The 286999-nt window shown below is 39.5% G+C and overlaps 3 protein-coding genes across 3 annotated transcripts; 2 read left to right on the forward strand and 1 right to left on the reverse strand.

Moving 5' to 3' along the window:
* Positions 1-10041: 10041 nt before the first annotated feature.
* On the reverse strand, positions 10042-205054 carry MSH3 (mutS homolog 3). Its single transcript, XM_040239436.1, has 24 exons — positions 204753-205054; positions 203001-203121; positions 193299-193519; positions 191790-191996; positions 189614-189730; positions 189095-189212; positions 187136-187281; positions 183757-183923; positions 153200-153312; positions 150294-150408; positions 144898-144982; positions 142152-142261; positions 112674-112806; positions 100051-100238; positions 98989-99157; positions 87140-87204; positions 84119-84235; positions 76924-77031; positions 68481-68592; positions 49008-49165; positions 27009-27195; positions 22915-23044; positions 13826-13997; positions 10042-10768 (listed from the first exon to the last, which is right to left on the reverse strand). Exons 1-24 carry the CDS (start codon positions 204954-204956, stop codon positions 10672-10674), a joined length of 3360 nt encoding a protein of 1119 aa, XP_040095370.1. The 5' UTR covers positions 204957-205054; the 3' UTR covers positions 10042-10671.
* Positions 205055-205123: 69 nt separating this feature from the next.
* Positions 205124-219644, forward strand: DHFR (dihydrofolate reductase). The gene is made up of 7 exons (XM_040239449.1): positions 205124-205299; positions 205669-205718; positions 208283-208388; positions 212015-212141; positions 214411-214526; positions 218230-218340; positions 218409-219644. Exons 1-6 carry the CDS (start codon positions 205214-205216, stop codon positions 218306-218308), a joined length of 564 nt encoding a protein of 187 aa, XP_040095383.1. The 5' UTR covers positions 205124-205213; the 3' UTR covers positions 218309-218340; positions 218409-219644.
* A 51374-nt stretch (positions 219645-271018) lies between these two features.
* ANKRD34B (ankyrin repeat domain 34B) lies at positions 271019-275255 on the forward strand. The gene is given in 2 exon segments (XM_040239439.1): positions 271019-271442; positions 271445-275255. Coding segments are annotated over 2 exon segments (1512 nt in total). The 3' UTR covers positions 272533-275255.
* Positions 275256-286999: the final 11744 nt, after the last annotated feature.

Genomic DNA, 286999 nt, shown 5'->3' on the forward strand with positions numbered 1-286999 from the left:
TGTTCACAAAAATTACCTCAGAATGGATCACAGACCTACATGTAAAATAAGAAACTATAAATCTCTTTAAGGATAACAAAGGAGAATACCTAGATGACCTTGAGTATGGCAGTGACTTTTTAGATATAACACCAAAGGCATGATCCATGAATGAAATAAGTTGATAAGCTGGATTTTATCAAAATTAAAAAAAAAAAACTTCTTCGCAAAAGCCAATGTCAAGAAAATGAGAAAATAAGTCACAGATTGGGAAAAAAATATCTGCAAAAGACAAATCTGATGAAGGATTGTTATTAAAACTGTTCAAAGAATTCCTAAGACTCAACAATAAGAAAATGAACCTTCCAATTCAAAAAAAGGCAGAAAGCCTATACAAACACCTCATCAAAGATATACATATGGTAAATAAGCAAAAGAAATGTACGCTATTAGTAATTACAAATTAAAACCACATTAAACTCTACACATTCATTGTGTGTGTTTGTGTGAGTCACTCAGTCATGGCTGACTCTTTACGACCCCATGGACTGTAGCCCACCAGGCTTCTCTGCCACCAGATTTTCCAGACAAGGATACTGGAGTGGGTTGCCATTTTAGAATGGCCCCAATCCAACAAACTGAAAACACCAAGTGCTGACAAGCATGTGGAGCAACAGGTACTATCATTCAGTGCTGGTGAGAGGCAAAACGGCACAGTCACTGTGGAAGGGAGTCTGGCAACTTTTTACAAAACTAAATATATGCTCACTCTCCTTGGTATTTATCCCAAACTGTGTCTGCACAAAAACCTGCACACAGATATGTATAGTAGCTTTATTCATAATTACCAAAACTTGGAAGCAATTACAATGTCCTTCATAAGGTGAATGGATAAACTGCGATAAACACAGACAATGAAATATTATTCAGTGATGAAAATGTGCGCTATGAAGCCATGAAAAGACATGGAGCAAACAAATACATATTACTAAGTGAAAGGAGCCAATCGAAAAGGCTACATACTGTGTGATACTAACCAAATGACAAAGGTAATGAAAAAGGCAAAACTGTAAGTGGTTCCACGTGTTCCACATGTTAAGAGAAGAAAAAGGGATAAACGAAGAGTATGGAGGACTTTTAGGGCAGTGGAACTATCTTATATGACAGAATAATGGTGGATGCATGCCATTAAACATTTGTCCAAATCCATAGAATGTATAACACCGAGAATGAAACCTAGTATATATACCATGGGCTTTGAACGATAATCAATGTGTCATCGATTGTAACAAATGTTCTACTCTAGCGGAGGAGGCTGTACCTTATGGGCAGAGGGTATGTAAGAATTCTCTGTACTTTCTCTCCTCAACTTTGCTCTGAACCTAAAACTGCTCTAAAAATGCAGTCTTAAAAAAAAAAAAGCTTCCCGGGGTTCCATTGCAAACCTACTGAATCAGACTGAATCTTGGCAAAGGATTACGATCTAAGGAATGTGATTTTTAGCAAATTTCTTTGGAGACAAGACCACTAATCATGTAGGGAGAGGTAAGAAAGGGGAAGGGGAGAGAAAACGGGAAGGAAGAGACGAGGACAAAAATTAGTGTCGACTAATATTGCTGTATACCAACCTCAGAGATTTAGATTCAGCAGAATTGAATGAGGCTTAGTAACCTGTATTGAAAGTCTCCTCAGATGTTCCTGAAGCTACAATGAGGTGCCACCTCACACTGGTCAGAATAGCCATCATTTAAGTCTACAAATAATGGTTGGAGAGGGTGTGGAGAAAAGGGAATGCTCTGCCACTGTTGGTGGGAATATAAACTGGTGCAGCCACCACTGGAAACCAGTAGAGAGGTTCGCTCAAAAAACTAAAAATAGACTTACCATATGATCCAGCAATCCCACCTCTGGGCATATAACCAGACAAAAATGCAATTTGAAAAGGTGTATGCACTCCTGTGTTCACAGCAGTACTATTCACAATAGCCAAGACATGGAAAAAACCGAAATATCCATCAGCAGATGCATGGATAAAAAACATACATATAAAATTGTGTGTATATATATGTGTACATATGTATATACTTCTCTGGTGGCTCAGATGGTAAGGAATCCACCTGCAGTGTGGGAGACCTAGGTTCGATCCCTGGGTTGGGAAGATCCCCTGGAGGAGGGCATGGCAACCCTCTCCAGTATTCTTGCCTGGAGAATCCCCATGGACAGAGGAGCCTGGCAGACTACAGTCCATGAGGTCACAAAGAGCTGGACATGATTGAGTGACTAAGCACAGACATACAACACATAGGTCTATATACACAATGGACTCTTAGTCATAAGGAAAAATGGTAAAGAGTCCACCTACCAAGGCAGGAGACATTAAGAGACGTGGGTTCAATCCCTGGGTCAGGAAGATCATTTGGAGGGGAAATGGCAAGCCACTCCAGCATTCTTGCCTGGAGAATCCCGTGGACAGAAGAGCCTGGCGGGCTACAGTCCACAAGGTCACACAGAGTTGGACATGACAAGCAACTTAGCACACAAAGAAGAATGAAATAATGCCATGTGCAATGTGAATGGACCTAGAGATTATTATACTAAGAGAAGTCAGAAAGAGACAAATACCATGTTATCACTTAGGTGTGGAATCTAAAATACGACACAAATGAACAGAAACAGACTCATAGACATAGAGAACAGCTTTGACGTTGACAAAGTGGAGGGAGGGATAGGGGAAGAAAGGATTGGAGTTTGGAATTAGCAGATGCAAACTATTATATACAGGATGGATAAACAACAAGGTCCTACACAGGGAACTACATTCAATACTAACAGAAAAGAATATGAAAAAGAGCATATATATATATATATGTAACTGAATCACTTTGCTGTATAGCAGAAATTAACACTGTAAGTCAACTATACTTTAATAAAATTTTTAAAAATTAAAATAGAACAAAACCTCCTTAGGTGATTCTGATAGAGGGAGGGACATCCCTACATCCATAAAAGAGCTTCATGGAAGTCAAGTTTTCTGGGAAAAAAGGGAGCATGAGGCTGAAAAGGAAGCTAAAATCACACATAATATTTCTGATGGAGAAAATAAAAGGTTCTGAATGTTAAAGAAGAAAAAGGATATAGTCAAAGGCAATGAAAGGATGATTTGAGCAAAGGATAAAACAACTCGAGAAAAGGGTTCTTCATTCTGAGATTAATAATTATTTCTACCAGAAGACAAGCCTGGGACATGTCTCACAATCACACAGCTGCACATTCTTCACCATGACTTCATGAAAACAAGGCAGATGACAAAGTTACCTTTGGGGATTTAGTCTCATAAATAGATCAGGTAGTACAGCTCTAACATGCCAGTTATCAGAGTAGTAATTTCTAAATGCCACAATCCCATGGGGGAGGGCATGGCATCCCACTCCAGTATTCTTGCCTGGAGAATCCCATGGACAGAGGAGCCTGGCAGGCTACAGTCCACAGGGCTGCAAAACGTCAGGACTGACTGAAGCAATTTAGCACCTGTGCATGCAAAGCGTTTATTATGAACATGTAAAATTAACTAGCAAAACTTTCAGATAAAAATCAGTTCATACAATGGGTTTAAAAAATCAATTTTTAAAGATGACATTCAAAATCTATCAAATTAAAAAAAAAAAAAAAAACAAAAAAACACAAAATCTATCAAATTGGTAAGTGTGTCCATGAATTGGCACCTAAAGCTAGGGTAACCATGAAATTTACTATTCAGAACAGGACACTTCTTTGGGGAGAGGGCTATGCCCTGCAGCTTGTGGGATCTTAGTTCCCCAACTAGGGATTCAATCTGGACCCTCGGCACTGAAAGGGTGGAGCCTGACCACCAGACCACCAGGGAACTCCCAGATGATTCAGTCTGAACTCATGGCATAATTTTTCTTACAAAATTCCTACTTCTTTCCACTGAACAGACTAAGAAACAATGACCAACCCAAAAGCACTGACACCTCTAATGCCCAAACTGTGGCCGTCAGATGTCATTTATCACTCAACAGACTCGGGACTCCTTTGAGAAATAGTCTATTCCAGGTCTGCACAGAAAATGTACAAGATGAGACTGGCAATCTTGTCATCTCAGAAAATGAGGAGTCTCCCAAAGATGAACAGGTTTGGGTACAATAGGACACTTTTGAGTGAAAGAGGCTTTTAATAAGTGTACCAGGAAAACAAGTATAGACCAGGATGCCCCAGATTCATCCCAAGCAAACCAGAATGAATATCCCCCTAATGGCAATACCTCTATGGACATTAACACAGTAACAATAATCATCTATCCTAACTTCAATGTTCCAAAGAGGACCTGATGGTAATTACAAACTTAGAAACCACAGATCTAATCCAATTTCTTTTTTCTCCCTACCCATGTTCTTGGTGTGAAACATCAAATGGCACTTTTATAATTACGTGGCACAGCAGTAATTAATATTGATCTTGGAACTTGGGAAAGGTCAACATTAACTTGTAGACTGTATTAGATTCAATCTCGTTTTTCCTCTGGAATTCATGCAGTGAGCACTGTTTCACCAGCTTTACGACTACCACCAAGACAACAAGCTCCACTTGGACAAACTGTCAGAAAAAATTTTTATTTTTTTGTTTTAAGATTTAGGACACTTCTGTACAGATCTGGAATCCTTAGTGAAATAGTATCTTGATTATAAACAGTCATTTCACTGGGTTTCTAATATGAAAAGGTTTGGTTGTTCTTTTCTATTTCAATAAATATTTGTTGGGGTTCTATAGTATGCCATGCTTTGTCTAAATGATAGATTAAGCATAGGAGAGAGAGATCAAATGATTTGTCAGTCCAGTGAAAAATACCGTTTAGTCACTCATAATCTATGAGACTCAGTTCAGTTCAGTCACTCAGTCGTGTCCAACTCTTTGCAACCCCATGAACTGCAGCACGCCAGGCCTCCCTGTCCATCACCAACTCCTGGAATTCACCCAAACTCATGTCCATTGAGTGGGTGATGCCATCCAGCCATCTCATCCTCTGTCGTCCCCTTCTCCTCCTGCCCTCAATCCCTCCCAGCATCAGAGTCTTTTCCAATGAGTCAACTCTTCGCATCAGGTGGCCTAAGTATTGGAGTTTCAGCTTTAGCATCAGTCCTTCCAAAGAACACCCAGGACTGATCTCCTTTAGGATGGACTGGTTGGATCTCCTTCCAGTCCAAAGGATTCCCAAGAGTCTTCTCCAACACCACAGTTCAAAAGCATCAATTCCTTAGCACTCAGCTTTCTTCACAGTCCAACTCTCACATCCATACATGACTACTGGAAAAACCATAGCCTTGACTAGACAGACCTTTGTTGGCAAAGTAATGTCCCTGCTTTTGAATATGCTGTCTAGGTTGGTCATAACTTTCCTTCCAAGGAGTGTCTTTTAATTTCATGGCTGCAGTCACCATCTGCAGTGATTGTGGAGCCCCCAAAAATAAAGTCTGACACTTTCCACTGTTTCCCCATCTATTTCCCATGACGTGATGGGACCAGATGCCATGATCTTAGTTTTCTGAATGTTGAGTTTTAAGCCAACTTTTTCACTTTCCTCTTTCACTTTCATCAAGAGGCTTTTTAGTTCTTCATTTTCTGCCATAAGGGTGGTGTCATCTGCATATCTGAAGTTATTGATATTTCTCCCGGCAATCTTGATTCTAGCTTGTGCTTCTTCCAGCCCAGTGTTTCTCATGATGTACTCTGCATAGAAGTTAAATAAGCAGGGTGACAATATACAGCCTTGATGTACTCCTTTTTCTATTTGGAACCAATCTGTTGTTCCATGTCCAGTTCTAACTGTTGCTTCCTCACCTGCATATGGGTTTCTCAAGAGGCAGGTCAGGTGGTCTGGTATTCCCATCTCTTGAAGAATTTTCCACAGTTTATTGTGATCCACACAGTCCAAGGCTTTGGCACAGTCAATAAAGCAGAAATAGATGTTTTTCTGGAACTCTCTTGCTTTTTCGATGATCCAGCGGATGTTGGCAATTTGATCTCTGGTTCCTCTGCCTTTTCTGAAACCAGCTTGAACATCTGGAAGTTCACAGTTCATGTATTGCTGAAGCCTGGCTTGGAGAATTTTGAGCATTACTTTACTAGCGTGTGAGATGAGTGCAATTGTGCAGTAGTTTGAGCATTCTTTGGTATTGCCTTTGGAATTGGAATGAAAACTGACCTTTTCCAGTCCTGTGGCCACTGCTGAGTTTTCCAAATTTGCTGGCATATTGAGTGCAGCACTTTCACAGCATCATCTTCCAGGATTTGAAATAGTTCAACTGGAATTCCATCACCTCCACTAGCTTTGTTCATAGAGATGGTTTCTAAGGCCCACTTGACTTCATATTCCAGGTTGTCTGGCTCTAGGTGAGTGATCACACCATCGTGATTATCTGGGCCGTGAAGATATTTTTTGTACAGTTCTTCTGTGTATTCTTGCCATGTCTTCTTAATATCTTCTGCTTCTGTTCGGTCCATACCATTTCTGTCCTTTATCAAGCCCATCTTTGCATGAAATGTTCCCTTGGTATCTCTAATTTTCTTGAAGAGATCTCTAGTCTTTCCCATTCTGTTGTTTCCTCTATTTCTTTGCATTGATCGCCCCGAGGAAGGCTTTCTTATCTCTCCTTGCTATTCTTTGGAACTCTGCATTCAGATGCTTATATCTTTCCTTTTCTCCTTTGCTTTTCGCTTCTCTTTTTTTCACAGCTATTTGTAAGGCCTCCCCAGACAGCCATTTTGCTTTTTTGCATTCTTTTCCATGGGGATGGTCTTGATCCTTGTCTCCTGTACAATGTCACGAATCTGAGACTAGTGGTTCACAAACTAGACTGCGCTTTAGACTGGGGAAAACTTAAAAAGAAATCCTGTACCTTGCCACATACAAATCTGCATATGAATGCTCACAGCAAAATTCTTCATGATAGCCGAAAAATGGAAACAGTCTAAATGCGTATCAGCTGATGAACTGATAACAAAATGTGATATATACATATAACCGAATAGATTTTAGTAATAAAGATGAATGAAGTATTGCTACATGCTACATGAACCTTGAAAACAGTGAGCCAAGTGAAAGAAGCCATATACCAAGGACCACATAGTGTACAATTGCATTCATATGAAATGTCCCAAATAGCAAACTGATAGAGACAGAAAGTAGATTAGTGACCATCTAGGAGTAGGGATTTGGGGGAGGAATGGAGAGTAACTGCTAATGAGAATGGATTGTTTGGGGTGATAAAAGTGTCTTAAAACTGACCATAATCAACAGAGAAATGCAAATAAAACACAATGAAGTATCAGCTCACACCTGTTAGGATGATAATAAGCAGTAACAAGTGTTGATGAAAGCGCAGAGAAAAGGGAACCCTGAGAATGAAAAAGTTGGCTTTTCAGAAAACTAAGATCATGGCATCTGGTCCCATCACTTCTTGGCAAACAGATGGAGAAACAGTGGCTGACTTTATTTTTCTGGGCTCCAAAATCACTGTGGATGGTGACTGCAGCCATGAAATTAAAAGATGCTTACTCCTTGGAAGGAAAGTTAAGACCAACCTAGACAGCATATTCAAAAGCAGAGACATTACTTTGTCAACAAAGGTCCGTCTAATCAAGGCTATGGTTTTTCCAGTAGTCATGTATGGACGTGAGAGTTGGACTATAAAGAAAGCTGAGCGCCAAAGAATTGATGCTTTTGAACTGTGGTGCTGGAGAAGACTCTTGAGAGTCCCTTGGACTGCAAGAAGATCCAACCAGTCCATCCTAAAGGAGATCAGTCCTGGGTGTTCACTGGAAGGGCTGATGTTGAAGCTGAAACTCCAATACTTAGGCCACCCAATGCAAAGAGTTGACTCATCTGAAAAGACCCTGATGCTGGCAAAGATTGAGGGCAGGAGGAGAAGGGGACGACAGAGGATGAGATGGTTGGATGGCATCACCGACTCAATGGACAAGGGTTTGGGTAGACTTTGGGAGTTGGTGATGGACAGGGAGGCCTGGCGTGCTGTGGTTCATGGGGTTGCAAAGAGTCAGACACGATTGAGCGACTGAACTGAACTGTACCCTGTTGGTGGAACTGTAAACTGTTTCAGCCATTATGGACAACAGTATTGAGGGTGCTTAAGAAATAAAAACTAGAACTACCGTATGATCCTGCAGTCCCACTTCCAGATATATAATTAAAGGAAATCAACTCAGGATCTCAAATACATTATATCTAATGTTAGAACTGCAGCCCTCCTTAAGTTTGATACCTGGAGTATGTACCCAATCAATCATCTTTACTGCCAACCTCCACGACACATGCACAACCATCATAACTAGGACTCTGACACAACTTTCCCTTCAACACCTCAGTGCCCTGGCTGGGAAGGAGTCTCACTTAGAAAGGGTGTTTGGCACGGCTGGTCTTCTTTCAAACTTGGAGGCAGGCCTGACCTCCCGCAAAGTGGCTAGCTGATATCCTGCTTTATGTTAGGGGATCTACCTTGCAACATTCTGCACTGTCACTTGCCAGACTCTGGGGACTGTCACTGCCTGGACACACTACTCCTGAAACCCTTACCTGCTTGAATGTTGACACTGACCTGGGCAAGCCAGAGATGGCCCGGAATGTCCACCTGGACATGAGCAGTGACTGCTGGTCCCTGCAGCTCCCCGGCCATGGGCATGATATTCCTGAATTCATCTCCTTTTCTGTTGACCTGCCTTTAAAGCACTACCTCTATTAACATAAAACATTGACAGGCTTACTGAGTATTGAAACACTGTTTAAAAAGTGCTATTTTTTTTTATCATCTCTCAATAATGTGATTTATTGTATGAAGATTTTTTTTCTTTTATTTTTTTTAAATTTATTTTTTATTTTACTTTACAATTCTGTATTGGTTTTGCCATACATAATTCACTCATATCATGTATGATACCTAATTCATATTCAAATTCCCCTGATTGTCCTCAAAATGACTTTGTGTTTTTATTTTCTCCTATTTTTTGAAGCAAACATTTCTATAATTATCCAGAATAAAATTAAAAAGGAATAAACTTTTTTTTATATTAAAAAAAAAAAAAGTTAACCAGGGGTCATAGACACCAGCAGAATTGAGCTCAGAACAATTTTTATTTAATCTAAGGAAAGTTCTGCTTACTGTTCAATTCAATGTTTGATAGAAAGTTGAATTGTACTTTTGTTTTAGAACATCTTAAAAGCACGTAGTATCCTCTAATTCTCTCACAACTTTTAAACATATATAAATGTGTCATTTTGGAAAAAATAAATACTTTAAAAAAAAGTGCTATTTTTAAAAGTTAAAGAGTAAATCCCAACTAACTCTATTTTGAGATATTTTTGAGAATTTCATTGTATGTTAATAAAACATATAATGCAAGGATGGAGGAATCAAACCACATCATATTCTAACTCCATAAAGGGCTAGAGTGTAAGTGACTCAAAAGTGTAATGGTGGCCTAGCGGCTAAGACTCCCTGCTCCCAGTGGAAGGGTCTGGGTTTGAACTGGTTAGGGAATTTGATCCCACATGCCGAATACTAAGACCTGGCACAAATAAATAAATATATATTTTTACCACTTGCTTGGTTGCTCCAATCAACTTGGAGAGACTCAACTGACTGTCTCCAGGGCTCACTGTTACGGCCACTGTTACAAAATAACCTAAAGAAGAAATTAGAAATATGACCATCAAATGTGTGGAAGGCATTTCACTGAGTAAGAATGAAAACTGAGTGGGAAGTACGAAGGAGAACCTTTGCGCAAGAAAGAAAAAGCATATGAGAAGCCAGGTTTCCAGTGCTATAGAAAGCTCAGGGACACAGATGATCATGTGTTACCCTAACCTTGCAGGGAGGGAGTGCTTTTATGAATCAACAAAGCTCTAAGGAATTTGCTGTATCAGATAGTAGAAAGGTCCAAAGTGAGAAAGCTCAGTTCTGTGCACATGGGAAAAACAGCAACCTTGGTTCCATAACTAAACCCCAAATTCAACAAGAAAAAGATCATAAATTATGCCAAGTACTCATCAATATTTATTACTGAAATGAATGACAAATAATTTCATCCAACAATCTCCAAATTGCTTAAAACTATGGCAATATTTAACTTCTCAAATTTCATGACCTTGTTCTTTCTGTGCTCTAGTTTCTAAACAGCCTGACAATTCTGTTTCTTTTCAAAAATTCTATGCTCACAGTGAATAAACTGGTGGTATCATAAAATTATTTCAGTTCGAATAAAAGGTGTATTCCTGCCAGACATTTCACCCAGCTGCAAATTATCTGAACTGAAACAAATAAAATCATGCATTACTTTTTATATCAGCCTCTAAAACTTCATGAACTATACTGCCTACTTCAGATTTTACTTAGAAGCTTTTTTATTTTCTTTGAATTGTACTGTCCATGAGATTTTCTAATGACATGATAGGAATCTTAATATTCAAAACTGTTTATACTTTTAAAAATCAGGATAGCAGGAACCTATATAAAAGGCCTCCCTGTTTCTGATAGGGATATGCCACAGTCAGGCTTCATGCTCACATCACACAAAGATGGGCTGTTACTGGAGAGTTGTTTTCACACAGTTGGTATTTTTAATTCTCTATTTTTTGGTTCCAAAACGTAGCCTTTATTTTCATCACAAAGAGACGTCTGTAATTTCTTCTTCTGTCCACTTTTGCAAGTCTTTTGCATCATTTACCGTCCATAGCTTCGCAAAACTCTTTAGCTTTTTCCTGGACAGAAAATAAAATACCATTTCTTTTATAAATGGAATTGTTAGGGGCCAGTCCATCCCATCAAAACTATAAAAAGTCTGTGATATTAGAATAGCAGGCAGGCTGTATGGTTAGGAGGCTATGGCGGGGAGCATCAGCCTTTTGGTGAAAGAAGTTGTCAGGGCGGCTGCTTTAATCAAGAGACCAAGGTTGCTGATCAGCTCCAGGGAGGGGATGGCACAGCTTCCTCCTCTTCTAACTCAGCTAGAGGCTGTGTGTGCTCACAGGATGAGAAGTGAAATTGACTTAATAAAATAATGCAGGCTATTGGAAAAGTAAAATGCCAACATAACACAGACCTACTTTTCTTTCTGCAAAAATGCAATCCAGTTAAATATTAACATCTCATGAAAAACCTGAATGAACTTTTTGACCAAGCCAATATTTAGGGTCTGAAGACGGAATGTGTGAGTTCCAATCACGGCTCTACCATCAACTAGCTGGGTGACCCTGGTCCCGGTCAGTTTCCTACCCTCACGTGGCCTCATTTTTCCCAACTACAACATAGGATGAGAGCAGTACCTATTTCACAAGGTTATCCTGAGGGTTAAGTGAATCAATGTATGTAAAGCAATAAGAATAGTACCTGGCTACAGTGTCTAGGCTGCTGCTAAGGACTGACTACCTAAACTTGCTGGTATCCATAGCAAGCACTCAATACATACTAGCTTTTAACAAATGCACAAGGATGCACCAGATTCAGTTTGGGTTCTGTGACCAATGAAATCCATGTGATAACCACTTTTAGTGAAAAGGAAAAACAACAAATAGAGTATGTCCTGATAAATCAAAAGATATCATGCCAATGCAGCCTCTTTCTACAATTCTCTGTCTTATTAAGCTAACTTTCTAGATTTTAAAATATTATATACTAATTGGAAGAGCTAAAATATTTTTTCCCTTCTTATTTTTAAATTAATTTATTTTAATTGGAGAATAATTACTTTACAATATTGTGACGGTTTCTGCTATATATCAACATGAATTGGCCACAGTCTCTCACCACCCTATCCCTCTGGGTTGTCCCAGAGCACTGGCTTTGGGTACTCTGCTTCATGCATCGAATTTGCACTTTGTCCTCTATTTTACATATGGTAATGTACATGTTTCAATGGTGTTTTCTCAAACGATCTCACCCTCGCCTTCTCCCACTGAGTCCAAAAGTCCTTTACATCTGTGTCTCCTTTGCTGCCCTGCATGTAGGATCCTTGGTGCCATCTTTCTAAATTCCATATATATGCATTAATATACAGTAGTTGTCTTTCGGAAGAGTTAAAATACTTATAAATAACCTGTGAATTTTACTGCTCTTGCTTTATAGCCTACAAGAACTTTCATATCTTACTGCCATCTTGCATCTTTTGTAGTAAAATTTAATTCTAGTTTCTTTATGAAAAAAGAAAAATAAGAAGACAACAAGAGAGGATTTATCTGACTTTGAGCAGAACTAAGGGCTAAGCTTACTTTTAAAATCTCATAGATGATCACTTTCCCCTCTAGAAAAATTTTATGTGAATCTACTTTGTAACAAGTAACTAGAAGTAGCCCGTCACTGACTGGATCATTTGTTTCTAATCTGGTGTTGTGGAAAGGATCCAGAAGAGAATGCCACCGGAGCAAAGGACAAAGTGCTGCAGTGTTCCAGCACTTTGGACCTGGCCCCCCACCGGTTACCATGGCAAGGTTAGGAGTGTGAGGCAGAAACACAGAGGAAGAATGAAGAGGAGCAGAAGCTGTTGCAGGACTGTCGGTATACAAGCTGGCGACTGTCTCTTTAACTAAAATATCAGGTGTTCATGGTTCAATTTTTAAATTGGTAATAATTCCCAGAACTAAAAAATATTCCTACAGCATAATGGCCGGCCAGGATGGTCTATCTGACATACAGCCTATTCGCTCCAGATCACATGGTCATGGACCAGAGCAATAATGCCCTGCCCCAGGTCAATTAGACTCTTCAGGCAGAGCAGGGTGGGGTAGGAGGTAGGCGAGGAGTTTATGCTGTTTTAAAATATAATCTTATATTTGGGAAACAAAAGGCTGCAATTTATTATTTATTAATAGGATATTTTCTTAGGAATATCTTCCTTCCAAAGTATGTTTCAGTTTGTATGACGAGCAGTTTATATACTGACTACATACTCGCTGGATGTCCAGGGTAAAAGTGCATTCACATAAAGCATTCTAGGTGGTGGAGAAGTTTGTTTAGAATAAAAAATCTGTCACAAACAAATCCACAAAGTGACATGCACAGATACCGACTCTAATCACCTAGCTCTGTGATACTGATTTTACCAAAAAGTTCATTCAGGCATTTCTGTAAGATGTTATGTAAAAAACCTAAAGTACTTGGTTGAAAGTGAAAGTGAAAGTGAAGTCACTCAGTCGTGTCTGACTCTTTGGGACCCATAGACTGTAGCCCACTAAGCTCCTCTGTCCATAGGATTCTCCAGGCAAGAATACTGGAGAGGGTTGCCATTTCCTTCTCCAGGGGATCTTCCTGGCCCAGGGATCGAACCCAGGTCTCCCACATTGCAGGCAGACGCTTTAACCTCTGCACTACCAGGGAAGCCCCAGTACTATTATTTTCATTCACATTCTGACAGAATTCTTCATTTTTGAATGCAACTGCTGCATATCTGAATGAGCATAAAAGAGTATAAAAGAAATACTCTAAATATTATTTATATATCGAGGTTTCCATTAGTAATATTCTTCATAAATGAATATTTTAAGCAACCAATGTGTTGGTATACATTAAGGAGTTAATTCTTTAGCAAAATGATTGGAAAACCAACTTAGCAACTTAACAGATAAAGATCTGACTAGAGAGGTCTAAATGAATTCACATGGGCTTTGGGGAAAACCATTTTCATTTTATCATTATTGAATGTTTCAGAATATTTGAAGAGGTGCTTGAAGGAAGATCTGATGTTCATTTACAGGACAATCCTCTTCCTGGGACAACTTGGAAGAGTTCATTATAAATCAAAAATGCAGCACAATCATTCTGACCTTTTCATATTTACTAATCCTTCCAGCTCTTTGGACTTGCTAGCTGCTTTCTTTAAAATTTCTCCAGGAACATCTGCTAGTTTAGCCACATTGAGTCCATAACTCCTTGCTGCAATTCCTCTGGTTATTTGATAAAGAAATATGACAGAATCAGGGACCTGGTCTTCTTCACCTAAAAAAATAAAGTTGAAAGAAAGAGACAGATAAAGAAAACCACACTTGAAAATTGAAAGAAATTAAAGACAAAATAGAAATCTGTGTAACTTTATTCAATTAAAATTTGTAATCTGAAAAAGAAATTCATTGTTCCTAATCTCGTTACCTTCTTTTCTCAATATTACATATCTAGAAAAAGGGTAAATACCGTTTTGAAAATGCTTTTGCATTTAGGATCTATCTTTTAGCTCAGTTAAAATGCTTTTTAACAATTATTCATTGTAAGTTTAGAAATATTTAGTTGTATGCTGCTTGCTGAAACTTTTCAAATGAATTTCTATACCCAAAAAAGAGTGATTCTGATACATGGTACAATATAATTTCTCCTTTAAAAAGTTTTTTTTTTAAGTGTTTTCCAGTGAAAGAGTGTATTCACCAGTCTTGTATGTAACATACTCTGTAAAGTAACATATATAAAGGATATTTCCAAGAGTGCAAGAAACAAAGCCACAAAACCAGATAAGGAAATAGTACATGTTGCATAGTTTAAATGACAAGACTAAGAAATTCTGGCTTATTAAATATCCTGGTTAAAAAAGAGTTATACATATTAAAGTTGATACTGATCACATGTGGGCATGCTAAGTTGCTTCAGTTATGTCCAACTCTGTGCAGCCCTATGGCCCTATAGCCCACCAGGCTCCTCTGTCCATGGGATTCTCCAGGCAAGAATACTGGAGTGGGCTGCCATGCTTTCCTCCAGGGATCGAACCCCAGGTCTCTTGCATTGGCAAGCAGGTTCTTTACCACTAGCACCACCTGGAAAGCCCATGGATGCTGTTTGGTACCATCCAAATCCCATTCAGACTGCCCCAGCTATTAGAGCAACCCTCAGTTGTGTGCTCTCTTTGGGAACTTCTGCAGCTGGAGAAAGCTGTTTCACCCAAGGTCACCTCCCATCTTGGGGAGCCTGCGTCCAGTGGACTGGCTGCTACAGGGGCTGATAGGCAGCTTCGAAGGTGGCCACCAAAGCTCCCCTGCCTCCTGGTGTCCATGTCCTTGTGTCATTCTCCCTCTCTGACCGTGAGCTGAACCAAGGGACTTGCTTCTCATGAATAGAATATGACAAAAGTTATGGCATGTCACTTTTGAGATTAGATTGCAGGAGACTGTGGCCTGTCTCGGGCGCTCTCACTTTCCTCCCTATTGCTCTAAAGGGAGCCAGCAGCCATATTGCGGGCTGCCCTATGGAGAGGTCCACATGGAAAGAAACCGATGCCTCTGGTCAACAAGTTAGTGGGGTCTGGAGGCCAGCCAACAGCTGTGTGAGTGACCTCAGAAGGGACATTCTGAGGCATGCCAGCAGCATGTGAGGGGGCTGGGAAATAGGTCGTCCCAGTCAGGCCCTGAAGTGATGCTACTTGGCCAATATTTGGATGAAGCCTGTGAGAGACTGTGAGGTGTTCAGCTTGGGTTCATGACCCACAGGAATTATGAGATAATAAACAGTTGCTGGGCTAAGCTGCTATGTTTTAGGGGGAAATTTGTTATGGAACAATAGATAATAAAAGGCATAAAAGTCTGGCTCTCTCACCTCAAGCTGAGGTGACTCTGAAGGACCAACCCCTGACTGGGCTCTCTGCAGGGTTGGCTGAAGTCTTACAAGTGTAATGCAGCTCAGGGCTGCCCAGTCCTGCTTGGGTGTTGATGGTGAAAGCATTCCTCAATAAAACTTTGACACTCAAATTTCAGATCTGTTTCCTAGGGCACCAGTCTACCACCTAATACATATGCTTGAAGCTAAAACTTTTAAAGAATTGGGATATCATGAAGTACAGTGTTCACTGGAAGGACTGATGTTGAAGCTGAAACTCCAATACTTTGGCCACCTGATGCAAAGAGCTGACTCACTGGAAAAAACCTTGATGCTGGGAAAGATTGAGGGCAGGAGGAGAAGGGGATGACAGAGAATGAGATGGTTGGATGGCATCACTGACTCAATGGGCATGAGTTTGAGTAAACTCCAGGAGTTGGTGACAGACAGGGAGGCTTGGCGTGCTGCGGTCCATGGGGTTGCAAAGAGTCGGACACAAGTGAGCAACTGAACTGAATTGAAGTACAGTAATACAAAGACAACACTACGAAGATATTCAGAACAAAATGTGCCACTCTGGCATGCAGACTCTCGAGTTGAAGACAGTGAAGGTCCAAAAGGCTCAGGAAGACCTTTCTATCTCCCTCTTCAATGGTCTAAAAGAATTTAGATGGGCAGAGGGGTGCTGGCTCAGAGACAGACTATTACCAGAGAGAACTTTTATCAGAATGACCTATGCATATGGCAAGACAAACAATCTAATTAACAAATATCTGTTTTTCCCATTTTCCCGTCATTTACCCTCCTCCTCTTTGAAGCTCCTTCTCCTATCCCATTCCTTAGCTCAGGATGGTAGAGAAGCCTCAACTGCCTCACTGGCTCTCATATTTTTCTGGGGCTCCTGTAGGTACATAATTAAATTTGCTTTTCTCCAGTTAATCTGCCTTATGTTAATTTGGTTATCAGATCAGCCAAAGAACCAGGAACAAATTCTTCCTCCCCAACAGCTGCATACAGTTTTAATCTTCGATAAATCTAAAGCAATTCAGGATTATGCAGCTTTTATTACAAACTTCAACATAATTGCACTCTACTGCAAAAAATGGCCAAGATGACCAGATTCACAGTGACTTCTGAGACCCTGGCATACTTATTATAAGTTTATCAGGAGTTTTTCTCATAACATTATTTCATTTGATAAATATGTAAGCTTTACTCTTTTATTAGCTAAAAGCTAAAAAGCCCAAAGACTGAACACAACAGAGAAAAAAGGACAATGGAAATTTCTTTAATCTCCTCTAAGAATTAAGCAACAGACAAATAATACCTTTTTAAGGGTGGGTGCTAGAGGTGGGAGGTGAAAAGAAAGCTGATACTCTCAGAATACATAGACTAAAACTCACATTGCAAAGCACTAAGAATATCCTTTACCTCCAAAGAAAACTAAAGGAACACAAAGAACAGGTGACGAAGTGGGTGGGAAAAGACTAGGGAGGAAGCATGTAGAAACCAGTGCCTGCTAACCTGGATAGTTTTTTTTTTACCCTTCAATTGCTCACAAGACCCAAAGCGAAGTGAACAGAAGTGGGGTATCAAAAAGGTGAACTCTCTTCATTTTTAAGACAAACTTTAAGACTTTATCACTTCAACTAGGCTAGTCCTAACTGATGTTTTCACCTCCAGCCTCACCTCTATAATCCAGACTTGACAATGACCTTTCTAAAAATGAGATTAATTCATCTGTCAGTCCATCTGTCCATTCATTATCCATCCATTCATCCATCCATTCATCTATCCATCCTTTACTGAAAGCCTGCTACTAAATTCTATAAACTCCCCTCATTTAAACACTGCTTTGCTGACAGCTTTTTTCTTTTTTTGCTTTATATACATATAATATGTATAATATGTAGTATATATAATATAGCTAGCTAAAGATGCTTCTTAAATGCAGCTATAAAATATAGCTAAATTATATCTGTTGCCCCAAAAGACTCATTAACACATCTCAGGACAAACGACTGCTGAATCTGTCATCATATGTAGTCTCTACTTTAGTAATGGTCATGGTAGTTCTTGGTGGCACTAGTGGTAAAGAACCTGCCTGCCAATGCAAGAGACATAAGAGATGTAGGTTTGACCCCTGTTGGGAAGATCCCCTGGAGAAGGAAATGGCAACCCACTCCAGTGTTCCTGCCTGGAGAATCCCATGGACAGAGGAGCCTGGTGGGCTACAATCCATGGGGTCACAAAGAGTCGGACACAACTGAAGCGACTTTAGCACACAGCATGGTAGTTCTTAGAGCAGCATCAAGGTAAATAATGTGACCACTCTTCCATAATCACCTGAAGGAGCTGTATTATAGGTTCTGCCTTAAGACTTTCACCACTCTTCCATGGGAAGGAGAGGGAAGAATGGGAGGAGGAACAGAGAAAGAGAGGACAGGGAGTGCGTATGTGCGTGTCTGTATGTAAGACGGAAATGTGGAGGCAGAAAGAGCCAGGTCAGAGAGCAGATGGGAAAAGCAACTCATGTCTTTACAGCCTCAAATAAAAGCTCATGGTGAGGACTCTCCTTATAAGCTATGACCATTTCGTGTGTGTGTGTGTGTGGTGTGTGTGTGTGTGTGTGTGTGTTAGTTGCTCAGTCGTGTCCGACTCTTTGCGACCCCATGGACTGTAGCCCACCAGGCTCCTCTGTCCGTGGAATTCTCCAGGCAAGAATACTGGAGTGGGTTGCCAATTCCTTCTCCAATGATCATTTCTTAAATGGATATTATTGAAAAGCTTATCTGACACTGCTTAGAGTCAGTGAAAGCAATCACTCAAGTTTCTCCCTGTTACAGGGAAACTTAGCACAACTGTCTTAAAGCAAAACTTCTCTAGGCAGTTAATAAATAGATGTGTGCTGATCAAATAGTTTCTGAAATCACTTTCAGGAGAGATTCCTAAAAGTTATTAGACACGGATGACATTAGGTGACTTGTCCAAGATCTTATGGACCGAAAGACACTAAAACGCAGGTTTGTCACTGCTGGTCCATTGATTTATCTACCACCCCAAGGGAAAGAGATAAACATAGAGTCTTGAAAGGTACCCAAAAGGCCTTTGGGGAATTTACTGATGACCAATAGCCTCTAATTTAGACAGAAGAGGGGTTAGGTCAGAGGCAAAGGATGAAGCCAGGGGTAATACTGAATGTGAGCAGGCAATGGAGCAATGCTTCAAGTTTCTGCGAGAAAATTATTCTCAACCTAAAATTCTAGCCCTAGCTAAATTATAAATCCAGTATGAAGGTATAATGGAGATATTTTCATTCATGCAGAGTCTTAAAATTTTTATCTCCTTTAATTAATATTATTAGCAGCTTCTCCAAAATCTATTACACTTCTAAGAAAACCCTGATTTATAAAGGGATTAATTCCCTGAGAAATGCTGGGCTGGATGAAGCACAAGCTGGAATCAATATTGTTGGGAGAAATATCAATAACCTCAGACATGCAGGTGACACCAAACTTATGGCAGAAAATGAAAAACTAAAGAGTCTCTTGATGAAAGTGAAAGAGGAGAGTGAAAAAGTTGGTTTAAAACTCAACATTCAGAAAACTAAGATCATGGCATCTGGTGCCATCACTTCATGGCAAATAGATGGGGAAACAGTGGAAACAGCGGCAGACCTTATTTTGGGGGGCTCCAAAATCACTGGAGATGGTGACTGCAGCCATAAAATTAAAAGATGCTTGCTCCTTGGAAGAAAAGTTATGACCAATCTAGACAGCATATTAAAAAGCAGAAACATTGACAGCAAAGGTCCCTTTAGTAAAAGCTGTGGTTTTTCTGGTGGTCATGTATGGATGTGAGAGTTGGACTATAAAGAAAACTGAGCACTGAAGAATTGATGCTTTTGAACCGTGGTATTGGAGACTCTTGAGAGTCCCTCGGACTGCAAAGAGATCCAACCAGTCCATCCTAAAGGAAATCAGTCCTGAATATTCATTGAAGGACTGATGATAAAGCTGAAACTCCAATACTTTGGCCACCTGATACGAAGAGCTGACTCAATGGAAAAAACCTTGATGCTGAGAAAGATTGAAGGTGGGAGGAGAAGGGGACAACAGAGGATGAGATGGTTGGATGGCATCACCTAATTGACAGACATGAGTTTGAGTAAACTCTGGGAATTGATGATGGACAGGGAGGCCTGGCGTGCTGCAGTCCAAGGGATCACAAAGGGTCAGACACAGCTGAGCGACTGAACTGAACTAACTCCCTGACCATTTAACCCAGGGGATAATGTCCTTATGTCTACTTCCAAATGTTGATTCCAATTAGTCTAGACTGTTCAAAGTTATCCTTGCCATTCTCACTTCTAGAAAGTGGTTGAAGAATGAGCATGTGCACTGATTCACTTTGCTGTACAACAAAAACTAACACAACATTGTAAAAGCAACTACCGTTGTTTAGTCACTAAGTCCTTGTGTCCAACTCTTTTGTGACCCCATGGACTGTAGCCCACCAGGCTCCTCTGTCCATGGGATTCTCCAGGCAAGAATACTGGCGTGGGTTGCCATTTCCTCCTGTAGGAGATCTTCCAGACCCAGGGATGGAACCTGCATCTCCTGCATTTCCTGCATTGCAGGCGGATTCTTTATCACTGAGCCACCATATTCCAATAAAAATTAATTAAAAGAAAAAAAAATGAGCATGTGAATCAGCTCTGAAAATAAGACAGGACACTGATGAGATCCTAGTAGGCATCTAAGAAAAGTGCTCCTGCTCCTAAGAAAGATTCACAGGAAATGCTGGTCCTTTTTCTTCCTTCGGACATTATCAGTGCTGGATGTGATGCCCAAAAGAACTGCAGCCATCTTGCTACTAGTGTGATGATGAAATTAGCAGAGCAGGAAGACAAAGCCCGGAGAACTACAAAGAAGAGAAGCTGAAGCCCACCCTTCCTGAGGTTCCCGTAATACAAGATTGTATTTATCCTCATTGTCTGAGCCAGAGTGAGTCCAAGCATTCTGTTACTTGCAAGCAAAGGAACAGAAGACAGGTTAAGAGACATCCCAGAATGACACCAAGGCAGGTCTCGAGACAACAGCTGAGGTCTAGGGAGAAACCAGTACAGATGAGCAGGAGGACATAAGCCTCCAAAAGGAATGACCCCAGTAAGGAAAACTGGAATCAATAGGTGCAATCACGTGAAAACTCTCTAGAGAGGCGTTTTACAGTTACGGGAGGATAGATTCAACAAGAGACTCAAAACAATGAAATGAAAGAATAAAAACAATTAATTATGACCTTGGAGAAAAAAGGTACAAAAGAAAGAAAACATACTTGTCTCCATATGGGCCTCATGAGTAAGCAATAACTAATGGCAGTAACAGTGAAAACAATGAATGTGAATAAAATAGGAAAAATGTGAAACTATTACACTACGAGGAAACGGGAAGGGAGGACTGAAGACCTTCATTTAACACAAGCAGTCAGTAATATTGTCAGGTTGGTGAACCAAGAGATAGGAAAATAAGCACCGTATTTAGACCCAGGGAAGAAATGGATGGATGAAAGAGCCGAAAACAGTTGCCTTGGGACTGGAGGGAGGAGGGGCCGTAGAGGAAAAAAATGGAAGAGGGGACCACTGCTGTTAGCACAAGTCTTTAGCATCATTTAGTTTTTCTAAAATTCTGTTCATGAATAAAAATTTAAATCAATAAAATAAAAAGTCAAAACACTTAAGATATAAGGGTCTGGGTTAGCAGTTCACATCAAATGCTTACCACTGACCCTCCCCTGTTGGTGAAATCTGTTTTGTTTATCCCATGCAGTTTTAGCTTATGAGCTCCTCCTGTCACTTTGGATGCAGATGAATAGATGTGAAACTGTCTCCATGAGAGAATTTATGGTGTGTTTTCCAAGATTGAATGGTGGTGAAAGGCAAGGATTGCCTAACTATATTTATCTCAGGTCCACTGCTGTTTTATTTGGGCCAGTTGCCTGATTTCTTTTTCAGGTCCATCCTTACTTATTACTTTTCCAAAATAAAATCTGGACTATGAAGTATTTTGGATAATGGATTTTCCATTGTAGCACACCAACTGTGTAAACCATCACTGGCCCACAGGCTGGTGGCTTAAAAAAATTACTACTGAACATGGGGAAAAATGCTAAAATCTACTACATTATTAACAGCGCTTGAATTTTTTTTATTGGCTAATGACGTTTTTTTCATGAAATGTTTCATTTCTGTGACATGAGTAGTAAGTGGAAGGCTAAGAAAAAAATACTGTAACTCTCACATAGCAGTTCTAACAGAGATGAAAAGAACCTGCAGGCAGAGGGCATGGATTCTAGGTTCAACTCAGCTCCTACACAGGTGCCTGACATGGGGACCCAATTTACTTGAGATTCACTTTCCTTGTCAAATTAAGATAAAACATATGTCCAGTACAGAATATTAGAGACATCACTTTGCCAACAAAGGTCCGTACAGTCATAGCTATGGTTTTTCCAGTAGTTATGCACGGATGTGAGAGTTGGACTATAAAGAAGACTGAGTGCCGAAGAATTGATGCTTTTGAACTGTGGTGCTGCAGAAGAGTCTTGAGAGTCCCCTGGACTGCAAGGAGATCAGACTAGTCAATCCTAAAGGAAACCAACCCTGAATATTCATTGGAAGGACTGATGCTGAAGCTGAAGCTCCAATACTTAGGCCACATGATGCAAAGAGCCCACTCACTGGAAAAGACCCTGATGCTGAGAAAGATTGAGGACAAGAAGAGAAGGGGGCAAAAGAGGGTGAGATGGTTGGATGGCATCACTGACTCAATGGACACAAGTTTGAACAAACTCCAGGAGATGGTGAAGGACAGGGAAGCCTTGTGTGCTGCAGTTCATGGGGTCATAAGGAGTCAGACACAACTGAGCGACTGAACAGCAAATATAGAATATTGCTCTTAGTAAGTAATTCATGTTAAATCATATTTTGGGAAATATATTGAGTATTTTTCAAAGATTACTAATATACTTGACTGTTAAGGCATCTTTCCTAACATGGACCTAGGAGTAAAATCTAAATGTTCCCCCCTCACCCCACCTTCTTCTTGAAGAAAAATGAGATAAAGAGGGCTAGAGAAGGACTTAGACATGGCGAGGAGAAATGCAAACTCTGTTTGACCCTAAGCTTAGAGAAAATGATGTTGGACAAATGTCAATTACAATCGACATTCACAGTTTTTATTATTAATAAGCAATAAGTTCATACTCCTATGAATTTTGGGTTATTCATCACAAAAACCAACAGAATGATAGATGTACTTATTGCAAGAACAATTCATACCTGTATCCTGTTTGCTTTCATCCTCGTTGACCAAAAATCCCATGTGATAATTCCCCACCTGCTGTGAGTAACTTTTTTCCAGCTCACAAACTGGTGGATAATGAGTAACAAACAGGGTTAAGGATTTCACCTAAAGCAGTGAGACATAATGAAAGTTATTTTATTTTTAAATTTAAAATTTTCTCCAACTTTATTTTGAAAAATTTCAAACCTTCATAAAAGCTGCAACAAAAGTACAATGGACATTCATATATTCTTTATCTAGACAGCCATTTGTTAGTATTTTGCTGTATTTCCCCTTTCTTCCTTCCTCCCTCCTCTATTACATGAACACACATAGTTTTTTTCCTGAACCATTTAAGAACTGCAGACATCATGAAACTTTATCCTTAAATACTTAAGATTCTATCTTCTGAGAACAAAAACATTCTCCTCCATAACCAAAATAAAGTTATTATGCTCAAGAAATTTAACATTGATATATCACTATTTGGGCTTCCCTGGTGGCTCAAAGGGTAAAGAATCTGCCTGTAATGTAGGAGACCCAGGTTCAATCCCTGTGTTAGAAAGATCCCCTGGAGAAGGGTATGGCAACCCACTCCAGTATTCTTGCCTGAAGAATTCCATGGACAGAGGAGCCTGGTGGGCTACAGTCCATGGGGTCGCAAACTATCAGACACAACTAAGGCGACTAACACTTTTACTATCACCATTTACTAATTATGTAGTCTGTGAATTTCTCTTACTGTCCCAATAATGTTCTTTAGAAATTTTTTTTAATATATTTATTTATTTGGCTGTGCTGGGTCTTAGCTACAGCATGTGGAATATAGTTCCCAAACCACGGATTGAACCCAGGCCCCCTGTATTGGAAGTCTCAGCCACTGGATCATCAGGGAAGTCCCTAGAAACCTCTTTATATTAAAAAAAAAAATCAAGATTCATGTAGTACACCTGGTCATGTCTATTTAGTCCCCATTAATCTAGAAGAATTCTCCAGACTTCTCTCTTTTTTACTTTTATGTCTTTAAAATTTTTGAAGTATCCAAGATAGTTGTTTTGCATAATCTCTCTCAGTTTGGATTCACCTGATTGTTTTCTCCTGATTAAATTCAGATCAAAATTTAATGCCAGGAATATTACATATACATGTAGGTGACATAATCTTTCCAATATATCACATCAAGAGGCATATGGTATCAATCTGATCTATTATTAGAGGGTGCTAAATCTGCTTATTTGGTTTAAGTGTGTGCCCATTCTTCACTGTACTGACACCTTTCTTCTTCTTAATTAATAAATAACTTGTGGGGTTACACTTTGAAACTGTGTGACTATCATTTTCTCCAACAATCTTACCATCTATTGATCATCACTGCCGGAATCGGTCATTATTGTCATAGTTGATAAATGTCAATTTAAAAAAAGCATAATATCATGTAAGAATCGAAATGCCAGTCTATGTCTGATGCAGGATATGACACGCTTGGGGCTGACGCGCGGGGATGACCCAGAGAGATGTTGTGGGGAGGGGGATGGGAGGGGGGTTCATAGTTTGGGAACGCATGTACACCTGTGGTGGATTCATGTCAATCTATGCCAAAACCAATACAGAATTGTAAAGTAAAAAATTAAAAATAAATAAATAAATTAATTAATTAAAAAAAAATAAAAAAATAAAAAAAGCATTCTCTGTTTATTAGCTGGCATTCTGTAATGTAGAGCTTTCCCTTCTTCCCATCCTACCACCAGCATTTTAAAATTTACTTTTGTGTTGTTACTATCAGTACGGACTTGTGAGTTACTTAATTAGCATTGTTTCAAAGCACACATTCTATGTGTTCTAGAAATCCTTGTCTTAGGGGAAGTTAACATCAAATCTTGGTCTAAAAATTAGCAGCAAAGGGTAATTGAATTAAAGAACTCCAGTTTTGATTCATCTGCCATCCACCTTATTAAAAGTCAGAACATATGTCTTCTGTCTAAAAACAAGTACAAATAAACTTATTAAGGCAGGGTTTCTTTGACAAGTTGCTCTTAAAATCTGCCCTGAAGCATCTTAGGACCAGCTGGCTCCCTGGAGCCCCTTCCCTTAGCTGACAGGCATTTCTAGCTGGAAGATCTAAGGGTTTGGGTTACACCACTGCCCTCATCAAGGCCACACTCAGCTTAATGCAGAAACACAGAGCCTCCCCGATTCCTCCTCTCTTCCCTATTCTAGCGATCAACAGACATCATGAAAAATAAAGATTTTCATCCATAAAAGGTTAGGAACTCTTGTTCCTGAAGAATCCTCTTCAATGACTTTCCTCCAAGATAAATTTTACCTAAAACTAACACTTTCTTCACCAACATTTATAATATCCAAAAACTGCTATAGAAGCAATGAAAACAGAAGTGACAAATTCAATTCTGTCATAATTTGTTCCTGAAGGTGCTTAAATAACTCTGGAATTTTGACAAACTGCTTCTGGCAGACAGACTCCAACGTGGCCCCAGCGATCTCCACTTCTCGTTGTTCAAGCTCTGGAGGACCCTCTTCCCACCCTGAAGAGCGCTGGCCCTGTGTACTCAACAACGTGATGGCAAAGTCAAATGCTCTGTTGCCTGTCTCTCGGCCTCTTGGAATGCCTCCCTCTGGGGGAAGCCAGACGGCCCTCTGTAAGGATGCTCGAGCAGCCCACGAGAGGCCCACGGGGTAAGGAACCGAGGGCCCTGGCCAATCGCCTCACCAACTCGCCAGCCATGTGATGGAGCCAGACTGGCTGACAACTCGACTGCAACCGCAGCAGAGGCCCTGAGCCAAAGCCACCCAGCCAAGCTGCTCCCAACTTCCTCACCTCCAGACACTCTGAGAGATCATGAATGACTACTGTTGTATTCAGCCACTAAGTTTAGGGGTAATGCGTTATGTGGTCATAGTAACTGATAGACTTCTACAGAGTAGATACAATTAAATTCAAAGTTGACAAATTCAGCTCTGTCATAACTGGCCCTTGAAGGCTCAAAAAAAAGGAGTATCTTAAATAATTTTTTATTAAATGAAAAATTCTTTAAATTCTATAGTGTGTTACAATTTTCAAAAGTTTCACACACATGATTTCATATAACCCCATAACATCCCTTTTTCCTCCCACCCTTATAATCGCTCTCCCCCTTCCCTCTCCCACTGGTAACCAACTACATCTGCAAGTCTGCTTCTCTTTTGTTATATTCACTAGTGTGCTGTATTTTTTGACTCTACATAAAAAGTGATATCCTACGGTATTTGTCCTTCTCTGACCTATTTCACTTAGCATAATGCCCATCTACAATGCTTAACATGGCAAAATTTCATTCTTTTTTATAGCTAAGTAGTATTCTTAACTGAATGTTTAAAAAAATCTGTTTTGTAGGCAGATATAGGACTTTATTGAATCCATGATATATAGTTTCTATAATGATTAAAGAAAAGTTCCTGAGCTATGCCTTTTTGCAAACACAGAATTTCTTTTTTTTAAGAAAATATTTATCTTAAAATATATCAGCATTAACTATGTAATGGGGAGAGTTTGATGAAAGTGACAGGGATGGAAAGTTTGCCACAAGTAAAATTGTACATTGAGATGCTTAGGAACAAATTCTGAAAAAAAAAAAAAAAATGACACACACACTGAAGGAGTGGAGTTACTAAAACAGAGACTCAAGAAGATCAGCTCAAAGGCCTTATATGGAGATCTTTTAGGATATCGCTGAAAAAAAGGATTTCGCAAGGCAAAAATGGCACTGTCTTTTATCTGGTTCTTTTCTCAAGGATTGGGTTGAAGGTAGACGGTCTTTGATCTTAATTTAGTTTGCCAAGGATAGTAAGATACAGTTTCTAGGTGGAAATATTGCCGAGGAGGCCTTTCTCCTACTGACCAGGTTTATTCCACTTCAGCTAAAGAAAGGAAGACACATCAAAGAACTCAAACATTATTTAGGGCCAGTCTACCTGGGTTCCACGTATAGCATCTGAATGATCAATTGCAGGAATAGGATCAACTATAACAAAGATAGTGTTGATTATTTAGAAACTGAGGTCAGGGTACAAAAAAGGTATGCAAGATACTTACATCTCTAATGAAATGTTCAAGTGTAGCATAAGCAATGGCAATTCCATCATGGGTGCTCGTCCCCCTTCCCAATTCATCCAAGATAACCAACGACTGTGGTGTTGCTTTTCTTATTATTTCTGCTGTGTCAGTCAGTTCTTCCATAAATGTACTCTGTCCTTTATATATGTTATCTGCAGCCCCCATCCTATAAACAAAATGACAATATCTTGATTTTCCTTCATTATTAGGATCCCAGACATTATTTTCTGAACAATCATTATAAAAGTGTTCCATGAGTCTATGTATTTTGAGCCAATAACAGCTGAAATTACATTAAACAAACCAAAAAAATGTTGTATGTAAACTGTGTCTAACATCAAATGGCACTTTATAGAAACATTCTGGAGAGAATCCAGTGTATTGGACAGAGCTCTTGAAAAGCAGGGGAACCTCTGACTAGGCCATTTTCTGACTAGTCATTTCAAACCGAAGTTTTGGTATTTACAGCGCAAAACAATACTTGTCTGAGTTGCTGTGTTTAAAACCCAGGAGTAATAGTATACTGTACAATCAAAGGCTTTTTCCAGTGTTTCCTTAAGATTCTACACTGATATTACAAATTAAAGGACCACATTGAATAAGATAAAACTATTTTTTATTCAAACTAAAAGTATGTAAGTTTAATAGCCTCAGATACCTAATACAGGTTTCTAAAGTGGACTTCATGGAATAGAATTGCATAAGAGATGTCAAGAAACAGGTTCAAAAGATTTGAGTTCGTTCCTATAAGACTTCTTAGAGCCTTTAACATTCTACTATACATTACGCATTTCTTACAGCATATCTAGTACATAGCATTTCAAACTCATTTAACCACGGACCCTTGAAACTTCCCCTGGAGTTTCAAGGTCTACAATAATGGTCTGACAATAATGGTCTACAGAACACATTTTGGAAAATGTACAAAAGAAACTGGGGTGCAGGAGTGAAATTAGGTATATGCACTCCAGGCAACTCAGTCAGCAGCAAAACCTAGAATCAACTCTGACCCACTAGCCAGCTTTGTAAATGCTGTAACTATTAATATTTTCTCAGCAAAATACCTTCATCAATTTAGCTTTTCTACAACAGTTCACATGTGACCCACAGCAGGATAATATATCTCTTATTTCTGGAGGAACTCATGGTGAAACTGAGGCTTCATCAATCTGTGACTGGAGCCCTGCAGTGGGCAGGAGACAGAGTACAATTCCCTCCTATGCAAGACTGGTGGAGCCTTAGGAGAACTGCTCTAGTGGCATTTAGAAACTATAATTAATTACATCTCTGATGGAAGGAATGATGCTAAAGCTGAAGCTCCAGTAGTTTGGCCACCTCATGCAAAGAGTTGACTCATTGGAAAAGACTCTGATGCTGGGAAGGATTGGGGGCAGGAGGAGAAGGGGACGACCGAGGATGAGATGGCTGGATGGCATCACGGATTCGATGGACGTGAGTCTGAGTGAACTCCGGGAGATGGTGATGGACAGGGAGGCCTGGCGTGCTGTGATTCATGGGGTCGCAAAGAGTTGGACACAACTGAGCGACTGAACTGAACTGAACTGATGGAGGTGATATAGGTTTACTCAAAATGCTGCTGATATTATCCATTTTCAAATCAGTAACCACAAAACATAATTTCTGAAATGTTGCTAACTTAGGAGCATTCTGGTTACTTTATCAAAGTTCAAATTCCGTTATTTACCTCAATTTCAAAGTTCACTTTACCAATACATTCCCTACCATAAAGCAAGAATATTAAACTTTCCTATCTCTGCAACCACAGTGAATTCTTCAGAATATTAATGTTTGATCCTCACTTAATGATACTTTCTTTTATTCCTGACTGTGAACTGATGAAACAAACATATCTTTGGCTGACAATGAAATAGCTCTGATAAGGGCAAATGTCTGGGAGGGGGTGGTCTTTGATTCAAGAATGAGAATAACAAGCAAGCATGGGATAATATTTTAATGCAATGGTTTACATATAAAGCGCTTCTTAGAAATACTACAATAACAGAACAGTTTCATTGGAACTGCAGGAACTGTAGAATGCTCTTGAGAAAGATATTATAAGGTGAGATTTCAAATCAGGAGGGAAGAGTGAATGATCAATCAATCAAAAAAAAAAAAAAGATGGTAGCTAATTAGTTGCTTCAGGAAAAAAAAAATATCAACACAGATATGTCCTTACTCAAATCATATTCCATAATAAATCTATACAAATCTAAGAGTTGAACGTAAAACCAGAAACCATAAACATACCAAGCAGCCTAGATGAAATATAATCTCTAGACAGATGGGTGGGTGGCTTTATATATTGATCTGTGTGTGTGTGATCAGTCATGTCCGACTCTTTGCAACCCCATGAACTGTAGACTTCCAGGCCTCTCTGTCCATGGAACTTTCCAGGCAAAAATACTGGAGCAGCTTGCCACTTCCTATTCCAAAGGATCTTCCTGACCCAGGGATCGAACGTGCGTCTCTTGCATCCTGCATTGGCAGGTGGATTCTTTACCACTAGTGCCACCTGGGAAGCCTACATGGCATCAAAACATGTGAAATAAAATCCCACGGTACCAGCATGTCTCACAGTATTACAGGGTTTCTGTCCTTTAGGAGGCTGGGCCAGGTTTGGGTGGATCTTGGATGTATTTTTATTAAACAATGGTCTCGACTCTACTATAACACCAGTGGTTTTCAAATATCTTTTTACCTGTTAAATCCTTTGTTCACATAAAATCTTATAAAGGAACTCACTCTGCAGATGAGATAAAAGGAACACTGATGTGGCCGAGAACCCAGCACTATGAGGCTCACTTTCCCACCTAGAGGGGGCTCTGTGGGAATATTAACACCCTGTAGAACAGTCTGAAGGCCACTGCATTACTAGCAGCCACCACATTTTCTTTCACAATTCCATTTTTCCACAGCATCTGATGATTAAGTAGCAACGCTGCTCAGCAGACAATGAAGAAATGCTGGCAATTAAACAGTCACTGGGGTCATTGGGGAAGTATGTGTTTGTCACTGTGGCAACTGTTTATTGATAAAAATATTTTCTGTTAACTTCTCCTAAGAAATTTAAGAGATTCCTCTTCTTAAGAAATTAATTTTTCCCATAAACTTCAGCAATATAATAACTTTGTAAGATTCTGATGGACAAAGAATTTTATCACTAAACACATTTTCCTTTTAGTCTTGGTTACTAGGAAACAATTGAATAACATCTTAAAATAATAGCAAACAGCAACTGTGACTTTATCTAATGTTTCTATGCTAATTTCTCCTTGATCTTTGAATACCATTATACTTTCTTATTATCCTTCTCTCTTGTATATATCCCAGTAAACTGCCTAAAATAAGTTTTTAAAACAAGGCAGGGTTTAGCATCCTTAACAAAAAGTCTCTAATTTTCTATCACTCCAACAAGCATTTACAAGACATCCTATGGGACAATGATTCTGAATTTTTTCAAATGTTAAAATATATTAGAGATTTAAGCAATTTCAGAACATATGTCATTGTTATCATTCTGCCTGTATTTGTATTCATATGCAGTGAAAATGAAAAATGCACTCTTTAGGTTTCATCTCAGAGTTTGCTCTGAGTAGACAGGTTACAGATATGTGATTAAGGAAAAAAAAATCACTCCGATATTTTTAGGAGTGGAGGCTCACTAATCTTTCTAATCCCCTACCCACTCCTCGTCTATAACCCTTATATAGGTCAACAAAGCTTAATAAAGCATTAATGGAGAAAAGAAATTACTACTTGTTTGAATCAGTTTCTAAAGTCAAGAACACTTTCATGAAAATTTGAACAAGGGTTTGTTTTTATGAAGTCTTGATATTTTGAAATAACATTCTAGATGTTTCTAAATTACAGCAAATGGGTAGGCCTCTGTCCATTCAAAACACAATCTCTGGGCCTTATGAAAGGAAAATGCTAGCATGAGAGAAATACTACAATTAACAGGGGGAAGAAAGATTCTTTACATTGAAAGAAAGTACCTGGAGCTTAAATATCAAAATTGCTAAATAGAGGCAAAGACTATTTGTATGCATCAGGATTTTTTGACATGCTTTAAGTGCTTCTAAAATAATATATAAGTATATATTATTTTACATATATATGTATATATATGGCTTCCCAGGTAGCTCAGTGGTAAAGAATTCGCCTGCCAATGCAGCAGACTCAGGTTCAATCCCTGGGTTAGGAAGATTCTCTGGAGAGGGAAACAACAACTCACTCCTTGCCCAAGAAATCTTGTGGACAGAGGCACCTGATGGGCTATAGTCCGTGGGGTCACAAAAGAGTTGGACATGACTTAGCAACTAAATAACAACAGCATGCACGCGCACACGCACACACACACACACACACACACACATATAACTAAAAGTTACCATTTTAACTTCTTTAGGTGTATAATTCAATGGTATTAAGCACATTCACAATGCTATACAGTCATCACTACTATCCATCAGCAGAACTTTTTCATGATCTCAAAATAACTCTTTAAAAACTAACTTCCCAATCTCCCCTTCCCTCAGCTCGTCTCTACAATTTACCTCTTCTAGTTTCTCAGATAAGTGAAATCACACTCTATGTGCACTCTGCTTTGTACAGAAGGGCTTTTATATTAGCTCATTTTGCCTTCTTTTTGAAACTGAAGATGTTCTACTCACTTCACTTTGCTAAAATCTTAACACAATTCTGTACAGTATTGGTATCTTCGCTTGGGTTTTTTTTTTTTTTTTTGCATATTATATAAACTTTACAAAAGGAAAATAATCTCCTGAATAAAAATACTCTAATTTTTAAGAAGGATGGTCTAAGGGAAAAAAGTTAAAGTCTAAGAAGAGAAAAGGCTGAAAATGATTACCAAATATTGAAAACTGTATATACACCATGGCATTTAAAAGGAATAAAGAAATGTGAAGTAGTAGATTTGTATCACATTTAAGTAAACATAAACATTAACCCAGCAATGGAATGAAATCACAAATAATTTACCACTATACATGTGCACTTTTTAAAAGCCTGGAAGGTCATATACCTAAAGAACAATGGTTTTCAGGTAGTGGAATTATAGGTGATCTAAATTTTTTTCCTTTTTGAGCTTTTCTATAGTTTTAAATTTGCAATGAACAACCTTTAAAGTGTCATCAGAAAAACACATGTTAATTTAAAGAAATCACAATAAGTTAAAATACTTTGTACTCTACTGATACATTTAAAACACTTTATATTCTACTGTATCATTACTTTAAGACAAGGCAAAATGATCGTAATTACCAAGAAAAATAACCAGCTTTCTTCTACCAATATCAAAAATACCTTATTAGCAGTGATGAGATTATTATAATAGAAAAGAAAAAGGTTTATTTCTCTAGTTTACCTGTTTCTACTAACAGCTGCAATCAGATCACACTATGGTATTTAAAGCCAATTTATAACAACTATGACAGTGAACTGCAAATATAACCAAGCAAAAAACCACTACAGCAATCTTTCTGGGTCGATGGAAACATGCTGAGAATCAAGGCAGCAATCCAGGAATGCCAGGCTTTTATGGGCTTACATGAAACCACAACCACTAGAACCACCTACAAAGCACATCCAGGCCACGTAAGAAGGACACAGGTGTTTTCCTATCAAAAGAAGCTCAGTGTGCTGAGTGGACAAAACATCTACTAGTCTACTCAGGGGGATGGTCCCAAAAAATTCCAAGGAAAATAGTTAACTATCTCTTAACTAGTTTCTGTGAAAAAAACATAAACAATTAAAGCCATCAAAGGAAGGATAAGATTAATCAGTCATGAGGGTAAAAACTAACCATATTAATTAAAAAGTATTAGTTAATAAGAGGGGAATCCGACACAATCAAAGGAGGCATTGTTATAACTGTATGAGCTCGAGCAAATCACAATCTGTTGTTTCCCTTATGTAAAACGTCCAGCATTGAGACTGAATGATAGCGCCTAAACCTGGATATGTTTCTGAGTCACTCGCAGAGGTTCTTTTTTAAAGAACATTTTACTTAAAAAAATGTAAGCATAGAGGGCTTCCCCAGTGGCTCGGTGGTAAAGAATCCACCTGCAGTGCAGGAGACATGGAGATGGGGGTTCAGTCCCTGAGCTGGGAAGATCCCCTGGAGGGAGAAATGGCAGTATTTCCCAGCACTCTTCCCTGGAAAATCCCAGGGACAGAGTCTGGCAGACTACAGTCCATGGGGTCACAAAACAGTCAGACACAACTGAGCGACTAAACAACAATAAATAGTTGATTTACAATGTTGTGTTAGTTTCAGGTGTACAGCACAATGATTCAGATATATGTGTGTTTGTGTGTATTCTTTTTCAGATTCTTTTCACTTACAGGTTATCACAGAATATTTTTTAGAATTTCTGTACTATACAGTCAGAGAAGGCAATGGCAACCTACTCCAGTACTCTTGCCTGGAAAATCCCATGGCCGGAAAAGCCTGGTAGGCTGCAGTCCATGGTGTCGCTAAGAGTCACACACGACTGAGCAACTTCACTTTCACTTTTCACTTTCATGCACTGGAGAAGGAAATGGCAACCTGCTCCAGTGTTCTTGCCTGGAGAATCCCAGGGATGGGGGACCCTGGTGGGCTGCCATCTATGGGGTCACACAGAGTTGGACACGACTGAAGCAACTTAGCAGCAGCAGCAGTATTATACAGTAGGTCCTTGCTGGTTATCTATTTTATATATAGTAGTATGTAAATGTTAATCCCAACCTCCAAATTTATCCCTTCTTTCTTTCCATTTTGGTAACCATAAATTTGCTTTTTATGTCTGCAGGTTTGTTTCTTGAACTTGTTTTGTAAACAAGTTCAATTTTTTTTTTTTAGACTCCACATATAGACAATATCATCTGGTATTCTTCTTTCTCTGTCTGGCTTACTTCATTGAGCATGATAATCTCTAGGTCCATCCTTGTTGCTGCAAATGACACTATTTCATTCTTTTCTATGGCTGAGTAATATTCCATTGTGCACACACATCTTTATCCAGTCATCTGTCAATGGACATTTAGGTTGCTTCCATGTCTTGGCTATGTAAATAGTGCTGCTATGAACCCTGGGGTGCATGTATCTTTCCAAATTATACCTTTGTCCAGATATACACCCAGGAGGGGGATTGTTGGATCATATGGCAGCTCTATTTTTCAGTTTTGTAAAGAACTCCATATTGTTCTCCATACTGGCAGTGCCCCACAGTGTAGGAGGGTTCCTTTATTTCTAACACCCTCTTCAGCATTTATTATTAGTAGATTTTTTGATGATAGCCCTTCTGACTGGAGTGAGGTGATACCTCATTGTAGTTTTGATCTGCATTTCTCTAATAATTAGCAAGACCAAGAATTTTTTCATGTGCCTGTTGCCTATCTCTATGTTTTCTTTGGAGAAATGTCTATACATTCAATGTAATCCTTATCAAATTACTAATTGCATTTCTTCACAGAACTGGAACAAAATTTTTTTAAACTTTTATAGAAATACTGAAGATCCCAAATAGCCAAAGCAATCTTGAGAAAGAAAAACAGAGCTGGAAGAATCAGGCTACCTGGCTTTAAATTATAGTACAAAGCTATAGTAATAAAAATAGTATGGTACTGGCACCAAAAACAGATACATAATCAATAGAACACAGTAGGAAGCTCAGAAATAAACCCATGCACCTACTATGGTCAATTAATCTATGACAAAGGAAACAAGAATATACAATGGAGAAAAAACAGTCTCTAGTCTCTTCAATAAGTTGTACTGGGAAAATTGGACCATTATATTTAAAAGAACTGAAAAGATTGAAATTGGAATGTTTTCTAATACCATATCAGTCATTTCCAACTCTTTGGGACCCCATGGACTATAGCCTACCAGGCTCTTCCGTCTATGGAATTTTCTAGGCAAGAATACTGGAGTGGGTTGCCATTTCCTTCTACAGGGGATCTTCCCAACCCAGGGATCGAACCCAGGTCTCCCACATTGTAGGCAGATGCTTTACTGTCTGAGCCACCAGGGAAGTCCAATACCATATACAAAATAAATTCAAAATGGTTAAAGACCTAAATGCAGAACCAAACACTACAAAACTCCTAGAGGGAAACATAGGCAGAACACTCTTTGACATAAAATGCAGCAATATCTTTTTAGATACATCTCTTAGAGTAACAAAAATAAAAGCAAAAATAAACAAATAGGACCTAAAAACTTAAAAGCTTTTGCACAACAAAGGAAACTGTAAGCAAAATGAAAAGACAACCTACAGAATACAAGAAAATATTTGCACATGATGTGATTGACAAGGGATTAATTTACAAAACATACAAAGAGCTCATATAGCTCAGTTAAAAAAAAAAAAAAAGTACACAATTAAAGAAGGAGAAGACCTAAGCAGGGGTTCTTAATTACAGAGTCTCAAAACCTCCTTCATCATACTGGTAACACTTGAATCTCCAGGGAATCTACATTTCAGAGACATGCCTGGAATCTACACTTAAAATTAAACCAAATCAAACCCTCAGGTGACTCTGAAGCATTAAATTCATACAACCACTTCCCATCAAAAAGATGAAGTGAGATATCTCCTGTTTGGCAGACAAAGCTATAGGAGCTAAATAAACCAGAGAGACACTCATAAGATAACATTTCTGATGCCAATAAAATTCTCAACAGCCCACTCATTTAGTAAAATATAATGTGGTTTTTAGTGCTAGTATTTACTACCAACTAGACAAACACATACTGACTCAAGATGTTCTCTTTCTATTCAACCAGGATATATATTTTTTAATAAAGTATAAATACTCCACAGTAGGTACTCAATCAATATGTCCTGAATTAAACTAAATTGGGCAAACAGACCAGTTATCATCCACACAGCCAAAAGCAAACATTTAAGATAATTTAATTTAAGTATCTGAAGACCTATTACCTTCAAATTCTCTCTCAAAATAAACACACTGGAGCTATCCTGGTTACACAGCATTGCTGAAGCTGGGGGCCATAAGAAAGAGTTTACATGGGGAGCGCAGCATGAAAATTACTAAGCAGGGGCCACTTAATGTAAATACCCCTTTCTACCAACATTTAACTGTCATAAACAGACATAAATTATGCTGAGAGAAGCCAATTGTTTTGTTTTAAAACTAGACAATAATTCATCGTTTTTCTAAAACTTAATTACTGAGTCTAAAGCACTGAATAAGGTTTAAGTTTGCATTTATCAGGATAACAAAAAATAGATCTTAATTCAGTGATGCACTCAAAGATGTTAATGATCTTTGGAAATAAATGTCCAGAAATATTTTACTGATGAGCATATATATCACAATACACTGATATAAATATACCAATTATGGCCAAATGAATATGTTTGCAAAAATTCTATTTTTAAAAAATGCTTCTTATTCAGAGAAAGGTTCAACATTCAACATTCATATGAGGTTACAACATTCATCCCAAAGCCTCTTGTTTATAGCTTTTCATGCATTTATTTAGTAACACAGCACATAGTAGGTACTCAATAAATATTTAAGCAAAACATGAATTTAGTCCTAGTGTTGTAAATATCCAATTAATAATGCAAAAATAAACAATTTAAAGATACAGCCTAGAGCCACATGTTATGTATATATGTCAGATTTTATTATTTTTTCCATGGAGCACAAAAAAGATTTGAAGTGATTTGGAATAATAATATATTTATAACAGAAGAGTTACAATGAATAGGAAAGTAATACTACAAGCCATACAGCAGATTCTCAAATTTGAACAGCAAATATAGCATGAGCCTTTAAAATGCTAAATTTAGGGTCTCAGGCCAAAGATTCCAATATAATAGGTCTGTGACAGGCCTTTTTAGAAAGTAGCATTTTTAACAAGAATCTCAGATTCTGATATAGCTGTGCTCAGAATCATGCTATAGAAGTACTCATGGGAGAAACAGTCCCATGTAAGAAGAGAAGGGGAAAAACAAACCCTAAATTTGTTTCCACATTTCTGCCTTGAATTTACCTCTTGCCTTCCTGGCAATCAACACAAAAAGTAATTAAAGAGGAAGCAGCCATTGGCTGAAAACAAGAGGCCTGGTGGTTTGTTAGGGAAGGTCAATAAATTGCTTCAAATCTCTTTGTTAAACAGGCAGTGTATGCACATGAAGGAAAAAAAATTCCTTAGCATTAATAAAAAGTGATTTACCAGATGGTACTTTAAGTAAAACACATTAAGTAACAGGAATGAAAATGTCTAAGAGCAATTTTAGAGAATATAGAGAAACATCATCAAATGGGTATTCTTATTTTAATTCATTTTAAAGCATCAGGAAAAATTTTACACACTGCTGATGGGATTCTAAACTGGTCTAGCCTCCTTGAAGACCAAGACAGATGCACTTTCCTTATACTCTACCATCCCACTACTAGACAAAGTCCAGAATCAGCAGACTCACTTGTGTACTACATGTGTGTAAGACAGGTATCAGCACTTTTGATATCTGCAACCAATTTGGATATTAGATATTAATAAAGAAAAATGGATAAATTATGGTACATGCATACAATGGACTACCACAATTAGAGAAAAATGACTGAACTAGAATTGTATGAATCCATAACAATAAAGTTCATAAATAAAACACTGAGGGGGGAAAAGCCACTTACAGAAGTTTAAAAACATGCCAAATAATTCTGTGTATTGTTTCAAAACATACCTATGTTGTAAAAATACAGAGAAATTCATGGGGTAAAAACCAGAGTCAAAAAGGGCGGTTACTCTGGAGCAAGTGGAGAGGAATGGCACCAGGGAGGACTAAGGGTTCAGCTGTATTGGCAATGCTTTATTTCTTCAGGAGGGTGGAAGTTACATACAGGATTGCAATATGTCTGAATAATTTCATAATAAATAAACGAAAAGTGTGAGGGCATAATATTAAACCATACCCTAGTAAAAATTTAAAATCCTAGGGATACAACTGAATGTGGTCCACAAAGACTCCTTTCCAAAGGTAACAAGAACAGAAGGTGAGGACAAGGAATGGATAGGGAACAGGGCCCTTTCTACTAGAGCAGTGCAGTGCATCCCAGATGCAGCTTTCAGAGGCTGAAGAGTTCAGGGAACCTCTGCATGGCAAATATACACCAGCCAATAACAGTGTGATTCTAATCCATATGAACTGATAGGCAACTCAGGTCCTCCACAAATTAGGAAATAAAAGCAAGCTAAATAACAATAATGCTTAGTATTAACATAATTGGGTTTTTCTGGTAGCTCAGATGGTAAAGAATCCACCTACAATGCAAGAGACCTGGATTTGATCCCTGGGTTGGGAAGATCCCCTGGAGAAGGCGATGGCTACCCACTCCAGTATTCTTGCCTGGAGAATTCCATGGACAGAGGGGCCTGGCAGGCTACAGTCCATGGGGTTGCAAATAATCGGATACAACTAAATGACTAACACTAACATTTTAAAAAGAGAAGATTTATGTATACTTGTAAATTTGCAGAAAGTTGCATAAAGAACCATAAATAGATGCTGGCCTGCGGAGAAGGTAAAGATTTCACTTTATACCCCATTACATCATAAACAGTTTCGTAAGACGTTTCTATTACTTTATAATTAATCAACAGAACTCTCTAGCAAGGGCTTAGGGAAATGTCTCAATCTTGGCCACCTTCAAAACCATCTGGACACATGAAAAATTCAACTTCCAGACCCCACCCCAAATTAGAACCCCTGAGATTAGGGTCCAGTACCAACATATTTTAAAAGCTCCATTAAATAGAATCCAATGTACACAAAGGGAGGTGTTAAAAATGCAAATGGCAATGTTTCTGTTATGAAAATCAAAAACACCAGATATACTGATCTCACAGAAAGCCATCAATTCCTAGTAGAAAGAACTAGGGCTACTCAGAGGTTCGGTTAAAACTTTGGAAACATAAGATCTGATATGTTGTTGGGAAGCTTTAAAGCTTCAACCCCAAATTCTACGCAACTGAGTTAGGAAGAGAAGTTCACCCTCAGAAAAAAGTATTCCCAGACAACAACCAAATACACATTTCAGTAGACTCCTAGGAAACATCTCATTTTGACTGATACTATCCTAAATTGGTGGAGAAGGCAATGGCAACTCACTCCAGTACTCTTGCCTGGAAAAATCCCATGGACGGAGGAGCCTGTTAGGCTACAGTCCATGGGATCACTAAGAGTTGGACACGACTGAGCGACTTCACTTTCACTTTTCATTTTCATGCATTGGAGAAGGAAATGGCAACCCACTCCAGTGTTCTTGCCTGGAGAATCCCAGGGACAGGGGAGCCTGGTGGGCTGCCATCTCTGGGGTCACACAGAGTTGGACACGACTGAAGCAACTTAGCAGCAGCAGCAGCACCCTTAATTGGGGGGGGGGGGTGTTGGGGAGGTATTTACTTAATTACATGTTTATTTCAGAATTTAAAATATATTCATAAACCAAAGAAAAAAAGTCACCATAATGCCATATTCTTGACAATGATTTTGGAATAGAGCCTTCTATGTAGATGGTTTGCACTGCATATATTTACATATATAATTTCTCATACAAAAGTGGAATCATACCGAATGCCAGGCTCTGTAACCAGCTCTTTTTCATGTATTTTAACAAAAATATTCTTTTATGTAATACTACCTCTGGATGGGTCCACCAAGGCCAGGTAACTATAAAATGTATCTTCAAGTAGCTGAATAAACTAATGTGTTTAAAGGAGTTATCAGAATGAATACTATTATACTGGGCTTCCCAGGTGGTGCTAGTGGTAAAGAACCTGCCTGCCAATGCAAGAAACACAGGTTTGATCTCTGGGTCGGGATGATCCCTAGGAGGAGGGCATGGCAATCCACTCTGGTATTCTTGCCTAGAGAATCCCATGAACAGAGAGCCTGGGTGGGCTACAGTCCATAGCATCACAAAGAATCAGACACGACTGAAGCAACTTTGCTGTTGTATACGGAAACAACGAATTTAGTGTTGGCAACGTTTACAGCTCAGGTGGTGTCTTATGCAGTGACTGGTTACTACTCGAGTTCCTTAAGGCTGCCCCTGGTTCCTGAGCTCCAGGCATGGCTTCATGCCATCAGTGTGGAAGAAGAAGCTCACATCTCATGTGAACACCCACCGTGTCAGCTGCTGCTGCTAAGTCGCTTCAGTCGTGTCCAACTCTGTGCGACCCCATAGATGGCAGCCCACCAGGCTCCCCCCGTTCCTGGGATTCTCCAGGCAAGAACACTGGAGTGGGTTGCCATTTTCTTCTCCAATGCATGAAAGTGAAAAGTGAAAGTGAAGTCTCTCAGTCGTGTCCAACTCTTAGCGACCCCATGGACTACAGCCCACCAGGTTCCTCCGTCCATGGGATTTTCCAGGCAAGAGTACTGGAGTGGGGTGCCATCACCTTCTCTGACCGTGTCAGCTACTTCTTGAATAACAAGAGGAATGGCTCTACCACTGTTCCATTCTGTGGGGCTAGAGCCTCTGGGTCGACGATTCTTACCTGTTTCACGTCCTGAGAGTTTCAAAAGAGTAAGTGACGAGGTTATATTTGGTTAACGTCTTTCAAGGATAACAACTAAGACCAGAAATTCATAGTGGTTTCACATCCTTTAAAAAATATTCTCAAAGCCTGTAAAGCAGATATTATCAAACCTTTGTTCTATAGGTGTCAGACCTGAAGCAAAGTTTAGGAAAGGAGTGCTACACTAACATACGCATGAAGCCAGACTTTACAATCCAAAATACTAATGACACAGACTCTAGAAGAAGGAACAAAACTCAGATTTACTGAGCACCTATTATATGTAGGTGGTTTATATACTTAATTTTTATTTCTCACAATAATCTATGATTTAAGCAGTATTGTAGGAGACAGGAAGAATAAAAGAAAAGCAGGCCCTGGGAAGTACCACAAAAGAAACTAAAGAACCTCTTGATGAAGGTGAAAGTGGAGAGTGAAAAAGTTGGCTTAAAGCTCAACTTAGTTTTCTGAAAAACTAAGATCATGGCATCCAGTCCCATCACTTCATGGCAGACAGATGGGGAAACAGTGGAACCAGTGGCTGACTTTACTTTTCTGGGCTCCAAAATCACTGCAGATGCAGCCATGAAACTAAAAGATGCTTACTCCTTGGAAGGAAAGTTATGACCAACCTAGACAGAATATTAAAAAGCAGAGATATTACTTTGCCAACAAAGGTCCATCTAGTCAAGGCTATGGTTTTTCCAGTAGTCATGTATGGATGTGAGAGTTGGACTATAAAGAAAGCTGAGCACCAAAGAATTGATGCTTTTGAACTGTGGTGTTGGAGAAGACTCTTGAGAGTCCCTTGGACTATAAGGACATTCAACCAGCCCATCCTAAAGGAGATCAGTCCTGAGTGTTCATTGGAAGGACTGACGCTGAAGCTGAAACTCCAGTACTTTGGCCACCTGATGCGAAGAGCTGACTCACTGGAAAAGACCCTGATGCTGGGAAAGATTGAGGGCAGGAGAAGGGGACGACAGAGGATGAGATGGTTGGATGGCATAACCAACTCAATGGACATGGGTTTGGGTGGACTCCAGGAGTTGGTGATGGACAGGGAGGCCTGGTGTGCTGTGGTTCATGGGGTCACAAAGAGTCGAACACGACTGAGCGACTGAACTGAATTATTGATAAACTGGATGCTACAAGGCTGCACGTGGAACAAGTGCAGAGGCAACAGTTCATAATCTTGAAAACAAGATATGATCCTGGGGCTGGAAAACCAACCCCAGACTGTTTCTCAACTGGCGTCTCAGAGTCATATGTTTTACATATCTGGTGGAAAAATCTATAGATAAGAATATTAGTCTTAGTTACCTATTTGTTATTGATTACTGTTTCCTAATTACTCAATGGTTAATGATCATTTTGTTCTTTGGCCCTGAAGGCCACATGAGTTATAGTTTAATTCCCCGCATATTCTTTCATTCACAGCTGAAAGTATAATAAAGCTGGCTTGGATTCAGTTTCGGCACCTTCACCTTGGAGTGGTGTTGGTCCCCTGATCCTCGCTTTTCTCTGAATTCTTGTGTCTCGCTTCTCATTCTCTCGCCATATAGCGCTTTTGGAAACCTTGCTTGTCGAGCTGGTCTCGACACAGTATAATCTCCATTTTTATAGGTGATAAAATTGAAACACTGAAAAGTCAAGTAATTTAGTAAAGGTCACATAGTTGTTAAATGGAAAAGTGGGATTTGTACTCAATTATAACACATCTTTTTTTTTTTCTTTCTTTAAATAAAACGACACGATACTTCTTTCAAGGCCCTAGGTAAAGTAACTAGTGCATGGTCAGGAAATTGGTTAATTTGTGTGGAAACCTGCATTTTCTGGCTCTAAAGCTTCCATCTTTTCCCAATAGTAACCTATCTACTTACATCTTCAGTCCAGTTCAGTTCAGTTGCTCAGTCGTGTCCGACTCTTTGAGACCCCATGGACTGCAGCACGCCAGGCCTCCTTGTCCATCACCAGCTCCCGGAGTTTACCCAAACTCACGTCCATTGAGTCAGTGATGCCATCCAACCATCTCATCCTCTGTCATCCCCTTCTCCTGCCTTCAATCCTTCCCAGCATCAGGGTCTTTTCCAGTGAGTCAGCTCTTCACATCAGATGGCCAAAATAATGGAGCTTCAGCTTCAGCATCAGTCCTTCCAATGAATATTCAGGACTGATCTCCTTTAGAATGGACTGGTTGAATGTCCTTGCAGTCCAAGGGACTCTCAAGAGTCTCCTCCAATACCACAGTTCAAAAGCATCAATTCTTCAGTGCTCAGTTTTCTTTATAGTCCAACTCTCACATTCATACATGACTACTGGAAAGACCATACCTTTGACTAGATGGACCTTTGTTGGCAAAGTAATGTCTCTGTTTTTTAATATGCTGTCTAGGTTGATATTACCAAGAGATAAAAGAATCCTGGTGACCCATCCAGAACTGGCCAAAGTCTTGGGTTTTATTCTACTTACGTCAAGTTAATCCAGCACCCGTTTCATGGATGCTGTCAAAAGACACAAAAATCCTGAATCAGAGACAAAGGACTTATTACCCATGTTGGTTTGCATCAGCTGTTAAGTCCCGTAGGGAGAAGGCAAAGGCTCATGATGGATGCCGATACTGTGCATGCAGTGGGTCGCTAATCAGGCAGAAACATTGAGCTTGAGGACTGACTACTTGTACAACAAACAGAAACCAGCTTGCTCACTGAGGGGAGATGTCACCTCTTCTCTCAATATTGCTACTGCAAGTCCACCTCTGACAAAAGCCTAGGTAGGGAGAAATCAGGTTTTCTTGGTATACTTAGCAGGTACATGCAGAGACACTCAGGCCCATGGCAGACTGCTTCTATCAATATAAACATGACCTTGAGGTCCATGAAACAACAGCTACTTAAAGGGTAAAGCATTAAGAGAATGTTCCATATTTATGTGTTTAAATCTTTATAATCTATTCATTTCTTTACTTCTTTAACTGATTCACAGTTAAAAGTTTGCTAATTAACTAGTGTTTTAAAGCTGTGCTCAATCATGCAGTATAAAAGACCAGAATCTATCTATGTTTCAGACAGATCTAGAGATCCAACTAGATTTAGATTTGATTTGTTTGCCCTGATTTCGTAGCTTGTGTTACAAACTTTTATCTAATGTTTGGTTGTCTCTCTTTTCATGACATTAGCAGCCATTTCTAATTATTGCCTAGATGTATAATGACATTAGGGATTGAAAAAAAAGAGGGGGGGTGATATTCTAATTCCACTATTCCCTCATTGCTAGCTGGAACAGTGCTATAAAGGGAAAATTCTTCTCATCATCATTTTGGAGAGACATGGTAGCTGCTTGATTCTCCCCTTAATCTTTATTTTTTTTTTTTTCCCCTTAATCTTTAAATTCTCATTCTCCAAAGTGACTAATGACTTCTTGTTTTAAATATCATGAATTCATTCTAATATCCTCCAAGGTGACCAATGCATCTTTTTTTAGAATCATAAATTCATGGACATAAACATACCCCAGTGTACATCCCTCTTAAACATGTTCAAATTACCACTCAAAAACAAAACAAGTCCCTTACTGGATTTCTAACCTCCTCTTCCCAGCCATCTGCTCCAGTGTCATCTACTAACTCTATTTCCTAACCTCTCACTTACTGTTGAACCCTCTGTAACTGGAGGGTTAAAATTATAACCTCCCACCACCCAAACATAATGGTTCTTGCAAAGGTCACTCCAGTTCCAGTTCAGTCGCTCAGTCGTGTCCAACTCTTTGCGACCCCATGAATCGCAGCACACCAGGCCTCCCTGTCCATCACCAACTCCCGGAGTTCACTCAGACTCACGTCCATCGAGTCAGTGATGCCATCCAGCCATCTCATCCTCTGTCATCCCCTTCTCCTCCTGCCCCCAATCCCTCCCAGCATCACAGTCTTTTCCAATGAGTCAACTCTTCACATGAGGTGGCCAAAGTACTGGAGTTTCAGCTTTAGCATCAGTCCTTCCAAAGAAATCCCAGGGCTGATCTCCTTTAGAATAGACTGGTTGGATCTCCTTGCAGTCCAAGGGACTCTCAAGAGTCTTCTCCAACACCACAGTTCAAAAGCATCAATTCTTCGGTGCTCAGCCTTCTTCACAGTCCAATTCTCACATCTACACATGACCACAGGAAAAACCATAGCCTTGACTAGACAGACTTTAGTCGGCAAAGTAATGTCTCTGCTTTTGAATATGTTATCTAGGTTGGTCATAACTTTCCTTCCAAGGAGTAAGCGTCTTTTAATTTCATGGCTGCAGTCACCATCTGCAGTGATTTTGGAGCCCCCCCAAATAAAGTCTGACACTGTTTCCACTGTTTCCCCATCTATTTCCCATGAAGTGATGGGACCAGATGCCATGATCTTCATTTTCTGAATGTTGAGTTTTAAGCCAACTTTTTCACTCTCCACTTTCACTTTCATCAAGAGGCTTTTTAGTTCCTCTTCACTTTCACTAGTCACATCCATTTTGCTAAAACCAAGGTGGACTTCTGAGGCTTCATCTCATTCAACTACTGTGGACCACTTCTTCCTTGAAGCGCTCTTCCGCATGCTCCCATGATACTGTGATGTCCTGGTTTTTCCCCTACCTCTCTGGTTACTCCTCCTCTGTTGGTTTCTCAAGCTTATTCTTCTTACTCAGCCTTGACATGTTGGCAGTTCTAAGGCTCAATCTTGGAACACTGTCTTCTTCACTATACTCCCTGCCAACAAGATCCCATTCACACCCAGGATTTCACTCCCCACTTACACAAAGATGTCTCACAACAAATCTATATTGTTACCTTTCCTCTCTCCCTCTGAACTCAAATTTTATATTCAACTGACTACATGACAGCTTTCTTAAGGTCTAAAAGTGTTTCTACCTACCGCATATAGACATAAAGTCAATACTCAGTCATCAAAAAGAATGAAATAAGCCATTTGCAACACCATGGATGGACCTAGAGATTATTATACTAAGTGAAATAAGCCAGGCAGAGGAAGACAACTATCAGATATCACTCATATGTAGAATCTAATTTTTTAAAAATGATACGTATGAACATATTTACAAAATAGAAACAGTCTTACAAATTTCAGAAACAAACTTATGGTTACCAAACAGGAAACATAAATTAGGAGCTTGGGATTAACATACACACACTACTATATATAAAATAAATAACCAATAAGGATCTACTATATAGTACAAAGAATTCTACTCAATGTTCAGTAATAACCTATATTAAAGAATCTGAAAAAGAATGGATATGTGTATATCTATAACTGAAGCCAGAGAAGGCATTGGCACCCCACTCCAGTACTCTTGCCTGGAAAATCCCATGGGTGGAGGAGCCTGGTAGGCTGCCGTCTATGTCCATGGGGTCGGGAACAACTGAGCAACTTCACTTTCACTTTTCACTTCCATGCACTGGAGAAGGAAATGGCAACCCACTCCAGTGTTCTTGCCTGGAGAATCTCAGGGACAGAGGAGCCTGGTGGGCTGCCGTCTATGGGATCGCACAGAGTTGGACACGACTGAAGCGACTTAGCAGCAGCAGCAACATAACTGAAGCACTTTGCTGTACACCTGAAACTAACAACATTGTAAATCAACTATACTCCAATAAAATTAAAAACAAAACTAAAGTCAGGATCCATGAAAAAAAAAAAAAAATCATCCTCTTCCAGTAAATGCCACCATTCTTCAACCAGATGCACAAACTATTCTCATCTCTGAAAACTCCACTTATTTATCTCAGCCTCATACCTATCTATCATCAAGTCCTGTTGATTTATCTTCTAACTGCCTTTCAATTATGACTCCTTTCCACTTTAACACTACAAACCCAGTTCAAACTACTGATACCTCTCACCAAGGCCATTGCAAGGGCCTACTGATAACCTTGGTCTGATCAACTGTGTCCTTTCTCCATATATCTTCTGCATTGCAGCCAGTGTAGAGGTGATCATGCCAAGCCTTTCAGTGGTTTCCCACGGCTTTTACACAAACTCCTAACATGGCCTGCACTCTGTGTAACTTGCCTATTGTCTTCTTCATATCTTCATTGAAAATCGTGCTCGCCTAGAGTGCAACCATTCAGTTTGTTGTCTATGTGTTTTTTTTTTTTTTTTTTAATGTGAAAGAACTTTGCACATGCTGCTTCCTTGGTCTGAAATGCTCTTTCTTCAGTTTAACTCCTCCTTCACATACACATCACTTGCTAAAGGGAGCCTTCCCCTGACCTTCCTGACCAGATCAGACCCCATTACCACAGGCAGTCACAGCCTCTTTACACAATCTTTGTAGGCTTGTCATATCTGTAATTTTACATTTCTTTATATGATTTTTTGGTTTATGCTAATCTTCTCCATCAGGTAAATTTCATGGGAACAGAAACTATGGTTGCTTTCTTTTCAGAGTGCTTGTCATGTTAGATGTCAAGTTAGTATACATTGGATGAATGAACAAATGAAAACGAATGGATAAATATCCAAGTTTGTTGAAATTAATATGTGTTGTCCTTTTCCAGAAGGCTTATGTTTGCTCTCATTGAATGTACTTTATATAAATATTTTATGTACAAAGAACAGTGTCTATTCATTGATAGAATGTTATTAATATTATAAATATGTTATTTTCATAAAGGTTAGCTGTTGTTATCACTGAATTCATTCCTTGAGGCAGAAACTATTTTCTGGTTACTTCTGAATCGATTCCTGAACATCCCGTCCCTTACCTAACTCCATTATAAAACTAGACAAAATCAAATTCATAACTTGTTTCCCTATAATTATTGCCATGAGACACAGTTCTGGTTAGTGAAATATAAGTGAAGCTGTTCTGGGAAGCTTCCAAAAAGGTATGGACTTCCTGAAAAACAGAAGTCTTTGCATTCCTTTTCCCCTTTTTCCTCATGCAAATATCAACGTGATGTCTCGATTCACAGTAACTATCTTGCAACTATCAGGAGAAGACAACCCAACTGCAGAGCCACTAAAGCACCAGAAAGGGCCACCTACTTCAGGCCTGCTTGCTCACTGAGAAAAGTAAAACCTGTTTTCTTTTCTATTACTTGTGTAGAAAAATACTCCTGATATTCTGCTAACTAGATTTTCTTCCAGACAAAGTACCTTACATGGACCAAGTTATTTTTTCTCTTTCCTTTTTATTTTCCTTTCTTTATACCTTTTTTCTCCTAATAAAATTTCTCTGTCAGTCTCCCTAATAATGTAACCAAAATAAAATATCTAGTATATTTTTCTTAGGAAACAGAAAATTAATTATAATTTTTAAAACTAAAGAAAGATTTTTTAAATTTCTTGAAAGTGAAAGATAGTCATGTCCGACTTTTTGTGACCCCATGGACTTTGTGACCCCATGGAATTCCCTAGGCCAGAATACTGGAGTGGGTAGCCTATCCCTTCTCCAGGGGATCTTCCCGATCCAGGAATTGAACCGAGGTCTCCTGCATTGCAGGAGGATTCTTTACCAACTGAGCTATCAGGAAGGCCTAGTTAATTTACAAATATATGGAAATCAAAATAACATCTGTTTGGTGATATGGCATAAAACATAATTTAAGCTGCTTTGCTTTTGCTCATTCTTAGATATAAAACCAAATTTTAAAGTATTCTAATGTCTATTCAAATACATGAACATTAGCATGTGATATACTCTGATGTGTTCAAGGGTCAAATATTAAATAAGCAGGAAAATAAATCAGATACTCTATAGACATACTTTGACTATATGCTATAGACTATATTTATTTTTTTCTAAAACTTAAGTGTAGGAAATATAAATAATACTTTAAGATCTCATAAATCTGAATAAGTAGATTAAACTATGAATCTTAACACATGGGACCAGGATATTTCACCTATATTCCAAATATGGCATACAATTTAGGTTTATATGTTGAGGGTAAGTCTTAGCCTCACATTATATCCTTAGAGCAAAAAGGAATATGAATTAAATTATCCTGGGCCAGTGCCTTTTCCAGTCTGTTCTCAGTTCCCCATCTATAAAACAAGGAAGGTAGACCACCAATAAAACACGGATAGCAGACTTCTCTACAGAGCCTAGAAACCAAGTCTCCAAGCTCTCTACCTCTGATTGATCTTCTACACATGATTTCCTTTAAAGAAAGAGCTCAGTAACTAAAAATAACTTGGAAACTATTGGACAAAATGATCTCCTAGGTCTCTTCTGATATTAGTTTCATGATGAAGTGATTTCTTTAAACTCCTAAATTCTAAATAGCAAAATCCTATACAGCAAATCTGTTCAATTAAATATGTACATAAGAAAATTCATGTGACAATGTGGTCTTGATTTATTGTCAGAAATATATTCAAATAGAATTTGTGTTTTTACCTTGTGAAAATGCCATCCACAATTCCAATTGTTGCTTCCTCTGCAGGTACATAGGAGCCAATCTGAGCCATGACAGTAATCAGTGCAACCTGTTTTATATACGAGCTTTTTCCACCCATGTTTGGTCCAGTAATTATCATTACTCTCTCCGAGTCCCCCTAGAAAATTAAAAAGCAATTTCACTTATTGTACCAGAGGGGTTTCTATATAATATCTATAATTTATTCCATAAATGGGAATGTATTAGGCAAAGATTATGCTGTGGTATTTAAATGTCACCCATTAAGCATCACAAAGGGAAAGAAGCTCTCTGTCTTCAGTTTGAACTGTGATATTACAGAACAGTGAATTCGCAGCAGTGCACAAGGTTGTTTCGGAGTATAAAAAAGGAAATAACAAGAATCAACCTAGATGAGATAACCCCTATGGTTTTCTCTTTAAATAATCATTAATCTGCTTATGAGTGTCTTTTATATTACTTACATTTAAAACCTATCAATTTCCATATGTTCATCTTGAAAATTACAGGTGTTATACATCTAACTGCAGAAGGCCTAATCTGAATTGGTAGCACATATTTTCAGTTATAGATTTTAATATAGATAGTAAAGAGATTGATAATACCAAATTCTAGGTATCAATTTTATCAGCATTTAATTACTCACTGACATTTCACCAGAGTAAGTGAAAAAGGCAGAAAAGCTGCAATAATTGCTGTGATTAAATTTCTAGAACTTACCTGTATTAAACAATTCTAGTACTTGCCAAGTACATCCTAAGAGAAACCATCCAAATGCAGTCCTCTACACAGGAGTCAGCCTTAGGCACCCAGGTGCTTTACTATGTGAACACAACGCCCTTGGCAATACCTGCCTGGTCAAGAGTAGCCAATCCATTAACTGACCAACAGCCTAAGAGAAGACATAAACATCTTCTGAAACTAGGCTCATCAAATCATCTCTTGGGAGTTGAAATTGAGAACCATGGAGTGCCTGTGTGCATGCTCAGTCACTTCAGTCATGGCTGACTCTTTGAGCCTCTGTGGACCGTATATAACTCACAAGGCTCCTCTGTTCATAGGATTTTCCAGGCAAGAATACTGGAGTGGGTTGCCATGCCCTCCTCCGGGGATCTTCCTGATGCACGGATAGAGTCCGTGGCTCCTGTGGCTCCTGTATTGCAGGCAGATTCTTTACCAGTGAGCCAGTGGAGAAGCCCCAAGAACCATGGAGAGGATCAGTCTATTGATAACCAGAGGAGAGGTGGATAAGAAAGGCAGAATGAAGCTACAAGGCATTGGGGACCGTAAATGAGAAGTTATGAGGAACCAAAAGGTATGACAGGGGTAAAAAGAATAATTAGCAATGATTAAGAAAGAAAAAAATAGAGAAGCGCCAAGAGGAGTTGAGATGCCTCATGCAAATAATGGGGGTATCAGATTCAAGCATTATAAATAGCCTTACAATTGAGAGGATAAAAAGTAAACCTATTCCATCTCTAAGTTGAAAAAGTGAAGAGTTAGTTTCTCAGTTGTGTCTGACTCTTTGCAATGGACTGTAGCCCCCCCAGGCTCCTCTGTTCATGGAATTCTCCAGGCAAGAATACTGTAGTGGGTTGCCAACCCTTTCTCCAGGAGCTCTATCCAACCCAGGGATCGAACCCACAGTCTCCCACATTGCAGGCAGATTCTTTACTGTCTGAGCCACCAGGGAAGCCCTGAATGATAAAACTTGTGATCAAAAATCTTTTAAGTTTTCTACATATGTTAAAAATAATAAACCTATTATAAACAAACATTTGGCATATGAAATGCTTTGAAAATTCAGATTAAATGAACAGGGTTCTTTTAAAAAATTTATAAAAATAATATAATAAATAGAAAACAAATCCAGTATATATTAAAGATTTTATATCTGTAATTAAAAATCCTTCAACAAGAAAAACCCAAACCGAGATAACTTTCCCACTAAGGACAGGGAAGCCTGGCGCGCTGCAGTCCATGGGGTCAGAAAGAGTTGGACATGACTGAACAACTGAAAAAGAAAATTAAAAAAAATAGTATCAATCTTACAAAAACTATTCTAGAGAATAGAACAATAGGGAACTCTTCCAAAATCATTTCTGAAAGCCACCATGATCTCGACACCAAAACCTGACAAGAGCATTACAAGAAAGAAAACTTAAAGGTCAACTTCATCCACAAATACAAACACAAGACTCTTCAATAGAATATTAACAAGACAATCCAAAGATATATAAACCATTTAGAATTTTTGAAGAAAATAAGGTTGGTTTAATATTCAAAAGGCAGTTAATGTAATTCACCACATTAACAAAATAAAGAAATTAAACATCCATTTAATTTTTAAAATGTAGGAAAAGGAAATAAAAGGTATAAGGATTCGAAAGAGAATAATGAAACTGTCATTATTCCTATATGCCATTACTATGTTACCAGAAAATCTAAAGTGATCTATGAAAATTATTAGAATCTACAAATGAATTGAGCAAATGCTTTAGGTACAAGTTCAGTATTCAAATGTCAACATTATTTCTACATTTTATCAACAAGTAACTGGAAATTTTTAAAATGATGTAATTTACCACAGTATCAAAAGAAATCAAATATCTAGGAATAAACCTAATGCAATGAACAAGATTTCTACAGAGAAAACTACAAAATATTATTGAAAGAAATTGAAAAATTTTAAACAGTAAAAACAAGGTTTCTTTTAAAACAAATTTATAAAAGCTTTTGAAGGCTTGATGCTTTTGAACTGGGATGTTGGAGAAGACTCTTGAGAGTCCTTGGACTGCGAGGAGATCAAACCAGTCAACTCTAAAGGAAATCAGCCCTGAATACTCACTGGAAGGACTGATGCTAAAGCTGAAGCTCCAACACTCTGGCCACCTGATGCAAAGAACCAATTCATTGGAAAAGACTGATGCTGGGAAAGACTGAAGGTAAAAGGAGAAGAGGACGGCAGAGGATAAGATGGGTTAGGCAGGATCATCGAATCAATGAACACGAACTTGAGCAAACTCCGGGAGATAGTGGAGGACAGGGGAGCCTGGCATGCTGCAGTCCATGGGGTCACAAAGAGATGGACATGACTTATCGACTAAACAACAACAACATTGATCAAAAGATGTCATTAAGAGAATGAAAAATTACAGAATATATGATATACGTACTATATATTTCCCAAAGACTTGGATGCAGTGTACATAATGAACTCCCACAAATCAAAAGAAAGACAAACTTCAAGAAACATGGTAGAGAAAAAAAAATTTAAGTGACAACAGAAAAAACCACCAATGACCAGTAAGATGACAGTCTACTTTAAATCATTAAGAAAACACAAACCAAATCAGGGAGACAACATTACTTCACTAAATGGCTACAGTTAAACTAAAAACTGTCAGTATTAAGCTTTGGCAAAGATGTAGGACAACTAGAATTTTTATATACTGTTATTAGGGGAGTAAATTGTATACTGTTTTGGAAAACTGCTTGGTAGAGTCTACTAAAGCTGAAAGTAGACATATCTCAACAATTCTGCTCCCAGGTACATGTCCAACAGAAATGTACATGATGTACATTAAAAAAAAAACATGTAAAAGAATGTTCACAGCAATACTTTCATAATAGTACTAAATTGGAAGTAACTCAAATGTTTACCAACAGAACAGAAAAGTTATATATTTATACAATGAAATTCTCTATAACAATATAAATAAGCAATATGGGGGGAAAAAAAGGATGAATCACATAAAACCAATGTTGAATCAAAGAATCCAGACACAAAGAATACATATTGATGTTTCTATTATATAAAGCTCAAAAACGAGAACAAAAATAACCAAATTATTATTCTTTGGTAAAAGAAATTAGGAGAGTGGTTACCCTCTAGAAGGGAAGGAGTTATTGGGAGGCCTTCCCTTTCTCTACAAGTGGAGATTTTAGAATATGTTCCTTCCCATACTATTCTTCTATTTCTTGACCTGGTTTTGGATACTTATATGGGTACACTTTGTGAAAATTCATTAAACTGTTCACTTACGATTTGTACCTAATTCTGTATGTTATGTTTCAATAAAAGTTACCTTCAAAAGGAAATGAATACATTCTCACAAATTAACCTACATGCAATACAACTGTAGAAGTTAATTCTGAAATTTCTTTGATAGAGTTAAGTCAACTCAACTTTGAAGAATGAGCTGGGAGAGGAGACTTTGTAAAGCTATAGTAATTAAAAGTGCAGCACTGCTTTAGGAACGGGTAAACAGAAGTAACAGCAAGCCTGGACACAAACCTATACTGGCACGTGATATATGTGAGAGTTAGGATCACAAATAAGCAGAAAAGATGCCATGCTCAATAAACAATGGTGGGGTAACTGGGTACCCATATAATAAAAGTCAGGCTTGAATCTCACACAGCCTCTAAATCAATCCAGATGGATGAAAGAAAAAAAATATGAAAAGCAAGCAATCCTTTAGAAGAAAACATGGAAGAACAACTTAATGACATGAAGGTAGGGAATAATTTACTGACAAGATAGAATAAGCAATATAAAAATATAAACCACACAGGAAAAGACTAATATATTTGATTAAATTTTTAAAACCTCTGTTATTAAAAGCAGTCACCAAACACAAAATGAAAAGGCATATAACAAAGAGTAGTGCTCCTCCTTATTAGGACCATCAAAACAATGGAAAAATAGGCAAAGGACATAAATATGTTATATACACAAAGGCCAAAAAGCATTTATCAGAGAAAGGAAAATGAAATCAGCAGCATTTTTCAAGGGACCTACACGCTATTCCTCATAGTCATATAAGAAAAAAAAAAAAAAAAGAAATATCAATGGTCAAAATTTCTGAAGGAATAATTTTTAAGAAATAACTTTTTACATTCATCATACTATCAAAATTTTTAAAGTTTGCTTACATAGCATGTTGGCAAGAACGTGGACAGCAATTTGGAAATGTTTACTGAAGCTAAAGAGCCGATACACTGGTCTACGTGACACAGTGATTCCCCTTTTAGAAATCTAGCAAAATACACAAGCACTGAAAAAGACATTTATAAAGCTGTTCAGTGTAATACTGTTTGTATTCATAATAGACAAAAAAATGGAAAAAATCTAATTGTCTATCATTAGGAAAATGAATTGATCTACTTTGTATAATAGAACAATTATTTACAATGTAGAATACAATAAGAAACTTTCACTGGGGTATATTTATGTACAGTTTAAGTATATACAAAAATAATTATATCATATTAAGATACATCTATATCAAATAAAAGAATAAAAACCATCCATTATTATAATAAATAACACCAGGATAATAGGATAGGAGGTGAAGAGGGAGGAAAAGAGATAGCAGTTAATTACATATGACCTTAGCTATATGTGTAATCTTTTACTCACTTCAAAAAAAACCTAAATTTTTACAAAATGTCAGTCTTTATGATATTTGAGTGAAGGGTAAATGAGTATCTATTATATAGGTTTCTGTACCTTCTCCTTTGTTTGAAATATCAGGTAGTTAAAAGTTATTTAAGTGAATTACCTTAAGATTTAATTATTTGTTCATGGATAATCATGAACAAGGAGAAGGCAGTGGCACCCCACTCCAGTCCTCTTGCCTAGAAAATCCCATGGGCGGAGGAGCCTGGTGGGCCGCAGTCCATGGGGTCACAAAGAGTCAGACACGACTAAGCGACTTCACCTTCACTTTTCACTTTCATGCACTGGAGAAGGAAATGGCAACCCACTCCAGTGTTCTTGCCTGGAGAATCCCAGGGACGGGGAGCCTGGTGGGCTGCCGTCTATGGGGTCGTACAGAGTCGGACACGACTGAAGCGACTTAGCAGCAGCAGCAGTCATGAATAATCAAGTAACTCTTTACAAAGACATTAGTATAACTTATGAAAAATTCACAAGTTTCAAACAACATTTTGTTATTTGGACTTCTTAGTGTATTACACAAAAAACAAGTACTACAGAAAAACACATAATGGAAAATGAAAGAATACAGCACAAAGCAGATAGCCCACAGAAGGGTTACTCCTGCCATGCTAAGGCCCTCCATAAAGGCATGGTTTATGGAGCTGCCTGAAGCGGAACTACCCAACTCAATGAGCACAAGAGGGTGGCCAAGGAAATGTGGGAGTCGAATTTTTGTTTAAATCAGTAATTTAGGGAAGCTATGAGACAAAGGAAAATGAACAACTTTTATCTTGTAGACACCTTACTCTTTTCAACATCTTAAAAAATAAGTAATTATATTTATTCTTCAATTCTGTTTTTCCTTCCAAACAGAATCAATAATTTGACAGAGTATCTTAAAAAATCTTAATTTAATAACCAAATAATTTAGTAAATAAGATATACAGTGATAAAGCAAAATAAAATAGAAAATAATGTTTGTAATTAGAAGATACTATCGATTTCTGGCTTTCATTCAGTTCAGTTCAGTTGCTCAGTCATGTCCGACTCTGTGATCCCATGGACTGTAGCACGCCAGGCGTCCCTGTCCATCACCAACTCCCAGAGCTCGCTCAAACTCATGTCCATCAAGCTGGTGATGCCATCCAACCATCTCATCCTCTGTCGTCCCCTTCTCCTCCCACCTTCAATCTTTCCCAGCATCAGGGTCTTTTCTAATGAGTCAGTTCTTTGCATCTGGCCAAAGTATCAGGGCTTCAGCTTCAGCATCAGTCCTTTTAGTGAATATTCAGGACTGATTTCTGTTAAGATGGACTGGTTTGACTCCTCACAGTCCAAGGGACTCTCAAGAGTCTTCTCCAACACCACAGTTCAAAAGCATCAATTCTTCAGTGTTCAGCTTAAAAACCATAACTTTGACTATATGGACCTTTGTCAGTAAAGTAATGTCTCTGCTTTTTAATATGCTGTCTAGGTTTGTCAGTATGAAAAGACTTTCATTAACAAGGTACAATCTCATCTTCTCATCTGTAAGAATGAGTAATAGAAATCCTGGCCTTACATAAATTTTGTGAAATTTAACTAAATAAGAAAAAAATAATGTGAAAGTCCTTCAAAATTATAAACACTAATAATTTTTGTAAATCACTGTTTCTTAAAACTAAGCCACATGAAGAAAAAAGTTGCAACACACTCTAGAGTATCTGAAACAGCAAAAATGAACAAAAGGCAATGAAAGTTTTTTTGCCTTAGACTTTTTTTTTTTTTTTACAATACTGTATTGGTTTTGCCATATATTGACATGCCTTAGACTTAATGTAAAAGTCAAATGTGAAACTTACTGGAAGAGTTTGATAAGTAAAATAAGCATGTGTGTGCCTGGGGTCGCAGAGTCAGACATGACTGAGCGACTGAACTGAACTGATGGCACTTACACAAATAGAAATGTTACTTTCTTTTGGATTTAAATTGCATGTAAGTTAGTGAAAAATGGATAAGCACATCTGGTACTTCCTATTATTTTCAAGAGGAACGACATTTTTCTTCTACACTTAACTACACAGAAACTGCTGTTATTTAGAACCACATCATCATGCACGTGTTCCTTGAATACTTCATCTCTCCTTCAATACAGGATAGCAAAGCTTTTAATTTTTTTTATTTCAGAGCCAACTGATACACAGAAATCAATTCTCTGTACTTAGCTTCTCCAAGCCTTTCTTTCCTCACCTGTAACATGGGAAGAAAGACCTGGAAAAGCTAAGTATCTTGGCCAGTAATGCAGAGCTACTACAGTAGCTAACATCCTGACAGATGTCTCAAAGGGAACTTCCACTCAGTGACAAGAAACCACAGTCACTGCTAAATAGGAGCAGTGCTCCCCTAGTTCTGGGCCAGCATCCTTGGATTCCTCACTGGATAAACTACAGTAATGATCAACCACTATCCATGAAGTTATAAGATGCAAAGAAGGAAAAAAAAAAGTTGTCTAATGTTAATTTCCAAGACTTGAATATCAGCTAATTTTCTGCAAAAACTGTCTTCTTCCTTGACAGGTACAGATATTCACATCCATCCTTTAAAAAAAATCATGGTAGAACTATTTATATAATAGTTGCAGACTGATGAAAAGTTTGACAGTTTCGAAGTGTTTTATTCCCTGAAAACATCAATCAATGGCACATTATAGTAAGAGGACTTCCCTGGTGGTCCAGTGGTAAAGAATCCACCTGCAAATGCAGGGAAAATGGGTTCGATCCCTGGTCCAGGATGATCTCACATGCTGTGGAGCAACTAAGCCTGTGTGCCACAACTACTGAGCGCCACATCTGAGCGCAAGCCCAAGAGCCCGGTTACTCTGCAACAAGAGAAGCCATCACAATGAGAAGGACACGCGCTGCAGCAAAGAGAAGCCCCCACTTGCCACAATTAGAGAAAGCCCATGCACAGCAACAAAGCCACAGCACAACCAATAATAATTATTATAATAAATAATTTTTTAAATAGCATGTTACAGTAAGAGACTCCTTAGTGAAAGCTCTGTCCAGGCAAGCTCTCAGCCAAATTCTTATACTTTTAACTCCAGGTACCTTTCAAACAGAAAGGGGGAGAATGAGGCTGGAGAGTATAGGCTGCATGCTAAGATACCAAGATAAAAGTCCAAATCTTTCTGATATCTCCATGCTTTCCAATTTACATCCTACTGAGAGCTAGTGGTTACTCAGCCCAACCCCTGCACTCTATGGATGATGAAATGAAGACCCAGTGAGGACGGTGGCCTATTCAGAGAGGACAGCACACTAACAGCAGAGTAGGATTTGAATTTACCTCTCCCATCATGGTTAGGCACTTTCCCACTACACCCATGTACCAAAAAGGTATATGATGAGAAATTTCTTTTTTTTTTTTAAGGAAGAGAAAGTGCTAGAATAGAAAGAAATTATTTCTGGCCAGATGGGGAAGGCTTTAAGGAGGCAGTAGCATTTGGGAGGCCTTGAAGGCTGAGTAGTGCAAACAGTGAAGATGAGTGAGACAGGAAAAGAAACAGGAACATTCTGCATCATGGAACAGTTTAAAAAGCGATTATCCTTGACACTCAAACTGTGAAGAGTTTTATGTTATCAATCTATAACAAAGGAGGCAAGAGTATACAATGATGACAGTCTCTTCAATAAGTGGTGCTGGGAAAACCAGATAGTTACGTGTAAAAGAACTAAATTAGAACGTTCTCTAATACAACAACACAAAAATGAACTCAAAATGGATAAAAGACCTAAATGCAAGACTGGATACTATAAAACTCTTAGAGGAGAACACAGGCAGAACACTTCCTGACACAGATCGCAGAAAGATCTTTTCTGATCTACCTCCTAGAGAAAAGAAAATAAAAACTAAAATAAACAAACGAGGCCTAATGAAATTTAAAGGCTTTTGCACAGCAAAGGAAACCATCAACAAAACGAACAGAAAACCCACAGAATGGGAGAAAATATTTGCAAACAAAGTGACTGATAAGGGTTAACTTCCAAAATATACAAGCAGTTCATACAATTCAATAACAAAAACAAACAACACAATCGAAAAATGGACAGAAGACCTAAATAGACATTTCTCCAAAGAAGATATACAGATAGCCAACGGGCACATGAAAAGATGGTCAAAACTGTCTATTATTAGAGAAATACGAATCGAAACTATGAGGTACCACATCACACCAGAGAGAATGGCCACCATAAAGAAGTCTACAGAAAGCAAATGCTGGAGAGGTTGTGGAGGAAAGGGACTCCACCTACACTGTTGGTGGGAATGTGAATTGACACAGTCACTAGGAGAAGAGTATGGAGGTTCCTTAAAAAACTAAAAACAGAACTACCATATGATCCAGCAATCCCAGTCGTGGCCAAATATCTAGAGAAAACCATAATTCCATAAGATACATGCACACCAATGTTCACTGCAGAACTATTTACGATAGCCAAGACGTGGAAGCAACCTAAATGTCCATCAGTGGAAGAATGGATAAAGAAGATGTAGTATATATATATACAATGAAATACTACTCCACCATAAAAAAGAACAAAATTATGCCATTTGTAGCCATGTGAATGAACCTAGAGATTGTCATACTGAGTGACGTAAGTCAGACAAAGACAATTATTTTTATGTGGAATCTCAAGAAACAGTACAAATGAACCTATTTACAGAAGTTGAGTCACAGATGTAGAAAACAAACTTTTCGTTACCAGGGGGGAAGAGCGGGATAAACTGGAAGATCAGGATAAACTGGAAGATCAGGATTGACATATACACACTTATATATAGAATGGATAACCTATTAAGAACCTGATGCATAGCACAGGGAACTCTATTCAATACTCTGAAATGACCTGTATGGGAATAGAATCTAAAAAAAGTGTGGATACATAGGTACATATAACTGACTCACTTTGCTGAGGAGCAGAAACTAATACAACACTGTAAATCAACTATACTCCAATAAAAAATTAATTTAAAAAAGAGTAAGAAAAAAATCATTGATTTTTTTTTTAAAGCAGTTATACAAAACGTCCTTCTTTAACTCACTGTTTCAAATCAGAAAGGAGACAGAAGCAACAGAAAACAACACTGAAATGCCATTAATGTTTCCTTCAATCATTAACAATATATCTGATGATTATGCTATGTGAAAAACACATTTATTGTGATTCTCACTGAAAATAAACTAGAGACTGGCAGAAAAGACTTTGTACAACCAATGCTGTAAGAAAGATCCATGAAGAGACTCTTCAAAAATGATACAAATGAACTTATTACAAAACAGAATAGACTCATAGACACAGAAAACAAATTTATGGTTACCAAAGGGGAAGAGGTAGTGGGGATTAATAACTGTAGACAGTCAAACACACAGATATACATATATATCTAAATACAGAGATAGATATAAAAAAAACTATATTACTTTGCTGTACATGTGAAACATTGAAAATCAACTATACTTCAATAAAAAATAAAAAGAAATAGAAAGGTCACAAAGAATCAGGTAGAAAAAGAAGAAAAGTCATCAGGTCAGGATCTAGGCCCCTGGGAAAGGACACAGAAGAGAAAAGGGATCCTTCCTGGGGAGTGATCTGGTCAAGCCACATACTGGGTATCCCAACCTGGAGTACAACACCAGGAAGACAAGTTCCCTGAGCTGCTTAGAAAGCCAGCAGTACTAACAGGAAGGCCTAAAGAAACCTAGCAACATAAATAAACCCCATGCATGCATGCTAAGTCACTTCAGTTACGTCTGACTCTGTGCGACCCCATAGACGGCAGCCCACCAGGCTCCTCTGTCCACAGGATTCTCCAGGCAAGGACACTGGAGTGGGTTGCCATTTCCTTCTCCAAATAAACCCCAAGGTAACCACAAATCAAAATCCTACAGTAAATAAACAAAAATTAGAGAGAAAGGAAGACAAGCATAACACTAAACAAGAATCATCAAACCAAAGGTAGGTAAAATAATCAAAGAACAGACAAACTACAAAAACAATCAGAAAGCAATTAACAAAAGGGCAATGACACACACGTGCACGCGTGCTCAGCTGCATCAGTCATGTCTACTCTTTGTGACTCTATGGACTATAGCCTGCCAGGCTCCTCTGTCCATGGGATTCTCCAGGCAAGAATATCAGAGTGAGCTGTCATATCCTCCTCCAGGGATCAGACTTGAGTCTTCTGTGTCTGCTGCACTGCAGGTAGATTCTTTACCCACTGAGCCACGTGGGAAGCCCTAGTAAGTACATACCTACCAATAATCACTTTAAATCGCAATGAACCAAATGCTCCAGTCAAAACACACAGTGTGGCTAATGAGATTTTTAAAGTAAGGACTCATCTATTTGCTGCCTACAGAAGACTTGCTTCAGAGTTAGAGACACACATATTGAACGTGAGGGTGAGAAAGAGATATTTCATGCAAATGAAAACAAGCGAGTAGAGGTAGCAATATTCATATCAGACTAAACAGACTCTGAAACAAGGTCTATAATAACAAAAGACAAAAAAAGGGCATTATACAACGACAAAGGAACCAATACAAGAAGAAGCTATAACAACTCATTAATATTTTTGTACCTAATACAATACAGTGGTGTTGGAGAAGACGCTTGCGAGTCCCTTGGACTGCAGTCAATCCTAAAGGAAATCAACCCTGAATATTCACTGGAAGGACTGATGCTGAAGCTGAAACTCCAATACTCTGGCTACCTGATGTGAAGAACTGACTCATTGGAAAAGACCCTGATCCTGGTAAAGACTGAAGGCAGGAGGACAAGGGGATGACAGAGGATGAGATGGCTGGATGGCATTACCTACTCAATGGACATGAGTTTGAGCAAGCTCTGGGAGATGGTGGAGCACAGATAAAACTGTCCTTCTCTTGGATGTGGGTTTCCCTTGGGTTACACAGATACACAGGGTTCCAGCACTTCCTAGGAATCTTCCTGCTTTGCATTTGACTAACTCTCCTCCTTAGAAATTTAAAAGGCACCAACTATATCTTCCCCTTTCTCCTTCCCAATGTTTATATTATTTATATTTTTAAAAAAAACACAAACTAAAACCCCCACCTTTGATTTCTATCCATTACATGAAAACCAAGGATCTACTGTATAGCACATGGAACTCTGCTCAATGTTATGTGGCATCCTGGATGGGAGGGGACTTTGGAAGAGAATTAATACATGTATATGAATGGCTGAATCCCTTTGCTGTGTCCACCTAAAACTATCACAGCACTGTTTGTTAATCAGCTATACCCTGATACAAAATAAAGAGTTTTTAAAAATCCATCCATTACAAAGTCATTTGGCTTAAAATGCAGAAAACTCCTGAGATTACAGTAGGTTATGGTGGAGTTTCCCAAGCAGTACTGAGATAGGATGGGGTATGGGATCTGGGATACTCTGCTGCAGTGCTTGCATCTGGACAAATATCTCTTTGAGCGTTATGTTCTGTTAAATACAAAGAAACTATAAGGGACCATAAGTAATTGCATACATATACAGTTGGGGCAAATTATGGACAATAATGTATAAAAAGACCAAAAATCCAACTGCCACTTCTGAGGGCCAGGAGCAAAACAAGGAAAGGGTACTGCACATGCCTCCTGCATACAACACCAACAAAGGGGTGGGCAAACCACCTAAGCGCCCCCTCGGGCCTGACCCTGGACACACCCCTACACGCCCCCCATATAAGGAACCAGCTCAGCTCCCTTGAGCAAGCGAGGGAAACTGCTGCTTTTTATCACTCTCTACTGCTCCTGCAGCGGCTCCAGTAAAGCCATGCCTGGCCTCTTAACAAGTTCTATCGATTAAGAAGCCCAAGAACCCTGGTTGGTAGCAGTATGTCTTGGCATATTGTGTCCTGGACTGCCTCAAAGGTTACAGGAGTTCTAAAACGTCGACCCTCAAAGTGCCAGGTGGGGCTGGGGCAGTCAGAGCCCTTGGGCCAACCTCATTTTGCTCTGAGCAACCTTTTCCTCCAGTGTACCAGCACTGTAATCATTTTCTTGGTGTGCTGTGAAGTGAAAAGGGTTGGTAAGCACTGGCTTACCTTAGAATACATATTTTGGGAAACAGGTCATGACTATTTGACTTTAGAAACCCCCAGCAAGTCCATTCCCCTTTCTGGGCCTTGGTTTACTCCCAAGTATGAACACCAAGTCACACCAAAGGATCCCTAATATCCCTTCTAGTTCTTCAGTATAATTACTGTATGAATTGTGAACTCCTAATGATATCCTGAAAGATAACATTTTGTGAAGGAAAAAAAGCACAAATTTAAAGTAAGACTTGGCGACTGCTCAAAACTTCAAAGCTAATCCTTTTTTATTTAACAAATCTGATTGGATGCCTGCTATGTGCCAGAGAACTGCAACTGACAGTATGATTACAACTAAAGAGGAGAAGCAAAGCCCCTGTTCTCTTTAAGCTTATAAGCCACTGGCAACCACAAACCCAAAAAAAGGCAATTACAATTTAGTGGGATAAAGACTAAACTAGGGAGAAATATAGAGTGTTGCGGGCATATGACAGGGGGGCACCCATCCCAGCTTCGGGAGGGAAGCCTTAGTCAGGATGTGACTGAAGAGCAAGCAGGCGCTGCAGGGTGGACGGGGTGCGATGTGGGTGTGTGGGAGGTGGGTGTGGACGGTGCGGGGGACGATGACATTCTAGGCTGAGGGAAGACCATCTGCCAAGTCCTAGAGGAGCAGTAGCTTGGGAGCTGCACGGCTGGAATTTTCAGCATTAATTCAAATGAGGGAGTGATATGACAGGTTAGGAAAAGCCCTGTGGCTGCAGAGTGGAGAATAAACTGGAGGTGGGCAGATCCAGTGGCTGCTAAGTCTACAAATACTCACATTATGTAAGGAGTCGGGGAAGGGAACCAAAAAAAGAGGGTTTAAAAGTGTATTCCTTTCAATTACGCTTGCAGAAGTCAAACAAGGTTTCCTAGAAGATGAGGCAGAGCGAGGTCTTAAAGGCTAAAAAGAAATATACAATAGCGCCTTTAAAAATTTTTTTTGTATTTTTATCTTTTTGATGTTCAGATGAAACAATAACTAAATGCTAAACATTAGGTAGGGATATATTTAAAAGATGCTTGAAAAGTTCTCTTCATTTAAACCCACTTTCAGTGAAATGACTCCTTTCATGTCAATGCTTGAGAAGGCTTTTTCCTCAGCCTTCTTTACAGGTTTATACAATCTCCCTGAGAGACAGACCCAGAATCTAAACTCCCTGAACATGCATCATGATCACTGTCAAATCCCTAACTCCATCTCAGCCCTCTCTCCTGGCTTTTATATCCACCTTCATATTGGGATCTCCACCAAATGTCCCACAAGTACCCCACAGTTCCTTACTATTTGAGTCTTTGCTAATACTCCTCCAGGAAACTCAATATAGCAGTTTAAAAAAATGTTAGTTTGTTTATTGACCATTTGGGTATCCTCTACTTTGTTACGGCCGTTCAAGTCTGTTGCAGTTTTTCTACTGGATAGTCCATTAGGTCCCTCACAGCCTTTATAAGTACTCTATTGGGGTTAATTTAATCGGATCAATTTCTCACCAGATTAGAGATATTATATCTCTTCTTTGTGAGCCTAAGTTCAAGCACAATATTGACACAAAGTAGTTGTGTTAAAATCTATAAGAATAAAATATTCATAAAACAATGCTAGCAAAAAATTTGTAAATCAATGCAAGATTGTGAAATGTGAAAAAATGAGTATTCTTCAGTTATACACATACACATATATTATTTTTCAGGTTATTTTCCATTATAGGTTATTACAAGACATTGACTACAGCTCCCTGTGCTATATGGCAAACCTTTGTTGAGTGTCGGGTATCTAAAAAAATGAGTATTCTTAAAACTGGTTGAGGAAAAGTAGGCAGTAACTTGGCTCGTTTAGAAACATTATAATGAGTTCATATAATACAGATCCAGAAAAGTACACTCATAATTACATGTACAAAAGACCATTTCTTAAAATTACATGACTATCAAAAGCAATAATGCCACTTGACTTTCAGGAAATTATTTTCAGAGTATATTTTATAATTAACACCTATAAAATATTTAAAATTGAGTTGTACATAGTAAGTTTTTCTTCAACACTATCCCTATATAGAAATTTATACCCTGCAAAAAAGACTGTACTTCGCCATAGCAACAGTTCTATATCAACTCCTACTCAAGTTAGAAAAAGCATATGTAAAAGAAATGAATATTCTGGAATATTCTGAAGTGCTTGCTGGAATAAATCGCTCCATTCATTTTGTAAAAATTTAAATACAAGAGTTCAACATTTCTTTAAAACATCCCTGTTATTAGGTTTAGTTTCTCAAATTTTGCTGTTTTAAATAGTGTAATACATTACTTAGTAGAAAGGAGGGGAATGAAAAGGAAACAAAAATAAAAATTCAGTGTTAAGAATAACATACTTGAGATCAAGTTGACTGATGTTTAGGGGCATGGGAATAATAATAGGAAATGATATTTCAAGTGATTTATAAGTAAACCAAGGTACTAAGTGGAACAGCTGTATTATTTTCTCAAGAAAAGCTACACCTTACTAGTATCATGGACACTGAAAAAGGAATTCTTATGTTCACAGAGACTTCCTATAAAAGACAATAAATACATTAGTGCCTGTTAACTTGGTTTGATAAATCAAGCAACTAACAAATTCTCTAAGGAGAATAAACATGTTTATAGACATCAGAGATCTAGTTATGTACTACTCCAAGTTTTTGTATGATACTGCCAACTAAAAATTGCCACCTTCCATCTGCCTCTATAAGGACTAAGTCATAAACTGCTGCAGCTGCTATTCTCCAACACACCCTGAAAGGAGTTCAGGGTGGAGATCAGGAATCAGGCACTCTGGGCTTTGGGAATGAAAAGGGCTTTGGCAGCCACGTCTTTAGATAGTTAGCTTATTTGCCGGAGAAGATTTTGAGCCCAATTCTTGCATCTCCTCATATCTAGAAAAGCACTAAAATCATTAATGGTGACATCTGCTCCTTGTGACTAGCAGTAAGCATCTGCCAAAATATGTGCTTAGCTGCACGTTCCCCACTTCACTAAAATCATACATAACAATGGCCTTCCCCCCATGTCTCTGGAGCAGTTTCTCAGAGCTATCTCCTGGGATATAGTCCTCATTTTGCCCCACATAAAACTTAATACACAGCTCTCACGTTGTGCATTTTTTTTCTGTCAGCAATATCAAAAATGTATTATTGAACTAGATATAATTCAAAGTATTTCCTTTTACTTGCCCCACCCTTGTGGTCAATCAAATTTAGCAGGCTCACATCTCTGTCACCCTTGCTCACAGCCCAAGATGGAATATTCTGTGATATTCCCAACTGCCTTGCCCTCCTGGGTTTCCTTTGTGTGATCTAATTTCCAACTGATTCCCTACATTTCAATTTTCCCACTGTCCTCTGAAAAATTCCCCAAGACTTCTATGTTTCTAACCTCATTGCTTAACATTTCCGTCACACACTGACTTGAGCTGAAAGCTGGCTGTTACTCCCCTGCAGTTCTCTCATTTCAAGGATGAGCTTTTTGCCACATCCTTTCATTTGTATCTCAGGGTTCAAAGGTTTTCCCATATCTGCTTCTTTAGGGCCTTATTATCTACCTCCGGCTCAACAAGTCTCCATCTCTTGGAATCTCTGACACCTGGACCACCTTCACTTGCCACTACAAATCAAGTTGTTTGGACAATTTCAACACGCCTATGGATACCTTTTTCTCAAAAGCTGTTCCTCGATCTCCTCATCTCCAAAGACCTCCTCCACTTCTGCTACTCACCATCCATGGGCATCCCTGGGCAAAGACCTCCTCCACTTCTGCTCACCTTCCATGGCCATCCCTGGGATCTTTCTATCACCCAGCACACTGCCTCTGGAATCTGGAAGTCAGGAACCCCATTCTCCAATAGAACCTCCCTCACTTAGTGACTCTTTCTATGTTAATTCTTTCATATCATCACCAGATAATTTCACGGTGTTGACAGAGACTCCCTCTTTGATCAAATGCTAGTCAGGCTCCTCTGAGCCCACCTAGTCCCAACCTTGACCTATAACAGCTGCAACCCTCTCGGCACATGTGATTTCATTCCCTCCCCACTAAGAGACCAGAACAAAAGCCAGCATATAGTTTCTATTTAACAGCTCAAGGCCACAATCTTGGGATGATCCCTTACAAAAGCACAACAGTGCCAGGAAAGAATTTGTATTTGTTCCAGCCAAAACCTAGTGAAAGATAGACATCAAACCTACTTTTTGAGCAATTACTTCAGAAATCTTGTGGTTATAAACCCTTTCTCTAACCCCTTTAAGAGGTAAGTCTTCCACCACTTAGAAATAAATGCGTGTGGAGCCTCTCTTTGAAATGCAAACATCCATGGAGATAACTCTCACTGTCCTTCTCAGTCCCCATGGGAGGGGATCAGCAACAGTTGCCAGTTATGAAACCCAGAAGGGTTTCACATTAACCAAACCCCTTTTCTCAGTTTTTCTGTTTCCACTTCCTTGAACCTGCCCATGCCCAGCCCTCCTCCCTACTTGCTCATTCTTACTTTAAGACACCTAGTCATCTCTGAAAGGGCGGCAGAGGATGAGATGGTTAGATGGCAACACCGACTCAACGGACATGAATTTGAGCAAATTCTGGGACATAGTGGAGGACAGAGGAGCCTGGTGTGCTACAGTCCGTGGGGTGGCAGAGTCGGACACGAGTTAGTGACTGAACAAACAAAAACATCTCTGCACAAACTGTACTCAGTTCAAGCTAGACTGTTTTTCCTACGCAACAATATTACTGAGTAAAATTACCCTTATCACCTGAATTAGTGTATGGCTGTTTATCATGGACAATGTAACTCGGTGTAACAAACATACACACACAGTTCACTTTTTTCTGCACGTTTAAACACTCTTTTCTTAGCATTCTCAATCCTTTAAGAAAAAAAAAAAACCTTTAAGCTCCTTAATACAGCTTTAAACAAACTAGCCTCTTTCTTATTTCTGACACTTTTTTCTTGATATTCTATGCCCCAACCTTATGCAACATCTTTCAGTTCCCTGAACCCACCGGTGCTGCTTCACCCCTAGACTCTACCACCCTGGCTCCTGCCCTGGAATAATCGTCTCCATTTCCCTGGTCTGCACTGACTCACTCTCTCTCCAGTCAGTTTCTCATCCCTGGGAAACCTTCCCAAACACTCTCCCTAATTCCTGGTTACGTCAATCTGCTACATGCTCTATGACACCTGGTCTCCTGAATCCTGGCCTGACCGTGCCACATTATAATAATCTATCTTCCCTGCTAGACCACAAGCTCTCTACAGGCAGGACATACTTCTGTTTTGCTTTCCACTGTCTGTCCTAATATTCTGTTTCACTACCTGGTGCTAAAAAGGTACTCAGTAAGTATGTGTTAGATGAATAAATACTGTAAATCATTAATGTTCTATAAGAGAACCCTAGTCCATACAACAAAAATTCTTTTTTTTTAATGACAAAAATTCTTATCACTGAAATCAGCTGAAGCATCTGTGATCCTTTCACAAAACATCTGAAAATAGACTACAAGACAAAGCCTATACTATACACGAACAGGAATTTGCAAAACCATGGTGTGATTCCTCTCCATTAGCACACCTGTGGGCATTTAAAAATATAAAATATTTTTGCTGGGTTACCAGCTAATTAAGGCTAATCTTTTAGTTGCTAAATTGTTCCCTCTATAGATAATCTTTTATTGGAAATAGCACTGACTCCATATATGGTGTTGACTATAGAACTATAGCCATGGATTAGTTGACTTAAAGCCAAAGGCAAAACTTGGGTAAAATTTTAAAACATCATATGGTATTTAAAAGTTCGAGATCAATGTTATCATCTTCAACCTTTTATTGTCATGATGTGGTACTTACTGACAAATCTGTACTATTGGGAACAAACTGGTCCTGCTCTCCCAGCAGCACATCAATCACAGGGTGCCGGCCATTTTTTATTAGGATTTTCCTTTCTTCTTGTAGAGTTGGTCTGCGAGAAGAAGCATGTTTCAATTAACAAGGCAAGGAAAGAGACTTTTTAAAAAGTCTCAAAAAGCATGAAGATTTTTGTGGACAGTCTGTCAGACACACAACCAAACCTTAAACATGGACTTTAAGAACATATGCTCAGGACAAGGCTGAATATAAAGTTTAAACTCAACTGTAGAATCAGAATTAGAAAGACAATTATTATAATTACAGTGCTCTGAAGCACAAACTTTAGAAGAGTCTTATGATGGCTCTGTAACTAAGATCTCCCTTATAAGATCCTTTTTCTTTTTTTCTTTTTCTACTACTCTCTAAGATATATTCATTAAAAAAAATTACACTTCAGACTATTGCTACTTAAAATATTTTTAGCAATAAACAAAATTTTAAAAATCATGCAAAATTATTTCTAGATTATTACATTAATATAAATTGTATGTTGGACTCGGGGACAGAACGACCTAAAATTTTCACATTCTGTTTAATTAAAACATCTTTCTATGGTCTTTAGTATCTTTTACTCTTTTTGATATAAAAAATGTTTATTTGCCTTGTTTCTTAAGGTCTTATATTTCTGTTTTCACCGATACCTTCATTGATTTATCCAAGTTCTCTGAGCACCAGCCTTCTCTCAGTTTCCTCCCCAGAGGTTACCACTGAGAGCAGTCTGGCATCTACCTTTTCCAGTGTTCTTCTATGCATTTAAGTTTCCATAAACTCATTGTATCGCTTTCTGATTTCTTCTTTAAAAATAAACAAACAACAACAAAAACCAAGAATCATACTGCAATTCATCATTCCACAACTACTTCTCTCCCACTTAATATTCCTTGATATCTATAAAAGATAGACTTCACCATTTACATGTGGGTCCAATAGACTCTGTCATTTTATTTCTTTAAATTTTTCTAAGTCGTTTTATAAATACTACGTAGAATTGAGAAAAAAATAACAGGGGAAAAAGTCATGACAACTAGTAAGAATCCAAACATAGCAAATTTCAATTTTTTATTCCATATTTTCCAGGTTTTTAAGGCATGTATAGGGCTTCCCTGGTAGCTCGGTGGTAAAGAATCTGCCTGCCAATGCAGGAGACCCGGGTTCAAACCCTGGGTCAGGAAGATCCCCTGGAAAAGGAAATGGCAACCCCATTCCACTATTCTTGCACAGGAAATCCCACGGACAGAGGAGCCTGGCAGGCTACAATCCATGGGGTCGCAGAAGAGTTAGACACAACTTAGTGACTAAACAACAGGCATATATACCCGGAATGGGCAACACACTATGAATCTAAGTAACTGTTCATCAGCTGTCATGCAGGTACATGGACGATATTCACTTATAAATACTAACTCTAAAGTTCAATACATTTCTAATAGGTTCTAGCTTATCCTTATTTCTGGTTCTTCTCCCACTTGCAACGAAAATGCAATGTTTGAAGAACATTTTGAAATCTTTTAAAGTTCATAATTTTGATAAAGAGAATATAGCTATCTTTGCTTCATAATTATAAAACATTTTCATACCTACATTTATAAAGACAATTTGAATAATCAATCAAATGAGTACTTTTATTTTATATCATCTATTTTCTTTCACTCTCCTGCTTCAGCACCTATCCTCAAGCAAACAGTATCAAGTAAACTTTAGGGTACAAATATCATAAAAGGATACTCCCATATGTGTTTTTAGCAAATCATGATGGTTCCAATTTTTGTCACCAAGTACCGCATGATGGGTGCATCTTTTGGAATAACAAACTGGGTAAGAATACTCCATTTCACTTTGCCCTCACAAAAATATTATTCACACACACCTAAGATATATTATCTGCACACTCATGATCTGAGATTTTGTTTTATACAAGAAATTTCACTACTATCATTAGTATATACAGCACTGCTATCCTTCTCTTCACATTCATCTTTAGAATAATCTAATAATGAAATGAAATGTCTTCTGTCAGTATTTTTCTTTTTGCTATTATGAGTGAAAAGAGAAATTCTGAATTCTCAACGATATTCCCTCGAAGTCAGAAACAAAACTGCCACAGTGGCATCACCAGTCTCCTTTAATATCTTCTTGAAAGATGATGTCACTGTTTGGCAAACACAATGAGAAAAACGAAGAATGATATGACAGTGACTTCTATCTCATTTCCGTATTTCCAGCTTCCTTCTTATTTTAGATTTTTACAGCATGCTGGGAAATACTGATAAACAGTGATGAAATGATTCCTATCATGATGCAATAGTAAGGCATTCCAGACAGAAGCAAGATAAACATTATTAAAGATCTCAAAATGCATTTTAGATTTATAAAAGGGTCCAATGGGCCCATCTGGTGAATGTAAGACTGAATAAATTTTATTCTCCTTTAAAAAAAAAAGTAAATTTTCTCTTTTTTCTTTATAAGACCTTTTAAAAACCCAGAAGCTGAAAATAAGTCCAGTGAACCCTGATGGTATGGAATACTGAAGATGAAGGATTATTCCTTGGAGGCATTCTTTCAAAGCTACTGAACAGCAAGTTAGCTATCTCCACTACTGAACATTCAGACTGTCTAGACTTTCAATGTTATAAACAATGCTCCAATGAACAACCATACATACACATATATGTGTGTATTTTCAAGTGTTTCTCTAAGCCAGAGGAAATGCTTGAAATGGTATTTGCAAATCATGGGACATGCATATTTTTAAATGCAAGTTAAAATTTAAATGGCTTTTAATTAAAATTCAGGCCCATCAACTCGGTGATGCCATTCAACCATCTCATCCTCTGTCATCCCCTTCTCCTCCTACCTTCAGTCTTTCCCAGCATCAGGGTCTTTTCTAATGACTCAGTTCTTCACATCAGGTGGCCCCAGTATTAAGAGTTTCGGCTTCAACATCAGTCCTTACAATAAATATTCAGGACTGATTTCATTTAGGATGGACTGGTTGGATCTCCCTGCAGTCCAAGGCACTCTCAGGAGTCTTCTCCAACACCACAGTTCAAAAGCATCAGTTCTTCAGTGCTCAGCTTTCTTTATAGTCCAACTCTCACATCCAACTCACACATATATGACTATTGGAAAAACCATACCTTTGACTAGACAGACCTTTATTGGCAAATAATGTCTCTGCTTTTTAATATGCTATCTAGGTTGGTCATAACTTTTCTTCCAAAGAGCAACTGTCTTTTAATTTCATGGCTGCAGTCACCATTTGCAGTGATTCTGGGGCCCCCAGAAATAAAGTCTATCACTGCTTCTATTGTTTCTCCATCTATTTGCCATGAAGTGATGGGACCAGATGCCATGATTTTAGTTTTCTGAATGTTGAGTTTTAAGCCAACTTGTTCACTCTCCTCTTTCACTTTCATCAAGAGGCCCTTTAGCTCTTCTTCACTTTCTGCCATAAGGGTGATGTCATCTGCGTATCTGAGGTTATTGATATTTTTCCCTGCAATCTTGATTCCAGCTTGTGCTTCTTGCAGCCTGGCATTTTGCATAATGTACTCTGCATATAAGTTAAATAAGCAGGGTGACAACATACAGCCTTGATGTACTCCTTTCCCGATTTGGAACCAATCTGTTGCTCCATGTCAGGTTCTCACTGTTGCTTCTTGACCTGCAAACAGATTTCTCAAGAGGCAGGTCAGGTGGTCTGGTATTCCCATCTCTTGAAGAATTGTCTACAGTTTGTTGTGATCCACACAGTCAAAGGCTCTGGCCTAGTCAATAAAGCGGTAGATGTTTCTCTGGACTCTCTTGCTTTTTCAATGATCCAGTGTGGCAATGTGATTGTTCCTCTGCTTTTTCTAAACACAGCTTGAACATCTGGAAGTTCACAGTTCACGTACTGCTGAAGCCTGGCTTGGAGAATTTTGAGCATTACTAGTGTATGAGATGAGTGCAACTGTATAGTAGCTGGAACATTCTTTGGCATTGCCTTTCTTTGGGATTGGAATGAAAACTGACCTTTTCCAGTCCTGTGGCCACTGCTGAGTTTTCCAAGTTTGCTGGCATACTGAGTGTAGCACTTTCACAGCATCATCTTTTAGGATTTGAAATAGCTCAACTGGAATTCCATCAACTCCACTTGCTTTGTTCATAGTAATGCTTCCTTAGCCCAACTGACTTCGCATTCCAGGATATCTGGCTCTAGGTGAGTGATCACACCATCGTGATTATCCAAGTCATGAAGATGTTTTTTGTATAGTTCCATGTATTCTTGCCACCTCTTCTTAATATCGTCTGCTTCTGTTAGGTCCATGCCACTTCTGTCCTTTACTGTGCCCACCTTTGCATGAAATATCCCCTTGATATCTCTAATTTTCTTGAAGAGATCTCTAGTCTTTTCCATTCTATTGTTTTCCTCTATTTCTTTGCACTGAAGACTGAGGAAGGCTTTCTTATTTCTCCTTATTATTCTTTGGAACTCTGCATTCAAATGGGTATATCTTTCCTTTTCTCCTTTGCTTTTCGCTTCTCTTCTTTTCTCAGCTATTTGTAAGGCCTCCTCAGACAACCATTTTGCCTTTTTGCATTTCTTTTCTTGGGGATGGTCTTGATCACTGCCTCTTATAAAATGTCATGAACCTCCATCCATAGTTCTTCAGGCACTCTAACAGATCTAATCCCTTGAATCTACTTGTCACTTCTACTGTATAATCATAAGGGATCTGATTTAGGTCATACCTGAGTGGTCCCTGCTTTCTTCAATTTAAGTCTGAACTTTGCAATAAGGCATTCATGATTTGAGCCACGGTCAGCTCCCAGTCTTGTTTTGCTGACTGTATGAGAGCTTCTCCAATCTGATTTCACTAGTGACTATCTGGTGATGTCCAGGTGTAGAGTCTTCTCTTGTGTTGTTGGAAGAGGGTGTCTGCTATGTCTAGTGTGTTTTCCTGGCAAAATTCTGTTAGTCTTTGCCCTGCTTCATTTTGTACTCCAAGGCCAAAACATACCCTTACCTATTCATAAATTTGGTATTATCAAAATTTCTAATTTTAACAGTGTGATCTCATGGTTTAAATATGTACTCACTGCTTTATAAGGTTGACATCTTTTCATCAATTTCTTGACCCCTTTTCTTTTTCATCTTAATATCCTATCAGTGATCTCAAGTTTTTAGACTCAGACCTTTCACATATAAGCACATTTCTGAACGTACTCATAACACCAAGAAATAATACTTTCCTGAAGACTTGAATTCTTCTTAAATATATCTGACTAACAAAACCCTGAGGGTATACATTCACATCTCTAAAACAAAGTTACTAAAGTATCTTCCAAGTAAATGATTTGAAATCACCTTTTGAAAAGGGACATTTAAAATTACAAGAAAATGACACTTTTTAAATTTTAGAGTATAATTTTAAAACAATTTTTATCTATATAGGTTACAAATATACTGTAAAGAAAAAATGATGAAACCAACTATAAGTTATATCAGTTTTAAAATTCTAAGTGCTCTGCCAAGTGAAATCAGCATATCATATTCATGACACTGATATGACTTCCTAGGAAGGTTTTCACTTTAAAACAAAAATCTGAGTGATTTGTTCTGCTCTAAAATCTACACTGACTTACTCTGTTGCCTTCAGAACTACATAATGACAAAACACTTTCTGGTACAGTAGGAAGCGAATGATTGCTCAGAGACCTGAGAAGATTTATTAGGACAGGACAGTGATGGTAGAACGAGATGAGATGTTGATGGCATTTAGTGGCACTGAAGAGAAAGAACTGAGAAAATCTGGATGCTGCCTGAAAAGAATGAAACACTAACCTTAAACAAATTTACCTATTTTATTTTATAGTTTTAAAACTCGAGCATTCTCCTTTAAATGAGCCAGAGAAAGAGAACAACAGTCTACATTATTAAAAATGTACAATGTCCAGAATACAAATTGGATAGAAAGACCTAGAATAAGAACTTCTGTATAACGATTTCGAATATAGTGAATAAAATGTCCTAATAACATTTAGAAAGACGACTGTATTTATGAAGCTAATGATCAATTTGAACTAACTGCAGTAACTCAAATGCCTAAAAATCTTTGAACAAGCTGGAAATCTAAGGGAAAACAGCATAAACTTCAGATTATTCAGATACTAGTTTTAAATGCATTTTAGGAAAAAGCTTCCTATTTCATGGCTATTTACACTCAATTTTATGGCTGCCAAAAAAATAAAAAAGAGAGAGACTGACTGTATTACTTACAGATGATGGCACAATTTTCATTTAAAATTTTTCAGGTGAAATTTTCTTACTATAAAATATATAGCATCCAATTTGGAAAGTATTTTAGCATGTGACATTTCCTGAAACTGTCTTACTGACAGAAGGGGGGGTTTAGAACAATCCTACTGAGGACAAATAAAAGGCTGGATAAAGTACAGAAAACTTGTACTTCACTTGAAGTATACTACTTGAAGCCACCTGACAACTCACAAGACAACAAGGAATTACCAGGCCAGGAGCCGGGGTAGGACAGAGGATAGAGGGTGAGGGAGGGTGTCTGCTGATTTCTGCTGCTTTCTGAGAGGTGGTTGAGCACTATAAACAGCTTTAATCTGGATTGAGACACCAAAAGACTGCACACCAGGCAGAAGACTGGATCTGAAGTGAGAACTGCGGGCTGTGAATCTTTGAACTTTTGAATCTTTAATCCTTTGAACTTCTGAACCTTCTCAAGCTCTGATGTGGACTAAGTAATACCAGAACAACATTAGAGTCTTGAGATGTGACCCTCTTGGAGGAATATACATCAAATTATTTCTACAAATGACTCTGCAAATATAATGCCCCGAAGATAAGCAAAATAAGCAGGCATTCAAAGAGATGCATGAATGAAAATGAACAGAAACAACAGACAATAGAAAGAGACCCACAAGGACTACAGACATATGAATCATCAGACACAGACTTTGAGATAATTATGCTTACCACATTCAAAAACACAGAAAAGAGTGTGAACTGATGGAAAACAAAAAGTGATTTTTAAAAAACTAAATAATGATAGGTATGAAAGATACTAACAACCCATAAGCTCAGATGTTTTTATTATAGGCAAAAATATTTTATAATACTTAATTCTTTCTGATGTTTGAATAAACATCAGGGAGTAACTATTGTTGTTTATTAAGTATTTATCATCTGCCTGGTTCTCCTTAGAAATTTCATAAAGTCTTTATCTCATTTAATTTGTACATTTCTAAGGGGTAGGTATTATTTTGTGAAGAATATGAAGAAACTGAGGAGCACAGAGGTTATGAAACTTAGTTTAAGATTAGTGGTTAAAATAACCAGGCTGGTGATCAAACCTATGCCGCTGGGAGGTGATTAGGTCTTAAGGGCAGAGCCCTCAGGAATAGGCTAGTACTCTTATATAAGAGACCCTAGAGAGCCCCCGAAAGGGCTTCACAGAGAGCCCCCAATGCAGAACTGCAGCCTAGGGGAGTTGCTGGAATGATCCCAGGCACAGAACACCAAGCAGAAGTGGGGCCACCTCAGAAGCAGAGCTTGGCCATGGAACGAACCACTGTGGGGACTGGGCAGCCTGGAGCCCTAGGGGCCCAACCCCTGCCCAGCAAAGCTATGGGAACAGGATTACTACCCCCTTGGGTCTGGAAAGCAGGACCCCTGTGCCCCAGTGGGCCTGGAAGGCAGACCACTGAGCCAAAGCTTTAGCTTAAGATTTAGTCTTAAGGAAGAGCAATTTGAGAGCAACTGAGTGGAATTTGCCTTAAAATGAATCATACCTTAAGTCTCCCCCATATCTGATTTAGATGATGTTTAAATAAGACTTTTATAATTACAAAGTTAAACATATCATAAGTGTTCAAGTGAATGCTAACAAATGAAAGGACTGCTCCTCTATAAAAAATGTCACCCACATAAACCTAAAAATTGAAATATGTAACATTTCCCTCTAGTTATAGTCATCATCTGCTTTCATTATACTCAATGGTAGAGCAAGAAAGGAATTTCTTAATTTTAATCAAGCTATATGTGTACGACAATCAGCTTTACCAAGAGTTCAACATATTTGAGTAATTTTAATGCTTTATAATGAAAGTGAAAGTCACTCAGTGACTCTCTGCAACCCCACAGACTATACAGTCCATGGAATTCTCCAGGCCAGTATACTGGAGTGGGTACCATTCCCTTCTCCAGGGGATCTACCCAACCCAGAGATCAAACCCAGGTATCCCACATTGCAGGCAGATTCTTTACCAGCTGAGCCACCAAGGAACACTAAATTAATTGAAAAATTCTATCTGTTCTAAAGCACTGAAAAGGGCTAAGGTAAACAAAACAAAACAAAATGAAACACATTACCTGCAGTAAACTCCTTGCTTGGCGACCTTGGCCAGGGAGAAAATGCAGTCAATCGTTGCTAGGTGATGGACTGCTTTACACAAGATATGATAATGTTCACTGAAATTCCTACAGAAGCAACAACAACAACAAAAAGGTGAGCAAATTTATTTCTTAGATCTATCAAAACTGTACAATAAGTAATCAGTTTGGTAGCTATGATGAGCATAAATAAATAACTAGGCACACAGCTAGCAGTTAAGAAAGGTGGAAATTACATTGAACTATTTTCTGTTTAATAACTTGATTACTGAGACTTTATTTGGAAAAAGAAAATATACATATATTTTAAAAGTTTATTTACAAAGACGTCTACTATTAATACCATATTGCACATTTCATCTGACCATGACGTGAACTCAGACCTAATTAACACTAATGTAGAGATTATTTTCATTTAACTTAAATGACATCACGAACTACCCAAATGGATCAGCTTCCCTTTGCACATATCCTTCATAGCATTGTCCAAACTAGGAAAACAGTTTCAATATCTTCTCCTAAAATTTATTGGAAGTGTCTCAATGGTAGAGCTCATCAGGTCCACCTGATTTATCTAACATCTAATGACAGAGTTGGCACTGCAATAAATTTTTTGAAGGAAAGCAAGAAGAAAGGTCCTTTTTTTAGTGATCTTCAGTTTTCTTATTAATAATTCATATAGAAATTAAATATTAGACTTTCTTAAAAGGTCACTTTAAATCTTTGGCTAATTAGGTAGCTGGTGATCTAAAAGTTTAAAAGACTTGCATTGAAAGACTTATGCTAGAAGAAACATACGCTGTATGTAGGGGTTTTCTTTCCTTTTTTTGCTTAGATACTTTCATTATCTCTTATCACAGGAGTTCCCTATAACGTTCTAAAGATGATCCTCTCCAAAAGAGATGAGTATTATACTGAATACATCCCTTAAAAAATATTTCTCTATTTAATACTGTGGGTTTCAGAAACTAAGAGATTTAGTCTGTTTGCTTCTTAAATCCAAAGGTTTTTAGAGTGCTTCCTACTAGAAAAGGATATCCAGATTAAGCTACTATGTGATCAGTTATTCCAATATTATTACCATTGTACTGGTTTTCTAGAACCCATAATTTCTGGCTTTTTATTAATATTAAAATAAGATATTCTATGTAAATGACTTTTCCAGATACTAGAACATTTTAAATATTCAGTTTTAATTCTAACTATTTGTGAATTACAGGGTATATTTACAGTATAGTTTAAACTTCTTTGTCTGAGTAGATAGAGCACTTGTTCAGTTGCTAAGCTGTATCCAACTCTGAGATGCCACAGACTGCAGCATGCCAGGCTTCTCTGTCCTTTCACTATCTCCCTGAGTTTGCTCAAACTCCTGTCCAACCATCTCACCTTCTTTCATCCCTTCCCCTGCCCTCCATCTTTCCCAGCATCAAGGCCTTTTCAAATGAGGCAGCTCTTTGCATCAGGCGGCTAAAGTATTGGAGCTTCAGCTTCAGCATCAGTCCTTCCAATGAATATTCAGGGTTGATTTCCTCTAAGATTGACTGGTTTGATCTCCTTGCTGTCCAAAGGACTCAAGAGTCTTCTCTAACACCACAGTTCAAAACCGTCAATTCTTCAGTGCTCAGCCCTCTTTATGGTCCACTTCTCACATCCGTACATGACTACTGGAAAAACCATAGCTTTGACTAGATGGACCTCTGTCAGCAAACTGAGAACCTCATAAACAAGGAGAGCATAATGAATATAATTTACCTATTTCCCCCAAATTAAAGTTAGTCAGAAGGACTACATGGTTACCACTAACAATGTTAAGAGTCTGTGCAAAATACCAAACACAAAGGAGACTGGACCCTGACATTAAACAGAAGCACTCAGCTGCCACCTTAAAAATGATTCTTAGTTTTGAAGATGCCATGTGCTGTATGGACATAATGCTCCTGAGGGCGCCCTGTCATTTCTAGTCTAGCTGCAATTTTAGATCTGACCACTCATCTACCCCTTGGACTGTGGCTGAAACTGTCCCTATTCTAATTACTTTTTTCCCCCCCTATTCTAATTACTAATCTATCTGGTCTTCCTATCCTGGCACTCTCTCTTTTGCCAGAAAGCAGCCATATTTGATATTTCTGCTCTGGATCTGAGTGCTCAATATATCTGTGGCACTACAGTAAAAAAAATTAAAAAACAGCCGATTTTTTATCCCCACTTCTTCCTTCTCAGGTCCTGTCCAGGCCACTAATTTGTCACTACCCAACAGCCTTAGGTTGAGGATAACTGTCCCTGATGATCTAACTTCCAGGATTGAAATGAGTAACTTAACTCTTGGTCAGTACCATTTCAGCTTAGCAACAACGAAAAAGGCAGGAGAGAGAAGGTAAATTATTTAGCTGTGGACAACAATGTTCCTTTTCAAGTCAACTGTATAAATAAGGCATGTGAAAAAAAATTTTAAGCTATCATAAACCTTAAACATCACCATCACAACTCTTACAAAGCCTTGCTTGACTTCTTGGTCTTTGTCTATTTGTTATTCTTGATCAAATTTCAAAGAGATCATTTTAGAAAAATGACAGGCTGAAAAATGGACAATTCAGGTAACAATCCAATAGACTTGGGTTTATGTCATAACAACATACAACTTTACCAGTAAGCCACCAAAAACAACTTCAACAAATCACTGTGATTTAATCTCAAAAGGTATTGCTGGGTTCACGGGAAGAAGATTAAAGACACTGGGGTTCTAAAGTCATTATGACAGTTTACCATCCGATGTGATTCAATAATATTTGAAGTTAATTAAAAAGAAGACTATTTTATTTTCTATTTGCAAATGTATTTCTAAAATCCTTGAACTACTGTATGAGATGTAATTTTATTCAACTGAATAATATTCAATAATCTTATTATTAAAGATTTTTCAATTGAGATTATTCAATATCGAGAGCCCAATTTTTAGAACATGAAAGAAGAGACACTGTTTTTTGAGAGAGGGTTCTATTCACAGACTTTCTTACAGCCTTGATTTCTTGCAATATTTTAATATAAGGTAATATGACTAATGGACAACTGTTAGTATCTCAGTAAGAGACAAAAACACTTGTATAGCTTGTATTCAATCCTCTGGTGTCAGGTTCAATGAGGTTAATCATTTTTGAAATGACATTATATTCACACCATCTGGCACCTCAATAAATAGTATGTCTAACAATCACTGCTATTCTCAAGTGGGGGTCTAGCTGCAAATGTTGTAGCTAAATTTCAGCCAATATTCTTTCTTTAGATAAAAAAATTTATATTTTTCTATTTGAAAATACTATATATATATTACAGAAACTTTTGATATCATGGATCTGCAAAGTACATTAAACTTCCAGTAATCGCACCCTCCGGAATTAATGTTAATATTTGAAGTTATTTATATACATATGATCAATAGGCATATTAATAACAGCATATATATTCAATATTTTAAAATACAAAAATGTGTATGTTGTGCATGTATGTGAATTTACACATACAGAACTGGCATCATATGTTTAATACTTTTCATCCTTTTATTACTTAGCAATATATTATATCATGTTCTTCTGTGATGTTTTATTTAATGTTAGCTCACTCTCAGCAGCTCCCAACTCCAGCCAAGCCACAGTCTGATGAGAGCAGGATTCTCCTGGGTTAATGGGGTAGAAGGGCCCAGGCAGAGGGCTGAAACAGTGAGAATGGCGGGGTGTGAGAAGAGGATAGGAGAGGAAGGGGCAAATCAAAGAGATGTTTCAAAGAGAAAAAAGACAAACAGGAATTTGATAATAGATAAAGGGGAAAAAAGGAATAAAGAATCAGGATAGTGCCAAAATCTTTACCCTGGGAGATCTGAACTTCCTCTACTCTAGACCCAGGAAAGAATATACCCCAGACCTATAAAATCACGTACACTATGCAGACAGTGAAGACGAACAATCTCATTGAATCCTAAAACCCTAGAATACAGTCCCTGAAGCTTGAAAGGGAAAACATCAGTCCACTTTTCATGTTCTCAGTGATATCACTAAGGGGAAAGTCAGGAAAACAAAAACTCAAGAGCCCTGAAAATCCTTAGCAAGGGTAATTGAAAGTAAGTTGGAAAAGGAAGTGAGTAGACCAAATTTCTATCCCCAGATTCAAGACTCAGAGTCAAGATAATCTCAAAAGATTCAGGGTAAGTGTACTGAAATCTCTTTCTGATCCTGTAATTCGAAACTCCTCTGGGCAACAAGAGATAGTACCAACCTACCACCTTTTAAAAACTGTCACATAATATCTTTTTTGTTCCTCCTTTTTCACTTGTCAGAGTTGTTACTTTAAATGGAAAAAAGTTCCCTGAAGACTACACTGAATATACTGTTTAAATTTTTAAAGAGCAAGACTGAGAGATTTACCAGTGATGCCCATGGATTGATTAACCATAGGCAGGCTCTACAGCCTGACAGTATAGGTTACATGCCCTACCACCAGACGCCCTGGGTTGAATCTGGGTTACAGTCTTATTGTGGACAACTTATTTTTTATCTCTGTCGCTCACCTTATTCATTTGTAAATTGGGGATGATAATAATATTTCACTCTTAGGGCTCTTATGAAACAAAATGAGCTAATAAACAAAGTGCTTAGGTGACTGGTGGTCTGGAGCTGACTTCTATGGACTCATGAAAGTCAACTGTGTGCACATCTCTTTTTAATCCAGGCCAGCAGGAGCTTGTAATCAGTCCTGGATGGTGTGATGACACCACAGAAATCAAACACACACTACTGCTCTCCAGAGAGCTGGCTATTCACCATTTATCAGAACACCACCAACTTAAAACTATTACAATGAACATGTGACTGCTAATAAATCTAGAATGAGACATTCTTTGAGACAATGGCATGGATGCCTCCCCTCTAAATTTCATAATATAAAGGTAGAGGGCTATTCTAGATTAAAATATACTAATATAACTTAATAGACAAAATGCAACATGTGAAAGGTTTTTTTAATATAGGAGGAGGGGAAATCACAGTCATGGAAAAAGATTTGTGGTTGCCAAGGAGGAGGGGGCTGAGGGAGGGAAGGACTGGGAGTTTAGGATTAGCAGATGCAAACTAATATATATAGATGAGTAAGCAACAAGGTCCTAGTGTATAGCACAGGGAAATGTATTCAATATCCTATGATAAACCACAATGGAAAAGAATATAAAAAAGGAATGTCTATATGTATGTAATTGGGTTACTGTGCTATATACAGCAGAGTTTAGCATAACTCTGTATATCAATTGTAAATCAATCAATTTCAGTAAAAAAATAAAAATAATAAAAATATGGGGAGAAGAGGAATTGAGACAATTTAATATTTAACTTAGTAGCTACAGTCCATGGGTTGCAAAGAATCAGACACGACTGGGTAACTGAACAACAACAATTAAAGCTTCTTAGGTGTAATAGTGGTAGCAAAATTATATAGCAAAATGTTCTTATTTTTAGAAAATGTATGCTTAAGTATTTAGGGGTTATAATGTCTAAAACTTACTTTAAAATGTTTCAGAAAAAAAAAGTGTGAAGGAGATATAAAACAAATGTAGTAAAATCTTAACACTTTAAATAAGCCTAGGTAAAGAACACAGACCACCTGACCTGCCTCTTGAGAAACCTACATGCAGGTCAGGAAGCAACAGTTAGAACTGGACATGGAACAACAGACTGGTTCCAAATAGGAAAAAGAATACGTCAAGGCTGTATATTGTCACCCTGCTTATTCAACTTATATGCAGAGTACATCATGAGAAACACTGGGCTTGAAGAAGTACAAGCTGGAATCAAGACTGCCAGGAGAAATATCAAAAACTTTCTGATATGCAGATGACACCACCGTTATGGCAGAAAGTGAAGAGGAACTCAAAAGCCTCTTGATGAAAGTGAAAGAGGGGAGTGAAAAAGTTGGCTTAAAGCTCAACATTCAGAAAACAAAGATCATGGCATCTGGTCCCATTACTTCATGGGAAATAGATGGGGAAACAGTGGAAACAGTGGCTGACTTTATTTTTGGGCTCCAAAATCACTGCAGACGGTGATTGCAGCCATGAAATTAAAAGACGCTTACTCCTTGGAAGGAAAGTTATGACCAACCTAGATAGCATATTCAAAAGCAGAGACATTACTTTGCCAACAAAGGTCCATCCAGTCAAGGCTACGGTTTTTCCAGTAGTCATGTATGGATGTGAGAGTTGGACTGTGAAGAAAGCTGAGCGTCAAAGAATTGATGCTTTTGAACTGTGGTGTTGAGAGTCCCTTGGACTGCAAGGAGATCCAACCAGTCCATCCTAAAGGAGATCAGTCCTTGGTGTTCATTGGAAGGACTGATGTTGAAGCTGAAACTCCAATACTTTGGCCACCTGATGCGAAGAGCTGACTCATTGGAAAAGACCCTGATGCTGGGAGGGACTGGGGGCAGGAGGAGAAGGGGACAACAGAGGATGAGATGGCTGGATGGCATCACCGACTTGATGGACATGAGTTTGAGTGAACTCTGGGAGTTGGTGATGGGCAGGGAGGCCTGGCGTGCTGTGATTCATGGAGTCGCAAAGAGTCAGACACGACTGAGCAACTGAACTGAACTGAACTGAAAGAGTACAGAGATCATCATTTCAACTTCCCACAGATTTGAATTTTTTCAAGATACAAAGTAGGGGGAAATAGGTAAAGGATACAAAAATATAAGAAAAAATTAAATGTAGATAGTGGGTTGGCCAAAAAGATCGTTTGAGTTTTCCTGTAACAACATACAGACTTTGTTTCCTGTAACAACAAACATTTTAGCCAATGCAATAAAACAACTAACCCATACTTGTCCAACTCTGAAAATGTTAAGCCTTTATACAAGAAAAGTAAACAAAATCCAAGGTAGAATTTCAAAGTGACATTAATAAACATCCTTAGCAAAAAAATGTTAGTACAGTAACAAAAAGTATATTTGGTCTCTTACCAAAGACTAAGATGAGTTTACATTTCAATAGATTAAAAATAAAATCAGAGAACACATGTACTCAACTATTTTATGGCAGGTCACAAGCAGTAATCTCTACTTTTCTTTTTGGTGGAAAGATTTTCCGGTCTATTTCTCATAGCAAAAAGTCAGATTACATTTTTCATTGTAAACTCACTCTAGAAAAGCAAGCCATTCAGCACTGCAGTCAAGGACTAGCTGCTCCCGGAGCTGATTCAGATGTCTGTAATTTTCTACAATAAAAGGAGAGTGAAAGCGGCTCACAGCTTTTGTGCTAGAAAAGGAGAAAAAACATAAATAGGAAATCAAGGTTACTAAGAAGTCAGTAATGCCATCACTTCAGAAAATTAAAGTAGTTATTTATTATTCTCTGATGAACCTTGAAAGTAAATAGCTGTAAATAGAGAACAGTCTTTAATTATGATCCTAAACCTTATTGATTCCAAAGATCTTTATTGTAAATAAAGTATTTGAAGTTCAGAGTACTTTGTTAGGAAGCTTTTAAAATTCAAGTTATATCCATATGGCAAAAAACAAAGTTTAGAATTTCTGTTTCATAAGTAAAGAGGTTTTTTTCTGTAAATTATACAAAATGAAAATGTTTGATTTAAAAAAAAAAAAGATCAGAAGCAAATATAACAAAGTTAAGTCCGAACAAATCAAAGAGTTGGATATATTGGTGAAGGTCATATCATTTTTTATATTTTATACTTTTCTGTATGATTAAAGTATTTCAATTAAAATAAAAGCATTATAATGAACAGCAATGCATTAATTCAGGAGGCAGTCAAAGAAGGGTTCATGATCCAACTGTAGATTCACAGTGACCCTGGATGGGAAGAAATATCACGTAGTCCTCTTCTGAGCTTGCAAACAATCTCTGCTTCCTCATCAAGAAGCTACAGAACACAATGGGTGTTCTGGGTGCTATGGGTCCCCAGTCAGAGAATCCACAGTAAGATTCCAACTCTGTCACTTACTCATTATCTCTGTGACTCTGGGCCAATAAAACTGATTTTGTCTAAACTAAAAACTTTCCTCACCTATCAAATGAGGATAACAATAGTATCTACCTCACGAAAAGTGAAAATGTTACTTGCGCAGTCATGTCCAATCTTCCCATGGACTGTAGCCCACCAGGCTCCTCTGTCCATAGAATTCTTCAGGCAAGAATACTAGAGTGGGTAGCCATTCCCTTCTCCAGAGGATCCTTCCGACCCAGGGACTGAACCAGGATCTCCTCCACTGCAGGGAGATTCTTTACCATTTGTGTCACCAGGGAAGCCCATAGGTACTGTTGGGAGGATCAGATAGTGCTCAGCAGAGTAATTATGTCACTAGTACTCAATGATTTCCTAAAGGAAATCAATCCTGAATATTCACTGGACAGACTGATGCTGAAGCTCCAATACTTTGGACACCTGATGCAAAGAACTGACTCATTAGAAAAGACCCTGATGCTGGGAAAGACTGAAGGCAGGAGAAGGGGATGACAGAGGATGAGATGGTTGATGGCATCACCAACTCGATGGACATGAGTTTAAGCTACTTCTGGCAGTTGGTGATGGACAGGGAAGCCTGGCGAGCTGCAGTTCATGGGGTCGCAAAAAGTCAGACACAACTGAGCAAATGAACTGAACTGAACTCAATGTTAGGAGGCATTCCACTGTGGTAGTGATTACTGCTTATTGATGCTATTACTATGATGGAAACTTTAAGAAGAAAAGGTCAAGGTTGAGTGATAGGTAGGTGATGACAGAGTGTACTCTGATCTCTGTTTGCACACTCACTCCTGTTAACACACGGTCACAATTATCTTTAATTTGGCAAGTTACTGAAAATGAGCCTTTTGCATTCGAAATCTGACTAATGATATTTTAACTTACTCCTGTCAAGGCTCTGGTGGCTAAACAGATAAAAAATACCTTCCCAACCACATTTATTCATTTGATTTATATCACTGAAATATTGAAAAGATGCTGGTATTGATTTATGCCTTGCTTATTGCTTTTAAAGTATGTTATCTAGATTTCTATGCAAACATATTAATCATAGCTTTTTCTTCTGACAAAACTCATTTAGTGAGACATTTCAGTGCTTATTCTAGACAGATTAACACGATTTCTAGTAACTTTTCTTCATAAAGTATATTACCATTCATTAGCTGTAGTATAGGACAAAAACTGATAAAGGAAAGAATGCCTGCACAAAAAGAAAACATCCCTATAATCAACAATATCTGAAACTCAATTACAGCTTCTGGTAAAAAAAAAAAAAAAAAAGATGGTATTAGAGCTACAGAAACCCATGATTATGCTTTCAGGATCCTTTGATAGTGGCCATGGATAACAGGGTTTTTTATTAAAATAATAAATTAATAATCATTCACACATCATGTCAAAATCATGTCAAAATTTCCTTCCACTCTTAACAGCATTCCTTCATACCATCACCAGCTACTAGTCCCTATTCTACTATGTTAGGAAAATGTAACATTTTCATCCAAGTTGATGCAAACATACTAACAGTAGTAATAAATACTTCAGAAACAGTACCACTCACAAGAGGAAATACATTTCTCTAAAACTCCTTCTTTAATGAGTCACCTCATGAGGATTAATGCCTAACCAAGAAGAAAAGGCAGGGTCTCATTGTGGTTCTCTAATTTTGTTTCTGATTATTTTCATGAATTCAAGACACAATTTTTAAAAAGAACATGTAAAGAACTAGTATAACTATGTGCCATGGAAAGCATTAAGAATAAAGAAAGGCAGAGCTCAGTGAGGCAGAAAATGAAATGTCAGCTTCTTAAAAGAAATGTCAGGTATAGCATTCCTCAAGAAGTTCAAGCAACCAAATTAATCTTATAATTGAAGGTTCTGCAACTTTCTCTTTTCATGGGTTTAAAGTGTACTCTGAAGTATAAGGATAAAATAGTAATTCACAAAACAAGAAAACAAATATATACAAATAAGATACCTTTTGGACAAAATGTTTAAAAATCAATGATTAAAAGAGTTTAAGATAATTATTTCTCTAATTAAAAGTTCCACAAGGAAACTGAAGGGCAAGAACTGCTTTTAATGTCAAGGATGTGCTTTTAACAGTCCAGAAGCATGAAGGTAATTTATTATTATAATCTATATGAATAATAAAAAACATGTATTTTTAAACTTACCTTCCAATCTTAACCCAATCAGTTGGTATACAAGATACAGCAGAATTCTTTACTTCAATCATAAACTAAAATAAATACAAATAAAGGTTAGATATTTAAAAGATCAGCCATTATATTTTTAAATATTCCACAAAACTGTGCTGTGATAGTCTAGCAAATATCATTCTAAACATTCAAAATAAATCTAGCACTGTTATTGGGAGAGTTCATATATGTCTGTATAACCATTATTAATAATTAGGGTTTCAAAACTTAGGAAAAAGTACACTTTGTACTGAGCAAAAAGGTTGTAATAAAAGATATAACCTGATGATTTAATACCTGTAACACTGTTACGTTCATACTACAAATGGTGATTTTTCCTTAATGAACTTTTTCATTCATTTCATTAATTAGTAGCATTTATCTTAAGAATTCTATGACTCAGTAATAAGACTGAACCTCTAAATACATAAAATTTTAGAATATTTTATTATTAGACATTATATCAGTTTGAGATATGGTCAATCCCTTGTTCTGAACAGAACAGGATTTATTATAATAGCTTTTATCCAAGAAACCTAAGTCCTTTAAAAGTATCATCACACAAAGCACTTAACCCCTCAGCAATTAAGGAAGGAAGAGATTTCTTCTCATGAGTATTTTCTTTAAGTTTTCATTTATATGAACTATTACAGATCCAACTGTACTCTACAAGCTTTTCTGAAACCAGCCAGGAAGTAAATGAAATCACTACTTCTATCACACCTTCCATTTTTCACATAAATTATATATCACCTCCTCTTCCTGCTCACATTTCTGTATTATTACAGTGAAATTCAATGTTTCATTTAAATAAAAATACACCTATTTTGTATGGGATGGGACCCAGAAATTCTGTAGTTGCCATTAATTTTGAGATGACTATAGGAACTTAGTCACATGTTTTACAACATTTAGGTATTTATAACATGCATATTATTAATAGTACCAGCCTGGCTTTTGAGTTTACTTTTCTGTTAATAGAAACACTTTAGCTTTTATATTCATTATAACTGGAATCAATGGTTAATTTTAAGAATTTTTATCCTTAGCAATGATTTTGCAACTAATGATGTCCTCTTGTATAGAGGAAATTAATACAATTTCAAATCTGACATATCCAGTTAAAGAAAAGAATTTTAAAAAGTCTCTCCGTTGGCTAAAAAAAAAGTAACTGAGGGGGAAAAAATAACAAAATAAACATCACTAATGAGAAAGATAAAGTCTCTCTAAGAGTATGCTAAAAAATATTCTGCTTAAATATTTGGAAATCTTCTATGAGAAAACATATTGGTGTTTTTATACAATAATTGTGAGAGGAGATAAGCCAAATGCAAACAGCAAAATTTGGGACCACAGTAGACCATTAACATTTGGGAATAATACATATAACACAGAGCTCCATAGAAATTACTGCCTAAATGATAGTGGAAATTTTGAAAGGAAGCTAAAACCGCCTCAATGAGGTCTCTGGGCAGCCAGCTAGAATTGTGTACTTAAGTTATGCAGCATAACTATGCAGCATGGCAGCTCTGAATTCAAATCCATGCCCTAGAGGGCAGACCCACTGAAACCATACTCACAGAAAGCTAGTCAATCTAATCACACTAGGACCACAGCCTTGTCTAACTCAATGAAACTAAGCCATGCCCGGGGGGCAACCCAAGACGGGCGGGTCATGGTGGAGAGGTCTGACAGAATGTGGTCCACTGGAGAAGGGAATGGCAAACCACTTCAGTATTCTTGCCTTGAGAACCCCATGAACACTATGAAAAGGCAAAATGATAGGATACTGAAAGAGGAACTCCCCAGGTCAGTAGGTGCCCAAAATGCTACGGGAGATCAGTGGAGAAATAACTCCAGAAAGAATGAAGGGATGGAGCCAAAGTAAAAACAATACCCAGCTGTGGATGTGACTGGTGATAGAAGCAAGGTCCGATGCTGTAATGAGCAATATTGCATAAGAACCTGGAATGTCAGGTCCATGAATCAAGGCAAATTGGAAGTGGTCAAACAAGAGATGGCAAGAGTAAATGTCGACATTCTAGGAATCAGCGAACTAAAATGGACTGGAATGGGTGAATTTAACTCAGATGACCATTATATCTACTACTGCGGGCAGGAATCCCTCAGAAGAAATGGAGTAGCCATCATGGTCAACAAAAGAGTCCGAAATGCAGTACATGGATGCAATCTCAAAAACGACAGAATGATCTCTGTTTGTTTCCAAGGCAAACCATTCAATATCACAGTAATCCAAGTCTATGCCCTGACCAGTAACACTGAAGAAGCTGAAGTTGAACGGTTCTATGAAGACCTACAAGACCTTTTAGAACTAACACCCAAAAAAAGACGTCCTTTTCATTATAGGGGACTGGAATGCAAAAGTAGGAAGTCAAGAAACACCTGGAGTAACAGGCAAATTTGGCCTCGGAATGCAGAATGAAGCAGGGCAAAGGCTAATAGAGTTTTGCCAAGAGAACGCACTGGTCATAGCAAACACCCTCTTCCAACAACACAAGAGAAGACTCTACACATGGACATCACCAGATGGTCAACACCGAAATCAGACTGATTATATTCTCTGCAGCCAAAGATGGAGAAGCTCTATACAGTCTGCAAAAACAAGACCAGGAGCTGACTGTGGCTCAGGTCATGAACTCGTTATTACCAAATTCGGACTCAAATTGAAGAAAGTAGGGAAAACTGCTAGACCATTCAGGTATGACCTAAATCAAATCCCTTATGATTATACAGTGGAAGTGAGAAATAGATTTAAAGGCCTAGATCATCAGGCCTAGATAGAGTGCCTGATGAACTATGGAATGAGGTTACAGGAAACAGGGATCAAGACCATCCCCATGGAAAAGAAATGCAATAAAGCAAAATGGCTGTCTGAGGAGGCCTTACAAATAGCTGTGACAAGAAAGGCGAAAAGCAAAGGAGAAAAGGAAAGATATAAGCATCTGAATGCAGAGTTCCAGAGAATAGCAAGAAGAGATAAGAAAGCCTTCTTCAACAATCAATGCAAAGAAATAGAGGAAAACAACAGAATGGGAAAGACTAGAGATCTCGTCAAGAATATAAGAGATACCAAAGGAACATTTCATGCAAAGATGGGCTCGATAAAGGACAGAAATGGTATGGACCTAACAGAAGTAGAAGATATTAAGAAGAGGTGGCAAGAATACACAGAACTGTACAAAAAAGATCTTCACGACCCAGATAATCATGATGGTGTGATCACTCATCTAGAGCCAGACATCCTGGAATGTGAAGTCAAGTGGGCCTTAGAAAGCATCACTACGAACAAAGCTAGTGGAGGTGATGGAATTTCAGTAGAGCTATTTCAAATCCTAAAAGATGATGCTGAGAAAGTGCTGCACTCAATATGCCAGCAAATTTGGAAAACTCAGCAGTGGCCACAGGACTGGAAAAGGTCAGTTTTCATTCCAATCCCAAAGAGAGGCAATGCCAAAGAATGCTCAAACTACCGCACAATTGCACTCATCTCACACACTAGTAAAGTAATGCTCAAAATTCTCCAAGCCAGGCTTCCGCAATATGTGAACCATGAACTTCCTGATGTTCAAGCTGGTTTTAGAAAAGGCAGAGGAACCAGAGATCAAATTGTCAACATCCGCTGGGTCATTGAAAAAGCAAGAGAGTTCCAGAAAGACATCTATTTCTGCGTTATTGACTATGCTAAAGCCTTTGATGGAGAAGGCAATGGCATCCCACTCCAGTACTCTTGCCTGGAAAATCCCATGGGCGGAGGAGCCTGGTAGGCTGCAGTCCATGGGGTCGCTAAGGATCAGACACGACTGAGTGACTTCACTTTCACTTTTCACTTTCATGCATTGGAGAAGGAAATGACAACCCACTCCAGTGTTCTTGCCTGGAAAATCCCAGGGACAGGGGAGCCTGGTGGGCTGCCGTCTATGGGGTTGCACAGAGTCGGACATGACTGAAGCTATGCAGAAGAAGAAAGCCTTTGACTGTGTGTATCACAATAAACTGTGGAAAATTCTGAAAGAGATGGGAATACCAGACCACCTGACCTGCCTCTTGAGAAATCTGTACGCAGTCAGGAAGCAACAGTTAGAACTGGACATGGAACAACAGGCTGGTTCCAAATAGGAAAAGGAGTATGTCAAGGCTGTATATTGTCACCCTGCTTATTCAACTTATATGCAGAGTACATCATGAGAAACGCTGGACTGGAAGAAACACAAGCTGGAATCAAGATTGCTGGGAGGAATATCAATAACCTCAGATATGCAGATGACACCACCCTTATGGCAGAAAGTGAAGAGGAACTCAAAAGCCTCTTGATGAAAGTGAAAGAGGAGAATGAAAAAGTTGGCTTAAAACTCAATATTCAGAAAACGAAGATCATGGCATCTGGTCCCATCACTTCATGGCAAATAGATGGGGAAACAGTGGAAACAGTGGCAGACTTTATTTTTCTAGGCTCCAAAATCACTGCAGATGGTGATTGCAGCCATGAAATTAAAAGATACTTACTCCTTGGAAGAAAAGTTATGACCAACCTAGATAGCATATTCAAAAGCAGAGACATTACTTTGCCGATTAAGGTCCGTCTAGTCAAGGCTATGGTTTTTCCTGTGGTCATGTATGGATGTGAGAGTTGGACTGTGAAGAAGGCTGAGCGCCGAAGAATTGATGCTTTTGAACTGTGGTGCTGGAAGAGAGTCTTGAGAGTCCCTTGGACTGCAAGGAGATCCAACCAGTCCATTCTGAAGGAGATCAGCCCTGGGATTTCTTTGGAAGGACTGATACTGAAGCTGAAACTCCAGTACTTTGGCCACCTCATGCGAAGAGTTGACTCCCTGGAAAAGACTCTGATGCTGGGAGGGATTGGGGGCAGGAGGAGAAGGGGATGACAGAGGATGAGATGGTTGGATGGCATCACTGACTCGACGGACGTGAGTCTGAGTGAACTCTGGGACTTGGTGATGGACAGGGAGGCCTGGCATGCTGCGGTTCATGGGGTCGCAAAGAGTCGGACACGACTGAGCAACTGAACTGAACTGAATACACGTTACTAACCACCACTGGTCACACTCCTTTGGAGCACTCTGGCAACAGTTTAGACCAGGGGTCCTCAACCTTCAGGATCTAATGCCTGATGATCTGAGGTAGAGCTGATGTATTAGTAACAGAAATAAAGTGCACAATAAATGTAATGCACTTGAATCATCCTGAAACCATCACCAACCACCCACTACCCTGGTTCATGGAAAAACTGTCTTCAACAAAATGGGTCCCTGGTGCCAAAAAGGTTGGGAACTGCTGATTTAGACCATAACTATTCAATCTTAAAGTATCCAGGGTCTACTCTAAGGACCACAGCTCCTCAGGCAAGCCATTTGCAGAGTCAATACTGGATGGATAACAGTGAGAATCAGGAAAGCCACGTGGACCCCCTGTTTGTTAAACTCCTGGGGTCACTTTCTTAGGTGCTGGTCCTATGTGTCCTCTGGTGTTTCTCCTCAGCATTGTCACCAACTAGCAGTTTTTCTCTGTTCTACCCTAGTTATGTGATAGGAAATTTTCTATTTCTTTTCAATGAACATTCTAAGGATGAGCAAACAAGCCTTTTGTTTAGAGACTTTACTGCTAAAAGAAACTAACAAAAATTGGAAATTAACATGTATTTCAGAAATTTTAGAGTTCTCATAGAAACTTTCCTTGCTCTATGGTTTGTGACTTTGTTTCTTAGATGTTGATGTGAAACGTACGTCCAGATTCATTCTAACAATCTCTCATATTCTTCTGCTGGGATCCAGTTCTGTCTTGGTTAAACGTCAGATACTGTTACTCCAACTATGGCCCATGAAATCACTGAGCTGGAATCATTGTTAGGTTTGCTGAAATTCTTCATTCATTTCAGAAACTGCTCTCTTTCTCTCCAAGGCCACACTTCACCCATTCCTATTCTCCCCTCTTTCTCATTGTTTCTTAAGAATTCACAAATATTTTTTATTTAGATGCTTTTCATGTCTCAATCATGCTAAGCAGATATCTGGATATGCTGCATGCTGTAAATTAATAAATTGTTTTCTAAAGATGTTCCAATAATATTTATTTCCTTTTCCTTTAAGAAAACTACTAATCAAAACTGTCCCAAATCTAAGTATCACCCCTATTCCATATGTGATTCAATCTTGAGATATAATTCTCCCCACACATAAAACAAGAGAGACACTATCACAGAAACAATGAACTAGGTAAAGCTATGTAAATTTCTACTTTCATTATCGTCTTTCCAGGATTTTTTTTCTTTCACTATTTTCTAAAACAATACTGTCAGATGAAGGTGTGACACTCAGTTGTGTCCGATTCTTTGCCATCCCATCAACTATAGTCTGCCAGGTTCCTCTGTCCATGGGATTCTCCAGGCAAGAATACTGGGGTGGGTTGCCATTCCCTTCTTCAGGAATACTGTCAGAGTCAGACACAATAATTCCCCATAGGCAGTAAGGCTTAGTATTCTCATGAGTACATAAAAACTGGGAACAAAGTGAAAAAAATGAATAGAGCAAAAAGTAACACTGGTTTGATAGTTTATTTTTACTAGCAAACTCACGTACCCCACAGGGCTATTACAACAGGTTTTTTAACATATATTACAAAAGTTATATGTATGGAAATAAGCTTTCAGCTAGAACAGAAGGGTATAAAATAAGAAGCACATATACATAATACAAGAGTTTTCCCTCCCAGCTCCTTCACTTCTCAGAGGTAATCATATTTGATGAAGTCGGTTCTACTCCTTTAAATATCTCTAAATTTTGTTGATACCTTTAGTACAAATATTTAAACAGAACTTGATTATAACAATGCTGGCTACTTAGAGTTTATTTGATGTTTGAATGAACAGCATCACTAATTCCAAAAAAAATATTATAAAAGTGATTCTATAATGAAGTACTATGGAGAAGGAAATGGTAACCCACTGCAGCTTTCTTACCTGGAAAATTCCATGGATAGAGAAGCCTGACAGGCTACAGTCCATGGGGTTGCAAAGAGTCAGACAAAGCTGAGCACACATTCAATTCGAATGAAGTACTATCAAGACTTTAGAGGTTAAAAAAAAAAAAAAAGAATCTATCCTTTTGTTAAAAACTAAAAAATTTCCTGTCTCAACGTCATCACCTTAATTTAGTAAAAGTTAAGAATAATTAGATAATTTACCTTCCTTGATAATCTTTTGTAATCCAATTACTTGATCTCCATGCTGTGCTTTTTCTTAAATGTCAATGCTATACTGTCAATGCTAATCTACTATCCATTATGAATTTTTGATAATTTTCCCCATTTTAACTTTAAAACTCCAACTGAATCTAGGGCTGTCTTTCAAAACCTTACGTTTTATTTCAATTGAAATAGTACAAGCTCTAAAATGCCTGGATTTTATCAAATGAAATCTATGATGTTGATAATCCCTTGTGTTAACACTGTTTGTGAGTTGAGTGAAATGACAACATGGTATAAACATCAGGAACAGGGAGACCTGGGCTGGAAATAAGGTTCTAACGTGGGCAACTTATCTCACTATATTATGTCAAGTCTGAGTTTTCTTTCCTGAAAAACTGGAAAAAACCCTTTCGTGTTGTTACAGGGATTCAGTAACATAAGTAAAGCACTTTGTACCATTCTGAACTTTAACAGGTGCACAACAAAAGGTAACGATATTACTATTATTAAATGAATAATACCTGCAGAGTGCTTTATGATTAGAAAGTACTTTCATGCTTTTAACTCAGCTGGTCTTTGTAGCAGTCTCACTTCAGAGGTGATTCTTCCAAGGTCACAGAGCATGTAAACGGTAGAACTGGAGGATTTCACCACTATAATACCAGGTAACCACTTTTCTACCACACATTTTCATTAATATATTAAGCAACTTTGATCATCTCATTTCCAACAAATACACCAAAACAGTGGTGCTGAGGTCACTTGTCACACTGCAAGGTCATAATTATATAGTCCGATGCTATAAAGAGCAATATTGCATAGGAACCTGGAATGTCACGTCCATGAAGCAAGGCAAATTGGAGGTGGTCAAACAGGAGATGGCAAGAGTGAACGTTGACATTCTAGGAATCAGCAAACTAAGGAGGACTGGAATGGGTGAATTTAACTCAGATGAACATTATACCTACTACTGTAGGCAGGAATCCCTTTGCAGAAATGGAGTAGCCATCACAGTCAACAAAAGAGTCCGAAATACAGTACTTGGATGCAATCTCAAAAACAACAGAATGATCTCTGTTCATTTCAAGGCAAATTATGCAATACCACAGTAATCCAAGTCTATGCCCTGACCAGTAACACTGAAGAAGCTGAAGTCGAATGGTTCTATGAAGACCTACAAGACCTTTTAGAACTAAAGCTAAAAAAAGATGTCCTTTTCATTATAAGAGACTGGAATGCAAAAGTAGGATGTCAAGAAACAGCTGGAGTAACAGGCAAATTTGGCCTTGGAATACGGAATGAAGCAGAGCAAAGACTAACAGAGTTTTGCCAAGAGAACACACTGGTCATAGCAAACACCCTCTTCCAACAACTCAAGAGAAGATTGTACACATGGACATCACCAGATGGTCAACAATGAAATCAGATTGATTATATTCTTGGCAGCCAAAGATGGAGAAGCTCTATACAGGACCAGGAGCTGACTGTGGCTCATATCATGAACTCCTTATTGCAAAATTCAGACTCAAATTGAAGAAAGTAGGGAAAACCACTAGACCATTCAGGTATGACCTAAATCAACTCCCTTACAATGGTAGTGACAAACAGATTCAAGGGATTAGATCTGATAGAGTGCCTAATGAACTATGGAATGAGGTTTGTAACATTGTACAGGATACAGGGATCAAGAGCATCCCCAAGAAAAAGAAATGCAAGAAAGCAAAATGGCTGTCTGAAGAGTCTTACAAATAGCTGTGAAAAGAAGAGAAGCGAAAAGCAAAGGAGAAAAGGAAAGATATACCCATTTGAATGCAGAGTCCAAAGAATACCAAGGAAAGATAAGAAAGCCTTCCTCAGCAATCAATGCAAAGAAACAGAGGAAAACAATAGAATGGGAAAAACCAGAGATCTCTTCAAGAAAATTAGAGATACCAAAGGAACATTTCATGCAAAGACGGGCTCAATAAAGGTCAGAAATGGTACGGACTTGACATAAGCAGAAGATATTAAGAAGAGGTGGCAAGAATACACAGAAGAACTGTACAAAAAAGATCTTCACGACCAAGATAATCACGATGGTGTGATCACTCACCTAGAGCCAGACATCCTGGAATGTGAAGTCAAGTGGGCCTTGGAAAGCATCACTACGAACAAAGCTAGTGGAGGTGATGGAATTCCAGTTGAGCTATTTCAAACCCTGAAAGATGATGCTGTGAAAGTGCTGCACTCAATATGCCAGCAAATTTGGAAAACTCAGCAGTGGCCACAGGACTGGAAAAGGTCAGTTTTCATTTCAACCCCAAAGAAAGGCAATGCCAAAGAATGATCAAACTACCACACAATTGCACTCATCTCACACCCTAGTAAAGTAATGCTTAAAATTCTCCAAGCCAGGCTTCCGCAATACGTGAACCGTGAACTTCTAGATATTCAAGTTAGTTTTAGAAAAGGCAGAGGAACCAGAGATCAAATTGCCAACATCCATTGGGTCATTGAAAAAGCAAGAGAGTTCCAGAAAAACATCTATTTCTGCTTTATTGACTATGCCAAAGCCTTTGACTGTGTGGATCATGATAAACTGTAGAGTCTCAAAGATAGGAATACCAAACCACCTGACCTGCCTTTTGAGAAACCTGTATGAAGGGCAGGAAGCAACAGTTAGAACTGGACACGGAACAACACACTGGTTCCAAATAGGAAAAGGAGTACATCAAGGCTGTATATTGTCACCCTGCTTATTTAACTTCTATGCAGAATACATCATGAGAAACGCTGGGCTGGAAGAAGCACAAGCTGGAATCAAGATTGCCGGGAGAAATATCAATAACCTCAGATGACACCACCCTTTTGGCAGAAAGTGAAGAACTAAAGAGCCTCTTGATGAAAGTGAAAGAGGAGAGTGAAAAAGTTGGCTTAAAGCTCAACATTCAGAAAACGAAGATCATGGCATCTGGTCCCATCACTTCATGGGAAATAGATGGGGAAACAGTGGAAATAGTGGCAGACTTTATTTTTTTGGGCTCCAAAATCACTGTAGATGCTGATTGCAGCCATGAAATTAAAAGATGCTTACTCCTTGGAAGGAAAGTTATGACCAACCAAGACAGCATATTAAAAAGCAGAGACATTACTTTGCCAACAAAAGTTATCTAGTCAAGGCTATGGTTTTTCCAGTGGTCATGTATGGATGTGACAGTTGGACTATAAAGAAAGCTGAGCACAGAAGAATTGATGCTTTTAAACTGTGGTGTTGGAAGAAGACTTGAGAGTCCCTTGAACTGCAAGGAGTTCCAACCAGTCCATCCTAAAGGAGATCAGTCTTGGGTGTTCATTGGAAGGACTGATGTTGAAGCTGAAACTCTAATACTTTGGCCACGTGATGGGAAGAGCTGACTCATTTGAAAAGACCCTGATGCTGGGAAAGATTGAGGGCAGGAGGAGAAGGGGACAACAGAGGATGAGATGGTTGGATGGCATCACCGACTCAATTGACATGAGTTTGGGTAAACTCTGGGAGTTGGTGATGGACAGGGAGGCCTCGTGCGCTGCAGTTCATGGGGTCACAGAGTCGGACACAACTGAGTGACTGAACTGAACTATATAGTGAAATCAAGAGATAAAATTAGGGATTTGGTATTTGCCAGTTCAGGGGAGGAGTGAAAATAAGTATACACATTATGAAATCATTTTTTTGTCATACAGAGTTCTATTTAGAATCCATTATGCAATGTGTATAACATCTTAATTTCATTTAGAAGATAGGCTGACTTAATCAACAGTATATTAATAAACATTTTAATAAAAGATTATAATTTATTATAGAGTGTCTTCTTCAAATAATCATACAGAATAACACTCTTTTGGCTAAATAAAGCAATGCAAATATGTTTAAAACTGATCTAAAATTAAGTTTTTCCCCATTAGAAAAATATCTATTTTTTAAAATTCTGAATAAAATATTCATCCTATAGAAATTATTCACAAATTTCCCAATTTGCTATTTAAACAAGTAGAATTTGGTTCTTATTCAGGTACTAATATTAAATTTTAAACAGAAACACACATACTAAAAAACACTTCCTACACAGCACCATAATCTTATGGAAGATTCACGAAATGTAGGTGTTTGCTGTAGTTTTGTTTTTGTGTTTGTTTTTTTTTTTAGCAGCTATACTCCGTCAAATAGAGCCTTGTCATTTAATTACTATATGATCCAATTAGTGTAGATGGTTCACTTTGTATCATTTATCATCTGCAGACTGAGAGTCAAAGACTAACTCCTCTCTTCTAGAGGAAATGAATTATTTAAAGTTATTATTTACCATAGTCAAGGTTTCCTGTAATATAATTTCAATAGATAATACTAAAATATATGTAACATTAAGATCCATGATTCTACCAAGAAACTAAATAAGCAAACAAAATACTGCCATTAAAAGAAAGTTTTTATCAAAACAAGGTATTACAATGTATTTCCAAAGAATAAAACAGAAAATCTGGGGAAAAAAAAAACTTTCATCCTATCATCAGATATTTATTTATACTTTAAAATAGCTTTTCCAATTGAAGAAAATTAATGTAAAAGAAAAGTATTTCAATATTACCTCCTGTCCTGATACAGTCACATATTGTGCAGAAGGATTTTTTAGTATTTTTCGTATTTCTTGCAAATGTGTTTGGATCTTGTTGGTAACGTCTTGAATTTCATCTTTCCTCTTTTTTATTAAAGGGAAGTCAGAAAGGTCTTTGAATAATTCAGTTTTATCCCCAATCCTAAAAAAAATGAAAAAATGCAAATACATATATTTAACCATATTACTCATACTAATTACCAATTATTTTTCAGAACATAATGAAAGGGACTTCCCTGGTGTCTTCTGGCTAAGACTCCATGCTCCCAATGCAGGGGGTCCAGTGGTCGATCCCCGATCAGAGACCTAGACCTCACAAGCTTCAACTAAAAGAGCCCGCATGCCATAACTAAGACCTGACATGGTCAAATAAATAAATATTTTTTAAAAAACATAATGAAAGACCAAAGAGTAGGAAGTCAGGAGAACAAGATTCTAATCCCAGCTCTTCTATAAATATTTATGGGTAAGTTTCTTAACTTCTTGGAAGACAGACAAAATTACCCTAACATCACTTTCATTTTGGAAGTTCATGATTGTCATGATGAAACCAGGAGATGGAATTCAACATTTGTTGTATATTCAGAAAATAAATACAAATGAAAATACTCTCAAATCTGTTTTCTTATACATAAAGTTCTTTGTGGGATAAAATGTAAAATGACTACCCCTTAAAGGATAACTTTACTTCTGCAGTTTCTACATATAAAGCAGACCATCTCCAGCTATCTAGCAAATAAGCACAAGATGCCATCTGCCATCTACTTTTGGATTAATAAACTGCTACTGCTTGCTCAGCCTGGACTTCATCATCTGATACCTGAGGAAATACCATATTTGTTCTGTATGACAGAATTGACTAAATGCTAAGGGTTAATTCCAGCTGTAATACAGAGCCTTTAGTATTCAATCACATTTCTAGTTTTATATGCAACTTCTACTATTAATTTAAAGGAAGCTTAAGTATCCACATTTCAAATGGTAAATACATTACTTTCACTACTAGAAAGGAAGAACTAAGGGTCTGCTACTTACTTGGCAGCTTGTTCATTGAGTATCTTTAAGTAATGCTCCACTGGACTGAGGAGTTCAGGAATATCTAAAATAAATGTCTGGAGCAACTCTGACTCAACATGGGAATTCACAGCAGGTATTAGTGCTTGAAATTCTGACTTCAAGTGATACAGGGTTTTGACAATCAGGAAGAACTCTTGCGTAGAACACTGAAAAGAGAAATATCTTTTACCTAAATAGCATAAGATACATGAAAATGAAATTCAGTTAGTGGTCTTTTTAAAATTAGAATAAAAGAACATTTTAATTTATTGCATAAATGCTGCTGCTGCTGCTGCTAAGTCGCTTCAGTAATGTCCGACTCTCTGCAGCCCCACAAACGGCAGCCCACCAGGCTCCCCCATCCCTGGGATTCTCTAAGCAAGAACACTGGAGTGGATTGCCATCTCCTTCTCCAGTGCATGAAAGTGAAAAGTGAAAGTGAAGTCGTTCAGTCGTGTCCGACTCTTAGCGACCCCATGCACTGCAGCCTACCAGGCTCCTCCATCCATGGGATTTTCCAGGCAAGAGTACTGGAGTGGGTTGCCACTGCCTTCCCCTTCCATAAATGAGTTAATTGAAATAAAGTATTGTTGATATGTCCTAAATGTTAAATCAATAGTTTAAGTACTTTATAAGGTAAAGCTATAAAGAAAATTTGAGGCAAGGATAGGAAAACCAATGCTTGTTCAGTATTTTTTCATTTTAAAATATGCTGATCACATAAAAATACAGTAAACAATGTCACAAATAAAAAGGATAATTCTGGGGAAAATCTGCAAAATATTTAAGAGATAAAGGTCAAAATTCTTTCAAGTATAATGAGATTTTACAAATTGGAAAAGATGAATAATTCAAAGAATAGTGGCTAAATGATCTGAATAAACTCATAGGAAAAAAAATGTCCAATAAGCACATAACTAACCTCACATATAATTAAGACAAGCAGATTAAAATGACAAGATGGCATTTTTCACTCATCAGAATGTCAAAGATTTAAAAGTATGATAAGGGCCAAGTCACACTGAGTATGAAAAATGATACTTTTATATACTATTAGTAGAGGCATCGGAGAAGGCAATGGCATTCCACTCTAATACTCTTGCCTGGAAAATCCCATGGATGGAGGAGCCTGGTAGGCTGCAGTCCATGGGGTCGCTAAGAGTCGGACTCGACTAAGTGACTTCACTTTCACTTTTCATTTTCATGCATTGGAGAAGGAAATGGCAACCCACTCCAGAGTTCTTGCCTGGAGAATCCCAGGGACGGCGGAGCCCAATGGGCTGCCGTCTGTGGGGTCGCACAGAGTCGGACACGACTGAAGCGACTTAGCAGCAGCAGCAGCAGCAGTAGAGGCATAACCTTCTTGAAAAGCAATCTGGCATATATTTGTAATACAAAGTGTAACACTCTTTGACTACAAAATTTCATGTTAGAGAATTTTAGAATATTTCTTACAAGTAGTAAAAAAAGTGTTTGTATCTGAATATTTATAGTAGTAGTTTTGGTAATATTAAAAAGATGAATAAAAAACAAATAAGCAGAAATTGAGATATTAGGAAAAATTCATTCAGTGTACAACTATAAGACAGTTAAAAAACTAATACATCTGTAAATACTAATGTACAGATTAATATGGAACTTCATAATTTCAACTTATAACTGTATATAGTATATTTTTACACTATATACCATTTATCTATTTTACATAGTAAAATTTCATTTGTGATTCTTTAAATTTTTTTGTTATTCTACAGAAGTTCAAGTATAATTTAACTTTCTCTAGTTATCTCTGGATAGTGGATATGCCAAAGAGTGATAAAGGGAGACTTTTTACTCTTTATTTATACTCCTGCTCATTGGAAAAGATCCTGATGCTCGGAGGGATTGGGGGCAGGAGGAGAAGGGGACGACCCAGGATGAGATGGCTGGATGGCATCACTGACTCAATGGACATGAGTTTGGGTGAACTCCGGGAGTTGGTGATGGACAGGGAGGCCTGGCGTGCTGCGATTCATGGGGTCACAAAGAGTTGGACATGACTGAGCGACTGAACTGACTGAACTGATACTGTTGTAATTTTGTAATATGAATGTGAGTAATTTATACTATTGGTGCTTTGGATAAAAAAAGTGGGCTAAACAAGTGCATCTAATTTCCCTGTCTTGAAGCTATAGTCCAAGACTGTTTTAAAAGACATGAAACTTCAAGAATAATTAGGAGAAAAAACAATGACAATAATCTCTTAGAAGCTACAAAGTAAACAAACTAACGGTAATTTGACTTAGAAGACTCTAGGTATTTGAATCTTAAGCTTGCCATGAGGAAAACTAGGACTCAACTTGAGTTACACCCAGAATCCTAAGACTCAGGAATTGGGGGCACAAATTATCTTTGAAAGTGGAAGCTGGGGTTTTGGGAGTGGAGAAAACAATTGGCTGAAAGTGACTTATGCAATTAAATCCCTCAATCCCCTATTCCTCTTCATGTCACTCAGTTCAGTTCAGTTCAGCCACTCAGTCGTGTCTGACTCTTTGCGACCCCATGAATCGCAGCACGCCAGGCCTCCCTGTCCATCACCAACTCCCGGAGTTCACTCAGACTCACGTCCATCGAGTCAGTGATGCCATCCAGCCATCTCATCCTGGGTCGTCCCCTTCTCCTCCTGCCCTCAATCCCTTCCAGCATCAGAGTCTTTTCCAATGAGTCAACTCTTTGCATCAGGTGGCCAAAGTACTGGAGCTTCAGCTTTAGCATCATTCCTTCCAAAGAAATCCCAGGGCTGATCTCCTTCAGAATGGACTGGTTGGATCTCCTTGCAGTCCAAGGGACTCTCAACTCTTCTCCAACACCACAGTTCAAAAGCATCAATTCTTCGGCGCTCAGCCTTCTTCACAGTCCAACTCTCACATCCATACATGACCACAGGAAAAACCACAGCCTTGACTAGACGGACCTTAGTCAGCAAAGTAATGTCTCTGCTTTTCAATATGCTATCTAGGTTGGTCATAACTTTTCTTCTAAGGAGTAAGCGTCTTTTAATTTCATGGCTGCAGTCACCATCTGCAGTGATTTTGGAGCCCCCCAAAAATAAAGTCTGACGCTGTTTCCACTGCTTCCCCATCTATTTGCCATGAAGTGATGGGATCAGATGCCATGATCTTCGTTTTCTGAATGTTGAGCTTTAAGCCAACTTTTTCACTCTCCTCTTTCACTTTCATCAAGAGGCTTTTGAGTTCCTCTTCACTTTCTGCCATAAGGGTGGTGTCATCTGCATATCTGAGGTTATTGATATTCCTCCTGGCAATCTTGATTCCAGCTTGTGTTTCTTCCAGTCCAGCATTTCTCATGATGTACTCTGCATAGAAGTTAAATAAGCAGGGTGACAATATACAGCCTTGACGTACTCCTTTTCCTATTTGGAACCAGTCTGTTGTTCCACGTCCAGTTCTAACTGTTGCTTCCTGACCTGCCTACAGATTTCTCAAGAGGCAGGTCAGGTGGTCTGGTATTTCCATCTCTTTCAGAATTTTCCAGTTTATTGTGATCCACACAGTCAAAGGCTTTGGTGTAGTCAATAAAGCAGAAATAGATGTTTTTCTGGAACTCTCCTGCTTTTTCCATGATCCAGCAGATATTGGCAATTTGATCTCTGGTTCCTCTGCCTTTTCTAAAACCAACCTGAACATCAGGGAGTTCATGGTTCACGTATTGCTGAAGTCTGGCTTGGAGAATTTTGAGCATTACTTTCCTAGCATGTGCGATGAGTGCAATTGTGTGGTAGAAATAGAGGAAAACAACAGAATGGGAAAGACTAGAGATCTCTTCAAGAAAATTAGAGGTACCAAGGGAACATTTCATCCAAAGATGGGCTCAATAAAGGACAGAAATGGTCTGGACCTAACAGAAGCAGAAGATATTAAGAAGAGGTGGCAAGAATACACAGAAGAACTGTACAAAAAAGATCTTCACGACCCAGATAATCATGATGATGTGATCACTAATCTAGAGCCAGACATCTTGGAATGTGAAGTCAAGTGGGCCTTAGAAAGCATCACTACGAACAAAGCTAGTGGAGATGATGGAATTACAGTTGAGCTGTTTCAAATCCTGAAAGACGATGGTGTGAAAGTGCTGCACTAAATATGCCAGCAAGTTTCGAAAACTCAGCAGTGGCCACAGGACTGGAAAAGGTCAGTTTTCATTCCAATTAAAGAAAGGCAATGCAAAAGAATGATCAAACTACTGCACAACTGCACTCATGTCACTAAAGGGCCACTATTCTCCTACCCTACAAAGACTGTAGTGGACCCTTGAACAATGTGTGGAGGTTAGGGGTGCTGACCCTCCACACAGTCAAACTCTGAACAGAACTCTACAGTGAGCCCTTCATATCTGTGTTTCTATATCCATGGATTCGACCAACCATGGATCACTTAGTAATGTAGTACATATTTACTGAAACAAATCTACTGTAAGAGGACTTGCACAATTCACACTCATGTTGTTCAAGGGTCAACTGTAGTTTTAGTCTCTGGAGAAGGTAAAACACAGGTATCTGAATCAGCTTCAGGCACAGTGAAGGATAAGAGTACCACAAAAAGCAAAGGATTTAGAGAATGATTCCAGACTGAATGTTGAGATTCCCAGCTGTCCTCACTGAGCTCACAGAACATTGTTAGCCAGTCAGAAAGCGGAAAGAGTCCCTGGGGAATCTCACAAGCCCAAGAGAAAAATTATAAAGACAGCATATAGCAGGAATTCTCCCCATAAATGGACCATCGAGTTCACACAACAGTTTACCTCATAATCTGCAAGCCACATCCAACTACACAGAGCTTACTACCAGCGTTTTAGTTTCTTAGTCTTTAAAAATGATCAGACAGATTTAAAAAGATTTTTAATATATTTTATTTAATTGGAGGCTAATTACTTTACAATATTGTAGTGGTTTTGCCATACATTGACATGAATCTGTCACGGGTGTACATGTGTTCCCCATCCTGAACCCCCCTCCCAACTCCCTCTCCATCCCATCCCTCTGGGTCATCCCAGTGCACCAGCCCTGAGCACCCTGTCTCACGCTTCCAACCTGGATGCATGAAATGATTCTAACATGAAATGTAAACACTGAAATAAACAACTAATTAATCAACCAACAAATACCAGAAGGAATGGAACCTATACAGGTAGAAGAAAATGTTAACAATATCCTGTTAAACAGAGAATATTGAAATAAAGAGAGAATCATGAACTAAGAATGGTATGTTGTTATTTTAAAAGAAACATTCAGAGAACAAGAAAACAATCAAAAATTGCATAAATTAAACCATGATAGTAGAAATGAAAATTTTAAAAAAAGAGGTAGAAAATCAAGGTAATAAAATTTCCAAGAAGGTAAAGCAAAAATGGTAAAGAGATGGGTAACACAGAAGAAAGATCGATAATCAGTCCAGAAGATTCAAGAACTCAAATAATAGAGCTATAAAAAGGAGATAAATTATCAAAAAAATAATTGAGTTATGTCATATATATACAATGAAATACTACTTACCATTAAAAAAAATGACATAATGCCACTTTGCAGCAACACAGATGGATCTAGAGACTATCATACTAAGTGAAGTAAGTCAGAAAGAGAAAGACATAATATCACTTTTATGTGGAATCTAAAATACGACACAAATGAACTTGCTGCTGCTGCTGCTGCTAAGTCACTTCAGTCGTGTCCGACTCTGTGCGACTCCATAGACGGCAGCCCGCCAGGCTCCCCCATCCCTGGGATTTTCCAGGCAAGAATACTGGAGTGGGTTGCCATTTCCTTCTCCAATGCATGAAAGTGAAAAGTGAAAGTGAAGTCGCTCAGTCGTGTCCAACTCTTAGCGACCCCATGGACTGCAGCCCACCAGGCTCCTCCATCCATGGGATTTTCCAGGCAAGAGTACTGGAGTGGGGTGCCATTGCCTACAAATGAACTTATCTATGAAATAAAAACAGACTCATGATGTAGAGAACAGACTTGTGGTTGCTGAGGAGGAGGGGGCCTGGAAGAGGAATGGATTAGAGTTTGGGATTAGCAGATGGAAACTATTATATGTAGAATGGATAAAAAACAAGGTCCTACTGTATTGCACAGGGATTATAGTCAATATCTTGTGATAAACCATAAAGGAAAAGAATATATAAAAAAAGAATGTGAGTATATATACCACTGAATCACCTTTCTGTACAGCAGAAATTAACACAACATTGTAAATCAACTATACTTCAATAAAAAATAATAATTTTGAATTTAGAATTACACATCCAAACTTTAAATAATAATTCAGAAAAATTTCCTAGAACTTGGTTGCCAGATTGAAAAGCTCCAATACAATGAATTAAAACAGAACCAAATCACAGCTGATCATCATGAAATTTTAAAACGTTAGAGACAAAAGACACAATCTTCCATTTCTAGAAGGAGAGAAAAAACAACCACCACAACAAAAAAATGTCACACAAAGAATCGGGAACCAGTACGACTTTAGACTGTTTAAAAATAATAGGAGAACCTGTTGAAAAAGACAGCACAAACTTTTAAAGGAAAATAATTTACAACCTAGAATTTTATACTCAAACAAACTACCAATCAAATGTGAGAGCAAAACAAAGACGACATTTCCAGACATCAGTGTTTCAAAACTTACTCCTAATACCCTTTCTCAGGATGCCTCCAGAGAATGTACCCCACCAAAATGGAGGAATGAACCAAGAGGAAGTCATGAAGTACAGAAAACAGAAGATTCAATTCAAGGGAAATAAAGGGAATTTAAAAAGATAGCTATTCAACAGGTATAGCAGGCAACAAGTCCAGGTTGAATCAGGCAGGAAGGCTCAAGAACATGAAACGAACAAGAATATTTGATGAAAATGAATACCTTGATATGAGAGGACAATGCAAGTTTAAGTTAATGGTAAGTACACACCATAAATAGTATATGTATGTATATATATATAATGGATGAATGTTAAGAACATATTTAGAAAGATAATTACTTATAAGAAATGAAGAAAACTGGCCAAAAAAAAAAAAAAAAGAGAGAAACTAGGTTCAACTGAACAAATGGTGAGTTCAGAATGTATCATAAAGCACCTCATCTCCAGAAAGGCCGTGGCTCACTGGGAAAGATACATACAGGAAACTGCACTGTTTGTATAAATATGGAGCCTGGAAATAATTTATAGCCTAGAATTGAACTCAAGTCACTTAATGGTATATTCTAGTAAAAGTAAAGGGCCAAAAATAAACATTTTCAATAAAATTTCTGAATAATAATCTCATAATTATTGCAATTTGATAAGCAAAAAAGAAAAAAAAAAGGAATTTGTTGTTCATGCTTAGATATGATATCAAGTTTAAGTGGGCAACAGAAATAAGGTGAAAGCCAGAAGTGCTTGCAACCAAGTCCTAAGTGCCCAGGGCAGGCTGCTCTCAAATTTAAGCAAAATGACTCAGCGGAGTCACAAGAAAGCTGAGAATAAGAGTAAAACAGTTGCTCTTGAAGTCACTCATGTTCAACCCCATTTCTGGCAGCAAGCTTCTCTGTGAAGTGCTTGAGAATACACACGCAAGTGCAGAGGCAGATCATCACAGCGCTGGAAGAACCCCAACCTAAGCTCCACACTGAAAACATGGAGTTGGGCTTCCAGCAGTCTAGCTAAGAAATTAACTATAAAACCTACAAAGTCTGGAATCCCTCTCCTTTCAACATTTACTAAGTGCTGCACCCTTAGCAGTTATGTATCATTTTCTTACAAAAGTTATTATAGTTATTGAGCAGTTAATGTGAACTCCTATCACTAGCACTATTTTCTAAGATTTAAATTTGAAGTCTTACTATCAAAAGAAATGTTTATTTCAGAGTTGGCCCACTTGTTATCCTCTATTATTATCATCATAAAAATACCTATTTGTGCCTATTCCGCGGCACTTTCCACACAGCCAGATGGCCTAAGCCTACCACTTCCACTATATTCAAACAATGTTCCTTAACATTTTCTGAATTTCACAAAATTGGCACAATCTGTACCCAGGATATCACTCACCATTTGGTGCATACAGCAGAAGCTTATTTAGAGTAATCTAATGATAAAGAATAGATATGTGTTTTATGGTATGTTCCAAGAGCCAGCTAACTAATCTATAAAAATGTGGTTTAAAGCATTCAGACTTCCTAAAGTTGGTCTATACCAAATCATTTGTAATCTCCACTTTTCAAATCAATCCTTAGGCATATTCTTGTACAAACACTAAAACAGCAATAAAGGAACAACTTCTGAGTGAGTCACAAGTTTCATCAGCATAAGCTGAAAGTCTAAAAAGTCATTCCTGTTCTACATATTGGTTACTTTTAAAAGAAATTAGATTCTATTCTGCATGATCTCACTTGGATGTGGAAACTAAAAAAACAAACAAAAAACCTGAATTAATAGATATAGAGCACATATTAGGGGTTGTGGAACATGGTTATGTAGGCAAAATGGGTAAAGATGGTCAAAAGGTACAAACTTCCAGTTGTATTAAGTCCTGGTGATGTAATGGCATGGCAACCACAGTTACTAATACTGAATTGTGTGTATTTGAAAGTTGCTGAAGAGTAGATCTTAAGAGCTCTTTCTCATCAAGAGACAACAAAAAAGCTTTGCAACTTTACATAGTAAAGGATGCTAACTAGAGACTTATTGTGGTGATCATATATATTGAATCCTTATGTTATATACCTGAAACTAAAATAACGTTGGACATCAATTATACCTCAGTTAAAAAAATTAGATTCTGACATTTACCAGAGTTTTAAACTTTTATAAGTATACAAACTTTATGAAATGCAAATAATAAAGTACAGTTTAAAGAGAAGCAGGAAGGCATAATAGAAATCACCACAGTAATAAATGATGATGCCATCTTAATGCCATGGATACTATGATTCAGCTCTTTTGATTAGCCATTGATAATTTTTCAGCTTTGCTCCTATCTTCTTTTGAGAAAAACAAAAATCTCTAACATCTGTCAGTGAATCCTTTTTAGTAGTGAAGGCAATGTGTTTAGAGATCTGCTGCTTAATGAAGGGTAACAAGCATGGATTATCAGCCACTGGGTCAAGGTCAAAAACAAAATAACAGATGGTATGTCATCCGTTCTGTAACCTCAAAAATGTCAACCATAATACTTCCTACTACCGGAACAGCCTCTACTCTTGCCAGCAAAACAGAAACTCAGCAACTTCCCTGGCAGGCCAGTGGTTAAGACTTCACCTTCCAAAGCGGGGGGTATGGGCTGGATCTCTGGTTGGGGAGCTGAGATCTCACATGCCTCATGGCCACAAAACCAAAAGATAAAAACAGTATCGTAACAAATTTAGTAAAGACTTTAAACATGAGTACACATCAAAAAAAATAATCTTGGAGTTCCCTGGTGTCTCCGTGGTGAGGGGTTCTCCTGTTGATGTAAGAGACACAGGTTCAATCCCGAATCCAGAAAGATCCCACATGCTGCAGAGTACCTAAGCCCATGCACCACAATTATTGAGCCTGTGCTCTAGAGCCCAGGAGCCACAACTACTGAAGCGCACGCACCCTGCTCCGCAACGAGAGAGGCCACTGCAATGAGCCTGAGCACTGCAGCTGGACAGCAGCCCCTCCTTGCGGCAACCAGAGAAAAGCCTATGCTGCAGCGAACACCCAGCACATTCCAAAATAAAAATAAATAAATAAAGGTTTTTTAAAAAGTCTTGGGGAAAAAAAAAAAAAACAACTCGAACACAGTGCATCAAGCAATGGAACAATAGATGCCAACCCCATAACCAAGGCATACATTTTCTCCCTAGGGATCAGTATTTCCCAATTTTGACTTTTTCTTTCTTTTCAAATTTAGCTGAAGCATATGGAACAGTTACGTAAGTCCTCCTGGGCACTGCAAGTATTTTCAGAAGCAGTAGTTATTATTCCAGTAAAACACTGTAAAGGAAAAAGGCTTAAAAAGGTAAAGACTAATGGGAAATTGGTCACAACTAAGGTTCTTCCAGTAGTCATGTATGGATGTGAGAGTTGGGGTATAAAGAAAGCTGAGCACTGAAGAACTGGTGCTTTTGAACTGTGGTGTTGGAGAAGACTCTTGAGAGCCCCTTGGACTGCAAGGAGATCCAACCAGTCCATCCTAAAGGAAATCAGTCCTGAATAGTCATTGGAAGGACTGATGCTGAAGCTGAAACTCCAATACTTTGGCCACCTGGTCAAAAGAACTGACTCATCTGAAAAGATCCTGATGCTGGGAAAGATTGAAGGCAGGAGAGAAAGGGGACGACAGAGAATGAGATGGCTGGATGGCATCACCAACTCTAGACATGAGCTTGAGTAGGCTCCGGGAGTTGGTGATGGACAGGGAAGCCTGGCATGCTCCAATCTATGGGGTCACAAAGAGTCAGACACAACTGAGTGACTGAACTGAACTAAAAGTTTGGGCGCATAAAAACTGTTCTAAAACAAAGGTCACATCTCCCAATACCTGGCAAACAAATGCAGTATTGCCTCACAAATTGGTTGCTTCTCTGAGGTGCCCACCAGTGTTCTTGGGGAGAAGCTTCAAGAACAAGTTGAGGAGCGGCTGTCCTTCTATGAGACTGGAGAGATTCCCCGAAAGAATCTGGATGTCATGAAGGAGGCAATGGTTCAGGCAGAGGAAGCGGCTGCTGAGATCACTAGGAAGCTCGAGAAACAGGAGAAGAAATGCTTGAAGGAAAAGAAAAGGCTGGTTTCAATTGCCCTGGCTTCTTCAGAAAATATCAGTGCCCCGGAGGAGTGTGAGGAGACAAGTGAAAGACCCAAAAAGAAGAAAAAGCAAAAGCCCCAGGAGGCTCTTCAGGAGAATCTGTCTCTTTTTCCAAACCCAAGAAAGAGAAATCTTTTTCCAAGGAAGAGCTAGTTAGTAGTGATCCTGAAGAGACAGCTGGTACTGGAAGTCTTCCCAAGAGGAAGAAATCTTTTCCCAAAGAGGAACAAGTTACCGACCCTGATGAGTCAGAAAAAAAGAGGATCCCCAAGAAAAAGCAGAAACTGTCTTCCAAAGAGGAGCCACACAGCAGTGGACCTGAAGAGGCTGCTGCCAGCAAGAGCAGCGGCTCCAAGAAAAAGAAAAAGCTCCGAAAGCTATCCCCGGCAAGTCAGAATGGACATCTTCCTAGTGGGGCATAACTTAACAGAGGTATTCCCCATCCCATCCCCTCAGTTCAGTTCAGTTCAGTTCAGTTGCTCAGTCGTGTCCAACTCTTTGCGACCCCATGAATCGCAGCACGCCAGGCCTCCCTGTCCATCACCAAAGCCCAGTAAAAAAAAAGAAAAGAAAAAATAAATAAAATAAATTTATAAAAACTGTTCTAAAAAAATTATTAAATTGGCAAGGATTTACATTTGGGCAAAAAATAAAAGTTGCTTACATAGGGACAGCCAGGAAAAAAGATTTAATGGTATTCAAAACTGCTGCTACATCAAAAATGGCAGTGTCCAAAAATGTAAGCCACTAAAACCCAGTCAAGGACCCTGGTTTAAATATGAATTCCGTCACTTATGAGCAAGTTACTAACCCTCCTCTTAGCATCATTTTAGCCAAGGTAATGCAAGTTGTCATAGCATTATATAAAGACAGCAATATACATAATTTCCCGACAGTAAGAAAGTAATAAATATTCTCAACCTCACAAAGTTTTTTTTTTTTTTTTACAACAAAGAGTCTAACATATGTGAATGACTTCTATAGTAGGTAAGACACTATAAAAAGTTTATTAACAATTACAAATATCACCAACTGATAATTTTTTTAATTTTAGGCATATTTTGAAGATAAATTATTTCTCTAACAAATCTCACTTGTTACTGTTATGATTTAAACTGGAAAGCTTAGGTGATGAAAATCAAAATAATGTGTTTTACTTAGCTTCAATATCCAAACTTGTCTGCATATTAATAACACCACAAATATTTTACAAGCAGATTTTTCCTTCGGTTAAGTCAAATAAGAAGTTGTTGTGAGGTCTAAAGAAATAAGGCATCTCTTCTTAAAGTAGCTAGTCTAAGTAAACTCCTTACTTTGATGATGGTTCATACTTTGAGGATAAAATAGGAGAATATCCTGTATTAGAACAGCCTCTATGTGTTGCTGAGGTTAACAGAAGTGGGCAAATAATGCAAAAATTGGAATAGCCTCAGTTTGTGCAATTAAAATCTCTAAGGATTCTCTTATGTGATCTGTAAGATTTTACAAAATAAAATAACAATAAAGCTCTGTGATGTTTCCTATTAATATCTGGTATCCCCTGGTGGCTCAGAGAGTAAAGCGTCTGCCTGCAATGAGGGAGACCTGGGTTTGATCCCTGGGTCAGGAAGATACCCTGGAGAAGGAACTGGCAACCTACTCCAATACTGTGCCTGGAAAATTCCATGGATGGAGAAGCCTGGTAAGCTACAGTCCATGGGATCACAAAAAGTCAGATGCAACTGAGCAACTTCACTCCATCCTCAAGCTGAAGAAAATCAACAATTTTAAAAGATGTGATTTCTATTACACTTACTTTTTTGTGATAAATGCTACAGAGTCCTCTCTCTATGTCAGGCAATTTACGTAGATGATTTTCTATCTGACCAAACACACTGGATTCTGAATGGAGAACTTCAGATACAGCATCAAGTCGAGCATTTATTTCCCTGTGGGAACAGAGAAATGGCAATTATCAGATAAGTTAGGAACTCAGAATGTAGGCATTTCCCACTCTAAAGCCCAGTACTGTGATAGCAGCCACTTAGAAAAGCACAAAGGAGATTTCATCCATACCTGCAGCCCTTCTCTGCCCCTTATCACTGGAATCAAAGGCCAGGTACCACACTAGGAAAGCCATTAAACAGATGGGCCACAGATGGGCTCCGTAAGTTTTCCTTCCTCCAGAACAGACAGACTACACTTCCCAGCCTCCCCTGCAGTGAGGTATAGCCACGTACCCAAGTTCTAGCCAATGAAATACATGTAGGAAGGATTACATCACTTCTAGTCAGGAACCATAAAATCTCCTGCAGTATTTCACATTCACTCTCTCTCCCTTCGCCAACTAGATGTTGAGCCCAGGGCTATTCTGTGAGCCACCTCACCTGTTGACTCCATCAGCGTGAGTCTGTGAGTAGAGTAGAAAACCTTCCACCCCACATCCTCTATCAAATGAACTTTTCATTAGCAAAAAATAACCATTTCTTTTGTATTTAAACCAATGAGATGGAGAATTTGCTACTACTGCTTTTATTACCTGGCTAATATAATGGATCTACAGTGAGCAAATGGATTTTTTTGCTCACTACAAAAAATCTACAATGGATTTTCTACTCTGAAATAACTGACCATCTCGGTCAAAAATCACTTCATTCAGCCAACCAGCTGCTTTGGGAGAAGTCTCAGTGGTGGTAGCTGAATTGATCATACGTTTGATTGAAATGGAACTTAGGCACACTGAGCCTGGGCAGAGACTGGAAGCAGTAATAGAAAGGTCAGAGGATAACTATACTCAGGAAACTATATTCAATATCAAGTGATAAATCACATAACAGAAAAGAATATGAAAATTGTGTGTGTGTGTATGTATATATATATATAAACTAAATCACCTTACTGCACAGCAATAATTAACTCTATATTGTAGTTTAACTACAATAAAAATTTTTTTAAAAACATCAGGAGACATGGGAGACCAGGATTGCAGCATTTTATCAATGGCTACACCTTAAGTGATGAGTCACTTGGAAAGAAATGGTGAGACTGTCAACTCAACATGGAAACTTGACTAATGTGTCCCAAATGAGATAAAACCCATCCAGCACCATACATGTCAAAGGCCTACACTAGGTATAATGGCCATATGTGAAAAAACTGAAATAAGTAAACATATCTAGTAGAAAATGGGCCCTCAGTAAATGTCCTTTTCGATCAATGAATGAATGACAACAAGCAAGCAAATAAAAAAAACAAACTGACATTTGGGGGAAAATGGGGACATCAACCACAGAATGCACTCTATCAAAATTCTTTTGATATCACACGCACTGATGTAAAGGGCAACCTGACATCAGAATCCTGCCTAGATGACTATTAAACTGTTTTACAATTAACTGAGAGTTTTTATCTTTCTTACCCCTATAACTGGAGTTTCCAGGTGGCTCAGTGGGTAAAGAATCTGCCTACAATGCAGGAGACACAGGAGATATAGGTTTGATTCCTGGGTCAGGAAGGCCCCCTGGAGGAGGAAATGGCAACCCACTCCAATATTCTTGCCTGGAGAATCCCATGGACAGAGGAGCCTGACGTCCTCACAGTCCATAGGATTGCAAGAGTCAGACACGACTGAAGTGACTGAACACAACACCACATCCCTAACTATGCTGTGAAGTCAAGCTTGTTCACAAAGCAGAGGCTAACTTCAGCTATCATTTTTTGTTCCACTTTTCTCTAGCTCATCCTCTGCTGCGTAGAACACGCATTTGGTTTCACATGAAAAAGTAGAACAAGCCAGAATTTTACAGACACACAGGCTGATTCTTCCATTCTCAATGCTGTGGCCTCTTAAATCTCTTCAGTTTTTTCCATTCTATTGCCTCTACACTAGTCTAAGGAAATATGACTCTCTCTCTTTGTGAAAACAAAGAGAAGTGTTCTACCAAAACAGCCTCTGAACTTTTCTCCTCATGTCCACCTCTGTCCCTTTTCCCAATCCATTCTCCACAGCACAGCCTGAGCAGTCTTCCTAGAACCCAAACCTGTTCATGCCTTACTTCTGCCTTAAGCTTATCAATGACTTGCCATTACCTGCTTGCCTCACAAGTCTCGTCTGAGATCGCCTGCTCCTCTGTTCCTCTCACTCTAAGTTTCAGTCAGACTGATCTTCTTCCAACATCCTGGTCACTCAAGTTTTCTGACATCACAGCTTTCTCACCTGCTCCTCACTCTGCCTTGAAGACTGGTTTCCCTGTTCCTCCTGCCTACCACCTTCCACTTTGTTTGGCAAACTCCTTCTCATTCTTCCTCTGAAAGGGCTTTCTAGACTCACTAAAACTAGATTTCATCCTTTGCCATCCTTTTCCATACAACTCTGTTTTCTTTCTATGGTGAAACTTACAACCGTATTTACTTCTCCACTGTCTTCACCACTCGACAGTAAGCTCAGTGAGTGTGAGAGTGTGTTTGTGGTCAGTCATATCCTACTCTTTGCAATCCCATCAACTTGTAGCCCACCAGGCACCTCTACTCATGGGATTCTTCCAGGCAAGAATACTGGAGTGGGTTGTCATTTCCCCCTCCAGGGGATCTTCCCCACCTAGGGACTGAACCCACATCTCCTGAGTCTCCTGCATTGAAAGACAGATTCTTCACCACTGAGCCACCTGGGAAGTCCTAAGCTCTGTGAGAATGGGGATCATTTCTCCAATAGCGTAACTGATCATGATACATAATCAATAAGTAGCTGCTGAAATCAACTGAATTTCGAAGACTACATATAAAATAAATCAAGATGAGGTGAAAAAATTAAATTAAGATTGTTAGGGTAAAACATTGATTTATTTTATCACAACGTTTACCCCCAAATGCTACAGAAATATAAAGTTTTATTTTAATAGCTCACTCCTGCACAAATGAAAGAAGACACCAGTTGAAATAGACTAAGTTGATGCTGCAGATGGTATGAAGACAGATAAAATAATGCCATCTGTGAATGTATAAGACAGCCAGAGAGCTCCTCTGTCAAAAATTATAAAGGTTGTCTGAGATATGGAAAAATAAAAGCAAAAGAGGTTAATAAAAACTTAAATCATATTTATGAAGTCTTCCAAAAGACTTTTTTAAAAAATATTTTCTTGGAAAATATACAGGTAGTGGCTTTTATTTTAGCATTGTGATAGCACAGACAAAACCTTGTTCTGAATCATTTTCACATTAACCCAGCCTTTACTTGTTAGGGAGGTTAACAGCTCAGAGGTAAAGAGCTTGAGCTAAGAAGAGAAATAACCTCAGTTCAAATCCAGGTTCTTTCATTTACCAGTTATATAGACTTGCCCTAGCTTCTCCCTCTATAAAATGGGAAAAATAATGGTCCCTAACTCATATAGAATTGTTATAAGAATTCAATGAAATAATACATATTTAGCACTTAGCAGACTGCCTGACACACAATAACTACTCAATACTCGTTAGCTGTTACCACCACTATTGTTACAGACACCTTTGGTGGTGATGTAGTCACTCAATCTTGTTCTACTCTTTGCAACCCTATGGACTGTAGCCTGCCAGGCTCCTCTGTCCATGGGATTTTCCAGGCAAGAATACTGGAGCGGGTAGCCATTTTCTTCTCCAGGGAAACTTCCCGACCCAGGGATTGAACTCTGGTCTCCTCTACTGCAGGTAGTCTCCTGTACTGCAGGCAGATTTCTTCAGCAAGTGAGCTACCAGGGAAGCCACAGACACCTTTATTTGGTTATGAAATTTGTTTGGTAGGTACCGCAAAGAACAGCACAGGGGAGGGAGAAACAACACCCAAAACACAAGCTGGGATATAACTCTGTTTAGACAAGCCTCTAGGCATAGATACAAAACGGTATTTTGTGCAAATCGAACAAGAAAGGATTACACAAGAAAGGATTACACAAGAAAGGCCAGTCCTAGCATCTTAAGTGCTAAATCTGACTGGTAGTAGTGACCTGAGATACTGCACTGAGACTTGATAGTAGGTGCATTGAGAAACAATGCCATAACCAACTACAAACGTCTAACCCAGTCAGGCAGAACTGGAGAGGGTGTGAGGCACTATTTATCATGACTTTCTCAGCACTGGGGAGGCCATACTTCCACTTTTGACTCCAACAAGCAGATCAGAAGGCAAATCAGTAAAAATGACTTCCAATCAAGTTTTTTGGTGTATCTCAGAACTGTTCTCTAACTGGTGGGTATAAGACTTTCTAAATAACTGTAATAAAATAATAGGTCAGATCACCAGAATAGAAAACAATTATTTTGGTGCAGTCAATGAGTGTGCTCAATCGCTCAGTCATGTGACTCTCTGCAATCCTTTGGACTGTACAGCCCAACAGGCTCCTCTGACCATGGGACTTTTCAGGCAAGAATACTGGAATGGATTGCCATGTCCTCCTGCAGGGAATCTTCCTGACCCAGGGATCAAACGCGTGTCTCCTGCATCGTAAGGTGGATTCTTTACTGCTGAGCTATCAGGGAACCAGTCAGTGAGAGAGATCAACAAAACAGGAAATAGCACTGCCAATTAAATGATGATAAATACATTATTCTTCCAAGATGTCCTATACTCTACAATTGATCATACCACAGGACACATTCTAAACAAATGAAAAAGAGAACACCTGGGTCATTAATTTCATTCCATATAACAAAACAAATAACGAATCTAAGGTCCTGGAGATAACAAAGACTCTCCTTTATCACCAAAGATCCAACAATTAAATGTGGGTATCACTAGTCCTTCACATTTGAAAATCAATGGAGTGATGACGTTAGTATCTGCTGTGTGGGGCTGCCACTGAAACACAGTGTATCACCTACAGCCACTGCCACAGTAACGACAAGTGATCAGTCTGTACCTACTGGTTGCTATTTGTGGAAGATGCTTCTATTATTCTAATATAAGTTTATTTGGAGGGAAAGAGATAAACTACTGGGGAAAAATTGGGGGTGTTCTGGTAGTTGGTTCTGATTTTTTACTGAAAGGTTAGCTCTAAAGATAATATAAAATGAGAAAATTAAACTCAGACATTAACACATTGGTCATACAATATGGCTAAATCAACTACCTAAACAGCTTTCGGGTAGAAAGAAATATGAGTCATAGGCCTTCTCCTAGGGCCTAACCATTTCTTGAATCTACCTAGCTTTACCTTTCACATACACTAGTCACTTCTTCACTCAATGAACAATTACTGAGTGTTTAAAAAGCACCAATTGCCTAAACAGAAGAAGGAGGGACTTCCCTGGTGGTCCAGGGGCTGATACTTGGCGCTCCCAACGCAGGGGGCCTGGGTTTGATTCCTGGTCAGGGAACTAGATCCCATATGCTGCAACTAAAGCCCCCCCACACTGCAACTAAAGACCCCACACGCTGCAGCTAAAGCCCCCACACACTGCAACTAAAGCCCCCACACACTGCAACTAAAGACCCCACCGCTGCAACAAAGACTAAAGATCCCACATGCCCTAAGGCCCAGCACAGTCAAAAAAAAAAAAAAACAGAAGATGGAGAGTGAAAGTGTAACAGTAGGAGCTAGAAAGCAGAACAGGAACTTGGTCACGTGAATAATGCAGGCCACACAGGAGCTCTGACTTAGTCCTCAAAGCAAGGGGAGTCAACGGCTAATTGGCAGCTTCAGGAATCCAGGGGAGTGGCACTGATGATCTGAACCCAAGCAGAGGATATACCAGTGCAAAGAGCACATAGTTTCAAAAGATATTACAGAGGTAAAGTAAACAGGTGTTGTGATGGATAATACGAGGGAGGGAGAGAGGAGAAAAGAAGGAATAACTTCTTTCTGAGAGGTAATGAGAAGTAGTAAGATGCCATCTGCAAACATCATGCTCAAAACCTTACAGACCATGAAAGGGTTTATTTATGAAATTACACTATAAACAGCTATCCTGAATATTTGCTTAGTTGCAAACTATAAATCACCCAATCAGTTTTTAAGGATTTTTATTACTCATATTCAAAAGAGGCATCATTTTACCAAGAGGCAATTTACCCCTTTCAGAATATTAGACCGAACAATTTCCTGACAGCTACCTCCCATTATTGGTTCAGGCCACAAACCTAAGTCATTGAAAAGAGCATGAATGTGATTTCTGTTTTTGACAATAATGGGAATGGGTACTTCCAGACCATCCCTCCCACTGGGGACAATTTAAAAAGCCAAACAAAACATAAAAATATGTTGTCACAAGTATCAAAGGACTAACAAAATGGTAAGAAAAAACTATATGAGAATCAAAATGAAAACAAGAATCCAAAGAAATAATCCAGCAGTCAACACTACTTTTGCACTAAAAAGATATGCCAGAAGAATCTTCTGCAAAAATGAGCTGGCCTCATAGTAAGGGTAAATTTGTAGTCTAGGTTAGTATCATTTGGATGAACTGAAACATGTCAAAACTGAACTTAAATTTAAGACAGTCCCAGACTGGTAATACCACCAAGAATCTGCCAAAAGCAAACAAAAATATTCTTCAGGAGAAGGTACCTTCACGTTAGTATTCATATTATTTATTTAACTGAAGTACAGTTGACATAACTACATTTGTTAGTTTCAGAGGTAAAGTGATTCAGGTTTTTTTTTTTCATATTATGTTTCATTTTAAATTATTACAAAATTTTAAATATAATTCACTGTGCTATCGAACCTTTCCCTTTGGTAACCATAAGTTTGCTTTCTATGAGTCTGTTTCTATTTTATATATAGATTCATTTGTATGGTTTTTAGATTACACATATATGTAACATCATAAAGTATTTGTCACTACATATAATATTCTGTAGGTCCATTCATATTGGTGAAAATGGCAATAAAATATTTCATTCTTTTTTATGACAGAGTAACATTCTATTATTTGTGTGTGTGTGTGTGTGTGTGTGTGTGTGTGTGTCCCAGATGGTAAAGAATTCACCTGCAATGCAAGAGACATAGGTTTGATCCCTGGGTTAGGAAGATCCCCTGCGGGACGGCATGGCAACCACTCTAGTATTCTTGCCTGGAGAATGGAGAATCCTCATGGACAGAGAAGCCTGGTGGGGGCTACAGACCATGGGGGTCACAAAGAGTTGGACACAACTGAGTGACTAAGCACAAACACAAGCACAAGTGTGTGTGTGTGTGTGTGTGTGTGTGTGTGTGTGTGTGTGTGTACATATCTTCTTATGCCAGTCATCTGTTGATGGACATTTGGATTGTTTCCATATCTCGGCTACTGTAAACAGTGTTGCTCTCTCAAGTTATTGTTAAAAACAAATTTTCAAATAATAGAACTAGTACACAAAGATAATCAAGCGTTCATGTATAAAAAGAAGCCAGATGAGTAAGAATCAAGAGAAGCAACAGACAATAGAAAGAGGCTACAAACTACCAAGCTTTTGAAAAGACAGCCTTCAGAATGGGAGAAAATAATAGCAAATGAAGCAACTGATAAAGAATTAATCTCAAAAATATACAAGCAGCTCCTGCAGCTCAATTCCAGAAAAATAAACGACCCAATCAAAAAATGGGCCAAAGAACTAAACAGACATTTCTCCAAAGAAGACATACAGATGGCTAACAAACACATGAAAAGATGCTCAACATCACTCATTATCAGAGAAATGCAAGTCAAAACCACAATGAGGTACCATCTCACGCCAGTCAGAATGGCTGCTATCAAAAAGTCTACAAACAATAAATGCTGGAGAGGGTGCGGAGAAAAAGGAACCTTCTTACACTGTTGGTGGGAATGCAAACTAGTACAGCCACTTATAGAGAACAGTGTGGAGATTCCTCAAAAAAGCTGGAAATAGAACTGCCATACAACACAGCAATCCCACTGCTGGGCATACACACCGAGGAAACCAGAATTGAAAGAGACACGTGTACCCCAGTGTTCATTACAGCACTGTTTATAATAGCCAGGACATGGAAGCAACCTAGATATCCATCAATGGACAAGAAAGCTGTGGTACATATACACAATGGAATATTTCTCAGCTATTAGAAAGAATGAATTTGAATCAGTTTTAATGAGATGGATGAAACTGGAGCCTATTATACTGAGCGAAGTAAGTAAGAAAATTTGGCAATAAGGACTTCATGATCTGAGCCTAAGTCAGCCCCCAGTCCTGTGTTTGCTGACTGTATAGAGCTTCTCCATCTCTGGCTGCAAAGAATATAATCAATCTGATTTCAGTGTCGACCATCTGGTGATGTCCATGTAGTCTTCTCTTGTGTTGTTGAAAGAAGGTGTTTGCTATGACCAGTGCATTCTCTTGGCAAAACTCTATTAGCCTTTGCCCTGCTTCATTCTGTACTCCAAGGTCAAATTTGCCTGCTACTCCAGGTGTTTCTTGACTTCCTACTTTTGCATTCCAGTCCCCTATAATGAAAAGGACATCTTTTGGGAGTGTTAGCTGTAGAAGGTCTTGTAGGTCTTCATAGAACTGTTCAACTTCAGCTTCTTTAGTGTTACTGGTCAGGGCACAGACTTGGATTACCATGATATTGAATGGTTTGCCTTGGAAACGAACAGAGATCATTCTGTCGTTTTATATATATATATATAAATTTATTCATTTTAATTGGAGGCTAATTACTTTATAATATTGTATTGGTTTTGCCATACATCAACATGAATCTGCCATGGGTATACACATGTTCCTCATCCTGAACCCCCTCCCACCTCCCTCCCCATACCATCCCTCTGGGTCATCCCAGTGCACCAGCCCCAAGCATCCTGTATCATGCATCGAACCTGGACCGGCGATTCGTTTCATATATGATATTATACATGTTTCAATGACATTCTCCCAAATCATCCCACCCTCTCCCTCTCCCACAGAGTCCAAAAGACTGTTCTATACATCTGTGTCTCTTTTGCGGTCTCGCATACAGGGTTATCGTTACCATCTTTCTAAATTCCATATATATGCATTAGTATACTGTATTGGTGTTTTTCTTTCTGGCTTACTTCACTCTGTATAACCGACTCCAGTTTCATCCACCTCATTAGAACTGATTCAAATGTATTCTTTTTAATGGCTGAGTTAATACTCCATTATGTATATGTACCACAGCTTTCTTAACCATTCATCTGCTGATGGACATCTAGGTTGCTTCCATGTCCTGGCTATTATAAATAGTGCTGCGATGAACATTGGGGTACACGTGTCTCTTTCAATTCTGGTTTCCTTGGTGTGTATGCCCAGCAGTGGGACTACTGGGTCATAAGGCAGTTCTATTTCCAGTTTTTTAAGGAATCTCCACACTGTTCTCCATAGTGGCTGTACTAGTTTGCATTCCCACAAACAGTGTAAGAGGGTTCCCCTTTCTCCACACCCTCTCCAGCATTTCTTACTTGTAGACTTTTGGATAGCAGCCATTCTGACTGGTGTGAAAGGGTACCTCATTGTGGTTTTGACTTGCATTTCTCTGATAATGAGTGATGTTGAGCATCTCTTCATGTGTTTGTTAGCCATCTGTATGTCTTCTTTGGAGAAATGTCTGTTTAGTTCTTTGGCCCATTTTTTGATTGGGTCGTTTATTTTTCTGGAATTGAGCTGAAGGAGCTGCTTGTATATTTTTGAGATTAGTTCTTTGTCAGTTGCTTCATTTGCTATTATTTTCTCCCATTCTGAAGGGTGTCTTTTCACCTTGCTTATAGTTTCCTTTGTTGTGCAGAAGCTTTTAATTTTAATTAGGTCCCATTTGTTTATTTTTGCTTTTATTTCCAATATTCTGGGAGGTGGGTCATAGAGGATCCTGCTGTGACTTCTGTCGGAGAGTGTTTTGCCTATGTTCTCCTCTAGGAGTTTTATAGTTTCTGGTCTTACGTTTAGATCTTTAATCCATTTTGAGTTCACTACTCTGTCGTTTTTGAGATTGCATCCAAGTACTGCATTTTGGACTCTTTTGTTGACTATAATGGCTACTCTATTTCTTCTAAGGGATTCCTGACCACAGTAGTAGATATAATGGTCATCTGAGTTAAATTCACCCATTCCAGTCCATCTTAGTTCACTGATTCCTAGAATGTCGATGTTCACTCTTGTCATCTCCTGTTTGACCACTTCCAATTTCCCTTCATTCATGGAAGTAACATTCCAGGTTCCTATGCAATATTGCTCTTTAGAGCATCAAACCCTGCTTCCATCACCAGTCCCATTCACAACTGAGTGTTGTTTTTGCTTTGGCTCCATCCCTTCATTCTTTCTGGAGTTATTTCTCCACTGATATCCAGTAGCATATTGGGCACCTATCGACCTGGGGAGTCCTCAAGAAAAAGAAATGCAAAAAAGCAAAATGGCTGTCTAAGGAAGCCTACAAATAGCTGTGAAAAGAAGAGAAGCGAAAAGCAAAGGAGAAAAGGAAAGATATACCCATTTGAATGCAGAGTTCCAAAGAATAGCAAGGAGAGATAAGAAAGCCTTCCTCAGCGATCAATGCAAAGAAATAGAGGAAAACAATAGAAGCAGCAGCAGCAAAGATCTCGTCAAGAAAATTAGAGAAACCAAGGGAACATTTCATGGAAAGATGGGCTCAATAAAGGACAGAAATGGTAGGGACTTAAGACAAGCAGAAGATATTAAAAAGAGGTGGCAAGAATACATAGAACTGTACAAAAAAGATCTTCCTGACCCAGATAATCACGATGGTGTGATCACTCACCTAGAGCCAGACATCCTGGAATGTGAAGTCAAGTGGGCCTTAGGAAACATCACTATGAACAAAGCTAGCGGAGGTGATGGAATTCCAGTTGAGCTATTTCAAATCCTAAAAGATGATGCTGTGAAAGTGCTACACTCAATATGCCAGCAAATTTGGAAAACTCAGCCGTGGCCACAGGACTGGAAAAGGTCAGTTTTCATTCCAATCCCTATGACTGGCAATGCCAAAGAATAATCAAACTACCACACAATTGCACTCATATCACACGCTAGTAAAGTAATGCTTAAAATTTTCCAAGCCAGGCTTCAGCAATACGTGAACTGTGAACTCCCAGATGTTCAAGCTGGTTTTAGAAAAGGCAGAGGAACCAGAGATCAAATTGCCAACATCCACTGGATCATGGAAAAAGCAAGAGAGTTCCAGAAAAACATCTATTTCTGCCTTATTGACTATGCCAAAGCCTTTGACTGTGTGGATCACAATAAACTGCAGAAAATTCTGACAGAGATGGGAATACCAGACCACCTGACCTGCCTCTTGAGAAACCTGTATGCAGGTGAGGAAGCAACAGTTAGAACTGGACATGGAACCACAGACTGGTTCCAAATAGGAAAAGGAGTACATCAAGGCTGTATATTGTCACTCTGCTTATTTAACTTCTATGCAGAGTACATCATGAGAAACGCTGGACTGGAAGAAGCACAAGCTGGAATCAAGACTGCCGGGAGAAATGTCAATCACCTCAGATATGCAGATGACACCACCCTTATGGAAGAAAGTGAAGAAGAACTAAAGAGCATCTTGATGAAAGTGAAAGAGGACAGTGAAAAAGTTGGCTTAAAGCACAACATTCAGGAAATGAAGATCATGGCATCTGGTCCCATCACTTCATGGGAAATAGATGGGGAAACAGTGGACACAGTGGCTGACTTTATTTTTCTAGGCTCTAAAATCACTGCAGATGGTGACTGCAGCCATGAAATTAAAAGACACTTACTCCTTGGAAGGAAAGTTATGACCAACCTAGACAGCATATTAAAAAGCAGAGACATTACTTTGCCAACAAAGGTCTGTCTAGTCAAGGCTATGGTTTTTCCAGTGGTCAGGTATGGATGTGAGAGTTGGGCTGTGAAGAAGGCTGAGTGCCGAAGAATTGATGCTTTTGAACTGTGGTGTTGGAGAAGACTCTTGAGAGTCCCTTGGACTGCAAGGAGCTCCAACTAGTCCATTCTAAAGGAGATCAGTCCTGGGTGTTCATTGGAGGGACTGATGTTGAAGCTGAAACTCCAATACTTTGGCCACCTGATGAGAAGAGCTGACTCATCTGAAAAGACCCTGAAGCTGGGAGGGGTTGGGGACAGGAAGAGAAGGGGACGGTAGAGGATAAGATGGTTGGATGGCATCACCGACTCAATGGACATGGGTTTGGGTGGACTCCAGGAGTTGATGATGGACAGGGAGGCCTGGCATGCTGCGGTTCATGGGATTGCAAGTAACTGGACATGACTGTGCGACTGAACTGAACTGAACTATTACCATATGTGAAATAGATCACCAGTCCAAGTTTGATGCATGAGGCAAGGTACTCTGGGCTGGTGCACTGGGATGACCCTGAGAGATGGGATGGGGAGGGAGATTAGAGTAAGGGTCAGAATGGGGAACACATGTACACCCATGGCTGATTCATGTGAATGTATGGCAAAAACTACCACAACACTGTAAAGTAATTAGCCTCCAATTAAAATGTTTAAAAAAGGAAAAAAAAAAACATCAATCTAAAAAAAAAACAACTCCCAAGCTTTGTGGGGTATGGGCCTGAATGATAAAAAAGATACACAAAAAATTCAAAAGACATTGTCAAAAGAAAGCAGATGAAGAACAGAACAGGTAGGGAAATTAGAACTTAATCAGTTATTTAATTTCCATTGCTTTACAGGTGATCTTTCTTTGCTCCCTTGACCTCTATAGGATTTTTATCTCTCATTTAGAGTCATACAGAGTTTCACTGCAGTTTAGGAAATTGTGGATTTCTTGTTTGTTTTCAATTGCACTTTGGATTCAGTTGTGCTTTGTCTACCTAAAGATTCACATCTTTCATGAAATGTGAGAAACTCTCATCTTTCATTTCTTTGAACACTCCCTTTTCCTTCTACTGGAAATTTGATGAGGATTATGTTAGACCACCTAATTCTTGATTTGTCTTTTAGTCTCTTTTACTTTGTTCACACTGTCTCTCTGTGCCACACTCTGGGTAATTTCTTTAGATAATATCTTGGATTTCAGTTATTTCATCTACTCTGGTCTAACCCACCAATTGTTTCTTTTCTTTTTTTTGGAAACTATTACTTTGGTAAGGAATCCACTTCCATGACTCATGAAGCCCAGGCTGAGTTAACAGTGATGAGTTCTGGAGATAATGACACTCCACTCTGGACCTTCTCTCTCTTCCTCTGTTTGAGCAGGCAGGTAGCTAAAGATGAACAGAGAAAGGGGGGTGCAGGCCAAATTGCAGGAGACCATACATCTTATCAACAATGGGAGTCCTTGGGCATACAAAGAAAAGAAGGAACCTCTGGACTGACATGAAACCACACATTTTGGGGTGATAAGTGTCCTGGAGGCCGACAAAGAAAGGTGGGAAAAGGAGGGAATCTCTGGCATCTGAATGTAATCTTTTGTTCATCATGTTCTTATTACAGTAAAATTAGCTTTGAAGATAAGAAGTTCCCATCATGCACTGATACCATGATACTTCCGATCAAGACTGCTGCTGCTAAGTCGCTTCAGTCGTGTCCGACTCTGTGCGACCCCATAGACGGCAGCCCACCAGGCTCCCCCATCCCTGGGATTCTCCAGGTAAGAACACTGGAGTGGGTTGCCATTTCCTTCTCCAATGCATGAAACTGAAAAGTGAAAGGGAAGTCACTCAGTCGTGTCCGACAAATAAGGACAAAAATCCCCCCTCACCTCAGGAAGGTGGAGCTGGGATGAAAATCAGAGTACACAACTCCAAACCCCTCCCTCCCCAATGAATATTCTGCTCCTTCATCTCTATACCTCATATAACCACAATGCCAAACAAACTCAGTGCAGCTACTCACCAGAGACTGCCCACTCTCCACTTAATAAATTCTCACTTTGCTTTCCTGACCTCTCTTGTCTGAATTCTTTCTGCAACTTGACAAGAACCTACTCCCCAGTAATACCTCAACTGAAAACCCAGACTCATGAGGCCTCAATCCCTGCCCCTCTATTCCTGGAAAATGCCAAAGCCAACTATGTAAAAGGTTTTTTCAGAGGAGGAGATGACTTTTGTCCTCCCAGAAGAAAAACCCTTTCCTTTGCTTTATGAGGCAGGTAGCAATCCCAAACCATGGACAGGCTGGGACCTGCGCAGGCCTCAATCCTACCCACTATTTATATTAATAAAAGCTACATGGAGTTGTTTTTAAAAATCAACCTGATTTCTTCTGATGGTATTTTTGTGCTGATTCCCTTTTGTGTTTCTTTTAATTTGGTGGTTCAATATTCACCTTTCTAATCTCACTATCTGAAGGTCTTGGGATTCTATGTCTAGTGTTTATAACTTCCACTAACTCACACTCATGGGTACTTGTTTCCTCACGTCTTTTGTAATTATGGTTTATGAACTTATGGCAGAGTTTTCTCTTTGAAATTCCTAGGAGGCCTAGATCAGAGTGTACACCTTCTGGGAGGATCTGTATTTGCTTTTACTAGGAACCATAAGGCACAATGGGACTATTATAAATAAATTTCACAACTTGGAGACTGCCAGACCACAGGGATAAGACGAATCAGAATAATGAACCTGGGTGTAAGGTTGGCCTGTTACATATTCTTAGAAACTTGGCAACTACAGAACAAAGCAGAGACCAGCTCAGGGTTCCTGCACAGAAGCATCCCAAAAGATGCTGGTTAAACCACATGCAATAACAGGACAGACATTTGGGTAAGAGGCTTTCAGGGTCACTTCTTTCTTGGTGGCAGCAGAATCCCTCTCCACTTTCACTCACATCCACACAGTAAAGGCAAAGAGGCAGGGGGTCAACACCCATCAATCACAGCCCCCAGGCAGGCTTCACCCACCACTCTTCCATCCCATTTGTGAGCAGTACTGTGTCTCACTGGACTGAGTAAGATTAGAGTCACCACAGGTGAATGTTTGTAAGCAGACTCATGGATCATGGGAAACCACAAAGAATAAATAGGGCCTTCTCGTGCAGTTAATTTCAGGAAGTTCCAGAGTTAAAAATGGCACTTAGTCTTGCTAAAATAAATGAAATGTTAAGTGGAGCGAACGTATAATATTATATTACTTTGTCACTTAGACTAGGGCTATGTGGCGCTAGCGGTAAAGAACCTGCCTGCCAGGGCAGGAGACCTAAGAGACACAGGTTCGATCCCTGGGTGGGGAAGATCCCCTGGAGTAGGAAATGACAACCCACTTCAGTATTCTTGCCTGGAGAATCCCATGGACAGAGGGGCCTGACGGGCTACAGTCTATGTGGTCACAAAGAGTCAGACACGACTGAAGCGACTTAGCATGCACGTATGCACATGAATTAGAGATACAAACGCTAATATCCCAAACACAAGGGTTTACCAAAATAAAAAAGTCACTTAATTACTCAAGAGAAGGTTCAAGAGAGAGGGGACATGTATATCTATGGCTGATTCATGTTAATGTACGGCAGAAGCTAACACAATATCATAAAGCAATTATCCTCATTAAAAATAAATAAATTTTAAAAATTATTCAAGAGAATTAACATCAGTAAAATATACTTAGTGCTCTAGAAAATTACACAGAAATCTAGTCCCAGACCTACTTCCTAATACCAACAAGCTTCAATTTTCTTAAATATTTAGGTGATTTAAATTCCAAGAATAAACTTAGCATGCTTAATTCTCTTAAGCAGCTTTCTAAAAATTGAATTGAATTATAAAAGCATTCTTCATTTGTTCTAACTGCATTACTGAGCTAGACAGTGAAGAACAAGCATTTTATTTTAGGTGTTAAAGTTTCTTTAACTTTCAGCTCCTCCTCACTAGAAGATTATACCTTGGTCAAATTAGATTAGAAGCTCCTTGAGAATAGGAACACTGTCTTGTCATTGAGATTAAATCATACAAAATTTTAAAAACCTGTCTTATACTACTAAGTGTTAATGGGCACTTGGTCAATCAGAACAGAAAGCTGAGCTTCCTAAATCCCCACGACTGGGTCAACTTAAAGCATTAAATAAGAGAAAGGTTGTGATCCAAGCCTGACGACATACAATGACAATGCTCAACAGCTTATGGTTGTATGATTCCGAGAAAGACTCACACAGAGACTCCACCTACTCATCAGTAGCCCTTGCACATTCTCCAAAATCCTGACTATAGCTACAGGCAAAAGACACAGCACATGAAGTACCAGATTCCAGAGAACTGATGGGGACATATACTGGACAATTGACAACATGGGCACAGAGCCTCCTTCCTTTCACCACTGGAAGCCCCCAGCCAGGTCATCTCCCCAGTCAGGACTGACTTCCTATCTTTCTAAAACAAGATGAGGTGAAAAATAAATGCTCTGGAGTTTAACATGGGCTTTCCAGACAGATGGGCTTGAGTTTGCATCTCACTGTCACCTGATCAGGATGGTGGTGAAGGGTGGTAGCAGTACCATTTAAAAAATATATATGTATATGGGGAAACAGTGGAAACAGTGTCAGACTTTATTTTTTGGGCTCCAGAATCACTGCAGATGGTGACTGCAGCCATGAAATTAAAAGACGCTTACTCCTTAGAAGAAAAGTTATGACCAACCTAGATAGCATATTCAAAAGCAGAGACATTACTTTGCCGACTAAGGTCCGTCTAGTCAAGGCTATGGTTTTTCCTGGGTCATGTATGGATGTGAGAGTTGGACTGTGAAGACGGCTGAGCGCCAAAGAACTGATGCTTTTGAACTGTGGTGTTGGAGAAGACTCTTGAGAGTCCCTTGGACTGTAAGGAGATCCAACCAGTCCATTCTGAAGGAGATCAACCCTGGGATTTCTTTGGAAGGACTGATGCTAAAGCTGAAACTCCAGTACTTTGGCCACCTCATGAGAAGAGTTGACTCATTGGAAAAGACTCTGATGCTGGGAGGGATTGGGGACAGGAGGAGAAGGGGACGACCAAGGATGAGATGGCTGGATGGCATCACGGACTTGATGGACGTGAGTCTGGATGAACTCCGGGAGATGGTGATGGACAGGGAGGCCTGGCGTGCTGCAATTCATGGGGTCGCAAAGAGTTGGACATGACTGTGCGACTGAACTGAACTGAACTGATGTGTATATGTATACTTTCTCTATATTATTACTTTCTAAAAATAAAAAACTGCAAACACACAGAAAATACTCCCCCACCCATTTTTCTTTCCCTTTCCTCTCTCCCAGAAGTAACCATTTTCCTGATGTTATTAAACATTCTTTCTACTTACTGTTCTTGTATTTCTGCCACTTATGTCTGAAACCCGAAACAACACACGGGATTACTGTGTGTTACAAAATTTAGACAAATGGGTTATTGTGTCTTATGTCATAAACATTACTTTTATGAGATTTATCCATGTTGAAAGATGTAGACTTGAGTCATTCATTTTAACTGATATACTGTATTCTAATGTATGACCAGGTAACTATTTTAGCACTCCCCTCCTAATAGCCAGGTTGCTTCCAATTTGGGGTATTATAAAGTCCACAGCCACGTTCTTGACTGTGTGACTGACGCCAGGAACCACACTAACCCTTTATGCAAACCATCTCATTTGGTCCCCATAACATCACTACAGGGTAGGTGGTGCAATTTCCATTTTACAAGTGAAGAAACTGAAGTGTTCAAAAGTTTATAACTTGTCCCAAGTGACAGAAATGAGTGAGCAAATCTGAACTCAAGCTCTAGTGTCTCATTTACTCCAAAATTGTGCTTTCAGATATGCGCCTACGTGCTCTGCTGTATGATCTTGGATAATGAACCTGAATGTCACTTTTTCTCATCTATAAAACAGAAGCAGTAACCCTTGCCATCTTCTTTCTATGCATTTGATCCTTCTGAGTTTTCATCTCCTACTTCCCCCACATAGACACTGGAACAGAGAGGAACAGACCAGAACTCATCGCTCAAGCCTCAGCACTTCCCTCCTCCCACCTTGGCTACTCTTCTTTCCTCAACTCTTAGATCTGGACATCTTCTCCTTCCTAGCAAAATATTTTCCTTTCTTTTTTAAAAAATATAAAGTTTCCTTTTCATCTCTAAAATCAATCTAAACATTTTGCATAAATACCTACACCTGGACAGATACAATCCAGAATGTTTTTCAAAGGTAAGGAAGATGAAAGATTTTTCAGAGTCCTGTACTACAGGCATAAAATTACAGAATGTTTGCAATTTACAAATTCAGTATTCTCTACCATCTCACTTCAGATGTTGAATAAAAATGTGTGACACACTTAAATGATAATCAAAACACTTGTTTCCATTCAAGAGATGAGAACATTTGATCTGTCTGTGCCAAGGAAAGGAAAAATATGAAATAATTGAGCCTATCTGTTATGGATGAAACTGTGTCCCCTCCAAAAATATGTGTTGAAGACCTAACCCCCAGTGCCTCAGAATGTGTCCTGACTTGGAAGTAAGGTTATTGTAGATGTAATTGGTTAAGATGAGGTCATAATGGAACAGTGTAAGCTCCTAATCTGATATGACTATATTCTTACTAAAAGAATGCCATATGAAGAGAGAAGCACACAGGGAAAATACCACAAGAACATGAAGGCAGAGATAAGTATGACACACTGGACTTCCCTGGTGGTGCAATAGGTAAGAAAACGCCTGCTAATGCAGGGGACATGGGTTCCATCCCTGGTCTGGGAAGATTCTAGATGCTGTGGAGCAACCAAGCCCGTGCACCACCACGACTGAGTACATGCTCTAGAGCCTGTGAACTGCAACTACTGACACCTGCGTGCCCTACAGCCCATGCTCTACAAAAGAGAAGCCACAGCAATGAGAAGTGTGTGCACCACAGCTAGAAAGAAGCCCCAACTCACCACAGCTAGAGAAAGTCTGTGTAGAGCAATGAAGACTCCGCATAGCCAAAAATAAATAAATAAAATTTAAAACACACACAGGAAAAAAAACAAAAGGCATTATCCCTTAAAAAAAAAAAAAAAGACACGTCTATAAGCCAAGTAACACACCAAAGATTGACAACAAACCACCAGAAGTTAGGAGAGAGACACTGAATAGATTCTCCTTCATAGATGCACAGACACTTTGATCTTGGACTTCAAGCCTCCAGAACTGTGAGACAAATTCATGCTGTTTAAGCCACCTAGTCTGTGGTACTTTGTTTCAGCACCCATAATAAACTAACAGACCCATTATGTACTTCAGATTCTACTGGTATGGACTTTAAAAAGCCATACATGAAAATCATAATGACCCCAGATATTTGTAAGCAAATAAAGTCTGACTCAGATGAGTTTAGAGTTATAAGCTAGATTTTTTTACATAATACTTAAAACTAGCTATGCCTGATTCTTATCACCAAGCCTGGATTCCTTACTAAGTCATATGACTTTCTCTGAGTAACTTCTAATCCTGAGGGGTTTGACAAGAATGCAAGATGTTGCAACACCATTTCTTCTATGGTTAAATATCACCTCTTCACATCAGACCAAGCAACTATTCCACTAGAGGGGAAGAAATAATTCCTCAGAACCAATTCTGTGGCACTAAAACAAGGAATCATATGAAAAGAAACAACTGCTTCTAAGGGTTTTTTTTTTTGTTTTTTTTTTTTACTTTATTTTGCTTTACAATACTGTATTGGTTTTGCCATACACTGACATGAATCAGCCATGGGTGTACATGAGTTCCCAATCCTGAACCCCCCTCCCATTTCCCACCCTGTATCATCTCTCTGGATCATCCCCATGCACCAGCCCCAAGCATCCTGTATCCTGTATTGAACAAGGATCTTTTAAATCAAGGAGTTTTTCTGAGAAAAATAAACTTCCCTTACATAGATGTGCTTTTATTTTCAAAGCCTACTTAGAACCCTAAGATTTTTAAATGGATTCATTTGTTCATAATTTCTTGATCACCTATTATATTAAAAGCACGATTAGCCCCATTACACATTCTGTGTGTGTCAGGGGTGGAAGAGTAAGAAGCAGAACAAAATTGAGGGAAGATATCTTTCTACAAGGATGAAGTGGGGATTGAGGGAGAAGGACTTCTCAGAGGCAGGATCTGAGTTAGAGCTTGAATGAGTTACTCTTTTAATTATTCCTTCAATGAATAATAAATATCCACTTAGTAATAATACTACAAAGCTATAATACTATAAAGCTACAGGAATCAAAACAGTATGGTACTAGTACAGAAACAGATGTATAGATCAACGGAACAGAGTAGACAGTCCAGAAATAAACCCATGCACTTATGGTCAATTAATCTATGACAAAGGAGGCAAGAAAAGACAGTCTCCTCAATAAGTGATGCTGGAAAAACTAGATGTGACACATAAATCAATAAAATCAGAACACATCCTTGAAACATAGAAAAAAGAAACTCAAAATGGATTCAAAGATCTAAATGTAAGACCTGAAATCATAAAATTCCTAGAAGAAAACATAGCCAGAACATTCTTCAACATAACTCATAGCAATATGTTTTTGAATCTGTCTCCCAAGAGAAAATGGCAACCCACTCCAGTATTCTTGCCTGGAGAATCCCAGGGACAGGGGAGCCTGTTGGGCTGCCATCTATGGGGTCGCACAGAGTCAGACACGACTGAAGCGACTTAGCAGCAGCCCAAGACAAAAGAAAAAAAAGCAAAACTAAACAAATGAGGTCTGATTAAACCTGAAAGCTTTTGCACAGTCAAGGAAACTGTCAATAAAACAAAAATACAACCTACTGATTGGGAGGTTATTTGCAACTGACATGACCAATAAGGAGTTAATATCCAAAATACATAAAGAGCTCATATAATTCAATATAAAACAATTTTTAAAATGGGTAGATCTGAATAGACATTTTTCCAAAGGAGATACACAGATAGCCAACAGGCATATGAAAAGATACTCAACATCGCTAATTATCAAAGAAATGTGAATCAAACCATATTAAAATTATAACTTCACAACAGTCAAAATGACTATCATCAAAAAGTCAACAAATAAATGTTGGAGAGAAGAAAACGGAACCCTAGTGCGTCATGTGAAATGCCACCCTGGATGAAGCTCAAGCGGGAATCAAGACTGCTGGGAGAAATATCAATAACCTCAGACATGCAGATGACTCTACCCTAATGGCAGAAAGCAAAGGGGAAACTAAAGAGCCTCTTGATAAAGGTGAAAGAGGAGAGTGAAAAAGACTGATACTGAACATTCAAAAACTGAATATCATGGCATCCAGTCCCATCACTTCGTTGCAAATAGATAGGGGAAAAAAATGGAAAGCAACAGACTTTATTTTCTTGGACTCCAAAATCCCTGAGGACTGTGACTGCAGCCATGAAATTAAAAGATGCTTGCTCCTTGGAAGAAAAGCCATGACACCTAGACAGCATTTTTTTTTTTTTACTTTATTTTACTTTACAATACTGTATTGGTTTTGCCATACATTGACTTGAATCCACCATGGGTGTACATGAGTTCCCAAACATGAACTCCCCTCCCACCTCCTACCCCATATCATCTCTCTGGATCATCCCCGTGCACCAGCCCCAAGCATCCTGTATCCTGCATCGAACCTAGACTGGCGATTCGTTTCTTACATGATAGTATACAAGTTTCAATGCCATTCTCCCAAATCATCCCATCTTCTCCCTCAGAGTCCAAAAGTCCGCTCTACACATCTGTGTCTCTTTTGCTGTCTCGCATACAGGGTCATAATTACCATCTTTCTAAATTCCATATATATATGTTAGTATACTGTATTGGTGTTTTTCTTTCTGGCTTACTTCACTCTGTATAATCGACTCCAGTTTCATCCACCTCATTAGAACTGATTCAAATGTATTCTTTTTAATGGCTGAGTAATACTCCATTGTGTATATGGACCACAGCTTTCTTATCCATTCATCTGCTGATGGACATCTAGGTTGTTTCCATGTCCTGGCTATTATAAACAGTGCTGCGATGAACATTGGGGTACATGTGTCTCTTTCTATTCTGGTTTCCTCGGTGTGTATGCCCCGCAGTGGGATTGCTGGGTCATAGGCAGTTCTATTTGCAATTTTTTAAGGAATCTCCACACTGTTCTCCATAGTGGCTGTACTAGTTTGCATTCCCACAAACAGTGCAAGAGGGTTCCCTTTTCTCCACACCCTCTCCAGCATTTATTGCTTGCAGACTTTTGGATCGCAGCCATTCTGACTGGTGTGAAGTGGTACCTCATTGTGGTCTTGATTTGCATTTCTCTAATAATGAGTGACGTTGAGCATCTTTTCATGTGTTTGTTAGCCATCCGTATGTCTTCTTTGGAGAGATGTCTATTTAGTTCTTTGGCCCATTTTTTGATTGGGTCATTTATTTTTCTGGAATTGAGCTGCATAAGTTGCTTATATATTTTTGAGATTAGTTGTTTGTCAGTTGCTTCATTTGCTACTATTTTCTCCCATTCAGAAGGCTGTCTTTTCACCTTGCTTATATTTTCCTTTGTTGTGCAGAAGCTTTTAATTTTAATTAGATCCCATTTGTTTATTTTTGCTTTTATTTCCAGAATTCTGGGAGGTGGATCATAGAGGATCCTGCTGTGATTTATGTCGGAGAGTGTTTTGCCTATGTTCTCCTCTAGGAGTTTTATAGCTAGACAGCATTTTAAAAAAGCAGATACATCATTTTGCTGACAAAGGTCCATATAGTCAAAAATACGGTTTTTCCAATAGTTTTGTAGGGACGTGAGAGCTGGACCATAAAGAAGGCTAAGTGCTGAAGAATTGATGCTTTCGAACTGTGGTGCTGGAGAAGATTCTTCAGAGTCCCTTGGACAGTAAGGAAATAAAATCAGTCACATCTAAAGGAAATCAACTCTAAATATTCATTGGAAGGACTGATGCTAATGCTCCAATACTATGGTCGCCAGAGGGAAAGAGCTGACTCACTGGAAAAGACCCTGGGGTTGGGAAAGATTGAAGGCAGAAGAAGGGGACAACAGAGGATGAAATGGTTGGATGGCATCACAAACTCAATGCACATGAGTTTCAGCAAACTCCGGGAGACAGTGAAGGACAGGGAAGCTTGGCAAGCTGCAGTCCATGGGAATCACAAAGAGTCAGACAGGACTGAGTGACTGAATGACAGTACACTATCGGTGAGACTGTAAATTGTTGCAGCCAATATGGAAAAGAGTATGGAGGCTTCTCAAAAAACTAATAATAGAATACCATATGACCCAGTAATTCTCCTGCTGGATATACATTTAAAGAAAACAAAAACACTAATCTGAAAAGATACATGTACCCCAATGATCACATGATCACTATTTAGAAAAACCAACATATGGAAGTAACCTAAGCGTCCACTAACAGATGAACAGATAAAGAATATGTGGTCTATACACAATGGAATATTACTCAGCCATAAAAAAGGGTGAAATTCTGCAGTTTGCAAGAATGTGGATGGACCGAGAAAGTATTATGCTTTGTGAAATAAGTAAGACAGAGAAAGACAAATACTCTCTGCCAAATAGGAAAAGGAGTACATCAAGGCTGTATATTGTCACCCTGCTTATTTAACTTATATGCAGAGTACATCATGAGAAACGCTGGGCTAGAGGAAGCACAAGCTAGAATCAAGATTGAGGGAGAAATATCAATAACCTCAGATATGCAGATGACACCACCCTTATGGCAGAAAGTGAAGAGGAACTAAAGAGCCTCTTGATGAAAGTGAAACAGGGGAGTGAAAAAGTTGGCTAAAAGCTCAACATTCAGAAAACGAAGATCATGGCATCCGGTCCCATCACTTCATGGCAAATAGATGGGGAAACAGCGGAAACAGTGTCAGACTTTATTTTGGGGGGCTCCAAAATCACTGCAGATGGTGATTGTAGCCATGAAATTAAAAGATGCTTACTCCTTGGAAGGCAAGTTATGACCAACCTAGATAGCATATTGAAAAGCAGAGACATTACTTTGCCAACAAAGGTCCTTCTAGTCAAGGCTATGGTTTTTCCAGTGGTCATGAATGGATGTGAGACTTGGACTGTAAAGAAAGCTGAGCTCCGAAGAACTGATGCTTTTGAACTGTGGTGTTGGAGAAGACTCTTGAGAGTCCCTTGGATTGCAAAGGAGATCCAACCAGTCCATTCTAAGGGAGATCAGTCCTGGGATTTCTTTGGAAGGACTGATGCTGAAGCTGAAACTCCAATACTTTGGGCACCTGATGCAAAGAGTTGACTCATTGGAAAAGATTCTGCTGCTGGGAGGGGTTGGGGGCAGGAGGAGAAGGGGATGACAGAGGAAGAGATGGCTGGATGGCATCACCGACTTGACGGACATGAGTTTGGGTGAACTCCGGGAGTTGGTGATGGACAGGAAGGCCTGGTGTGCTGCAATTCATGGGGTCGCAAAGAGTCGGACACGACTGAGCAACTGAACTGAACTGACTAATGGTGGTCAAGATGGCAAGACACATACAGACTATGGATATATTTTAGAGATAAAAACAAGAGGACTTAGATTGGATGTGGTTGTCAAAAGGAAAACGTCCAGAGTAACTCCCAGGTTTCTGGCCCAAGAACATCTCGAGGTGGAGGAGCTGGTTCCTAGAACTGGGAAACTAGAAGGAGGAATAGGGTTAAATATGTTAAGTTTGAGATGCTTGTGATACACCTATGTGGTTAGGACTCTAAGCTGAATATATAAGCCTGGAGAAGAGAGGAGGGTAAGGACAAAAGACATAAATTTGAGAATCACTGACATTTTGATATTTAGGGTCATTGGTTTAGGTAAGTTCATTGGAGAGAGGAGGGGAACGAAGCATAAGGGAAGGAAGAAAACTGAGCTCCTAAGATTCAGGCCTCAGGAACTAAAACATTTAAAGACACAGAGAAAGGGACTTCCCTGGCAGTCCAGTGGTTAAGACTTTGACTTCCAATGCAGGGGGTGTGGGTTTGATCCCTGGTCAGGGAGCTAGAATCCCACATGGCTCACAGCCAAAAGGGGCCAAAACATAAAACAGAAACAATATTGCAACAAATTTAATAAAATGGTCCATATCAAAAAAAAAAAGAGAAAATCTTTAAAAAACAAATTAAAAAAAAAAATAAAGAGATGAACAGAGAGCAAAGGAAACTTTGAAGAAGCAGCCAGGAAATTAGGAGGGAAACAAAAATGAGTAGTTTCCATTTTAGAAAAAGGGAACAGACTGTACAAAGGTCCAGAAATAAATTACACCTCAGTGTGTTGTGAGAACTGTAAATAGTGGAAAGCAAAACATAATCAGATACACATTTTTTTTTTTTAATCATCTTTGGGCAGTGCAGACAGAAACAGAGAAGGGCAAGACCAGATGGGTGGAGATACTTAGCCTTCTTGATAAACAAAGTCTTTACAAAAAGGCTTCCATCTGAGTGTCTTTCATAAAAAGTGATTTTACAAAAAGGCAAGATGATATAATACTACTTCTTACAGAGAGACTATTTCCATCATTGGTCAAAATAATTCCTCCACTAAGAGTGGAGAAATTGATTTCTCAGGTTCCCTTTGTGGTCAATAATCTGCTGCTCTATAAGTGTGTATGCATACCTGTATGGGCATGCACTCACACACACACACACACGCACGCACGCACACACACGCACACGCACACACACACACGAGAGCTGCATTTCCAAGAGATCACTCTCTCGCTGAAGGAAATGATCTTATTTCCAATTTCTTTTGCAACTCATGTGGAACGTTTCCTGAGGCAGAAACGTGCAAGTGGATGTGTGGGTCTGGAACTGGGGGAGAGGATGGTGACAAAGCCATCGGCACATGAAGTTACAGGAGGTGCCACGGCCACAAGTAAGACCCTAAGTAGCACTGAAAGTGAGAAGACGCCCCGGAAGAGAACCACAGGTAACAACAATAGATAAGGTGCAGGAACAAAAAAGAGGTGGGCTTCCCTGGTGGCTCAGTGGTAAAGAATCCACCTGCCAAGCAGGAGATGCAGGTTTGAACACTGGGTCAAGAAGATCCCCTGGAGAAGAAAATGGCAACCCACTCTAGTACTCTTGTCTGAAAAATCCCATGGAGAGAGGAGCCTGGTGGGTTACAGTCCATGGGGTTACAAAAGAATCAGACACAACTTAGTGACTAAACAATAACAGAAAAAGAAGTACTCATGGAGAAAGCTCAGAACTTACTTTTGTTAATATTTCAAAATACAGAGTAACTTTTTACTGAATCTTTAATACTACTTCTATGATGACCAAATCTGCCTTGGAAACTAATCTTTTGCCTAAAATATCATTTTAGAGACTCATGCCACACTTCTCAAAGTTTTCTTTACCCTGTTCCTACCTGCCCAACCATTACTGTATTTACAAGCAGAATTTGCATTTTGGGATTTGTGGACAAAACCAATAAAGTATATATGGTATATATACATAAGATTGACACAACTTATCAACGAAAAGAAACAGAAAAAATTCAAAGACTGGACCTTGAAAAAATGAATTCAATATAATTTATTTAATTTTAAAAGGTCTTAGGAACAATGGCTTATCAACATGACATTCACTTATAAGAAACCAGAGACCTACAATGAAGAAGCTTCCTGCCTAAATTAGAGAACTGATAAAAAGCATAAGTCATAACACATAAGAAGCATAACCTATTTATACGGGCCAATGTGGTTTCAACAGAGTAAAATCTGATCTCAACAATCCAAGTGAATTCTTTGAATCAGTCAATAAGAATAGGGTCAAAGCCATTCATACTTTCTAGAAAGTCACTAGAAAATCATGCACCAAAGAAATCATTTTGCAGAATAAAAAGTAGTGGGAGTGGAAAATCCTCTGAAACTTGAAACACCTGGTCCTGAATTTATGAACTGTGATTGCGCTGGGAATTAAAATAGACTAAAACTATAAAATATATACATATTTATAAAAATATAAAGGGATTTAAGAGAATTCATGGATGACTGACAAATAATGGGCTCTTGAAAAACTTAGGGAAACCCACCTTACATCGTGCTGAATTCCCTTGTCACCAATAATTCTTCTATGATCTCACGATAGATGAAAACTAAGCCCTACACTAACCTTTGGTTGCCAATGTCAGAGACAGAATATTAGCCTGCATAAACTGACATGATCACCATGGCACCGAATGTTAGCATTAAAACAACAACGACTATACAGCTGAACAACTGACTAATCAGCTAAAGATTTTCTCTAGGTATTTGGAATAGGTTGCAAGTGCAATTAAGATTTAACTGGAATTCTTCTGAAGTCAGTTTTAATTGATTAGACAGCTTAAAGTTTTAAAACTATGACCTAAAATAAAAAGGGCAAAAGAAGAAGCTTTGTGTGCTTGTTTTCAGCTATATACGCTTTAGGATGGTCTAATGTTCACACTTGAAAGCACTGGAGCTCAATGCATGGAGTGCTTTCTCTCAGCCTTTCTGGAGAGGGAGGATCCCAGAAAGAATATGATCAACCCACAAGGAACATACAACATGGTCTACTGAATTCATCTCACATTAATCCTCTTTATACAAAACAAGTTTAACAACAGAAATAAAAATGTTCATTTACAGGAAAAAGTCTGCTACTAAGTCTGTTTCTGCTGAATATTTCAACCAATCAAAAAAAAAAAAAAAAAGTAAGAACAGTGTGGCTGCTCAGCCAAAAGGCAATGCTTCTTACACTGCTATCCACAGACTGCCTGCTCTTGTTCCATGAAGCATCTTTATCTCATACAAATGCTGATCCAAAGCAGAAACTTCTATTTTCAGAATTTCATCTCTACCTAGTCAGTTTTCACTACCTGAAGGTCTTTATGGTCAAGAAAAGAAATCGTAATAACCCACTAAAACCTGAAGTGATTCAGTAATTATCATCATCAAAACAGTATTTTAAAGCCTATGACCAACAGTGACAACATCTGCTATCCTTTGCCAAAGATGGCTATTTACTAAGCCAGCATAAAATGCAGCCATGAGTGAGGTTGTTGTGCAGTTTAAAAGAGATAATGCATGGAAAGCCCCTAGCAGAGTGCTTGCTATATGATAAAGAGCTCAAAAATGGCAGTTAGGATTACTGTCTTATTCTGTTCCTTACAGCAGCCCTGTGAGAAGGTATTGTACTACTGCAAAAGTGAGAACGCGGTGTACTGGGGCTGATGGGCTATGGCCTTAGTGAGACTGACTCAGCTGACAGAGCCCACTTATAGGGCACCAGCACCAGCCCCTCTCTGCTCAGTCCATATGGGAAGCTGTTCAGGATGGAGTCAATGCTGATCTTACCTTTAGGCTCTACCCAGTTGTGAAACATTGAGCAAGTTACTGAAACTCTCTGAATCTCTTTACTCATCTCAAGGATCTACCTCTGGATTCATGTCAATCTATGCCAAAACCAATACAGAAAAAAAAATAAAATAAAATAAAATTTATTTTATTTAAGTATAGTTGATTTATAATGTGATGTTAATTTCAGATGTACAGAAGAAAAAAAAAAAAAGAATATGATTTGAATATTAAATACTGGGTCAGAGCAAAAGCACAGTAGATAACAGCATTCATCATTCAGTCAACATTCCTGGGACTCCTACTAAGTGAGAGGCACAGATCACAGCTCCCAAATCTATCGGCATGTCAGAATCATCTAGGGAGCTTTTAAAAATTCCAACTCCTAGGCCACACTAATAAGTCACAATATGTGGGGGCAGTAAGTATTTCGAAGCTTCCCAGATGACTTCAATGTGCAGACAAGCTTGGAGACCACTATGCTTACGCACTAGACTCACCTACCTTTCCTGAAAGCTCTCCTAGTTTACTCATTCTACTCTCTTAAACATCTCACACCTAAGCCCTCTTTCAGCTTCCTGCTGCTCCTTCTCTAGCTCAGGTTCACAGGTCCTCTCCGTGAACTTGCTAACTTGTCCTCTACCTGTCACTACTCTCTCCACCCCCCCTCCACCCACCAGCTCTGATCCATTACTCCCGCGCGCAGAGCCACTGGATTAACTTCCTCTGGCTACTAGCTCCTCAGCCCAGCCTGCAAAGCCCTCAACAAAAGGCACTGCCCCATCTTCCCAGCCCCTCTCTCCCTACACCCTATGCCACTGATGACCCAAACCAACTGATCACCTCACTCTCCCCAGGTAGATCCCAGGTCTTTCAACTGCAAAGATTCATTCTTGGGAACAAGGAAAAAAATCCTCATGATATTAGACAGCTACAAAGTGACATCTTCCCCAGCTGAAAATGGTGTTCTTATAAACCGTGGTGACCTGCTTTTAAGGAGGCTGATGTATCTTTAATTTCATAATTTTATATAATTTCAGATGAAACACAAAAAAGAATTCTTTTTACCTTAATTTAAGGAGCGGCTGGGTCACCCACTTCTTTAACTTGCGTCTCCCAAATGAAGTTTTAGTATGGTCTAAAACCCAAAATAAACTTCCTTTGGTTTTCATATCAGTCTAAAAAAGACCAGAAAGCATGTTTTATTAACTCAATGATTGTATTCGGACCAAAACTGCCAGCTGTTCATGTGCCCTAATTATTCCATATACCCCAATTATAATGTTACACATGCTTAGCTTTTATGCTCAAAACAGGAGTTCATACATTAGATGAACGAATGTGTGTGTATGTATATATATATATATATATACATACACACACATATATACACACATTCCGTTTCCCAGGTGGCACTAGTAGTAAAGAACCTGCCTGCCAATGTAGGAGATATAAAAGACACAGCTTCAATCCCTGGGTCAGGAAGATCCTCTGGAGGAGGGTATGGCAACCTACTCCCGTATTCTTGCCTGGAGAATCCCATGGACAGAGGAGGCTGGTGGGCTAAGATCCACAGGGTTGCAGAGTCGGACACAACTGAAGCAACTTCACACACACACACATACACACATCCACATAAACACACACAAAGTATTGACATTTTGCATAAGAAAGATACAGTTTATGTGTAGTTTTTAACTAACAATAAATTACTGAGAAGTCTCTTTTAAAACATCTGTCCTAAACACCTTAAAAATATAACTGCATCCTTTCCTGCCTTAGGAAAGCACAGTGAAAATAATTTCATGTTTCTTTGCCAATTCAGTATCTCCCACTACCTAAGAGTTGCCATTCTAAAGACAGATAATCTAATGACAACAATCTCTCTTTTAAGGAAAGAAGTGAACGTGCACTGCACTCTAGGACTGTACCTTGGAGGGTTTGATTTTAGCCTGTTTTATTAAATCCTTAGTAAAAATTTATCTATGCTTTGCTACTTTAAAGTTAAACCATTGAAAAAATTTACAATTAACTAGAGATTGTATTTAATTTTAACCAAGGTTTCACTGTAATACAAAATGTCTATTAATAGGTTTGTTTTATTTGGAACACAGAGTTATAATTTTCACCTGAATTTTTTTTTTTTTTTTTGCTTTTTCCTTTTCCTTCATATCAATAAACAGGTACTTACAGAACACCTCCCGTGTGCTCAGTAGAATGACTGGCAAAGGTATATTAAGACATGGTCCCTGCCTCAGGGCACTTATATCCAAGTGTGGGAGGAAAGACTCCTAATGAGGACACGACGTCATCTGGCAGTAGTCAACTATAAAAGGTGTGCTACAACCTCTCCAGACTTCAGGAGTTTAAAGCAGAGCACACGTGGGAACGACAGTGGTCACGGAAGGTTCCCTGAGGACAAGCTGGGCACGCCGAACTGACCTATGAGGGGAACCCACATAGGTGACTGCACCAGCCCATCCTGAGACAAAAGCCCATCTGCTGGGACCACAGTGAAGGGTCCCAGGAAGAGCATGGAGCATTGGAGAAGCACCCTCAGACAGGAGAGGGACAGGCTGGGGAGACCGGAGGCCTGTTACACCTTTGCTCTCTCTGCTAGTTAGACCTCTCCTCCTGGCCCTATGCCACTGATCCATGGTAAAGGAGGAGAAAGCTGAAGTGCAAGGACAAGCAGAAGATGTTAATTCTCAGCTTCCACTTCTACAAAGGCCCGAGTCCTAATAAAGAAAGGGATTTTTAAAGGGTATTTTGATGACGGATGATTTTTGCCTTAGGACTTTGATTTTGGAACTGACGCCACTGTGACAGGACCCGAACAAGAAGGATGTGGAAGAAGTAAGGAAATCTTGGAATGCTGGGGCTGCATCTGGAGGCTCTGACTGTGGGCTCTACTCCTACTACTTGTTTCCTGTCTTGGGGATGTATATAGCAGTAAAGAGAAAGACTTGCGGGAAAGATGCTCAAATTCCAAATAACAAAATGATATGATAAAAATGCTCATGCATAACAGGAAGGCTGACTTAAGTACATAAGGACAGCCTGGCAGAGGGAGAAACCTGAATGAGAGAAATTAGACAGTAATATACAAATCCAAGAGTCAGGAGACTGAATTCAGTATTTAATTCACAGCAATAGCAGTGATTCACAGCAGACGGTTCAGCTCTTTCACTACTTACTCAAATGACTCAGAACTACCTTATATTTTTGTGACTTTATGTTATAATAACATTATTTTTACAATATAGTAGCTCACTCTTTCACGTGATAATTTATGAATGAAAGCAATAATTTTAATATCTTCATTATCCTTCACATTCATCAATAAAGGACAAGTAAGCAATGATGAAAGTTTGTGAAATGAAATATTATGTATCTTACAGTTAAACGGAGTATCAGAGAAACTTGTTTTATACACTGGACAATTAAGTAAGGCTATGGACATTTTAACAAAAAGTTATGTAGAAAACAAACATATGTAGAAAAACATAACCAAGCAGATCAAAAAAAATCCACTGTATATTAATTTCTAAAGATGATACCTTTCCAAAGAAATATTTAAAATAGAAATTATCAGGATGGCCATATTGCTTCAATCATTAAAAAGCATGCTCTAAAGCTCCCAATGCAATCCCCAAATAAGAAAGTGAGCAGTACAGTTACCAAGAGATGTGAGGCAGGCCAACCAACTAAAGATAATACTGTTTCACCTGCACTACTAAGAACAGACTGCTGCTTCATCCCAAATTTCTTTTCAAAACCATTTTGAATCAAATAGCTCTTATGTTTGCCTGACCTGATTCTGAAGGATTTCCAGGTTCCTTAATGTTGTTCCATTAATTGTCATAAATTCCATTTCACCTGACAACTGTTTAAAATTCCTGTAAAGGAATGAAATAAAAGCCATGAGGCAAGTGCATAAAGAAACCGAAAAACAAATTTAGCCGTTAGAAATATTCCAATAACATTACAACAAAAGTTTTAGCCCTCTGATAGGAAATCAAACCAAAAAAAGCCAGAAGAATTTTCATTAAAAGATTGTCTTCCATCAGTGCTGGTGCTTTTAGGTAAACTGATGTGAAAGGATAGCCGTTCTCACACCAAAAACTAAAACAAGGAAGGGAAGTAATGGTATTAACAGCTTTTTAGTTTTTTCATTTCCAGTAATAGAATCAAGCATAGTCTTTTAGTATCGGGAAAGCAAGTGGGGGTCTCTTCAGGAAAAGCTATGCAATTTGCTAGAAAAATAAGTCAAGGTGCTTTAAAATGTCCTCCCTGTTCTTTGGCATGAGATCATCTTGATAAACACTTTAAAAACTTTTAATCAACATTCTGATACATGCAAATGTTATTTATTCTATAATCAAGACCACACATTCATGTGGCTAATGTTTTAGTAGAGTCTAAACTGAAAAAGTATAAATTATTTCTTTAAGTTCAAAGAATTCACATTTTCCTTATGCTCCTCTAAGTACCCCAAACTAGATTAAAAGTTCAGTAAATTTCAAATAAGCTTGAGTATTGAGTTCAATGTGATTACTAAATACATGCACAATTCAAACTGCATCCTTGTTAGTCTTTCATATTAAAAAATATATTAATCAATGCATTACTAATTCAATAATTAATTTCCTTTACAAGTCAGTCCTTTGACATTTCTATCCACAGCACTTATAGACTTGATGGCTCATTTTTCAAAGCAAGGAAAATAACAGCAGGTCACTAAGCTATTTGGAGGGAAAGCATGAATGTTTGCATCATAAAACCAATCCCACTCATCATGGCCCTAATAAGATAGAAATAAAATCCAGTTTCCCAAGCCAGTGATGGAAGAAAGCCTTCATCTAGGAATCTAGAGCCTAGAATCATGGCCAAGGAGCCAGTGTTCACTGAGAGATGCCCTGACTTCTAGATGACTCCCACAGCTAAGACCCAGAGCCCTGAAAAAAAAATAACTTGCTGCATATTAGGAACACTACCTAGTGACTGAACATTGTCCTTTGGCAGTGTAATATACCTGTGACAGGTTTACCTAGCTTCCAAAAGATGACTTGTTATTCAGAGGGAAGGAACTCCAACACTGACAGCAGATATGTGCGGCCAGTCTCTCCTTCTTGTAACTGTTAATCTGCCTTGCATTATGGAAATTTATGTTCTTTGGTGATCCTTATTAATAGATCTAAGCTCCATGGAGGCATGGGTTATTTATGCCTTACACATTTTGCAGCACCTGCAGAGCCTAGCAGAAAGCAGATGCTCAGCAAAGGTCTGTCATCTTTCGATGGGGAGGCCAGTTTGGGTTTCTTTGTTTTCCTTTGAGTCATAAAGCCCAGAAATATATGTGAAACATCCAGAGGCAATAATAAAATGTAAAACATTATTTTTAGGAAGAAACAATTGGGCAGTGATTTGCTATACAACTGACGGATGTTCATATTCCTTCAAGGTGAAAAATAGTTGGAAGTACTGCTAGCCTGGCCTCTGAGTTGGTATCCAACCAGGTCTCATAGGTTTAAATAAACTCATTTACTTCCCCCTCTCCCGATAGGTTTAAACTATGTCCTAGGGGTGATTAATGAACACTTGAATACCTTAACATATTATTGACCAGAGATGTATTAATGCCACGGGCATGAGTTTCAACAAAAATGCCCCTGTCAATGAAGTGTTAATCATTCTCAGACACTGAAGGATGCTTAGCCGGCATCAAGAACCCACAGTCCGGCAGCACTGACATCTGCACTGATCTTAATAAAAGAGATCGACCACCAGGAATATTAAGTTAAACCAATTCCTACGGCACAATAATTACCAAACAACTGAAAGAACTAACTCTGCTTTCAGGTTTACCATGTTTGGATGATAAAGTACTCTGGAGTTGCGACTCTTCCTTGCAAATACAAAAGAAATTTCCTCTGTCGGTGCCTATTTTCAATAGGAATTATATATATATTTTTGAACTCAGGGTTGTATCTGCCAGCATTCCCTAGGAATTTGACAGAAATGATCACTGATTAAGCAACTCTAAATTATTTATCCTTTTGGAAGAAACCAAATTTGATATGCTTTGAAATAAACCTTATAAATAAGGCCTGGCTAGCATTCACGCTGTGTGAACTTCAATAGAAATCTTCCAAGTAACATGGGAAAATACTTCAGTAATATTTCAGACAACAATAATACATAGATGCTGTTTCTCCCCCTCAAGTTTTATAATGGGAGAAAAACATTCCTGCTAAAAACTGCCAAAGAAGTTTAGGATTCCACATCACTCCCATTTCAACTTTTAAAAAAATGATAACCAATCTTTCTGATTCAGACAAAGGCAGCAAAGGTGCAGACTTTATGTGAAAGATCAATCCCTTACAAAGATTCTATTTAAATACTGTTAATATTACTTGAAAATGAAAACAGAAAAAAAAAAACCCTACCATACGCACCATCTTACATATGAAATCCATAGTATAAAATAATTCTCTATTAGTTTTCAGAGTTCATACATTCACTATTAGTCTAACTTTTGATTGTTAACTTATAAATTAGAAATTATATCATATTATAAAAATTCAGTTTTACTGTAAATTCACTTCTAATTTACTTGCAATTAAAATGAATATCTTTGCATTCCTAAATGCTGCCAGTAAGCATATTAGAGAAGAAAATAATAAGAAAGATGACTAACAGATCCCCAAGGATTCACTAGGAGAATACACAGTACTCAGCATACGGTCATAAGCTATGATTCATTGCAGTGAAAGGATACAAAGCAAAATCAGAAAAGCAAAAAGGTACACAGGCAAAGCCTGGAGGAAACCAAGGGCAAGCTTCCAAGAGTCCTCCCTGGAAGAAATACCCAGGATGCACTTAACTACCCCAGAGTGAGTTGTGGAAATATGTGTGAAACGTTTACCAGAGAAGCTCACTTGAGACACAGCACCCAGGATTTTTCAATGGGGGGCTGTTTTTACAAAGGCACCTGCTCCTGAGCAGGTGCCAAAATTACAGCTCTCAGAAAGCAAGTAGTTGTCCAATATAAACCATACTACCTGCAGAAATGGTTTAGCAACAGTACCACACAGGGAGTCATTCTTATCAGAGAATGCTGGAGATCAGCCCCAAATGCAAGTCCCAGATGCCAGTCAAGAGTCAAGCCTGATGTAAGGTTTTCTAAGGATAAATGTCTCATCTGGCTTGCCATGTTAATCTGTTTTTAATATCAGTGTTATATTTATATTCTTTGTGTTCCTTCTAGTTTACTCTTTATTCCTAAATTTATCTTTTCTGTACATACAGTTCATTCTTAAATCTTATCATCTCATTTCAAAGCCTTCCTATTTCTTATCTCTTCTCCTTTGTTCTTTCACATTTAGCATCATTTCCTTAACATAATTTAGCTCATTTTGAAGTAGTAGGTTATAGTTTTTATTTCATCTGTGAGTATGTCTTTCTGGTAAGCATATATTTTCTATAAGGATATTATCCTGTTCCCCATTCTTTTCTATTATAATTTTATATGGGATTTTCAATTTGGTTCTTTTCTCATTGCTAATTTTTAAGTGAAAATTTGTTTTCATAAGTTTCAGGACACAGACACTATTTAGGAAAGCTGCTGCTACTTTATATGTCTCCCTCTTCCGTTGTTTTTGTGTGGTATTTAATCATGGAACCTCACCTGCTTTTATTCATAAAAAGATTAAATGCATGAACATTGCTCTTTAGCCACAATTAGAAAACTAGACACATTATATTACATATGCACACACACACGCATATATATACACATACACATATGTATATATTTGTGTTTGTGTGTGTTTTAAATTGCTTTTCAGGCAGTTGAACACCAGGCAGCATAGAACTGTGGTGCCTGAAAGAAGAAAAACAAAAAGAGATAAACACTAGGACTAGCTTCTTGGAGAGACCAAGGGAAGTTGAAGCTGTGAGACAGAATGCCAGAGATGCAGAGAGGTGCAGAAGGCTGCGCTCAAGGCTTTGGCCAAGCCCTGATCCCTAAATTGTGGAGGATGTCACATGAGATCACAAGAAACAGTAGGATGAACAAGGACCAGGGTTCACATATGGCTTGGTATAGTTTGTTCTCGGACTAATGAGAATGGCTGCTGCTGCTGCTAAGTCACTTCAGTCATGTCCCACTCTGTGCGACCCCATGGATGGCAGCCCACCAGGCTCCGCCATCCCTGGGATTCTCCAGGCAAGAACACTGGAGTGGGTTGCCATTTCCTTCTCCAATGCATAAAAGTGAAAGTAAAGTCACTCAGTCGTGTCCAACTCTTCAGGACCCCATGGACTGCAGCCTACCCCAGGCTCCTCCGTCCATGGGATTTTCCAGGCAAGAGTATTGGAGTGGGTTGCCATTGCCTTCTCCAAATTGAGAACAGAAATACCTCAAAATACTTGGGACACTGGGTAGAAGTCTCAGAAGTGCATTGCTTTAGGGGTGGGGTTAAAATAGACAAAGATAAGGACTTCCCAATCTTGGTACCTCATGATATTTTACTGAGACAGCTCCTATCTGTCCACTCCATCTCTGCAGAAGAGGAAGCAGCTTACTTACCCAGGATCAATATGATACAGGATAATTCTTCACAGAGCCAAAGGTAACAGGCCAGTAAAGGTAGAATATGGAAAGGCAAGAAAATTACTCTGTTACCCTTTTTCTTCCCACTAGCTTTTAAGCTAGCACTTTCTTAGAAGGTCAACTGCCAGCTTTTAAATCTCTCAACTCTACAAAGTTAATCACTCTTTTAAAAAGCTGTCTATGTTAGTGGCTGTCCTCTTTATCTTCAACTTTATGGCCTGTGAAATAAGGACTGAAATCAAGAATAAGAAAGGTGATGAAGTTTTGTGAACACTCTTAAATACCCCTTCTTAATACTACTTGTCAATTAACTGTGCTTTAATACAAAGCACAGTTCTGTACTCAACACTAAAATATATTCAATAGCAATCATGAATACAAACTGACCCAATTCTTAAGCCTTCTATAAATTTTTTTATGTCAACTAACATTTTTAATACTCCTCAGCAACAGTACCACACAGGTCATTCTTGCCCCAGAATACAGTATTCCATCGAGAGCAGGTAACTGAGTATAGTACTTACCAAATTCAATTTAAGAAATGTTTTTTAATATAACCCCACCCTTCTTAAAAATTTTCAGAAACCACTCACTTGGGTTTGGAAAGCACCTTTTCCAAGTTAAACTCTTTGAGGTATCTTATTATGGCAGCCAAAGAGCAAATCACAGGCTTCTCCAAGTTAATGATGTCAGAAAAACTTTGAGAATCTAAAAAACAGAATATATACCTTCATTAAAATTATTATTCATCATTTTTTAAAACATTAAGTGAAATAAAATTTTGTTTATAATTATGGAAATAATCATTTAGACACTTAACTCCTAAACTTACCCTCTGAAAAAATACAGAAGATTATAAATACCTAGAGTATGAAAAAAGGGCAATTTTCTCATGGTGGATGAACCTTCTTTCAAAAGCAAGGGAGCAAGTATTTTCAAAGTGTAAAACGCTCATCTGCTTTGACCCAGAAGTACTCCAAAATGCTTGTTAAAGATGTGCATACAAGGAAGTGAGTTGAAAAATCTTTCATAGTAGTAAACAATTACAGAAAACCTAACTGAACATCAATAAGGTATTATTAATAGATAAATAAATTTCAGTTCCTCTAGATTGGTATGCACCTACTACTGGGAAGGACTTTCCCATTAGCTTTCCATCTGGTCTCCCACCTTTATCCCTGTGCCCTACAGGGTATTCTTAACAGAACAGGCAGAGGAATCCTTTTTAAAACATACATCATATCATTAGATTACTTTGCTTTCAAATCCTGCAACACCTCTCAACTCACTGAGAGATGTGGGTCAAGCTCATAAGGATCTAAAAGTCCCTAAAAACCTGCACTCCATCTCCTTTTATCTCTGAGCTTACCTCCTAATAGTCTCTTCCTCAGTTACTCTGTACCAGCACCCAGGCTCCCTGATGTTCTTTAACACACCAGGCACTTAGATATGCTGTACTTAGTGTTGTTTCTGCCTGAAAAACTGTTTCTTGGCTCATTCATGTGGTTTTCCTCCTTAACCCCTCTAATCTTTGTTCCATCTTCATTCAATTGCCATTTTCTCAGTGTGGTCTTCCTTCACCACTACATTTGAAAATTTACCTCTTCCCTGTCTTTCTTCTTTTTAAAATCTGTTTGTTTATTTATTTCTGGCTGTGCTGGGTCTTTGCTGCCGCGTGGGCTCTTTCTCTCGTTGCTGCAAGCAGGGGCTACTCGTTGTGAGGCACAGGCTTCTCAACTGCGATGGCTTCTCTTGTTGCTGAGTACGAGCTCTAGGGTTGAGGCAAAATGGGCTGAGAAGCTGTGGCTCCCAGACTCCAGAGCACAGGCTCAGCAGTTGCGGTGCAGGGGCTTAGTTGCTCTGCGGCGTGTGGGATCTTCCCCAACCAGGGATCAAACTCGTAGGACCTTGCACTGGCAGGTAGGTCCTTTACCACTGAGCTACCAGCGAAGACCTTCCCTGCCTTTCTCTAAAGAGCTCATCACCTTCAAACACTATTTTATTGTACACCTCCTCCCACTAGACTAAAAAACTCCAGAAGGGCAGGAATTTTTGTCTAATTTCTTAAAGTATAAATAATGCTTATAATAGGCATTCAATAAAAATTAGTTGAAATAATAAATCAAAGTCATATTTAATAAAAATAAGGAATTATGCATGTTCATGTGTAGACCTGTACATCAAAAAATTCTTAAGAATGTGAAAGGAGGGAATTTTACCTTCTACACAACTATGTTTTGATCTTTTTTTTTGCAGTAGGTATTTGACACCTTTAGAAAAAACTATAAAATACTCTACAAATCTGTAATATAAAATATATTACTTTCAACATAACTTTTTGTAAAAACAAAGTATAAATGAAGAATTAAGTCTTTTCTACTGAGAATTTCATCTTTTGACTGCCCAGCTCTGTTCCCCAGGAGACCTGATAAAGATGAAATGCCAATGTGTTATGAGGTAGCATTGCATATGGCGGAAATGACCTGAAATCAGGAAATTGCATCCAGACTAGGCGAGGAATTACCTGATTCTAGAATTTTGGCCTTCCTTCAGTACACTGATTCTTTGAACTTGGCATGTCCTTTGGAGAAATTCCAGCAAGAGCTGAGGTTTCCTATAGGGCAGATCCTGCATCCACCTGCTTTCTTTGCAGCTGAGTTGTCACTAGAGGATGCCGGGAAGTTCAGCGCCCAGTGGCTCTATGGACTGCTGCAAAGACGAGAGGACTCCTCCCGCTAAAAGAAATGGTGCTGTGCCAGCAAACTGGATTTTCTGTCCTATGTGATTCTAGGTGAATTGGATGTCAAGAGTGGCTTATGATAGTTTCATGACTTAGTCTTGTCTTTAGTTGAGCATAATTTGATGATTCCTTGGCATTGGCCAAGACACCATGAGATTAAAAAGGATGGGAGAAAAATGCCAGTAAGACACTCTGCCTAAGAGGGAGCTGGAGGTTGGTCCAAGGGTGAAAGCTTTGCAACAGGATAAAAACGGATCTTAACAGAAGCTGGACTGGCAAGAATGAGGGGTGCAGACCAAATCAAACAGATACTTGGCTGAGGAAACGTGAATTAGACAAACAATGGATTCAACCTACTAAGACCCTGTCAATAATGTTCTGATATTTTAATTCCGGGCATTAATTTTTAGAAGTGCTAGCCTTCCTTAGGAGATTTATCCACACATTTCATAAAACTGCAAGGAAAATCATGACCACCTTTTGAGGGAAGGAAGAAGGAAGATGACTCAGTAATTAACTTGTTACACTCCATGAATACATCAAAAATATCACATTACTAAAATGGTCATAACTACAAAAAGCAACTGCAGTTATGCCTCTGATAAGTGTAAGAACAGTGAACGCTTTCCTCTGCTTCTTCCAGTTGTTTATCAATAACTACCTAGCTTTCACTAGCCTTTAAATAAAATTTGCACCTTTATCCAAATCTCAACTCAGTTACATTTGCGGACATATGGCTAACATGTACAAAATATTTACCTTTAATGTCAACTACATCTTTTGCATAAAATTCTGTAACCTCTTGGAAAGCATGGCTGTATTCAAAATACACATTCTTCATCCTTTCTACTCGAATTCTGTCATCCCGCACACTAAAAGAAAAAAAAAAAACGAAAATTTAAAAAATAATTATACATAACCTTGAACTATCTGTATTCAGGCCCTGACCTGACTGAAATAAATACTCATTCATTATTCTTCCCCAAGATGAAAAAAAAAAAAGATCTAAGGTTTCCTTGTCAAAAGTCTACATTTCATAAAATACTATTACTTTAACTACTGGTATTTTATATCACCTCCACATAATGAGCATTCTAAACATACTATTATCAAGAACTTATTAAAAGTTACTTTAATAAACACGAAAGAGAGAAAAACGGAAAAGCAATCAATTTAATTGCATCATTTGTTTAAATCCCCTAACAGGAGAACACATCACTGAGTATTTCTTTCCTCGAAAAGGCATCCTTGTCTGGTTGGCTCTGTGCTAAGTCCATTCCTTCTCCCAGAGCCTCCCCAGTCAAATACAGTAAATTCCTCTTAGGTCAACTCCCACTCTTTACCTAAGTGGTTCTACACGTCTTTAAAACTATGCATGCATGTATGTATATATGCTCATCTGAGTACATGAACAAAGTCATCAAATCACCATCCATGCTGACAGTACACTGTCTCATCCGTTTCCAATTTTGCTTGACTCCCCCTTCCCCTCCCTCTTCTCCTTTCCTAATCACCTCACTCCCAAGCCATGGTAACAGCCTAGGAGGAATCCTTTCTCACTTTTTTCATGATCATATGGTCATACACAAGTATGTCATACACATATATACTCACACATACACTGTTTCATAAAAATGGAGCAGCTTTATACAAACTTTCCTGTATCTTATTTTCTCTGCTAAGTAATAACTCTTGGAATTCCCTCCATATAAAGTGACCTAGATACAACTCATTCTTTCTAATGGCTAAAAAATTATCTGATAGTATGTAAAAGCCATAATTTATACAACCATTTCTTTACTATTGGACATTCACCTGATGTTAATATTTTGCCACGTTACTTTAGAATATTATCTAAAAAAATTATACATACAGATGTATCCTGCACACATCCCTCTTCAGTCATATTAATCTACCATCTTTAGAAGTAAATGCTACCATCAACTTGGTGTTTATCACCACCATGTATGTTTTCATATTTTACAACACATTTTAGCATCTTTACCCAATACACTGTGTTGTTTCATGTTTTAAATCTTATATAAGCAATACTTTATTATACATACACTTCTACAACTTGCTTTTGCACTCAGTACTATATTTCCAAGATTTGTACATAAAGCTAGACATGCTTCTTTTTATATTTTCAATTATTTCTTATATTTGAGTAGACTTTTAAGATTTGTCATTCAAATTTAATTAATCCAAATTTATTTGGGGGGATGGTGTGAAGTTGAAAATACATTTTTATTTTCCATATGATCATCAATTAATGACCAAGCACCATTTATAAAACATTCCATCTTTTACTACTGATTTATAATGCTGCCTCCACATTTCTATATATGTGTGACACTGTTTCTAGCTTCTATCCTATTCTACTGATCTTTTTGTGTATCAGGGCCATACTATTGTAATTTCCATGGCGTGGTATCAATATCCGTGGCAAGGCCCCCACCTTGTTTTTCAAGATTGTCTTCATTACTCCTGGGCTTTTGATTTTCTTTAAAATTTTATGTTCATTTTGTCAAGTTTCACAAAAATCTTATTGGGCTTTTGACTGGATTGCAATGAACTAATTTAGAGAGAAATGATATCTTAACAAATTAAGAGATCCTACTATTAAAGATGGCATAAGATCTCTACTTATTCATGTCTTTTATATCTAACAATATTGTTCCATTATTTTCTCCATATTATATGTATCTTTGGTTGCGCTCACTCTTAGATTAACAATACTATGAAGGGAACCTTTTCTTCTATTATATTTACTAAAAGCTTATCATTGGTGTATATGAACCCAAATTCTTATATATAGCAACTATGCTAAACATTTGTTTCTTATATTGTCTGTGTATATATTAATATCACCCGCAAGAGGAAATTTTCTATTTTTCATTTCTTTTCCCTATCTCATTATACTACTAGCTAAGACCTTCAGGGCTACGTTGAACAATGGTAATGCCAACAGGCATCCTTAGTTTCTTACTGAAGCTAATGGGAATGCTTCCAAAGTTTCAACTTTTAAGTATGACATTTGCTGTGGGTTTTGGAGTAAATGACTTGTTAGCCGAAGGTTTGATAAGTTCCCCAGTTTTTGCAGAAAGAAAAAAATTAGTCATAAACGATTATTGAATCTTACCTAATATTCTTTTTACAGGTGTTAAAATGATCATATGGTTTCCTCTCACTTAACCTCATATTATTCATATTTTCTAATGCTGAATGAACCCTGCATTCCTGGAATATATTATACTTGTAATGATGCTCTGTATTGCTTAAATAAAGTTATAAACTTGGTTTCTTAGTTTTTTTCCCCCAGAATGTCTGTGCCAGCATACCTAGCTCCAAAGGCTCTTTCTGTTCTACTATAAAACTAGACAGGCATCAGCTGCTTCAGAAAGAAATCTTAAAGGGAGGATTTTCCCCCATCTGTGGTGTTGAAGAGGATTTTTCCACCTTAATCCAATGGAGAGAGTATCAGACTAACTATTGCAAATCTCTTGTCAAGTTTTATCTTCCTATAGACACTCTTAATACCTGAATTTTTAGAAGCCTGCTGCAAAGTTATTTAGCCACTCAAAGAGCAATGAGTGACCTTACATGAGTCCCACAATGTTTCTGTACAAGTTCCTAGAGTGAACACACGAGGCAGCTGGTAACTCAATTACTGTTCTAATTAACATTTTGTTCGAGAAGCAGATAAGAATTTAGAAACCCATTAAATCTGATAAAAAATGACTTGTCAGTTATCCTTGAGGCTTTCCATGGAAGCATTACAAGAGTGTTAAATTCAACATTTTGCAATCTGTATGTTAAATACCCTCCTACATTTTTTTCCCCCCACAAACTGGTTGGAGTTATATGTGAAATCTCTACTCTGTGGTTTCCTAGATTTTTTTCTTTTCATGGTAAAATCAAATCACTGTATCTTTGAAACAAAAGCCTTCCTGAAACACTGTATACATAAAGAATAATATCCAGCCAGAGAATTTTGTCAAACTGGATATTAGTAAAATTTCTATATTCAACAGAGAACTGTCAATCTTGGTTTCTTCAAACTGCAGCCTGCACCCAGGAAAGACCTGGGTGGGAAACACCAGCAACAATCATTAAAAGCACAGGTGCTACACCCCAAATGTGTTCAACCTGAATTCAGCAGGAAGCTGGGGGAGAGAGGGTATTTTCAGCAGCATTTTGGGGGTGATCCACAGGCAATGTGCAGACCACAGACACTGATCTATATGAAAAATATTGGTGACTATCACAGGACTAGAGTACAAAGTGGAAATGCAAATCTTCTCCAAAGGCAGTCCATGTTTTAGCTGCTCTGTTAGAGGTGGGCAGTCAGTATCTATTCACCAAAAAAAACACTAAGGAAGTCAACTATAGTCAAGTAATTGACACAGAACTTTAAAAATGATTTTAAAAGAACAGAAACAAAAAAACATCTTCCCACCCTCTTAAGAGGCTGTTTGTGACCAGGGGTTAAAACCTCCTGAATGGAAAAGAGGCTACAGAAGCTATGTTCCTCCAGGGACCTGAGGAGGCAACCGCCCCTCTGGGCTGGATGGGAGGACTAATGTCAACATGCGAGGAGTCTCAGTCATTACATGGGGTAGGCAAAGCTGGACTGTCTTAAGATTTCCAATTTTAAAAATTCCTTTTTGTATATTACATGCCTGTCAGTTGCCAAATATACTGTATTTGAAAAGTTAAGCGGTGATAAGACGCTCAACAAGCGCAGAGTCCCTGCTAAAAAAGAGGGGGAGCTTTAGACCAAGGAACTTTTAAAGTCAACTTGGACGTAAAACTGGTAATTTTCTGGTGTTGAGTGACAGACTACCTACAAAGGTTTTGATAATGTAATTGTGACCAAATGTCAGCTTACCAATTTTATGATCTATGCTGACTTTGGAAACTATCATTTTTATATATAAAAAAAGCCTTGTTAAAGGCTGATAATCTACTCTAGGAAAACTCAAGGCCTCCTCTGACAGTGTATTTACTGATAATAACATACAGACTGAGTTCCAAGCTTGCTGAGTGATTAAATTCTGTCCTCTGAAAACAGAAAGCAATAGAGGTTGAGATTAAATAAAACAGACCATGTAACATAGTTATGATGTCTCCATATTAGGATGAAATTCATTAATTTTATCACTGCTCATAATAGGGAACTATCATCACTTTCTTAAAAGACAGAGGGCATAATGTCAAATTATAAAGACAACCACTAGAACAAAAAGATCAGAATAGCCTCAGAAGAACAGCAAGGAAAACATACCACACAGTGAAAGATTCTTTGAAAGACATTAAAAAAAGAAAATTAAATACAGGCAAGCTAATATCACATATATCTGCCATGACAACAAATGTGAGTTAAACTCACCTATTTAAAGAAAATTAATCTCAGACTGGATTACAAGATAGAAAAACTTTCTACACTACCAATAGAAACAAAACTTTAAATAATTCAGAAAGGATAGAAATGGATAGATGGGGAAACTGCCCAGATGGATATATTAGGCTAATACAAATTTTTTAAAAAAGCATGGGGCAAGATTTTGCTATCAGACAAGGTAAAATTCAGGACAAAAAGCATTATAACAAGACAAAGAGAGCTACTTAAAGATAAAAAGGACAGGATAGAAGAAAAGCTTTCCATCCCATATTCTTTTAAGAATTTTAAATTTCTGAACCATTAGAATATACTACTTATTAAAAATTAAGTTGTTTACTAAGAAGAGAGAAAAAAAAAAAAGGAAACTGGATTTACATAGGAGCTCTCGGAAGACGTCTGTCCATCTCCCCGGACTTGAACCTGGATGGCTAGGAGCTCAGGAGACGGAGTGGCTGCCGCCATCCTGCCACCTTGCGGAACATGAGCCCTTGGCCAACACCAGAGTGGGAGACAAAGGAGAGCTCGTAAGCCCAGCCACGCCTAATTCCAGCCTAGCTTCAAGCTTTTCACTGATGTGAACCAAGATGCTCATTTTCTACTTTTTAAAAATTCAGCAAGAACTCAGTAGAAAGTATAGGGTTTTAGAAAAGTCAGAAAGGAGTCTTTCACTGTCCAGAGAAGGAGGGAGACACAATCTCACAGAGAGCGTCTTAAAGATGGCAACAAATGGAATTGAGAAAAACCCAGTCTGATTTCAGGTGGTAAGGCTGCTTCAGCCCCAACTGAGAGGGAGGCAGAGGATAAGTCAGAGATTCTAGAGACCACAACGACCCCCCCTTCCCCACCATGCAGAGAGAGAAGGACCCTTGCCAAGTTACTGCTAGGGGCTAGAAAATAAAAGCAGGTTTAGGGCCAAGCCCCTGCAGGATTAGAAAGAGCTGAGGTAAACAAACACTAGGACGTGGCCCCAGAGGACAGCCCAGCTGGGGAGCAAGGGGAAGGACTGAGAATTTCCTCGCTCATTGTGTAAACCCCATGGGGCCTGAGGCGGAGAGAAGGCCTAAGGTCCAGGGAGTAACCAAGGCTGGCAGCTGTGCTTGCTGTTCAAAAGACTAAAATAGGAGATCTTACTTTAAGGGAAGACATCTACACTAGCTAAAGTCATGTCTTTCCAAGAAAATCTTCTGGTTTTTACTTTTTCTTTTACAGTAGTATTTACTTTAAGGGGAAAACAAAAAAACAGGCAACAGGCCATCAAAAAATTGCTAGTCTGTCTGGAAACTGCTAACCTGAAGGAAAGCATTTCTATCTGCAATGAGATTAGGAAAATAAAGAGAATTAGAGTGCTCAAAGTTGGGGAGCCAGTGAGAAGGGGAAGATGAAGGGAGAGGAAAAGGGGGCAGAAAGTCCAGGGCCTAGAGAAGGTGTCATTTCTGTCGACAGTCATAACTAGCTCTTCTTCCCTGACCCTGGAAATCTTCCCCAAGGATGAACTCCCATGGAACAGTATTTTAGAACCTCCATCCCTTCTTAATCTTTCAGTCTATCCCAATCATGAATCTTTTTACCACCCATCTCCACATACCACAGCCGCAGGCCTGTGCACACATTCTAACTTAACAAGCCAGCCAGGACTCACCTCCTCTAAGCAGCTTTCCCAGAAGAATAACCACACGCCAGGATGACCCCGCTTTCTACTGGACCCGTGGGACTGTGGTTTGTAAAGTAATACCTTCAGAAATAGGTTTGTAAAGTAATACCTTCGGAAATAAAGTTACTTTGTTTGAAGCCCACATGCTTTTTGTCAAGAACTTTACTGCCAGAGAGAGAAATACAAACCGTAATATGCATTACAAAGAAATGAAAGTTTCATGGAATATTAACCAAAATAATGTCAACTGTGCTATAAAACATAACTCCTTTTGAAATCCAGAAGCAGCAGAGGTGATGGAAGGGAATGGTTGCTGCTGTGTGCTTTTCCTGAGAAGCCGTATAATGGAGTGGTTCCGAGCCTGTGCTTCAGAATCAGGAAGTCTGGGTCAAATCCCAGTTCTGCCACTTACTAGTGGAATAACTTAGACTTAATAGCCTTAGACCTCAGTTTCCTGGAAATCTGTATTAAAAGAACAGTAGCTCCCTCATAGGGTTTGTGAAGATTAACTCAGTCAATAAATATAAAGCCCTTAGAATAGGTACCTAATACCTACTGTTAGCTATTGCTATTATTATTAATATTCTCACTGCTACTTAAGAATGAAAGATAGCAGTAGTCATGTGCTCAAGGGGAAAAGAGAGAGCTTTAAAAACAGACGCAATTGGGCAGGACAGACGCAAAGGAAAGAACACGTCAGCAATGAGAAATATTCTCAGTAGCTCCCAAGATGTGTTTCTAACAGCACCTTTTTCATTCCAGGGATGAAGCTGAGGAAAAGCTAAGGTAGGATTTCAGAGAACTACTGCCCCTCTCCAAAATAGACACAAACCATTTTCATTAAACAGGGAGAAACAAAAGAAGTCACTCAAAGCGTCACTTAAATACCAGTCTTCAGAGTAAAGTAAGCCAGAAAGAGAAAAATAAATATTGTATATTAACGCATGTATGTGGAGGCTAGAACAATGGTACAGATGAACCCATCTGCAAGGCAGGAATAGAGATGCAGACATAGAGAAGAGACACAGGACAGGCAGGGGATGGGATGAATTGGGAGACTGGGATTGACATATCTACACACCACCATGTGTAAAATAGATAGCAGCGGGAGTCTGCTATTCAGCACAAGGGGGCTTAGCTGGGTGTTCTGTGGTGACCTAGATGAGGTGGGGTGAGAAGTGGCAGTGGGAAAGAGAACCAAGGAGGAGGATATATGTATATAGATGTAGTTGATTCACTTTGTTGTACAGCAGAAACTAACAACATTGTAAAGCAACTATATCCCAATAAATCAAATTTTTTTAATTAAAAAAAAAAGAGAAAACGAAAGATACAGATTAATTTTAAAGTTAAGCATTAGAAAAATTAACAAAACCTGCTAGACTCTAAAACTGATAACCTCGATATATACACTTGCTGCTGCTGCTGCTGCTGCTAAGTCGTTTCAGTCGTGTCCGACTCTGTGCAACCCTATAGACGGCAGCCCACCAGGCTCCCCCATCCCTGGGATTCTCCAGGCAAGAACACTGGAGTGGGTTGCTATTTCCTTCTCCAATGCATGAAAGTGAAAAGTGAAAAGTGAAAGTGAAGTCGCTCAGTCGTGTCCGACTCTTCGCAACCCCATGGACTGCAGCCCACCAGGCTCCTCTGTCCATGGGACTTTCCAGGCAAGAGTACTGGAGTAGGGTGCCATCGCCTTCTCCGATATACAACTACTATATATAAAATAGATAACTAATAAGGACCTACTGTACAGCACAGAGTACTCTAATCAACACTCTGTAACGACCTATATGGAAAAAGAATCTGAAAAAGAGTGGAATATATGTGTATATTTAAATGATTTCAGGCTTCCCAGGTGGCTATGCCAAAGCCTTTGACTGTGTGGATCACAACAAACTGTGGAAAATTCTGAAAGAGATGGGAATACCAGACCACCTGACCCGCCTCTTGAGAAACCTATATGCAGGTCAGGAAGCAACAGATAGAACTGGACATGGAACAACAGACTGGTTCCAAATAGGAAAAGGAGTACGTCAAGGCTGTATATTGTCACCCTGCTTATTTAACTTATAGGCAGAGTACATCATGAGAAATGCTGGGCTGGAGGAAGCACAAGCTGGAATCAAGATTGCCGGGAGAAATATCAATAACCTCAGATATGCAGATGACACCACCCTTATGGCAGAAAGTGAAGAGGAACTCAAAAGCCTCTTGATGAAAGTGAAAGTGGAGAGTGAAAAAGTTGGCTTAAAGCTCAACATTCAGAAAACGAAGATCTTGGCATCCGGTCCCATCACTTCATGGGAAATAGATGAAGAAACAGTGGAAAAAGAGTGGCTGACTTTATTTTTCTGGGCTCCAAAATCACTGCAGATGGTGACTGCAGCCATGAAATTAAAAGATGCTTACTCCTTGGAAGGAAAGTTATGACCAACCTAGACAGCATATTAAAAAGCAGAGACATTACTTTGTCAACAAAGGTCTGTCTTGTCAAGGCTATGGTTTTTCCAGTGGTCATGTATAGATGTGAAAGTTGGACTATAAAGAAAGCTGAGCGCCGAAGAATTGATGCTTTTGAACTGTGGTGTTGAGAGAAGACTCTTAAGAGTCCCTTGGATTGCAAGGAGATCCAACCAGTCCATTCTGAAGGAGGTCAGTCCTGGGTATTCACTGGAAGGACTGATGTTGAAGCTGAAACTCCAATACTTTGGCCACCTGATGCGAAGAGCTGACTCATTGGAAAAGATCCTGATGCTGGGAAAGATTGGGGGCAGGAGGAGAAGGGGATGACAGAGGATGAGATGGTTGGATGGCATCACTGACTCATGGGTTTGGGTGGACTCTGGGAGTTGGTGATGGACAGGAAGGCCTGGCGTGCTGCAGTCCATGGGGTCACAAAGAGTCGGACACAACTGAGCGACTGAACTGAACTGAGGTGGCACAGTGGTAAGGAAACCACCTGCCAATTTAGGAGACACAAGAGACATGGGTCCAGGCTGGGTTGGGAAGATCCCCTAGAGTCAAAAATGGCAACCTACTCCAGTATTCTTCCCTGGGAAATCTCATGGACAAAGGAGACTGGCGGGCTACAGTCCATGGGGTTGCAAAGAGTCAGACATGACTGAATACCTACACTCACACACATATATGCTTATCTTTTCCCATATTCTTCTCCATCACGGTGTATTACAGGATACTGAATATAGTTCCCTGTGCTATACAGTAGGACCTTGTTGTTTATCTGTTTTATATATAGCAGTTTGCATCCATTAATCCCAAACTTCTAATTTATCCCTCTTCCACTCCCACCCTTTAGTAAACATAAATTTGTTTTCTACATCTATGAGTCTTTCTCTGCTTTGTAAATAAGTTTATTTGTACGACATTTTAGATTCCACATATAATGAGCAAGAGGATGAGATGGTTGGACAGCATCAACAACTCAATGGACATGAATTTGAGCAGACTCCAGGAGATAGTGAGGGCTTCCCAGGTGGTGCTCATGGTAAAGAATCCACCTGCCAGTGCAGGAGATACAAGAGATGTGAGTTCGATCCCTGAATCAGGAAGATCCCTTGGAGAAGGAAATGTCAACCCACTCCAGTATTCTTACCTCAGAAATCCCATGGACATGGGAGCCTGGTGGGCTACAGTCCATGGGGGTCACAAAGAGGCAGACATGACTGAGTGATCGAGCACACACATACACCAGGAGATAGTGAGGGACAGGGAGTCTGGCATGCTGCAGTCCATGGAGGTGCAGAACTGGACACAACTTAGCAACTGAACAACCATACAAGTGGTATCGTATGGTGTCTGTCTTTCTCTGACTGACTTTACTTACTGTGATAATCTCTGATAATCTAGGTCCATTCATGTTGCTATAGATAACATTATTTCATTCTTTTTAGGGCTGAGTAATATTCCACTCTGTATATGTACCAAATCTTCTTTATTCATTCTGTTGATAGACATTTAGGGTTGTTTCCATGTCTTGGCTACTGTAAATAGTGATGCTAAGAACAAAAGCAAGTATCTTTTCAAATTAGAGTTTTCTCTAGATGTATGCCCAGGACTGGGACTGCTAGATCTTAGGGCAATTCTATTCTTAGCTTTTTAAGGAACCTCCATACTGTTTTCCATAGTGGCTGCACCAATTTACATTCCCACCAATACTGTAGGAGGGCAACCCATTTTTTTCTTTAACAAACAAAAGAAGCATATGAAAACATCCTTGGTGATCAAAAAAGAAAAAGTAAGTTAAAACCAAAAATGAGACACGACTTCACACTCACTATAATGGCTAAAATTAAAAACAATGTCAACACCAAGGACTGGCAAAGATATAGGGCAACTATAATTCTCATATCCTGCTGACGACAGCATAAATTGGGTAACGAAGAGTTTGGTTGGGCTTCCCTGGTGGTCCACTGGTTAGGAATCCACCTGCCAACACAGGGGACACAGATTTGATCCCTGGACCGGGAAGATTCCACATGCTGCAAGGCAACTAAGCCCATGCACCAGAGCCCATGGTCCATAAGAGAAGCCTGGCAATGAGAAGCATGTGTGCCACAACTAGTGAGTAGCCCCTGCTCTCTGCAGCTGGAGAAAACTCATGCACACCAACAAAGACCCAGTGCAGCCAAAAATAAATAAAATTAAAATTAAAACTTTGGCTATGTTTCTTATACAGTTAAATATATACCTACCAACACAGCCCAGCAATTCCACTCCTAGGTATTTGCCCAAAATAAAAATACATGTCCATAAGAAGACTAGAGTATCAATGTGCTCAGCAGCTTTACTGCAAATAGGCAAACACTCAAATGTTCAAGAAGTGAATGGATAAACAAATTCTGTGGAAATACTACTGAACAATAAAAAGGAACAAACTACTGACACACTCCTAGGTATTATGCTATAAGTGGCTGTACACAAAACAATGCATACTGTAATGAGCCCATCTATGTGAAACTCTGTAATAGTCTAACCAGATCAGTATTTGTTTGGACTAGGAGGAGGAGGTAGGGAGAAGAATGCAAAGAGGCACAGTGAACTTTCTGAAAAGAGGGACATGCTCTATATCTTAATTGAGGCGGTGGTTACATGGATGTATGTATTTTTTCGAAATTGATTTGACTTATACACTTAAATTGTGTAAACTTTATTGCATGTAAATTGTACTCAATTAAAGCTGATTAAAAATGAAAGCTTTTGATATTTGCCATTATAATTTATAGCTGAAAATATTATATTAAGAAATCTGAACATTAGCCTTAGGAAGCATCACTACGAACAAAGCTAGTAGAGGTGATGGAAGATGATGCTGTGAAAGTGCTGCCAACAAATCTGGAAAAATTCAGCAGTGGCCACAGGACTGGAAAAGGTCAGTTTTCATTCCAATCCCAAAGAAACGCAATGCCAAAGAATGCTCAAACTACTGCACAACTGCACTCATCTCACACACTAGTAAAGTAATGCTCAAAATTCTCCAAGCCAGGCTTCAACACTACGTGAACCGTGAAATTCCAGATGTTCAAGCTGGATTTAGAAAAGGCAGAGGAACCAGAGATCAAATTGCCAACATCCACTGGATCAACAAAAAAGCAAGAGAGTTCCAAAAAAACATCTACTTTGCTTTATTGACTACATCAAAGCCTTTGACTGTGTGGATCACAATAAACTGTGGAAACTTCTGAAAGAGATGGGAATACCAGACCACCTGACCTGCCTCCTGAGAAATCTGTATGCAGATCAAGAAGCAACAGTTAGAACCAGACATGGAACAAGAGATTGGTTCCAAATCGGGAAAGGAGTATGTCAAGGCTGTATATTGTCATCCTGCTTATTTAACTTCTATGCGGAGGACATCATGCGAAATGCCAGGCTGGATGAAGCACAAGCTGGAATCAAGATTGTTGGGAGAAATATCAATAACCTCAGATATGCAGATAACACTACCCTGTTGGCAGAAAGTAAAGGCGAACTAAAGAGTCTCTTGATGAAAGTGAAAGAGGAGAGTGAAAAAGTTGGCTTAACGCTCAACATTCAGAAAACTAAGATCATGGCATCCAGTCCCATCACTTCATGGCAAATAGATGGGGAAACAATGGAAACAGTGAGAGACTTTATTTTCTTGCGCTCCAAAATCACTGCAGATGGTGACTACAGCCGTGAAAGTAAAAGAGGCTTGCTCCTTGGAAGAAAAACTATGACCAGCCTCTAGACAGCATATTAAAAAGCAGACATTACTTTGCTAACAAAGGTCCATCTAGTCAAAGCTATGGTTTTTCCAGTAGTCATGTATGGATGAGAGAGTTGGACTATAAAGAAAGCTGAGCGCCGAAGAACTGATGCAATTGAACTGTGGTGTTGGAGAAGACTCTTGAGAGTCCCTTGGACTGTAAGGCGATCCAACCAGTCCATGCTAAAGGAAATCAGTTCTAAATATTCATTGGAAGGACTGATGCTGAAGCTGAAACTTCAATACTTAGGCCACCTGATGCAAACAACTGACTCACTGGAAAAGACCCTGATGCTGGGGAAGACTGAAGACAGGAGAAGGGGATGACAGAGGATGAGATGGTTGGATGGCATCACCGAAGCGATGGACATGAGTTTGAGCAAGCTGTGGGAATTGGTGATGGACAGGGAAGCCTGGTGTGCTGCAGTCCATGGGGTCGCAAAAAGTGAGACACGACTGAGCAACTGTACTCAATATTTAGATCAACAAATTCCTATGCAAATGTGTATTTCAAATACATTTTTGGAATAAGATCCTAATTCTAGAATTTATTCAGCAAAAACCATGGTGCAAAGAAATTCTTTTTGAAGAGAAACATTTAATTTTAAAAAGTACATTCCATATTTACATGCTTTGAGATGATCACAGTTTAAATGTCAACCACTATTTTACATACATACAATCATCCTAATACCAAGCAAATTTTTACAAATTAATTTACATTTCCTGTGACTGAAAGACATTTTTTGCAGTCACAAAAATCACAAAATCATTATCTGATATTATATGCCTTTAAGAAAAGCAAACAAAACCCTACTTTCTGAGAACTCAATCATCTTATAGAATTCTGAAGAGAATCATCAGCATTACATTCTCAGATTAGTGGAAAGTCATCTCAAATTTTTTTCATGCATGATTAAAAACATTCTCTCAGTGACAGACACAAAATCAAGACAATTTCACTCAGATCACATGTCTTTTGAGGTCATTAACAAGCTCAAGCCTGCCTGAGAAAACCTAAAACAAGCAATCTTCATAAACTAATGTTTTCCTCGTCGAATACCAAACTCTGATATCCCCAGAAAAGGCTGCTTCAAAAAAAAATTTGGAGGGAGGTTCAAGAGGGAGGGAGCATATGCACACTTATGGCTAATTCACATGTTGTATGGCAGAAACCAACACAATATTGTAAAGCAATTATCCTTCAATTAAAAATAAATTAAGAAGAAAATCTAAATGAAAAAAAAAATCAACAAACTGACAATCTGCAATTCATAATACAATGAATAACTAACTGATGTTTCCTTTTCAATGCAACAAATCTTCACTACAGGAATAAATGGGGGGAAAAAAAAGAGAAAAGGAGGTCCCTGCTGTGTGTTATGAGTTGAACTGTGTCCTCCTAGAGGCCCAGTGTGGAAGTCCTAACCCCAGTACTTCAGAATGTCAGCTTATTTGGAGACAGAGTGCTTACAGAGGTCAGCAAGTTGAAGTGATGTCATTAGGTGGGCCCCCATTCAGTATGACCAGTGTCCCTATAAAAGGGGGAAATCTGGACATAGCTCGGGTTCATGCTCAGTTGGTAAATCGTGTCTGACTCTGCAGGGCTTCCCAGTGGTAGCAGTGAGTAAGTGAAAGTTGCTCAGTCATGTCCTACTCTTGGCGACCCCATGGACTATACAGTCCATGGAATTCTCCAGGCGAGAATACTGGAGTGGGTAGCCATTCTCTTCTCCAGGGGAGCTTCCCAGCCCAGGGATCAAACCCAGGTCTCCCACACTGCAGGCGGTTTCTTTACCAGTTGAGCCACAGGGAAGCCCAAGGCAAGTGGTAAAGAACCCGCCTGCCAATGCAGGAGACTCAAGAGATGTGAGTTCTCCTGGCTTGGGGAATGAAGATCCTCTGGAGGAGGGCATGGCAAGCCACTCCAGTATTCTCGCCTGGAGAATCCCATGACAGAGGCAAGAATACTGGAGCAGGTTGCCATTTCCTTCTCCAGGGAATCTTCACAACCCAAGAATCAAACCCGCATCTCCTGCACTGACAGGTGGATTCTTTACTGCTAAGATACCAGGGAAGCCCCTGGACACAGAGACACACACAAAAGAAAGACAATATAAAGAAACATAGGAAGAATGGCCACCTACAAGCCAAGGGGAGAGGCCTGGGAAAGCCTTGCTTCACAGCCCTTAGAAGAAACCAACCCTGCTGGAACCTTGATGTTAGATTTCTAGCCTCCAGAAGTAAAACAAATTCCTGTTTTTTAAGCCACCCAGTTTGTGGTACTTTCATCAGTCCCAGCAAACTAACATAACCCCACTGAAAGGCTCAACATCTATTCAGAGATGCTTATAAACAAATCACTGAGATACCTAGTACACTGAGAGGCATGCTGTGGCAACCAATTTAAAGAGTGTCAATATGCTCACCATGGCTGGTTTTAAGCTACCAACGCTTTAACAGCCAGAAAGAAAATTCCATGAGAATATAATTAGTTAGCCAGTCTCCAAGCCTCTACAAGCTAGATCTAGCACAGACCAACGACACAGGCATCAGTATCTAATAGCTACAATCCCTTTTCCCAAGTGATCTTTCTGAACCAGGGATCAAACAAACTGGGTCTCCTGCACTGCAGGCGGGTTCTTTACCATACGAACTACCAAGGAAGCCCTTACTATCTACAGATTACTTCAATGTAAACCAAGGTTAGAACCCCAACTGAAAACTGTAGGACAGCTTCATAAAGGCGTAAGACTGTGAAAATACAGGCTATTTTAGAAGACAGATGAGGAGAAAACCCAGCGTACCACATAATAACTTAAGAATAGTAAAAAAAAGAAAAAAAGAAAAGAAAAGAAAAAGAAAACAAGCAGTGAATGAAAAAAAGAGCTAACACTTACTGAACACTTCCTATGTTCTACGTACTGTTTTAAACCATTACTTGTATTAACTAACTTCATTGCCACTACTACTTTATGAAAAGTTCTATTATTATATACCTGGTTTTGAATAAGGAAAAGAGCCAAAAAGAGGTTAACAAGATCCATAGCTTTAAAAAAAAAAACAGGAAGCTAAGATGCTATGCTAAGATTCACACACAGGCTGTTTGGCTCCAGACTCTACACTCAGACCATGGTCCAGGCCATCTCTCACTATATATGACATGTTTAGAACATGACCATCAGCATAGAGCAATCAGAGAGAGGAACAAGGGACCAGACAGGAGAAAGTACGCCATATTCCTGGCCTCATGTTACCTTACATAAGCAATGGGTTTGCAACTCAAATACAGTCTTTGCAACTTCATGGACTATACAGTCCATGGAATTCTCCAGGCCAGAATACTGGAGTGGGTAGCCTTTCCCTTCTCCAGGGGATCTTCCCAACCCAGGGATCGAACCCAGGTCTCCCACATTGCAGGCAGATTCTTTACCAGCTGAGCCACAAGGAAAGCCCAAGAATCCTGGAGTGGGTAGCCTATCCCTTCTCTAGTGGATCTCCCTGACCCAAGAATTGAACCGGGGTCTCTTGCACTGCAGGCAGATTCTTTACCAACTGAGCTATCAGGGAAGCCCATTGCAACTCAAATTCTGGGAAAATCAATTAATTTAACCTTTTTGCATAACTTGTTGCTTAAAAATGTCAAATCAAGTAGAAGAGTATGCAAGTGAAAACTAAAACTCTCTCTATAAAACATCACTATCTCCTTACTTATGTGTAAAAAATAAGGTTTAGACACAAGGATTGCCGAGCAGGCAAAAAGCACCTGTCCTCTCTCAGGAGCAATCAGCACAGCCCAGAGCCTCTCAGAAGGAATGCTGGAGAATCACACACATTCCCTAAGCCACAAAGAGAATTCTGGAAGATAAGGCTGGCACTCACTAAGCTCCTGGGACAAAGGCAGCACCAAGCAGGAAAAGTCAAAGTTTTCTACTTTTCAAGTTAGAGGGAAGACATCCACAAACACTTCACATCATCACGGCCCCAGGGGATGAATGAATCCCATGACTATTTCCAACTTTTAGCCAGTAATTAACTCTGGAATTGTTCTTTTTAAAAAAAATCCTTTTCATCTATGTATCTGCAGAGCATTGTGAAATACCAGCACTTTGCAAAGGCAGTGTATGGGATAACGGCGGGACTGAAAAAAACACATGTCCCCTTTGTCAGTACACAGCGGAAGACAGAGTGAAGGAAACAAGCAAACAAGAAGCGCCTCTTCTTTCAGGGGCACATATTTCACTGTACACAGTAACCTGAGGACGCCCTTTCCTCAGCAGCTGCAGGAAAATGACAGAACGCGTTGAGAGGCTAAGTTCTGTCTCTCTGCGTAGCAATAAGTAGGCGGAAAGGAGGCAGAATGTGACAATCAACCCGTAGACCAGGCTGTTCCCACGGCTTTCCAGTAGGTAGAAGAAATAGGATTTTATTCTGTATGGGTGAGCAATCAATTGTCTTACTCAATTTAATCACCCACAGGTAAATTCTGTGGTCTCTGGGGGTTGATAGTTAAAAGTTACATAAAAGACTGCCAAGGATCCTTACCTACAAGGTAACTTATACAGCAATGACTGCCTGACTTGGCAAGTAGGAATTGCTCAGCCTTAAAAAGGACAGTAATCATTTTATCAAGTACTTCCAAACTACTAATATTTCAGTCAGAAGCCAGCTAGTTTTTACATTCCTACTTGTAAAAGTTCTGTCGATGTCAAGAGTATTAAACAACTGTCAGCTAGTTTGAACAAGGAAGCAAAAGAAACTGGGCATTCAAGGAAGAGAGGCAATGGTTTGACTTAATTCTGTAACCAGCTACCAATTAACAAAAAATTCTTTAAAGCTACAAGCCAAGTAAAATAGTTTGCATGACTACCAAGTACCCACACAAAATGATAGCGCATTCAGTTCCGTTCAAATCAGTTCAGTCGCTCAGTCGTGTCAACTCTTTGCGACCCCATGAATCGCAGCACGCCAGGCCTCCCTGTCCATCACCAACTCCCAGAGTTCACTCAGACTCACGTCCATCGAGTCAGTGATGCCGTCCAGCCATCTCATCCTCTGTCGTCCCCTTCTCCTCCTGCCCCCAACCCCTCCCAGCATCAGAGTCTTTTCCAATGAGTCAACTCTTCGCATCAGGTGGCCAAAGACTGGAGTTTCAGCTTTAGCATCATTCCTTCCAAAGAAATCCCAGGGCTGATCTCCTTCAGAATGGACTGGTTGGATCTCCTTGCAGTCCAAGGGACTCTCAAGAGTCTTCTCCAACACCACAGTTCAAAAGCATCAATTCTTCGGTGCTCAGCCTTCTTCACAGTCCAACTCTCACATCCATACCTGACCACTGGAAAAACCATAGCCTTGACTAGACAGACCTTAGTCGGCAAAGTGATGTCTCTGCTTTTGAATATGCTATCTAGGTTGGTCATAACTTGCCTTCCAAGGAGTAAGCGTCTTTTTAATTTCATGGCTGCAGTCACCATCTGCAGTGATTTTGGAGCCCCTCAAAATAAAGTCTGACACTGTTTCCACTGTTTCCCCATCTATTTGCCATGAAGTGATGGGACCAGATGCCATGATCTTCGTTTTCTGAATGTTGAGCTTTAAGCCAACTTTTTCACTCTCCTCTTTCACTTTCATCAAGAGGCTTTTGAGTTCCTCTTCACTTTCTGCCATAAGGGTGGTGTCATCTGCATATCTGAGGTTACTGATATTTCTCCCAGCAATATTGATTCCAGCTTGTGTTTCTTCCAGTCCAGCGTTTCTCATGATGTACTCTGCACGCATTACTCTTCTATTAATATGTAACAAATTACTAAAAACTTAGCAGCTTAGAACAACATACATTTATTACCTCAGTTCTGTAGCTCAGAATTCCAACACTGACCTCACTGGGCTGAAATCAAGGTATCAACAAGGCTGAGCTCCTTTCTGAAGGCTCAAGGAGAGAATCTGGTTCCTCACCCTTTCCAGTTGCTAGAGGCAGTCTACATTTCATGGCTCCTGGCCTCTTCCTCCATCTTCTAAGCCAATCTGAGTGGGTCAAACACTCACATCACATCACTCTGACTCTTCTGCCTCCTCGTCCACATTTAAAGGTATTGCAAGAGGCATCAGAGCGCAGACACAAAAACCATAATCACAGAAAACTAGTCAATCTAATCAGACTGACCACAGCCTTGTCTAACTCAATGAAACTAAGTCATGCCTTGTGGGGCCACCCAAGACAGGCGGGTCATGGTGGAGAGGTCTGACAGAATGTGGTCCACTGGAGAACGGAATGGCAAACCACTTCAGTATTCTTGCCTTGAGAACCCCATGAACAGTCTGAAAAGGCAAAATGATAGCATACTGAAAGAGGAACTCCCCAGGTTGGTAGGTGCTCAATATGCTAATGGAGATCAGTGGAGAAATAACTCCAGAATGAATGAAGGGATGGAGCCAAAGCTAAAACAATACCCAGTTGTAGATGTGACTGGTGATAGAAGCAAGGTCCGATGCTGTAAAGAACAATATTGCATAGGAACCTGGAATGTTATGTCCATGAATCAAGGTAAATTGGAAGTAATCAAACAGGAGGTTGTAAGAGTGAATGTCAACATTCTAAGAATCAGCGAACTAAAATGGACTGGAATGGGTGAATTTAACTCAGATACCATTATATCTACTACTGTGGGCAGGAATCCCTTAGAAGAAATGGAGTAGCCATCATGGTCAACAAAAGAGTCCAAAATGCAGTACTTGGATGCAATTTTAAAAAAGACGGAATGATCTCTGTTTGTTTCCAAGGCAAACCACTCAATATCACAGTAATCCAAGTCTATGCCCCAACCAGTAATGCTGAAGACGCTGAAGCTGAACGATTCTATGAAAACCTCCAAGACCTTTCAGAACTAACATCCCAAAAAGATGTTCTTTTCATTATAGGGGACTGGAATGCAAAAGTAGGAAGTCAAGAAACACCTGGGTAACAGGAAAATTTGGCCTTGGAATACAGAATGAAGCAGGGCAAAGGCTAATAGAGTTTTGCCAAGAGAACGCACTGGTCATAGCAAACACCCTCTTCCAACAACACAAGAGAAGACTCTACACATGGACATCACCAGATGGTCAACAGTGAAATCAGATTGATTATATTCTTTGCAGCCAAAGATGGAGAAGCTCTATACAGTCTGCAAAAACAAGACCAGGAGCTGACTGTGGCTCAGATCATGAACTCTCTATTGCCAACTTCACACTTAAATTGAAGAAAGTAGGGAAAACCACTAACCATTCAAGTATGACCTAAATCAAATCCCTTATGATTATACAGTGGAAGTGATAAATAGATTTAAGGGCCTAGATCTGATAGACAGAGTGCCTGATGAACTATGGACTGAGCTTCATGACATTGTACAGGAGATAGGGATCAAGACCATCCCCATGGAAAAGAAATGCAAAAAAGCAAAATGGCTGTCTGGGGAGGCCTTACAAATGACTGTGAAAAGAAGAGAAGCGAAAAGCAAAGGAGAAAAGGAAAGATATAAGCATCTGAATGCAGAGTTCCAGAGAATAGCAAGAAGAGATAAGGAAGCCTTCTTCAGCGATCAATGAAAAGAAATAGAGGAAAAGAACAGAATGTGAAAGACTAGAGATCTCTTCAAGAAAATTAGAGATACCAAGGGAACATTTCATGCAAAGATGGGCTCGATAAAGGACAGAAATGGTATGGACCTAACAGAAGCAGAAGATATTAAGAAGAGGTGGCAAGAATACACAGAAGAACTGTACAAAAAAGATCTTCACGACACAGACAATCACGATGGTGTGATCACTCACCTAGAGCCAGACATCCTGGAATGTGAAGTCAAGTGGGCCTTGGAAAGCATCACTACGAACAAAGCTAGTGAAGGTGATGGAATTCCAGTTGAGCTATTTCAAATCCTAAAAGATGATGCTGTGAAAGTGCTGCACTCAATATACCAGCAAATTTGGAAAACTCAGCAGTGGCCACAGGACTGGAAAACGTCAGTTTTCATTCCAATCCCAAAGAAAGGCAATACCAAAGAATGCTCAAACTACCTCACAATTACACTCATCTCACACGCTAGTAAAGTAATGCTTAAAATCCTCCAAGCCAGGCTTCAGCAATATGTGAACTGTGAACTTCCAGATGTTCAAGCTGGTTTCAGAAAAGCAGAGGAACCAGAGATCAAATTGCCAACATCTGCTGGATCATGGAAAAAGCAAGAGAGTTCCAGAAAAACATCTATTTCTGCTTTATTGACTGTGCCAAAGCCTTTGACTGTGTGGATCACAACAAACTGTGGAAAATTCTGAAAGAGATGGGAATACCAGACCACCTGACCTGCCTCTTGAGAAACCCATATGCAGGTCAGGAAGCAACAGTTAGAACTGGACATGGAACAACAGACTGGTTCCAAATCGGGAAAGGAGTAATTCAAGCCTGTATATTGTCACCCTGCTTATTTAACTTCTATGCAGAGTACATCATGAGAAACGCTGGGCTGGAAGAAGCACAAGCTGGAATCAAGACTGCCGGGAGAAATATCAATAACCTCAGATATGCAGATGACACCACCCTTATGGCAGAAAGTGAAGAGGAACTAAAAAGCCTCTTGATGAAAGTCAAAGAGGAGAGTGAAAAAGCTGGCTTAAAGCTCAACATTCAGAAAATGAAGATCATGGCATCTGGTCCCATCACTTCATGGCAAATAGATGGGGAAACAGTGGAAACAGTGTCAGACTTTATTTGGGGGTCTCCAAAATCACTGCAGATGGTGATTGCAGCCATGAAATTAAAAGACGCTTACTCCTTGGAAGGAAAGTTATGACCAACCTAGATAGCATATTCAGAAGCAGAAACATTACTTTGTCAACAAAGGTCTGTCTAGTCAAGGCTATGGTTTTTCCAGTGGTCAGGTATAGATGTGAGAGTTGGGCTGTGAAGAAGGCTGAGCGCCGGAGAATTGATGCTTTTGAACTGTGGTGTTGGAGAAGACTCCTGAGAGTCCCTTGGACTACAAGGAGATCCAACCAGTCCATTCTAAAGGAGATCAGTCCTGGGTGTTCTTTGGAAGGACTGATGCTAAAGCTGAAACTCCAATACTTTGGCCATCTGATGCAAAGAGTTGACTCATTGGAAAAGACTCTGATGCTGGGAAGGATTGGGGGCAGGAGAAGGGGATGACAGAGGATGAGATGGCTGGATGGTATCACTGACTCGATGGACGTGAGTCTGAGTGAACTCCAGGAGTTCACACTGACTCAGTGGACATGAGTCTGAGTGAACTCCGGGAGTTGGTGATGGACAGGGAGACCTGGCGTGCTGCGATTCATGGGGTCGCAAGGAGTCAGACACGACTGAGCGACTGAACTGAACTGAACTGATGACTCACTGGGCCCACCTGCCGAATCTAGGGTACTCTCCCTACCTTAAAGTCAGCTGAGGAGCAATTTTAACTTCCCTTTGTCATTTAACCTCACATACTCACAGATCCAGATCCTGGGTTCGGGACACCGGATCTTTGGAGACAGACAAACAGATACATGCAAGCATTTCCATGCTACTTGGTAGCTACTAGACCACTGGCGCCTGTTTCCTCATATACAAATTTGTACTTTATAAATTATATAGTGATTACTATATAATAATAGTGATTACCACAAAGGGCTGTTGTGAAGATTACATGAGTTAATATGAGCAATGGTCACCAAATATACTTGGTATATAGTAAGAGCTTCACCCAGTATTTTTTACAAACTCGTATTTCATCTTTGTTTAAACTTTTCTCTCACTGTGGAATATATTTCCCCAACACCTGTCTAGTTAAGTGTTGTTTATCCTTCTAGGCACTCTCTTGCATGAAGCTCCCCCTACACTGCAAAAAACTTCATTGTCTAATATAGCAGTTACTACTCATGCAGCCACTGAGCACTTGCAATGTGGCTGGTCAGAACTAAGGTGTGCTGGAAGTGTATAATACACACTGTACGTTGAAAATTTTGTAAAAAGTAATGTAAAGATTTAATATAGAAAGCAGACTATAACAGAGCTATATGTTGAAATGACATTTTGGATATACTGAATTTAAGAAGTGAATTATTAAAAATTAACTGCATCTATTTCTTTTCACTTTTCAATGTGGCTGCTGGGAAATTTTTAATTACATATGTGACTCACATTGTATTTCTACCAAGCAGTTCAGTTCAGTCGCTCAGTTGTGTCTGACTCTTTGCAACCCCATGAATAGCAGCATGCCAGGCCTCCCTGTCCATCACCAACTCCCTGAGTCCACCCAAACCCATGTCCATCAAGTCGATGAAGCCATCCAACCATCTCATCCTCTGTTGTCCCTTTCTCCTCCTGCCCTTAATCTTTCCCAGCATCAGGGTCTTTTCAAATGAGTCAGCTCTTCCCATCAGGTGGCCAAAGTATTGGAGTTTCAGCTTCAGCATCAGTCCTTCCAATGAACACCCAGCACTGATCTCCTTTAGGATGGACTAGTTGGATCTCCTTGCAGTCCAAGGGACTCTCAAGAGTCGTCTCCAACACCACAATTCAAAAGCATCAATTCTTCAGCACTCAGCTTTCTTTATAGTCCAACTCTCACATCCATACATGACCACTGGAAAAACCATAGCCTTGACTAGATGGACCTTTGTTGAAAAAGTAATCTCTCTGCTTTTTAATATGCTGTCTAGGTTAGTCATAACTTTCCTTCCAAGGAGTGCTGGTTCACAAAGAATTATCCTCGCCCTCTCATGTACTCTCTCAGTATCTAGTTTGCTTTCCTGTCACACACACTGTATAATCTGCTTTGTACTGCAGTGATCTGCATATATGCTGGCTTTTCAAATAGACTGGTAGCCTTTAATGGGCAAGGGCTTCTCTGGTGGCTTAGAACGGTAAACAACATGGAAGACCCAGGCTCGATCTCTGGATTGGGAAGATCCCCTGGAGAAGGGAATGGCGACCCACACCAGTATTCTTGCCTGAAGAATTCCAAGGACAGAGGAGCCTGGCAAGCTACAGTCTATGGGTCGCAAAGAGTCGGTCACAACTGAGCTACTAACACACACACAAGGGACAAAGGTCATGGATCTCCTAATCTCAAGAAGATCCATGGTAACTGTACAATAAACGTTTGTGAAGCTGAATGGAAAAGGAAGCATTATTTAGCTAATGTGTTTTGTCTATATTATTTAATTTATTGTTAACTGGAATGACCAGAAGTCAATCTGTCTTTGATGCAACTTTTTCTTGGGTTAAAGAATTGATTAGGATATAAGCAAATAGAAAAAGTTTCATACTGGAGCCTATTATACAGAGTGAAGTAAGCCAGAAGGAAAAACACCAATACAGTATACTAACATATATATATGGAATTTAGAAAGATGGTAACAATAACCCTATATGCAAGACAGCAAAAGAGACCCAGATGTATAGAACAGTCTTTTGGACTCTGTGGGAGAAGGCGAGGGTGGGATGATCTGAGAGAATAGCATTGAAACATGTATATTATCATATATGAAACAGATCGCCAGTCCAGGTTCGATGCATGAGACAGGGTGCTCGGGGCTGGTGCACTGCGATGACCCTGAGGGATAGGATGGGGAGGGAGGTGGGAGGGGGGTTCAGGATGGGGAACACGTGTACACCCATGGCTAATTCATGTAAATGTATGGCAAAAACCACCACAATATTGTAAAGTAATTAGCCTCCAACTAAAATAAATAAATTTAAAAGAAAAAGAAAAAGTTTCATAAAACAATTATTAGCTTATCACACACAACACACCCATCTATCTACACTACTGTACTTCATTTTTTTCTAAGTGGTAACTGTAACCCACAAAATTGTTTTCATAGTCCACCAATGACTTGCGACCACAGTTCCTTGACGTGGCAGGTGCCGGCCTCCCCCGTGGGACACAAACCATCTTAAAGATGTCAGGTGATATACTCAGCCCTCCCTTGGTCTCAATGGCCCCCCCAGGTAAGGACTAACCCTGTGGTGTGGCCATGGTTCAACAGGCAGATCCACTGATCACGCATTCTTCTCCCCCCCAGCCTTCCCGTTAGGGCTAGGGGCAATCCAGAACACAATCTAGTACAGCGTGTTCAGGGCCCCGGCCACTCCCAAGAGATAGAGAGCCCAGCTCAGCCTGGCCAAGAAGAGCTCATTAGAGCTGAAGGTACAAAGTAAGAGAAAGAGCTCATGACGGTGCTGAGGAAAAGAGTCCTAAGAACTCATCAAGAGTTTTCTGAGCTGCTATCATGTGCAGGGCTCCCAAACAAGCTTGTAGAAATGCCATCAACATCAGTATATTAAATCTAATTATTGTTGCTGTTACCACTTACTCCTATCCAATTCTTTGTCACCCCATGGACGGTAGCCCACAAGGCTCCCCTGCCCATGGGAACAGAGTCTTGTCCTGGTAGTTGGAAGTCTTATGGTTGACTATTTTGAGGTTACGGAATGGATGTCAATCAATATGTTATTTTGTTTTTGACCTTTGACCCGGCCAATTACCCTTCATCATGCAGCAGATCTCCAGACACAGATTGTTAATTCACCCAGGAATGGAAGGTGGACTTTCCCCATTGGCTGCGCTTTTAAAAATATTCTAACATGCATAAAGTTTGGGCAATACCAAAGAGTCATAAATTAGAGAAAATTTGAAAAGAGAGTTTTCTTTTTCCCTTAATCAGATTCACCCATGTACAAAACTGCAGTAAAGATTTGAACAATGGCATTATTAACATAATCTCAGGGCTTTTAAAATTTTATTTTATTAAAATAATATCCAGGAAGCAACATTCATTCATACTCAGAAGAATCTTTAGAATAAGATCCTGACTAGAAGCACTTCTGCTCTGGGAAGAAAGTGCAGACACGCTCTTTCCCCTCTCTTCTGCTAAGTACAATTCCCTGCACATTACACATAAAACAAATAGAAGCCACCTCTGGAAGACAGACAGAGAGCAGACCAGCCGGGAACCTGAGACCTGAGGAGTGACGTGGAGGGGAGTCCCCTGGGTTTACTTTTGCCACATACATCCCAGCTTTGGAGGTGAAAAAGCTGACAGTCTCCAACAGGAGCACACAAAGGCTCTAACCGGCCTGCCCTCCCCAGACAAACATGCAGGAAAGGCCTAGCCAAACAAGATTGAAAATTCTTAAACAATAACCACCCTACTCCAGTCAAACACCACAGAAAAAATACGATCTGACCCCATCCATACTAGCAAAGGCCAAAGGGGCAACCTAGACTGCCTTTCTCACCAGACTGATAAATGGGATCAACGGATTAGGGTTAGTTTTTTGCCAAATATATATTTCTAAATTCCATGCAGTTCTAGAAAATTTTAACAGCGTCAATATTGTAAAAAATCAACACACAGCACAGACCCCACCATTTGCAGCAGATGAACTACAACTGTGTCTCCCTGCCTCTTCCTGGTTCTCTGACTGGCTCTTTATCCCCGCCCTTTCTGCAGCTTTCATTCTTCCCCCCACTCCCAGCTACTGACATGCTCCAAACTCCTCGGTCTCCTCCTTTTCTCTGCACACGTTCTTCCTTTATGGGAACTGTTGTTGTTTTTCACTCAACTCTCCCGTGGAGGCCTCTTTTCTGTCACGCCATTCCTTTGCCCAGAGACCCAACTGTCTTCCACTAGAGTCCACAGCCCTTGGCTGGACCGTATGGTCCTTGACTCTCTTTTTCACCAACTCTCAACATGAAAGTTCTCCTCCAATCAGAAGAGTCTCCCCTCTGTCTTCACACCTCTTCTAGTATTTCCAGCCTGTGAGTCTCAGAGTTCGTGTCATTTCCACACATACACAACATACCATCCTTCCCACGACCAATTCGAAGCCCCGCAATCATGCGAAGGTCCCCGACCCAGCCATCATCCTCCACAAGGCCTTCCTTGGCTGTGCCAGGACCCAGGAAGCTCTCCCTCACCATACTCAAAATTGACTATCATCTGCTCTGTTCATCTGACTTGCCTTAAAAATCAGTTGCTTTGAGAACTAGTAAATATTAATTAATACTTGTTTATTGCTTTCTTCTTTTATAACCATATAATATCCCTAAGCTAAAGTGATCTTAACTGCAGTTAACACAGTGCTTAAAAATCATTGTTTTTCTTTTGCTTCTCTCTATAGAGAAAATGTAAGAATGTGTACATTCTTACAACAAATGGGAAAGATAACAAGATAGTAAGACTGATTTCCTAAGAACCAAACTGAAATCTTAAAAACACATTTTACAGAAATGATCTATAAAATTTTATATAAATTATCTATAAAAGATAATTCACTGAAGAAAAATCAATAGTTTAACATTATTTAGAAATAATAACTTTATATTTGTACTACCTTTGACTAGAATTCATTCCAAATTATCATACAATACAAAGTAATTAAGTCTTTACCTAGACACACAGAAAGTGAAGCTTTCCGTGATCTTTACATCTTTGCTGCTGCTGCCGCCGCTAAGTCGATTCAGTCGTGTCCGACTCTGTGCGACATAGACAGCCTCCTACCAGGCTCCTCTGTCCCGGGATTCTCCAGGCAAGAACACTGGAGTGGGTTGCTATTTCTTTCTCCAGTTCATGAAAGTGAAAAGTCAAAGTGAAGTGGTTCAGTCGTGTCCGACTCTTAAGCGACCTCATGGACTGCAGCCCACCAGGCTCCTCCGCCCATGGGATTTTCCAGGCAAGAGTACTGGAGTGGGGTGCCATTGCCTTCTCCGTTTACATCGTTAATACATAATAAATGAAGTGCTTTTGGCGCCCTCTTGTGGTCAAAGTATAAAAATAGAAAACAATAACCCCCCCAATACATACTTAAAATCGATATTCTGTAATTTCAAGCCATTCTGGTTTTTCTCACAAAGCTTTATTATTTCATCTGTATTAATAAAATATCAACCATTAACTGACAAAAACTGCTGGTTTTACTTTATGGTTTAAAGCGAAAGAAAAAGAATGAATTCTGAATTTGAGACATAAGAAACTACTCCTCACTACTTGAAGTCGCTCAGTCGTGTTTGACTCTTTCAGACCCCATGGACTGTAGCCCACCAGGCTCCTCCGGCCATGGGATTTTCCAGGCAAGAGTACTGGAGTGGGGTGCCATTTCCTTCTCCAGAGGATCTTCCCGACCCAGGGATCAAACCCAGGTCTCCCACATTGTAAGCAAGACGCTTTACCATCTGAGCCACCAGGGAACTTAAAACAAAGATGATACCAAAAAAAAACCCACAAACTTTTCTCCTTGACAGTTCAATCTTATATTATTTACTGATAGTAAACATGAAACAGACTTTTGGCAAGCTATGTTCTTCATACCCTAATTAAAAGCATCCTTATCCCCATTGCTAACTTTTTTTAAAAAACAAGGCTAGGAAGGCTAAATTTTATGGATGTTAAAGTGGACCCACTAGCATTCAGAAAGAAATTAAGGTAGAACCACACCTACACAGTAAAGGAAAATAAAGGGAAAATGAGTTAGACATCAAATGTAAAAAAAAATTTAATAATAAATTAAAACAAAATATAAACAATTATGTAAGCCTTGTTAGAATAAGGAGATATTTCTACATATAAAAGTAATGGAATGTTCCAGTAAGTATGGAGAACTTAATTGGTCTAGGCAGTATACTAAAAATAGAAAGAAAGAGTGATTAAAATATAAACAAAAATGTTTTTTCCAGAGTCAAAAAAGGAAATCCCCAAGGAGCAAAACCAATATGGCAACAGCTGCAAATGGGAGATGACACCATAAAGGACCACGTATAGACAGTAGAGTGTGAAGTTCCAACACACTTCCAATAGGAGTTCCAGTGGAGTGTAGACGAGAGGCAATATTACAGAAGACAATGGCCAACAGGAATAATAAAAAGAACAGCTTCCATTATACAGAGCCTTCTGTGCTGGCACTGTTTCAAACACTTGATATAAACTTTTTATATTTACTCTTCACAACAATCCTAAGAGGTAAATGCTCTTACTTTTTCTATTTTAAAGAAAAGGAAACCGAAGAACACCACAATTGAGTGATTCACCCAAAGTCACTAAGGGGAAAGTCAATTTTTTCAACCCAAACCCTATGTCACAAGAATCACACTGTTTCACTGTTTGACTTTTGAATGTCTATTACTCCATTCTGTCCATAGATATAGATCAGCTCTAGACTGAACAAAAATGTGGATTAACTGTTGACTATGTTTAGTCCATTATGTGAATAAAATAAAAATTACATGTGGTTAGTAAACACAGGAAAAATTACATGTCCCCAGTGCTACCAGAGAAATACAAATTAAAACAAGACAAAGGCAGTTTTCAAATTTGGTAAAATCTGCATATGACACCCATACTATCTTTGGTATGCCAAATCGCTTTTGAATCTCATCTAATGAGTAAACATTTATGAACATCCTCAGGCAATGCTGCCTACCAGCCAAAAAATTCAGTTTTGGTAATGTCTTTGTGGAATGTTTGATGTTTTCTTGAATTCTGCCTTTATTGTTTTATAAAAATAAATGAAAATCAGAAAAATGAAACTGTTGATTCAACTGATCAACTTTAGGCTTACATCTAAATTAATCAAATATACACTCAGGTATGAAGGAAAATTAAAATCAAAAACAAAATATGGGAAACACAGTTTTAGAAGACTATCTTAAAAAACTTCTGAGATTTTATTAATTTTTTTTAGCTCTCCAAATGCAGCATCCCTTATCAGTCCACTTGTCTGACTTTTGATTATTCAAGTTTGAACACAGTCAGAAAAGGATTAAGAACAAAATATGAAAAAATAAATAAATAAAAATTTTTAAAAAGAACAAAATACGGGGAATTCATGCAAAATTTTCATCTATCCAAATGGCAGAAATTATTTCAGTGATCACTTCCCATGCTGCCAAGGAAAAAAATACATAGGAAATTTTAAGTTAAAAATTTAAAAAAGATACAAAACAGACTTTGCAATATGAATCTAAATTTATAAACAACAAGAAAAAGGATAAATATTCACAAAAATAATATACCAAAATGTTTAACATGTTTAACAGTAGTTATCTCTGAGTTATAGCTTACTATTATGTTTATGGGACTTTTTTTTATAACTCTTAACTTTTCCTGAATGAATATGGCTTAGTGTTCTAATCAGAAAAACACATTATGAAAGCTACTCTGAAAGCATTTTAAGTCAAAGGAAAAAGGAACATTCAACTCAAAGAACAAAGAAACACACAGAACTTCATTGAATCACTCAGTCTGATCTTCTAACTGCTTTGTCAACCTATTAAACATAAATCTTCGTGGGCTCACCTGCCTGAAGTCCAAATTCCGCAGTACATAATGTCCTCCTCACTGGAGCCCCAGCCCAACTTCCCAGTCTCTTCCCACCAAACTCCTTGGGGAGCAGCACAGAATCGCCCCACCCAGGCACCTTCACGTCTGTCATGCATACACCACGCTTTGTGAATCCAGTCAGGTCTGTACCTATCTTCCTCTCCCGGTGGGTTACAGACGCTGCAGACACATATCACAAGCACATCTTCCTCCATAGGCCACGGTGCCTAGCACACGGCTTCATCAGTAAGAGGAGTGACCACAGACCTAGGACATTCGACTACTGGACTTGGCCACAAATTGAAACTTGCAGCAAAAATAAGGCATTTCCAAAATTACATAAACTTTCTAAGAAATGATTATCTCCAGAAACAAGATCAGCTACCAGATAATCTCATTAAACAATACCATAACCCTTTCCTTATCAAATAATACCATTAAATATCACAAACCCCTTTAAAAAGAGAAACTTCTAAAGGCTTACATTAAGGTGACATTATGGGTAATCTGTTTCTGATTTTTGAAATTTCCACTACTATGATGGAATATTTTTATACATAAGAACAATTTTTAATGACTTTGATACGCATTCACTTGGGAATCAGATCTAGGTTTCAGAATCCACATTATTTTCCAGCAATGTGCCAACTCACCTCACAGCCGTGACCCTGTGGATGAGCGTCTCTGTTTGCTCTGACAAGTCTGACGGAAGCAGCAGCTCCACTGGCTGCAGGCACAGTATCCGAGTTTCGAGCTCTGAACGGGAAGCGGAGTCCTGGAAACTGTCGAACACAACCTCACCTGTGGCGGGCTGTACTCCCTAAAGACAAAAACATACAGCACAGAGAATATATCTTTCCCCACTGTAACTATGGCACAGGATTAATAAACATGGAAATAGTAAAGAGTATGTACCTGAATTTCTAAAGTGTTTAAAAACTTGTCTGCTTTCCAAGACTCTTACATAAGAAGTCAGATTCACCAATACTTAAACTATGCTATAGACATCCTGAGTCCAGCCAAATCCTGGATATAAAACACAAGATGAAGCGACAACGACAAGTCACCAAACCCTCCTGGGCCTCAGGGCCCTCCTCTGTAAGTGGGAATCAGCCAGGTTACTTCCCTCACAAAGTTATTGGAAGGGCCAAATCAGAAAACAAATGAACACTTTGTAAGCTGTAAAGTGCTATACATATAGTAGTTGTTATTGCTAAAAGTAACAAGTGATATGCTCCTAGTACCCTGGCCGCCAAAGGAGAAGTAAGTTACTATTTTGTTATATAAAGTGAATAAATAAAAAGTGCATTTTTTGCAAAAAACAAAATTGAATATAACAAACTCTGACTAAACCCCATGTCCACAGTCTATCCAGGGAAATAACTATGAGAACTGAAAGCCACCTGCATCACCCCAAGCCAATAACAGCAAAGAAAACCTGGAAAAGATTACAGTTTGGAAAAGAAGAAAAAAATTAAGTCATTTACTCATAGGTAGAGAGGCGATACAGTGGTGGAGGCAAGATTCACATAGTCTGACTCCAAAAGTCACACTCCTACTCATTACTGCTAATTAAGAAAGGCACGGGGCCAGTTACAGACTGCATGAGTGAACAGGAGGAAAAATAACCTCCCTACACTCAAACACGGCTGGTGGAAAGTCAACTGACACAATGTCTTCGAAAAACAGTCTGGCATTTTCTAGGAAAGTTGAAAGCATCTTGTAAAAATATCCTGTAACTCAGCAATTTCTCCCCTGAGTTAAGAAACTCAGGCACGTGCATATCAGAAGCCATGCATTAATACAAAAATGTCTATAGTGTATACATTGTACAAGCAAAAACTGGGAGGAACCCACTTGTCCCTTAACGGAAGAATGAATAAATTGTAAAATGAAATACAATGTCGCAACAAAAGAACTACTATGGTAACACATGGAAATAAATCTCTTGTACAAAATGGTAAACATAGACAAAAGACCCAAAAGGAGTAAACACAACATATTTATATGAACACACTGCTTAAGGTGGTAAAATTGGATCAAAAAGCAAGGGAATTATTATCTTAAAGTCTGGATTTTGGTTACCTCTGGAGGCAAGGGGCCCTTCTGTGAATGATGTTATATTTTCTAACCTGGGGGGCTGTCTCACATCACACTGGTAATTTTTGATTTATGCATTTTTTCTTGACTTTTTTTTTTAATCACTCATTCTTGGCTCAAGGAAGTTCCTTAATTCTAGCCCATAGGCCTTCTCTAGTGGCCAGATAACTGAACTGTAAGTACATTAGCATACAAACTACTCCCAATCTACAACCCAATCTACAGTTGGGTTTATCTCCTAATCTACAACCAAACTTGTACAAAAGCTATTTCCAGAAGTTCAAGTAATAAGTGTATTGGCCAAATTCCTCTTTGCTTTTTTAATCAGAGAAATGGTCTATATCATAAACCCTGCAACGCCTACTACTCCGTGTGATACGTGACACTGATAAGCCCACAGGCAGTCTACAGATAGAGCGTCTGATTGCATTGGCGCTACAACAGTAAAGCCTTTGATTTCAGACTAACTACCAGTATCCAAAGGATGACTCCTAGGTAGTGACTGGGGAACAAGTGACACCCATCACAACAGGGAAAAACCCAGCAAGAGCAGGGTACAGGAAGAGGAGCTCCATTTCAGCCGCACTGAACCTGAGGGCCTCATCCAGTGAAGAGCCGGGCATGGCACACGGAGCTCTGCTCAGTGTTTCTGGCAGCCTGGGTGGGAGGGGAGCTTGAAAGAGAATGGACATGTGTACATGTATGGCTGAGCCTCTCTACTGTCCACCGGAAATGATCACAACACAGCTATACCCAATGCAGAATACAAAGTTAAAAAAAAAAAAAGAGTAAGTCCCAAGAAAATGACTGAGATGGAAACTATCAATTCTCATTTCTTTCACATGCCAGTTTATACACTATGTTCCCTTTGGCAAGATGCCAAAGAATATTTCTAAAAGCACGAAATAGGAGTTGTATATACAATCAGCTCTGCTCCTCAGACTGAGTTCCAGGTAAGTATAAAATAGCACATTACAACTGTTAAAACTTAAAAGCAAATAACTTTACTATTTGTATATAGGTTCAATTGCCTGCAGCTAGATAAAAAGTGCTTCTCAAGGATAAAAAAAAAAAAAATCATTTAGAGTCCCCAACAGTAATGCTAACTCCCAGAGAGAATGGCTTACTGTTAAGCAAACATCAAAGTTAGTACCAAGTTATGCAGCCAAAATGAGGTATCAAAAGGTATTTTGGAGACAACTGGGCTGTAGGAATTTTTACCGATATTGTAGCTGGTTGCAAAAGTTCAAAAATATAAACAGAATGTGTTATTACTTAGGCAAGGAGTCCTGCTTCTGCTTAACAGAACAATGGAGTCTAATAGTAGTTCGAACAGGCACTTAAGTCTAAGATTTAGAGTCCAAATAGGTCTCTAAATGGGCAAATCTGTTCATAAACTGCCAGAAGGCAAGATCAATAAAACTATGATTCACAAACTACACTCACCTAGAAGACCAGTTATAAATATTCCTAATGTTTATTGAAAATGGAGTTTTGAATTGGCCAGTTATAACCCTTAACTACCCTTTCCTCTAAAACTAACCATGACAAACCCATAATTGTTTGCCTTTAACTTCAAATCTAGAGGAAATTTGTAAAAGCCTTTGTCATCCATGCATGTGTTGACTTAAATGTTTCATTCTGCTATCTGAACACTGTTTGCAGACATGCCTATCACTGTGTCTGTCTTCAGCCGTAAACTACTAGAGCACATGGACAGAAAACTACCCAGATCCCTCCAAAGCACAGAGTGCCAAACAGTCATGTAAGAAAATTATATTTTAACATATAAAACCAGGAGGGAAATGTTTTTCTAGTACAATTACTTGAAGACACAACCCATCAGATAGTCTCATTATAAACCATACATCATTACTCATATTTAAAGATACCATGAACATACCATTTGTTCTTCACCTACAAAGTACTTACCACAATTCCAATGGAAACGTTCCCCTTTTTTTTGTCTTTAGCGTTTTCTTTGTTTTCACAGATACACAGAAGATAGCTGGTAGAAGTATCAGTCATGACCTCATCGACATTTACAGTGTCATCCAGCTTGACTAAAGGATTCACATGTAATAATTATTAAGGAAAAACAAATGCGACAGTCCCATGAGCTTTTCCTCCTTAAAATAATAGTTTATTTTCCTGGATATTTTTGCTCCATACAAAATCTTCCATACAGCATTCATTCTTCTGATTTACTCTGATTATAGTTACAAGGCAGTATCTTCCCTAAGATGTAAGATTCATGAGAACAGACAACTATTATCCTCTCACTTCCAAAAGGCCTGGAATATACCTCAGATCCTATGGAAGCCCAAACATAATCCTTGAATCCTTAACAATCGCATAAAGTTTAATTCCACAAATCACAGCACAAATAAACTAAAATAGTGTAAATTACTTCCCCCTGCTAAAGTGCCTAACAGCTCTCAGACATAGCAAGAGAATATTTTTTAAAATGTGAGAAAACAAAAACAGAAAACAGAAACATACTTGTGTGTGTGTGCCTGTGTGTGCGTGTGTGTAATAAGTCCATTAAATAAATTATCAGGGATGAAAGCTGTCTCTGGACATGGTAAGTCTGGGAACATCCACTTCAGGCATCAGCTGATAAGACAGTAAAAGAGAAGTGGGAAGGGGTGCTGTTTTAGAAGCAGGCTTTAAAAAAAAAGACTCAAGTTTGGGCAAAAGAAACAACAGAATTACCAAGTTCTTACAGCCTGATCCGCTTAGAACAATACAGAGCTGTTAATAGTTCGGGGTCCATTCTGAGTGATAACTGTTCCCTATTCATGGTATTAACAGAATAAAACAGCTTTCAGAATGTGGGTAGAAGCTACGTAGGACTCTAAATAAGCAGATCTAAATAAGCAGATCTGTAATAAATCATAACAGAAATATTACTGTTACACAGTGTCATTTAAGACTTTATCCCTACATTCTTTTATTTTGAGAGACCAGACCCCATCCCACAGTAAACAAAGCGCTTCCTTATCATATTTTATATGTAATTACTTGTTTTTTTAAGTTGATAAAATTTTATGACTCTGCTGTTAAAATCATTTGGTTTCAAGTAACTCACTGAATTGATAAATGACCAAAAACTGGGGGGCAGTCTCTGTATATACTGAAGATTCTTACAAAGTGAGAAAGCTTACAATCCATTTTCAAAAGTAGTAAAATTCTTATGACACTAACAATTAATAAAGATGACCTACTATCATCTTTTATAAGCAGTTAACTGTGTGTTAACTTTGTAGTTTTCACATTGTGAAGTTAGTAAGTTATTTTGTAGGTCTCACGTAGGAAGATGTACAGGAGTTTGTAAGCCCAAGCAACTAACCAGTAACAACACAGGCCTGGGGAAGATGTAATTTCACATCAGTTGCTGACTTGCTGTCATCATTTACCAGGCTCTCTTTTTTTTCTCTTAAAATATGATGACCTCTTCTTTAACTGCGGCATTTGAAAAATGCCTCTTTTTAGCCAAAACCAACCCTTCTCTCTTCAGTTATCATACTAACCAAAGGTCCTAGTAACCATACTGCTTCATCTCATCAAAAAGGTACCCAATCATAGTTTGGAATGGACATGTACAGACTGCTATATCTAAAATGGATAACCAACGAGGACCTATTGTATAGTACCCCTGGAACTCAGCTCAGTGTTCTGTGGCAGCCTGGATGGGAGGGGAGTTTATGGCTGAGTCCCTTGGCTGCTCACCTGAAACTACCACGATACCGTTAATCAGCTATATCCCAATACAAAATACAAAGTTTAGTTTTTTTTTAAGTACCCAATCAAATAACAGTTTTTAAAAATGTTATTTAAAACAAAGGCCTTGTAACATTTAGGAAAAAAATTCCTACTCAAAAAGGATATCTTCTCCAATAAGTGTAGATTTTGTATAAAGAGCAGTCAGTTTCCGGGAAAAGAGTGAACTTTTGTTGTCCCCAATGGCCTTTAAAGCAGCTGTTTCAGTTTGCTTCACAACTCCCACCTTCAACAAAAGAAATAAACACTGCATGCTAAATACAATGGAAAATCTGTTACGACGACATCATTTCTAGAGTTTAGAAGTTTAATTCCGAAACATTTAAAATAACAAACTAGTCCACAACATCCAGATGTAGGACCTAAGTTTAATAAGTTAACACAGGACCTTACAAGTGTGGATAAATCACTAAGAAACCCTCCAACACACAGTTGAAAAAATTTTTTACCCGAAATGTCTAATATGTTAAAAACTCATGAAAATAAAGTGCTAATAATTATGACAAACATTAATTTCTCCAAAATGCCCAATTCCAAAACCAATTTCAGCCTCCCACCTTAGAAACGCCTCCCTCTCCCAGAAGAGACTTCAACCCCCTTTTCCCACAAATTGAAGCCAAAGCTGACCTTATATCCTTTGGCCACAAGGCGGCGTACGTGAACAAACAGTCGGTGAGTAGGTATGCTTGCTGTCATAAAGTTGTGATCTAAATGGCAATAGATATTGAGCTCCCGGGCTGCAATCTAAAAAAAAATTTTTTTTAATATATATCAGTAAGTTTCTATTTAAAGATTCCCTGTGTGGTATTTGTTCACTTTGTTAAAAATCCATCAAGGTATATATTTAGGATTTGTGCACAGGACTGAAGCAACTTAGCAGCACAGCAGTAGCAGCTATTTATGTGGTAGGTCAATAAAATGTTTCAAAGACATTCCCTGTGCAGAAGCCTATGGTTTCATCTTTTTTTTAACAGTGTCCATGGCCTAAACTAAAGGCCAACATCTATATCTATGAACAACTTAGAAAAATATGATACGTTTTCTTTTATGTCCTTATTAGTGATTATCAGGGATTAGCAAAGTGGTTCAGTCGAGTCTGACTCTGCGACCCCATGGACTGTAGCCTACCAGGCTCCTCGGTCAAAACCTTAAAGTGCTGAACCTGTCCCTGTGCAAAACAGAGAGCATGAGAGTGTAATGGAATAAGAATCTGCTACTTAGCACATGCAAATAATTGAAAATTAGGAGATATTACACAGTATACATAAATGATAAATCTCCCTGGATAGAGGGCATCTTTGAGAAAGCGAAAAGAAAACCCCCTGGTCTGGTCAGCTAATCAATGATGCACGAGTGACAGGAATGTGGAAACATGTAGCACCACCTGATTCCCTACTTTTTTCTAAGCAGCATCATGGCAGACTTCCCTGGTGGTCCAGTGGTTGAGGTCCTCCTGCCAACGCAGGGGACTTGGGTTTGATCCCTGGTCTGGGAAGATTCCACATGCCATGGGGCAGCTACACCCATGCCCCACAACTCCTGAGTCTGTGCTCTAGGGCCCAGAGGTCACAACTAGTGAGTCCACATGCTGCAACTACTGAAGCCTGCTTGCCAAGAGCCCATGCTCCTCTGCAATAAGAAGCTTTTGCATCTCAACGAACAGCAACACAACTTAGACTAAGATAGCAAAATGACTGATATACAGAGACCTGTAAGACTTCACACACCTGCTGGAAGGCTGCTGCTGCTGCTGAGTCACTTCAGTTGTGTCCCACTCTGCGCGACCCCACAGACGGCAGCCCACCAGGCTCCCCCATCCCTGGGATTCTCCAGGCAAGAACACTGGAGTGGGTTGCCATTTCCTTCTCCAGTGCATGAAAGTGAAAAGTGAAAGTGAAGTCGCTCAGTCGTGTCCGACTCAGCGACCCCATGGACTGCAGCCTACCAGGCTCCACCATCCGTGAGATTTTCCAGGCAAGAGTACTGGAGTGGGTTGCCATTGCCTTCTCCAGTTGGAAGGCTAGCAGAGTTAATGTGCTCATCCTTTGAGATTTAACTATGCTCCTGGCTAAGAAAATTCATAAAGTAAAGGTAAAGAGAAGAATTTCATACAGCTCAGTGTTTTTTTTGGTGTGAATCTTCATTAGGAATACTCACATGATTCTGATTCATTCACGAACTATTTGATTCATCCACAATCAACTTTTGATGGATGAAAGACACTAGGTAAGCACCATGGAGAATAAGCATGAACATTCCAATCAGAACCACTCACTTCCTTCTCCACAAATTTAGCATCCACCAAGTTTGCTTCTGTTTATATGTAGTGTTTACTTCAAATGAAAGCTTTAAATGGGGCTTCTCTGGTGGCTCAGGGATAAAGAATCCACCTGCAATTCAGGAGACCCCTTTTCAATTCCTGGGTTGGGAAGATCTGCTGGAGAAGGGATAGGCTACCCACTCCAGTATTCTTGGGCTTCCCTGGAGGCTCAGCTGGTAAAGAATCTGCCTGCAATGCAGGAGACCTGGGTCCGATCCCTGGGTTGGGAAGATCCCCTGGAGAAGGGCACGGCTACCTACTCCAGTATTCTGGCCTGGAGAATTCCATTGACTCTATAGTCCATGGGGTTGCAAAATGTCAGACACGACTGTGCAACTTTCACTTTACTTAAATAAAAGCATTTTTAAAAGGCAACTGATTACATTAGCTTTTTCATAAGGTCAGAAAGCAAAACGAAAACACTGGAAAATATTTAAGGCTGGACAAGAAAATCATGAAATAATGCCTATGAAAATAACTTACCTCGGCATCTTCCCCAAAGAATCTATACTTATATCCACATTCCACACACAAAATTGCATCTTTCTGCTGCTGCTTCATTTCTAAGTACTGTAATTCTAAGGGTGTGTAGATGCTTTTAGTCCGTTTGTTAGATGGTTTAGAATCAGAAATTTTCTGTAGGTTTTCATAACTCCTTTGTGATGGTCCAAAATGGCTGACTGTCTTGTCCTGGCAACCGAAAGATTTTTATAGTTTAAAAAGTATTAACCATAATAATAGTTCAAGAGAGAAAGAGAGAATGTAAATTTGGCACAAAGCTAATAATTGGTGAATCCAGGTGAAAGGTTTACAGGAGTATATTGTACATTTAGGCAAATTTTCTTGCACGTTTGGAATTCTTTCAAAGTAAATGACTTTAAAAAATTGAGCCAAAGTAAACAACTACTTAATATCTTAAACAAATTTTGAAAGCCTAAAATAAAACAATTTCATTTTTTTTTTTTTTGACCAGTTCATGAATCTGGACTTTGCAAAAAGGAGTGTGAACTTCCGAAAATCAAATACAAAACTGTGTTGGTCTGAGTATTCTTCTGAGTAAAGAATCCAGTTTCATTACATTTAAATGATTCCAAAAAAAAAGTAAAGAACTATTTCTTTAATTCAGTAGCTCTCAACCATGGCTACACATTAAAATGAGAGCTTTTAAATGATAACCAAGTCCAGTTTTTCATGAACACCAAATAAACATGATTCTGAGAAAGGGTTCTGATTATTGATTTTTTTTGCAAAGTTCTGTTCTCCAGGTGATTCTTTTGTTTTTAACTGACATATAGTTGACACACAATATCATGTTAGTTCCAGGTGTGCAACACGGTGATCTGACAATCAAATATACTATGAAATGATCACAAGTCCAGTAACCAACTGTCACCATACAAAATTATTACAGTAAGATGATCTCATTTAAAGCTGGGCTTCACCACTAATTCTGAGTTATAGATTTCAATGATGGATCAAGAGTTAAATTCCCTGATTTTGCAATGGTGAAAAACACTGATAGTCACAAAACAGTAGAAGAAGTAAGGAACCCATGTATTTAGTTAACTTTTCTATTTATTGTATCAGCCAAGCTTTCAACTAAAAACCTCAAAACATCTCTATAAATTATTTACCATGATTTTCTAGACTTATGGAAACTATAAGGAGGACTATAAGAAACTGTGCTTCTATTAATTATTAATAAAGAATTCCCCCCCAAATTAGTGACTCCTAACCTAGGCTGTATATCAGAATCAGCTGGGAGGTTTTATTTTGTGTTGTTTTAATAAAACCAATCTATCCCGCCTTAATAGTAAATCAGAATCTCCAGGAATTAAAAAAAAAAAATCTAAGAAGCATAAGGTCCCTCAGCTGATTTAGATGATCAGCCAGGTTTGGGAACCCCTGCGCCAGGTAAACCCACAGAACCTAATGGCGCTTGAGAACCTACCATTTTAAGTCACTGCGTATTCATCCATATGAGTCACATACCTTTTGGCTAGTTTGGGATCTGGAATCTTCAGAAGAAACAGCATTCTTTGCACGTAGAAGATCAATATCCTCAAAATCAGTACATTTTGGCAGAACTGCAAACTTCTTCTGAAGAGGTTCTGTCTGCACTCTATTTTGAGGAAGGGCAGAATCGCAGCAGAATTCTTTCAGTTTTTCCAGAGACTTTAAAACAGTCCTGGTCCTCAGATGTTTCTTGGGCTCTTAGCAAATCAGATGAAAATATAACAACAGTATTTTATGTCACTTTGTCAATTCATAATCAGCATAGGATTTTTACAGAAGGAGCGTCTCACTTAAGGCACGACTCTAACTATAATGTGATAAAGAAACGAAGAAATCTTGGGTTCAGGGTGAAGATGGCATAAGGAAACACACATCTAATTTCACTTTGTCCTGAAACCTTATTAAAAACTACAATAGGGCAGAAAGAAGAGGTGACAACCACAAACAAAGTATCTGAAGCTAGAAGGAAAAATGGATGACCAACAACCAATTTAATACACCTGAAAGCTAAATCCTAAGTCAGTAATATATAAAACCAAGAATCAATCCTATTCACAACAAAAATGAAATGAGTCGAGAATCACAGCAAGAGTAGCTCTGGAAATGGAAAAATGGGAGGTTCTAAAACAAAGAGGACTGTGAACGGGAGGGGAGCTTGGGGGAGAATGGATACATGTACAGGTACAGCTGAGTCAATTCGCCGCTCACCTACAACTATCACAACGTTGTTAATTGGCCATGCTCCCGTATAAAATAGTTTAACAAGTAAATAACGTAAAATCAAATAAATAGGACTGGTTCAAAAATGAAATCCTTACACCTCTATCCTCCCTCCAAGCTCAAGGATAGCTGTCCTCCACCTCCCTCAGAAGACTGGCAATTTCTCTGGAAAAAGCAAAACGGGCACAGGTGAGGTGCAGTACTGTGCCTGCGTCATAAGAATAATGGAAAATAGGTTTACTGCACATGAAGAAACCAGCCTCTTCTCACCAGCTCTCAGAACACCGGGAGCCAGAGCTCTCCCTCCAGGCAGGAGCACAGAAGACTCTTGACTAGGGAAACTGAAGAGCCTGTAGCAAAGTCCTAAAGACACTGAAACCAGGAATTCACCAGGGAAACCCGAAAACCAACCCCCAGGACATTGACCTTCCTGCCTCCACAGCTTTGCTCATGTAACTCTCCCTGAAACGCCCTGGACCCCAATTTCCACATGTCAAATTGTACTCACTTTATCAAGACCCATCTCAAAACTACTTTTTCCAAGAAACTCTGCTAATTCTCCCAGTTAAAAGTCATATTTTCTTTCCTCTATGTTCCAATAACAAAAACACATCTTTCTACAGCCCGTATCACACTCTGCCAATTAGTTGTTATTAAGAAGCAAGCAATCCATAAAGTAAGGGATACTATTCACATATTGGGTATTTATAATAATACATGCCAGAGTACATTTTTTTGCCCCTAAGAGCAATAAAAGTAGGCAGTTACTTTTAAAAATAAAGAAATGGGACTGCATTTATCATCTCTTACCTTTCCCATTAAAGCAAAATACTCTGAGGACAAGAGTTGAGCTGCACTTATTTCTAAAAGTTTAAATTGTCTCATATTCATCTCCAAACCTCTTTTGAGGTATATACTTTATCCTGTCTCCTGTTAACCTTATAGCTAGAAAAATATATATTTGAAATGTCTTTTCAAATGTATATATTCATCAGAAAAATACATATTTGAAATCTCTTTTCAAATGTATATATTCATCTTATTTACCTTATTTACCTTATTTACCCCTTTCCAGGATGTATAGTTGAATCACTCTTCAAAGGTATATACTGTAAGTTTTTATATTAGATAAGAACTTTTCTCCTATCTATACAAAAAAACTTTCCCAGGGTGGGGGCGGGGTATAAGTCTTAGAGTTGTACTTATATAAAAAAGTAGTAACTGAAACTGAAGTGTTAAAAACTGCGGTGAAGGAGCCAGGGACTCTTCTGACTACTGAATATTCTGTTCTTTTCTTTATTTATGTTTTAAGTAAAGTTCATATTTCAAAAATTCCATGTTTATGGCCTTATTTCCACAAACTTCAGAGTCTCTTTGGCTGGATCTACAGCAAGGCCTTAGCATGCACATGGTTAGACTCCTTGATGGCTGACTTGCCCATTTCTTCTTCCTTCCATCCTTCCCCAGCCCCCTACCCCACTCTCATCATGCCAAGAAATTCCCTCACGAAGCTCCATCCCTGAGTTATGCTCAACTCAGAAAGGTTATGTTGGTTCAGATATGATCCTGGATTGAATCAGTTTTTCTGTATAACCTCTCTGCCACCCTTCCACATCTCTCAAAATCTGTTCTTTCCTTTTGCTGTGTAGCTATCTTGCATCCTTAGGCTAGAATGTCTTTTATGGGTGCACCTCCGCTCAAGAGACAGGAAAAAAGACATCCCACCCTTATTCACTTACATCAGGCCATTATGATTCCTGAACTATAAAATAAGGGAAAGACCTGGTACATAAGAAATGACACAAAGTTATAATTTTTTCCTAATGCTCCTAGGGCCATCATATCTTGAGCCATCTAAAAGAAAACCAGGAGGAAACATGAACATGTTTATCTGTGGGAAGAATGAAGCTTACAGAGGAAAGCCACAATCTTTCATTGCCTTTCGCACAGATATCTAAGAGAGATCTTTACACCTTAAAAGGCCCTCAAGGGAAAAAACTAAATGGAAGCCCTCTCAAATAAAAAGCCCCCAAGAGCTATAAAACCCTTATGCCTCAGAGGAGACATAGATATAGGCCCCAGTTCCTCCATTAGGCCTTGAGGAAGACTGTAACACTGTGAAACACCTGACTGGTCAAAACCTGAGTACAGTGTGTGCATGCATGCTTAGTCGTGTCCGACTCCTTGTAACCCCATGGACTGCAGCCTGCCGGACTCCTCTGTCCATGGAATTCTCCAGGCAAGAATATGCGAGTGGGCTCTTCCGAACCCAGCGATCAAACCCACATCTTGTGTGTCTCCTGCACTAACAAGTGGATTCTACACCATCTGAGCCACCAAGGAAGCCCCTGAGTACAGTGTGTGTGTGCAAGGCACTCAGTCGTGTCCGACTCTTTGCAACTGTATAGTCCATGGGATTCTCCAGGCCAGAACACTGGAATGGGTAGCCATTCCCTTCTCCAGGGGATCTTCCCAACCCAGGGATCAAACCCAGGTCTCTGCAAGTGAGTACAGTATACTATGAAAATTAAAAGGAAAATGGAATTGGGAGGCCGCAGGGGGAGCTCTCTTGCACACACAGTGTCAATACAGATCCCAACAGGAAGGGACTTACCTTGCATCTCCTACAGAAGTGATACTACTTTAATACTACCAGGAGGAGGAAGATTTTCTCCTAGCCTGACAACAGTTCAACCAATGAGAGACTGCCACAACTCAGACAAAGAAAACCCTCTATATTCCGAACTCCCAATTTCCTCTAATCAACTCTGTTTATAACAAACCCTCTCAACTTCCCCTTCTCCTTTATAAAAAGTTTTCCCTCCTTAGCTTTGCCAAACTTGCATGCTATTTGCTATAGCTGCACGTCCTGTATTCTCTGCTGCCCCCAGATAAAGCCATTTTGCTGGTAAAATAATTGGGTTGTTTTTACTGTTTTAAGTTAACAGGACCCAAACAAACCTTAGCAACCTCTATATTCTGCTCCTATATTTAAAACTTCACTTATACTATCTTGTTTTCTGAAGATGCCATGAAATGAGCCATCAAACTGGCATAATATGAGATTAAGACTTCGCAGCATTATCACTAGTCTCTGAGCCCTTAAGAGGATATACCCTAGAAATAAGGCCACTGGTTGCTGTCCCAAGACGTTAAATAGACCAAAAATTCCTTGCTAAAAATCTTTCATTGAAATTAACACTTAAATCACTGTTTGAGCTTTAAATTTTCTGTGCCATAAAATGGAAATACATAATAGTTACTTTCCTCAAGACTACTCTTCTAGACTTAGGTTATGAATGATCAAGGAGGAAGAATTATCATATTTTAAATGAAGAATTTTAATCTAGAAGGAAACACAGAATAGATGCTAAAATATAAATACACCATTATAAACATATTTTTAAAAATCTGTACAAGAACCTGTTTTACAGATAAAATAATTCATCATCTTAAAAAAAAAGGAAAAAAAGAAAAATCTTTGTTATATTACAAACATATTTTAAGTTGGTTAAATTAAATACAATGTTCAGGCAAAACCAATCTACACTAAGTCAGATAACAGTTATCATGGGTCTGGTGAAGGGGCTGCAGTGGGAGGAAGCAGAGAGAGATTTCTGGGAGTCCTAGTAATACAGCTTCTTGATCTAAGAGATAGTTACAGAGGTGACTTCAGTTTGTGAAACTTATCAAGCTTATAATTCTCTACATATCTTAAACATCTATGAAGAATTAATAACAACAAATCCATCATAGATTTCAGGGTGTCAAGAACTGTCTGGAAAGACAACCTACAGACAATGTTTTAGAGTGTTTAAGCTGGAAATAGGATATTTAAACTTAGGCAGATAAAAAATAATATACAAGTCAAGCAGGATAAGGTCTTAAAAAGAAAAATAAACACATTTAAGAGCCAGTTTCAAATCTTGTCTAACAGTAGAAACCCAGGTAAGCAGTAGAACTTTCTCTTAAATTAAAAAAACTTATTTTTTAACCTCAGTGCCTTTGTTTTAAATATTCATTCCAAACTGAGGCATGTTGTTTTAAACTTCTAAAGGTGATTCTTTTTAAATAGTATAAAATAAAAATGGAATGTTCATTGGACAAAATTTTTTACCTTCTATAATAAGTATAGTCATTAGAGAATACAAAAATGGGAATTTGGGAAATGGTATATTTAATTCCATGGATAAATTTGATTTTTTTCATTAAAGCTAAGTAGCTTTATCCTCAGCCATTAAAAAAAAAAAAAAAAGAAATAATGCCATTAGCAGCAACATGGGTGGTTACATTATCATACTGATGAAGAAAGTCAGAAAAGACAAATATCATATGATATCACTTATATGTGGAATCTAAAATATGGTAAAATGAGTTTATTTACAAAAAAAGAAACAAGACTCACAGACATAGATACAAACTTATGGTTACCAAAGGAGATGTGGGTTGGATAAATTAGGAGTTTGGGATTAGCAGATATAAACTACTATATATATATATACATACATATATAGTGTCTGTGTGTATATATATAATATATAATATATAATATATATATGTATTCCAAATAGGAAAAGGAGTATGTCAAGGCTGTACATTGTCACCCTGCTTATTTAACTTCTATGCAGAGTACATCATGAGAAACGCTGGACTGGAAGAAACACAAGCTGGAATCAAGATTGCCAGGAGAAATATCAATAACCTCAGATATGCAGATGACACCACCCTTATGGCAGAAAGTGAAGAGGAGCTAAAAAGCCTCTTGATGAAAGTGAAAGAGGAGAGTGAAAAGGTTGGCTTAAAGCTCAACATTCAGAAAACGAAGATCATGGCATCTGGTCCCATCACTTCATGGCAAATAGATGGGGAAACAGTGGAAACAGTGTCAGATTTTATTTTTTGGGCTCCAAAATCACTGCAGATGGTGACTGCAGCCATGAAATTAAAAGACGCTTACTCCTTGGAAGAAAAGTTATGACCAACCTAGATAGCATATTGAAAAGCAGAGACATTACTTTGCCGACTAAGGTTCATCTAGTCAAGGCTATGGTTTTTCCAGTGGTCAGGTATGGATGTGAGAGTTGGACTGTGAAGAAGGCTGAGCACCGAAGAATTGATGCTTTTGAACTGTGGTGTTGGAGAAGACTCTTGAGAGTCCCTTGGACTGCAAGGAGATCCAACCAGTCCATTCTGAAGGAGATCAACCCTGGGATTTCTCTGGAAGGAATGATGCTGAAGCTGAAACTCCAGTATTTTGCCCACCTCATGAGAAGAGTTGACTCATTGGAAAAGACTCTGATGCTGGGAGGGATTGGGGGCAGGAGGAGGAAGGGATGACCAAGGATGAGATGGCTGGATGGCATCACGGACTCGATGGACGTGAGTCTGAGTGAACTCCGGGAGTTGGTGATGGACAGGGAGGCCTGGCGTGCTGCGATTCATGGGGTCGCAAAGAGTCGGACAAGACTGAGCGACTGAACTGAACTGAACTGAACTGAAGGCAAATTTCAATTTGAACTTTCTGGGTACAGTTTAAAGGCATAATATCTGATACATTTTCCAGGTCTTTTTTTTAATTGTATACTATTCTTATATACTCTAGCTATATTTTCTTGTATCCTTAATTGATTTTGTAAAGTCCGAATTTATATAGTATTAAGATAATGGATATCTGTATTTCTCAAAATGCTTTTGAGACAGAGTTCTACACTATGTTTATCTGTAATTAAAATAATATTAATAACAAAAAGCAAGTCTGAATTTGGGGAGATTTTCAAAGGTAGCCAGACATTTATATACCACTGAACTGTACACTTTAAAATGGCTAAGATATAAATTTAACCATATAAAATCAAAGTTTTGGTTAAAATTTAACCAAATTCTCTGTTATGAAATAACATAATTAAATCACAAGAAGATGAACAACAAGAAATTTAAAAAAAAAACTTTTCAAATGGGTACAACAGACAAAAAGGTCACGTGCTATATGATTCTATTTATATGAAATGTTCAGAATAGGCAAATCTGTGGACAGAAAATAGATTTGTGCTTACTTAGGTCTGAAGGGGTCCTGTTGGGGGAAAATGGGAAGTGACTGCTAACAGGTACTGAGTTTCCTTTGAGGGTGATGAAAATGTTCTAAAATTGACTTTAATGAGGGCTGCACAATTCTGTGAATATACTAAAAGTCACTGAACTGTACATGCTAAATGGGTAAACTGTATGACCTGCAATTATATCTTAATAATTCTGATATGTAAAAAAAAAATGAGGTGGAGTAATCACCCAGCTTTTGACTGGTGAAAACTCTTTCTTCCTTCTGAGAGCAATGTTTACCAAGTAACAAAGGTTTTATATCATAACATTCCAAGTCTGATGCCCCGTTTCTACTTCATCTCTCCTGGGTGCCAGGGCAAGTCACTGAAGTGTGGTAACCCTCATACCTCACATATCACCAACTCTTCTTCTATAAAAGGAGAATAACAAGGGGTACAATAAAAGAACTACAAAAAGCCTCCAGAACAACGGTAGGCAAACAGACGCTGTTCATTAACAGCTTGAAGACTTTACTGAAAAACAAAATAGATCAGGTCTATTCAGAGTAATGAAAACAGAAACAGAGTTCCAGAAAAACAGCTATTTCTGCTTTATTGACTATGCCAAAGCCTTTGACTGTGTGGATCACAATAAACTGTGGAAAATTCTGAAAGAGATGGGAATACCAGACCACCTGACCTGCCTCTTTGAGAAAGCTATATGCAGGTCAGGAAGCAACAGTTAGAACTGGACGTGGAACAACAGATTGGTTCCAAATAGGAAAAGGAGTACGTCAAGGCTGTATATTGTCACCCTGCTTATTTAACTTCTATGCAGAGTACGTCATGAGAAACGCTGGGCTGGAAGAAGCACAAGCTGGAATCAAGACTGCCGGGAGAAATATCAATAACCTCAGATATGCAGATGACACCACCCTTATGGCAGAAAGTGAAGAGGAACTAAAGAGCCTCTTGATGAAAGTGAAAGAGGAGGGTGAAAAAGTTGGCTTAAAACTCAACATTCAGAAAACGAAGATCATGGCATCTGGTCCCATCATTTCATGGGAAATAGATGGGGAAACAGTGGAAACAGTGGCTGACTTTATGTTTTGGGCTCCAAAATCATTGCAGATGGTGACTGCAGCCATGAAATTAAAAGACACTTACTCCTTGGAAGAAAAGTTATGACCAACCTAGATAGCATATTCAAAAGCAGAGACATTACTTTGCCAACAAAGGTCTGTCTAGTCAAGGCTATGGTTTTTCCTGTGGTCATGTATGGATGTGAGAGTTGGACTGTGAAAAAAGCTGAGCGCCCAAGAATTGATGCTTTTGAACTGTGGTGTTGGAGAAGACTCTTGAGAGTCCCTTGGACTGCAAGGAGATCCAACCAGTCCATTCTGAAGGAGATCAGTCCTGGGTGTTCAATGGAAGGACTGATGCTAAAGCTGAAACTCCAGTACTTTGGCCACCTCTTGTGAAGAGCTGACTCAGTGGAAAAGACTCTGATGCTGGGAGGGATTGGGGGCAGGAGGAAAAGGGGACGACCGAGGATGAGATGGCTGGATGGCATCACTGACTCAATGGACATGAGTTTGGGTGAACTGCGGGAGATGGTGATAGACAGGGAGGCCTGGCGTGCTGCGATTCATGGGGTCACAAAGAGTTGGACACAACTGAGCAACTGAACTGAACTGATGCAGAGTAATGAAGCAAAGAAAAGTAGACAGCCCTGGAAAATGCAAATTCTGTCGAGTCACGCCTCCATTCAGGTAGGATGAGGAAATGGGTATCATCAGACCTATCCTTCACTTTAATCATGCATCTCCATTTCTACAGTTATTTCATACATAAATTCAAATTTTACCTCTTGATCCACCAAACTGAAACTTTTCTTTTTTGTTTTTGACTCATTTGTTTTGGGCCTCCCTGGTGGCTCAGATGGTTTAGAATCTGCCAGCAATGCAGGAGACCTGGGTTCGATCTCTGGGTTGGGAAAATTCCCTGGAGAAGGGAATGGCTACCCACTCCAGTATTCTTCCTGGAGAATTCCATGGACAGAGGGGCCTGACAGGCTACAGCCCGTGGGGTCACAAAGAGTCAGACACAACTGATTGACTTTCACTTCACTTCACTTCATTTTCTCTACATAATTTCGTGAGAATAATGAAGAAGGAAGCCTTCTTTGTCCTCTCCTATCATGAACTGTCTGAGGCCACTTAACTGAAGAAAAATTTGCTCAACTATCTGTATCCAATACCTCCGCTAGAAGTCCAGGAAGCTCAGGAATGGTGGTTTTACCCAAAATCTTTTCACATACAGAAGAAACAGCTCCATGATTAAAAAGGACAGGATAGATCTACACGTCCTAACACTGAATATCGTTCAAAATGCTCTAAGAGGGGAAAAAATGTTGCAAATTAGTATATATAGTATATTACAATTTATGAAATACTATTCGTTAACTACTTTGTGGTATATGTTTATACATATAGATGTGCATAAGTAGAAAAATCTGGAAGAATATACAGCATCTCCAAAAATCAGCAGTAGGCCTTACTGAAAGAAAGACTATGAGGCCTTTGACTGTCTACCTTCTACGTTTCTGAATTGTTTGAAAATTTTATAATAAGAATGTTTTACTTTTATAATCAAGATCAAAATTTGCTAAAGGGAATAAAAGAGAAAATTGAAAGAACTACAGCCAAATTGCAGAACTCCAGCTTTTACCCCTATTTCTCCAACCTTCCACCCACACACCACCACTTAAGAAGGTGCCAGTCTACTCAAGCACTATGGAAGCCTTTCTCCACAAAGGAAAAAAATGGCCCAGTTCTCCTATAGCCTCCTCTACCCTCAGGAGAACACAAGAATATCAGAGCCATGACTTGTGAGAACAAAGAAAAACTGCCCCAGAACTCACCAGAGTTTTCAAACGTTACAGAATCACTTCCTTCTTCCTTTTCTTGGACTTTCCTTGCTTTCTTTTTAACAGGCCCATCACTCTCCAGTGCTCTCTTTTTACTTCTGTCAATTTCTACAACCTATGTTAGAAAAGGATGTGTCATCTCTAATCTCAAAATTTGATGTACACAAAATAATTTTAACTTTACTTCTGAATGACAGTAAGTTCTTGCCATCCACCCTTCATAGAATTGTCTACTTAGAGCTATGGGTGAACTGTTCTACCATCATCAAAGATAAGCTGGAGGTCAGGTCATGAGCCTCGGCATCTCAAGCAGTTCTAGAATTAGAACCAAGGCTGCTACTTTTCTTCACTTAATCAGCCTTGCCCTAGCTCAGATTATGAATCACACTACTTACCTATGTTAAATAGAGTACCTTCAAGAAAAAAACTAATATTTAGATAATTAAAGAACAGTATCATTTTTGAAATGTTAATTGCAATATAACTGTTTCATGTTCAAACTTGGCTTATGTTTTACCACTGAAGATGCCACAAGATTATGGACTGTATGCTGGCAGAAAAACTGTCAAAAACTTAGGTCCTTCACCAAATGACTTCTAAACAGTAGGTGTAAAATAAAATCTTGGTGAATTCATGGAAATGCACACTATGGTCAAAAAACAAAGACAGGAGAGGTACAATCCTCTATAGAAGAAATATAAATGAAGGGAACAAAATTTTGAAGCAGCCTGTCACCTGCTTCAAAACCTGGAGGGTTACTTAAAAGCCAATCTACAACTGCCTTCCACATTTTCAGTTTGAGAAATGCTGTACCAGGGAGCCCCAATGAGGGCTCACCCTTAGGTTTTCCTTTGTGGCAGTGTTCCTGGTCAAAAACACAACAAAACTATTTCACTCAAAGGATGGCAAGCAACAGGAAGGACTCAACGACTAGCACATCTGTATCGTCTCAAGAAACTTTATCCACTCATATCGTGTATCAGACTTTATAATCTGAACCACAAGGGGTAGGTACAGTCACTAGGGAACCGCACATAAGTCATGACTTTTACTGGTAATCACCCAAAACATTGAGCAAGGCTGTTGCAACCCTAAAAACTGGAGATTTAACGCCAGTTTTCATCCAGTCACCTAACTAAACAAATACAAATGAACAAGGTTCTTCTTCAACCCTCAATTCAGGGGGAAAAAAGGGGGGGGGGGGGGGCGGGTAGAATGGAGATTGAAAGAGGTATCCTCTGACCCTCCTCATCAGAATGGGAGTCAGGAGACCTGAGTTTCTGTCTCAGGGCTGCCATTAAGAGTTGGTGTGACCCTAACCTCAAAACTAATACCTCAAGTATAAGTGTGAAGTGAAGGTCGCTCAGTCGTGTCCGACTCTTTGCGACCTCATGGACTTCTCCATGGAATTCTCCAGGCCAGAATACTGGAGTGGGTAGCCTTTCCCTTCTCCAGGGGATCTTCCCAACCCAGGGATCGAACCCAGGCAGCATTGCAGGAAGATTCTTTACCAGCTGAGCCACAAGGGAAGCCGGGTTCGAAGGGCACCTAGGATGGAGGCGGGCCTACCTCTTCCTACCGCCTCCTTCCTGAGCCCTGCCCCTTTCCCGTCTGGCCCAGTCACCTCGCCGATTCTCGCTCACAGTCCCCGCCTCATCCCGCCCCACCCACAAGCGCAGCCTCCGCCCGTCTGGCCCCGCCCCCTCTCCCCGATTGCCCCGCCCCGTCCTGGACCGAACCCACCACGTGTGGCTGCAACTGCGGCGGGAGCGTGGACGCTAGGGGCGCCGCGGAGTCAGAGTCAGGGTCCGCCTTCTCGGCTGCAGCCGCTGCGGATGCGGTGGATTTCAGGCTTCCCGTAGACTGGAAGAATCTGCTCAAAACAGCCTGCCTTGCAGACGCTGGGTTGGCGGGAGCGGCGCCGCCGGAGGCCGGCTTCCGGCGCGACATCGCAAGGCCGGGAGTCAACAGCCCGAGAGCCGGGCCGAGCCGGGAGCGCGGGCCCGCGGCCGCAGTTCCCGGGGTGTCTGCGGGCGCGAGCACGTCGTGACCCGGCAGTGCGCCGGGGCGGGGGGCGGGGCGGGGGCGCGGTCTCGCCTACACAAATAGGGCTGGAGGGGCGGGACGGCCAAAATTTCGCGCCAAGCTGGCTGACTGTGCGGAGCTCGGGGTTCACGGCTAGCTAGAAAGTGTTTCCTGCCGCTGTCATGGTTCGTCCGCTAAACTGCATCGTCGCTGTGTCCCAGAACATGGGCATCGGCAAGAACGGGAACCTGCCCTGGCCACCACTCAGGTATCTGCTGAGCCCGGGGAGGTGGATGGGTCGAGAGTGGAAGCTGGCGCCAACGGCCCTTGATCGGGATAGCTGGGACGCGTCGCGCCGACGCTGGGAGGAGGAGGGGTCGGTCTCGTGACCTGAGCTGGCGAGAGCTAGGCTTGGGCTTCATTCTGCGTCCGGAGCCTGGCGGCAAGTTATTGATTTACGTCCGGCTCCAGCAGCCCGGCTACACCTTTACTCCCGGCTCCTACCCCGGGAGCAAAATCCCAGCCCTGGAGGTCCCCACCACCACCCCGCAACCAGCGCCCCGTTTGTCGGGGGGCTTTAGAGCTTAAGCCCATGGGATCACATTCTGAGGAACTGCGTGTTTCTCTTAACTTGTAGGAATGAATTCAAGTATTTCCAAAGAATGACTACAATCTCTTCAGAAGAAGGTAATGCGGCATTTTTAAGTGCTTCAAGTTTGCCAAAGGTCTTGCCTGAGGAAGCTTACCAGTGCAAATTTTACTTAAGTGAAAAGTTTCTCATGTTTGTCTTGGACCTTTTGTCTTAACATCAATGTGTATACAGTTCCCAAGACTCATTAAACATTCCTTTAAAAAAAAGTTTATTTGAAATTTGATGTGGGCGCGTACAATTCAGGTATTGGGCAAAATTGGAAGCTAGGTAAAGGCTTCTGTGGAGGTCAGCGCTCGCAAAGGAGAACGGAAGAGGCTTTTGAAATCGCTGCTGCTGTAAGATGATAATGTCTGAATGGCAATGGATAGGACAAAGGGCAAAAAACGGTTACAAGATGCTCGATTTGGAGATCCGAAAGTTGAAGGTGGTGCAGTAAGGCAAGGATGAACTCTCATTTCCAGTTTGATAGTCTGAGTGACATGGGGAATAGTGAGCAGCTCTAATGATGACGATTTTGAAGTGCTTGTAGGATATTCGAGACAACTTCAGGCCCAGGGAACGAGGTGAATTGAACCACTGGCAAGAAGAGGATAACCAGGGAAAAGAATATGGGCATGAGGGACAGGACCATTTAAAACCTAAGAGGAGTGTATCTTTGTCCATTGGAGGAGCAGTAGCAGCGTAAACAGGGGGACCATAAATCAGAAAGGAGCAGATGCAGCATAACTGTAGTGGCAGGGATAAAAGGTCCTTGGATTTGGCCCTTGAATCACTGGTCAAGACAAGATGGCAAGAGCTTTAAGGCAAAGGATTGACATGAACGCTCTCAAGAATCTTAAGTATGGTCTGCTAATAAGAGCATCCTCTGCCTGTTTGCTTGTTTTCAGTAAATATAGTATTTCTTGGATGAATGAATGAAAGGGTACCAAGGATGTCTTGGCTGTCTCCCTACGTCCTTCATTCATCCCTTCTACCTTAGTTGTTAGGTTTGTGCCATTTTCCTCATCAGAATTCCTCACCTGTTAGCTCCATTAATAGTTGATAATCTCCTTATTGAACACATAAAGTTCTGTCCTTGAAAATATAGTGCCTATTGTATAAGGGTTCTCTGAATTACAGGGGGTGGTGGGGTGGTGTTTATTCTTGGAGGAAAATAAAATTTTTTGCAGTTTGTAAATTTCATGGTTTTGTTTTGAAAAAATCAAACTAATGATGATTCTTCAAGAAAACAGATACATGCACTCGTTTGATAGTCTCAGAACATGTCAAGAATCATAGAAATGTATATGTTCCTTTGATCCAGATATCCAACTCCCAAGGTTTTTTCCTCCTAAGTAATTAAACAAAAATGGAAGCTACATATGTAAAGTTTTTATAGAAGCAGTATACTTGAAAGAGAAGCATAGAGGCACAATTGATAATGTTTTAAGCTCATTGCTTGGAATATTAAGCAGCTATCTTTAAGAAAAATTAAGTAAGTAAAGTAAAGTCGCTCAGTCCTGTCCGACTCTTTGCGACCCCATGAACTGTAGCCTACCAGGCTCCTCCCATGAGATTTTCCAGGCAGGAGTGGAGTGGGTTGCCATTTCCTTCTCCAGAGGATCTTTCACACCCAGGGATCAAACCCAGGTCTCCCGCATTGTAGGCAGATACTTTACCATCTGAGCCACCAGGGAAGTCTAATTTAAGAAAAATTACTGTAATTTAAATATATAAAGTATGCAAATATTATGTATATATGTGAAAGTCGCTCAGTCATGTCCAATTCTTTGGGACCCCATGGTCTATACAGTCCATGGAATTCTCCAGGCCAGAATACCAGAGTGGGTACCATTCCCTTCTCCAGGGGATCTTCCCAACCCAGGGATCGAACCCAGGTCTCCCACATTGCATGCGAATTCTTTACCAGCTGAGCCACCAGAAGTGAAGTGAAGTGAAGTCGTTTAGTCGTGTCCGACTCTGCAACACCATGGACTGTAGCTTCCCAGGCTGCTCCGTCCATAGGATTTTCCAGGCGAGAGTACTAGAGTGGGTTGCCATTTCTTTCTCCAGGGGATCTTCCCGACCCAGGGATCAAACCCAGGTCTCCTGCATTGTAGGCAGCCGCTTTTTCATCTGAGCCACCAGGGAAGCCCTTAAATACCCATAACAACTTAAAGTTAACAACTCAATTACCCATAACAATAAGTCTTAAATACCCATAACAACTCTACAAGGAACCATTGTTATCTCCATTTTATAGGTAAGGAAAATAAAGAACAGGAAATAAACATGACTTGCTTAATAGATGACAGAATACATTCAATTTTAGCACTTCATTCCAGTATCTTTGCTTTTAACTACTATAATATACATGATTACAGTTGATTAAAGCTATATATTGGTTATAAATTGGCTAAAGGCAAAGGGAATAATAGTTACTGGACTTAGATAATGGATGACATGATAAATTTTGGTAAAGCTGTTTTAAATTTTAATTTTTAAAGCAGATCCACTAGGTGTCACTATGACCATCATATCTATGCATATATGTATAAGTATATAAAAATATATATGTATGCTCCCAAAATATATTAATTCTTTCCATGTGATTTTAAAGGTAAACAGAATTTGGTGATTATGGGTAGGAAGACCTGGTTCTCCATTCCAGAGAAGAATCGACCTTTAAAGGACAGAATTAATATAGTTCTCAGTAGAGAACTCAAGTAAGTACTATAACAAACTCGCTGCAAGAAAATTGTGTTCCATTTCTTATGGTAGAGGTTTCAGTTCAGTTCAGTTCAGTCGCTCAGTCGAGTCCGACTCTTTGCGACCCCATGAATCACAGCACACCAGGCCTCCCTATCCATCACCAACTCCCGGAGTTAGACTCGTATCCATCGAGTCGGTGATGCCATCCAGCCATCTCATCCTCTGTCGTCCCCTTCTCCTCCTGCCCCCAATCCCTCCCAGCATCAGAGTCTTTTCCAGTGAGTCAACTCTTCGCATCAGGTGGCCAAAGTACTGGAGTTTCAGCTTCAGCATCATTCCCTCCAAAGAAATCCCAGGGCTGATCTCCTTCAGAATGGACTGGTTGGATCTCCTTGCAGTCCAAGGGACTCTCAAGAGTCTTCTCCAACACCACAGTTCAAAAGCATCAATTCTTTGGTAGAGGTTTAGTATATGACTGAAATAGTATGAATGTTACTATGGATGAAACTACTTAATATCATAAAGGTGATTACAGAAAATGAAGTAGCAGTTATTTGCCTCATGACAGTAACTTATTCTGTTACTCAACGGATTGATTTCATCACTTGACAAGTTACATTAAATCTAACTATGGTAATAAATTTGTGAGTTTCCTTGAACCATTATTCAGTAAACTTAAATATCAGTTATATAATGTAACTTAAGAAACTCTAGTTTCACATAAAATCAAAATACATGTGTTTTGGAACTTACCAAAATTAAGTGGTTATCCTTTCTCTGTACCTATCCCTAAATACCCTAAGATGTAAGTTTTAGAATAAGCTAAAAACTGTGCTCTGTTATTTCATCTTGTGCTCTGTTATTTGGGTATTAAATAATATTTTGTACTTAGGCTCTTTACCCAATGTCTGAAGGTTAAAAATTTCAAAGTTTTGAAATGGAAGCATTTCCAAGGGATTCTCGAGTGTCTTTAGTTGACCTGTGCAAGGAATTTTTCTGTTCACCAATCTAACATTAGGTGACATAGACCTGGATGCCTGGAAATGCCCTGGGGACTCGTCAGGGTGAGGAGGGAGAGGTGGTTCAGGTAATAGCATTAAGGCTGTTCATCAAGTCAGCTCCAGTGCTTTGTCCTGCACCAAGGCTTCCACGGCATTTACTCTGCATGGGCTTTCTATTTTGTTTCTTTTTGTTACTGTTTACATTGGTCCTAGCTCACTAAGATAACTTCTGAACTCCAAGGGATTTGGTGGGGAGGGGGAACACCTGAATTATACCATAAGAGGAAGTCTGGAATTGGCATGGTAATTATTCTCTCTTAAACTAATAATCTAAGCAGAAAAAGAATGCAGTATCCTAGGGTACTGCTTCCTTAAGAACAGGGGTCATAATGTTCCTTTCCCATGTGTATTATTAGGGTTCAACCAGAGCATGAGACCAGTAGCAGATAGATAGGTAAAAGACTTTTATTGCAAGGAATTATACCATTGTGGGGGCTGGTTAGGCAAATCCAAATACCTCTAGGGCAGACCATCAGGAAGGACAAGGCAGGAACTCCAGAAGGGGCTGAAGCTGCTGCCCACTGATTTCTTCAGGGAAGCCTCAGATCTGTTCTTAAGACCTTTCAACCCCTTGAATTAGGTCTACCCAGATTAAAGTCATCTAATTATCAGCTTTAATCACATCTACAAAATACCTTCATGACGACACCTAGATTGCTGTCTAAATAACTGAGTACCATAGCCTAGCCAAGTGAATATATCAAAGACCATGGGAAGGAAAAAACACTGCACAACTATAGCCCAAGGGGATTTAGACTTGTGTAGATTTTCTCCCAAATCCCTCCTAGAATGGTATAGGTTAAAAACATGAAAGTATACCAGAATATTTGCACTGATTGCCTTTGGGTAGGGGAATATGTCTTGCCATCTGCCCCAGTCTTCATGCTGGTCTCTCCTGGTTGCTAGGATATTCTGATTATCTCTTTACTTGGTAGAATCGAAATTCACTGATTGTATTGCCATTCCCAGAGACTCTTTAATAACATATTCTTGAATACTACTTAAGTTTATGGCCAACTTGAGCTAAAACGAACATAAATCTCACTGGGGGAGATTTTCAGTTGGGGAAGCATATCTCCAATTTCTTCCTTATGAACCCCCTATGGTGTATGTAATTGGATTTGGTTTTTTCTTACGTATTTATATATAACATTTGTTGGTGTATTTTCATTTTTTTTATAAGGCAGAGAGAAAATTTTAAATCTTTATTACCAAGAGAAAATTTTAAATCTTTACTGCCAAGTGCACCGAGGAAATAAGGATACCAGTTAGGGAAAAATTTTAGAGTTATTTTTCTGTCCTTCCTTCTGCTTCCCTCCTCTTGGTCGGTTCCACGTATATCCTGAGCACCTGCTGTGTGCCAGGCACTGCTAGGTCCTAAATAAAAGTGGGGAGATTCACACAGGTAAATCTCTAATTCGTGTAAGCTTTTAGATAGATTCCGTTTCTTACCACCACCACCCCCAGTGTAAAAAGAAACTGAATCCTCAAAGTAGCCCCAAAATTTGCTGCCAGGTATTAGTCATTTTGGGTAAGTGTTTCCTTAATGAGGTATAGGAAAAAATGCCTTTCCGAAGCTTTCTAGACAATCCAGTTGTGGCTTTAAAAGAAATATTATGCAGCCACATTTGGAAAACAGGCATTTTCTCAAAGCATTAAACATAGAATCATCATATGCCCCAGCAACCCAACCCTTGGTATATACCCAAGAGAAATGAAAACATAATTACATAAGAACCTGTACACAGATATGCAAAGCAGCATCATACATAGTAGCCAAAAAATGGAAACATCCCAAATGTCCATCAACTGATGAATGGATCAACAAAATGGGCTATATCCATGCTATGGAATATTATTCCACAATAAAAGGAATGAATTACCTGCTACAACATAAATCAACTTAGAAAACTAGAGTTTAATATTACTTTACTGTTTTTCTTTTGAAATAAATACTATGTACAACAAAATGTACATTTTTGTCTTATGTGTACATTTCCTACATTTTAACAAATGTATGCACCTATGCCTCTGATGCTGGGAAAGATTGAAGGTAAAAGAAGAGGGCAGCAGAGGATAAGATGGTTAGATAGCATTACTGACTCAATGGACATGAGTTAGAGCAAACTCTGGGAGATGCTGGAAGACAGGGAAACATGGTGTGCTGCAGTCCATGAGGTCACAAAGAGTTGGACATGACTTAGCAACTCAGCAACAACATGCACCTGTATAACCCCATATCAAAGATAGAGAATGTTACTGTCACTCCCAGAAAGCTGCCTCGAGTCCCTTATGGGTGAATCTTTACCCCTTCCCTCCAGAAACAACCACCATTGTGATCTTTCTACCACACATATCATGCGATATCCCAGGTGGTTTTGGTTTTGATTCATTGTGGACTGTACATAAATAGGGTTGAATTATTGGCCATGGGCCATACTGATGCTAAATGCTTTTTATTGAAAGGTTTTATGTTTATGATGATTTTTACTTTATAATTACTGCTTCCTAGTGAGATTATTTTACTAATATGAATGGTGTTTGTAGATATTATGTATAATTCTTTCTGTTAATCTCAGGGAACCTCCAAAGGGAGCTCATTTTCTTGCCAAAAGTCTGGATGATGCCTTAGAACTTATTGAAGATCCAGAATTAACAAATAAAGTAGACATGGTTTGGATAGTGGGAGGCAGTTCTGTTTATAAGGTAAGTAAAATTATCTGTGAATATAAAGAAATAGTCTACCCTCTTTCAGCTTCCCTGCCATCTGAATTCTGAAAAAATAAGCCATGAGCAAAGCGTGTTATTTCTATAAATTAGACATACTGTCAGTTTGAATTACTCATTTTTTGACACTATCACACAAACTAAATGAAACTTAAAGTAAGTTTTTAGGTCTATACCAATTTATTTTCAATTCAAAATAGTTGATGTTTCCAATTTTAAAAACATTCTAAACCCTGCCTGAGAATTATATTTGCATTGCATTGTTTACTGTTCTGTATGTGCCCGGCATACACTGAGTTATCATCTATTTTTCAGGATAAATATGTTCCTTACTGAGAAAAGGCTGTGGCTGTCCATTGATATATAGTGATTAGATGGATATGAGCTAATTAAAAACAGAAGACTCCCTCAACAGTTTTCACTTAAAATGAGGATAGGGAGAAAGTGTTACATGATTTCATATCATAAAGGAAGACAGTATGTAAAATAGAAAATCATTCCTTTTGCTTGATACCAGAAGACCTCCAGCTTTAGAAAATGCTGAGGTTAATAAATAGAATTTTATAACATTGATGAAAGATGAACATTTATGGGGAGAAAAAAAAGTCAGCCCCTATCCTTTGGTGGCTTGTGGTAATATATGAACACTGAAATTATTTTAGAAAGAAGAGGTATACCAAGATCCCAGGTGAGATTATAAAAATTCTTGTTTTTTGTGTTCCTCTTTCTACAACCTTTATTTCCTCCATTTGTAATAGGGGGAAAATGGACATTTTTCTTTGGTCTTTTTGGCCAAGTATGAATTTTTTAAGAAAATAAATCCTTTCTTCAGTGTCTATCATATGTTGGATGGTTCAATACCGCAGTCACTTGAAAATGTATTCTAAATGATATAAGTACTTAAATACATTTATATAATTTGATATATCTAAATGCATATAAATAAAGAAGTAGAATCCCTAGGTGATGAATTCACTAGGGATTACTTCACATCACAATGACTTGTAGAACATTCAAATCTACCAGCCTGTTTTCGTAAACAGAGTTTCATTAGAACATGGCCATGCCTATCGGTTTATTGATGTTTATGACTGCTTTTGCTACAAAGGTAAGAAACTCTATGACCCACAAGGCTTAAAATGTTTACCATCTGACTCTGTACAGAAACAGTGGACCAAATATCATTAACTATTACTTTTTTTCCAAACTTTAAGCTTTTTATTTTATATTGGGTTTAGCCAGTTAACAACATTGTGGTAGTTTCAGGTAAACAGTGAAGGGACTCAGTCATACATATACTTGTACAAATATCATTAACTTTGATATAGATCTTCAAATGCTACTGTGATTAGTCCCTTCAGTTTTTCTAATTTTTGGTACAATTGAATTTATTTGGTTAGGGCAAGAGAAAAACTGATTTAATGGAAGCCATAGTATTGAAAATAAAAAGTAAAATTTGTTCTATGACCTTTAGGTGGAATCTTAAGGGTTACAAACACTTGAATTTATATGAATATGGTTTTGTAGGTTTGTTTTGTTTCGTTTTATCTCTGTAAGCTATTTCAAACTCAAGAATTATTGCTTTCTTAGAGCTGCAGTTGGGACTGACTCCTGACTTTGTATTCGAATTTAAAGATATTTGTTCCAAGGAAGTTTTTTCTGTAGAAACTAGCAACAGTGTTATAGGCAGTGGCACTGTCTCTATATAAGACCGAATGCAATCATTGGCAACAACAGACAGAATGTGTTACCTACTAGCATTGTGACTATCTGCTGAGAAATTGAAGCATTATTAAATTTTATGTAAAGGTGCTAAGTATGCCCTTGGGATTTTCATTAGTCGAAGTTTCATGAAATTACTATCTTAGCCATATATACATATATATATATGTAAGTTTTTCCCATGGAGGGAAAGTAGATAATTTGGGGGTTTTAATTCTTAAACAACAACCAAAGATAAAAGACAGATTGAATGCTTAGATGCAAAAAGAGTTTATGCAAGCAAACTAGAGCCCAGAGTATATTTGAATTCACCCTTGCAATTATTGATAAATGATTAGGGCCGTTCTCAGCTAAGTCATACTTAGCCGAGACCCAAAGTGAAGTATGAGACCCGTACTTAGCAGGGACCCAAAGTGAAGAACAGGATAATTATAGCATACTTTGGAAGTAATTAAAAATATTAGCGTTTCTATAGCTTTAGACACAGATAAATAAGGAAATTAATGCCTTTTGTTCTATTTCAAAGGAAGCCATGAACAAGCCAGGCCATCTTAGACTATTTGTGACAAGGATCATGCAAGAATTTGAAAGTGATGTGTTTTTCCCAGAAATTGATTTTGAAAAATATAAACTTCTTCCAGAGTAAGTAAAATGTTATCAATTAGTCTGAAGCACCTTTGGCTTTCCTGCTTAAGAACTATAAAAAAGAGAATGTGTCTTCAGATAGAATTCAAGGTAGTAATGTGTTTTATAGACATATGCTATAGGAATTTTGGGTATCGGCTTTAACACACTTGGGAAGGTTCAGGTTTTAATGATTTTGCTGAAATCTAGAGAGTCGGCCTTAGTTCATTCTGTGAGATCTCTGCTTATTCAGGATCAGACCACTGCCTTAGGGGATACAGTGCTTACCTAGACAGGTGATGTACTATCACTATGCTCCAGATCACATTTTTAATAAGAGGAGGAGGGGGGTGAATAACAGATAAGCATCCAAAGAGTTGCTGTGCAGTGAATTGAAATACTGCAATGTGGTAGATGCTGTATAGTCTGAGAAGTCATTTCTGAACAGTGATGCCTACACTGAGAGCTAAACAGCAAGAAGCCAGCCACACAAAGACCTGAGAAGAGCATTCCAAAAACCAGAAGTAGCTAGTGCAAGAGACCTGAGGGCAGAAACAAGCCTAGCATGTTTCCTGAAACTGAAAGCCACTGTGGGCATTGTGAGTGAGGAGGGGCCGGAAAGGGATCAGACCAAGGGCGAGGCTAGAGGGTTCTGAATAGAGAGTGATACTATTCTTCTGGAGAAGGGGTAGGCTACCCACTCCAGTATTCTTGGGCTTCTCTTGTGGCTCAGCTGGTAAAGAATCCACCTGCAATGTGGGAGACCTGAGTTTGATCCCTGGGTTGGGAAGATCCCCTGGAAAGGGAATGGTACTCACTCTTGTATTCTGGCCTGCAGAATTCCATGGACTGTATAGTCCATGGGGTCGTAAAGAGTCAGACACTGAGCAACTTTCACTTTCACTTTAACTGTTCTGTTACGGGAAGTGGGCTGGAGGGACAGGAGTGAAGGAGGGAGGCCGGTTACAGCAGTCCAGGTGAAAGACGAAGGAACTTAGTTAGCAGTGGTGGAGGTGGAAGAAGAGGTTACATTTGATTTACTCTGTACTTGTGCTTTTAGCATGAAACTGATTGTGAAAACATTTTAGTTTAAAAGCACTTTTCAGCTCTTGGCTATGGAGAGTAGAAGATTAATTATACCAACACTTTTAGACTAGCTCTTAACACATTCTTTCAGACATTCTCAGTTGAAAACAGTTTTTCTTTGAGTGCAAGTTTGATTTTGGAAATTCCTCCTAAAAGCAACATTCAGAGCAGAGTCTGTATAAATGGATGATGAGGGCCAGTCTCAATTAAGTCATACTTTTGCAGGGTAAAATATATTATATATATTTACTATAAAGCTTTAGAGTAAAGTATATCACTTTCTAGAGTTGGGGCTTCCCTGGTAACTCAGCTGGTGAAGAATCTGCCTGCAATGCAGGAGACACAGTGTAATTCCTGGGTTGGGAAAATCTGCTGGAGAAGGGGATAGGCCTACCCACTCCAGTATTCTTGCCTGGGAAATCCCGGGGTAGAGGAGCCTGGCAGGCTACAGTTCACAGAGTCGCAAAGAGTTGGACACAACTTATGACTAAACCACCACCGTATATACAGTTTTTAAAAACTGTGTTTCTTTTTCTCAGATTATTTTCTCTTGTACTGCTTAGATTGCTGATTCTCACCTGTGGATACTGATCTCTGCTGTCCCTCTTTTTTACCTTTCTTTTTTTGCTACTAACAAAAAGAATAAATTACTATGTGAATCAGCTTCATATTAAATACCTTTAAAATACCTTTCGAAACCCTGTTGCTCTGAATCAGACATCTTACAAAGCTGTGACCTTTTAGAATCCTTTATAATTTAAATACAGGGCTGGCTTTTTGACTCTTAGGAAAAAAAAATATGAACATCTTTACTGAGAAATGATTCACACATCTCAACATTCATCCATTCAAAATATAAAATTCAGTGGTTTTTAGTATATTCAGAGTTTTGTGGCTATCACCACAATCTCAAGTTCAGAACATTTTCACTACCACCCCAAAAAATCCCTGTGCACATTAGCAGCTGCTCTTTATTCCCCTCCCATCTTGGCTCTAGGGAACACTAATCTATTTTCTATCTCTACAGATATGCCTATTCTGGATATTTCATATTAACAGAATCATGTAAAGTGAAGTCTCTAACTTAGTATTCCGTTTGTAAGGTCATCCATGTTGTGACTGGTTTGATCTCCTTGCTGTCCAAAGGACTATAAAGAGTCTTCTCCAGCACCACAGTTTGAAAGCCTCAATTCTTCAGCACTCTGCCTTCTTTATGATCCAGTTCTCACAACCATTTGTGTCTACTGGAGAGATCATAGCCTTGACTATACGGACCTTTGTTGGCAAAGTGATGTCTTTGCTTTTTAACACAGTCTAGGTTTGTCATAGCTTTCCTGCCAAGAAGCAATCATCTTTAATTTCATGGTTGCAGTCACCATCCACAGTGATTTTAGAGCCCAGAAAGAGGAAATCTATTACAACTTCCACCTCTTCCCCTTGTATTTTCCATGATGTAATAGGACCAGATGCCATGATCTTAGTTTTTTTAATATTGAGCTTTTAGCTGGCTTTTTCACTCTCCTTCTTTACCCTCATCAGTACAATACAGTAAACTATAGGCACAGTGTCACACAGAACCTCTCCAGGACTTACTTATCCTGCTGAAATTGTATATACCCTTTGAACAGCTACTCCCTGTTTCCTTCTTCCCCCAACCCCTGTGAACCACCCTTGTACTCTCTTGCTTCCATGGATTTGACCACTGTAGATTTTTCATGTAAGAAGAATCATGCAATACTGCCCTTCCGTGACTGACTTATTCCACTTAGCATAATGTCCTCCAAGTTCATCCATGTTGTTACAGCTGGCAGGATGTCCTTCTCTTTGAAAGCTGAATGATAGTCTATTTTATGTATACATATTTTCTTTATATTTTCATTTGTCGCTATAGTTTCCATATCTTGGTTGTAATGAACATGGAAATGCAATTACCTCCTCAAGAGCCTTACCAGACTTCACTTACTAAGTGACTTACTTACCAGAAAAATGAGAGTTAGTGTTGTCAAGGATGTGGAGAAATTAGGACTCTTGCACACTACTGATAGAAATGTAAAATGTAAAATGCAGCCACTATGAAAAACAGTATGATGGCTCCTCAAAACACTAAACGTAGAACTACCATACGATCCAGCAATCCCACTTCTAAGTATATACCCAAAGGAGGGCCTGAGTTTTGACTTAGAAGCTGGTGGGAACACCAACCTAAGTGAGTGTTAGGGCACAGAAAAAATAAACAGTGATTCTCGTAAAGGATTTGCAGTAAGCCACACAGTGGGGAAGTAGAGTGGTGCCGTGTCTACTGATTAAACAGAAATCGAGAATATCCATACATCACATATAACTTCAGTTCCACTCTGACAGCTAAAGGTTGAATTTTATTTTCCCTTTGCTCACACAAGAAATTTGATAGCAAGTTTAAGACTTACAAAACGTCCTTAAGAAATTTCATATTAGCTGGATAATACAGTGTGCTAACAGTGGTTAGTTTGGGGGTGAAGAATTAGGAGTAAGAAGGAAAGGAAGAAGAATTATACGTTTCATTTCCTAACGTTCTATAGAGTTTGAAGTTTTTCTTACTATTTGCATGTGTGATATATTTGCGTAATATTTAATTATACATCTTCTTCTTTTACAGATATCCAGGTGTTCCTTTGGATGTCCAGGAGGAAAAAGGCATTAAGTACAAATTTGAAGTATATGAAAAGAACAATTAATGTGAAAATGTTTTCCCATCTATTTCAAGCCTTTCTCCCCGCCAAGGAAAACTATATATTTTTTTGTTGTAGAGACTTCTGTTCACTTTAGATCTATTATTTCTAAGCAATGTACTTTTATTCCCTATTAATCTTTTTTTATTAATTATTATTGGAGTATACTTGCTTTACAATGTTGTGTTAGTTTCTGCTGTAGAACAAAGTGAATAAGCTATACATATACATATACCCCCTGTTTTTTGGATTTCCTTACCTTAGATCACTACAGAGCATTGAGTAGAGTTCTCAGTAGGTTCTCATGAGTTATCTGTTTTTTACCTAGTTGTATATTCCCCATTAATCTTAACTAGTCTATATCAGATACCATTTGTAAAACATTTCTTGCTGTAACTGTCTGAATTCCCATTAAGGGCCAGGAATAGGTTACCAGCACCACCTAGGGTAGAATATATCTATCAAGACAACCCAAAGTGGGAGAGTCCCCTGGTGGCAAGAGTTGAAACCAGAGCCTGTAGAGCTAGGGGGTAAGTTCAAAGGTCAGAAATGGACAATAAACAGAAAAACTAGCATTCAGTTATTAAATTAGATCAAAAGAGGGACTAAGAATTACTCCATAGAGATCACACTACTGAAAAAAATTCTGCTCACTCAGACCATTCCACAAGGATAGTGATGAACAGGTACAAGACTACCTTTTGATGGTTAAGAGAACGTCTGAGACCTTTAAAAACTTTGTTTCTGACCTTCAGTGAGATTTCACAGGATGTTACAATGATAGAACAAGAATTAGCTGCTCTTTACAAAAAAGGATAACCTAAAATCATGCATAAAATTTTAAAAGGTGATAAATTGAGAATGAATATTGCTAGAAACCAAAATTAGTAAGTTAGAAACTAAACATCACAGAATTAAAAAATGAAAACTAAACCATGTTTTACCCATCTTATTAGCAAAGATTTATATTACTAATATTAAAAAATAGCATTTTCTGCCTTATAAATTGGTACAGCCTTTTTAGTGTGTAAGTTAGCAGTATTAATTAAAATTCAAAATATTCTGGGTTTGGACCCAGAACTTCCACTTCTAAAAATTATTCCTGAACAAAGAGATGGGTCCAAGAATATTTGTTGCAAAATTTTGTTTTAAACTTGGAGAGAACCCAAATGTTGATTAATAAGAACTACTTAATATGTCTATAAAATGTAACATCTGCAGCAGTAAAAAAAGGATGACTGAAAAATGCCCAAAACTGCTAAGAAGCAACTTATGTATCAACTCAAAATGTTTAATAAATGTTAATGTGTGGGAAAAAGCACGTCACAAACTATTAATAGTACCAGTTTGGAGTGTTATTTTCTGCATAGGTATGTCTGTTGTGATTAGACTTTTTGAAGTGTTATGTGCTCATTTTTATTTAAAAAAATGACTTAATAAATAGAGCCCTTTATGTTTAGCAGTAAAATTAGGATACAGGCCATCAGAAGTAAAAAGAAATGTCCTAAAATCTTCCTAGAGGGAAAAGACAGATCACACAGAAAAATAGGAACCAATACTGAGGAAGACTTAACAAACCACAAGAAAACAGTGGTGCTCTCTGCAAGGAACATAACCAGAAAACTATTAGAATCCAGAATTTATAGATCTTAGATACTGACACAAAAAAGAAGGAAGCCAATTAGAGAAGAGGAAACTCAAATGACCAAAAATATATATAAAGATGTCCCTGCCTAACTGGAGAAATGCAAATTAAAGCTACAGCAGGGTACCATCCACACACATCAGATGTGGCATTCTCACTAATACCAATTTATTTGATAGATGATATCAGAAAGCATCAGTTGGTATGTGGAAAAGTAAAACCAGGAAGGTAAAAAGGCCAGTTCAAGGTCAGTGAGCAGGTTCCCATTGGGTTACAGACTCATTACTGCTGAAGTATCTGGGAAATGGAGGGGAGGAAAGCAGGAGTATTTATCCACTCATTGATGGGGCTACTCCAGCTACTAGACAGAGTCCCAGGTGTTTGCAATAAGAGGCTGCTGACATGCTCAGTTCAGTTCAGTCGCTCATTCGTGTCCAACTGTGACCCCATGGACTGTAGCACGCCAGGCTTCCCTGTCCATCACCAACTCCCGGACTTAAACTCATGTCCATTGCGTCAGTGATGCCATCCAACTATCTCATCCTCTATTGTCCCCTTCTCCTGCCCTCAGTCTTTACCAGCATCAGAGTCTTTTCCAATGAGTCAGTTCTTCACATCATGTGGCCAAAGTATGACATGCTCAGGACCAGCAAATGTAAGCACTGAAAACAATTCCATGTTTATGATTATGTACAATTTCATACTAATTTATATAGTAAAGAGTGTAAAGGCACAGTTTAAACTATTTTACAATTTTAAAATACATAGAAGCATGAAGACCAATTAATTACAGGTTCGACAGAGGAATGATGGTAATTCAGACTAGAGAATTGGGGGCAGTAAAAACTTTGATTCAGGATAGATTTTAAAGTTGGAGGTGACAGGATTTTCTGGTGGCATTGGATTTTGGCTGTGGACCTACTGAATTTGAAATACCTATAAGGAAGGAAAAAGGAAAATGAAAGAAAAACTGAAATAATAGAACCATGCTGTTAAAATTCTGAGAAATTATTTTTAACTGATAAATCTGTGCTAAGTCACTTCTGTCATATATTCAATTTTAAATTCTATGTGGCATCCACATTTGGGGCTGATTTGGCATTTAATTATATTAACCACATTGCTATAAATGACATTCCCAATCAGTAGATTAAAGCAAACGTGTGCCCTTCCCCTCCAGTACGTTAAAAGTGAAAGTAATGCTGTTCACTCACCATGTTGATTGAGAATTCACTGCCTTAGCAGATAAAACCCTAATCACAATGACTTAACACATGGAAGTTTATTGCTCAGATGAAGTCCAACGCAGGTGTTTCCGGTCAGCTGGTAGCTCTCCAGGTTGTGATAAAGGGAGCCAGGTTCATTCCACCTTGTGGTGTCTGTCTTCCACTAGGCATTTCCAGGATTGTTGCCAAAAAGGAAAAAGCATGGAGGATCACTTGTGGGAGGTCTGGCCGTGAGGGCAGTCCAGGAACTGGTTACATGTGACTTTCTTCCACATCCCACTGACCAAAACTTTATCATATAACCACATCCAACTGCAAGAACCCTGGGAAATGTAGTCTGTGGAAGACAAAAAAAAAAAAAACAGATTGGGTGAGCAGTTTGCCAGAAAGGGACAGAAAGATCAGGATTATAACTTGACTTACGCCTCCAATTTTTCTGTTTTTGAATCTTTGAATAGTTTGGAGATGCATCTTGCTTCGAAAATCATTTTGTGTTGTTTCAGAGGGCTCCAAAAAGCTCTGGTACCACAGTCCTTTATGTCTCAGTGCAGAAAGAATTCAGCGAGAGGAAAAGAGATAAGAATAGGATGCTTGTGAGGCTTACAAGAGGATGGGTGAGGCAGTGCCATGCACAGAGAACTTCCTGGGCTATAGTTTTATAATCAAAGGAAAAGTGAGGAGATGGAGAAGAAGAACTTTGTCTTTCTTGAGTAGACATGCTTCCATCATCAGCTCCTCCTCCAGGTTGGGCAGGGGGGTTTTCTTGTCCCTGTGTGGTCAAGCTAGGTCCACAAGTTATTGTTTTTTATGTGTGCAGAGAGCATATCCAAGGGATCATTAACTTACTGAACTCACTGGCAGGATGTGGGTCTCAAGCCACCGTTGTTTTGTTGTTTGGGGGCATGTCCCGTGCTTCTGTTGCATGGTTCTGTTGCCAAACAAGCCTGCTTGGTTTTGTGGTTAAGAACACCTGGTTTCTTGAGGAATCATTAACTTACAAGGGTCTCCCATATTTTTTTTTACTGAAAATCCCCAAGTGGAATTAACTGTTTATTCACTTACTTGGTCGCTTTATCGCTATCACTTCTAGTACGGGCCGTTGAGTTTTTTGAAACTAGAAGACTGGAAAGAGTTAATGCTAATTGTTCTTTAGTGGTCGTGAGAAATGTAAGCAGAGTGCGGGTCTTCTTAGGAAAGAACTCTGTATTTTAGGAAACTGACTCATTCATGGGCAAAGACTAGATGACTCTTGTAAAGAATGGAAAGAGTAATACCATTCTTTGCACATGGCGGTCATTTTGTCATTTAGAGCCTTTGTTTAACATTACATGTTGGGCTTGGATTTTAGTTGCATATTACCTGTATTCTCATTGCCTATGTCATTCTATTTAGTAAAAAGTGTTCTTCTATTGTGGGATATATTCTTGTTTGACTTTTGCATCTGATTAGGAAACCTGTCCTTCCCCAACAGGCTCTTAACGGCATAGATTTCTTCACATTCTCTCCTCAAAGCTTACTCCTTTGTAGGCCTTTGTTTCAAGTCGTGAGTGGAAAGCCTATGGGTCTCATTTGGTGAGTGCTCTCTGCTGGCTCTTACCCACTGGCTCTCCTGTGTGTATCTCCAGGCAGCCGGACAACCCAAACATCCGTCTCACTTCCCTAGACAGCATTTTGTCACATTTGAATTGAAGTTAAGAGTGCTGTCAATTCACTTAGTACAAACTCAGAGGAGCAGGAAGAAGTTCCATCCAGATTGAATGGTTCTGAATTTCCATCTTAAAAACTGCTGCTACTACTCAAGTACACAATGTGATTGAATTGCTCTGGATTTTCCATAGAATCAGAAATATATATGTCAATTCCAGGTGGCGCTAGTGGTAAAGAACTTGCCTGCCATCGCAGGAGATGTAAGACACATGGGTTCGATCTCTGGGTCGGGAAGATCCCCTGGAGGAGGGCATGGCAGCCCATTCCAGTATTCTTGCCTGGAGAGTCCCCATGGACAGAGGAGCCTGGCAGGCTGTAGTCCATAGGGTTGCACAGAGTCGGACACGACTGAAACGACTTAGCATACATATATACATGTATGTATATGTATGTATGTGTGTATGTATATATATAAGGAGATTTAAGGAATTGACTCAGTTAATTGTGAAGGCTAGCAAGTCTGAAGTCTGCAGAGGAGGCCAGCAGGCTGAAATTCAACCAGCAGTCGACACTGCAGTCTTGAGGCAAAATTTCTTCTCTAAAACACCTGCTTTTGTTGTTCATAGCAGCACTTTGTATAATAGTCAAGACGTAGGAGCAACCTAAGTGTCCACTGACAGATGAATGGATAAAGATGTGGTACATATATACAACGCAATACTAGCCATAAAAAAGAATGAGATAATGCCATTTGCAGCAACATGAATGGACCTAGAGATTATCATACTAAGTCAGACAGACAAAGACAATACCATATGATATCATTTTTGTGGAATCTTAAAAATATAAATGAACATGTTTACAAAAACAGAAACAAACTCACAGACATAGGAAAAAAACATGGTTTCCAAAGGGGAGAAGAGCAGGGGGGATAAAGTATGATTAACAGATTACACACTACTGTACATAAAATAGGTAAGCATCAAGGACCTACTGTACAGCACATGAAATTGTATTCAATAACTTGTAATAACCTGTGTGTGTGTGTGTAGGTATATATACATATGCTGCACTGTGCTTAGTTGCTCAGTCACGTCCAACTCTCTGCAACCCCGTGGACTGTAGCCCACTAGGCTCCTTGGTTCATGAAATTTTCAGGCAAGAATACAGGAGCACCATATGTAAAATAGCCAATGGGAATTTGCTGTATGGCTCAGGAAACTCAAACAGGGGCTCTGTATCAACCTAGAGGGGTGGGATGGGAGGGAGATGGGAGGGAGGTTCAAAAGGGAGGGGATATATGTATACCTATGGCTGATTCATGTTGAGGTTTGACAGAAAACAGCAAAATTCTCAAAGCAATTATCCTTCAATAAAAAATAATTTACAAAAAAAAGAATATGTGAGCAGGCTGCCATTTCCTCCTCCAGGGGATCTTCTCAACCCAGGGATGAAACCCACATCTCTATATGTATGTATACAATATTATATATGTATGTAACTGAATCACTTTGCTGTATACCTGAAAAAACATTGTAAATCAACTATATTTCAAATTTTTTAAATTATCAGGCAGGAAAAAGAGAAACCTGCTTTTGCTACTAAGATCTTCAACTGATCACATTTGACCCACCCATGTTGTTAGGGGTTGTTTCCTTTACTTAAGGTCTACTGATTGTGGGTGTTAACTGTATCTACAAAATACCTTTACAACAACACCTGGATTCATGTTTAATTAAATTACCAAGCACTACAGCCTGGTCAAGTTAATGCAGAACATTTAGCATCACAGTAATCAGAGTAATTGAAAATGTGACTGTGCTGTATGCCCCTTGCAGTTATTTCCTTTACACATCAGAAAGCTTTTTGAAATAGAGGCAACAGTTTCTTAAGCACTAATGTCATACTTGGTCTATCAGGATGCTTCTTCTTAAAGAGTTTGGGGTTAGTCTAAATGGAATATCAACCAGATTGGAGAGTTTTGATTTATGATTGGGTCTTAATTATCACCTCCTCCATTGTTCAATGATGTTTCAAGCTTAGATGAAAAATAAAAAGTGAACTATAACTTTTCATAGTTATGAAAAGTTGCCCCTTGCCCCTGAAAATCCAGCTCCAACACATCTCACTTTTGCTTTTTATCCGTGCCTCCAGATATTTGCAGCTTCAAAAAACATTCCTTTGGAAAACCAAATCTGAAAATATTCGAAGGGCTGGCCTTCAGCTCTGCAAACTTTTGACAATATGTGCACTGAATGCAGTTTGTCAAAACTCTGTTTCTTTCCATAGCCTGTAGCTTGTGAGTGATTTCTGGGAAATGTTGATTATAAAATAAGCTCTTTTCAGCCGGTTTCAAAAGATGACCGCCAGGTAGGTAATCGTCAAGTAGAGACATATTTTCAGAGGAACGCAGGGGTGAGCGAACCCCTCTGGGCCTGTGTTTTCACTGCCCAGCTTCAGCAACCTGCCCATTCAGCCCTTGAAAAGCAACACTGAGCGCCCGCCAGGAGAGTGGAGCCTGCTGCCCCCACAGGCAGGTGTGTGGGGGTGCTTCAGCGTTTTGTATTTTAACTTTTCAACACAAATTCTAAAGCCAGGGAAGAGGGCAGGAAAACAGCCAGGCTTCATCTCAGCTCCATCCTTCACCCTGTTAAGTGGAACCAGCAATTGTCTCACTGGAGACCTGCAGAAACAGCTCATGGGAAAGAACAATTTGCACCTGGAATATATTCATTACCGTGTGTGTCAAAAGGCCACACGTGGATAGAAACCATGATCTTGGCATTCTTTGTACTCTGCAGCCTTGAGACTTCAAGGGCAGAAGCCCACGTGCCCAGGTGAGACCACCTGTCTACCCACCTGCCTGGCAAGGTGGGCGGCAAGTGGACGTGGTGGGAGGGGGTGGCTGGAAACACAGCAATTTAGGTCCAAAAAGAGGAGAGAAGACGGACGCATTGTACAAATAAGCACTCTGTTAAAGGCCTGTTTCTGGTTTCGGGACCCTCCTACTAGTCTAGCTTAAATTGAGAGGGGATTTGGTGCGCCTCACTGGCTGTTTCCTCCCACTCATGCTCACAATCACAGCTCTCTTCATTGTCATTAATGTACCATTTTTGCATGGCCCTCTGCTAAAATCAGCACAAAGGCAATGGCCCTAGCCCTGAAATTGTGGAAGGAGCACTGGGCAGAGAGAGAAGGCCTAGGTTTTGACGTGAATGTCCATTCAAAACCTTAGTTGCAAGGAACAAACCCTCACTGAAACCACCTCTCATAGTGGGGCGGGACAGGGTTTTAGCCCGAGCATCTAGGGAAGAGAGGAGCATTAAACCCCAGAGAAGTTCAGAAAGGAACCAAGAAGGGAGGTGCTACCTCCAGCGGGGTAGGTGGAGTTTGAGGTGCCTCTGAACACGCAGACATGTGGAGAGGCTTTGCAGCTGGATTTTCCAGCCTGTTGCTCAACAGAGAAGACTGTGATGGAGATCCAGATGTGGAGGCATCAAAAGATGAAAGCATCTGAGATGATGGGCCAAGAGAAGGTGTAGTGTGAGAGGGGGGGTCCATGTAGGGACCATGGATGGACCCATGTCTGCAGGGGTGAGGGAGACTCACTGTGATCAAAAGAAAACCCCACCCCACCATCCCTAAGACGAGCAGCTCACTCCCATCCCACCACTCAGGAGCATGTTCTAGACAGACACAGAACAAATCATTATTCCCTGACAAAGATTAGTGGCATTTACTTTAAACAGGAATTTGATCTGGACCAGGATAAGGATAAGCTGTAGTTTGAAAGTTTCGACCGAGTGCCTGCGTGTGTGTGTGTGTGTGGTTTATGTAGTCTTAGGGTTGTGTGTGTGTGTGTGTGGTTTATGTAGTCTTAGGGGTGTGTGTATGTGTGTGTGTGTGTGGTTTATGTAGTCTTAGGGTTCCGAAAGGCACAGTGATAAACTTTCTTATTCACCCTAAGGCCATGATCCAGTCTAGAACTCCTACTGCTCTGATAGTAATATACTTGGCTCTTCCCATCAGGGACATGAGGAACTGTACTGGCAAACATATTCTAGGGAAAGATTCATGATGGGGAGAAATATGTACTTACAGGTTCGCTGAAAGGTGTCAATGAAGCCAAGACTGAAGATAGACAAAAGCACGAGAGAAAAATGATGACGAAGGAATATCCCCCTGGGGGTTCAAAAGCAGAGGTAAGGGGCTGGCCCTGGAGAGGAGGCAGCAAGAAGGAAGGAGTCAGAAGAGCAACCCAGCTCACAGCTAAGTGAAGGGAAAGGAACTGGATGCATAAGTGAAGATGGTTCACATGCCAGGGTGAAATCCCAGTGAATACGGAGAAACAGAGCAAGACTTTTCTGAGGAGAGGGACCACGTGCTTATGCACTGTGGGCTGCAGAACAGACAGCTGGGTGGCAGAGAGCTGGCAAGGGGTCACAGACACATAAAGAACAGCCTGTCAGTCGGTGAAAGTCACTCAGTTGTGTCCAACCCTTTACGACCCCATGAACTAGGGAATGAACTATACCCCATGGAATCTCCAGGCCAGAATACTGGAGTTAGTAGCCTTTCGGTAGCCTTTCCCTTCTCCAGGGGATCTTCCCAACCCAGGAATCGAACCCAGGTCTCCCTCATTGCAGGCAGATTCTTTACCAGCTGAGCCACGAGGAAGCCCACATAAAGAACAAGCCAACACATTTGCAGCAAAGTGTATACAGTATCTGTCAAGGTCATGTATAACTGGGGATGAAAGTAGGTATCTCATTCTTTCCAGTTTTAAATAGAAAAGGACCCAGGGAAGTCATCATTTCCCCTTGAATAAACCCAGAACAATTCATAGATCTTACTAAGAGAAAACACAGGGATTTATTGAGCTTTGGGAAATCAAGCACTTTTTGTGAAAGTTTCAGTCTCTACAATATATAAAAAGTCCTGAAGATAGAGAAGAAAAGAAGCAAAGGATCGATAGGAAAATCTCAAAAGATAAGAACAAAAAGGGCACAGGAAAAAATACAAATGGCTCCTACATATATGAAAAGCTGCTCACATCACTAAAAATAAGAAAAATTAAAATTGCACCCGAAAAGTTTGACAGCATACTCTGGTACAACCCCTATGGAGCAAAACTGGACAAAGTACACAGCACACCTATATAGTCTTTTGCCAAAAAATTGAATCTGAATTGAATCAAGCACCCGTCCCAAATTCTAATTTATTAGAAATATAGAGGATAAAGGAACAAGTCAAATAGCCCTATCATAAAAGCAGAGTGTTGAACATTTAAAAACAAAACCAGACTAGACTTTGAAAAACATCAATGCTATAAATTAGAAATGACCCAAATGTCTATCAACAGTGGCATGGATAAATTTTGGTACAATCCTACACTAGAATGCTAATACAGCAAAAATGAATGAACTTCGGCTACACACAAAAGAATAAATTTCACAAATATAATGTAAAAAGTAAAAGAAACAGAAACAGAAGAATCAATATACCAGAGTTCAATTTATATAAAGTTCAAAAACACACAAAACTAATTTATGGTGTAAGAAGTCAACATTCTGGTTACTCTTGGGGGATAGTGATGAGAAGAGATCAAGGCAGCTCACCTTGTGAAAATTCAGTCATAAACTTAAAATCTGTTCCTCTTTCTTTTCTTTCTTTCTTTTTTTTTTTTTAATTGTGGTGTAATATATTCAGTGAGGGCTTCCCTGATAGCTCAGCTGGTAAAGAATCTGCCTGCAAGGCAGGAAACCCCGGTTCGATTCCCAGGCTGGGACGATCCACCGGAGAAGGGATAGGCTACCCACTCCAGTATTCTTGGGCTTCCCTTGTAGTTCAGCTGGTAAAGAATCCACCTGCAATGCAGGAGACCTGAGTTTGATCCCTGGGTTGGGAAGATCCTCTGGAGAAAGGAAAGGCTACCCACTCTAGTGTTCTGGTCTGGAGAATTCCATGGTTCATGGAGTTGTAAAGTCAGACACGACTGAGCCATTTTCAATTTCACTATATTCAATGAAAGACATAAACTGTAATAATCTTAATACATACTGTAAAGTAGATTTTTTTATAATTATATGCACCCTGTAACCACCATCCAGATCAAGATATAGAATATTTTCAACATCCCAGAAAGTTCCATGATGACCATTCCCCATCTAAAAATCACACACACACACAAACAACCACTATTCTGACCCCCTTCACACTGGATTAGTCTTTCACACACTGGATTTCATCCAGCTTCTGTGTCAGACCTTTTTTGCAGCATAACACCTGTGAGGTTCATCCTGACTGTTGCATGTGTCAATAGTTTTTTTTTTTTAATTGGAAAATAGTCCATTGTCTAAATATATAGTACATTATGTTTATCTCTTCTCCTGTTGGTGAATATTTGGATTATTTCTAAAGCAGTGAATTATGAACAGTTCCTCTACCTATCTTTGGTAGACACAGGTACTCATTTCTCTTTGGTTATAAATCTAAGAGTGGACTTGCCTAGTCATCAAGTGAGCCTATGTTTAGCGTTAGTAGACACTGGCAGACAATTTGCCAAAGTGGTTGTGCCAACCTTCTGCTTACTAGCAATCTATGAGATATCTGAGATATTCTAATACTTCCATAACCTCTTCAACTCGGATTTGTCATCTTTTTAATTTTAGCTATTTTGATGAGTGAATAATGGTATCTCCTTGGGGTTTAATTTGCATTTCTCTTATGACTAATGATGTCTAACACCTTTTCATATGTTTATTAGTCATTTGGCTATATTTTTTGTAAGGTGCTTGTTAATGCTTTTTTGCCCATTTTTTCAAAGCTTGGGTTTTATTTTGTTAGTTTAGTGATTTGTAGTAGTTCTGTATATTCTGTAACTCTGAGAAAGCTGTCAAATATAAGCACTGAAGCTGTTTTCTCAATCTGTGGCTTTCTTTTCTTTATGCTTTCTTAGTTGTGTCTTCTGATGAACAGATGGTCTTTATCTTAATGATGCTAAATATATCAGGGGTTTTTGGTTTCTTTTAATGTTATTGCTTTTGTTTACTATTTTAGATACATTTGTTTGCCTAAAGTCAATATGACTTTTTCCTTTGTTTTCTTTCAGAAACGTTATTGTTTCACTTGACGTATCTAGGTCTGTGATCTACCTTAAGTTACTTTTTGTAGTGGTCTGAAGTAGGGGTCAAATTTTATTTTATTTTCTATATAAATACCCCATTGCTCCCAGGCCACCTGTTAAAAAGGTAACATTGATACTTTCCCCCACGTGACTGTAGCAGTGTTTTTATCATTTAGCAAGGGACAGTATGTGTTTGCATATATTATTTCTGGACTCTCTGTTTTACTGCATTGATTTATTTGTCTTTGCTTGTCCTAATATTCTAGCATCTTGATTATTCTACTTTTATACAAAGTCCTGAAATTTTATATTACACATTCTCCAAATGTGTTTCGTATTCAGCACTGCCTTGTCTATTCCAGGTGCTTTGCAGTTCCACACAAATTTAGAATCACCTTGTCAATTTCCATTTTATTTGGAATTATTATTAAAGATTAACTCCAGTGCAGGAGACATAAGAGGTGCTAAATTTGAACACCAGGAAGATGGGGATCTTCTGGTGTTGATGATTTTGTTTATTTGCTGATTTTGTTTACTCTAATAGTTTATAGATTATTTTGTTTTGCTTTGTATACAATCATACCACCTGTAAGTAAAGATAGTTTTCTTTCTTCCTTTATACCTATTTATTTCTTTATACCTATTTATTTCTTTTTCTTATAAAGAAAAACTTTATACCTATTTATTTCTTTTTCTTATAAAGCAGGGTACAACATCCAAAGATTTTTGTATTTTTCTATATGCATACATGCTAAGTTGCTTAGGTCATGTCTGACTCTTTGTGACCCACGAGGTTCCTCTGTCCATGGGATTCTGCAGGCAACAATACAAAGTGAGTTGCCATGCCCTCCTCCAGGGGATCTTCCAGACCCAGGGATCGAACTGGCATCTCTTATGTCTCCTGCACTGGCAGATGGGTTCTTTACCACTAGCACCACCTGGGAAGCTCTACTATGTACAATACAATTCAAAATTTTTAAATTTAGTGGCATAACTGAGCTAGGCTAACAGAGTCTACAATGACATAACCAAATGTCCTATATGAAAACTTATTAAATTTTGGTCTTAAAATATTTACAAAAGATGTGTTTTACAATTGGCAAATTTGAACATGATCTGAATATTAAATGATTAAATGAAATTATTGTTAATTTTCTTGAAAACAGTTTGATAATGATGTGGTCATGGCATGCTCAGTTGTGTCTGACTCTTTGAGACCCCATGACTGTAGTACACCAGGCTCCTCTGTCCATGGGATTTTTCAGGCAAGAATTCTGGAGTGGGTTGCCATTTCCTCCTCCAAGGGATCTTCCTGACTCAAGAATCAAGCCCTCATCTCTTGTGTGTCCTGCACTGCGGATGGATTCTCTACCCTCTGAGCCTTGCTAGTAATTTAAAAATGTACTACTCTGAGGAGATAAACGTTTGAGTATTTACAGTGTACTGTTAATCATGACAAGTATTTTTAAATAGCTCAACAAAAATGTATGCATGTGTATAAATTTGTATCTAGATATGTATGGAGAGAGAGACGGACAGAAAGCAGATATGCAAAATATTAACAAGTCTTGAATCTAAAGATAGAGTTGTGCTGCACAACTGGAGTGGCTCCCGTGACCCCCATCTCCTGGAGTCCATCCTCTCTGAGACTCCCTGTCCTTGACGATGAGCAGGACCTGTGACTTGCTTCTAGACAGTAAAATACTGCAAAAGTGCAGGATGCCCATGTTTATGTGTTCATAATAATGTGATTAAGTTACATAAGACTGCAGCTTCTGTCTTAGTGGAGTCTCTCTCTCCCTTGCTAGCTGTGAGGAAGCAAGTGGCCCTGGTGGAAGCCCCACGTGGCAAGGAATTGTGGTAGCCTCCAGGATCTGAGGATGGTTTCCAGCCAACAGCAGAAAGAAACTGAGCCCTGCAAAGAATTGAATTCTGTCAACAACCTGAATGAGCTTAGAAGCAGATCCTTCCCCAGTGGAGCCTCAGATGAGACTATAGCCCCGGTCACCACATTGTGCAGCCTTGTGAGATGTAAGAACAGGACTCAGCTAAGCCACGCCAAGATCCTGACTCGCAAAAACTGTGAGATAACAGATATAGGTTGTTATAAAGTGCTAAATTTGTGAGGACATTTTTGTGCAGTAATAGAAAATTAATACAAGGTGTGACAGTTAATTTTGTCAACTTAGCCACAAGGTCCCCAGTTATTTGGTCAAGCTTATTCTGGATGTTTCTGTGAGGGTGTTTTTGGTTGAGATTAACATTTATTTATTTATTTGTTTTTAATTCATTTCTATTTGGAGTATAGTTAATTTACAATGTTGCTGATTAACATTTAAATAGGTTAACAGAGTAAAGCAGATTGCTCTCCCTAATGTGAGTGGGCCTCATCCAATCAGTTGAAGGCCAGAATAGAACAAAAAAGCTGACCTTTCCCCAAATAAGAGAATTCTTTCTGCCTGACTGCCTTTGAACTGCAATATCACCTTTATTTCCTGCCTTCAGACTCAAACTGATACATCCATTCTTCTGGTCTCAAAGCTGCTGACCTTTGAACAAGAACTATGCCATGAGCTCTCTTGGTTCTAGGCTTTTAGGATATGGTAGGATATACTGATATTACTGCAATATTCTTTTACCTTTTCTACATGTTTGAAAATATTCAAAATAAAAATTGGGGAAAATGTTCTGAAGTCAGGAAGTATCAGGAAACAGTTCAAAGAAGGCTCCTATGAAGTTCCACTAGATTACTTTCCCTCCCTTTTTCTCAACCTCCCTTCTTTCCCTTTTTTCCTCAGTGAATCTACTTTATTTAATATGAGATTTAAACTTTTTTTATGGATGTATTAATATTGTGTTAATTTCTACTGTATAGCTATGTGATTTAGTCATACACATATATTCATTCTTTTTCATATTCTTTTCCATTATGGTTTATCACAGGATATTGAATATAGTTCCCTATGCTACAGTAGGACCTTGTTGTTTATCCATTTTATACATAATAGTTTGCATCTGTTAATCTGTTAATCTATTTAAATGCAAACCCCAATCTCTCCCCCATTCCCCGCTCCCTTGGCAACCACAAGTCTGTTCTTTATGTCTGTGAATCTCTTTTTCATAGATAAGTTCATTAGTGTCATATTTTAGATTCCATATAATAGGAACTTTTAAACAAATAGACACTGTATTTAAACATAAATAATAAATCTACCCCTTTCTGTGCAGATTTATGCTCTATAAACACGACACTGAGAAAGTTTGACCTTAACCTTTGTTCTGCAAATGTTTCAGAATTTTTTTCTACTGCCACATTACAAAATAAATATCAGTCTAAATGAAGGCTTTTCTGTAAAACAGCAGCTACACAGATGGCCTCTAATCCATACTCATAAAAGACAAGACTACATTTTTTTGGTTGAAAATAATTTCAAAAGCTCTTCTTAAGTTCCCACCAGAACATAATGCTACTTTGGATGCTGCATGAGGTCAGTTGAATAAACTCAGACACTGTTCTTCAGGAGTTATCAACCAAACTGAGAAAATTACATAAAAATCACGGTTTTACCTAGGAGTAATATAACCACTTTTCCCAGAAACTTCAATAATTATACATGGCCAAATCACTGCTTTAACCCAGGTTGCTTCCTCTGATGTGACTTGATAAATAATCCTCCACAAAAAGTGAACAAGGTTAGCCAGAGGCAAACAATGAAGATACATCTCAAATACATGTTCTTAAAAGCATACCTTAAAGAAATCTTAAAACCAGGACTTTCCTTGTGATCCAGTAGCTAAGACTGCTGCTGCTGCTTCTAAGTCGAGTCAGTCATGTCCGACTCTGTGCGACCCCAGAGACGGCAGCCCACCAGGCTCCCCGGTCCCTGGGATTCTTCAGGCAAGAACACTGGAGTGGGTTGCTATTACCTTCTCCAATGCACGAAAGTGAAAGTGAAATCGCTTAGTCCTGTCCGACTCTTGTAGGTAAGACTACATGCTCCCAATGCAGGGGACCTGGGTTTGATCCCTGGTCAGGGAACTAGATCCCACATGCCACAACTAAAAGCTGCTGTATGCTGCAGCTAAGACCTGGTGCAGCCAAATAAATAAATAGAATTGAAAAAGAAACCTATAAGCCCTGAAGCATGTTTAAGGAGGTCCATCGCACAGTAGAACAGTGGTTCTGGCTTGAGCTACACATTAGAAACACCTGAGGATCTTAAATAAAAACCCACTGGTGCCAGAGTTTCCAGCCCCCAACCCCAGAAAGCGCAATTTTGGTCTGGGGTGTAGCCTCAGTATCAGAATTTTTAAGTTTCCTTTGTGCAACAAAGGTTTTGGAATTACTGCAGTAGAAGCGCAGAATATGTTGAATGAATAAATAAACTCTTTACATATTCTTAAATTACATGCAGAAACTAATTTGAATCAAATTTACTAAATGATGATACTCCTATAATCTAGGCCACCCATGCTGTTCCAAAATGCACAAACCTAAAGGAAAAAAGAAAGGGTTGAAAATGGAGAAAGGATTCAAAAGGCTGTCAGATTAGGAATTGCTATAGCAACAGGTGATGTTGATTCTGAAAAGAAAGACCTGGAAGGTGAGCTGTCTTCACATAATTGAAGGGTACACCAAAGGGCAGAGCTAAAGTCACGGATTACAGCGAAAGGAAGCTAGATTTTGTGCAGTATAAAATTTTTTCTTAAAAAGCAATCTTATCTGTGGAACATTCTTTGACATAAGTCATAGCAATATTTTTGATCTGTCTCCTAAAGCAGAGGAAATAAAAGCAAAACTAAGCAAATGGGGCCTAATTTAACTTAAAAGCTTTTGCACTGCAAAGAAAACCACTGACAAAATGAAAAGACAACCTACTAAATGAGAGAAGATATTTGCAAATGATGTGATCAGTAAGTGGTTACTCTCCAAAATATACAAATAGCCCATACAACTCAATATCAAAAAAGCAAACAACCTGATTAAAAAATGAGCAGATGATCTGAATAGATATTTTTCCAAAAAAAGACATATAGATGGCCAACAGGCACATAAAAAGATGCTCAACATCATTAATTATTATAGAAATGCAACTTAAAACCACAATGAGATATCACCACTTACCTGTCAGAATGGCTATCATCAAGAAGAACAGAAATAACAAATGTTGGCAAATATGTGAAAAAAATGAACCCTCATGCACTGCTGGCAAGAATGTTAGTTGGGGCAGTCACTGTGGAAAACAGTATGGAGGTTTCTCAAAAAACTAAAAATAGAAGTACCATATGACCCTGGGTACATACTGAAAGAAAATGAACACACTAATTCAAAAAGATACATGCACTCCAATGTTCATGGCACCATTATTGACTATGGACAACATACAGAAGCAACATAAGTGTCCATCTACAGAGAAATGGATATATACATGCATGAAAGTGAACGTGTTAGTTGCTCAGTTGTGTTCAGCTCTTTGCAACCCCATGTACCCTAGCCTGCCAGGCTCCTCTGTCCATGGAATTCTCAAAGCCAGAATACTGGAGTGGGTAGCCCTTCCCTTCTCCAGGGGATCTTCCCGATCCAGGGATCAAACCCGGGTCTCCTGCACTGCAGGCAGATTCTTTAACATCTGAGCCACCAGGGAAGCCCATATACATATATACATATATATACAATGGAATATTATTCAACCATAAAAAGAATGAATTTTTCAACAATGTGAATGGACTTGGAGGGTATTATGCCAGGTGAAAAAAATCAGAGAAAGATAATTACTATATGATATCACTTTTATGTGGAATCTAAAAAAATAAAATAAAACAAGTTAGTGAATATATCAAGAAAGAAACAGACTCACAGATATAGAGAAAAAACCAGTGGTTACCAGTAGGGAGAGGGAGAGGAGAGGGGCTATATTAGGGGTAGGGAATAAAGAGGTACTAACTATTATGTTGGCAATTTGATCTCTGGTTCCTCTGCCTTTTCTAAATCGAGCTTGAACATCTGGAAGTTCACGGTTCACTACTGCTGAAGCCTGGCTTGGAGAATTTTGAGCATTACTTTACTTTTCAGCATTACTTTAACATGTGAGATGAGTCCAATTGTGCAGTAGTTTGAGCATTCTTTGGCATTGCCTTTCTTTGGGAAAGGCAATGAAATGAAATTCATTTCATTTGAAAACTGACCTTTTCCAGTCCTGTGGCCACTGCTGAGTTTTCCAAACTTGCTGGCATATTGAGTGCAGCACTTTCACAGCATCATCTTTCAGGATTTGAAATAGCTCAACTGGAACCCCATCACCTCCACTAGCTTTGTTCACAGTGATGCTTTCTAAGGCCCGCTTGACTTCACATTCCAGGATGTCTGGCTCTAGATGAGTGATCACACCATCGTGATTATCTGGGTCATGAAGCTCTTTTTTGTACAATTCTTTTGTGTATTCTTGCCACCTCTTCTTAATATATTCTGCTTCTGTTAGGTCCATACCATTCCTGTCCTTTATTGAGCCCATCTTTGCATGAAATGTTCCCTTGGTATCTCTAATTTTCTTGAAGAGATCTCTAGTCTTTCCCATTCTGTTGTTTTTTTGAACTGTGGTGTTAGAGAAGACTCTTGAGAATCCCTCGGACTGCAAGGAGATCCAACCAGTCCATCCTAAGGAGATCAGTCCTGGGTGTTCATTGGAAGGACTGATGCTAAAGCTGAAACGCCAATACTTTGGCCACCTCATGCGAAGAGCTGACTCATTGGAAAAGACCCTGATGCTGGGAGGGATTGGGGACAGGAGGAGAAGGGGACGACAGAGGATGAGATGGCTGGATGGCATCATCACCTCGATGGACGTGAATATGAGTGAACTCCGGGAGTTGGTGATGGACAGGGAGGCCTGGTGTGCTGCGATTCATGGGGTCACAAAGAGTCGTACACGACTGAGGGACTGAATTGAACTGAACTATTATGTATAAAATGAATAAGCTACAAAGATATATTGTGTACAGCACAGGGAATATAGGCAATATTTTATAGTAACAACAGGTGGAAAATAACCTTTAAAAAATATGAATCACTATGTTGTACATCTGAAACCTATATAACACTGTACATCAACTAAACCTCAATATTTTAAAAAGCAATATTATCTGGGAATAGACTGGGTTGCCTTGAAATTGTGGGTAGCTGGTCACTGCAAGAATTCTGACACTACCTTTTGAGCTCCAGGCCAAGTTGTAACAAAGGAAATCCTATACCAGGTGCTACATTAGGCATATTTGCTATTTTTGTGACCATCCAATATTCCCTGGCTCTTTTCCTATAACAGCCCCATAGTTTTCTTTGAAGGCTCACTCTTTTTTTTTTTTTTTTACTTTTAAATAGAATTTTATTAAAAAATAATAATTGATGATAAAAGTAATGTCTCAGAGAAAATTTAGAAAATACAAATGAGCCAAATAACATATTTTAAATTCATTTTATCTTACTCTCAGTTCTGACTGAGCCAAACACTGACCCACTCCCAATCAACTGGAAAACTGTAGTCACCCTTCATAGTGACTGGTTCAAGAAAAAGAAAATAACCCAGTTGAGCCATTCAGGGGTTATGTGACTAAACTGTGGGGATATTCCTTACACTTTTGAAGACTCTCTTCCATTAGATCCAAAATGTGAGAATGTGGTGTGGAAAATATGAACCGGAAATAATGAAGAGAAGAAAATTTCAAAAGGATCATTTAATAGCCTTGGAGATTAAATAAGATAATATATCTGAGAAACAAGAGGATGATGCTATAGAAAGAGAATATTCAGAAAAAGAGTCCTTGGAAATTAAAATATATGATGATAGTTTTCTGATACAACACAGGCACAAATCAATGATCAGTGTACCAAGGCTATGCTCAGACATCCGTAGCACCATCTCCCTTCAACAGACTGCTAGATAAACCACCTTTCATTATACCAACCAGCTGCCTAGATTCTACTGACAACTGTGGATACAAAGTACATTCTTCTCAGTTGTTAAAAACAAATTAATAAAAATTTGAAATATGATACTATTATTGAAAAAAAATCTCTTATGAAGTTGAAAGACAAATACGAATAAATCCTACCAAAAGTAAAAAAGGACAAAGGGATGAAAGCTAGAAGAGAGATTATATATGTATGATTAATCCAATATTAACATGAGAAAAATAGAAGACTGATAAATAGAGAAGACAGAAACAAGTTGTCAAAGAAATAATAAAATAAAAATTCTTAGAATTGAAGGACAGGAGTGTTTAGAGTAAAAGGTACTACCACTGAGAGCACAGCAAAAATAAATTTTAAAGACCTTAAATTTTTAAGGCACATTTTCATTGTCTCTGATGCTAAGTTCCTATAAGCACAGAGCTTGGAAGAAAGCAAAAATCAAAGTGCAGCAATAATGAAGGGTCTTGCCCAGACTCTGAAGTGCAAAGCCAAACAATGCCCTGCTTTCATAAGATATATTTCTCTTCAACAAAGCTAAAAAGATTTAAACATTTTAAAAGCTTTTTTAAAAATCATTTTAAAAGATATTTTGAGGAATTCTATAGAGACCACTCTCATAAATATGGAAACCAAGATTCCCTGATCTAAATGAGACTAGAAGACAGAGTAGCTGGTTCATAAAGCTTACCAGGAAAATAGCCTTGATAGCAAGGGCCTGCCTGACTGTATATAATCACAGAAAACTACAAGTAACTAATAAATCTCTCAAGATGACTTCTTAATGCTCTAAAATTATCTCAATAAAAGACCGAATATAAATTTTTATGACTGCTACAATTGTGTGAAAGAATATCTGTAGTATGGCTAAGCCCAAAAATCTATAAAATCAAACTAACAAGTTTTGGTAGTATGTTTCTATTGATGATGTTTTTATTCATTAGATTTTTCTTAATATTGTTAGTTTGGCAACAAAAAATTAAATTCCTTTTCTTTTTCCTTTAAAACAATTGGTCCCAAGTACAAAATGATAACTTCGATTCATTTTGATTATTCTCAAGACATGTTCCAAGATAATTTTGTGAAGACCCAGTTCCATTTAGTATTAGGAGAAGTAAAATGTTAAGGGATGTTTAAGCTCTGTAAAGTTGAACAGAATAGCATTTGAATGGCAGGATATAATTACAGATCACTAAGAATACGGTACAAAATGTACCCGATCCCACCTCTTCATACTTAGCTAAGAACAGTGCTTCAGTGGTATGTAAGATTAATAAAATAACAAAAGAAATAATAATTCTGGAAGAACCAAATCTCCCTAGTTAGATTTATCAGACCTATAAGAATTATTGATAAAATTAATAAAGTCTATATTAACCATAAAGAATTAGAACCTGTACTACAGGTGTGTTATTTAATTGAAACCTGTCTATTTTCATTTTGTGATTTGCCAAGAATCTGTGTCCAAATACTCCGTCTAAACTTATGAGACCCTGATACGTAAATGCTGTATCCTATATATCTCTCTGTTTAAGTTTCCCCTCGATAAGGGCTGGGAACAGGTCATTTATTTGGGATGCGATCCTTGGGAGCAGAAACGAGAGAATAAAGCAAGAAAGGAGGAAAAGTATTTGAAGGGCACATATCTCAAAGTCACTATTAGGTAATGGGAACCTGGCTGAAACTAAGGTGGTCCAAGGGGATGTGATATGGGGCACTGAAAGCATCTGCTATACTCTTACCTAGAATCGTGCCCCACACTCCAAAGACTCTCAGTAAAAGTTTCCAAGTCACTGGAATTTCTTCCAAGGACCCTTAAAGCTTTCTGCTCCCAAGAGTGATGTCGTCAAAGATCATCTGAGAACTTGTACATTGCCTTTTACAACTACATTCCAGGACCTAATTTCATTTTGTAAGTTCCATGTGTCTCTGTAGCAAACAAATGAAGCTTTTTCATGAGCACTTAAGCTAAGGGGGTATTTATTATGAGGCTGTGGGGATATCTCATGAACTCCAACATGACTTTTAGGCTGGAAATCTGAAGGCAGCCCTCTTCTCTGCATGCTAGTCTCCTCTCTCTGCAGAGTTTAAAATGAGCCATCTCTATGTCTGCATCTCCATTCCTTCCCTGCAAACTGGTCATCAGCACTATTTTTCTAGATTCCATGTATATGGATTAATATATAATATTTGTTTTTCTCTTTCTGACTTACTTCACCGTATAATAGGCTCTGGGTTCATCCACCTCACTACAACTGACTGAAATTCATTCTTTTTTGATGGCTGAGTAAAATTCTATTGTATATATGTTCCATATATTCTTTATCCATTCATCTGTTGATGGATATCTAGATTGCTTCCATGTCCTGCCTATTGCAAATAGTGCTGCAACCAACACTGGGGTACATGTGTCTTTTTAAATTGTGGTTTTCTCGGGGTATATGCCCAGTAGTGGGATGTGTGTGTCTGCTCGGTCATGTCCGACTCTTTGCAGCCCCAAGGACTGTAGTCTGCCAGACTCCTCTGCTGTGGGATTTTCCAGGCAAGAATACTGGTCTCATTTACTACTCTAGGGGATCTTTCTGACCCAGGGATCAAACCCACATCTCTAGCATCTCCTGCATTGGCAAGTGGACTCTTTACCAACAGTGCCACCTGGGAAGCCCAGAGGTGGGATGGGGAGATAAATATATACTATATATGTTTATAATTATGGCTTATTCATGTTGTCGTATGGCAGAAACCAACACAACATTATAAAACAATTATCTTCCAATTAAAACTACATTAAAAAATAAAAAGAAAATTTAATTGCTCTCATAAAAAAAAAAAAGAACCATCATGTTGAGTGGATCTGTGGATTCGTCATCCAGTGCTCATTGCCTGTGTTGAGGTGGTACCGTCAGTGATTCAGAGATTGGAGACACGACCCTGGACCTTAACAAGCTTAGAATTTTGCTAAGAAGGCAAGGCATATAAAGAATAATCTACACACAAATTAAAGACCAAATGACTGCTACTATGTAAGTATCACAGGGAATCTAAAAAAGGCTACAGGTGGTTGGGATGGTTGGCCAAGGCTCCATGGAGGATGTGAGGGGGGTTTCCAAAGAGATATGAAATTTAGAAAAGCAGAGAGGAAAAGAGGGGAACTGAAAGGACAGAATGAGCAAGGAAGGTACCAGAAGAAAGAATGCATCCAGACCACTTCCAAGAAATGACTTGACCAGTGGCAAGGTGACTCTCTGCCTACTGATTAACGAACTCCTTACTAAATGCTGGTCAGGGTGGTGAACCAGAACCTACTGCGACTATGAAAACATCTTCCAATTCTTTTCAAATTACAATTGCACAAGCTCTTGAAAACTGCTCTCACAGAATATGACTTTGGTAATACCCTGGGTGAACTCTCTTACCTAATCACAAGTATAATCAATTTTACTGGGATCAAGGAACACTTAAAATTCAGTCAGCAGAAAATCACACACAAAAAAAGTGGTTTTCTTTTCCAAGAAATCTTGACAGGTAGGTATTTTTCCATAGAACTTTGAGACATGGACTATATGATATTAGTATGAAACCTCATAATCTATTTTTACATTTCATGCTTAAAATGATTTCCTTTGAGTTAGAAGCAAAACTGAAAGTGACACTAATTCTTAATTTATCTAGTTTTTAACCTCCCCATTCCTTAGGAAATAGCACATCCTTGACTTAAATCCATAACCTATAAAATTATTATATTACTCAATGATTAGTTATCACCACCTAAACGTGACTTTAATACTTAATATAGCAGTTATTTTCATCACACTGCTATATAAAAATCCTCACAGAATATTTTCAAAGTTTAAAAAAAAAAGAAAAAATTTTTATTGGGTTGGCCAAGAAGTTCATTCAGGTTTTTCTATATGACATTATGGAAAAACCCCAACAAACTTTTTGGCCATCCCAATAATATTGTATTTTAATCAGGTGATCATTTCTTAGTTTTCTTCCTTCTACGTATTTGTTAGGCAGGAGCTACAGCCTTAGCCTTGTAGAAATAGTTCTTCTTTGGACTCTCTTTTTTTCCTGGAGTGGACTTTCCCCACGCAAAAGTTTATCCCAGTTTTGCTTGTGTTTTCCAATCTTTCTCTGTGCCAGGACACCTCCATCCCCTACATAGTCACCATCTTGGTTTGGAGATAGGTTTGGTTTTGTTTTCCCATTGCACAACTTTTGCTCATCCAGCAATATAACTTTAAAAAAGAATAGTAAGAAGACCTGTATTGGGCATAAATCAAATAATAAACAAAAAGCAACTCTAAATGGCAATAGCATGCAGAAGAGATGAGTTATCCTGAAGCACATCAAGATTTCAATATATCCCATCTGTCAAAAATGTAACATTAAAGCATGCTGCATGGTAGTAATGCCTGAGAAAGCAGTTTTAATTACTGATTTTCAAGCCTAAATGAGATAAATTCTGTCCTTTGAAATGATTTATTGATTTTTTTGGCAGTGGGGAGCATACAAGTAATATCTGCCCAACATGTAAAGCAAACACCTCAAACTAAAGGAATAATTCTCCCTAATAGCCGGATAGTGTCACCAACTTGTGACGGGTCCAACTGCAGTGAAGTTCTACTATGCTTCTCAATATCATGACCAAACGAAGAAGGGACCAAAGTTCCAGAAGTTGCAGCTGGAATCACAAGAGTTTCAGCAAGGTGACAAGTTTCTACAGGGTTGGAAGAGAAAAAGTGCTTACATGCTTAGGCTCCTTGTCCACACATCCCTGGGACAAGAGAGGAAATTCAGGTATGGCCCTGTCTCTGAGTCTGTTCTGTTCCCTGCATTCCATCCATCCCTGCATGCCCCCAGCAACTCAACACTTACCCAACTTTTCTCTGATTTTGTAACCTGATTTTGTGACTGCTCTGGCTCGATGGACATGAGTCTGAGTGAACTCTGGGAGTTAGTGATGGACAGGGAGGCCTGGCATGCTGCGATTCATGGGGTCACAAAGAGTCGGACACGACTGAGCGACTGAACTGAACTGAACTGAACTGGCCTTGAAACCAAATGAAAGGGTAACAGTCAGGAAGGCTAGGGATACCCAAGGGAAGGAAATAGACTGCAAATGTCAGGCTTTTTTTTCCCTTCCCTATACAAAATTAAAAGGAGGTTTCCTTTCAAATTCCGTGTTGCCACAAAGACACCTGGTTCCACCTGAACTTAACTTTTCTCAAACCTTGAGCTAACCAATGCGTTTTTCTTATGAAAATATTCTCTTAAGCTATGTTAATGAAACTATGTATTTGCTTGTAAACTTGCCTTTCTTCAAGATTCATGTCAATTGTTTTATGGCCCGGACGACTCACCTTGTGCCAATGCTATCTCAAAATGCATGTTGTGGGTGAGGGGCCTGGTGCCACTCTCTCAGTTTTGAGCTATTTCCTTTCTCTAATTAGCAGCCTGCTAACAGGCTATGGCAACCCATTCCAGTACTCTTGCCTGGAAAATCCCATGGATGGAGGAGCCTGGTAGGCTGCAGTCCATGGGGTCACTAAGAGTCGGGCACGACTGACTTCACTTTCACTTCTCACTTTCATGCATTGGAGAAGAAAATGGCAACGCACTCCAGTATTCTTGCCTGGAGAATCCCAGGGAGAGAGGAGCCTAGTGGGCTGCCATCTATGGGGTCGCAGAGTCGGACATGACTGAAGCGACTTAGCAGCAGTAGCAGCAGCAATAGGTATATAACGCCTTGCTAAAACTAGCAAGGGGGCACTCTTTCTTCCCCCTTCTGATGTCTATGTAAGAAGCTTTCTCTATCCCTTTTATACTTTAATAAAACTTTATTACACAAGAGCTCTGAGCCATCAGGCCTCATCACTGGCCCCAAGATCAAATTCCTCTCCTCTGGAGGCCAAGAATCCCAGCATCATCACAGCTTATAGAGACCTTTCACAAACATACACTTTTCAATCTCAGTTCTGCAAACTGGATACTTGTCTTTGCCACTCCCTTCCCCACCCTGCCCATCTTTCCTCCAGGAATGGTGTCAGACTATAACCCCTGCGCGTCCACTAACTGGCCATGCAACCTGAGGTGAATCATTTAGCCAGCTTGAACCTCAGTTTTCTTATTTGCAAAATGAGGGGTTTGGATGAGACGGTTTCAAAGATGCTTTTGAATTCTAAAATACCACTACCTTTCTGTCAAGCTCTTGAAGACTGTGGCCTCTCCCTGATCAGTCCTTTGTCTGTTAAAAGGGTGAGTAGCAATTAAATGCACTGAAGAAACATGTTAGAACACAACATCCTTTGTAAAATACATGCTTTCCTGTCAGTTGGACCCTAAAAGCAACTGTAACTTTTTTTTAAAATTAATCGTTCCTGGTCCAAAATTGGACCAGGTACAGAATAAAACCTTGTATCGTACTCTCACATAGAATATATACAGCCAGTGTTACTGCACATAATAAAACCAACACAGGCTAATTTATACAGAAAAGAAATTTACCTGAAAGATACCTGATACCTCGAAGAACTTCAGGGAAACTGAAGAATCAGCCTTGGAAATAGGAACTCGGGGCTGTGTTGCACAATCAAGATTCCACCAGAGGGTCAGTAAGTGTAGGGTGCTGGGCCCCAGTATCTCTTCCTTGAACACTTGTCACCATCCCCTTGTCAGGGGAGTGTAATCTCCTCGGTTCTGTCTCGTCACAGCAAAGATTTGAAGCGACAGACTTTAAAGTGCATCACAGCTCTTGGACAGTCCATGTTATAGTTCTTGCACAGATGGGTTTTATTTAGAAAATAAAAGGAAAATACATTCTCAAGGCATGAGGGCATGCCGACCTAAAAGACGCGAAGAGAAAAGAGAGAGAGAGAACAAGTGTGCGAGGGAGAGAAAGACACCCCCGGCCCTTTGGCTCCTCTTTTTATATGTTTTTTTCCTCCCCCTGGGCCTGCCCTATGTACACTGGGCTAGCCAGGAATGCTGTTTGTTCTACCTGAGGTCCTCACTCCGGTCCTCAGACCTTCCTTTGTTCTATTTTCGAGGGCTTTTCCCTTCCTTGTCTTTTAGCCACTGCCACTTTGGACTTCTGGTTCCTATTCTAACTACCTAACACACCCAAGACTCAAGTCCATCCAACCACTCTGAATGATCTATGGCTGTCTCTAGCCTTATTATCACTCCCTGAAGACCCAAAGTCTCACCAAAGAGCCTCTGATTGGCTGAGCCTTGGCCAAATGTCCACACACAGGTCTAAGGGATTCAAAGGGGGATTACCTGCTTTGCTTCAGGTACCAGAGTGGGAAGCCAGATCCTGGCCTCCACTCATCTTGGATCTACATAAATAGAAAAGGTGTTTGGATGCTAAACAACGCAAAATGATACATAGCTTTCTCATTTATGATTATAAACGTAACACATCTTGAAGGCATATGTGAGAAGTTAATCATGTTTTGGAGAGGTTTACATCTGATTAATTATACCAGCATTACTTCGTCTCTTTATTGATTTACGTGAATCAGTAGTTGGTCCTGTAAATGAAAACATATTCATCAGTATGCTGACTAATTTATTGGACTGGCTATTCATATTTAATGGGTCCTCTATATGACAAAATGAGTATTTGGAATGAAGAATGAGTCACCAGAATGAAAAAAAAAAAACAAAAACACATCTTTATTCTGAATAGAGGCTATCCATTGAGTTTTCAAGTAAAAATAATACTGTCTGGTATTTAGTTCTCTCCCAAAGTTCTTCACAGAGCTGATGTTAGTTTCCCTAAGATGTTGCACTGTCCTGGTTTTATAGATCTGTTGGAATGTCTGAGGTACCTGGAATCTATAATAGACTACATGTATTGGAAGACACACTAGAGCTTGTCTCTTTCCAGAACAAATCCACTCAGACTCCAAACCAGTTCTTCCACCCTAAGAACAAGAAGGCAGGAAGGCTCGCACTGGACTGCTGTCATTAAGTGGCACCCCTCCCAAGGCCAACATAATAGAGGAGAGATTTGTCCACAAGCTCAAGGACTGAGAATATGTGGTAAGCTCAGAGAACTTGTCTGAGGAACTGCAGGGGATCAGCCTATACGAGGCCTTTGGGTTTTGTTATGTTTTTAAGATATTCAGGGGCCAAGCAAAGAAATTCTCCTTAAAGAGAAATAAGCAGCCAGCAATCCAGAGTCCTTTATCTTGAAACACAAAGTACCTTCCTACACCAGTCCATCCTTTGTTCTTGTACAAAGAATGTAGTCATTACGAAATAGGAATGGATGCATGTAACAGACATCCTCAAAAGACCAAGGCTGAAATAGATGAGAAGTACGTTTCTCTCCATGAAAAAGTCCCTCTGTTCTTCACTGATAGGCTATCTATTTGTCCTTCAGGCATCATTGGAAATGTCGCCTCCTCTGAGAAACCTTCCCTGATGCCACCTATTATAGTATTCTGCTCTCTGTTTCCTGAGCACCTTAGAACTCTCTATTAAAACAATGTGTTATAAGGGAATTCCCTGGCAGTCCGGTGGTTGGGACTCCGTGCTGTCACTGTCAACGGCCTACCTGGTTCAAACCCTGGTAAAGGAACTAAGATCCTACAGGCAGCATGGCCAAAACAAGCCAAAAAACCCAAAAATGTGTTATGGATTTGCTTCAGTTTTTTCCCACATAAAAATTAGCAACACGAAGGTAGGGGTTGTGTTTATCTCACTGATCATCTTATCTCCAAAGAGCCACCTCCTACCAGCATATCACAGGTACTTATTTGATGTACCAAATATACTTTTCTTGAATGTTCTTGAGGTTAGCATGAATTGAATACTTCTCGTTTATCATACATAAGACTATTGCTCAGAAGATTTCAAAAATAGTAAATAGTATTAACAAAAACAACAACAGGGAAATAGGAACCATTTCTGTCCCCAGCACAACGGCAGATTTGGAAAAGAACAAAAATGTGTATTTCCAGTTGAAAGACCTCAGCTTATACAGCAGGGGCTGACAAACTTTATCTATAAAGTGATAGTAAAGGTTTTTGGCTTTGCTGGCCATATGATCACTGCTGCAACTACCCAGCTCTGCCCTGGGAGGAGGAAAGCAGCCACAACCCAAGCGTAAACTTGGGTATGATTCCTGGGTTCCAACAGGACCTTGTTTATGAACACTGAAATGTGAATTTCATGTCATCTCATATGTCATGAAATAGTCATCTTTTGATTGTCTCCAACTATCAAAAAATGAGAAAGCAGAGGACTCGGCTTGCCAACTCGGCTTGTCTGGTTTGCCAACCTCAGAGAGTATACTTAGGGTCAGGGTTAGGGTTAGGGCTTGCCCTAGGTTAAGACTCAGCTTGCCAAACTTGGCTTGTCTGGTTTGCCAACCTCAGAGAATATACTTCTGTTCATTTCTGTAGCTGCACTCTACCCGTTCAGTGCAATTCACACTGATAAGCACACTATGTGCCCAGCTCTGGGCCAGGGGCTCAAGAGAGGCAGAGATGGTTAAGACCTGCTTTCTGCATCCAAGGGCATGTAACATGGACCCAATAACTGTGATATAAGACTGGGGGTATTGGTCCCCTGGAGAAGCAGCTGTGGCCTCTGATTGGAGGAAAGTATTTCATGACCAGGTAGCATCTGAGAGGTGAGTCATGGGCCAGGCACCCAGGAACCAGCAGCTCTGTCTGGCTGTGGCTTCAGATGAATCCCTCAGGGGATCTTGGGCAGTCAGCCCGGGAGGAGCTGTATCAGATTGTGTGAGGAACCCTCAGGGTCCAGCATAAAGATTAGTCTAGTGGGCAACTGAGAACCAAGGGAGAAAATTAAACTGGTAGTAATCAAGTTATTCATTTTTTGATGTTCTAACTTACAAATAATGAAAAAGTGATTCTGAAACTATTTGATCTTTTTTGTTACTAATTTACCAAATATTTCATCTGACAAACCCTCCTGGGAAAAACACACAGAATAAAAGGATGCTTAGGAGGCAAAAATGCCATCAGTGTCCACCAGGAAAGAGGGTTAGTGTTTTTCCAGGAGCCAGAGTTTATAAAAGGAGTCATTGTACAATCAAATACAATATAAAATGAGGATAAAATGATAATTTCAAATATTCATTAGATTTTGGGAAAACTCTGAGCTATTATACAAGCCCCTCCCTTGCTCCATACTAATGAAGAAACCCCCATTTTGTCCCCAGGAAGAAAAGTACTCAATATTATACTGTCTTTTTCCTTTTGGCTTTGAAATGGGAGTCTTGTTGGAAACCATGAAGAGAAAAATAATAAATCATCTTTTCATACCAACATAAAATACAGAAAGCAGGAAAAATCAACTCAAGTTACAAAGATGGAAACTGAATTCTGCTTCAACTGTATAAAAAGTCACCTTCTTCATGCAGCCAAAAATTCAGAGCGAGTCTCCTGGAGTGCCCTCTATTAAAAGATACCATCTCAGGACATAGGATGCTCAGGAAATGAACGTGACATTAATCTGCAGGCAGTGACCATCTCCTTCACACTAATGCACAATCTGATGAGAGGTGAGGAGTCCAATTTGCTGGCACCCAGATGCACTGTCTTGGCCAGAGACTCAGGCAAAATGCCACAGCTCTGCCTTCCATTCAAGAATCCACCCAGGGGACTTTCCTGGTGGCCCAGTGCCTAAGACTCCATGCTCCCAATGCAGGGGGCCCAGGTTTGATCCTGGTCGGGAAACTAGATCCCACATGCCACAACTAAAGATCCTGGATGCCACAACTAAGACCTGGCACAGCCCAAGAAATAAATAACATTTTTTTTAAAACCTAGCAGTTCCTTTCTGCCAGCTTTATTCATCACCTTTCTCCTTTCCCTGGGCATAGGATTAGCAAATAAGGGAGTCACATGCTGGTTGAGTGCCAATCAGTGATGAACTGGCACAAAGTACAGTGGCGCAATATCAACATTTCTAATTAATGAATTAATTTTAATTTTTTCAATAAGTAGTACATTGATATGGGTCAAATTTCAACAACTATAAATAGATAAGGAATCAGATTTTATTTAGGTCTACCTGAATGGCAGTGGTTTTCCCTACTTTCTTCAATTTAAGCCTGAATTTTGCAATAAGGAGCTCATAATCTGAGTGCCAAAGAACTGATGCTTTCAAACTGTGGTGCTGGAGAAGACTTTGAGAGTCCCTTGGACTGCAAGGAGATCAACAAACCAGTCAATCCTAAAGGAAACCAACCCGGAACATTCATTGGAAGGACTGATGCTAAAGTTGGGGCTTCAGTACTCTGGCCACCTGACGTGAAGAGCTGACTCACTGGAAAAGACTCTGATGCTGGGAGGGATTGGGGGCAGGAGGAGAAAGGGACGACCGAGGATGAGATGGCTGGATGGCATCACTGACTCAATCAATAGGAGTCTAAGCAAACTCCTACAGACAGTGAAGGACAGGGAAGCCTGACATGCTGTGGTCGATGGAATCACAAAGAGTTGGACGTGACTGAGTGACTGAACAACAACATGGAGTCAGAATGAAAGTAAACAAGACAAAATTCCCTCCCACTACTAATACCCAACCTCCCAGTTCCCCGCTCTACAGGAAGCCTAAATACCCTTCTAGAAATATTTTATGCATATCATTAGCAAATATATTTTCATGGATACTATTCTAAATTATGGAAATAATTTACTAGTTGAGGGTAAAATGCTGAAATGAATATGCAATATCCAAAATGCAACAGTTCAAACAAAACAGGAATTTCTTTCTCTCTCATGTAACAGTCCAGGGTTAGTGGGGGCTCTGTACCATGAAGTCATTCAGGAATCCAGGCTTCCTAGCAGCTCTGCTGTCTTCACGAAGTCCCTCTAGTCACTGCCCTTCCTGCCATCAGATGGGAGAAGGCACAAAGGCCAGAGGCCAGGGTTTTCCCTCATGCACACTTCACTTCTGCTCATTCTCCACTGGCAAAAACTTAGTCACGTGGCCACATTAGCTGCAAGGGAAGCCAGGAAATGGAGCTATAGCCAAGCTTCAGCTCTGCCATAACTCTTGCCATCATGTCCCATTACTTTAAGGAGTCTAGCCCTTACCCTGCTCTCTACAAATCACCTTACAATGCTTTTCCAAGCTGTTGCCAAGCACCTATGCCCAGTGAGGACAGCAACCATTCCCTTAATCCTCCAAAGTATAGCTAATATTAGGTTATAATGTTCAATAGACTGTTATTACAAAAGAGAATCACCATGCAGGAGAGCCATGCTTAATGGTGGGCCCTACTAACTGTCCATCCAGTGACTACTTTTCCCTTTTAATATATTTTAAAAACACTTTAGGGCTTTCCTGGTGATCCAGTGATTAAGGGTCCACCTTGCAATGCAGGGACACCGGTTTGATCCCTGGTCCAGGAAAATTCCCCATGCTGTGGGTCAGCTAAGCCCATGTATCACAACTACTAAGCCTGTGCTGTAAAGCCCTTGAGCCACAAATGCTGAAGCCCACCAAAGCCCTTGGGCCACAAATGCTGAAGCCCACGAATCCTAGAGCCCAAGCTCCACAAGAAGAGGAACCACTCCAGTGAGAAGGCCAGGCACTGCAGCTAGAGAGTAGCCCCCTCACTGAACCTAGAGAAAGCCTGCACACAGCAATGGAGACCCAGTGTAGCCAAAAATACCTAAATACATAAAATTATTTTTAAAAGACACTTTAATGGTGCTATGTTCTGTGTGCTTTATAAAAAAATTAAATCATTTAATCTTCATAATAACCCTCTGAAATAGGCATGGTTATGGTCCAGTGCCCAGTTTACAGACGAGGAAATTAGAACACAAAGAGGTTAAGTAATTGTCCAGGCCACAGCTAAAAACTTATGCTAGTTTCCTGAACTTGGTAAAAAAAAAAAAAAAATTTTTTTTTTTTTTTTTTTGCTTTCCTTATAGTAGAGGTATGACCTAATTCAAGCTAATAAATGTAAGGGGAAATCATTGGGGCAGACACTATTGCTGTATTGAGAAAATAAACAAACAAAAGGGAGAGATACAGGTGGCATACATCTTTGGTTCTTTGACCCTTACCCTTCTTCTGGTCTAGAATTTGGACATGATGCTTGGAAGTCATGCAGCCATTTTGTGGTCATGAGATGAAAACTGAAGCTGAAATAAGAAGAAAGAAGGAAACAGTCTTAGACTTCTTTTTTATGTAAAAAAAATATATATATATAGTCTGATTTGTATGAGATAAGAATTGGGCCCAAAGCTATCTTTCAGTTCAGTTAAGTTCAGTTCAGTTCAGTTCAGTCACTCAGTTGTGTCCGACTCTTTGTGACCCCATGAATCACAGCACGCCAGGCCTCCCTGTCCATCACCAGCTCCCGGAGTTCACTCAAACTCGCGTTCATCAAGTCGGTGATGCCATCCAGCCATCTCCTCCTTTATCGTCCCCTTCTCCTCCTGCCCCCAATCCCTCTCAGCATCAGTCTTTTCCAATGAGTCAACTCTTTGCATGAGGTGGCCAAAGTATCGGAGTTTCAGCTTCAACATCAGTCCTTCCAAAGAACACCCAGGGTTGATCTCCTTCAGAATGGACTGGTTGGATCTCCTTGCAGTCCAAGGGACTCTCAAGAGTCTTCTCCAACACCACAGTTCTAAAGCATCAATTCTTCGGCACTCAGCTTTCTTCACAGTCCAACTCTCACATCCGTACATGACCACTGGAAAAACCATAGCCTTGACTAGATGGACCTTTGTTGTCTTTACTGGTATTTAAATCTAGATCATAGTTTGATTGCCCCAAGGCCCCTAGGTCAATTATCCCCTTTTTAAGGGTTATCCAGTTAGCCTCTCCTTTATCATGCCTGCCCTGGATCCTCTCCTCAGAGTCCAGCGCTCATTCTCTCTGCGTCAGGCTCCGATACCAACTCTACCTCGAATGCAGTCAAACTTTCCTGTCATAATGCACAGCCTCTTCTCATGGTCCTGAACTTCTGACTTGCATAATAGGGTTTTGGACCTACCCACTTAGGTTCTGGGGAAGTAGTCCTGAAACTGGGTGACCCCTTTGCACTGCTGCCCCTGCAGTTGTATTTGCTAAGTTATTTACAAAGTCCAAGAAAAGAATCACAGACATCTTCTAAAATTTGGAAAATTCCAGCCTTTTTATAATGTCATAGAAGCCAATATGCAGAAGGACCTCTCAACTCTGAAGGGCTCAATCTTCAATCCAGAAGTGCCATATTAAACATCCATCTGCTCCTTATGGAGCAAATACAGAGGCCCAGCTCCTACCCCCAGAGAAGAGACAGCCTGGCTTAAGAACCAAGGATTGGACAGAAAGCAAATTTAACTGGTACCTGGTGAAACAGAAGGGAAGGGGGCAGGACACAACCTTTGAAAAGAATAACCTAGCCCTTGAGGATGCAACATAACTGATTAAAAGACTTGGATTCCAGTAAACCTTGAGCCTCATTATGCACTCATTGTAACACACTCAGTTCAGTTCAGTTCAGTCGCTCAGTCGTGTCCGACTCTTTGCGACCCCATGAATTGCAGCACGCCAGGCCTCCCTGTCCATCACCAACTCCCGGAGTTCACTCAGACTCATGTCCATCCATCAGTGATGCCATTCAGCCATCTCATCCTCTGTCATCCCCTTCTCCTCCTGCCCCCAATCCCTCCCAGCATCAGAGTCTTCTCCAATGAGTCAACTCTTTGCATGAGGTGGCCAAAGTACTGGAGCTTCAGCTTTAGCATCATTCCTTCCAAAGAAATCCCAGGGCTGATCTCCTTCAGAATGGACTGGTTGGATCTCCTAGCATGTGCTAAATGACACACCCAAAGGTGCCATGACAGTTCCGGGAAAGAGTCCAAAAAGTGGGCAGCGGCCCCAATCCTGGAAATCCCCATCCGTTCTCCAAAATAGTTGGACTTCTCCTCCCACTCATTAGCCAATGAAATTACCAAGCCCATAAAAACTAACCACCTCATGTGTCCAGGCCTCTCATCTTCCACACTTTATGGAGTGTTTCTCTCTCAATAAATCTACTTCTTAACTATCATTTTGCCTCTCACCAAATTCTTTCTGTGCTGAGACATAAAGAACCTGAGCTTCAGGAAGTCCTGAGACCAGGTGTGTGATTTCAATTAACAGACAGTGGGTTCAAGTCCCATCTGAGTTGTGCTATTTCACTGGCAACCTTCAAAGACTATGGTGAAGCTCTCCTTTTGTGACTTCTTTTCTTTCCTCCCATCAGGTAGGGCATGGTGTGTGGCACCTGTCTGTGGACAGCCAGGGCTTTGGAAGACTAAATACATCCAGGTCTAAGGCTCATGGATTTCAAGCATGAACTCTGAAATGGAGCTGTTAGCCCTAACTTATCTTTTTAGCACATTAGAAGCATTCCGCCACCACCCCCACCCCAAACAGGAAAGCAATTTTCTCCAAAAATGAATCAGAACACTGCTGGCAGCTTGGAAACAGCAGCCTTTCTCCACTTTCAGCTGTTAAGGTTTAGAAAATGTTAGGGAATGCTCAGCCAGGGGCCTCCCTGTGTGCCAGGACAGTGTGGGCAAAGAAGGAAACTTGAAGATCAGGAGTGGAAAGGAACCAGGGGGGAGAAAATGATAAACAGAGGAAGCAAAACACGCTCTGTTTTGCTCAGTCTGACAAGAAGCTTAGCTTAATGTCTTCCTACAGCCCTTCCTGTCCCAAAAAGAATTCTCCCCCAAAGATTATATTCAGTGTGTTTGAATCTTAAGTGAAAACAGCCTTGAAAAATGTATTTGCATCTCAAGAGCTGAAACTAAATATTTCTCCTGTATTGGTGAGAAGGTCAGGGGCCATGGGCTGTTGAGGCTGGAGGAAGAGAGCTCCATGCTCCCTGAACTGGATTCAGAACACCCCCACAACCCTCCTGGTGGGCCCAGCGGTCCCCTGGGCCCAGGAACCTGGGGATGGAGGTTGTGGGGAGGGCTTCTGGAGCCCCCCTCGCCAACTTCTCCATCTCCACAGCCAATCACACAGTGTTGCCTGTCGTCCTTTGTCACCCACAACTGCTCTGAGACACACCACTTAAGGCTTCCAAAAACTATGAATTGTTGGCTTTAAGATGGTTAATTTTATGTTATGTGAATTTTATCGCCAACATTTTTTTCCTTTAAAAAGTTTTTTGTTTTTTTTTTAATGTGAACTGATGGGCAGAAAACATAGTCAAGGAGGGTTACCTGTTTAAATCCTAGCTCCCTCATCCATCCCCAATACAGGTTACCCCCCCTCCCACCGATCCTGGTTTGGCTAAAGCCTCATTCTACCACAGCTTCCCCTAACAGGGGAATATCCCATTAGGGGATATAGGGGATATAGGTATATCACCCAATCAAACATAGTATTTTCACCAGCCACACCCTACTTTGTAAAGGGAGGGCCCCCCACCCTACTTTCTTCTCACTCACTTTCTCCTAACTGTGCTCTGTCATCTGTATTTTAATTTTTGTATCATTAAAGTTGACAAAAGTTTTTCTATTCTGAAATTATAATTTTTTTTTTTTTTTTTTTGCCATACCGCATGGCTTGTGGGATCTTCATTCCTCCACCAGGGGTTGAACTGGTACCCGTGATAGTGAAAGTGCAGAGTCCTAATCACTAGGCTGCCAAGGAATTCCCTGCCATCATATGAAGTCTTCTGTGCTTTGCCTTCACAGTTGAAAATCAAGTAAGTGTTCCTACCACCCTAATTGCCCATATAATATTTACTGCATTGTTTAATAACTGCTTTCTAAGAAAATTTCCCAGAACTGAACAACATGGGTTTCCAGATGTAAAGGGCTCATGCATGCACGTGTGCTAAGTCGCTTCAGTTGTGTCCAACTCTGTGGGACCCTATGGACTGCAGACTGCCAGGCTCCTCTATCCATGGGATTCTCCAGGAAAGAATACTGCAGTGGGTTGCCATGCCCTCCTCCAAAGGAATCTTCCCAACCCAAGGATGGAACCCACTTCTCTCACATCTACCTGCATTGGTAGTTGGGTTCTTTACCACTGGCACCACCTAGGAAGCCCAGGTAAAGGGCTTACTAAGTGCCTAAAATATTACATAAAAATATTAATAGACACAGATTAAGGCAAACAATACTGAAATTTAAACCACTGTAGAAAAAAAAAGGGGGGGGCGGTAAATGCTTCATGTTTGTAAAGAGAGAGGGAAGAAAACATCCCCACTGAAAGATCGCAAATCAGAATGGCTTCAAATTTTCTCTCAATAACTCTGGGAACTAGAAGACAGAAAATGCTTTCAGACTTTTGAAGAACAATCATTTTCAACTTGGAATTTTTATACCCAGAAAAATGATCACACAAGTGTTCAGGCAGAATAAAGACATTTTCAGATATGCAAGCACTCAAAAATTTACCTTCCATATATACTTTCTAGGAATTTACTGGGGATATGTATCAACAAATAGAGGAAGTAAGTTAAGAAAAAGAAAGATATAGGACCATCCAGGAGAATCACAGAATCCTAGGGGGACAGCAAGCAGAAAGCAGCCAATTAAAATTTGAAAAGAGTGAAGTAAAAGGAGATATCAAAGGCTTGACACTATCCTTGAGCGCTTGGAACAACTTAAGTAAGCAGCCAAGACAGAAAAGCTGAAGGGGAGAGAGGCATGGTGGAAAGAAAGACAAGAAGTCCAGGGGAAAAACAGCTGTTCAAGAAAGGAAATAGTTATGAATAATGATGATGAGTATGATAATGATAACCATGGGATTTTTAACTCAAAATGGCAGAATAACCACACATCTCCTCTCTGTCTTGAGATCTGAATTAAATAGATAGTAAGTGAATTATAAACCACTATTTTGAGGAGAACTGGAGGGGTTCCATCAGTAGACCAAAGTGTTCAGCTTATTTCTGGGAGGCAGAAAATAGTTGGAAGGATTTTGGATCAAGATGCTTTTCAAACGCAAGCATTTACTTTTACTTGTTCCTAAAACCCCATCGAAACATATTATTGAGGGTATTAAACCATGAAGATAACATGTTTCATATTCCAGATCATCCCATTTTATCACCCACAAAATACGATGTGTTTAATTTGGTTTGCACACCTTGGGTCAATTCTGCCTCTGGGCTCTCATCACCTCGGGATCTCAGTGAATCTCTCACAGCAGGGAGGTAGAGGAGCCCCAAGGACAACAGGAAGAACTGCAAGACTTATTCTGTTCTTGGTTCCATTCCTGAGGCTCCTTGAGTAAATTAGAGGGCCTCTCAGAGCCCTGCTGGTCTCATCAGTAAAGTGGAGATTATAACATCTGTCCTATTTCCTTCAAGTTGTACTTGCTGAACTAACATGAGACCAGGAGCAGGTAGAAACTATATGTTCTTATCCTCAAGCCTTGACTGTTAAAAGTCTTCACCTTTTAATATTCAAGTTACAATGAAGGCAGGGCATGCTTGCCTAGATGAACAGACTCTTCTTCACCCCATCTCATCCTCACCTCACCTCACCTACTATGGGAAGTCAGTCCCTACAGTTCCACCATCAGCCCCAAAACAGGTCAGTCTGCATGGCCTGGAGGATGGACAGGGATACGGCATGGGCTGGGGGCACTGTCCACTGACACGATCTTGACCACACTGCAAAATATGATCAGTTCTCCACTGTTATCTTCTTGTTCCCAGATCCCACAGAGGACAGTCAACCTTCCCCAACCTTTCACTCAGCGAGGTACCCAGGCCCAGTCTATTGGGCCTACTGATCTGCACTCTCATTCCTTGTATGAAAGCCTCTTGCCTCAGACATGTTGGTGGTCCAGGATTGTGATGTTCTAGCATCAGCCTCCCTCTCCTGCCTACCAGCCCTGGCGCAATACCCAAGTCAATAGCACCAATCCTCCCAAGGCGAAGGGAGGTGTGAGGTCTATCCCAAGGCTTCACTATCCTTCTTTCCCCCAGTCCAGCCTCTCTCCATCTGTTCCAATACCCTGATGACAGGTAGAGTAGGCTGAAAAATGCCTTTCCCGAAGAGGTGCACATCCTAATCCCTGAAATCTATGAATATGTTACAAAAGGAACTTTGCAAGATGTGATTAAACTAAGGATCTTGACATGGGAGATTATTCTGAATTATCTGAGTGGGCCCAGTATTATCACAAAGTCTTTCTGAGAGTGAAGCAAGAGGACAGAAGGAAGCAGAGGAACACAAAGCTGTGTGACAATGGAAGCGGAGTCAAGGGAGAAACTGAGATATGAAGGGAGGAAGTGACCACCAGCAAAGGGGTGCAGGCCGCCTCTAGAAAGAGGAAAAGGCAAGGAAGTGGATTAGCTCTTACAGCAGTGGTCCCCAATCTTTTTGGCACCAGGGACCGGTTTTCGGGAAGACAGTTTTTCCATGCACTGGGTTGAGGAGAATAGTTTTGGGATGATTCAAGCACATTACGTTATTTACTGTGCAGCTCCACCTCAGATCATCAGGCATTAGATCCTGGAGGGTGGGAACCCCTGCAGCAATAAGAAACTAATAAGATAGGAGTGAAAATTAGATCGTTTACTTTGAAGAGCTATTTGGCAATATTTACAGAAGCTGAACATATGCCTATTTATGACTCACAATTCCACTTCTAGGTACATACCCAACCAGAAATGTGTATATATGTTCACCAAAGACATCTGCTATAACATTCCTAGCAGCATTATCTGTGATAATTACCCCAATGTGTATCAGTAATAAGATGAGTGAACTGAGGGACATTCACACAGTGGAATACTATACAGCAAAAGGAAGGAACAAGCTAGGGACTTCCCTGGCAGTCCAGTGGTTAAGACTCTTCACTTGCACTGCTTGTCAAAAATGAATAAATAAATAAAAGTATGAACAAGCTAAATCTATAGATAGTATGCACCTCTTCAACATAGTCTTAAGAGAGAGAAGCCAGAAACAGTATATTCTTCATGATTCAACTGCTATAAAGTGTAAATATAAGCCAAAGTAATCTATGCTGGTTGAAGTCACTACCCTGCCCCCTAGAAGAGAGAAAAAAGAGACAGTCTTCTGGAGAACTGGTAATTGTCTGTCTCTGGATGTTAATGATGCGTTGCTGCTGCTGCTAAGTCGCTTCAGTCGTGTCCAATTCTGTGCGACCCCATAGACAGCAGCCCACCAGGCTCCCCTGTCCCTGGGATTTTCCAGGCAAGAACACTGGAGTGGGTTGCCATTGCCTTCTCCAACGCATGAAAGTGAAATTGCTCAGTCGTGTCTGACTCTTCTCGACCCCATGGACTGCAGCCTACCAGGTTCCTCCGTCCATGGGATTTCCCATGCAAGAGTACTAGAGTGGGTTGCCACCGCCTTCTCTGTAATGATGTGTTAGTATAAGTAAAATCATTGAAACTGTGAAAAGCATGCTGCTGCTGCTGCTGCAAAAAGCATATCTATTAAATATTTACTAGCAGTTTAGTTCAGTTCAGGTCAGTCCCTCAGTGGTGTCTGACTCTACTTGACCCCATGGAAGCAGCAGGCCAGGCTTCCCTTGTCCATCACCAGCCCTTGGAGCTTGCTCAAGCTCATGTCCATAGAGTTGGTGATGCCATCCAACCATCTCATCCTCTGTCATCCCCTTCTCCTCCTGCCTTCAATCTTTCCCAGCATCAGGGTCTTTTCCAAATATCTACTATACACTAATAAAAACTTTTTTTAATGGGGGAAAGGAGATCTGTGCCTTCATGCAAATTTGCCCAATCCCTTCCTGTGACCTCTAATTTCCACAAACAAATGGATGCGGGCAACGGACAATCCAAACCTAGGACTCCAGCTCCGTAGAGCTCAACTCTAGGTTAAAATAACCTATGAACTTAACATATACTTTCCAAAGGGCCGATTTTAGCAGATTATTTTTCTAAATAATCTGCTCAGAGTTAAATCTACTTTCCCCCTTTAAAGGACTCTAAACTACAAATTATTTTTAACTAACATCATCTGAACAGTCATAAAAGACAGTCACGGTCCTTTCTCCACCAGGTGATTCCTGATAAATGAATTCAAATCATTGCTTCTTTTAAAATTCGTCTCTTTTTAATTCCATAGAGGAGTTTCACATGTAAAATATACGTCAATTAATATGTGTTAATATTTTGATAATACTAGAATCAAGTTATAAACTCACAAAAACGAAAGAACAGCTGCTCCCACGAATGCCTCAAACTGAAGTGAGATTCTGGCTTTACCAAAACAGGGGACAGGGACGGGAAAGGGGACGAGAGACCCGTGGGGGACGGACGCGTGGACCAGCCGTGTGGATACGAACTAGAAGGAGGGATGCAGATATGGACAGGGGGAACCAAGAGCAGTTATGTAGGGGTGACCGACGCCCTGCAGTGGAAAAAACCCTGCCGCCCCTGCCCTGAGCCAAAGATCGCTGTAGCCAAAGCGCGGTGGCCGGGTTGGGGTGTGAGGAGAGCGGATGGAGGATACTCGAGGGGACAAAAGGCGGGGCTTCAGAGGCCACACTTCGGCCACCGGGGCCGGAACAGACTTTGGCCCCGCCGCCCCCACCTGCAGCACAGCCCCGAACCCGCGCGTCACTCCCAGCGGAAATGAGGCGCAGCCCGGGCTTCTGGCGAGGTGCGCGCCTCCCGGCCCCCGCCCCGACGCTTCGCAGCTCCGGGTCGGCTGCCCGCATCTCTCCGCCGAGCGGGGGCGGGGACAGAGCTGCACCTACCGGGATCTGCGACTCGAGCGGCGGTGCAGCCAGCGGAGACAACATCGCAGCCCGGACGGCGCCCTGGGTCCACCGGCGCGAAGGGTCGGAGCGGAACCGGGAAGGCGGGAGGCGCCCCGCCGACTCGACAGCGCGTCGCAGGTCAGTGTGCGGCGCCGGCCGTGCGGGCTGCACTTAGGAAAACTTTGGTTTGCGTGTCGGCTGCCAGGAGGAGGGCGCGGAGCGCGCAGCCCGGGCCCAGGGCCTCCGTGCGCCCCGCCGGGTATACTTGGGCCCTGGGAGCCGGCACCTCCCGCGCCCTGACACTGCGGAGCCCTGGCGCCCACCGAGGGCCGCCGGAGTGCAGGGTCCTTTCCAGAGACTCTGCCCCGCCGAGCCGGGCGCGCTCCGCGGAACCCACACTCGCGCCTCCCGCAGTCCCCGCCCGTTCTTGGCGGGGGCTCTGCGGCGGCGCGGGCTCGGACCCCGCGGGCGGGCGAGTTTCGCGTCCTTCTCGGCCTTGCAGCGCTGGGGAAGTGATGAGGGCAGCCGGCGGCCGCAGGATATGAGAGGATTCGGGCAGGGGCCTCGCGGGCGCGGGTCGGCGCCGCTGCGGGAGCGGCGCGCGCTCGACTGCCAGAGCGCGCGGGTCGCAGGGGCAGACCTGGGCGCGTCTCCGCAGGTGCCTGCGGCCGCCTGGCTGTGGGAGGTGCGGGCCGGGCGCGGGGCGCGGGTTAGCTGGGGCTGCGGAGCCGTTTGCAGTCCCTGTCTTCACAAATGCGAGTTGCACAGGGGCCGGCAGCCGGGCCCCCCGAGCCTGTTGGGGCCATACAGCTTTGGCACCAGGACCCCAGGCCCCTTGTCGGAGAACCGGGGTCCAGAGGTGCGCCTGTCCCCAGCAGAGGGGCAATGGCTTCTCCTCTCGGGCGTGCTATTTCCCAAAAGGAGGGCCGTGTCCCCCGGGCGGGCGGTGCGGGGACAGCTCCGCAGCGACTCTGGTCAGAACCCCTTCTCGTGGATGGCCATCGCCTCAGCCTGCCAGCTGTGCCCTGGCTCGGAGCAGAGGCGACGAAACGCGCACCCCGCCCCCATCGGTGTCCCGACGCTGTCGCCCCAGTCACCTTCCTGTGCCCTTCTCCGACAGCGCCTCGGGCTCGCTCCCTCCCCGCTCTCGGGAAAAACTGAGGCAACAACTCCGTTCCGGAGGCCGCGAGGACTGTGAAGACGCCGCCAGAATCCTCAGCAGCCCGGAAATCCCATCACCTTGGTTCCCTGAGAGTTGGAGGTATAGGTTTGCATGTCTTTATGTGTGTGTGCTGGGAAGGCGGGGTTGAGGGGGTGCGGGATCGGCAGAGGGATGTGGGGTGCAGCTTCCTCAGGGCCCAGCACCAGAGACCTGGGGTCGCCTGCAGTAAGTAGAAGTAACCAGCCCTTTGGGGGTACGCGTGGGAAAGACAGCAAACCTTACCAGCTTGGGTCGTTTCTAAATGTTTCTTAGGAGCCCGCTGCCCGAGAACACTTTACCTGGCAAGTCATGCCGTTCCCTGGGACAATCTCAGTGGCATCTTTTGTTCTAGCTTCGTCCCTTCCCTTGCATAGGGAAGGAGACACGTATTTTGCTGGTGGCAGGCAGGCTTGCCTCATTCCAGGTGAAGCTGGCCTCCACATCCTGGCCTGGGCCGCCCACTGCAAGTCTGGACTTTCTCAGACCTGTCTGGGAAGGGTATGGCAGGAGACCCCCAGGACCTCAGCTGCTGTAACTTAAGGCTGTACTCTTCTCTAGACCTGTGGGCTCTCTTTGCCCACTCTGAGGCAGGGCAGTTGTCTCTGCCCTTCGCTCCTGCAGCAGAGCTAAGCCTCAGATGCCCTGGAGGTAAAATGATGGAGACAGCCTGGTGGGGAGCAGGGACTGATAGCTAATAGGAAGTGGGACTGGGGGACGAGTTTGTCGCAGATTTTTTCCAAGTGTGTACAAGAAGCACCCCCTGTGGAGAGTGGAGCCTGGGATCTAATTAGCAAGCTCTCCATGTTAGGCCCATAGTAGGTGGAGGACCTGTTGGTTATAGGCACCTTAGCTCCCATTCTCAGACCCCCTAGCTCAGAGCATTCACATTTAGTGATGCATGTTAAGAAACTGTCATGATTGAATTCCTAAGTGGCAAATATATAAGGATCTTCTAAAATCCTCACAGTCATCGTCAGTAAATATTATCCCCACTTTAGGAATGGGGAAACAGAGGCTCAGAGGAACAGCTTCTCCAGGGCTGGTAACTTGGGAGGAGACAGAGCCCCAGGCTTTGACACACTGCCTGCTGCCCGCTCTGAGCATGCTCTGGTCCCCAGCACGCAGCACAAAGACAGGGTAACCTGGGGCAAAGCTGAGGGACTGAGTTTCTTGCTTGAAACCCATTTGTTAATTTCCACCCGCACCCCCCCCCCTGCCTCTTGCTGCCCTTGCTCACCATGGCCAGATAAATATTAATAATTTTTTGGGAGGAAGCATAGATCCTGTTTGGAGGTGGACTAAGAGGCTCAAAGGAAAGTAAAATTTCTTCCTGAATGACAGGAAAACTAGGGGTGGCTTGGGGAGAAAAATGCCACAGGGAAGACCAAGCCTGTTATCTCCATGATGACTTCTAAAGCACCTTGGCCCCGCTGGCAATGAAGGTTGTGCGTGCTCAGTCACTTTGGTCATGTCCAGCTCTTTACGACCCTATGGTCCATAACCCGCCAGGTTCCTCTGTCCGTGGGGATTCTCCAGGCAAGAACATTGGAGTGAGTTGCCATGCCCTCCTCCAGGGGATCTTCCTGACCCAGGGATCGAACCCCCACCCCGCGTCTCCTGCATTACAGGAGGATTCTGTACCGCTGAGCCACCAGGGAAGTCCGTAGATACCACACAAATAAGGTACTCAAAACAGAACTCTACTTTCCTCTGTTTCCCCATTCCTAAAGTGGGGATAAAGTGGGGGAAGCCGGTATCTAAGATACAAGGAGACAGAAGGAACATGGGAACATCTATTGAGTCCTGGCGAGCAGGAGGGTAAGAGAAGTGACTCTGGGAGTTCGCTGACCTTTCCCCCCTCAGCCACATCAATGGGGCGGACCTCAGCACAGAATGGGGCAGATCAGGTAAATGCCAGAGCTCAACAGTCCTTGCAGGGCGGGCTGCATCCTGTGTGTGTGAGTGCGTGTGTGTGTGTGAAAATGCACACACACAGGATTGCCCTGCGTAGAATCCACTCCTAACACTTAACAGATTTATAATCAGTGAAACATGATTAACTGCACAAACACTGTGGGGATGTCTTCCTTAACAGGGAATTAAAAAACTAGACTCCAAATGGGAGAGATGTGTGGAACAAATTATTGGTATTTATGTAGCTCTGAATAGCTTTGATTTCCTTTAGTAGGAACTGACAGCTGGCTGACAGAAAACTCATCCAAGGAGAGAAAAGACATAAGTGAAGTATGAAATTTTGAATAACATTTTCAGGTAACTTTCTATTTCCATTTAGAGTGGGTGTCTGGAGGGGCGAATGTGGTTATGATTTGAATTGCTTCATTTATCTATAGAGTTTTTTTAATAGGGCTCATAATTCTGAGGTCCAATGCCTTTTACTTCTTTTTCCTACCTCCCAGTACCCTAGTGTCAGGGCAGCAAGCTGGGAATTGCACCATGTAGCCTATAGACTCTGAGTTTCTTCCGTTTTCAGCATGTGGCTTCCAAGGCTGGAGCCTTCCTGATCAGTCTGTTTAGAGAACAAATCTTCACTTCTTGCCTAGGAAAGTGGTTGTCTACTTGGGGCGGCATAAAGTTCTGGGGGTCCAGTTGTTCTATCCAACCATCCAGTCATGTTCAGCCCTGTGCCTCATTGCCGATTTCTGTGTCATTTGGAACCTCCATGTCCTAAGCTTCTGGGGTCCTGCTGGTGAACTGGCTCCCTTCTCGCTGGGGCCATCTCCCTGGGGGGGCTTTACAATGTAGCTTCTACTATGTTAACGCACTTAACCATGCCACCCCCACCTCTGCCTCCTCAGCATGTTTGAAATTGATCATATGATATTACCCTCTTTCAGTTTTCTTTGTTCTTCAGAATAGATATCTTTTCAAAAAATAAATGGTAATTTTAGAAGGGCCTTGGGAGATGGAGACCATCCTTGTGACTCAGATGGTGGAGAATATGCCTGCAATGCAGGAGACCTGGGTTCGATCACTGGGTTGGGAAGATCCCCTGGAGAAGATTGAGCGAGGCTGTTAAAGAGTAGAGTAAATATGCCATGATGAATCATGAGCCTTGTTAAAGACCATTTAATTTTAAAATAAAAGCAATTTATCCAGCTGTTTAATAATTAATATCTTATATTACTCATATCTTAAATTATTATATTTGGAAATTATAAGGAAAATGCCCTTAAAGGGGTATCTTATTCCATAGTTCACTTATTAGGTTCCATTTATGTTTGCAAACATTATTTATAGATTCTAGAAAAACAACATTTCAAATTTTTAATGTTATTTAAATAGCCTGTGAGTTAGAGACATGGTGGGCTTCCCCAGTGGCTTAGTTGGTAAAGAATCTGCCTGCAATACAGGAGACCCAGGTTAGATCCTTGGGTCGGGAAGATCCCCTGGAGAAGGAAATGGCAACCCACTCCAGTATTCTTGCCTGGAGAATCCCTGTGGACAGCTCCTCTGGGGGCTACAGTCCTGCCCCCAATCCCTCCCAGCATCAGAGTCTTTTCTAATGAGTCAACTCTTCGCATGAGGTGACCGAAGTACTGGAGTTTCAGCTTTAGCATCATTCCTTCCAAAGAACCCCCAGGGCCTATCTCCTTTAGAATGGACTGATTGGATCTCCTTGCAGTCCAAGGGACTCTCAAGAGTCTTCTCCAACACCACAGTTCAAAAGCATCAATTCTTTGGTGCTCAGCTTTCTTCACAGTCCAATTCTCACATCTATACATGACCACTGGAAAAACCATAGCCTTGACTAGATGGACCTTAGTCGGCAAAGTAATGTCTCTGCTTTTGAATATGCTATCTAGGTTGGTCATAACTTTCCTTCCAAGGAGTAAGCGTCTTTTAATTTCATGGCTGCAGTCACCGTCTGCAGTGATTTTGGAGCCCCCAAAAATAAAGTCTGATACTGTTTCCAATGTTTCCCCATCTATTTCCCATGAAGTGATGGGACTGGATGCCATGATCTTTGTTTTCTGAATGTTGAGCTTTAAGCCAACTTTTTCACTCTCCTCTTTCACTTTCATCAAGAGGCTTTTTAGTTCCTCTTCACTTTCTGCCATAAGGGTGGTGTCATCTGCATATCTGAGGTTATTGATATTTCTCCCGGCAATCTTGATTCCAGCTTGTGCTTCTTCCAACCCAGCGTTTCTCATGATGTACTTGGCATATAAGTTAAATAAGCAGGGTGACAATATACAGCCTTGATGTACTCCTTTTCCTATTTGGAACCAGTCTGTTGTTCCCGGTCCAGTTCTAACTGTTGCTTCCTGACCTGCATATAGGTTTCTCAAGAGGCAGGTCAGGTGGTCTGGTATTCCCATCTCTCTCAGAATTTTCCACAGTTTATTGTGATCCACACAGTCAAAGGCTTTGGCACAGTCAATAAAGCAGAAATAGATGTTTTTCTCGAACTTTCTTGCTTTTTCGATGATCCAGTAGCTTAGAAGTCTTTATAATGAGCAAGTTAGGCCTTGTTGTTTTGACAGCCGGCAGTACTCAGGGGCGGGGTCTGCCTACAGCTGCATGATAGCCATCCTTGCTAGCTGCCGCCAGCTAGTGGTGCCACTTCCCAGCTTCTCTGATGCCCTGGAGCCCACAGCATCTTCTCTTTCCACAGGACCATGGCGGAACCACTGCCTGGCTTAGACATCCCAGCCAGCTCCCCTTCTTCTCCCAGTGAGAGGGAAACTTTCCCTGTGGAAGAGAAAGTTATGGCAGGAAGTGGCCAGGTTTAGCACTGTGAAGAAAGGTCTGTACATGAGGATAGGTGAAAAAATTTGGATGTTGTTCCAAAAGATTCTTTTAAAACTTTAAAAAAAAAAAAAAAGAAAGAGGTTTGGCTCCAATACTGGAAACTATATTTAATACTGAAATCTGGTATCTGGCAACTGGTTCTCATTTGAATATCTCTCTCAAATGCTACTTTTGGTCAGAGGTGTTTTTACATGATTGATACTATTACCTCTTCTTGAATGGCAGTTACAGAGTAGTTTTTATATTTTATATTATGTTCCAGCTCATTTCTATAAATCGCTTTGCTTTATTAAATCCATTTGTATATGAAAAATGCTAAAAGAAGGTTTTTTTGTGATCACTGTCTCATGTGAGCTCTTTTCAGATGTTTCACATTCTGAATAGACCTCTGAATTGGGCCCCAATCTGTCAGCCAACCATAAATTCCCAGGTTGCAGGTACTTCTGGCTCTGGAATAGCTTTTTTAGAAGGTTGCACAGAGGACAAAAATAATGTATTTTATGTATTACTTTCATTGTATTTATAGATGCATATATTGAGTGGTTGTTCTTTGCTTAACATCATTAATGAAACGAAAGTGGAAATGAATAAGTATATCCTTTTGAATACTGTTTTAGGAGCTGACTAGCTGAAATACCTTGAAAGTCTAGGCGTAAATACTATGGAAAACACCACAAAAAGTGATTTATGTTGTGAAAACTGAAACCTAATACGGCTCTTTATAAATTTTAATTATGAGACATTCTTACATAAATATTATGTTCTTTTTTGTATACTTGTCCCATTTTACAATAGAGAAGAATAGTATTGTATAGAGGAGTATATGAAGTATATACTATTTGAAGAATAAAAATAAAATGGACACCTATATACACACCATCCAGACTGAGAGACAGAACATCATGTGAATCTTAAAAACCTCTCCGTGTCCCTCCCAAAGTGCATTATTCTCCTGATCCCCACCAAGAGGTCACTTGGTCTTAACTATTGTGTAGATCATTCCCTTTGCTTCTTTTTTCCCCAGTTTCCCACTTGTATATAATCCTTAAGTAGACTCTTTATTTTTTGGTAAACTGGGTAGCAAGCACAAATTAGTTAAATAAAGGAAGATCAGTATTGCCAAAATACGGCAAAAGTTCTCAGGAGAAGATAAGTTGAACAATCTCTGGATCTCAGTTCAGCTCAGCATCCCTGAGTGTTCATGAGCGCCCTTCTGGGCAAAGTCATGAGTGAATCCTGGGAAACATGGATTTACCATGACAGGGCCTCTGGCAGGCTACAGTGTCAACCAGATACTGGATATCCAAAGGCAGGGGGTTTTGAGTCTCCTCCTAAGCTCAGGGCTTTCTGATGGCTCACAAAGTAAAGAATCTGCCTGTGGTGCAGGAGACCCAGGTTTGATCCCTGGGTCAGGAAGATCCCCTAGAGAAGGGAATGGCTACCCAGTCCAGTATTCTTGCTTGGATAATTCCATGCACAGGGGAGCCTGGCAGGCTGTAGTCCATAGCGTCTCAAAGAGTTGAACATGATTGAGCAACTAACACACACACATACACACACACACACACCATGACTTATCCCCAGATCTCAGAGCAGGTCAAAGCAGAACATTTGAGCAGGGCTGAAATGAGCGTCATTGGTTGCCCCAGAAAGCAGAGCATGGAAGAGAGAGCAGAGATATGATGAGGAAAAAGCAAGCCGGTTAAAGAACTGAGGTCAGGCTCACCTGGGCATTTGGTCCTAAGTTAACAAGATGGTAAAATGGCAGTATAATCTCAAAGAGGATGCCTGTGCACATTCATTATCCTGGCACCTCACCATCTTCCTGGGGATTTTTGTTGCTTCTCCTCTGATGATCTCCAGATCTCGTTTCTTCTTTCTTGTTCCACCATTTCATCTTGATAGATCATATTCTTCAGTAGATTCTTGAAAGTGAATTAGGATTCAATTGAAAGTGATTCCCAATTATTGACTAATGGTTTAGCTAGTAGAGAATTCTAACCTGGGAATCATTTATCCTTCACATTAAAAAAAAAAGGTGTCCCTCTGTTGTCTCTCATTATTGTTGTTGATATATCTGAATCCATTGTAGTTCTTGATCCTCTACGAGGTGATTTATCCATTCTACTCGCCTTACTTGCCTCCAATCTTGTGTAATCTTCTCTGTTCTCAGTGTTCTGGAAATTTACAACCATGTGCCGTGATCAGGGTTTGTCTTCATCCATTGTGCTGTGTTCTAATTGGGCCCTTTAAATTCAAGAACTTGTGTCCTTCACATCTAGATAATTTTCTTGATCTTATTCATCATTTCCTCTCCTGCTCACCCATTCCTCCACCCCCACGATTTTCTCTAGCAGGAACTTCTGTTAGTTGGATCATGGATTTTCTGATCTAGTCCTCTAATTTTCTCATTTTTTTTCTTTCTATTTTTGCTTGACTGTGTTAGAGATTTTATCAACGTTATTATTCAACCCTTCTATTGAGTTTTGCAGTTTGTATCATGTTTTTATCTTTTGAGAGCTTTTTATGGTCTCTGAGTATTCTTTTTAATGGACTGGTATCCTTGTTTCATGGTTACAGTATCTTTTTTTTTCCTTTGGAGGATAATGAGTTTTGGAAGCTTTCATTTTCTGGACTTCTCCAGCTTACATTTTCTATTTGTTCTGATCTCTACCTTTAATGTAAGAGGCTTTTTTGTTTGCATGCTCGCGATTAAAGGGCTTGGGTTAAAAAGCTAATGTGAAGCTTTGCGCACGTGCGTGACATTTATATCACCCTGTGGGATGATTTGGGTGGCATGTTGAGGAATCCCTGTGATCAGTACTCTAGGTATTTTCTCCTTGGTAGGTCACATTCTGGAGAGAAGCCTATTCTGTTTTCTTCTGAAGAATAAAGATATGGCTGCAGTCCTTCTTGAAGCTGAGTAGGGGGGCAATGCTGCAAGTCCTTTCATATTGATGGTCAGTAAGCATACCATCGTTGTTGTGGCGCAGGGGTAAAGAATCTGCTTGCGGTGCAGGAAATGGTGGGTTTGCAAGGGTTCAGTACCTGAATTGGGAAGATCCCTTGGAGAAGGAAATGGCAACCTGTTCCAGTATTCCTGCCTGAGAAATCCCATAGACAGAGAAGCCTGGCAGGCCACACTCCATGAGGTCATAGAAGAGTCAGACATGACTTAGTGACTAAACAAGAAGCATACAGTCACTTATTCTCCTGTTTTCTTGTCCTCAGATATACCCAGTGTCTCTCAGTCCAGAGATTCTCTGTTTTACCATGTGTGGAGAATAAACGACATCTTTTGAGGTGGGAGATGACAGTCTTCTGTCTCCGAGTGGCTTGGAGTAGCTAAGTGTTTCTCAAACTTTCCTGTGCATGCAAGTCACCTGGGGATCTAGTTGAACCGTAGACTCTGATTCAGTAGGTCTGGGTTCGGAGCCTGAGATTTTGCACATTTGACAAGTTTCAGGTAGTGCTGCTGCTGGTGGTCCAAGGTAGGACCACCACGCTTCTTGTTGCAAGTCCCAGGGATCTAACTGCCTCTCTCACGGTCCTTCTCCTAACCCTCTAGGAGGGCTATACTCTCCACTTGCTCACTAGTAGTTCCAGAGTCTCCAACTGCTGCCTCTTCCGAGGATCCTGCAGTGTATGTGGGTTAGCTCTCAACTCTGCCCCAACGACTCGAGGCACACAGCCTTTTCAGGTTGGCTGAGTCAGTTACCACTGGCTCGCTTGCTTTCTGGCTTCCAAAACGTTGCTGTCATCTTCTGTCCTTTTCCTGCTATCTTTGTGAGTTTACGTCTTTCTGGGAAAAAAAAAAAAAAATCTTTACTTTCAGGGGGTTTCAGGCAGGGTTAAAAAAATTAGATGTGTTTGTTCTGCCGTATCACCCTAAACATAATCATCTGCTGAAGTATTTTCCTAAAGTTGATTATGGTATTGGTATAAAACCTGATCTGTGATAAATAACTGTGCTAATTAAAGTCTTCAGGTCTTTGCACAGGAGTGGTCTCTACTTGTCCATTCCCCCTTTTTCTGCCTGCCAAACTCTTTCACAGTCATCAAGGCTTAGCCCAAATGGCTGGTCTCTGTGAAGCCCCCATTCCATCCTCACACTGTTAAAGTCTGTGTGTTCTTATGATTTTAACCCATAACCAGCTGCTTGTTCCAAACGGCTGTATAAGCTCCTCAGGGCTAGGGCCTGTACTGTTATAGCTCAGCGACCATCACAATATTAAGAGCTTATAGCTGTTTATCACTGATTAATTTCTGTGTACATGTCGATCCCTTTTTTCTTCACTTTCTTTCTGCTCTCTTCATCTCTTCTTTCTTTTGAGAAGTCATATTTATTATTTGTTTTACTATCCAATAGAAATTCATGTCCAATATCCTTAATCTTAAAAGTAAATGAATAGAATAAATAATCCTTCTCAATTTATCAGAGCTACCAAGTTAAATGAAATAGACTTAAATATTACATAAACTTTTATTTGCTTTTTATCCCTTGCTCCAAGGACTGTTGTAAAACTAACATTTCCTTGGCTCTCGATAAAGATATAATTCTTACTACCTAATGAAATTATCTGCTGAGTGAGTTTGAATCTAAATGATTTAAATAAATTAAACATAAATCATTTTCCATTTTAATGATAACAATAAAATGTTTATGAAGTCCACATGTCTGCATTTGTTTTAGCCTAGAAAACTCCTTCGGAGCAGCTGTCAAAATTTAACCCAATAGTACATTGCTAATCCCGTAACCTAGTCAGTATATGATTTAAATAATGGAATCAAGAAAAATGCGTAATCACATGCTCCTCATTCCTATCTCAGTGTCAGACACGTCAGTTCTTCTAACATCTTGTAGTCCAGATATTTTTCATCCTTTAAAAGAAACATCAAAATGCCTCTCAAATTGGAAATCTAGATCTTAATTATATTATTTAATTGAAGAGCATGTTTAAGTAATTTAATACTAAGAAGTATTTTATATTAAGCTATCATAAACATGCTCTATTTTAGTTGATTCAGTTGCAGTTACACAGAAATTTGGCTTTTTTGCTTAAATTTGCATTTTAATATTATTTTTAAAATGTTTTTTCCAAGTAGAAAATAAGATGATGATTATTTAGTTAATGTGGGATTTAGAGAAATACCAGGCTAGTGTTATATCATAAATATTCAATGAAGATTTTTAAAGTAAATTTTAGTTTGAATGCCCTAAAGGTTGTTACTATTCTAAAATTATTTTTAAATTTTGCAATTCACTGTTTTGCTCTGTATTTATTAAAGAACAGTCTTATTTATGTCTTCTTTCTCTAGACATATTTCAGAAATTGTGAATAACAACATGAATATAAATTGAGACATTGATTCCAACTAATCTTTTGTTCTTCATCTTCTTTGATAACCAGGTATTGATTCTGACTTTTGAAGATGGATGAATGTGTAGAAATTTCCAGTGATGGAAATTCCCTAATTAAAGCGGTCCATCAGAGCCGGCTTCGCCTTACAAGACTCTTGTTGGAAGGCGGTGCCTACATCAATGAGAGCAATGACCGTGGGGAAACACCTTTAATGATTGCTTGTAAGACCAAACATGTTGATCACCAGAGTGTCAGTAAAGCCAAAATGGTTAAGTACCTGTTAGAAAACAATGCTGATCCCAACATACAGGACAAATCTGGGAAAACTGCCTTAATGCATGCTTGCTTAGAAAAAGCTGGTCCTGAAGTTGTTTCGTTGCTCCTAAAGAGCGGGGCTGACCTCAGCTTGCAAGATCATTCTAGTTCCTCGGCCCTGGTTTATGCTATAAATTCAGAAGATAGAGAGACCCTGAAAGTTCTCCTTAGTGCTTGCAAGGCACGACAGCAAAATCGCCCTCTGGCAGGCACACCACCAAACAGTACTTAAATATGCCTCCTGGGGGTATGGATGGGTGTCATACTCCAGCCACCTGTACTACTCCTTCAGAAATAGACTTAAAAACAGCCTCATCACCACTTTCACATTCTTCTGAAACTGAAACGACACTTTTTGGCTTTAAAGATCTGGAGCCTGCAGGAAGCAGTGATGATACTGGGGATCGAGGCTCCCCTGTGAGGAAGCCTGGTCTAACCCCTAATGGGCCCAAGCTCTCTCAGGCTCCTCACTGGATCAGGAGTCCTCCTTTATTAATGCACAGAGTGGCCTCCTTACAAGAGGAGCTTCAGGATATTACTCCAGAGGAAGAATTATCTTACAAAGCCAACCGGCTGGCACTTTCCAAGCGATTCATTACTAGGCACCAAAGTATTGATGTAAAAGACACTGTGCATTTGCTAAGAGCCTTTGATCAGGCCAGCTCAAGAAAGATGTCATTTGATGAAGTAAATCATCAGTCATTTTTTTCAGAAGGAAATCAGCAATGCATTGACATCCCAGTGGATCAGGACCCAGACTCTAACCAGACAATATTTGCTTCCACCCTAAGAAGTATAGTTCAAAAAAGAAACTCAGGAGCAAATCACTACAGCTCTGATTCCCAGCTCTCAGCTGGTCTTACCCCTGCAGCTTCAGACGATGGCAAAGCACTTATAGGAAAGAAAAAGATTCTCTCGCCATCTTCTTCCTTGTTATCAGGGTCCAAAGAATTGTTGGAGAATATCCCCCCAGGTCCCTTGAGCAGGAGAACTCATGCCCTTTTAGAAAGGCGTGGTTCAGGAGCTTTCCCTTTAGATCACAACAGTACACAAACCAGACCAGGATTCCTGCCACCCTTAAATGTGAACCCTCATCCTCCCATATCAGATATCAATGTCAGCAACAAGATTTCCAGCCTTCTTTCTTGTGGTCAAAAAGTACTTATGCCAACAGTTCCTATTTTCCCCAAAGAATTCAAAAGTAAAAAGATGTTGTTAAGGAGACAATCACTGCAAACAGAACAAATTAAGCAGTTAGTTAATTTTTAAGACATGGCTAGAAAATACATTTTTGTTCACATTTTATCAGAGAAATACGGAACTAGAAGATTCAAATGTTCATCCTTTTAAAACTTTTAATTGGATAGTTCATAATAGTTAGGGGTTATCTAAATGTACTGTGTACCATCATACTATGCACTGTAGATATACAAATAATAGATAATTTTTGAAAAGAGATTCTCTCAAATAAAATTAAACCGATTTTTTTAAAAAAACCTTCCATAGTTAACAAACTTTATGTGGTCCAACTTTTTAATTTAAACAAAAATAAGCAAACAAAGAAGGTTACATATGTTGGAGATAACTTAAGAGTTTTCAATTTTGCCAAAATTTTATTAGGAAACATTGTGTTCAAATCAGTAATTTTTTAAAAAGCATTTCAAGATTGTAATTTGCCATGATGCCAACATCATAAAAGAAAACATTAACAGCTATAAAGCGTTCTATGATCAATAAGCCTAAGCTACAAAGAAAGAATGAACCAATTCCTGAAAAATCTTGACTCCAGGTAGGTGACAATCTAATTAATATTTTTAATGGTCAACCAGTATAGTAGACAAGGCAGCTAATATGTGTTGTCAGCTTAATCAGTGTCAAAATGGTAGATCTGAGTTTTATAAGCTAGTTATAATCTATGCCAAATGTTTGTGTGCTATTTTTTGCTTTGCCTTTTTTTTAATAGGATCTTTTCTGCTTTTTATTCTATTTCCCAAGAGCAAATACAGTAAGACTAAAGCAAGAATAAAATACATTTAAAATACATAAAATATTAGAGGCAGTGAAAAGAAATTATAACAACAAAAATGTTAGTTTGTTGCTTGACGTTGTGACAGAGTTTACTGAAATTTCTTCCAGATACTAAGCTTCTGCAGTATTGAATTTACAGGATTATTAGTCAAAGGAACATTTCTGTTCATTTGCTATTGACAGAACCTTTTTTCTTATTTCATATTATGGACATTTTCAATCACACAAAAGTAGAGAGAATAGTTCAATGAGCCTTCATATGTACAGTGTAATAGAGTATTGATTTTTTAAAACATGAAGGCATTTTGGAATAATATTAACTCTTTAGTCCATAAACTCAATGTGGATCCAGATTTTTTTTTAATCCTCATATAATGTCCTTTATCTATCTTTATGACATTTGTTTTAAAGTCTATTTTTTCTGAAGTGAGTATTGCTGCCTCCAATTTCTTGTCATTTCCGTTTGCAAGAAATCTCTTTTTTCCATCCCCTTACTTTAAATTTATGTGTGTCCTTCGCCCCAGACAGGTCATTTGTAGGCAGCATATTGAAGGCTCTTGTTTTCTTATCCTATCACCCAGTCTGCATCTTTCAATTGGAGCATTTAATCCATTGACATTTAAGGTCATTACTGATAGGTGTGTGTTTATTGCCTTTGTAAACCTTGTTTTCCAGGTAATTTTTTGTTTCTTCTTTGTTCTTTTTTTTAATTTTTGCTTTTCCTTTTGTAGTTTGATGAGTTTCATTTTTGTCTGCTGATGTTCTCTTCTTTTTGGTTTTTGTGAATCTGTTGAATGCTTTTGATACATGGTCGCCCTGTTTTTCCAGTGTGTTAATCCACTGCTATATCTACTTGCAGTTCAGTTACCTATTACTATATCTTAGTGCAGTGCCGTTCAGTTCAGTGTGCACATGCTTAGTCATGTCCAGCTCTGCAATCCCAGGGGCTGTAGCCCACCAGACTCCTCTGTCCATGGAATTTTCCAGGCAAAACTACTAGAGTGAGTTTTTGCCTTTTTTTTTTTAATGTTATTTTATGGAATTCTTTCTCTGTATCTTTTCATCCCTGTTATTGTTTTTTGAAGCTTAGTCGTAGATTCCCAATGACAAGATAATACAACTGTTAAAAACATTTCTTGTTTTCTTGTATCAAACTATTCTTGTCTTTCTAAAGACAACCAAAAAAAAAAAAGTTTGGGATTTATCACAAGAGAAACTAAACGCTTGCTTTGTTATAAAAAAGAAAAACTGATTATTAGATTATATTAGGTTAGCTAAAATACAGAAAGCCAGTAGAAATTTAATTACAAAATGTATTAAGTATTTGGTCAATATTAAAGAATATCTTTTTATTTCTGAGATATAATTATTAGATATTTATATAATTAGAATAATAAGGGTAATTTCCTTAGTGTGACATTCTAATCATCTAGTATTTAGGACCTGTGAATAATTTCTAACAAAATAAATGAATGTGATGCTACTATCATAAAATATTATGGATATATTAGCTATATGATTTCAAAATATGGTGTCTATACAGAGTCCTTATTTCAAGTTAGCAGTTTTACAACAAAGAGTAAATCAAACTACACAGAACCTAAAAAAATTAAAGTGTATTAATTTGAGGTCCTAGCAATTGACACGATGCTTTTCTTCATAACTTGATATAAGCAAGTTGTATAACATAGTAATTAATTTCTTGTGGCTTTTATTTGAAAAATAAATGGAAACTGGAAGTTTTCCATTTAATGTTTTGAAAAACATTAATATTAATTGCATTAAAAGTATTTTTTGGTTCAGAACTTAGAATCGTGCCTGATGTTTATAGGTAACTCAACCCTTTTTGGAAGTTTTAATACTGAGAAAAGTTCTTGGCTTTAAGTTGTAAGAATACAGTTTGGAATAATATGTAGTTCGATTAGTTCATAACCAAAATGATATCAATAAAGATTTAAATGTCATTTTGAGTATCAGTGCTATTTTTTACTTTTCAGTATTTAGTACACATACTAATGATAAAAATTAACATAATCTGAAAAGAAATTGTGCCATATACATTTTCTTTGAGTAAATAGAAAACTAAGAAAGAATAACTTTTGTTGTCACTCTTATCCCAACATGAAAATAATATTTAGTAGTATTAAACTTTGTTGGCCATATTTGGAAGAGTTTTTAGTCTTCTGTCAATCCTAGGAACATTTTAGGGGCTGAAGTTGTTTGAGCCTGGTTGTAAAGTCATCCCGTGGGACTCAACTGAGATTAGACAGCTGACCTTAATACTGAAAGGACTGATGACTGACTTGGTCCAAATCCTCCAGATTATGAAAAACAACTAAAGCCAGAAAAGTGAAGTTACAAAAATATTTCAAATATTTTACCTATCCTAGGAAGATAACAATCACTTTTGGAAATAGGCTAAGGATAGATGTTAATCAAAGATTTAACAAAAGAGATTCCTTTGATTGACTAACCACCAAAGTCTTACCAACTTTGAAGATTTTTTGAGAAAGGCTTTGCTTATTGACAATTCTGGATTCATTGGGACAAGATGAAAACTAATGATTGAAATTACTTTTTTGAATTTCAGTCATCCGTGCAACTTCTTAGCTTTATTTTCGTGTTTATTCAGTGTTAGCTTTAGTGGCATAAATATAAATTTTGATTGTCAGGCAACACATTTCAAAAAGGCTCTTCTCAATTTCTTTAAAAAAAAAATTTTGTATTATCCCTACAGCTTTGGGTCCTATAAATATGAGGAATCTGATATTCAAGGGAAGAACAATTCCACCAAGGGATTCAATCACAGTCCACCAAAATGGAAACTGTGATAACCATCTGATCATTCCTGGTTCCTTCACAGGAGAAAAAGGTTTCATGACACTGGTTGGAATAAATACGGGTAGAATATGAGGAATTCACTGGGGACCCCCTTGCGTTATCATCAGTTCAGTTCAGTTCAGTTCAGTCACTCAGTCGTGTCTGACTCTTTGCGACCCCAGGAATTGCAGCACGCCAGGCTTCCCTGTCCATCACCATCTCCTGGAGTTCACTCAAACTCACGTCCATTGAGTTGGTGATGCCATCCAGCCATCTCATCCTCGGTTGTCCCCTTTTCCTCCTGCCCTCAATCCCTCCCAGCATCAGAGTCTTTTCCAATGAGTCAACTCTTCGCATGAGGTGGCCAAAGTACTGGAGCTTCAGCTTTAGCATCATTCCTTTCAAAGAACACCCAGGGCTGATCTCCTTCAGAATGGACTGGTTGGATCTCCTTGCAGTCCAAGGGACTCTCAAGAGTCTTCTCCAATGCCACAGTTCAAAAGCATCAATTCTTCAGCACCCAGCTTTCTTCACAGTCCAACTCTCACATCCAAACATGACCACTGGAAAAACCATAGCCTTGACTAGATGGACCTTTGTTGGCAAAGTATGTCTCTGCTTTTGAATATGTTATGTAGGTTGGTCATAACTTTTCTTCCAAGGAGTAAGTGTCTTTTAATTTCATGGCTGCAGTCACCATCTGCAGTGATTTTGGAGCCCCAAAAAATAAAGTCTGACACTGTTTCCCCATCTATTTCCCATGAAGTGATGGGACCAGTTGCCATGATCTTCGTTTTCTGAATATTGAGCTTTAAGCCAACTTTTTCACTCTCCTCTTAGCCAGTGGTAAATGTAGGTTATCCCAGTTCCACACAAATGGAGCATCGAGGCATCAGAATTCTCAAGAATGAAGAGATGGGAATACACCACCAGGTACATTCTTGGCTGTTTCTGCCCTTCTGTTAGAAGGGGCAGCCTAAGGTATCATATCCCATTGGTTCCCTTACTCCCCGACAGTAAACTGGATGAAGGATGGGCAAGTGACTCAAAGGAACAAAGGCACAAACTGGGATGAACCAGTGGGAATTTTCTCTCAATAATCTGAATTTGTCTTGTGACACACTGGAGTTTGTGACCTCCCACTACTGAGGACCTTGTCTTAGTTGCTTAGGACAGTGGTCTTAGTTTTTGCCCTTCCTGCCACCTAGGTGTTCAACGTTTCTCTAAATTTTCTGGATATTTCTCTTATGGTAAGTTCTTCCCTAGCCTCAGTTATTTGAGTTAATTTGCGTGGGATCCTATTAATACATCCAAAATGTTTCAGAACAAGACAGTACCTAAAGCAGTATCAGTTGGATCAAAATGGAAAATATGGTGCAGAAAGAAGATAATCATTATCAAAACAAGGACTTCATGGTTCATGCCAAGAGAGTTATAAGGCAGCTTTGACACCTAAGGCTTCAGCTTTGAAGAGTGTATCAGGAGACAGTATCTTTATCAGTGATCATAGCATGTCACAGAGGTTCTTTAGTACAATGCCTGTCGTATAGTACACACTTCACATTTTTACTGCTGCTTATCATAAATATAAGGATAAGGGAATTTTAAAAACTAGAAAACATTTGATAAGTTGGTAAGACAAAGGTTATAATTATTCTCTTTCCCCTACAATGTTACAAATGGGTCATTATTTTATATAGCCTTTTAACTAAAAAACAACTTCAACATACTTCTGTACTGTTTGAATCTTAAAATTGCTTGTGTATATATATTTCAATTTAAAGGCTAATGGGGAATTCCCTGATTGTCTGGTGATTAGGACTTTGAGCTTTCACTGCCAATGGCAGAGTTCAATCCCTGGCTGGGGAGCTAAGGTTCCACAAACAGTGGTGCGGCCAAGAAATAAAAAAATAAATAAAGGCTAATAAAACTATTTTTCAAGGATTGAATATGTTTAGACACAAAATACATTTAAATTAGAGATACCAAGGGAACATTTTATGCAAAGATGGGCTCGATAAAGGACAGAAATGGTATGGACCTAACAAAAACAGAAGATATTAAGAAGAGGTGGCAAGAATATACAGAACTGTACAAAGAAGATCTTCATGACGCAGATAATCACGATGGTGTGATCACTCACCTAGAGCCAGATATCCTGGAAAGTGAAGTCAAGCCGGCCTTAGGAAGCATCACTATGAACAAAGCAAGTGAAGGTGATGGAATTCCAGTGGAGCTATTTCAAATCCTAAAAGGTGATGCTGTGAAAGTGTTGCACTCAATATGCCAGCAAATTTGGAAAACTCAGCAGTGGCCACCGGACTGGAAAAGGTCAGTTTTCATTCCAATCCCAAAGAAAGGCAATGCCAAAGAATGCTCAAACTACCGCACAATTGTACTCCTCTAGCAAAGTAATACTAATACACACTAGCAAAGTAATACTCAAAATTCTCCAAGCCAGGCTTCAACAGTATGTGAACTGTGAACTTCCAGATGTTCAAGCTGGTTTTAGAAAAGGCAGAGGAACCAGAGATCAAATTGCCAACATCCACTGGATCATCAAAAGAGCAAGAGAGTTCCAGAAAAACATGTATTTCTGCTTTATTGACTATGCCAAAGCCTTTGACTGTGTGGATCACAATAAACTGTGGAAAATTCTGAAAGAGATGGGAATACCAGACCACTTGACCTGCCTCTTGAGAAATCTGTATGGAAGTCAGGAAGCAACAGTTAGAACTGGACATGGAACAACAGACTGGTTCCAAATTGTGAAAGGAGTACATCAAGGCTATATATTGTCACCCTGCTTATTTAACTTCTATGCCGAGTACATCATGAGAAACACTGGGCTGGAAGAAGCACAAACTGGAATCAAGATTGCTGGGAGAAGTATCAAAACCTCAGATATGCAGATGATACCACCCTTATGACAGAAAGTGAAGAAGAACTAAAGAGCCTCTTGATGAAAGTGAAAGAGGACAGTGAAAAAGCTGGTTAAAAACTCAACATTCAGAAAACAAAGATCATGGCATCCAGTCCCATCACTTCATGGCAAATAAATGGAGAAACAGTGGAAACAGTGAGAGACTTTGTTTTTGGGCTCCAAAATCACTACAGATGGTGATTGCAGCCATGAAATTAAAACACACTTTCTCCTTGGAAAGAAAGTTATGACCAACCTAGACAGCATATTAAAAAGCAGAGACATTACTTTGTCAACGAAGGTCCGTCTAGTCAAGGCTATAGTTTTCCCAGTGGTCATGTGTGGATGTGAGAGTTGGACTGCAAAGAATGCTGAGTGCTGAAGAATTGATGATTTTGAACTGTGGTGTTGAGAGAAGACTCTTAGTCCCTTGGACTGCAAGGAGATCCAACCAGTCCATCCTAAAGGAGATCAATCCTGGGTGTTCATTGGAAGGACTGATGTTGAAGCTGAAACTCCAATACTTTGGCCACCTGATGGGAAGAGCTGATTCATTGGAAAAGACCCTGATGCTGGGAAAGATTGAGGGCAGGAGGAGGAGGAGGGGACGACAGAGGATGAGATGGTTGGATGGCATCACCGACTCAATGGACATGAGTCTGAGTAAACTCTGGGAATTGGTGATGAACAGGGAGGCCTGGCATGCTTCAGTCCATGGGGTCGCAAAGAGTCGGACACGACTGAGTGAAATGACTGACTGACGTAGATTTTATAGCTTAAAGAAACAATGCTAGAATTATCAAAGCAGAAATGGCATGAACCTTTTACCCACAAATGCTGAACACCTGAAACACCTTGAGACATTCACACATTTTGGTCTTAGAACTCTACAGTATAAAAAATTAGAACCTCAAATGGTTTTCGTTGTTATTTTGTATATCTGGGTTATGTGTATCAATATTTACTACATTAAAATTTAAAACTGGGCCATTTTAAAAAATTGTTTTAAAATGCCAAACCCATTACACATTAGCATTAATATTTTATGAAAAATAACTACATTTTCCAAAATATATTTAGTGAGAAGAGTGGCAGTGTTTCCTGTTTTTGCAGTCTCTTTAATGTTCGACTTAATAGAAAACAGCTGGATTCTCAACTGTGTTTCTGCTTCAATCTGTTGTAAAATGTGTAGTGGAAACATGAGGAAAATATGGCATCATGCAGATATATATAAAAGGAAGGAATAATTTAATACCCTTTTCAGATAATTATAGATCATCTTTTTGATACTGTACTCATACTTGTTAAGTAGGTGGTAGTTTCTTAAACGGTTAGTTGTAGTATAGAATCTGAAGCCACGCCATTTTCATTTTTTATTACATTAAATTTCCCTGCTTTGACTTGCACTTTGAATGGATTCCTTATCCAAGCAAGACCTTATAATATCATGCACTAGTACTTTGTAAAACAATGATTCGTTGAGTTATGCAGATATTCTAAGTGTTGACCCATGGCAGTATGTAACATTAAAAAAAAAATAACATTTATTAATATCACCACTGATATCAAAGTCCTTAAGTATTGGGAATTGTCAAGCTCACAATGATGGTTCAAGTTTAGTTAAATTCTGATTTTACATGTAAAACCTCAGGTTTTATCATTGGCGGCAGATACCGTCAGTTGTTTTCCTTTAAGTGATAAGCTTGCTTTGTTCATTTTTGAGAAAATATCTGCCAGTTACCCAAGACTAAGTAACTGGGCTGTCAGTTGTCCTTTCAAGTAAATATTTTTTCCATGAAAAAATGGCTGGTTCAGTTTGCATCAAGGGCTTTTCTTTAAAACAAATCCTGAACTTCAGTACAACAGAGCTGTACTCTACCTCAATTCCATCACATGGAATCTTAAAAAGATATGTACTCAGGATCGAGACTTACTGAAATGACTAATTATTGCTGAATCATCAATGATAGTCCTGTGTTCTTTTTGTTTTAACATGTAGGGCAGTGGAGATTATGACTGATAGTCGATGCCATGAATTTGATTCATCCTAGGGGCTTCCCTGGTGGCTCACACAGTAAAGAATCCACCTGCAATGCGGGAGACCTGGGTTTGATTCCTGGTTCGGAAGATCCCCTGGAGGATGGCATGGCAACCCACTCCAGTATTCTTGCCTGGAGAATCCCCATGGGCAAGAAGAGCCTGCTGGGCTACCATCCATGGGGTCACAAAGAGTCGGACACGACTGAGTGACTAAGCACAGCACACCAGCTATCAACGGCTGAACCTAACATTCTTTTTTCTGCCATCAGTGCAAATGTCAACACAGTGAGACAGGCAATTTCACAAATGGTTTTGATCTCATCTCCATTCTAAAAGCATCTCAGGGACACTGAGGGGTTTGTGGGCCACACATTAGGAACCACTGATCTAAGAGAATTGCTAAGGTTTTGTGTCATCCATCAACCATTCATCCATCATTTGTTAAGGGCCTGTTGTGACCAGGTATCATACAAAAATGATGAATAACCTCTCCCCCAACAGGACAGTTGAGGGCAAAACACAAACCCATAAAATAATCATAGTCTAGCAGAGGATGTGCACCAGGAGAAAGCCCTGGGGAAGTGATGAAAGACCTGATAGAAACCTTGGCTTGGGGACAGAGCTCAACAGGCTCCGTGAAGAGATCACACCCTTCAACTTTAACTCAGAATTTTTTGATTAGCTCTTGAATTCACAAAGTGGCGACAGACTCTCTCAGTAAATACTCCAATAAAATTTCCTAAATTCTTACTACATTATGTGACCCCAAGAAGGGATAAAGAAGAAAGGGGCAACGACCAGCCTTTATGAAGATTCTATCATCAGTTCAGTTCAGTCACTCAGTCGTGAAGGTTCCTCTTCACTTTCTGCCATAAGGGTGGAGTCATCTGCATATCTGAGGTTATTGATATTTCTCCCAGCAATCTTGATTCCAGTTTGTGTTTCTTCCAGCTCAGTGTTTCTCATGATGTACTCTGCATAGAAGTTAAATAAGCAGGGTGACAATATACAGCCTTGACGTACTCCTTTTCCTATTTGGAACCAGTCTGTTGTTCCATGTCCAGTTTTAACTGTTGCTTCCTCACCTGCATATAGGTTTCTCAAGAGGCAGGTCAGGTGGTCTGGTATTCCCATCTCTTTCGGAATTTTCCACAGTTTATTGTGATCCACACAGTCAAAGGCTTTGGCATAGTCAATAAAGCAGAAATAGATGTTTTTCTGGAACTCTTGCTTTTTCGATGATCCAGCGGATTTTGGCAATTTGATCTCTGCTTCCTCTGCCTTTTCTAAAACCAGCTTGAACATCAGGAAGTTCACGGTTCACGTATTGCTAAAGCCTGGCTTGGAAAATTTTGAGCATTACTTTACTAGCATGTGAGATGAGTGTAATTGTGCAGTAGTTTGAGCTTTCTTTGGCATTGTCTTTCTTTGGGATTGGAATGAAAACTGACCTTTTCCAGTCCTGTGGCCACTGCTGAGTTTTCCAAATTACTGACATATTGAGTGTAGCACTTTCACAGCATCATCTTTCAGGACTTGAAATAACTCAGCTGGAATTCCATCACCTCCACTAGCTTTGTTCATCGTGATGCTTTCTAAGGCCCACTTGACTTTCCAGGATGTTTGGCTCTAGGTGAGTGATCACACCATCGGGATTATCTGGGTCATGAAGATCTTTTTTGTACAGTTCTGTGTATTCTTGCCACCTCTTCTTAATATCCTCTGCTTCTGTTAGGTCCATACCATTCCTGTCCTTTATTGAGCCCATTTTTGCATGAAATGTTCCCTTGGTATCTCTATCAAACCCAGAACAACTCAACTGCCTGATTTAGTCAGACTGGTTCTTTTTGCAAGCAGAAGCATAGAAACAAAAGAGCCTCCTTTCGAGGACAGGCGGTTGGGTGAGCACTTTCCAAGGTTTGTCTGTTTTCTCTCTACTCTGATGGTTAGACCATGGGGCAGCTTTTGTTGGTTAAAATTATGACACAATTTAAATATATGTAGTAAAGTAGCAGTTACTGGGGAGTGGGTGTAGTTGTTTAAGAAACTGGTAGATTTAAAGAGCTCAGTCACGTCCAACTCTTTATAGCCCCATGGACTATAGCCCACCCGCTTCTCTGTCCATGGAATTTTCCAGGCAAGAATACTGGAGTGGGTTGCCATTTCCTACTCCAGGGAATCTTCCTGACCTGAGGATTGAACCCTCCACTCTTGCATCCCCTGCACTGGCAGATGGATTCTTTACCACCAGTGCTACCTGGGAAACGAATTAAAGAGCATTCTTCCTGAAGTCAAAACGGGAGAAGAGTTCAGATGAGATTGGGTGTGTTCAGTGTGGTGGGACTGTATCTGGGAGGTGAGTTCAGAGGCAGTAAGATGAGGTTTTTATTTTTATTTCCAAATTGGTATCAAGTAGCAATGTCAATAAATCACTGAGAAATATAGCAATATCTAGCCTCTGTCTTGTCCTGTTTGGGTCAGCGGCTCCTCCTGACCCTCTGTTACACGAGCCCAAAATATGTATTATTAGATTCTTCCTTCTCCCCCATGCTTCTCATTCAACTAGTTTACAAAGTCTTAAAAGTTCTTCCTTCTTAACCTTTCCTCTATGTCTTGAGCCTTCCCACCCCCTTTTGCTTCCACCTTAATTCAAGGCGTCATCTCCTTTTCCTTCTCGTGCCATTGGAATCATCTTTGTAACACTCAAAACTGATAACCCATCCCTGCTTAAAATGGTATGCTGCCTCCTACAGCTTGAGAGAAAAGGAACAAACTCCTTAGTGCCTCCACAAAAACTTTTCTGAACAAGTTTTTCCTCCTTAAGAGTTCCTCTGCTCATGTGCTTTTGTCAGAAAGGCCATACCCTCTGTCTACATGGTGAATCTTACTAAACACAACTTAAGTATTCTCTCCAAATTAGAACAGACTGCTGTCTCTTGCCACAACTTGGAGTAGAGTTCCATTACAGGAGTCACAGCAAATATTCAACGTACTATTTACAAGTCTCTCTCCCCTTACTGAGCTTCCTTTGTAGCTCGAGCTTCCCTGGTGGCTCAGACAGTAAAATCGTCTGCTTGCAATGCTGGAGACCTGGGTTCAATCCTTGGGTCAGTGAGCAACCCTGGAGAAGAAAACGGCAACCCAGTCCAGTACTCTTGCCTGGAAAATTCCATGGACGGAGGAACCTCATAGGCTACAGTCCATGGAGTCACAAAGAATCGGACACAACTGAGTGACTTCGCTTTCACTTTTGCTCCCTCTACTAGACGATCAGAGCCTTGGGATAGAAATCATTTCTGAATTATTTGCCCTGCTTCAGGAAATCAAACATCAATTAGGTGTCCCTTTTCCTCCCACCGCCCCCTGCCCACCCTAGAGTTCCTACTGAGCCCTGAAGTATGTGTCTCCCTCATGAAAGACACAAGTGACTGGACAAATTAAGGTCTCTGGACCAAAGCATGGCAGTCCAGATGTACGAGGAACAGAGAGGTAATCACAGTGAAGAGTAGAAGAGTGACTCTGAGGTGGGACGCTGGAACAAGGCCCCTGAACTCCTGCTGCTGAGGCCACCAAGCGCCCCTGGATCCTGCCCCACTTCTTTCAAGACCTGTGATCAGTTCCTCTTGGTTTCACTGATTCATTATACTCTCATTTTCTAGATTAAAAAGTACTTCAGTACTACTATTCTCATCTTTCTAACACACAATATTCCTTGCATTGATTCATCAACTTGTAAGATAGTAAGCTCATACTAGGTAGACCCCCATCTTAAATTTCAAAATGAGAAATACTGCATTTTTCTATATATTCACTAGGTATTTCGGTTGTTGTTGGGGTTTTTTGTGTTTTTTTTTTTTTTTAGTTACAAGGAAAAATCTAAAATCCTAGCTCCAACAAACAAGCAAATGAACAACCTGTTCTGAATAACTTGCAACAATTTCCCACTGGATAAATGAGTACGCATCTGGTTGCTCAGCAATCAAATCACTGTTACAGGGCCATAAGCCACACTCCTTTTAAAAGCTCTGATTTTTTGAACAATTGGATCTTGTACAAAAGCATTTTCTAGGGAGAGGATTGCTCTGCAGGCTTGAGAAACGGCATTTGGATGCTATGGGATCTTAATACATTAAACCAGAGAATCTGGAGAGAAAAGGTGTTATTAAATCATTTACTTGTATCTGTGAACTTCTTACCAAATATTTAATAATAATACCTTACAATTTTATGTGTCAATTTATCTCAGTAAAGCTGAAATTTAAAAAAGGAAAGAAAGAATTACCTTAAGTCATGAAAACATTCTCCTTTATTGTCTTCTAAATGCTTTATAGATTTAGCTTTCACTTTTAGGCCTAAGATCCAACTCAACTTATTATCTGTGTAGGGTGTGAAGGAGGAATCATTATCCTTTTTTTCCATATGGACCATAATCCATTTAAAATTTACTTTCAACAGTAAATTTTATAATTCTCTTATATAATTTTTATTCCTGCTGCTGTGTGTGCTCTTGCGTCCAACTCTTTGGGGCCCCATGGAATGTGGCCCGCCCGGCTTCTCTGTCCGTGGGATTTTCTTGGTAAGAATGCTGAAGCAGGTTGCTACTTTCTCCTCCAGGTTATCTTTCCCGCCCAAGGATCAAACCAGCATTTCTGGCATCTTCTGAATTGGCAGCTGGATTCTTTACCATTGAGTCACCTGGGAAGCCCTTTTATTCCCCAGAACACTTTAAAATATAGTTTTAAATCTTAATCTAAATAACACTCAGTTGATAAATTTCTCAATACAAAGGCATTTGGCTTTAAGATGAATACTTTAAAAAATATTATTGAGGACCAGATAAATACTAAAAATCATCTGGGCAAATGAATTTTATTTTAAACTTAAATGTAGTTCATTTATAAATTCAACTCTTTTTGTGAAAGCTAAGCAGGGTCATTTTAGAACATTTCTAATGTAAACAATACTTTTTACCATAGTTTTAAAAGAGTTATTCTTTGCTACAATTGTTATAATTTTATAATTATGAAATTGCACCTTTTGCTTTTGGCAAACAACCATAGAAAGTGAAGTTTTAGTTGTTACTTGACCAATAGCACCATATTCAGTTGTAGCTAAAATTTAAAGTAGAATGTGATCATTTTCTCTAAGTATTGCATGTGTACAATGTTTCACGTTATATCTCTTACTGCCATCTATCTACAATGGGTATGATCCCATGGTAAGTCTAATAAAAAGGGACTATCTGTTGAGCGCTTGCTATGAGACGAACACTGAGCTACATGCTTCCATTGCAAGAATCTCCTTTAATCTTCACAACAATCCTACAAGAGAATCCTCATCCTCCACCCTGCCCCTTGCCCCCATTTTCTACAGGAAGGAATCAAGACTCAATGAGGTTAAATACTTCCTCAAATCCATGGCTAGTAAGGGACAGAGGTGGGGCTGTAAGGGAAGTCTATCTGAATTCAAAACCCAAGCTCTTTTCTCTGCACAGCACTATTTTATTCTCTGGGGGGAAGTGGTTGATAAAAGACAAATTACATATCTTAGGACATTCACTGGTATGGTACTTTTCAATAAATCAAAGAAGCAACATGTTTTTCTGAATATCTTGCTCAGGACTATGCCAGATACTGTAAAGACAATTAAGAATGTTGCAGGACAGCAAAAAAGACACAGATGTGTATAGCGGACTTTTGGACTCAGAGGGAGAGGGTGAGATGATTTGGGAGAATGGCATTGAAACATGTATAATATCATGTAAGAATCGAATCGCCAGTCTATGTCCGATGCAGGATACGGCATGCTTGGGGCTGGTACACGGGGATGACCCAGAGAGATGTTGTGGGGAGGGGGGTGGGAGGGGGGTTCATGTTTGGGAACGCATGTACACCCGTGGTAGATTCATGTCAATGTATGGCAAAA

This window comes from Oryx dammah, unplaced genomic scaffold (genome assembly GCF_014754425.2).
Source record: "Oryx dammah isolate SB20612 unplaced genomic scaffold, SCBI_Odam_1.1 HiC_scaffold_5, whole genome shotgun sequence".
Classification (NCBI taxonomy): domain Eukaryota; kingdom Metazoa; phylum Chordata; class Mammalia; order Artiodactyla; family Bovidae; genus Oryx; species Oryx dammah.

Excerpts from the sequence above, each read along its gene's own strand:
- DHFR (XM_040239449.1), top strand. The coding sequence starts at position 205,214 with ATGGTTCGTCCGCTAAACTGCATCGTCGCTGTGTCCCAGAACATGGGC. Across the intron at positions 208,389-212,014 it reads GTTCTCAGTAGAGAACTCAA|GGAACCTCCAAAGGGAGCTC; the intron begins GTAAGTACTATA and ends TGTTAATCTCAG. Across the intron at positions 214,527-218,229 it reads AAATATAAACTTCTTCCAGA|ATATCCAGGTGTTCCTTTGG; the intron begins GTAAGTAAAATG and ends CTTCTTTTACAG.
- MSH3 (XM_040239436.1), bottom strand. The coding sequence starts at position 204,956 with ATGTCGCGCCGGAAGCCGGCCTCCGGCGGCGCCGCTCCCGCCAACCCA. Across the intron at positions 153,313-183,756 it reads CACAGGGTCACGGCTGTGAG|TGTGCGGGATGACAGAATTC; the intron begins GTGAGTTGGCAC and ends TTTTTCTTTTAG. Across the intron at positions 13,998-22,914 it reads TGAAAGCAAACAGGATACAG|GTGAAGAAGACCAGGTCCCT; the intron begins GTATGAATTGTT and ends TTATTTTTTTAG.